The sequence below is a fragment of the Pseudorca crassidens genome, chromosome 18, assembly GCF_039906515.1.
Source record: "Pseudorca crassidens isolate mPseCra1 chromosome 18, mPseCra1.hap1, whole genome shotgun sequence".
Taxonomy (NCBI): Eukaryota; Metazoa; Chordata; class Mammalia; order Artiodactyla; family Delphinidae; genus Pseudorca; species Pseudorca crassidens.
In genome coordinates, this window is record NC_090313.1 from 56,436,803 (window position 1) to 56,725,160 (window position 288,358).

General features: G+C 40.4%; 2 protein-coding genes and 2 non-coding genes across 4 annotated transcripts; 3 read left to right on the forward strand and 1 right to left on the reverse strand.

The window, feature by feature from the left end:
- Window positions 1-20,859: 20,859 nt before the first annotated feature.
- On the forward strand, window positions 20,860-55,140 carry TNFSF11 (TNF superfamily member 11). The gene is made up of 5 exons (XM_067713353.1): window positions 20,860-21,093; window positions 28,055-28,222; window positions 49,070-49,115; window positions 49,196-49,294; window positions 54,719-55,140. The coding sequence occupies exons 1-5, from the start codon at window positions 20,860-20,862 to the stop codon at window positions 55,138-55,140; spliced, it is 969 nt and encodes a 322-aa protein (XP_067569454.1).
- Window positions 55,141-64,664: 9,524 nt separating this feature from the next.
- LOC137211501 (U6 spliceosomal RNA) lies at window positions 64,665-64,771 on the reverse strand. Its single transcript, XR_010937108.1, has one exon. It is a non-coding gene; the product is annotated as a U6 spliceosomal RNA (small nuclear RNA).
- A 4,388-nt stretch (window positions 64,772-69,159) lies between these two features.
- Window positions 69,160-217,841, forward strand: FAM216B (family with sequence similarity 216 member B). The gene is given in 3 exon segments (XM_067713187.1): window positions 69,160-69,319; window positions 215,754-215,915; window positions 217,624-217,841. Coding segments are annotated over 3 exon segments (540 nt in total).
- A 67,458-nt stretch (window positions 217,842-285,299) lies between these two features.
- LOC137211499 (U6 spliceosomal RNA) lies at window positions 285,300-285,406 on the forward strand. The gene has a single exon (XR_010937106.1). It is a non-coding gene; the product is annotated as a U6 spliceosomal RNA (small nuclear RNA).
- Window positions 285,407-288,358: the final 2,952 nt, after the last annotated feature.

The window sequence follows — 288,358 nt, forward strand, 5'->3', positions numbered from 1 at the left end:
AGGACTGTGACCACTCGCTTACGCAGACTGAGACCAGCATCCTTAACCCCAAAGGAGGTCAGAAACTCCCAGCTCTTCCCACCGCCGAGGGGGCTAGCTGAGAACCCGACACCGTGTGTTTCAAGGCTGTGGCTACAACTGTGACCATAGGAACTGAGAACACCCACCAACACCCTGTTTCCCCCAGCCCCACTTCCTTCGCTTCAATGCCATTAAGCATGGTTGCAGTGCATTTGTGAATGTTTTGAGTGGAGTTAGGTTTCTGGTGTTTATTATTGAATTGCTAAAGATTTGGAGAGAAGACAAACAGACAAGCAAAGCAAGAGACAGAAACACCCTTGACAGACTAGCACTCTGAGCCGGCCTGGGGTCCACGAAGGTCTGGGCTCTCACCAGAGCCCCAGGATTTGGTCAGTTGCTCTACAAACAAAACCCACCCTAGACACACAGCGAAGATGCTGTATTTGCATAGGAAACCTGCCAGTCTGGCTCTGCAGATAAAAGATCATAGTCAGTGTGGTGGTGAGTTTTCCTGTTTACCATCTACCTTCATGGAAGCACTGAATGCAGGGCCCACAAGGGGTCTGGGAGGGCCACCTCTTCTCCTCTGTGCAGATTGAAAATTAAATCCGGGGTGTTGCCTCTTTGCTCTCTGTATCACCTCTCCTCGATAGCATGTTGACATAGAGAAGATAAACTCACAGAGACTCCTCTTCTGAGCGTGTGGGAAGGCTTGGGAGTGGGGCTGGCAACTGAAAGGTCAGACTGCACTGTGTTGTCCGCAGGCTTTCCGAGCTGGGCAGGAAGGCTTCCCCATCTGACTTCTTGTCACCTCTTACACATATACTCACTCACCCACATAAACTAAATCCATGTAGGTGGAGGCTGTGTCTATGCTGTTTGCCATCTGTAAGTCCAACAACTACCACATGTGTGCCTGGGTCACATCAGACTCTTAGTGCATATTTGCTGAATAATAAATAAATGTCTATTAATAGACAAATACATAGCCATCGATATGGTCTGGATTTAAAATATTCAGTCCCACTGTCTTTGTATGTAGGTTTATGTACAGTCATGCTAGTTTTTGGTTCACTGTGTCTGTTTTCTCTTTTTTATTGTTGAAATAGGGATGGCAACCTTCCAAGGACTGGGGAGAGAATACATTTGAGAGCAGCCTGTGATTTCCTGGGAGAATGGACTCCAAAGCCTCTTCCATCATAGCCGAAGAGTCTTGAAGTTTGCAAGCTTCTCCATCTGAGATACATTATATATTCCTTGGGAGTCTAGAATCTTATCACTCCTTTGAGAGGAGCTTAATGTTTAGAGAAACTGAAGTCCCTGGATCCAGTGAGGGGGAAGCTGAATGGCACATTTTAAGATTATGAAAGATTATGCTCTTTAAAGATGATGTTGGCTGCAAGGGTATAATTTATAGCTTAAAAGGCCTTAAAATTTTACCTTTTTGTCTAATAATTCCTCTAGGAATATAGCCTAAAGATACGATGTGGAAATCAGCAAAGGATCCATACCCGGAAGTTCATCACATCATCATTTATGACAGCCAAAAGGTGGAAACAATTTTAAAGTCCAGCAATGGGCAATGGCTAAGTAAATTATGGAATGTAGTCATTAAAGTGGAAAATAGGACACTTAGTTATGGCTGTTTTGATACCATGGATATTTTCTGTCCCCAAAGAACAAACTACTCAATTCGTAAGTTGGAAAAAAAGTGATGTATTTAACATGTGCTCCAACTCCGGAACCCTATTTCTTCCTACTTTGACCCTAACCCCAGGACTTTAGTGATTGGGTGGACTTTAGAAATAGGATGAGTCTATCTGATATACAAATAATTTAAAATCAAAAGCTTAACGAGGGCTTCCCTGGTGGCACAGTGGTTGAGAGTCTGCCTCCCGATTCAAGGGACGCGGGTTCGTAAGCCCGGTCCGGGAAGACCCCACGTGCCGCGGAGCAGCTGGGCCCGAGAGCCATGGCCGCTGAGCCTGCGCGTCCGGAGCCTGTGCTCCACAACGGGAGAGGCCACAACAATGAGAGGCTCGCGTATCGCAAAAACAAACAAACAAAAAAAAGCTTAACGATTTGTTTTTAGTGTCACCAGATAACTGTAGATGTTAAACATGACAACCAAAAAAAAAGGGTCATACCTTTACTTATTGAGGGTGATATTTATAAAGTGTATTTATTCATGAAGAGGAATACTTATAACAATATCAAGAAAAAAATCAGGACACACATGTGCATGTACAATGCAATTTAAATAATATAAACATATTTATATGAATATATAGGATAGTCACATGCTAAATTATTTACATGGATTTCACCAGTGAGAGATGATGAGTGATTACTTTCTTCTCAATATTTTAATGTATTTTTTCATATAGGTGCATATTGCTTTTTCAATTAAAATTTTATAATAAAAATATTAAAGTGACGGTGTATTGGATTGGGTTAACGACAAAGGAGAACATATTGATGGAAAATGTTTTTAAATACTTGAAATGAGATCCTCCAGGAAAATGTGTGGCTACTTTCTCCTTGAGAGTTATGGAGAAAGGATGACCACTCTTCTTCCGGAAGGGTTAGTGAACCTGAGGGGTGGGCAATCTAGACCACTGATACCTCTTGCGTTCTAAATATCTGTTAAATTATGGAGGCAAAGCAAGGATAGTTTAGTGCTGCAGCATGAAATGAGCATGTTTTTTCTCTTGACCATGGTCTTCTGGCAAGTGCTTTACCAGTGAGATGGCCCGAATATTTGTTCCAAGGGCCCAGTGCTGTTAATAAGTTCCTTATTGTTCACATTCAAGTCCCCTTTCAGTATAAGCCCCTATTATAGATGGTGGAACCCTTGAGGGCTGGAGTTCTTCTACTTCTCCCAAGGCCTCCTATACATTGTGCAGTATTAGGTGCTGGATTAGGTGATGGATTAGATGACAGCTTTAGATGACAAAGCCGGAGCACCCTAAGCTGAAATTTTCTCACCCCGAATTGCCATAACTTATTCGCTACATTTTGGATAAAGGTATCCAGGGGAGGAAAAATAGCTCCCATCTGGGGAGAAGAGTGCCTTGGTGTTTCTTCTGGCTGTGTGTTCAAGATAGTAAAGGAAGATAGAAGGTAACGAGATCATATCCGTACTAAGAAGTTTATGGCCCTATATAGAGCTGGAAGAGGTCCGTATTTATTTTCTGGGGCTGCCATAACAAGGTACCATAGACTAGGTGGCTTAAACAACAGAAATCCATTTTCTCACAGTTCCGGAGGCTAGAAGTCTGAGAGCAAGGTGTCAGTAGGGTTGCTTCCTTCTGAGGGCTGTGAGGGAAGGATCTGTTCCAGGCCTCTCTCCTTGGCTTATAGATGGCCATCTTCTCCCTGTGTCTTCACACCATCTTCCCTTTGTATGTATTTGTATCCAAACTTCCTCTTCCTATAAGGACCCCAGTCATATCAGATTAGGGCCCACCCTAACGATTTCATTTTAACTTAATTACCTCTTTAAAGACCTTATCTCCAAATGTGATCATATTTTGAGATACTGGGGGTTAGGACTTCAAAAAAATATGACTTTTGTGGGGTATACAATTCAACCATAACAAAGCCTGTTCGTTTCTGGCTATGGTAGCCTCTGGCATAGGAGTATTTCTCAATCTTTAGTGTCTATAGGTCTGGGGTCCTCCACTCTTTATACCAGTGGGAGAGGGGTGGAGAAAACCAACGAGGAAACACACTGCATGCAAGGCTCCCGTCTTACAGCAGGTACTGCATGAACCTCCCACTCAATCCTGGCCTAGATTGGACCTGCTCTCCTTCTAAATGGAGCAGATGCGGAAAAAGCAAAGTTGTATGGTGAATTCAAAATAGTCTGAAACTCTGAAGCTGGGCAGTTTGGCTGTGTGGTGGAGCCATTAATTATAGTGTGTCCTGATCCTGTTTATTTGTCTAAACTCTTCTCGGTGCTGCAGAACTGCCCGCTTGGACATTAAACAGCAAGAAATTGAGAGCCCATGTAGCGAGCGATAATCACCCGCTCTGTGGCTGCAGGTCTGTGGTGGGGAGGTGCAGGAAGGCACACTGCATCTCACTGGGCTGGGGCTCTGCACGACGTGAGTTCACCTGGGTCCCATGGAGAGAGAGGTTCCTGAGCACAGCTGTGGGATACCTGGCATGGCCTCCAGGACCAGCTGCCATCTTGTTTAACATCAGCCAAAGGCTTTGCAAGTTAGAGTGGTGGGTTGTGAGCAAGGGGGTTGGGTGACGAGGTGAAAGAAATACAAATCCTTTCCTAAATGCCTTTTGTCCCTGTCCCAGACTGTGGTAAAAGAGAGCAAGGACCAGCTGGCCAGCCTTGTTTGTTTAAGCTGTTGACTAATCTCTGAGTTCATGTGCTGAGCTGGCTCATGAAGTTCTTGAACTTTTATTATCTTTGGACTTTTGGCACAGTAAAAATGAAATAAGAAACTGGTGCTTTCTTTTTGAAGCCTATGGGATGGGGTGAATTTAATGTTTGAATTAAGAGATTCAAGGAATTAAAAGAAAATGTGCATAATATTTTTGACAGATACTCTGTGCCAGGCACTGTGCTGGGATGTGGAATTGGAGTCAAGTTGAATTTTCTTCTCAGTCCCATCAAGAAGTCTACTCACTTGGGCTGGCTCTAGAATCATGGGGTTCTAGTGAACCTGAGTTTCTGTGAAATGATGTTTTAAATGCTAAATACTAATAAGCATTTGTAAATCAGAGATAAAGAAAAGTGAATATAGATCTGTGCTTTCCAATATGGTAGCCACCTGTCTCAGTGGCTGGTGAGGGGCTGAAGAAACTCATTTCCTCAGTTGCACTAGCTGCGTTTCAAATGCTCCATAGCTACACACGCCTAATGGCTACGGTACTGGACAGCACAAACCTAGAACATTCTCACTGTGGCAGAAGACTCTATTGGGCAGCACTGATGTAGATAATGAACAATGAAATATGGGTTCATATGGAATATTTTTCATTTCAACACATTCTACAAACTGCAGCCTATGACATCTGGAAGGGCCAGTTAAGATTTTGAATTTATATCTCAGGATTGGAAATAACCTTAAAGATTACCTAGATTAACTACCCATCTGATGACTAATCCACTCTATAACATCTCTACCAATTCTCTGTCTATTTTGGGCTCGAAAATTCTGAGAAATAGACATTCACTTTTTAAGGCAGTGGATTTTGCCAGTGAATTCCCCCTAGTCCAAAATGATTGGTGTAATTCAGTACAAGGCTCTTAGAATGCTAATTTTTTCTTTGAAAACCTTATGGAAGTCCATATTGTTATCAATCCCTTTACAGATGAGTCACAATTTCATTACAAATGTGTATAGGAAGAATAAATGTCAAATATGCAAATGTCAAAAATAAAATGAGGTTATGCAGTTGTCTGCCCTGTGTCTTGTGGTATGCTAATAATAATTTAAAAATTAGGTTTGGATGTATTAACACAGCCAAACAGATGACTTACTACTAATAGTGATCTTACACATTTCTAATGACCTTCTTTCTCAAATACATTTCACCATTGAAAAATGAGTGAATTTTCCAGATAAAAAATTAAGTTTGGGCTTCCCTGGTGGTGCAGTGGTTGAGAGTCTGCCTGCCGATGCAGGGGACATGGGTTCGTTCCCTGGTCCGGGAAGATCCCACATGCCACGGAGCGGCTGGGCCCGTGAGCCATGGCCGCTGAGCCTGTGCGTCCGGAGCCTGTGCCCCGCAACGGGAGAGGCCACAACAGTGAGAGGCCCGCGTACCGCAAAAAAAAAAACAAAACAAAGTTTACCTTTTACAACACCCACATCATGAGAATGAAAAAAATCAAGCATGATGGAAATATTTCCATAGAATGTCTCTGATTGAGTTAACAGGGCATACTGACACACCCAAATTTTTCTGAAGGTCTTGTACTCAGCCCTGGAGCACTGAGGCTGGTCACCGCACCACCAAGGCTCACTGGCTGTTGAACTCTGCAGTCACTCTGCTGTGCGTTCCTTACTCGTGAGTAATTCTTCCAAATCTTCCACTGCTCTCACCAATCATTTCTAACTGTGGTTGGCTATCCTTTACTATAGGGGAGGTCTTATTGCTTCAATTCTTCTGTTTCTTTTCATGCACACTGGATTTATGTTTAAAGATAAGAACTTGAAACAACTATTCTTCTAAGATTGCTAATTACTGCCACTAAATAAAGTGCATAGTACTTGGGACAGCTCTTTTTCTCAGTGCCCTTCCTCTCACTTCCAGTCCTGACTGATGATGACAGAAAATCTCACTGGCTGATAAATGATGCTGTGTAGCAGTCATAGTAATAATAACAAAAAGAAGAAGAAGAGGAGGAGGAGGGGGAGGGGGAAGAGGGGGGAGGGGAAAGAGGAGGAGAAGAAGAAGAATGTATACATAGAGCTGATTCACTTCACTGTACAGCAGAAACTAACACAACATTGTAAAGCAGCTATACTCCAATTAAAAAATGAAAAAACAAAGAAAAACAGTAACCTGCATGTATTAAGCTCTCTTCTGAGGACTTTGGATAAGTTGACTCATATTGTATTCATAACAACTCCATAATGTAAATTTCGCATTCTATATTTTTCAAATAAGTTGACCAAGGCATAGGAACATAGGCTACCCTCCAGTAAGAGTCAGAGCCTGGATTTCATCACTGGACATATGGCCCCGGTGTTCCTGTTTTCAACCATTTAGTTTTAAGATAGATTTTTAAAGTTTTCACTCTGTAATAAAGTATGAATATATGTATATTAAGCAATCAGTTACTTTCATCCTCTTTTTTGAATTTTATTTTATTTTATTTTTATACAGCAGGTTCTTATTAGTTATCTATTTTATACATTAGTGTATATATGTCAATCCCAATCTCCCAATTCATCACACCACCACCCCGCCACTTTCCCCACTTAGTGTCCATACGTTTGTTCTCTACATCTGTGTCTCTGTTTCTGCTCTGCAAATCGGTTCATCTGTACCATTTTTCTAGTTTCCACATATATGCGTTAATATATGATATATGTTTTTCTCTTTCTGACTTACTTCACTCTGTATGACAGTCTCTAGATCCAACCATGTCTCTACAAATGACCCAGTTTCATTCCTTTTTATGGCTGAGTAATATTCCATCTTCTTTATCCATTCATCTGTCAATGGGCATTTAGGTTGCTTTTATGACCTGGCTATTGTAAATAGTGCTGCAGTGAACATTGGGGTGCATGTGTCTTTTTGAATTATGGTTTTCTCAGGGTATATGCCCAGTAGTGGGATTGCTGGGTCATATGGTAGTTCTATTTTTAGTTCTTTAAGGAACCTCCATACTGTTCTCCATAGTGGCTGTATCAATTTACATTCCCACCAACAGTGCAAGAGGGTCCCCTATTCTCCACACCCTCTCCAGGATTTGTTGTTTGTAGATTTTCGGATGATGCCCATTCTAACTGGTGTGAGGTGATACCTCATTGTAGTTTTGATTTGCATTTCTCTAATAATTAGTGATGTTGAGCAGCTTTTCAGGTGCTTCTTGGCCACCTGTATGTCTTCTTTGGAGAAATGTCTATTTAGGTCTTCTGCCCATTTTTGGATTGGGCTGTTTGTTTTTTAATATTGAGCTGTGTGAACTGTTTATATATTATGGAGATAAATCCTTTGTCCATTGATTCATTTGCAAATATTTTCTCCCATTCTGAGGGTTGTCTTTTCGTCTTGTTTGAGTTTCCTTTGCTTTGCAAAAGCTTTTAAGTTCATTAGGCCCCATTTGTTTACTTTTGCTTTTATTTCCATGACTCCAGGAGGTGGATCAAAAAAGATCTTGCTGTGATTTATGTCAAAGAGTGTTCTTCCTATGTTTTCCTCTAAGAGTTTTATAGTGTCCGGTCTTACATTTAGGTCTCTAATCCATTTTGAGTTTATTTTTGTATATGGTGTTAGGGAGTGTTCTAAAATCATTCTTTTACATGTAGCTGTCCAGTTTTCCCAGCACCACTTATTGAAGAGACTGTCTTTTCTCCATATTATATCCTTGCCTCCTTTGTCGTAACTAATTCATCCTCTATTTTGCATGAGGACCTTTGGTAAAACCCGTGTACTGTTTTACGAGAGGCAGCTTGGTATAAAAGAAAGAACATAAGATGTATAGTCCAACAGAAATGAGAGGACATTTGTTCAGGCATTCAGTACACAGTAGTTTGAACAAAGTCTCTTCAGTTTTTAGTCTTTTCTTCTACCTTTCCTAGAAGACTAACAGTGCCTTCTTTGTATATGAGTGTGTAATACATGTTTGTTGTGGTGGTTATGATATCTGCCATACTGGTCATTTCTGAAGCGTATTTGCTCAGAAACATCTTATCATACATAGTTTTGCATATGCATTTCTGTTTCAATATTTTAAGATTCAGGAGGACTCACTTTATTCAACAACCTGCTGTGTGCCGTGCATTTTGCTGGATGATGAGGCTAAATAATGAATAATACAGATTCCGTGTCCTCAAGGTTCCTATAGTCTATGGGGGAAGTCACTCATATGGAGAAAGTCACTGTAATGAAGAAAGTGATAGGATAAGTGTGAGTAAGGGACAAGAGAGGAAGGGCTCTTAGAAAAATCTAGTGTTTAAATTAGGTGGAAAAGCCTAGGAGGAGTTATCACCTGCTCTGAGACTTAAAGGTTGAAGAGTCAACCAAATAAACAGAATTGGCAGGAAACGTCACAGGTGCACCTCAGTCCTTTAAGTGTAAGGTGGAGTGCATCCAACCCGGCCTTCTGCCAGGGTTCCTTCAGTGGATGGCAACACTCACTTGCAGAAGACAGAAACCTGTGGGTATCTTTGACTTAATCGTCTTCCTCTGCATCCACAGACAGTCAGTCACCAAACCCAAGGCATTCCACTTCCTAAACGGCTCTGGAACCCATCACTTCTCTCTACCACTTTTGCCACCACCGTGGTCATTTCTTGCCTGTAGTTGGCAATGGTCTGGTAACAAGCTCCCAGCCGCCAGGCTTGCCCTATCTATCTTTTTCTACTACCCTCCCTCAAACTCATTCTCCACACTGTAGTCAAAGCACATTCTAAATATTATTCTAAATATTTCCTTGAGGGGAAAATAAAAATCGTTCGATTATTCTCCACTGTTCTTGGAATGAAATTCAAATTTTTATCATGACTGACAAAGGCTTGATGATTCAATGTTGCTTATTTTTCTAGTCTCTTTGTTTTATGGTATTATATCATATACATATGCAACTTACTTTTTTCTTTAACATTACCTTTTTAAAAATATTTTAAATTTATTTTTGGCTGTGTTGGGTCTTCATTGCTGCGCGCGGGCTTTCTCTAGTTGCGGTGAGCGGTGGCTGCTCTTCATTGAGGTGCGTGGGCTTCTCATTGTGGTGGCTTCTCTTGTTGCAGAGCAGGGGCTCTAGGGCGCGCAGGCTTTAGTAGTTGTGGCACGCGGGCTCAGTAGTTGTGGTGCGCGGGCTCAGTAGCTGCGGCACGCGGGCTCAGTCGTTGTATCACCTTTGCCTAACTCTTTCTCACACTCTGATCAAGCTATACTGAACTTCTTAAGTTCTTTGAACACATCTTATTTTGCTTCTAGGCCTCTACATGTGTGTTTTCCCAATAGTTTGGGATAACAATTACTCATCCCAAAAGTCTCATTTTAAATATGGCTTCCTCCAAAAAGTGTTTTCTGAACTCCCAGATCTAGGTGAGGAACTACTCATGTTCTCCCAGAACACATTTTACTAATTACACTATATGATAGGTGGTTATTTCCTTGTGTAACAGAATGATAAGGTGGGAATAAGATACTAGGTGGCAAAAATTCCCATATTTTAAAAAAAGCTACTTGCAGAAAAGGAATCTGGAAACCAGGTTAAGGATGTAAATGACTGAAGTTGAAGTAATCAAGAGGTACAATCTTCCAGTTACAAAATTAATAAGTCATGGGGGGACTTCCCTGGTGGCAAAGTGGTTAAGAATCCACCTGCCAATGCAGGGGACATGGGTTCGATCCCTGATCCAGGAAGATCCCACATGCAATGGAGCAACTAAGCCCATGCGCCACAACTACTGAGCCTGAGCTCTAGAGCCCATGAGCCACAACTACTGAGCCCGCAGGCCACAACTACTGAAGCCCGTGCGCCTAGAGCCCGTGCTCCACAACAAGAGAAGCCACCACAATGAGAAGCCCGTGCACCACAATGAAGAGTAGCCCCTGCTCGCCACAACTAGGGAAAGCCCGTGGGCAGCAACAAAGACCCAACGCAGCCAAAAATAAATAAATAAATAAATAAATTTATAAAAGAAAATAAGTCATGGAAGTGAAATATACAGTATGGTGACTATCGTTGACAATACTGTATTACACATTTAAAACGTGCTAAGACAGTAGATCTTAACAGTTCTCATCACAAGAAAAACTTTTTTGTAACTACATTTGGTGATAGATTTCAACTAGACTTATCGTGGTGATCATTTTGCAATATCTACAAATATTGAATCATTGTGTTGTACACCTGAAACTAATATCAGGTTATATGTCAAATATACTTCAATTAAAAATTAAAATAAATAAATTAAGGAGATAGTTTGTTTAGAGAAACTACAAGAAGGGCTTTGAAAGAACCAGTTAGGATGCTTGCTATTTGTTCTGAAGCTTGAGATGACAAAGAGACCAGGATTTGGCCTATGTCTAAGAAGACCAAAGGGAAGTGGTATGTCTAAAGCTGCCTGTCTGGTGGCAGGGCTAAGATGAAGCTGCACTGGGAGCAAAATATGCTTTCACGGACAAAAGGGCAGAACTGTGTACCCAGGGACATGATGTGGGCAACCAAGGGGGAGACAATCTGAGGATAATATTTAACGGGACTCCAACCAAAAGGGCTTCTAGCCAGAGACAGGTTACAGAAACCGAGGCGGGAATTATAAATAATTAGCCAGAGGACAGGGCACTTCAGTCAGAAGTTTTTGGTGGGAAAGTCTTCATGGGAACGTGAAAATGCCCCAGGAAAAGATTAGCTCTGACCATTGACCCACCAAGCGCAAAGAGCACCAATCCAGGCTATAACTGTGCCCCTTCCTTGGCCACTCTTTACTCCACCCAACCCACAGCTGCACCCTTGCTGTAAATTTTCCAGACTCATTTTTCTAAACTGTGGGCGGAAAGAGAATTTAACTTTAAATGAACCAACGTTGTTATTATTAAACTGAATTCCTCCTTTTAATGACTAAACCAAGGGTATTCTCATGACTAAAAGCGTCCAGAAGACATTTTATTATTTAAGTGTGAATAAAAAAATTATGAGACTTGCCTGAGATTTCCAACTAAAAGGAAAAGAAAAAATATGAGTTATTGTTTCTACGAATATAGATGTTAGCAGTGTGATTATGGTGTGTCTAGGTGTGAATTTCTTTGTATCTGCCTGTTTGGGGGTTCCTGGCTTTCTGAATCCATGGGTTGATGTTTTTAATCAGTTTGGAAAATTCTCACAATAATCTCATTGTATGTTGCTCCTTCCCTATCCTTTCCTTTCTTTCTGGAACTCTAATTACACATGTTAGATCATTTGATAATGTTCCACATATTTCTAATGATATATTCTGTTATTTTCTAATTAGTTTCCTCTGTGTGCCTCAGTTTGGAACTTTTCTGTTGAACTGCCTTTGAATTCACTGATCCCATTTTGTATTCAGTCTGCTATTACAAAAATCTAATGAATTCTTAATTCCAGGTGTCTTATTTTTATTTTATCTTCTAGAATATCCATTTGATTATTTTTAAACCATTCCATTTCTCTGCTGAAATAGTCTATCTTTTCATTTATTTTCCTTATCTTTTCCTCTATGTTCCTTATTATACTTATAATAGTTTTTTGTGTTTTTTTTTTTCCGTAGGCGGGCCTCTCACTGCTGCGGCCCCTCCCGCTGCGGAGCACAGGCTCCGGACGCGCAGGCTCAGCGGCCATGGCTCACGGGCCCAGCCGCTCCGCGGCATGTGGGATCCTCCCGGACCGGGGCACGAACCCGTGTCTCCTGCATCGGCAGGCGGACTCTCAACCACTGCGCCACCAGGGAAGCCCTATAATAGTTATTTTTTAATCCTTGCCTACTATTTCCAATATTTGGGTCATCTGCTGATCTGCCTCTATTGGCTGTATTTTTTCCTCATGATTATGAACCAGACGTTTAACTTCCTATCATGTCATGTAATTTTAAAATCTGCACACCAGACACTGTGTACTAAAGAACTGACGTAGATATCATTTTGCAGCTAAGGTGAGGAAGACTTCAATCCAATCAGAAATTGAGCTAGGCTGTAGCTTTAATTAGTTTCAGCACAACTCTTGTTTCAAATATCTTGGAGGCTATATTTGCTTAGTGCTTATTGTAAACCTTTCTCTCCAGTAATATTCTCTCACATACACTGTGAGACTTTTGGGAGGTCCCTCTCTACCGTCTCAATCTAGTCCCCCAGGCTTGTAAGCTGCCCAGTACTCAGAAAAAGTCCTGTGAAGGAGAAAACAAGTAGCTGGAGAAAACTACCTAGGCATTCGGAGTTCCTCCAGATTTTAATGTGTCATGTCTTTTCCGGTAGAATCTCTCTGCCTGTAGCAAACTTGACCCTACACTTGCATGTGTTTGCTTGGAAAATGTTCTCGGGGAGGAAAGTGGCTAGTGATATTTTCTCCCCTAGGAAAGATTTTTCATATAGAATTCAGTCCCTTTAAGTTTCCCTGCATCATTTTCATCTCTGCAGCTTGTTGATATCTTTTTTAAAGATAATTTTTATAAAGTTTATCTGGCTTTGTCTAGTTGGTTATGGTTATGATGCCAGCAATGGCCTGAGATCTTCTACCTAATAAATAAATAAAAGCAGAGTTTACTGAATGGTTTTAAAGTCCCATTGCAGGGACAGGAAATAGTGCACATCGTTTTCTTTTTGCATTTATTAGGTTTTTGTTCTTTCAGTGTAAGTGCAACATTCATCTTAGAGTGTAAGCTCTGTGGTGACAACCTATGTACCTTACTCAGCATCATACCTCCTATGCTCATCACGGTGCCAGACTCGTGGTTGGTGTTCAGTAAATGTTTGTTGCATGAATAATTGTCAACATGAACAAAGACATAGGGGTTTGAAATAAATAGCACAGAGCATAGGGAAATTATAAATTATTCTTTATGTTCTAAAACTAGAACTTTAAGTACAAGGAGCGAGTGATGGAAGATGAGGCTAAAGATACAGATGGGAAAAAATTAAGAAGGGGTTTGCAGCTCGGATTTTATTTTAAGTAATCACAGGCCACTGATCAGTTTCAAATGGGAAAATGATACAGCCAGCTGCACATGATACATAGATTCTTCTAGAAACAGGTTTAAGTAGGAGGAGGTTGGTGGCAAAAAGGACAAGAGGGAAGCTGTTTCAGTACTATAGGCAAGAAATGATGAAAGGCTGATTTAGAGGCAAAGAGGAGGGAACAAGCATTTTGGGAAGCTGGCATCAAATACCTTTGTCACCCTCTCGCTCCCATCTCAAAGAATAAAGTATGTAGTATGTGGGGATGGGAGGTTTACCTGAGGCTTCACGTCCTGAGGATTCAGTAGAGAAATAGAAAAGCACAGGCTAATTTCTGGACAAAATTACTGATAGCAACGAGTAGACCTAAGCATTAACAGACTCTGGAAAATCTGAAAAAACAATCCCATAGCTTCCTGAGAGGCTCTGGACAGGTGATCCGCATGCATCCTGAGAGACACTGGGAATTACTTGAAATTCCCAGGCCTGGGAGAATCCCACTGGCCCTCCTTAAGCCAGCCACCTGGTAAGGTGAGGAAACACCTTCCTTATCGGTCACTTCCTGTGTGTCTACCATTGCCGAAGACACCTCCAGTAACCTGATATACACAGGTCAAAAGGTCAAATGTCACTGAAAGGATCTCAGAAGCTTGAAAGAGGAACCTAGCCCAAGTAAACAAATCAGCTGCCTGTCAGAGGAGGTTGAGTAAAGGAGTAGAGGTGAATTTAAAAATGATGGTAAGGAGAATTCTTAAGGAGACACCAGAAAGTATTGCAAAAGATCAATCAGAGAGGAAAAACACAGATTTCTTAAAATAAAATTTAATTCTGCATTTAAAAATCCAACAGATGGGGCTTCCCTGGTGGCGCAGTGGTTGAGAGTCCGCCTGCCAATGCGGGGGATGCGGGTTCATGCCCCTGTCCGGGAAGATCCCACATGCTGCGGAGCGGCTGGGCCCGTGAACCATGGCCGCTGAGCCTGCGCGTCCGGAGCCTGTGCTCCGTAGCGGGAGAGGCCACAACAGTGAGAGGCCCACGTATCGCAAAAAAAAAAAAAAAATCCAACAGATGACCTGAAGAATGGAATTGAAACTGCTGAGAAAGGAAATAAAGATCTAGAATATCAAATAAAAGAATATATTCGTGATGAAAAGCAAAAATAAAATAGATGGAAATTACAAGTTAAACTAGGGATCATGAGAGACACATCGGAGAGACCCAATATAATGAAAACAGGAATTTCAAAGCAGGGGAAAGAAGAAGAAAGAAGAAATAATACTTATTTCCTGAGCAAAACTGAAGAGGAAAAAGATTCAGAAAACATTTAGGAGATAAAGACAGTAAGGCTCTTTAATATCATGAATCCCATTTGATTGTGTTTTTAGAAACAACTACAATCTCTCTGATTAATTTCTGTATTTCCCAAAAGTTTATTTAAAAGGTCTAATACTTCAGATGATTTCATTTTAAGAATAACTCTGAGATAATGTTAATGAATTAAAAAAAACCTATCAAACACAAACAACAAGGTCCTACTGTATAGCACAGGGAACTATATTCAATATTTTGTGACAAACCATAATGGAAAAGAATATGAAAAAGAATATATATATATATATATAAAAAACTCAGTCACTTTGATGTACAGAAGAAATTAGCACATTATAAAGCAACTATACTTCAATTAAAAAAAGAACCTATCAAACACAGTTGCTTCCTAGAAAGCTGGAGGTTAAAATTACTTTAGATAGTTCCAGCATTGCGCACAGAAGAGACATACAGCTGTGCTTCCTTCAAACATGATCAAGATTTTTTTTCACCTCCACTTCCCATTCAGGATTCCCTGGAGTCTCAGGGAATAGAGACTCCTTTAGGGATAAGGCAGTATATTTCATGATGACTGCAAACGTAAAGCCTTAATTCAACTGTCTATTGACACAGGTCAATGTTAAGTTGATCAGTTAATTTGTTAGCACAAGGGAATGTGATGAGAACAGGTTGCTTATAAAAGGTAATGGAAATGGTGGGTTAGACTTTTAGGGAGCTCAGACCCAGATGGGAGATTTCAATGGGTCCTCAGTGAACATAAACAGCTTGGACCTGAGATCAGAAGAGGCAGGGACACCCAGGGTAGGAAGAGCATGTCCAAAATAAAACTCATTGTTCTTTGCCCCCAATCTACCTACACCTGATTTCTCTCTTGTGTTCTCTCTCTATAAGATCCACAGTGACTTGGGAGTTCCCTGGTTGCCTAGTGGTTAGGATTCTGGGCTTTCACCACCATGGCCCAGGTTTAATCCCTGGTCCATGCGGCACAGCAAACAACAACAACAAAAAGATTCACAATGACTTCATCCTCTGTAGCATCACTAAAACTTTGTGTATTCTTTATCTAGATTCACAACACCATCATCTACCCTGTCATCCAAGCCAGTACTCCCGCGAGCCACCTCTCATGTCCAGTCATCAAGGTCTATCTGTTTTATCTCTTAACCTATTTAAAAATGTCTCCAAGACCTTTTGACCAAGTGTTTGCCACATCTAACAGAACTAGGCTGGACTATGCAGAGTGTGCCAACATATGCCTCTGTCCAACAGATCAGTGGTTCTCAAAGTGTGGTCCTCAGACCTCTGAGGTCCCTGAGACCCATTCAGGGGATCCTCAAGATCTGAGCTACCTTTATAGTAATACTAAGATCATAACTTGCTTTTCTACTTTGTTGGCATTTGCACTAATGTATAAAATGCTGGAGCCATAGCATAGATCAGTACAGTTGACATGAAAACTGTGTTAGTAGTCATGTATTCTTCACTGCTACGCACTTCAGAGTTCTTTTTAAAAAAATATCTTTGATGGAGTAAAAACTATTACTTTTATTAAGTCTTAATACTGGAATATACATTTTTTTATATTACATGGGACAAAATGGGATGTATGCATTGAAGCACTTCTGCTACATAACTAAGAAGGATTGTCATGAGAAAAAGCATTCAAGTCATTGTTCAAGTTGCAAAGATGAATTAATGACAAACATTTATGCTTTTCAGACTTGGGTATTTGTTCATTTGAAAAATGAACAAAGTGAGTCTGTCAGTTCAAGAAAAGCAATTGGCAGTATTTGTTGCCAATACAATTCAAGTTTTCAAGGACAAATTAGAACTTTGAAAAACTCCTATTTGCCTCTGTGAACTTAACAGCTTCCCAATACTAAAGACTTTCCTGATAAAATCAGTGGTGATATTAGTGAATGTAGGTTTTTGATATTGTATAATGAAATATGTCAACACTTAGAAAATCTGTGGAACTCAGTGAATGAATATTTTCCAAATGACCAGTGTTACAAATCATCCGTGGGTAAGAGAACCATTCAAATAAAAATATAGATCAATGGATATTATTGTAACAGAGGAGGAAAACTCCACGGATGGTTTTAGATTCCATCGTGCAAATAATGGCTAAGAAGTGACCACTTGTTGAGTTCTGGTGTAGTAGAAAAGGAAAACACCACAATTATCAGAAAAGGCAATTAAAATATTCTTCCTTTTTCTAACTATATGTTGGTGTGAGGCTGTATTTTCTTCATACACTTTGAGAAAAATAATGTATCACATCAGAGTGAGTACAGAAGCAGACAGAAGAATACAGCTGTCTTTTGTTAAAGAGATTTGCAAAGATAAACAATGCAATCCTATTCACTTATATTTTTATTTTTAAAATGATCTATGTTTCATAAATAATGTTAATGTTGTTACCACAAAGGAGCAAACGTTTCTCTGTTTGAATTTTTAATATGGTAAGTCTTGACAGCTACAACTCACATTAAAAAAAAGCTTTTGGAAGTTTCCATTGTAAGAGAGTAAACAGATTCTGAGGCTAAAAAGTTTCAGAGCTGCTAGTGTTCAGATAATTACATAAAATCTGAAAGTCACTCAGGTTCAAATTAAGTTCTATAAGCTTGATAATAAAATTCTACAATATTAGCCTTAAAAAATACATATATCTATTTCTCCTTATTGTCTGGGCATGTTATGCCCTTAAGTTTGCTGTATGTTTTCCTAGTCAGATTAGGTTATCAGTATAATTAGAGAGTGATGTTATTTGGGGTAATTTTCTATTTAACACTCAGTGTTCTCCCCAGTTCAGCCCTCTGTTATTGGAATGTCAGAGATGTTTATTTTCTTTTTCTTTTTACTTACTCATTCATTTTACAGAGCTTCATGAAGCACTGTGTTAAGGCAGTAGGAATACAAAGGTCATGACTTCCCTCAGGGAGCTTACAGTCTAGTAGGTGAGACACAGAAGCAAAGTAAAGATCATAAAAAGAAGTTTCAGAACTATGGTGAACATATGCACATCATGTAATAAAGAATCAGATAGAAATAGTGGGGCGTGACAGACAGCCTGGGGGTGGTGGGCTATCAGGAAAAGCTTCCTAAGGACAAGGGACCTTAACTGAATGTTTGAAGATAAGGCAATCATCAGGTGAAAAAGGGTGATCAATCCTGGTAGAAGACACTGAATGACCAAAGGTATAAAGGCAAGAAATGGGAGGGTGCAAACAGTCCTGTGTTGCTGGGGCATAAAGTGTAAGGCTGCAGGGGGAAAAAGTGAGGCAATGAAGCAACAGGAACCAGAAGTTGATCTGAAACATGGTAAGGAGCTTGAGAGTCACCTGCTGGGCCAGTGGTGTTTAAGAGGGGCTCCATGAAGCCCTGGCGAGGACAGAAAACTGCAGGTCTGTGGAAATGCTTTGGCTGTCCAGCATGGTGCTTTAAAATGGATCTGTACTGTATAGCACAGGGAACCCTGCTCAGTACTCTGTGATAACCTAAATGGGAAAAGAATTTGAAAAATAATAGATACACGGATATGTATAACAGAATCACTCTGCTGTGCACCTGAAACTAACACAACATGGTTCATCAACGATACTCCAATATAAGATAAAAATTAAAAAAATAAAAATTAAATAAAATGGATCTGAGTGCTTTTTTCCAATCTGACAGTCTTCAGTATCCTCTATGGTCCTGTTCTGGTCTCTGCTCTTCCTGTTCATTCAGTCCTTGTAGGTTCCCCGGGCTACTGGCTGTTTTACTGACATTCAGGCCATTTGTACTGCACTGTCCATTCGTGTTCTACAGATGTTTCTCATCTGGTTTTTACCAAATTTTGTTTCTTAAACCCTTGATATGTGAACCTCCCATCCCCTCAAAAAAAAAAAAAAAGATGAAAACTTTTTGAAAAACAGAGAATACCAAACCCCTTTTCTGGAGATGTACAAAATACATTTGTACATTCATGTCACTGATACGATCCGCATTCAACAAAAAACAACTAATTTTGTTTAACGCAGGATTTTCCAAGCGAAGCCGACCACGGGACCACCCCTTTTATTAAGCGAATGTCGAGTTACTTAGGGAGTGAAATGTTGACAAATTAATTAATTAATTAATAGGCCAGAAAGTTTCATTACCTTTGAAGAAGCAACAAGTGGACTGACAGTGGAGTTTCCAATCCAGCCTGTGGATGCGGGAACACAGAGGGATGACACCTTTAGGATAGGAAAGGAAAATAACTGCCTTGCAGGAGGAAGGTCGCATGAAGAACTCTGTAGGAATGTAATAGACGGTCCTATCCATGAAGAGACTAGGTCAAACACAACTGAACAGATTCATTGATTTGAGGCAACTTCTTCTAAAGGAATAAGTTGCCAAGGAATAAAAGACATGTATAAAACATTGAAAAAGAATGGAAAGGGCTATACAGTAAAGTAACTGTGGGTTTAGTTGTTATAACACATTTTTAAAAATCTTTGATTCTAGTAGAGATTTATAAAAAGGATGAAATATAGAATTGTTTCCCAAAAGAAGAAAAAGGAGAAGGAAGAGAAAGAGAGGGAAAACAACCATTACTTCCCTAAGTTAACCAACAAAAAGGAAGAAGAGGCCCAGACTGCATGGAATAGAAGATCAACATTTGTTGTTTCTCTATTGGAGTTTGAAAATTGTTTTTTTCCCTCTTTCCTCATCAGACTTGAGATACACACACAAATGAATGCTAAAAGCATCTTTGAATTTGAACAAATCATTTCATTTGGGTGTTTAGTTTTTACCCATCCTAGTTGCCCTTCCTCAACACGTGCTGAGTTCTAAGTGGTTAATTGCGAACACGAGTTTTAGTAACTCAGAGATGTACCATTTGTGAAAAAATCTTCCCTAGGAAATGCCCTTTCGAGAACTATGCAGAAAGAGGACACAAAATTCAAACGTAGTAACAAAAAGTGAAAACATCCTAAGTTTTTATAGGTGTTTCAATTGGCCAGTACCTCTGTTCTTTCCTGCTGAAGCTGTATCAGAATCTGTGAGCAATCTTCGTATTCTCATTTTCTTACCAAGGGGCACAATTCTGAAGACAGACTTTTAAAAAAAGTTGTCCTTAGCGAGGAAACCAACATTTAATTACACCTCAGCTTTGTGTAACATCTTTCTTTCCTGACTGACAGCTGGATGAGTGCTCCTGGGTGGCCCGCCTCTGGGTGTGTACCTCTCTTATTTTTAGGACACTGAAGGAGAGGAACTACCAAGCAGTAGGAATGGCATGTGACTCAACTCTCTTCATATATATGGTCCTATACGTAAAGTTACTGGGTCCTACCCCTCTCTCTGTACCAAATTTCTTTTTTTAAGTCACAGTTGGTGCCTATCGGCTCTCTGCTGCCACATTCAAAATCTGCCTCATTTAAAGCCACTTTGAGGGTGCAGAAACAGGGGTTTGGGAAGTGGGTTCTGGTTTCCTAAGCCTGCCAAAATACATATTTCGGAACCTATCTTTGGAAACATGCTAGAGGCTGCACCCTCAGGATCTCTGAGGGTGTTCCTTGCTAAAAAAAAAAAAAAAAAAAAATGTGAGGGGGGTGGTGGGAGGAGGAGAGGCAAATAGGAAGGGCCTTCAGACATCACCAAGTCCAATTTTCTAAATCCTATAGGGGAAACCGAGGCTCGGGGATGCCAACTGCCCCAGGAATGTCTGCGATGTCACCTTTGTCCTTGACCAAGGCATTCATCTGCATCTCCCCCAGCCCACCTCTTGGACCTCCAGAAAGGCCGCTGAGGATGGGCAAGTGGCCTCTGGAACCGCTAGAACAACCCACAGCCTCCTCCTCCGAGGGCCCCGATGGGGAGGGAGGAGGCCTTTCAGGGAGAGAGTAAGGGAGGGAGGGCGAAAGGAAGGAAGGGGAGCCAGGGGTGGGAGTGGAAGAGGCAGGCTCGGCCGGGGCTGATTGGCTCCCGGGGCCAGCCCTCCCGAAGCGGTTTATAAGAGTTGGGGCGGCCGGCACCCTTCTCGCTCGCCCGCGCGCCCCAGGAGCAGCGCCCGGCTCTGAGCGCCCCTACGTCGAGGCCCGCCTGGCCGCGCGCCGGCTCTGCGCTGCCTTTGCACTTGGCCGCCGGCAGAACAGTCCCGGAGGGAGGCGAGCGCCGGAGCGAGGCGGGCCGAGCGCCATGCGCCGCGCCAGCCGAGACTACACCAAGTACCTGCGCGCCTCCGAGGAGATGGGCAGCGGCGGCTCCGGCGCCCCGCACGAGGGCGCCCTGCACGCCCCGCCGCCGCCGCCCGCGCAGCCCGCCCCGCACCATTCCGCCGCCGCCTCCCGCTCCACGTTCGTGGCCCTGCTGGGGCTGGGGCTGGGCCAGGTCGCGTGCAGCGTCGCCCTGTTCCTTTACTTCCGAGCGCAGGTGAGTGCTCGCCTCCCAGGGGCGCGCGGGCGGGCCGCACCCGCCTTCATCCTCCAGCACTTTGCAGGCGATGGAGTCTAGTCCCCCGGCTTGACTCCTCAGAGCTTGCATATCTGGGGAGGGGAAAGTGACCCTAAAAAGGGAGCGTCCGGCTGGGGGACAGCCAGGCGCGGGGCCCGGCGCGCTGGCTTCTGGTCCTCGCGCACGCACCCGGCCCCCTGCGCGCCGAAGCTGAGCTCGCCCGGCCTGGTGCGTTTGAATTTCCCCCGGCGAGACCGCATTGGCCGCTCACCTCTTCGGGAAACGACTGCACACTTTTCTCTGCTTCCACCTCCCACTTGAAGCAAAGAATGAACTTAGGTCCACTCAGGAAAAACAATTGAGCGCCTACCGTTGGGAATCGACCCTTTCCTTCCCACCCACCCCCGGGAGGATTTGGGGTCCTGGGGTTGGTTGGTTTTGCACCGCGCAGTGCGTGCGCTGCCGGCAGCCGCTGGAGCCCCGGGGAGCGATGCCCAAGTCGCCAGATGGACCGAAAGACATAGCGCGGCCAGAGAAGTCTGGTCTTAGGACCCGGGCTCCGCTCGCGCGGAGTGAGAGAAGAAAGAAGGGCCCTCGTGCCTTCCCACTAAGTGGGCGGAGGAAGGAAGCAAAGTGTGTGTGGAGGTGTTCTGTCCCCCGGCACAGCCTAGCGACAATCTAGCAAGTAACCACATTTTCAAAGGTGAGGAAGCCGGTTAGGAACGGCAGAGAGATAGTAGAAAGGAAGGGGTAAATCTGTAACCCTATGCTTACTGGTGGTTTATGCTCTTGTGTTTTCTTGGAAATTGCAGTGCAGTTGGTTGGATTCATTCAAGTATTCTTGTCTGGTGCTGTGAACTCTTTCTCAAAGGAAGTGGGGGGCTGACTGTGCATTTTTTTTTTTTTTTATGGGAAAAGAGACTTGGGTTTGGACGTCATTGGTTTTCAGATTCAAAGGTGATTACTAAACCAAATTGAACGCATCAGAACAAGGCATTGCCTGGGCTGTATGGGATTTGGACGTGTGCCAGGGTCTTGAACTCCATTACTTGTAATCATAGGCTTTTTGTTAAATATTCAGTATCCACTAATTTGCATTTTATAGAACTAGTTTATCTACTAAAAGGTAGACATACTACGTGCAGTGCTTTAGAAAATTTGTATTTGTATGTTAATAAAAATAATCTTTTCCTATTGAGAGGAAGTTTTTCTAAAAATACAACTTTCAAGTGGTTTACTTGCAATATAGATTACACAAATCTATATGAAAGTGATGAAACATTTTTCTTTCATTGGAGTATGCTGTAGCGAAGAATGAGTGATTTATCCATTTTCTCATCCAGCATGTGGTCCTGTCCCCCTCCTCCCCCTGCCCCGCCCCACCATTTAATGTCTGTATATTGAGTGCCTGCACTGCACATGACACTCTTAAATGGTATGGAATATGAATTAAGAATCGTTTATTCAACATACAATGTCCACATACTGTGTGCATTGCATGATGCCAGGTAATGAAGGGGCCTATAAGCAAAAGACTTTAAATTCTTAGTCCAGTAAGAGAGAAGCATTCAGAAAAGGGAGAGAGGATTCAGTCGTTCTCTTTTATCTTTTCTAACAATTTGCGGTTATGGCATTTTCATAGCAGTGGTAGTGAAGTGAGTATTCAGCACTGAAAGAGCAGTAGGGAATGAATGAGTTCTAGGGACCAGAAACAGCTTAGATTGGCAGGAACCATGGAAATCGGCGTGACCATTTAGGAAAGAATGACCTGTTGGGCTGTTGAAGAAAGTGTTCAGCTTCTTTGTAGGGATTCTCAATATTAATGGCCTGGTGGGCTGAGGATTCTAGCTTTCTGATGATCATCTAGCAATCTTGATGTCACATGGATAGAAAATTTTCAGATGGAGAATTTAATGTCATCGAATTTCTGGGTACAGTTTTCCTAAATGCCATGAAGATTGGGCTTCTCCAAGACTTAGGCAAATATATATTAACCATTACTCTGAACCCAACTGTGTATTACATTTTTAAAAGGTCATCTCCTTCAGTTAAGAAGTAATATTAGGAGGAATGTTTTCATAGGAGGATACTCCACTAGATGTGGTTACGTTTTGCTGAGTACGGTATCTACAGTTAATACTGAAAGGGGTCCTAATCATTTAGAGATACATTCGGAAGTAGTTACAAATGAAATAAGATGTTTGGAATTCGTTGCAAAATAATAGGTGGGGAGCCTGGGGAACAGGGAAGTGGTTGCTTATAGATGAAACAAGATTGGCCATGCACTGGTAATTGCTGAAGCTCGGTGATGGGTACCTGGAGGTTCTACAAGTCTACAATTCTTTCCACTTTTACATATGCTGGAAGCCTTCTTTCAAAGTTCTAGTTGAGAGAGTAGATTCAGTTTGACCTGATACTGATTTAACATTTTCACTTATATCAGCTTCCTTGGATTAGAACTTGGTACCAAATAGATAGTTTTTTGATTTCCACTAAATTTGTGGGTCAACTACTTGGGGCTTCTGAATGTGTTTGAACTAGAATGAAATCATCTAATATCAGGTAATATGTTTGCAGTTAACAGTTAAAAAAAAAAAAGAAAAGAAAAGGAGCCAGTTTTATTGTTTTTGTTTAAAGATGGGAGGGGAGAGCCACGCAAATCCTCATGCATTTAGAAAAATGCCCCCAAATAATGTAAAAATTATAGTGACAAAAAATTTTCCCCTGCTCCACTCATGTTTGAATAGCTAAATGTGAATCAGTCTCCTGAATGTTTGTAGATTGCTTGTGCCTAGATTAAGAAAAAAAAAAAAAGTACTAGATCCAGTGTAGATTAGCTTTTCCCCTACCAACCTTGCCAAAGAAAAAATAGCATATGGCTTGTGCTATATATTTACCACATAGTATTCATACTTTGGTTTACAAAGAAAAAGAAAAACCTTACAAAAAGTTGCTTTTAAAATTTATGTGCCCTTTTTTTTTTAAGCGTCCATATAACCATATTCAGAGTTTAGAGCTTCGCTACAAGATAAGCTTTTCAGGAAACTCAATATCTGTCCCCTTTTAACCCCTTCCGCCAAACCCCCAATATGCACACCAACCTCCCTGGGCTGTTTGTTACCCAAACAGGAGAACCGGAAATCTGATGTGGAGGTGTGTAGGCTGCCTGCTTGAAAAAAACAGAAAACAAAGTAGCACAAATGTCTAGCATCCTGCCTCATTTAACCCTACAGATGATTAAGTTTCAAGGAAGTTTGTTTTTTTTAAAGATTGAGTTCCTTTCACATGAACTACATTGTCTGATCACTGTATTTTTGAAGTCCAGTTTAAATCAGATATTCAAGATTCACTTAATATTTTCAGTCATTTCTAGGTACAATGAATTCATTTACTGTTTACTGTGTTTTTTTTTTTGTTTTTTTTTTTTTTACTGTGAATTTTGGATGAGTTTCTTCATTCCTCTGTCAAGTGTAAGTTCCTTGAAGGTCAGGACTGCCCATTTTGCTCACTACCTTCTTTACAGCATCCAGCCTAGGGCTTTGCATGTTGAATTTACTGAAAACGCTTTTCAAATGATTTGCAGCACTAGAAATATACCTTCTTCTAATTTTTAATGTGTAAATGATCTCGTTAGTAGCTAAAATAGACTAAAAAGTGCAATTTTTCCATCATATAAATTTTCTATCCAGACTGCTGTGTCAGGGGATGGGTTGTTAGGGGAGAGGTTACATTTGTCCAGCCGCTCGGTGAGTAATGTGGACGGTCCACTCAGTCCGACGCCCTGCCCCGCAGCTCCTGCAGTGCTGAGACCACAGGAGCAGAGGCCATCATTTGCCTGTGTGTGTTGCTGGCCCTGCACCCCTGCACCTCTACGCCACCCTTTCTCCTGGTCTCCATCTTCAGGAAAGGAGAGCTGCAAGGGCACTGGAATAAGAAAGACATTTGCTTGCAGGTTAAAAATAAATTTCTAAGACACATGCAACCCTATGTTCATAGCAGCACTATTCACATTAGCCAAGACATGGAAACAACCTAAATGTCCATTGACAGATGAATGGATAAAGAAGATGTGGTACATATACACGGTGGAATATTACTCAGCCATAAAAAAGAATGAAATAATGCTATTTGCAGTAACATGGATGGACCTAGAGATTATCATACTAAGTGAAGTGAGTCAGAGAAAAAAATACCATATGATATCACTTATATGTGGAATCTAAAATATGACACAGATGAACTTATTTACGAAACAGAAATAGACTCAGACATAGAGAACAGACTTGTGGTTGCCAAGAGGGTGGACAGAGTTGGAGAGGGATGGAGTGGGAGTTTGGGATTAGCAGATGCAAACTGTTATATATATGTATAACTGAATCACTTTTCTGTACACCAGAAACTAATACAACATTGTAAATCAACTATACTTCAATAAAATAAATTTTTAAAAGTAATAAAAATAAAATTCTAACATATGACCCTTAAATAAACAAAATAAGTGAGTATATCAAAATTAATTATTCCATACTTTCATTTTGGAAAACAATTGGTGACATTTTATATATGTTTTAGCGCTAATGTGACTTCCTGAAACAGTGGTTCTCACCTGCACATTAGAAACACTTGGGGAGAAGGACTCAGTTGACCCCTCCCCTTAGGGATATTGATTAAATTGGCCAAGGGTGGGACCTGGGCATGGACATATTTTTAAGAGAGAAGAGACAAAAATCTTTGCATTATATTTCTTTGCATTAAACCCTTAGCCATTATGGACCATTTCAGTAATTTTGTATTAATACTAATTGGTATTACTTGTGAAAAACTTTTAAAATTGGTGTCCAAAGAAATTTGGAGACATTTTAATAGCAGACAATCGATATTTGTATCTTTGGTATTTGAAAGCATTACTTCTCAAACTTTAACGTGCATCAGAATCACCTGGGATCCAGTTAGAATGCAGATTCACAGGCACTGCCTGGGGTGGCGCCTGAGCGTCTGCCTTTCTAACAAATTCTGGGTGAGCCTGTAACGCTGCAAGTGATTGGACTCTAGTTTCCATAGCAAGGGTCGCCAGTACTGCTGCTCCTGTTGATGACACTTAGCTTGTCAGCGGGACTGGAGCTTAACCGATGTTAGGGTACCCAGGCATTTCCCCACTAATATCACACTGTTCCTTTAGCTCAGTGACTTTCTGGTGGTGAGCCAGCTGAGGCCTTTTGCAGGATTCTTCTTTCTTGAGGTCTGAACCCAACGACTCTTCGTATCAGTTGTCCAGGCTTCTCTGGTTTTTTGTGAAACTTATTGGTATAAGTGAGCTTTTTAAAAAAAAGTATGGAATTGAACACTTGCCTTATATAAAATCTCAGGTATTCTGATTCATACTAATTATTTTAAAGAAATAAAAAGTAAACGTGGATTGCAAATAGTTTTGCTTCCCGAGTCACACCGTGCAAAAGTGGAATGATAAAATTTGTATTAGCGGGTGCACGTTTGTTGAAAGGCTGTTATTTCATTTTGAGAATCTCAGGTATGGATAGGGTACTTTCTTAGCTTCCTCTGACAGCTGGTTAATAAACCTGCACATCTTCTGATGACTTTCAAAAAGATGATTAAACCAGGGAACGAGAGACTTGATACTAATTGACTGGGCTTTGGTTATTGGAAACTTACATAATTGTCCCTTTTTTTCATCTAGCCTGTACCTAGTCATAAGCAAATGCACATGAAGCACCTTGAATTTTTTGAAAGAAGAGGACAATAAATTAAACCACTTAAAAATTAAACCAATTAAAACAGTCAGGTAGCTAATTACCTCTACTATGTACTTGGCAGTTGCAACCACTACAAAGGCTTGTAGGAGCCCCAGGAGGAGCTGGCAGACAATTTTAAGAAAAGAGTAATACTTGAAGAAATGCTTACGTTGGCACCTGTTTTAACCAGGGGACCAGCTAATAACGTAATGGGGATATTTTGGGTGGGACTATCTAGTACACTACAAGAATTTTAGCATCCCCTCAGCATGGGTCCATAGAGCTTGCTCACACCATGAGCCCTCCTCATCCCAGCTCACACCAAATACCACCACACACATTCTCAGGCCCCCTCTGACAGACGTACCACTCCAGGTTAAGAAAACTGATGAGAGGTTCAACGAAAAGGGAAATAATGCTTCTGGCTTCAGATTTTCTTTGGGGCTAGGAAATGGATTTCTCCCTCCCCTCTTCAGCCGATTAAAACACACATTGGGGCTTCCCTGGTGGCGCAGTGGTTGAGAGTCCGCCTGCTGATGCAGGGGACACGGGTTCGTGCCCCGATCCGGGAAGATCCCACATGCCGTGGAGCGGCTAGGCCCATGAGCCATGGCCGCTGAGCCTGCGCGTCCGGAGCCTGTGCTCCGCAACGGGAGAGGCCACAGCAGTGAGAGGCCCGCGTACCACAAAACAAACCCCAAAAAACCCACACATTGATTAAGGGAAAAGGCCAGGCAAACGTGGCAGCTGAACATGATGTTAATTTCACGTGATTTATATAGGTTTCATGCTTTGGACATCCAAGTGGGCTTCATAATCCCACATAGCGTGCTGCATGGGGTGGGGGGGACTTAAAGATAAAAGGCTGTCTCTGCCTGTACTGAACGCATGTAATTTCTTTGATTCCCCTCCCCTCAGTGAGCACTTTTACAATGTCAGACGATTTTGATAATTTCCCCATGAATCACATGTGTACAGGTGTGTTGTGGATGGTAGTAGTCAGCTACTCATAAAAATGAATTAGAAGTCAATTTTGTCACCAACTCGATGGTAATTGTATTAACTATTAGTTGTTGGGGACATAATGACTCTTGCAAGAATGAATTCTTTTGTCCTTAAGTCACACTTTATTAGATAACAGAATGATCAGTGATAACCACGCTGACGTCCTCACATTTTCCCCCCCTCAGATGGATCCTAATAGAATATCAGAAGATGACACTCACTGCATTAATAGAATTTTCAAACTCCACGAAAACACGGATTTGCAAGACACAACTCTGGAGAGCCAAGACTCAAAATTAGTACCTGATTCGTGTAAGAGAATTAAACAGGCCTTTCAAGCAGCTGTGCAAAAGGTGAGTCCACACTGAGATAAGTCAAGGGCCCTCACTGACTCTCCTAATATTGAAAATTAAAACTGGTTAAGTGCTGTTGACTTTGTTCTTTTTTATTTTAATAATTTGTAAAAGAGCTAAAGAGAATTTTTTGCGGGATTAGCAGAATTCTTTTGAAGTTGGTAGTGGTTAGTTTTGGTGACCAGCAACATTCATGCAAATATTCTTTTCTTGCCTTCCTTTCTCTCTCTTTCTTTCTTCCTTCCTTCCTTCCTTTTCTTCCTTTCTTTCTTTCCTTCTTTCTTTTTCTTCCTTCCTTCCTTCCTCCCTCCCTCCCTCTCTCTCCCTTTCTTTCTTTGTTTCTTTCTTTCTTCCGTCCTTCCTTCCTTCCTTTCTTTCTTTCTTTCTTACTTTCTTTTCTTTCTTTCTTTCTTTCTTTCTTTCTTTCTTTCTTTCTTTCTTTCTTTCTTTCTTTCTTTCTTTCTTTCTTTCTTTCTTTTCTTTCTTTCTTTTCTTCTCTTATTTTGGAGGAGGGATTTACATTCACACTTGGAAAGAGGACAAACATGGTTTGTGGTAGTCATTGGGTCAGTTTGCTAGTTTGAATTCCCAGCCTTAGAAGACATTCCTTTAGCTCACAGGATTCTCTGCTGGCTACTTCCTTTATATCTGGTTTTGCAATGGTAGGAACCTCTATTCCACATCTGTGGATCCAGGTCTCTGTTGAGAATAACTATAGCTGGTCCACTGTTGTCATCCGAAGTGAGGGGGTAAAGCGCATAGAGCAAGAATTGGTGTGGTGGGTGAGATGGAAATTCTCTGTCCATTTTTCATTCTCTGGGAGAGCTGGGTGAGAAGGGAGGAGATGGGGACAGAGAAGACGGAGGACTTCTCTACACCGACAGCCTCAACTGAGAAACCCTGTAATAACTGCCTGTTTTACTTTCCTGGATAAAGTCACTTGAGAATTCTGCAGCCTCGCAATTATTTTACTTTTCCCCAAGAACCGGGTAGAATCCCGTGACTCCAGTGCATGCACATCTGTATACATTGCATACTTGCGTGCACATCTGCATGGATTCTTGCATCCACTCATACATCCCAACGTCTAGTTTGCAACTCCCTGGGCTATCTCTGATCATCTTAGAGTAAATACTAAAGTTCGCAAATGCCTTAAAACTAAACTAAAATTGAATTAGTTTCTTTTTTAAAGTTTCACAAATAGTAATAGCATTTTTTAAAAACAGGATATGTATTGGACATAGAAGTAGGGCGATAAAGCTGTTTTGTATAACCCTTAAAACTGATATATGCTATATTTCAACAAATCTAAGATACCACGAATTTTCAGCTTACTTTATCTTGTGCATCACAAAGAAAGAAAAAAATTTTAACTGGAGAATTAAACATGATCATTATAGATTCTTGTTGCATCAGTTTCAGAGATTCTGAAATATAAAAAAAATACATCATAGAATCAAGGAAGTACATATCGTTCTAATATCTATAAGAGCTATTGCTTAAAAATATTACATTTTCGTTATAGTGTGTAAGTGCTTAGCTTTACGAAGTAGATGCATATTTTAAAATGTGCATTTAAATTGGATCTTTTTATCTTACTTTGTAACTTTTGAGCTATAGCAACAGCAATTCCACTAGTCTAATTCATTTTTTAAAGTTCTATAACATTTTCTTTTTCTGATTTTGCAAAAAATTAAACTACTAAAAATAAGAGAAAAATGAGTAACTTCTGATTTTTTACTATGGAAAGAAATTGGAAATTGAATGGCTACTATACTGTATTTACCTCTGCTCACATCATCTTAATTCATATATATTTTGTGGGAAAAATCGTGGCATGTGAAGTCAGATAGACTTATGATTAAATAAATGTGATCTTGGAAAATACTTAACATTTCTTCGCTTTGGCTTCCTTATCTTTAAAAAGTGGAGCTCACAATCCCTCTGTAGCAGGACTGTGGCTCATTTGAAATAAAAGACGTAAAGGACCTAAGCACAGTACTGGAAATATAGTATGCACTCATTAAATGTTTGTATATTACTTTTATCACCATTATTACTAATTCATTGTCATTGTTGATGATTTAATCAAAGACATATTTTAAAAGTTTAGATAGAGCAGGTTTGATCATTTTTCTGAACATGCAATAGGACAAAACAATAGAACACTGAAGCAAGTTGCAGAAAACCACTGTGACATTTTTATCACCATCAGCAATAAACATGTTGATTATATACTATCCTTAGGAAACTTCTAGGTCTATTTAAGATGTATAATTAATTAATTTAATTAATACAGTAAGAAATTAAACAGCCTATTCTTAAGGCATTTTAAGCTATATGTTGAAGGATCGTGTATTAGTGGAGGAGAGAAAGACATAACATTTGCAAGACCCTCAATTTAAAATTATCGTCAAAAATCCTGACCTACATTGGGAAAAAGAGGATCTACTGAGCTATATATTGTGAAATCTAATACTCAATTTGCTATTCTTTTCTTATTGAAGTATAGTTGATTTACAATATTGTGTTAGTTTCAGGTATACAGCAAAGTGATTCAGTTTTTTTTCAGATTATATTCCATTATAGGTTATTACAAAATGTTGGATATAATTCCCTGGGCTGTACAGTAAATCCTTGTTGCTTATTCTATTTTATGTATAGTAGTTTGTATCTGTTAATCCCATACTCCTAATTTGTCCCTCCTTCCCTCCCTCTCTCCCTCTGGTAACCACAAGTTTGTTTTCTGTCTGTGAGTCTGTTTCTGTTTTTGCATATACATTCTTCTGTATTGTTTTTTAGATTTCACATGTAAGTGATATATTAAAAAAACGAATGAAATATTGCCATTTGCAGCAACGCGGATGGACCTAAAGAATATTATACTTAGTGAAGTTAAGTCAGACAGAGAAAGACAAATTCTAATTCATTTTTTATTGTTTTTGTTTTATGTTTCATTTTCAGTAGTCAGTTTTTTATCTCACCTCCTAAATACTGAGTGGTCTATCTATAAACATTGACATGTACCAGAGGTAATCTGTTAGTTCAAAGCTGAACCTCTAATTAAGGTAATTCTGGTTAGGCAAATGATTGTCTCCTAATTTTCTGTTTAAATCAACCCATATTGTATATCCTTACAATGAAAAAGAGATAAACTTTTAATTTCAATGGTGTTCTGGTTCTTAAAAATTATACTTTGGGTTTCCTCTGGAAGAATAAGTATGCAAGATTAGCCAAGATAATTTGGAAAATAAGTAATATTAAGAAGAACAGGGGCTTCCCTGGTGGCGCAGTGGTTGAGAGTCTGCCTGCCAATGCAGGGACACGGGTTCGTGCCCTGGTCCGGGAAGATCCCACATGCCGCGGAGCGGCTGGGCCCGTGAGCCATGGCCACTGAGCCTGCGCGTCCGGAGCCTGTGCTCCGCAACGGGAGAGGCCACAACAGTGAGAGGCCTGCGTACCGCAAAAAAAAAAAAAAGAAGAGATACCATTAACATTTACCTATGAGAATGCAAGGATGGTTCATCTTCACAGGTCAAAGGAGAAAAATGTTATCATCTCATGGACACTGAGAAGTGATTGACAAAATTTTGCAGTTATTTCTGATGTTTAAAATCCATTAGAAAACAGAACGGGATGGATTCTTGATGTTATCCTAAATAGCTCAAACTAAAAGTTAGCTAATGATGAAAAACAGGAGCATTTCTCTTAATATCGGGAATACACCAAAGATGCCCACTGTCCCCATGTCATTTAACATTGTTCAGAATGTGCCAGCAAGTGTAATTACACATGAGAATGAAATAAAATATATAGAAGGTAGAATCTGCACGTGATATGATTGTGTACTTGGGAAAATTCAAAAGAACTGAAAAGCTACAAGCAAAGTAAATCAGTTTGTAAAAGTTAATAGGTAGGGACTTCCCTAGTGGCACAGTGGTTAAGAACCCGCCTGCCAGTGTAGGGGACACGGGTCCGGGAAGGTCCCTCATGCCGCAGAGCAACAAGCCTGTGCTCCACAACTACTGAGCCCGCGAGCCACAACTACTGAAGCCCGCGCACCTAGAGCCCGTGCTCTGCAACAAGAGAAGCCACTGCAATGAGACGCCCATGCACAGCAACGAAGAGTAGCCCCAGCTCGCCGCAACTAGAGGAAGCCCGTGCGCAGCAACAAAGACCCAACGCAGCCAAAAATAAATAAATAAATTTATTTATTTATTTAAAAAAATAGTTAATAGGTAATAATCACTAGCTGCCCCCATTTCAAACAATAATTAGAAAACATGAATGAAAGATTTCATTCATAATTTTTTAAAAGCCTGAAAAATTAGCTTAACAAGGAACGTACAAAGCTAGAAAACTGTATAGAGGCATTTAAAATAGGATTGGGTAATGTAAAGACGGAACTATGCAAAGCCGTACTCCATGAACGAGAACATACACCTTGGAGTAGACCTCATTTTATGTGTGTGAATGTATGTGTGTGTATAATTTAATATAATAGAAAATTATTTTGAATGAGTGAGTGTAATTTGGGTTATTCAAAAATGGGACTAGGACAGTTTGTTTGCTGTTTTTTTTTAAAGTGATAGCCTTATCTCACGTCCTAAGTGAAAACAAATGCCAGATGGAGAGACATGGCCAATAGCTGCTCCCTGGCAGTCCTACACTTCTGTTCCCTCGGTGAACTTTCCGCTGCTAACTCCCCCATCAGAACTTACTTGTTCATTGTCCCATTTCCTTTGAGCTTTCTGACTGTCTAGAGGGTACGATAAGCCAATTTGTACTTAAAGATGTTGATGAACAATAATGAAAGAATTTTCACTATTTTAGGAGCTTGTGGACAGGGTGCCTCATTCCACATGAGTAACACTAAGTATGAGAGATTCAGTGCCTGGGAAGCCAGAAGGAGAAAGATTTGTGGGCAGACAAGAACAGTCAACTGCTCTTATTCAAGACACACAGTTGGTTTTTTTATTTTAGATTTTTTGATGTGGACCATTTTTCAAGTCTTTACTGAGTTTGTTACAATGTTGTTCTGTTTTATGTTTTGGTTTTTTGGCCGTGAGGCATGTGGGATCTTAGCTCCTCGACCAGGGAATGAACCCGCACCATCTGCACTGGAAGGCGAAGTCTTAATCACTGGACCACCAGGGAATTCCCAAGACACACAGCTTTAATTATACTAACAGACTAGTGTGACTCACAGGATGAGTAGAACTTTATTTCATTAATTTAATATTTGCTTTTGTTGTGCTATACGATTGTTACTCATGGGTAACAATATTACACACAGGTAATTCTTTTTAAGGAATAAGAAGTTGTCATAATATACCATTGTGTGTTTGGAGGTAGAAGATGCCATTTCTTCCCCCAGACAAGAGACTCTTTAGGAAGGAGACACACGTTATTCATCTTATCATTAGACTCAAGGAGTTTTATTCAGTGCACACACTGTGCTAGGCACTTTGCTATAACTTGTCCTTTAACCAAGGACTTACCCTTCTCTTACCTTGGCCAAATAATGATTTGCCAAATGTGTATCCTTTGATGAGGATTATTCGTTAAGGTGACAGTCTACACATCTTGTCAAAAGAATCAAATTTCTCATTTCTCTTGCTGATGCTAAAAATAGGATGGATGTATCAGGCATTCATAAGTAGGTTTGTATCTTAGCTTCAGTTCTAATATAGATATTGGGTGAACCCGTAAAACACAATCACTTTTGTGGCTGCAATCATTACTGAGAGATCTCCGCATCCCATGGTAACAAATGCTAGACATAAGCACAGTATCACATTCTATGTGTGCAAAAAGTGCTGTTTACCCAGCCCGTCTTTGGTCAGACAAGTAATGCTGTTCTTTCTGCCTTTTTTGTTTGTGGCTGGGTTTTCTTGGCTTTTTTTCCCTTCAGCACAGAACTCTGAAAGCCTCTTAGTGATCCAACCCTACCAACCACAATTTACAAAGTCTCTCATAACAGTCTATGACAATAAAGAAAACACTAGTACAAATATGGTGTCCGATTTATAAAGCAATTCTTGCTCCAGCTTTGGCCGCCTCTCTGGCCTCTGCCAGCCTGAGGAGCAGTGCGGGGGGCTCAGGCCTGAGTAGCACTTGGTCTTCAGACCTCCCGACCAGTCTCAGTGGAAAGCCATCTGTTTATACATATTTATACATCCTGAGCCCTGGGATGTGACTCTGCTTGATGTTAGGATGCCTGCTTGTTGATTTCACATTGGGTACCTGTTTGTGAAAGACTTCCTGAAACTTACTTTGAAATGTATCTGAAAGGGTGATACGGAGGAGAGAGATCAATATACAAATCACACCAATCCCCTTGCTCTCCAACGTGGGGTGTTCAGTGCCTTCAAGGGGACCTCCCTAGGATGCTGGAAGGAAGCAAGGTGATTTACATGTATCTGTATATTTTAATATTGGCTTCAAAATATTTTTGTGAATATTTTATAAGGTAGCTACTATACAGGAACGTTTTTATTTAATACTTAGATAAATAAATATGTGCGTTTGGGAGCATTAAAAATTTTTCCCTGAAGAAGCTGCACAATCAGAAATGCCTAGAGATCTTGGAACGAACCTGCGGTTAGTTCCATCAGGACGAGAACTGCAGCCACTTTGCTCGCATCTGAATATATCACAGCTAATTTAGACCCAAGATTGAAGGAAAAGAACAAGTAAATGACTGATGACTTCTTGAACTCTGTAAACTCATATTTTTAAATAAACATGAGTCATTGACCAACTCACAAAGCCACTCAGAATGTTATAAGCCCGGTTCACATCTACTGGATGTCTCACCAATGTTATAATTGATAATTATTAATATTACAGCCTGAAGCAATAATGCCTCCATATCATCATACTACAGGTTAATTTTTGTTGAAATTTCTGTTCATCTGGACTTCTTGCCTTAATCATGTTTTCCCCAGGTCTATTTGCCTCTTCATAGCTTATAAACTATATAGAGGCAGGTTTACAATGTGAACCAAAAACACAGCTCTGGCTTCTTATATGTTTTTGTAAAACTCTCTTATTTCATCCCAGACTATGAAAAGCCAATGGTGATGATGACTACCAGGAAGCTATGTTGTTAGCATATTCTTGACTAACCATTTCCTGGAGTCAGTAAGTCTCTGAGCCTCCAAAGATTTACTGGAAAATGGGGAGTAAGACCAGAGCCATAATCACTGAACCGTTAATTCTTACCTGGAATTCTTATTTTATTCCCTGGGAATCAGTGCCTAGTAGGCCTTAATTCCTGCAGGATTCCCAATATACATGAAACTATCTCCTGGTACTAAGAATGATGTACCCAAGATTCACAGCCCTTTGATCCTCAGTCATATATTCACTGTTATTTCATATAGTCTGTGCTGCCCTAACAAAGAGACTCATCACTCATTGGACAAAATAAGATAGAAGGTTTTTCTCTCGTGTGCAATAATCTGGAGGTGGCAGTTCAGGGCTGGCAGGAAGGCACCTCCATCCTCAACAGGTACCTTCCATCTCTGGATCCACAATGGTTTCTCCATACATTGTCATCTCCAGACAGAGGAAAGGGAGAAAGAAAAAGTCAAGGCGGTACCTGGAAGTTGAGGCGTCAGTCATTTCTAGTAGCATCTTATTGGCTGGAACTTATTCATAAAATGACACATGGACGTCATGTCAAAGTAGGCTACACGTTGTAGTCTCTAGCGGGGCAACCATTTGCACCAAAGCTTGAGGAAAGGGGTTGCCTATAACTAACTGGAGAGAGGAGAGGATGGATTCTAGGGGGACAATAAGTGGTCTCCAGTACTCATTAAACCCTATTAAGGCAGGAAAGTGCGTTCACTATATGAACAAGAGGTAATTCTGTATATATACACGTCTATGAAAAATTGGAACAGTCAAGATTTTATTTTCTAAAAGTTAAAGTACTTTAAGATTATTTAGATTCCAGAAGAGAGAGAAATTTGAAGGTAGGTTTAATAGCATGCATCTTTCCGATGAACTTTCAAAGGTTCATTTAGTCATATGCATCTGTGATCTGTGAATAGACCTTGATTCTCACTTGTCCAGTTTTTAGTAGGTTTTGTGGATTCAAGAACATTAATTTAAAACCAGAAAGTTCATCAGATTGAGTGGTTGTTTTTTTCATCTGTAAAGCTGATTCCTTAGAATTCCAATGTCAATTATTACAGGAAGCCTATTCCCATTTTTAAAACTAAAGTACATAAGAAATCAATTAAAAGTTGAGTAGATCTTAACTGTTTATGAAATTGTAATCACTGGAGTTGTAACATAACCATTATTTCTCATTTGCTTTTTAGTTAATACACACACAGCAGAAACAAGGGGAAAAATTAAACCCCGTTCATTATCTCCTTGCTTTTGTATATAAGAGTATGTGTCCCAAGAAAGTTTCTTGTAAACCCACAAGGCAACTTGGGGTTTGGGGGCACTGATGTTCCCAAATCAAGATGTTAGTCATGTAGTGGTTTTCCAATGGGATTTCATCTCTGCCATAACAGTTTTGGGAACTGCAATTCAATCAACCCCAATCATATCTAGCATTTATAAAAGCTGCCTTCATGGGAAAGCCAAAGTATGACCCACAGAATTTTCCTGCAAAACCAAGGCCACCTACTGCCTTTTGCCCAACAACGGGCCATTGGCCATGATGCGCTCAATCTCAGGGGAGACCCAGGGCAAAAGGTAGGAGGGTCTGCACGAGGGAAATAACCAGGGAGTGATGTTGTGAGAGGTGGGCTTATCTTCGTGCTAGAAGTACTCCAGGGTGGAAGGAAAGATATTCTGCCTTGACATTTTTAAAGAAACAGAGAAGAAGAAGGACGTTCCTGAAAGAGGAGCATCTCGTTATGTGGCATGAGGATCTTGAGCTAAGATTTGAGCTAAGATCTGAGCTCAGAAGTCAGTAAGACTGAGGGTCCTCAGTTGGAGGGGACTTGGTAAAGGATGGTTGGATTGCTCCACCAGGAGTGGCTCGTCCTAGGAGAAGTACAGCCTGTGGAACTGGAGAGAATGGCGTGCCCTAGAGCAGCGTTTTCCAAACCTGCTTGACCTTAAGAATCACTTGGGGACCTTATTTACAAAAGAAAGAAAAAGGTTCCCAGATCTGTTACGAAGATTCTGATTTGGTTGTTTAGGAGTAGACTTTGTGACGTGGGAAATCCTTTTTTAGAAGGGCTGAGGGCTGGCCCATCTTTACAAGAAGGCTTCAGGGTGGATACTGACCAAAGAGGTGTTCTAAGCATCCTAAGAAGAGTTGAGGGCCACTGGAGGACAGGGGAGCCATTGATGAATGAATGACTATATTTAAGAGGTAGGATTCAGCCTGTGTTGTGTGGAGAAGACGGGTCTTGGAAGTTGCAGAGAACAGTCTGTATCTGAGATGACCTGACAATAAATGTTTGCTTGAACTTTCTGAGATTCAGGGTCTGGAGAGGTCCATTCTCTCGTAGCTTCCTCATCACGAGGGTGCTACCCCAGTCCTTAGTCATTGCCCTTTGAGAACGCTAGGTGGGAATAGCAGCAGTAGCAGCAGTAAAAATAATCTTGATAATTATAAACTGTAAGGCTTATCTTCATCAGAAAGTTGAGGTGAACTCAGAATCTCTTCTCCTCGGTGCCTGTACCTGCTTCTCATCTGATCTACCCTTTTGTGGTGAATTACTATGATATTATCTCCATCACCCCGAATCAGAAGCCAGAAGATGGTCTTAGACACTTACTCATTGGCTTTTCACCTCACCCCCGTCCTGGGAATTCTACCTCCTTACTAAACCTTCACATACTTTACTCTGTGTCACTGCTGTTGTCACCTGAACACAGGTGTCACCGTCACCATTGTCATTTTGCATCTGGACCACTGCAAGTGGTCCTACTGAGTAGGTCCTACCCATCCTACTCACATTACCTCCAGTCCATCCTCTCCACAGCTGAGTGACTTCTCAAATTCAGATCTTACTTTTCTACTTAAGGAAATCCTTTGGTGGACCCCCTATAGTCATCAGGATAAAGTCTGAGCTGCCGAACACATAACACAAAGCCTTTAGTGTTCTGGAACTCTCCTTCCAACGCCAGCCTCTCCAGGCTCATTACATTGTGGTTCCATCTCCTCACCACCTCAGCTTGTGCTCAGTGGACCCACCTCAGGAAGGTGCTAGAAGTTCCCTAACCTGGCTGTGCCCTTCCCCACCCCACCCCCACCCCCCTGCTACAGCCATAAACACAGTGAAGGCAGAGAGGATATCCGTCCAGGACACGCAGCATCTTAGCATCCTGCAGAGCATCTGGCCCTAGCAGCCATCAGTGAGCTTTGTGGGATGGATGGATGGATGAAACGGATGGATGAATTATGGGTCTTTGCGCATGTTCTTTATGTGCCATTCCAGGCTCTTCTTTGTGTACAGTTTTCTAATTGTCTTTCAAAATTTAGCTCAGGCATTACTTCCCAAAGAGTCCCCCAATGATGCCCACCTGCCCACCTTTGGGGTTAGGGGCCCCTTTTGTGCACACCTAGGGCTTCTTGTATTCACCCCATCATAGCATTGACCCCAGGAGCCGGGTGTGGGTCTGACTCACCCAGATGTGAGCTTTCCAAGGACAGAGACTATGTGATGTTCGGTTTCTCTAGCCAATGACAGGTACAGTGAGTAGGCGCTCAGTTAACGTTTAAAGAACACGTTTAATGAACACATGAGTGATCTGTGCTCATCCCTGCTCTTGGTGTCATCAGTTGGCTGGTTGTTTAATATTGTCGGAAGCTATAGCCACATTACCAGTGCCTGGAAGATTCTCATCAAGGGGTGGAGGTCGCTCCCAAGTGTGGTGTTTTTCCTGCTTCTTCAAGAGGGAGCGTCTTCCCTCTTTGGGGCATGAACACCATATAGGGACTTTGAGTCTGGAGGACCTTCACGGCCATCCTGCCCCTTCCCTCCCTGGCCTCACTGGTCCACGGTGGCTGGCCTGGTACCTCTGTTCCCCTTTATCCATTTGTAGCAGTCAGAAATACTGGGGAAGAGTCGATGTGAGAGTCAGCTTTGTACAGAGGAGATAGGGCTTTGTGAATGTCAGAAGTTCTGCCAACGTGAGGTGGCATAATTATGTTTCAAGTGGCAGAAGAGAGCAGAGACGTGGTAAATAGCACGGTTAGCCCAAGATTCCCCACTGCAGTTACCTTGCCAAGCCCTTAGATGAAACTTCATAAATGAGTACGCTAGCTCAGAACACTGTAAAATCGGGCTCTTTATGAAGACTAATATTGCTGTCATAGGGCTGCTTTATGAAAACCCGAAGGGACCTTTACCTAGAGCAGAAACTTCCTCATTTAAACCATGAAGGTTAAACAATAAAAACTAATTTTCTATTCCCAGCATAGCCATCGCCCTGCCGGGAAAGCATCACTCTGCTTTAGGAAAACAAGGGCACCGTATTCTTTAGCCCTTCGGTGGGTAGAGTACATGACGTGTGTGCAAAGACATGTCTTTTCCAATCAGCAGACTTCTTTCTGGTAGAAATGAGCCCTCGCTGACTGTACTTGGGGTGGAAGGAGGAGGCCAGTCCACATTTTTCTTGGTAAAGCTCTTTCTTGAGAATTTCCAGAGATGGTCGTGGGTTGGTGGCTGATTCAGTGAGGAGACAAAGAGATGAGGGGGCTCAGAGCGGGGTGCATGAGGGTGGGGGAGATAGAATCCTGTGGAGAAGACTTTGGCTTTGAGAGAATTTTTTAAATCAGTAGTTCATAGTAAGAAATAAAGAATTTTAGGGACGAGAGGGTAAAGTTACAAATTCAAGTCTCTCACCTTCAGGATTAGGGGGGCTTATGCCTTATCTACTGTCTCCCCAGCCCCGACACTTGCTGGACCCTGGGCCCCTCCTAGCTCCCCCTCCCCTCCCCTGTGGGGATTGGCCGGGAGCTGCCCTTCCCCCTTCCCAATGCTCCTGCCCTCTCCCTGCTGGTGCCCGGTGCCCTGTAGGGCTCTGCTCCGGGGGATCTGGGCTGAGAAGCACAGGCTCCACTCTAGCTGAATGACATGTATTTAGGCGACAGAACTTTAATGTCTCCTGCTCTTAAAGTTCTTTGCTTTGAGGTGTTTTCGAACTGTCACCATTGACTCTTCATGACAAGCTGGGGGGGCCTCCAGCTCCATCCAGGTGCATACAAAGTGTTCCCGCATGTCCCGTGGACTGGAAGTTCCACGTGAGCTTTCGGAGAGCAGGCAAGCGAAGCTAAGGCATCAGTTCTAATCCTGTCTCTTTAGTTGCTCCACAACACCTGGTGGCTATTGTTTCGGTGCCTTGTGAGCCAAGAATGCCAAGGGAAAAAAAAATCTTTACAATTAAAGATGAGCTATCGATAAGACAGCAAGACATTTCTCCAGGGGAGCAGTTGTACGCCAAGTCTGCATGGATGGGAGGGCAGGAGACCTGCAGACAGAAATAACTCTAAGTAGTTCTGTGTGGCTTGAGTGTCCAGAGTGTCCTCAGGGGTGATGGAGTTTGGGGGTGCAGGGGAGGAATAGCTGGAGAGTCTGGAATGGTAACCAGCCTGGTCGTGCAGGGCCTTATAAGCCCAGGTAAGGAACGTAGACTTGTTCCTGAAATCTGCAGGCAGCCCCTGGTGGGTTTTCAGAAGAGAAGGGACTTCACTGACAGAGGAATGGATAAAGGAGATGTGGTATATATACACAGTGGAATATTACTCAGCCATAAAAAAGAATGAAATAATGCCATTTGCAGAACATGGATGGACCTAGAGATTGTCATACTAAGTAGTATTTGTAGTATTGTCATACTACAAATGAACTTATTTACGAAACAGAAATAGACTCACAGACATGGAAAACAAACGTACGGTTACCAAAGGGGAAGTAGGGGGAGGGATAAATTAGGAGTTTGGGATTAAAATATACATACTACTATATATAAAATAGATAACCAACAAGGCCTTACCGTATAGCAGAGGGAACTATATTCAATATCTTGTAATAACCTATAATGGAAAAGAATCTTAAAAAGAATCTATCATCTATCTATCTATATAATTGAATCACTTTGCTGAGTGCCTGAAACTAACACAACATTGTAAATCAACTATATTTCAATAAGAATTTTTAAAAACCTTTCAAAAAAGAAGAGAAGGGGCTTGCTCGCATGCGGACTTTCTGATGCTCACTCTAGCAGCAATGGACCAGTTGGAGGATATCAGGAGATCAGGAGAGGAGGTAGGAGGTTATTATTGGAATCCTAATGAGAAATGATGAAAGCTTGAAGGAAGGCAGTGGTCCTCTGGCTGGAGAGGAGAGGATGGATTTCTGAGCTATTTACAAGGTGGAAGTCTGCAGGATTTCTCTGCAAGATTAGGAAACTGCCTATTCATTTTCAGAAGCAACCCACATGTGGCATTTATGTGCTAACTCAGCTGATGAAAACACTATTCTTGTAACTAGGTTGGAGAAGAATTACAGGAAGGGTATCATTCAGATGTTAAAATGAATGCATTACATATGTTAACAGTGTATGAACCCTGTATTATATCTGGCAAACGGGGTGTTAAATCCTTGTTCAACCAGCCAGATGTCCCTGCAGCTGCTACTGGGATTGCAGGGGGAGCCAGCCACCTGAGACCCCAGGTAGGAGCTGGTGCCAGTGGTTTCTGGAAGCATCTGGCTAGACAAATTGTTTCTCCTGTGCTGATTGACAGGTCCCACACGGATCACACAATTCACATCACAATGAACAGGTGGGATTTTCAGTCTGATAAGGCCAGACTCCAGGAACTTGACCTTTTTGCAGGGAATCTTTACAGCTGGGAGTGTCCTCAGTGCAAATTTAAATCTATTTATACATATGATTTTGTAAGACCAAAAAAAACCCACTTCAGTCAAACAAACTGAGGCCAATTTAATAACATTCGCTCTTGAATTGCTATGCTGTCAAAGTCTTGTTTGGGGCAGTTATCCAGCTGAGTTTGCAAAGGCTGGCTTAAGCGTTTGCTGTAAATGTTTATTTTTTATTTTTTTGGCGGTACGCGGGCCTCTCACTGTTGTGGCCTCTCCCGTTGCGGAGCACAGGCTCCGGATGCGCAGGCTCAGCGGCCATGGCTTACGGGCCCAGCCGCTCCGCGGCATGTGGGATCTTCCCGGACCGGGGCACGAACCCGCGTCCCCTGCATTGGCAGGCGGACTCTCAACCACTGCGCCACCAGGGAAGCCCTGCTGTAAATGTTTAAATTAACCTGGAGCAAAATTCCCATAATTACTCAAAAGAAGTTGAAAGTACTGATAAGTGTTTATATTTATTCTTACGGAGTACAATCTCTCCTAAGTGGCTTTGATGTATCAAGACTGAGCCAGTTCTGGGATGTCTCCCTCCTCCCTATTTTGAAAAAAGTTCCCAGAATATATATATATATATATTTTTTTTTTAAATGTTGAGCCTTCTTTTAATTAATTTATTTTTATTTTTGGCTGTGTTGGGTCTTCGTTTCTGTGCGAGGGCTTTCTCTAGTTGTGGCAAGCGGGGGCCACTCTTCATCGCGGTACGCGGGCCTCTCACTGTCGTGGCCTCTCCTTGGCAGAGCACAGGCTCCAGACGCGCATGCTCAGTAGTTGTGGCTCACGGGCCTAGTTGCTCCGCGGCATGTGGGATCTTCCCAGACCAGGGCTCGAACCCGTGTCCCCCTGCATTAGCAGGCAGATTCTCAACCACTGCGCCACCAGGGAAGCCCCAAAAATATTTTTTAAAGATGTCCAAGGGAGCCTGTCCCAGCAGTCTCCCTGTCACACTCCTGGGAATCGTACTTCTGGGATGCTGAATTCAGGAGAAGTTAAAGAGAAGCAGTCCTAGATACCACAGTTACACAATCATATTGATCTTTTGTGTACTTTCTTTCTTGGAGGAGAAATTGTGAAATCCCAACATTTTTTCTATGAGGGAAATAAAAAGTCGAAATTTTTTAAAAAAAAGGAAAGAAAAATCATACCGGTTGTTTTCTTGTCTGTTCAGATGTGCTCGGACAGCAAAGACGAAAAGTCAGCGCAGTCTAAATAGGAAGATACCACAAGGAGCAGATTTTCAAATGTTGTGAAACTTCCGCATCTGTCTTGTTTTTAGACTTTGGAGTTGGGGGCAAAACGGCAGTTTCAAATCTGCGAGGTCTGGCTATGGGAGCCCAGGCTTGGCAATGTTAGACAGTGTCCACTAGGTGGCAGTATGTCAGAGGATTTCTTCTATCCTTGAACTGGCAGCGATTGCTTTGGCTGTCTACCAGTAGGTCGGTTTTCCTTTTTGTCCTGTTTTGAAGGGTTAAATGAAGCTCTCATAATTTAGGCGCAAATTATGCTTATTTAAGAAATGCATAAATTCGCTGAAAAGCCTACTTGTTACAGTGTGACCATAAATAAGTTCCTTCATTCATGGGATTTTTCTTAGTAACTTACAGGTGATCCTAATGGTCATGAGTAGGTTTTGGGAATCAGGGGGTGGTTCTCTTTGTCCTTGCATGTGACAGATGCTAAACATGCTTTATTCTGAGAAGGTAGATCGCTGATCTTCCTGGGGAGCAGGGCATTGGGTTCTCTTTAGTAGCTTTCAGCCAAGAGAATATCGCACAGAGGGCTGTCCGCCCAGCTTTCTCACCCTGGAAACTGTTTCTGGCTTCTGTTGGAGGCTCTTTGCTGGGAGGTGTATCAGAACCGCCTATACTTCTTTATGCAAAGCTGTGGGCATTCTGAGAGTGTAGACAACATAAGAGTGCACTGAACGTGCATCCAGAGAGTTAACTTTTTTTTTTCTAATTTACAGCTGGATATAAAATAAGATAAAACACGTATAACATTTTTTAAAAGATCTCTTTCATGTGAATAATTTGTTCAGAGGAAAGGAGTTAGGATGTTCTTTGTAGTGTCTTCCCCAAATTATTAATAGATGAATCAGAACTTTCTGCATTCAAAGAAACCAGAAGCAATGTCTGAATGATTCAATTTGGGACTAAAGAACTCTGCAAATTTTAAAACACTCTAATTAATGGGACAAAAGAAGAGGACTACTGTGGATGAAAATAAACGTAAGTGCAAAGCTTAGGAAGTAAATGGAATTGTCTGTTGGGGTGAAGTTTGGGTACTCCTTTAGAAGACTTTCTTATAATTTTGAAAATTAAAAATATTAGGGGGCCATTCAAGAGAAAACTGTGCTTGGTGTATACATAGGAAAGTTATCTGAGCTTTGAGAAAAATGACCAAACAGAGTGGCCCTGCTCTGTGGAGTGGCCTTGCTGGAGTCACATTTGGAGACGTGAGGCCCCCACGTCCAGGGCCCTCATGGCTTACCAGTCATGGCAGGTTCTGAGCCTGCTGTTTTCTGAAGCCCCCTCCCCAAGAATTCTGAGACCATATTTCCTGATGTTGAGGTTCCTTTTTGTCAGATCCCTGGTCAAGGTGGGTCTCCTTTCAGAGTTTCTACTTCAGGGAGGGGACCACCCTCTAAGAATTTCCTGACAGGTATAGAGAGGGAAAAAAAATTCCTTCCCTCTCCCCACTTAGGTTCACCAGTCGGGACCCTGTAAATTAGACTGACAAGAGATAAATTATAGAAGAAAAGCATACCAATTTATTTAATGTGAGTTTTATGTGACGCAGGAAATGCGTCATTAGGAAATGAAGACCCGCAGGAATAGTTAAGCTGAGTGGTTTCTATACCCAGTTTGGTGAAGGGTGGTAAGGCGTAGAAAAATGAGACAGGACAGGGCAGGACAGGGTCTGAGCTCAGGATGGTAAACTGGGGGAAACGGAGCAAGGCCTGTTGCTTCAGATTCCTCTAGGCGTCCTCCCGTCTTAAGAGATGAAGAGGCTCCTTTCTTCCCAGTGGTAAGGCACTTCTCCCGTGAGGGTCTGTGACCTGCTTCAGGGGAGAAGGACAAAGCCAGGTAGTCCTTCCTGCCTCTGCCATTTCCCAGAATCCTTTAGCTTAAAGTATTCCACTTGCCAAAGCACCATATTTGGGGGTAGCATGTCCTGAACCCCATCCCAGGCCACTGATACTTTCCTGCCAGCTTCCAGGAGTAGACTCGTTGACCACATCTTGTGAAGGGGGGTGGGCTGATAGCTCTAGACGAGGACTGGGAAGGTGTAGGCTCAAGCCCCAGAGCTATTAGGGGCATCCTTATTCTCCCTCGGCCTCCATTTTCCAGTCTGAAAAGTGAGCTTAGTACTAGTTACCCAGCCTCTGATTCTAACGTGAATCCAACGGGGTAACACAAGGGGAGATAGTTGGCTTTTTGCTGGCTGCACATGTAAGGGATGATTTAATTTTCAACACTTGGAATATATATAAATCGTGAGGATATAATAAATCTAGGACTAAATAGAGCTGTCGCCAAGCAACCATTCACGGAAATGCTCAATTAGTAATAATGTTTCTCAACGCCTGCTGCATATTAGAATCACCTGGGGAGGTTCTTGTACAAAGCTACCAAGTCAATATCAGACTAATTGAGTTAGACTGGCTGGAGTTGGGCCAGGGTACCCTAAAACTGTAGTCTTAGAAGAATGTTATGTTCCTGGTTGATATCTGTGCACATAAATAACAATGATCTTGAGTTCAAAAGATTGGGGTGGGGTAGGGATATAAGAACAGATACTGAGACTACATTTTTTGTAGCCTGAGGCTATAGACACATCACGTACTTTGTTTTTCATGTGAAAACTTCCCTATAGGGTTTCATGAGAGGAATTGCAATTCTTGGATACCCAACAATATATAACATGAAAGCAGCATTACCTCATCGGCCTTTAGCTCAAGTTTTAATTCATCTTGGGTCATGACACACTTTTTTTTTTTTTAAGCAGACATTGAAAGTGTTTCTGAATGGCACTGGTTATTGAATTTTCTTGAAAAGTTTCCGTGACAGCTCTGACCTAGCACCTGCTGATTAAATGGGCAGGAGAAGTTCATTCCCAGGTAGGAGAGAACAAACTTTCCCTGCCCACTTAATCAGTGACTTTTGTCTGCTGCTCCTTTGGCCTGGTCTCAAGCTTCAAGAAAATCTCAGATTTGCTCATCTCTGAAATCTTTTGGGATGTGAGAGGGATTGCTCTTCTCAAATGGAGGCCCCAGGTCAGCAACACCAGCTCGTCTGTTAGAAATGCAAATTCTCAGGTCCCGCCCCAGACCAAGCAGATCAGAAACACTGTGTTTCAACAAGCCCTCTGGGAGATTGTGCTGCATGTTCAAGGTTGAGAACCACGGAGCTAGCAAAATGGATCTTACCTTGTCTTTCTCAATAATGTGTGCTTTTCTCAATAGAAAAGCACCAAGCAGGCATTTGTAGGCATATGTCATACTTTGCTTTGCTTCCTTCTTCCCTCTCCCCTCTTCCTTCTGAGGATGAGGCAGATCGGGGCTAGAGGGAAAATGAGGGGTAGCTTTAAATCTCTGAAATACTGTCATCCAGGTACCTATTTTTGTTTTTTTTTTGCGGTACGCGGGCCTCTCACTGTTGTGGCCTCTCCCGCAGCGGAGCACAGGCTCCAGACGCGCAGGCTCAGCGGCCATGGCCCATGGGCCCAGCCGCTCCGCGGCATGTGGGATCTTCCCGGACAGGGGCACGAACCCATGTCCCCTGCATTGGCAGGCAGACTCTCAACCACTGCACCACCAGGGAAGCCCCAGGTTCCTATTTGTTCCAATCTTTAAAGAGATAGTAATCAGATAAAGTTACATTATATATACATATATAAGTATATAAAGAGATATACAATGTCTAAAGATATATTGTATCATAAATGTATAAAGCTATATACAATGTTTAGTAAACATTGTGTGTGTATATATCTCCATTATAAATGTAAAAAGATATATACAATCAATATACACTATATATATATTATATATGTAATGTATTATGTATTTATAAAGGTAAAAGATACACTGTGTATATATAAATGTATAAAGGTATACACAATGTATAATAGGTACATTGTGCATATATAAATCCCTGTTGTGAATGCAGGGAAGACTAAACTAGGAAATTCCAGAAATCAGGGTACCATTGGGAATCCAAAGATCATGAGAAAAGACTTGGGAGATTGGCAGTCAGCAGGGGAGAGAAATAAACCTTGGATGGAGTGGGGAGAGGAACAAAGCCTGGTAAGGGCCACTGCACTGCACAACCTAAAAGAGCCAGCCATCATTTGCCTGGAATTTCCTGCAGAGATGCTCCCAGGGCTGTGCAGGGCAGTGCCCTGGGTCAAAGGCAAGGGCAGGAAGTAGCCTTGGATGAGGCTGTAAAGTTTCCTTCTAAAAGTCAGTCATGCTGTGACTTCTTTAGGATGTTAGAATAGGTAACTGAAGACAGCTGTGCTATCCTCCAAGGGTCTTTAAAAATAGAATTGAGGGGCTTCCCTGGTGGCGCAGTGGTTAATGGGGCTTCCCTGGTGGCGCAGTGGTTCAGAGTCCGCCTGCCGATGCAGGGGACACGGGTTCGTGCCCCGGTCTGGGAGGATCCCACATGCCGCGGAGCGGCTGGGCCCGTGAGCCATGGCCGCTGAGCCTGCGCGTCCGGAGCCTGTGCTCCGCAACAGGAGAGGCCACAACAGTGAGAGGCCCGCGTACCGCAAAAGGAAAAAAAAAAAAAAAAAATAGAATTGATTCTCTTCTCTCTTGGGGGTCTTGAAGGCAGAGAGAAGAATCAATGTAATTTTACCACTAGAACCCTTCCAAGTGTTAACAGTTAAGTTTTGTTATAGCCTCTACCTATCTAACTATCAGCTATCTCAAAGCCCTTCTCTCCAGACATTCCAAGAACTTAAGCTATCTGGCTTATCTCTCAAACATCATGAGGGGGTGGGGTAGTTAGCATGGATGGTCACCCCAATAACAGAGAAATGAGGAATCTCTCCAGAGTGTTTCTAGTAGTATTTAGATGTATGGAGTTACCATACATCTGCTGAGTGCCTACATGCATCGTCTCATTGAGTCTTCACAGCCACCGATGATAAAGGTGCTGTTAACATCCTCAGTATTTGTAGGTGACTGAGAAGGGGTTTGAACTGAAGTCAAAGCCTGAAGTTCCCTCCACATCACTTTACTATTTAATGGTAGCTAAGGTCTTGATTCAGGTGGGCCTGCAGTTACTTATTGGACCCTTCATTGTCAGGGCTCAAATTGAGGTATGCAATTACCTACGTTCTTTATGTACTTGAGTTCTTTCTTTTACTGGCTTGCACTTCTAAACCTCTATTTGTGGCAATATTTTAAGCTAATGATTGGTAATCTAAAAAGCTCTTAGACTTCCATGTGGTACTTTAAATACACTGTGACTTTTTAAAATAAAAGACTAACCACTGGAAACCAAGCATCTTTCTCTTTCTTATGGGCTGAGCTTCAACATTTAACAGGAATTCACTAATGAAACAGACATAAAAAGAGACTCTCTAAAAATTTAAGAGGGTCATATATTCTGTGGTAATTGTTATGTTCCTAGTTAACTTCATCTCCATTTGTGTACCTGCTACAAATGTTTAACTATGTTCAGTGATTCCGTGTTTTATAATTTACATTGTCTTTTATTTCCTCTTATTGTCCAAAGTATTTTATTGGATGGTATGTGTGTAAGTCTACTTTTTAAGCACATCAACATAATTCTTTGGGGTGAACTTCCCTTTATAGCTACTTAGAACATCAAGAAATTTTATTGCCTGTGTACTTCCGGCATATTTTGAAGGAAAGAGGATTAATTTATTGTATGTCCGACAGTCCTGAATTCTTAACTGCTTTATCAAAAGAGTGTATAAATAAGATTCTTTTTTCTTTTTATTGCAGGAAATGCAACATATTGTTAAATCACAACACATCAGAGCAGAAAAAGGTAAGCATGGATCTGTATAAATATTTGAAAACCCCTAGGGGGACTCCTCTTTGAGCTAACATGGCTTCTCTCATCTCCAGCCATGGTGGAAGGTTCATGGTTAGATCTGGCCAGAAGGAACAAGCCTGAGACTCAGCCCTTTGCCCATCTCACGATTAATGCCATTGACATCCCATCAGGTAAGTTCCATTTATATCCAGCCTGAAAAATATTTCAAGAGTAAGGCAGAAAGAGAAAAACAAATACCGTATGCTAACACTATATATATGGAATTAAAAAAAAAAATAGTTCCGATGAACCTAGGGGCAGGACAGGAATAAACACGCAGACATAGAGAATGGACTTGAGGACACAGGGAGGGGGAAGGGTAAGCTGAGACGAAGTGAGAGAGTGGCATGGGCATATATACACTACCAAATGTAAAATAGATAGCTAGCGGGAAGCAGCTGCATCGCATAGGGAGATCAGCTCCGTGCTTTGTGTCCACCTAGAGGGGTGGGATAGGAGGGGTGGGAGGGAGGGAGACACAAGAGGGAGGGGATATGGGGATATATGTATACATATAGCTGATCCACTTTGTTATACAGCAGAAACTAACACAACATTGTAAAGCAATTATACTCTAATAAAGATGTTTTTAAAAAGTCATTTATCAGCCCATCTGAATACTCAGACCTATTCTTAGCCTGTTAGCAAAATTTTGAGAGCCCTTAACTTCTAGACCAGAAGAAAGATCATCTATTTCCACATCATGGCAACAGTGATTCTCGATCGTGCCGGAATGGACATCATCACTATATTCATTTTCAGATCATCAGAATGAGTTTATTTTAAAAGACTGCTAGTTGAGGTTGCATAACTGGGAAGGATAATCCCATGTTATACTCATCTCTATTTTTCCAAGCAAAAGTTGACACATCCCCATTGCTGGCCTGTGAGGTGCATGAATTCCTGCAGGTAATCATATCCTCAGCCATCTCCTGCAGAGTTCCAGGCAGGAGCTCAACAGAGTGATATTTAAGAGGCAATAGCCCTCTAGAAAATGAGACGTACTCGTTCTCCAGGGACTTATCGTTTTTTTCTGGCTAAGAATTTAGCTCAATAGACTGGAGACCTCATTATCTTTTGGAAATGAGGAAACCCAGAGCTCTATGTCTACATCTACCTAATGTACCAGTGATTTCCATCATATAATCCCCACTGGTTACTTCACATCGGGTTAGGTGAGCATCAGAAAGGTCACAAAGAACATTATGATGGAGTGACAATGGAATATTATTGTTATTATTCTTACACCATTTATACACACACTTTGTATCAGGCATTTTGCTCTGTATTCATTATCTCTAAACCTTACTACAACCCTGCAAGGTAGTGATTATCATTCAGATTTTGCAAACAGGGAAACCATGGTGCACCTAGTGTTAAGTTATCTGATCGAGGTTACAACGTGGCAGGATTAGAAGTTGAATTCCACTCTAGCTGATTCGCAAGTCCATGCTTTTTATACTATAGGTTATTACATAAGTATCTTGTGGCCTGTTGCCTTTGTCAGAGGGGAATAAATTCAGAGCGCTTGTGTTCCTCTTTTCATGAAAGAAGTAGATTAATGTGGTTTTAATAGCAGGGCGTCTCAAGTCTGCCGGCCTGGGTTTGAGGTCCCACCGTACTACCTGGCTGGGTGACCTTGTGCAAATTATTGGAATCCTTTGTGTGTCAGCTTCTTCATGGGGATGGTAACAGTTTGTACATCATGGGGCAGCTATAAAGATTTAATGAGGTTATATACTAAAATGCTTATATGGAAGTGGGCCTATAGTAAGAACTTAGTGAATGTAATTTGTCATTATTTAAAGTTTAATTAAATCATTTTATATATTCTATTTCTTGTTTTACAAAAATGATTCAAGGCAAGTTCTTCTTAGAGTTAAAAAAAATCCAAGTTTTAATAAGCAGCTTTGAAGCTACTAATATAGTATGGGCCACAAAGGAATTTTTCCTGACTACAGACATAGAAAGGAGAAACCAACTCTTTGATTTTTAGATTTTCCTAAACTATCTATACTGTCCCAGATATTTGCTTCGTAAACAAATTCTCCTCTCTCTCTCTCTCTCTCTCTGTGTGTGTGTGTGTATGTGTGTGCCTTATGGTGGAACTACACTAATTTTCTGAGTGGAAAACTATTTTGCATGTTAGCAGAGGCAATCAAATTAATACTGATCTGTCAGCTGTGTGTGCGGTAGTCTGCATTTATCTTTTCAGTTCATTTTAAATGGCATATGATAAATACGGCATTAGACCGTGTGCCAAAGTCTATTTGGCAATAGCAAGCATGCTTTAGTTACATAGCTCTCCCTCCAGGCACCTTGCATCAAATCATTGCCAAAAAGAAGGCAAAACTCCTGGTTATTTTATGATGGTTATTGAGCTTGAGACAGAGTGAAATGAGTGAGTGTATGCTTCTGTTTAAGAAAATAGAATTTGCTCCTCTGGCTTGACCAACGACTCCTTGAGTCCATTTATCTCCCAGTCTGGATACTTCAGAGGAAGACGGCTTTAATTTTGCATGTTCATTCGGGGCCTCTGTTCCATATTTATTTGTACTTATTTACACATAAGAAAGAAATCAGAATCTGCCTTATACTGACTGTATTTCAAAGCTTCTCGAATAAAATGCATTGGGGAGTATTTTGTGAGGTCAGGATTCATGGCTTTCTTAAGGGCAGCTCAGGCTAAGTATCTGGAGAGACTTCTCTAATGTCTAATAGCAGTGACCCTAGGGGCTGGGGCAGCTGAAGGTCGTCTAGTGATGGAAGCCCAGGCTTGCTGTGTGAGGTCCTCCAACCTGATAGGGGGGCTGTTCTCATCTTTTCTCCCACTATCGCTATTCATGAGCTCTCCAGTTCACACGGACGGCTCTTCTCCCTTTTCCTCTGCGTGCTGTGTGCATTCCGTTCTTTGCTCGAACAGTTTCCCTCGATCACAATCCTCTACCTTTTCTCAGCCCATCCACATTTGACCCAAGCCCTCCCTGCCCTCTGTCACTGGGCTGAGTTCACGTGGTCGCCACTAATTTCTGCAGCTTCCACTTGGCAGGTGCTTTAACTGAACTTCAGCCATGGGCTGTGTGACCTGCAGAAATGAAAATGTTACAGTTTTCATTTGGTGTGCCCATTTCTTCTTTTCTCCTCTACAAAGTGCCTTGAGGGTATACTGCTTGATGCATTTCTTAACTGTGGATAGAGTGAATGCCCGTAGAAAGCACCATTCAGATATCTACTAAATGACGAAATTGATCAGCAAATGGATAAATATAGGCATGTTTAGAAGGATATAAGGACACTCCTTCCACTTGACTTGAGCTAACAACAGGAGTGGTATGCGGTCAGGGTTTCTGTGTTCTCCTCTCTCTTTCATATCCTTCCCTGCCTTTCCTGGACTGTATCTCTGAGCCCTTGGTCTAACGCTAGCTGATCACCTGTCGAGAGGGTAGACGTCACCTTAGTCTTTCTGCTGCTATCTGTTAAGGGCCGTCATAGGAGATAAACTATAAGACCGATAATTGATTGCATAAAGGATTGAATACAAGAGTAGGGGAAGAAGGAGGTAACCATGGGATGGTTTGAGATAGGAAACACCTTGAGTTTTTTGTAGCTCTGTCAATGGTCTAGGTGGCTGTTTACCAGCCTGGAGAAGTTACTTTGCTAGTGTTCATGAGGATGTGATGCATAGAGTCTTATAGTCTCATTTTGACTCACTTGGGACCATGGAATGATATTTACATTTGGGATGCTTTAATTTAGGACGATCTGAGGTAGGACCTCAGATGAAAAAGGGCAGGGCGCTGTGCTGGGTTCTGGAGGCAGCAGTGCCTGTGATGGCTTCTCAGGCGCGATGGGGCGCCCTCTTGTGGATACGATATGCAGTTCAGGAAATCTGTCCTGTCCCTGAGCACGGGGATTGAAACCATTGGCTTCTTTGCCTTTGCAGGCATGTCTAAGGATGGGGGGTTGCCCCACCATAGCTTGGACCCCGCTGCATTTTTTTTTCTTCCACTTACCCTACCATCTAGTTGGTTCTGGAACAGCCTGGTATTGAGGTCCCCAGACCATAGCCCAGCTGCCCAGTAGCCCTCCAGGGACAATAGAACATTATCCTATTTGTGGCTCTCCAGAGTAAGATGCAGGTGTTCAAGTTTCCCCAGGATTCAGGCCAGTCTTGAAAGTTAGCCAGTGTGGGTTTCTGGTTCTACAAAGATCTCCCAAGGACCCACTCTAGCCAAAGTGTTGTCAGCTCTGATGGATCCGTGGAATCCAGTTTAAGTCTAAATTCCGTGGGGGATTTCTCTTGGGTGACAGGCGGCAAAGAACTTCTCCCTGGCTGCAGAAACTACTCCCCACCCCATTCTGAGACTCCTCAGCTCTGTTTTGCCTTGTTGAAATCCTAGCAGATGACAAACTTAACTTAGCATAAGTGTTTACAAAATCCTCTGGAGGAAAACTCTGGACTTTCCACAGTATAACAGCTTTTTTCCCACTAGCTGACATCTTTTCCAGTTGGCTAATAGGTATCCGTATAAATATAAATATTTGATTACTGAGGTTTATCATGGAGGTAGTCCCAATTTTTAAAGACCTAGTAAAGTACACTAAAGACCTGAAATATTCAAAGCGTTGGACACTTTGCTGACTTAGAAGATTTTCTAGAAACTTCTGCTGCTCCAGAAACAGTGACATGAAGATCGCTTGTCACATTTCAGGTGTGAGAAGGAGCTAAAGGAGAGTTCTGGTCTAATAATAGAAGAGGTTTTACCATCCTTTGGGCACAAAGGATTGCATGAAGTTGTGAAGCTGGGGAGTACAATGCCAAGGATATGTTCTTTGTGAACTTCTCTGGGGGTAGCTTTTCAGTCGTGTGACCTTGGGAGGCATTTGGGCTATTGGAGGAGGGGAAAATCAATGGTGATGAGAATATAGAGTTTAAGAGTTTGACTTTTTGGTCCAAGTTGCTGTGACCCAGATTTTCAGCTCCTTCTATATACCTCTCTCCGTGAATTAAAAGAGAAAGTGGGGTCACGTGGAGTGTGGATATTCTCTTCCTGTACTTGTTTCTTGCTTTCTTGTTTCAACTGCCGCTGGCTGATTCTCTTCCTTCAACCTTGAATGACCTTTATGTTTCTGTTGGCTGAATTCCTCCTTTAAGTTATCAGGCTCAGTAGCACAGCAAAATCGTTCTTGAGCCCTCTGGGAGGAAGTAATCTCTTTCCTTTGAACTCCCATTGCAATATCCACACCTTTCTTATCAGGGCCCGAGCCTTGCTTCCCGTCTGAATGTATATCATACTTATCCCTTGTGTACTATAGGCTCCTTGAGGGCAGGAAAAGTGAGATTTTGTATTTGTCCCCTCTCAGGTGCCTAGCAGAGAGCACAAGTACTTCTTAATGTACTGGTACTCCCCTTTTAGAAAATAAATTCTGAGAAATTATTCTCCCATTGGAACAATGACTGTTACAGTAGGTCTTTCTCCAACCTCATAGAATTGTGAGGATGTCCTTCTCCTTGAAGGGGTGGGTTTTACATCACATGCCTCTCTTTTCCTCAGGTTCCCATAAAGTGAGTCTGTCCTGCTGGTACCATGACCGAGGTTGGGCCAAGATCTCCAACATGACTTTCAGCAATGGAAAACTAATAGTTAACCAAGATGGCTTTTATTACCTGTATGCCAACATCTGCTTTCGACATCATGAAACTTCGGGAAACCTCACTGCGAATTATCTTCAGCTAATGGTGTACGTCACCAAGACCAGCATCAAAATCCCGAGTTCTCATACCCTCATGAAAGGAGGAAGCACCAAATACTGGTCGGGGAACTCTGAATTCCATTTCTACTCCATAAACGTTGGGGGATTTTTTAAGCTACGGTCTGGTGAGGAAATAAGCATTGAGGTATCCAACCCTTCACTACTGGATCCAGATCAAGATGCAACGTACTTTGGGGCTTTTAAAGTTCGAGATATAGATTGAGCCCCATTTGATGAAGCGTTTTCACGTGTTTCCTAGGATGTATAGAAAACTTTACAAACAAGCCAAGAAAGATATATGTAGGTGTGTGAGACTACTAAGAGCTATGACCCACAGGGTACAAGAAGACCCATGCCTTTGACTCTGTAGGGAGCGAATGTATTTACAGCCAATGGGAGATGTTGGACTCAAGGTGTGTTACGATCTAAGGGTTTTCTTACACAGTGGTTTTTAAATTTTGTAATGAATTCCTAGAATTAAAGCAGATTGGAGCAATTATGGTTGCCTTTTTGAAAAACTGCCTTTGGGCTATGGGAGGGGTTAATTCTCTGTCTCTAATCCGTGGTTAGGTGCCACGATGCAGCTGAAGTGGAAAGGGGGTCATCTAATTGCAAACTGATGACCATCTGAAGGGTTAAATTCTTTTGAATTGTTACATCATGCTGGAACCTGCAAATAAATACTTTTTTCTGATGAGGAGAAAAAAATATATGTATTTTTATATAATATCTAAAGTTATATTTCAGATGTAATGTTTTCTGTGCAAAGTATTGTAAATTATATTTGTGCTATAGTATTTGATTCAAAATATTTAAAAATGTCTTGCTGTTGACATATTTAATGTTTTAAATGTACAGACGTATTTAACTGGTGCACTTTGTAAATCCCCTGGGGAAAACTTGCAGCTAAGGGGAAAAATGTTGTTTGCTAATATCAACTGTATGATACTTCTTCATTCTTTTTAACTTAATAGATTTTTCAGACTTCTCAAGTCTATTTCCAAAAAATTAAAATGGATGCCTTGAATAATAAGCAGAATGTTGGCCACCAGGTACCTTTCAAATTTAGAAGCTAATTGACTTTAGAAAGTTGGCATTGCCAAAAAGGATACATAATGGGCTACTGGGATCTGTCAACAGTATTTATATAATTATTGAACAGGTGTTTTTTTCTACAGGTGCTGCAAATTGTAAATTTTTTTCATGGAAAAGTTATCAGTGGCTTATAGCAAAAAAAAAATTCCATTTTTAATTTAGTGGAAGTTATTTTATACTATACAATAAAAACATTGCCTTAGAATGTTATTTTTTTTTTGGTATGAAAATAAATTTATAGGAAAACCTGCCTTGTGATTTTGTGCTTCTCTTTTATGTCTGTCTTGCTCTGTGATCCTTTCTCTCCAGTATGGTAATGTGGCTTCTATCTTTCCAAAGGTTACCGGGAGAAATGCAGATTTAATTAAAAATTAGGAACCGATTCAATTAAATTGCTGAACCTTGGAATTTGAAAAATAATTTACAAGGGATTTGTATGCAAGAATGTAGCTGATAGAACACAGAGGCTTCACCACTCAAAAAAGAAAAGTTTGTTATGCCTATATCGTGAGAAAAAATAGTGCTTTGCACAAGTTCATAAGGCCCTGCAGAACAATCATTTGACCTGGAGGAAACCCTGAACGTTGTATCTCTTACTAGTGAAGAAGCATTAATAGTGGCTGGACGCTTGTCCTCATGGAAATCTATGTGAGGGAGCCATCTAGCCCATGTTGATTACTCCACACGAGACAGAAGGAAATGAACAGCTTGGGAAGACACAGGAAGCTATAATTCAAGACACTTGCCACTTGTGGATAAATGTTTCTTGATGGTTGGAACAGGATTAAAGGAGAAAAATGGCAGAGGTTACAAAGAAAAAAATGGTCAATTCTTTTTGGGGGTGGGACTTGATCATTGACCAAAATACACCTGTTGTTTTCAAACTATCAGTAAATCTGAGGTGGATTCGTACAAAATGTCTGCTACATATCCCAATTGCTGGTCCCAAATATTCTTTGTTTAAGGAAAAATTAACTTTGAGGGGCCACTGGAGAATTTCTCTACTCTCCACTGACACAAAATCTTGTTACATAGAGAGCCTTACTAGCTACCCTGGCTTCTAGAATATGACTCTATCATTTCCAAAGGTGAATAACATTCATTCATTCATTTGCTTGTTTGCTGCACATTATTTATATTGAGCATCAACTATGTGCTAGGCACTGTACCGGGCACTGGGGATACTACGGCACTCCTCTTGCCCTGCAGGAAACTTCATTTCAGTGGGGAGCCAGCCTAGTCAGAGTGTGGTCATCTCCAAGTCTTGGGCATCTACAGAATGCTGTAGGAACAGAAAGGAGGCCATTGAACCCAATAATGGGGATCACAGAAGGTCTAGAAATGAAATCAAAACTGGATGGGAGGTGGGCTGAATATCCCTTTCCACGTTTAACTCAGAGGCAACTAACTTGCAGTCTCTCAAAAATGAGCTAAAACACAAGGCCTAGGGATGGAAAAAACCTGGAATCTAGTAAGAAAATATCTGGTGGTACTTCGTTGCTGAGCACAGGGTTTCTCTAGTTGCAGCGAATGGGGGCTACTCTTCATTGCAGTGCGTGGGCTTCTCATTGCGGTGGCTCCTCTTGTGCCTGAGCACGGGCTCTAGGCACATGGGCTTCAATAGTTGTGGCACATGGGCTCAGTTGCTCTGTGACATGTGAGATCTTCCTGGACCAGGGATCGAACCCATGTCCCCTGCATTGTCAGGTAGATTCTTAACCACTGTGCCACCAGGGAAGTCCCAGAAAACCTTTCTTATCTGTGCTTCACAATAAAATCCTTTGAAATTTGTTGTGCACTGTTAATATCATAGCCTTTAAATTATTTTTAAAAAGGCATAATATGACATAATCTTGTTTCTATAGGGGGCTTAGGGAGATTTCTGTGGTTATTGGTACCCCTGGAAGGAATGAGTCATTTAATATCCTGGGTCTACCAGAATACAGGTCCTGACCCAGAAGTGGTAGACCAATTTAGTCCACTTAAATAAATCTTGAACAGATATTTTAAAATATTATTTTTAAGAGAGAAGAGTGATGAATATGTAAAGGCAGAGAAGGGAGCTGCTGGTGGCAATATTAAGCCTCCTTTTGGCTGTCCTGAACAGTTCAGATCTGGCCCAAACTTGCATATCACTCAGTAAAAGGACTCCTGAAGTTTATTTACCCCCGTAAATAGCACAGCAGCTCTCTTTCATTAGAGGAAGACACCCCTTAGGAGCCAGATCTCTACGGATGCCCCAGGGGACAAACATGAATTCCTTCCTGGCACACAGAGCAGTAAATATACTCTTTTCATCTCTATCTTCTTACATTTCAAGTGCCCCAGCCATGAGCCCCTCCAGCCCACCCAATTTGGCTCTGTAAAATGTACACTGCAGTCACCAGTCTTTCAAAAAAAAAAAAAATTCCCTTCTTATCCCAGAAAAGGGCTTATGAACTATAGTACATCCAGTTGTCAAAAATCAAGTCTATTCATGCATTTTCGTGCACTTTTCTTTGCCTTGATCAATGATTAAGAAATACCTGCATTTGTTTCTTCTCTTTTACCAAATCCATGCCAGCATTAGTCCCATGGTTAAAAATTGCGAATCGGGCAGTAGTAAGACATGCTGCTTTTCAGGTTTTGAGAGCCTCCTATATATTGAACACTATGCTAGGCTATTTTCATACATAATATATTATAATCCTCACTACAATTCAATGTAATGACTGTTATGATCCCATTTTATAGACTCGTAAATAATAAGTGACATCTGGAGTGCGCGTGTGTGTGTGTGTCTGTGTGTCTGGGATTTGAATGTGAAAATGTAGTAGGCTTTTTTTGGCACTCCTGCAGTCACAGACAATGTGACTGCTGTCATTCCTTCTACCTGAAATGTCCTGCCACTTCTCCCCTGACCAGATTCTCACCATCCTTCAAGACCTTGTGTAAGCCCCACATTCCCCATGAATCCATCAGTCATCTTTTCCTTGTGAATTCCTATTGTTCTCTGTGGTTGTGTGTGCATGTGTGTGTGTGTGTGTGGTATGTGTGTCTATTCTAGTGATTCTGCTTCTCTCCTTTAACCTTGACTGATATACATACTCTCCAAGTCAACTAACGTGAGTATCCAGTCTAATAATTCATTCATTTAACCTAGAGTTATTTAGCACTGTTCTTTGTGTTTTAACCAAATCTAAGACTCAGTTGTCTCTTGTCTCCTACCACTTTTGATTGTCCCTTAAGTCGTGGTCATGCCTTCCAAGAGGGGTGTGAGCTGCTTCAGTACCAGGGAGGCTGTTGTCTGTGCTTCTCTTGTACTCCCAAATGTGCCAAGCAGATAAGGGAGGGGGGCAGGTGAAAAGAACTTGATACAGGCTTGTTGAGTACATGACTGATGAATTCACCTGTATCCTCTGTCAATCGTAAGCGTCCACAGCCCAACTTGTGTGTGTAGCTCTTAACAGCCCCTTGAATTTTGGCCCCAATTTCCTGCTGAGGCTACACAGAATGGGGTGAGTGGTGGGAGGGGGAATAGAACCAATGGGGCCACGTTTATGCGTTTTTTTCAGGTGTAGTGCCTTACATCAAATTCCATGGCAAGGAGATACAACAGAGTGGAAAGCAGAGCAAATTTCATGTTTTGAGATCAGAGAGCTGGTCTTGTCCCTGCAATAACTGTCTCAAATTTTGGATCAGACACTTAATCTTTCTGTAGCTTACCTTCTATATTCACAAGATTAAAATATTTGGGTTGGCCAAAAAGTGCCTTAGGTTTTTTAGTAAAAATAAAAGACACATTTTTCATTTTCACCAAGAACTTTATTGAACAACATATTCACCCTTTTGTTCCACTACCTTCTGCCATTTTTCAGACAACTTCATAATCCCATCTTCCCAAAACTTTTTATCTTTTTGAGCAAAGAACTGTTCCAGATGCCTTTTACAGTCTTCCAGGGAATTGACATTTTTTCCACTAAGAGAATTTTTGTAAAGACCGAAACAAATGGAAATCCGAAGGTGCAATGTCTGGTGAATACAGTGGATGAATGAAGACTTCCCAGCCAAGCTCTAACAGTGTTTGCCTGGTCATCAGAGAAACGTGCGGTCTTGCGTTATCCTGGTGGAAGGTTACGTGTTTTCTGTTGACTAATTCTGGATGCTTTTCATCAAGTGCTGCTTTCAGTTGGTCTGACTGGGAGCAGTACTTGTTGGAATTAATCATTTGGTTTTCTGGAAGGAGCTCATATTGAGGACTCCCTTCCAATCCCACCATATACACCACATCACCTTCTTTGGATGAAGACTGGCCTTTGATGTGATTGGTGGTGGTTCATTTCGCTTGCCCCATGATCTCTTCCGTTCCACATTATTGTACAGTATCCAGTTTTCATCGCGTGTCACCATTTGTTTTAAAAACGGAACGTTTTCATTACGTTTAAGTAGAGAATCGCATGAGGAAATATGGTCAAGAAGGTTTTCTTTGCTTAACTTATGTGGAACCCAAACATCAAAGCGAATGACATAACCAAGCTGGTGCAAATGATTTTTCACGCTCGATTTGGATATTTTGAGTATGTCAGCTATCTCCCGCGTGGTATAACATTGACTGCTCTCAATTAATGTCTCAATTTGACCTCTATCAACTTCAACTGGTCTACCCGACCGTAGAGCATCGTCCAGCGAGAAATCTCCAGCACAAAATTTAGCAAACCACTTTGACACATTCAATCAGTCACAGCACTTTCTCCACACACTGCACAAATCTTTTTGTGCGTTTCAGTTGCGTTTTTACCTTTCTTGAAGTAATAAACCATAATATGCTGAAAATGTTGTTTTTTTCTTTCATCTTCAATATTAAAAAGGCTACACAGATTTCACCAATTTTGATGTCTTTTTTAAAATGCATGCTGATATGACAGCTGTCACATACCATCTAACAAAATTGTTTCAAATTAAGTTAAAAATAACTAAGTGCTTCTAGAGCCATCTTACAGAACAAACCGAAACAACCTTTTGGCCAACGAATAATAATAGCCACTTCACCTGCCTTGCATTTTTGAGAGTTCAAGTAAAACAAATGTGCAAACGTGTTAAAGGGAATAAATTATACTATGGGCTGAATCGTGTCATAATCCTTGAAGGCAGTCTGACCAGTTACTCAGTTGGACCTGATTGGCATCTAGGAGCTGTCCTGAAGTCCAGCTCATTCTCACCCCCTTTGGTACCATCTCCCAACCAGAAATCATTTCTGGGGAAGATTTTAGGGGTCCATGGGATCAATTCATGTGCTGGTCTCTATGTTGACCCGGATCTTCAAATGAATTCTATTCTGATTTGACATTTCAAGTGGTTTTTCTCCTGTTGAGCTCTGGTTTCACACTCCAGAGGCTGAGCTCATCTCTTTCCAACTTTCCTTTTTCTAAAGGAAAGAAGAGAAAGGAGGAAAGGCAGAAAGGGAGTGCATTTTCATCACAGTTACAATGGATCACTTTCTCTTTCCTGCAGGCGAAGTAAAAATGTCCTTGAAGTAGCAATGAATCAGAGTCTCAGGACCAAATCCATCTTCTTCTCCCCGTCCACCGAGCCCTTCTATACTTCTCGCTCTCAGCCTGGGAGAGCTGATCAGCCTTGTGGTAAAAATGAGGGGAGTCCATGGAGATGGCATCTGAGATAATTCTTCATTTCTTAAAAAAATGATTCTTTAGGGACCTCCCTGGCAGTCCAGTGGTTAAGACTCTGTGCTTCCACTGCAGGGGGTGCAGGTTCAATCCCTGGTCATGGAACTAAGATCCTGCATGGTGTGCGTGGCATGGACAAATTAAAAAAAAAAATAGAGCATTTAAAGACCACCTCCATCTAAAATCCTCATAGCCTAGAGTGTCTAGCACTTAATAAGGACTCAGTAAAATACAGAACAAAATTTGAGCCAATTTTTAGAAAAATAAAAAGTCTTAGAGAGGATCTCCGAGAGATATGTGTGTTACAGTAGAAGGAAAATTCCCCAATAAAAAGAATGGCTCATAAGGAGAAGCATTTCAGACAGCAAAGTTGGTTAGAAAAGAGATATTTTGGGGGGTGTGCATATGTGTGTTGCGTCCACGTGTATTTGGAAAGTATAACTCAGGATGCTTTTATCTGTAAGTAAGAGAGTCACCCTCAAAGTGACTTAAACAAACAATGGGGGAATTAGGAAATTTTTTTTTTTGCGTAACAAGAAATCCAGCGGACGATCAGGCTACAGGTATAATATGTCAAGGCCCCAGGTCTGCTTCTTACTGTTCCCTTTGATCTGTTCTCCTTCACGTGTTGGCTTCACCCTCTTGGTATTAGCAAAATAGTCGAGCAGTTCCAGGCATCAAATCCGGATACAACAATGTTCAGAGGAAAAAATAATAAGCACGGCTAGCCCAGTCTCAGCCAGTGCCCTTGAGGGGCTCCCAGCAGTGAAGGGAGTAAGTTTTGCAATTCCCACAAACCGGTTTCTAGCTAGAAGCCAGATGAGAGCCGAGGAAGCTGTATGCACAGCTTCTGGAAAGCCATATTGATAAGGATTTTTTATACCACTTCTGTGTACAGAAGGCAAACTGGAGGATTTCTCTGCAGCAAAACCCCATTGAGCACTAATCCACTCACAGCTGTGTGACCTTCACCTGAACCTTTCCCTCCATGCTCACTCGGCTTAAAAGTAATGCTTTGGGGTTGGATTTCCAGCACGCACACATTTTTTCTGAAATCTGAAATACCCCTTAAATGTCCTGCTCTAGCCAATACACGAAGGATGTAATATGGAAGCTTGCTGTTCTTTTAACGTGAGCCCTTCCTGGCTTGCTAGAGGCTGGTTGTTCCAAACTTGTTTGGCTGCTCAGAACATGAGATCAGTAGTCATTCTGAGTTCTGAGATGACTGAACAATTGCTTTGGATCAACTGCACGACTGGCCCAAATGACTGCAAAAATTGGTCGTTCAGATGATGGAGAAACATGTTTCAGCTGAACAACAGTGGAATTTGTGTCAGCCAGCTGATGCGGCCAAAGCCCAGTCTGCTCTTCCTACCCGACCCCCACCTCTGCTGGCTCCCAACCCCCCTTCACAGTCCTCTCTTGACAGGATGATTTTCTAAAACACAGTCACAGTCATGACACTCACTGGAGCCGTACATCATTTCTCAATGCCAACAGACTAAGTGCAAAACGTCTACTGGCATCAACCTCTTTTTGCAAGCTTTTCTCCTGAAATCTCTGTCCCCTGGCCTCTACGGGCTATGCTCCAGTCACACCAAAATACCACCTGTTGGGAATTCCCTGGCGGTCCAGTGGTTAGGACTCTGCGCTCTCACTGCTGAGGGCTCGTGTTCGATTCCTGGTCGGGGAACTAAGATCCCACAAGCTGCGTGGTGTGGCCAAGAAACAAAAAAACCAAAAAGACAAAATACCACCTATTACCTCATTGGCCACACATGCCCTTCACACCTCTGAGACTGCGCCCGCTGCTCTGGGTGGCCTTTCCCCCTCTCTGCCTCATATCTGTCCCTTATCCTTGAATGTACAGCTCCAACATCACCTTCTGCATGAAACTTTCTTTATTCTCATGACCGTCAGCCAGCCAGTTGATCCTTTCTCTGGGCCCCTGTGGTGCTTTGGTTTAGTGCTCAAAGGTTAAATTGTAACTATTTACTTACTGTTTGTTCCCCTCACTAGAGCAGGGACTTTTTTTTTTTTTTTTTCATCTTTGTGGGCATGGTACTCAGCCCGATGACCAGAAACTAGGGGCTGCCCAAGGAATATTTAATGAGGAAAGGAAGGGAGGGAGGAAGGAAGGAAGGAAAGGAGCGAGGGAGGGAGGAAGTAAGGGAGGGAGGAAAGGAGGAAGGAAAGGAGGGAGGGAGGGAGGAAGTAAGGGAGGGAGGGAGGGAGGAAGGAAGGGAGAGAGGGAGGGAGGGAGGGAGGAAGTAAGGGAGGGAGGGAGGGAGGAAGGAAAGGAGGGAGGGAGGGAGGAAGGAAGGGAGGGAGCAGGAATGAAGGAAGCTGGTCAACCTGCTGTCCTAAATCCTAGTACTCCTCATCCCCCTCTCAAGTCTTATCTCTGGCCAAGAATACACATGAAGACTGAAGGTAATGAAAAGATCTGAAGGTAGCATCTGGAGGGTGTCTAGCTGCCCCAGGCAGCTCTTCAATAGCCAGCCTAAACAGCGCGAGCAACAGCCTTCTCTGTGGAACAGATGCTCCTCACTCAGCAAATGTTATAGTGAGAGTCTTTTCTGTGCCAGTCATGTGCCAAGTGCCATTAAGAAAAGAAAAGAATTAGACATGGCCTTCAGTGGCCTACAATTTAGTTATCTCAGTCTTCTCTTCTGGGTACCTCAGATTTCATCATCCTCTTGTCTCACCTCATAAACTTTCCCTGCTCTTTAGTTCCCTGTTGTTTCTAAACCTTGGATGTCATGCACAAGGTCCCGAGAATGCCCCTATTTTCACATCTCACTGAACCTGAATGCAGAAGTCAGATGATGAGCCTCTTTTTTTTTCTCTGGGCTTTCCTTTGCAAATCTGCTTTTCACAGTATTCTCTCTCTCCTCTCTTTCTACGACTCCAATTTCATGTATATTAGACCTTTCACTCTTTCCATGTGCATCCCACACTCTCTTCTTCACTTTCCATCATTTTTTTAAAAAATATGGAACACTTCATGAATTTGCGTGTCATCCTCGCACAGGGGCCATGCTAATCTTCTCTGTACCATTCCAATTTTAGTATATGTGCTGCCGAAGTGAGCACACTTTCCATCATTTTTGATCTCCATGCTTCAGTCTGGGTATTTTCTACTGATCTGTTTTCCAGCTCACTAATCCTAGCCTTTACTGTGTCTTATTGCTGCTAATTCCTTTTAATGTATAGATTTTAATTATTGTATTCTTTAGTTCTAGAATTTCTATTTTTATATAAATTTATTTTATTTTATTTATTTTTGGCTGTGTTGGGTCTTCGTTGCCGCGTGTGGGCTTTCTCTAGTTGCTGTGAGCGGGGGCTACTCTTCATTGTGGTGCGTGGGCTTCTGATTGCGGTGGCTTCTCTTGTTGCAGAGTGCGGGCTCAAGGCGAGTGGGCCTCAGTAATTGCAGCGTGTGGGCTCAGTAGTTGCAGAATGTGGGCTCTAGAGCGCAGGCTCAGTAGTTGTTGTGCACGGGCTTAGTTGCTCCACAGCATGTGGGATCTTCCTGGACCAGGGCTCGAACCCGTGTCCCCTGCATTGGCAGGCAGATTTTTAACCACTGCGCCACCAGGGAAGTCCCAGTTCTAGAATTTCTATTTGATTTTTTTCATAAGCAGTTTTTCGCTGAACTTCTCCCTTTTGTCATCTACTTTTAAACTGATTAATCTGTGTTTGATATGTTTGATAACTTCAATATTTGTGTCATTGTTCTAATTATTATCGCTACATAACAAACCACCCCAAAACTTAATGGCTGCATAAAGCAACCATTTGGCTGGAATCATTTAGAGATGTCTTCCCTCAGGGCTGGCAGCGGATGCTGTTGGCTAGAGGTGCTTCCTCCCACGGCTGCCTCAGGGTGGTTGAATTTCCTACATGGTGTCACTTTAGAAGCTAAATAGAGATTATGGGGACGAGGGGGTGGGAAAGTAAGAGTGTGGGGAGAACTGTCAGAAGGTTATTGCTGCAGGGTCAGATTTCAGCATCCAAAATACTGATGTTCAAAGATGGTAAGGACACATGGGCACACACCTCATTCCACCCCCATGCCAAGCTGCCAAAAAAAAGTGAAAGATTGTATTGTAACAATAATTACATATTATCACATTATGATAGTTAACATTTATTGAGAGATTACCAGGTACCGTCAAGCCTAACATCCCCACAAAATAATTGTCACCAACAGATGAATGGATAAAGAAGATGTGGCACATGTATACAATGGAATATTACTCAGCCATAAAAAGAAACGAAATTGAGTTATTTGTAGTGATGAGGTGGATGGACCTAGGGTCTGTCTTACAGAGTGAAGTAAGTCAGAAAGAGAAAAACAAATACTGTATGCTAACACATATATATAATATATATATTGCACACATATATATGGAATCTAAAAATAAACAAACAAAAATGGTCATGAAGAACCTAGGGGCAAGACGGGAATAAAGACGCAGACCTACTAGAGAATGGACTTGAGGATATGGGGAGGGGGAAGGGTAAGCTGTGACAAAGTGAAAGAGTGGCATGGACATATATACACTACCAAACGTAAAATAGATAGATAGTGGGAAGCAGGCGCATAGCACAGGGAGATCAGCTCGGTGCTTTGTGACCACCTAGAGGGGTGGGATAGGGAGGGTGGGAGGGAGACTCAAGAGGGAGGGGATATGGGGATATATGTATAACTGATTCACTTTGTTATAAAGCAGAAATTAACACACCATTGTAAAGCAATTATACTCCAATAAAGATGTTAAAAAATTGCTATTATTATCCTCACTGTATAGATTTGGAAATGAGGCAAGAAAGGTCACCAACTTGGCCAAGGGCACACAGTAAGTGGCAGAGCCCAACTTCAAATCCAGGCAGTTATATTCCATAGGCCACTAGGCAACATGGTATTATACACAATACAATGGGCCAGGTACACACTGTCTTCCATTTTCTATCCACATCCTTTCTAAACACCAGGCAACAGCAGTTACTGAGAGCTCAGTGCAGCCATTACCTTTAGACCGGAGAGGTCAGGCAGGAGTTGGGCTTCACCATCGTTTATTAGGTCCTCTAATCAAGGCCCCCAGTGACCACAGTGGGGGGAGGCTGGATCTGGAATTTGGATTTAGTCACAAGATCCAGCTCTAGTCTAGGCTCTGCCATTTGCTAGTTCTGTGACCCTGAACAAGCCATGTGACCTCTCAGTGTAAAGTTTCCTCATTACTAAGATGAAGATACTAAGGCTGTAAATGATGACTATTATCTTCATGACTATGGAATTGGAGGAGAGAAAGAAAGAGTGAACAGGCACACCCCCACTGCTGGGAGAGGCGCAGAGAGTGGCAGCAACCAGCCAGAGGAAGGCAGCATTCAGACATAGACCCCTGTGAGCACAATACTGAATTAGTAAGCAATGCGGTGGAGTGTGTGAGAAGAAGGTGCACGAGGGGACAGGACACAATGACAATGGGGAAGTTAATCTCCTCTCTCCCTTCCCTGTGTTTGCTGGGGGCAGAGGCCAAGGGCTGAGAGTGAGCTTCTCCTCCTCCCAATACCCCCCTGACCTGGTCGCCATAGGATGGGAGTACAGTTGTCTCTGGGGAGGATGGAGAGCAGTTGGGAGTGGGGAGGGGATGGGAACAGGGACGGGACAGGCCGTGGCAGGTGGGACTGCCAGCGAGCTGACACTCCAAGATCCCAGCTCATGCTCCATCGTTCTATCAGACTTCAGTTGTAAAGCAAGTAATTAAAAGATAAAATTACTAAGAACTTTAAGCCAGTGCTGGCAGAGTCTTAAACCCCTAGGTTGCAGGGCCGCGAAGACCACACTGGTCTTGGGCTCTGCGCAGCCGCACTTGGGTTCTAGACTCTGTAGCAAAGCCAGGTGGGCTTGGCGGAGGAGGTGGGGTTGGTTCTGCCTGGAGGTCTTCTAAAGGCAACGTCAAATCACAAGTGTGAAAACACAAAGGGTCGTTTTATTAGGTTCCCTGCCTCAGATATACAGGCTCAGCCTCCTCCGTCCTCCTTTTAGGGAGACCAAGGATGGTCTTTGTTTGCCTTAGTTTTTGCTGACTACCATCTATTGGGAGGAGGGTTTGGACACTGATGTTCTAGGGCTGAAGTGGTTATACTAAGTGAAAATAAACACTAATAAATCCTGCCTTCCGCACGGGGGTCACATGCTGGCTTTAGGGAGCCATTTACATCCATCTATTTTTTTCTTACCGAGGCTTACAGTGGAGAAGTAACATTATTCACATGTCACAGTTTGACATGCATTTTATTAGACGTAGGACCGCTGTAAAACATCACCCTTCAGCTAGCTTTAACTCCTCTGCTGCCACACAGTTGCCGCTAACTTCACCTTCAGGGAGTGCCTTGTTTAGACAGGGCCACTTTTTTTTTGGGAACTGATTCATTGTTAAAAATGACTCCTCAAAATAAATTGCTATAGAAATGGGTTGCAATATTTCCAGATATAAGAATCAACTTATATCTGACTATAAGATGCAGCCAATGATATATAATAAGAACACAGATATATTGCATCTTGCATAAAACCCCATGGCTGTCTGTAATAGAAGCATTCCTCATATAGTTTAAATTTTATAAACATTGCCTAAGAGTGGGCTTCCCTGGTGGCGCAGTGGTTGAGAATCTGCCTGCCGACGCAGGGGACGCGGGTTCGTGCCCCGGTCCGGGAAGATCCCACATGCCGTGGAGCGGCTGGGTCCGTGAGCCATGGCTGCTGAGCCTGTGCTCCGCAACGGGAGAGGCCACAACAGTGAGATGCCCGCGTACCATAAAAAAAAAAAAAAAAAAAAAAAATTGCCTAAGAGTGCGTTCCTTATGCATTGTATATTTTATCTAAAATTAATGTTGGCTCTGGGACATGTTAAATTCTTAATAAATTATTAGAATTTGAGGAGGTGTCATTTTATTTTATTATTTCCAGGTTTATTGAGATGTTGACATAACATGTAAGCTTAACGTGTACAAGATAATGATTTCACACATGTATATATTGCAAAATTATTACTAGAATTTTTTAAATTAGTATTATTCTTTGGATGATTCAAATTTCTTAAAAATACCCTAGAGAAACCAGAATGGGAAGGACACATATATGTAAAAAGATGTTAACCAAAGAAATATTCTTTACAACTGCAAAATACAGAAAATTACTTAGTTATCTAACATAAGAATGATTACATAAATGATGGTTTCAGAAAAACAGTATAGTCTCAACATTACGAATGGACTTTGCAGTCAGCCAGGACTGAGTTTGAAACACAGCTCTTTGACTTACTAACTCTGTGAGCCAGAGCAAATTAGTTTTTTCACCTAATGTATTAATTAGTTATTGCTAAATTAAAAACTGCCCCCAAGCTCAGTGGCTTAAGACAACAATCATTAATTATCGTAGCTTCCACATGTGCAGGTTGGCTGGGGTTGGCCTGATGGAGGCTGGGCTGGGCACCTCAGCTCCCCGCAGGTCAGTGTGTCTTGTGGATGCCCTGCTCCATGTGTCCTACATCCTTCTCTCTGATCCTAGTGGGATTGACAAGCATGCTCTTCACGTGGTGCTAGAAGAGCCACAAGAAGAAAACGCGAAGAGGCGTAAGACAATGTCACCTCGTTCTACTGGCAAAAGCAAGTCATGTAGACCAAACCTCAAGTCAAGTAGTAAAAAAAATCACACAGTGAAGGTTATGACTCCATGGCAGGAATTCTCAACCTTGGCACTCTTGGCCTTTGGGATCAGATGATCCTTCCTTGTGGGGGGCTGTCCTATGAATCAGTTAATGTTCAGCAGCATCCCTGGCCTCTACACACTAGAAGCCCCTTCAAAATTACAATCAAAATGTCTCCAGACATCAACAAATGTTCCCTAGAGGGCAATATTGGTCCTGGCTGAGAACCATTAGTCTGTAGGGAGAGGTGAAGAGTTAGGTACAGTAATGAGATCTGCTCCTGTGAGGATTATAATATTATTGAACTTATACTGATTTCAGAGCATTAAATTCAACTGCTGCTCACTATTCACAATGGCCAAGACATGGAAACTACCTAAATGTCCACTGACAGATGAATGGATAAAGAAGATGTGTAGATGGAATACTACTTGGCCGTAAAAAAGAATGAAATAATGCCATTTGCACCAACATGGATGGACCTAGAGATCATCATACTAAGTAAAGTAAGAAAGAGAAAGACAAATACCATGTGATATCACTTATATGTGGAATCTAAAATATGACACAAATGAACTTATCTATGAAACAGAAACAGATTCACAGACATATAGAACAGACTTGTGGTTGCCAAGGGGAAGGGGGAAGCAGGGGAGGGTTGGATTGGGAATTTGGGACTAGCGAATGTAAACTATTATATATAGAATGGGTAAACAACAAGGTCCTACTGTATAGCACAGGGAACTATATTCAGTATCTTGTGATAAACCATAATGGAAAAGAATACAAAAAAGAATGTATATATGTATGTAACTGAATCACTTTGCTGTACAGCAGAAATTAACACAACACTGTAAGTCAATTATACTTCAATAAAATAAATTTTTAAAAAAAGAAATAAAAAACAAAATCAAATGATCCATCCACAAGGCCCAACATCCTAGTAGAAGGAATTCCTTATGAGAAAAAATTCAATTGCTGCTATTTTAGTATGTTGAATAAATGCTGTCTTCTATTATGTAGCCATAGCATAATATAATAGCTATATAATATATAATTAAATATAGCCATATAACATAGTCATTATAAAATGTAGCCACTAAAAATTAGATTTTTGAAGGATTTCTAATATCATGGGAAAATGTGCAAATATGTTTTTAAATGAACAAAAAAAAATGTGAAATTATATATAAATTAAGAGAACAAATTTGTAAATAATATAAAGATAAATGGAAATATAAGTAGTTAGAAAAAGAATAGGTAAATATACAATAAACTGTTAAAAGGTGCTTTTCTATTGTGGTGTAATTAGGGGTGACTCTCATTTTCTTTACATTTTTCTGTTTTTTCCCCCAGTACCTCCCAATGAGATCGTATTAATTTTTTAAATTAGAAAATGAGTTTTATAAAGCAAACACACATAGTTTAAAACTTGTTTAAGGTGCTCCAACCTGACTCTTCTCTCCTCCCTAAATATACTGCTAAAACACAAAGGGACCTTTAAAAAATCATTCTATTTACCTTGTTTCTTCAGCAAATGTATTGTTATATGTGGTCAGTAAATATTTGTGGTTGATGATTTCATTTCTTGCAGTAAAAACCACTTCTAAAGGCAAGAATATATCAAATTGGGGGAGGTTTTTCTCAGCTTCGTTATTTTTTTTCAATTGAATTATAATTGACTTCAATTGAAGTATAATATTATATTAATTTCAAGTATACAAAATAAATGACTCAACATTTATATACATTTTGAGATGATCACCACGATAAGTCTAGTTACCATCTGTCACCATTTAAAGTTATTATAAAATTATTATGTTCCCTATTCTTTATATTACATCATCATGACTTATTTATTTTATAAATGGAAGTTTGTGCCTCTTAATCCTCATCACCTATTTCGCCCATCCCCCACTCCCCTCCTGTCTGGCAACCACGAATTTGTTCTATGTATTTATGAAGCTGTTTCTGTTTTGTGTTTGTTTTGTTTTTTAGATTCCACATATAAATGAAATTATATGGCATTTGTCTTTCTTTCTCTGGTTTATTTCATTTAGCATAATACCCTTTAGGTCCATCCATGTTGTTGCAAATGGCAAGATCTCATTGATTTTTATGGCTGAGTAATATTCCATTGCACATATATATACCACATCTTTTTTTTTTTAAGTTTTTTTTGACGTGGACCATTTTTAAAGTCTTTATTGAATTTATTACAATATTTATTCTGTTTTATGTTTTGGTTTTTTGGCCATGAGGCATATGAGGTCCTAGATCCCCGACCAGGGATCAAACCCACACCAACTGCGTTAGAAGGTGAAGTATTATCCACTGGACTACGAGGGAAGTCCACATACTGCATCTTCTTTATCCATTCATCTATTAATGAACACTTCTGTTACTTTCATGTATTGGCTATTGTAAATAATGCTTCAATGAACAAAGGAGTGCATATATCTTTTTGAATTAGTGTTTTTGGTTTTTTTGGGGGGGGTAGTCAGAAGTGGAATTGCTGGATTGTATGGTAGTTCGATTTTTAATTTTTTGACAATCTCCTGTTTTCCTTAGTGGCTGCACCAATTTACATTCCCACCAACAGTTCATGAGGGTTCCCTTTTCTCCATATCCTCACCAACACTCGCTATTTGTTGTCTTTTTGATAATAGCCATTCTGACAGGTGTAAGATGATATCTCATTGTGGTTTTGATATTAAGTTGTATGAGTTCTTTATATATTTTGGATATTAACCCCTTATTGGTTATATGATTCGTAAATATCTTCTCCCATTCAGTATGTTGTCTTTTTATTTTGTTGCTGGTTTCCTTTGCTGTGCAAAACTTTTACGTTTGATTTAATCCTGTTTGTTTATTTTTGCTTTTCTTGCCCTTGCCTGAAGAGACAGATCTGAAAAAGTATCACTAAGACAGATGTCCAAGAGTGTACTGCCTATGTTTTCTTCTAGGAGTTTTACATTCAAGTCTTTAATCCATTTTGAGTTTATTTTTGCATGTGGTATAAGATAATGGTCCAGATCCATTCTTTTGTATGTAGCTGTCCAGTTTCCCAACAGCATTTATTGAAGAGACTGTCTTTTCCCCATTGTATATTCTTGCCTCCTTTGTATAGATTATTTAACCATATGTGTGTGGATTCATTTCTGGGCTCTCTATTCTTTTCCACTGACCTCTGTGTCTGTTTTTGTGTCAGTACCATACTGTTTTGAATACTATAGCTTTGTAGTATAGTTTGAACTCAGGACGCATGATACCTTCAGTTTTGTTCTTCTTGTCTTTAGCTCTGAAGTGAGCATATACATGGGTCCTGGGTTTTTTTTTTTTTTTTCTTTTAATACATTCAGCCACCCTATGTCTCTTGATTGGAACATTTAGTCCATTTACATTTAAAGTATTATTGATCGGTGTGTACTTATTGCCAATTTGTTCATTGTTTTCTGCTTGTTTTTGTAGTTCTTTTCTGTCCTTTCTTCTTCTCTTGCTCTCTTCCTTTGTGATTTGATGACTTTAGTGTTATGTTTGGAGTCCTTTTTCTTTATTTTTCATGTATCTATTATAGGTTTTGGTTTGTGGTTACCATGAGGTTCAAGTGTAGCAATATGTATATAATCATTTATTTTAAGTTGATGGTCACTTAAGTTTGAGTGCACTTCAAAAGCACTATATTTTTACTCACCTCTCCACATTTTACGTATTTGATGTCATATTTTACATCTTTTTATTTTATACTATTTATAGCTAGTATCCCTTGACTAGTTATTGTAGTTGAAATTGATTTTACTATTTTTGTTATTTAACCTTTATAGTAGCTTTGTAAGTGGTTGATCCATTACCTTTACTATATGGTTTATTTTACGAGGGAGATTTTTTCCTTTCATATGTTTTCTTATTTCTAGTTATGATCTTTTCTTTTCCAGTTTAAGAAGTCCATTTAATATTTCTTGTACAGCCTGTTCAGTGGTGATGAACTCCTTTAGCTTTTGCTTTTCTGGGAAACTCTTTATCTCTCCTTCAATTCTGAATGATAACCTTGCTGGGCAGAATAGTTTTGGTTGTAAGATTTTTCCTTTCAGCATTTTAAATATATAATACCACTCCCTTCTGGCTTGAAAGCTTCTGCAGAAAAATCAGCTGACAGCCTTTGGGGGCTCCTTTGTACATAGCTAGTTATTTTTCTCTTGCTGCCTTTAAGATTTTTCTCTTTCTCTTTAACTTTTGACATTTTAATTATAATGTGTGTTGGTGTGAACCTCTTTGGATTTATCTTGTTTAGGTCTCTGTGCTTCCTGGACTTGGATATCTGTTTCCTTTGCTAAGTTAGGGAACTTTTCAGCCATGATTTCTTCAAGTAGACTTTCTGTCCTTTTCTCTCTCTCTCTTCTCCTTCTGGGACCCTATAATGCAAATAGTACTATACTTGATATTGTCCCAGAGATCCCTTAAACTATCCTCATTCTTTAAAAATTCTTTTTTTCTTTTTGCTCTTCTAATTGGGTGATTTCCACTACCCTGACTTCAAGATTGCTGACCTGTTTTTCTGCATCATCTAATCTGCTACTTACTTTATCTAGCATATTTTTCAGTTACTGCATTTTTCACCTCTGATTTATTCTTTTTTTATATTTTCTTTCCCTTTTTTGAAATTCTCACTGTGTTCATTCATTCTTCTCCTGAGTTTGATGAGCATCTTTATGAGCATGACTTTGAACTCTTTATCAGGTAGATTGCTTATCTCCACTTCATCTAGTTCCCCCCCACCCATGGTTATTTTGTTTGGAACATATTCCTCTGTCTTCTTATTTTGCCTAACTCTGTGTGTTTGTTTCTATGTATTAGATATATCAGCTCAGTCTCCCAATCCTGAAGGAGTGGCCTTACGTAGAAGGTTTCCTGTGGGCTCCAGAAGAGCAATCCCCTCTGGTCATCAGAGCCAAGGACTCCAGGGGTGTTCCCTGCATGGGCTGCATACACCCTCCTGTTGTGGAGATGCCACAGTTGGGCATCAGTGGGTGCACCAATAGGTGGGGCTGGCTCCCAGGCTGGCAGGCTGGCTTGGCCACAGTTGCTGCAGGTGCCCTGTTGGGCTTGGCTAGCCTGGGTGTGGCTGGCTGTGGGGCCCAGCTACAACCAGTGCAGGCCCCCCAGAATAGGAGCCACTTTGAAGGAGGTGCCGTAACTGGTTGAGACCTCCCGCCAGGTGTAGTGAGTGGTAGTCACCATGTAGGGGCATCAGCAGGGGCAGGTCTGCAGGGGAAAGCCAGTGCAGGGTGAGCAGTGCTGGCAAGGTAGATGGCAAACGTCAGAAATTGCACTTGCCAGCAGCAGACCAACTAGGTCGAGGGAGAATTTTAAAAAATGGTGCCTGCTAGTGCTTCAGTTCCTGGAGAAAGTTCCAACAGATTCCTGCTCCTCCACACTCATTCTAAAGTTAGCCAATGGATCTCCATCACTGTAGCCCAGGCATTTTTCAAACTGCTGCCCCTGCGCTGGCACTTGGAGTGAATGATTTTGTGCATGAGTCCCTTCAAGAGTGGAGTCTTGGTTTCCCACAGCCCTTTGGCTCTTCCAGACATTGGCCCTGCTGGTTTTCTAAGTAAGATGTTATGGGAGCTTATCTTCCCTGTGCAGGCCCCCTGGAGTGGGGTTGCTAATGTGGGACTCCAACCCCTTGCTCCTTAGGGAGGACCTCCGAGTTTGTAATATCCTCCACTGCTTGGGGTGAGCATCCAGACTAGACTGGATCTCTGCTCCTCCTACCCATCTTGATGTGGTTTTTCCTCTATATCCTTAGCTGTAGAAGAGCTGTTCTGCTAGTCCTCATGTTCTCAGAGAGTTGTTCTATATGTAATTGTGGTTTTGGTGTGTCTGTGGGAGAGGGTATGCAAGGGTCTTCCTACTCTATCTTTTTTTTTTTTTTTTGTGGTATACGGGCCTCTCACTGTTGTGGCCTCTCCCGTTGCGGAGCACAGGCTCCGGACGCACAGGCTCAGCGGCCATGGCTCACGGGCCCAGCCGCTCTGCGACATGTGGGATCCTCCCGGACCGGGGCATGAACCCGTGTCCCCTGCATCGGCAGGTGGACTCTCAACCACTGTGCCACCAGGGAAGCCCCTACTCTGCTATCTTGATCATGCTCCTCTGGGGGAATTTTTTAAATATAAAAATGTTAAGGGGACTTCCCTCATGGTCCAGTGGTTAGGACTTTGTGCTCCCAATGCAGGGGGCCCAGGTTCGATCCCTGGTTGGGGAACTAGATCCCACATGCCACAACTAAAGATCCTGCGTGCCGCAACAAAGACCTGGCACAGCCAAATAAATAAATACATATTTTTTAATGGAAAATATTCTACAAAATACGTGCTGCTAAAACATGTCAGTAATCTAAAAAAATATATTAAGTATTGGAGATTATATAGGGAGGCAGATTTACATACTTAGGCTGGAATTACAAATGGCCACACTTATTCTAGTAGGAAACTAGTCAATTCTTTACAGTGTTCATATGTAACATTTCCATTATAAGTATACCTCTCTTAAGTAAATCATCCAGAGATGTATTTAAAAACTGTTAAATAAAGATGATCAACACAACAACGTAAAGCAATTATACTCCAATAAAGATGTTAAAAAAATAAAAGATGATCAGCAAAGCATTCTGTATTAGAGCCCAAATTGGGAAGCAATGTTCAATGATTCATCATTCATGGGTGTGGAACAGCTCTGTCTGCAACCTTGTATCCATCTTGCATTTAGCAGCAGACCCCTACCACACTAAGTTTACCCAGCCTAGTGGGTCTCCAACTGATACCAACCATGGTTCTTGGCCTTCCTCAATCAATAGAAATTGACTAAAGGCCAGACAAGAAACTCAGGCAAGGCTTTATTGGGGCCCCTGCTGCAGCAGAGGGGAATGAGAACAAACAACAGGTTCTGAGGCTTGCTGGCTCACCGAGGGGGGCAACCTTGCTCCTTATATGCGGTGAGGGTAGGGGTGTGTCCAGGGATCCAACTGGAGGGTGTTTTGCCCACCCTTTAGGTGGTGTTGAGTGCAGGGGTCATGCTCAGTACCCTGCTTTTGCTCCCAACACCCTGTTTTTGCTCCTGGCTCTTCAGAAGTGGCAGTTGAGTTTTGTTGTTTGCTTTGTCTTTAGTCTTTTGTATCTTTTGGTCCAGAATCTTCCCCAACTGCCTGCACACAGTTAATTTTAGTTCCATATAGTTTCTTTGTGTTTTGTAGCTCAAGAAGAGGTGTGTCCAGGTGCAAGCTTTGCAGGACTGCAGCAAAGGGTCCCAGGTCCCAGGCCTGTCTCACCGCCAGCCTCACAATTGAGATGTGAATAGAAATGATGTGAGCAAATTGAGAGTCACACTCATCAAAAGAAAGGAATCGCTTGCTCTCTACTCACCCTGAGCTGGGGTGCAGGTGTGGTGCTCATGAGCAAATAGAGACCATGTGTCTAGGGCAGGGGTCTAGCAGGTGATGGAACAAAATACAAGAGACCTGGGTCCCTGGATGATGTTATAAACAGAGGCACTTTCATGTCCCATACTCCTTATTTTGTGAGAGAAAATTCAATCTATTTTGCAATACTGAATTTGGGGTCTTTTGTAACAGTAGCTTAGTGGGAATCATAAAAAAAATATAAATTGGGACCAGAAATAGTATCCTGCAGGGGTAAAAAAAAAAGTACACTATATCACTTTCACAATTGTGTGATCTTTTAACAATTGTGTTAAAATGGATCCTTCAACAATTGTGGGATGGGCAGCAAGGAAACAGATATTGCAGGCTGAAAGGCTGATGACCTTTGTCAAACCGTGGCAAAACGTTGGTAAAACTGGTTCCTATGATAACTCTGAAGACAGGTTACGTGCTTACTAGGCCTGCAGCTCTGGGGTAAACAGTGAGACAAAACCAGAATGTTGGTTTCTATTGGCTGCTTCTTGCTGCTTTTAGTAGAGAGCGATGAAGTTTGGCAAGCTTTATCAGTTTGCCAGTCGAGATAGAAGGAAATACAGCCCGGATAGGGATGTCCCCTGTGCTTGGGGCTGCCGTCTGAATTGACCAGCAGTCTTGTAATTTAGGCCTCATGGAGCTGGAAATTTGAACAGTTTCAGCACCGTAAACAGAAAGAGATGAACTGTGTCTCAGAGCCTTTCTCCAGGGCCTGTTGTTAATGCGACCAGAGGAGCCAATCCAATGGCAAATGTAGAATTAAGCGTATTGTTGTCTCACCCACGCCTGTTATTTTAAATGGCCTCAAAGTTGTTACCGAACTGGAGAGAAACTGACCCAAGTTTAGAGATGAGTAAACAGATGTGTTCATGTACTTAAGATTGATGCAGACGAGATTGTTGGCTAACCTTACATGTTCATGGAAATGACCAGTAGTAAACAGTCTAGAAAACTGCTAAGAACTTTGAAAGAATTATGTGATCAAAGAAACCACAAACCTGGCCTGCAAAAGCTGTAATTTTCTGGTCCCTAGAGCAACCCCCAGGAGAGTTGTGTATCCCCAAGTAAGGCATGCTCCTCCACACTCACTTTAGTTGTGGCCGCAGCATTTAACGGACAAGCAGAGTCTCTGAGAGGTCAGTGGACAAAAGGACTGTCTCCCAGAGAAGAGAGCTAGTGTCTGTAGATGAAGAAATTTTCTTCCTTGGAGATGTGTCACAGTTCCTGCCCAGTAAGATTTCATCATTCTTAAGAACCATAACGATTTTTTTCTCCCATTCACCCTTTTCCCCCCAAAATTTTTTTATTGCAGCTATCCTGTTTGACTCCACTGTTGAACACTAAGTATGGGGAAGGTGCCAGAAAACATGCCCATTAGTTAAAAAATTTCCCAGATCTGGGTACCTCCAGCCCTGATGGAGAAGACTTGATGTCACCCAGAAATCTTGAACTCTGAGTTGGATGTAGTAATTGGATGGTTTTTGAGGCAGTCCCCTTGGTGAAGGAGTGAGTATGTTCTATATGTGGTTAGCAGGGCACAGATGAGTGATTGGGGGACCTAAGTTTGAGGCTGGCAATTGTTCCCAGTATCCATTTTCTCCTTACGTTTAGTAACAAGCTCTTCCATGCTGGGGTTTTGCAAGACACATGGCTGGGCAATGGGGCGCTAACCTTTCCCAGCTTCCCTCATATAAGTAAGTATAGCCGTGGGGTTGAACTTTGGCAAATGGCAAGTGGGCAGAAAAGAATTAAGCCACTACCTAGGTACATCCTTAAAAGAGGAAGCTGCTTGTCTTCCATCGCCACTGTATCTCTTTCCCTTTAGCTGCAACATTATGTGGTGCTGTTGGACTTGCTTTAGTTATGTGGACCAGAGCAATGCTCTGAGGATGTGGGCACAGACCTGGGTCCCTGGGCAACCACAGGTGCAGAGCTACCTAAGCCCCCCTGGGAACCCTGCCCACCTCTGTGACGATCCATGTGAAACAAGAAAGCTTGTATCCTGATGGGACCACTGTAGTTTGGGATCTCTTTGTAATAATAGTTTCAATCTACCCTAAAAACTCAGGGTACAAAAGGAACCCCAAACCAAGATATGCATTACGATCTCACATTTTTAAAACAAATTTATGTAGGCATAGAAGAAATCTGAAAAGCTAAGTATCAAAACATTTATTTCTGGATAGTGATAGTATGAATAACTATATTTTCTTCTTCGTGATTTTCCACTTTGCATAAATATTACTTCTATAATTAAACAGGCACCAATATTGGCTATTTTTTTTAAAGATAAAAGACCACAATCACACGTTTCTTTCCCTCCCTCCTAACTACTCATATTTTCTCCAATGGCCACAGCTTTTTCAAAGCTGGAAGCACTAGACCAAAAAAAAAAAAAAAAAAAAAAAGCCCCGATTGGAAGCTCTAAGTGCTTTTTCTTATTTTTTAATGCCATAAGACCTGTTCAACGCTTGGTTGACATCTATCAGAAGACTTCAGATTTCATGGAAAAACTAGAAGAATAATCACCAGCTGATTGCCGCAGCTAAAAAATGGCCCTCAGACAGCTGCTAAAGCACTAACAGAGTGGGCAGTGACAGGGAAGACAAACGGCCTCCTGAAAACTTGCCTACGTTTTCTCTCTCTCCAGAAGCTGATTTGGCAAACATGTTTCTCATGCTTTACACATGGTTGCTATGATTGTTCTTGAAAAGCATTTTCACGATCTGCTCAAAATCCTCTTTCTCTCTTCGTCCATCCAACCATCCAACAGATATAACTATTCCAGGTTAAAAAATCTCTTTACCCCATCCCCTTCCTTGTGTCTTTACTGTCATGATTCTAGTGTAGGTATCTCTCACTGATGACTGCAACAGCAACTAGCCTCCCTGCCTCGTGTCTTTCCTCTTTTTTTTTTATTTTATTTATTTTTAAAATTTTTTTTATTTTATTCATTTATTTATTTATTTTTAATTTTTTTTATCTTTCCTCTTTTTAGTGCAGATGCTACACCGCAATCAGAGCTGTCCTTTTAAAAGACATATCTGATTCCATCACTGCTGAACTTAATGGTTTGTATTGCTTTTAAGGTCAAGTCTAATGACTCACAGGTCCTTCATGATCCAAGCTGTGCTTACATCTCCAGTCTCCACCCCAGATATGATTCCCCACCCCCTCTGCCCCAGCAAACACACCCTAACTAATACTCAATGATTATGATTTATAATTATATGTTATTTATATATCTTCATATATAATTATATGTATTATAGTAATATAGTATGTATATTAATATGTTATAATGTTCATATATGAGCATTATATATATTATATAGAGGAGTAACATATATAATACTATATAACATATATAGGAGTATTAGGTATAAATATAAAATCCGAGTATTTGATTTTGTTTCATAACTGTTCTGAAATCCTCATGCTCTTTATTTCTTTTATTTTTCTTCCATCCTAAATCCAGAGCCTTGGAACACAACAGGGATTCAATGTTTCTGACTAACCAAGGGTTTGGTATCTTTTCATTTCTTTATACAAAAATAACCCTGAATATTTGTTCTTCCTCAGAGTATTTCATCCAGTGAATGTTTTTATTGTCTCTGATTACCACCCGAAACCCAGAGATGTTCTCGCCCAGGAACAGCCCCACTCTATGACTACGATAATAGAACTGCTATCATTTATTGAAGCACTAGGGTCAGGTATTGTGCTAGGTACCGTCCCAGGAACTCAGTACGTCTTATCACTATACAGTAGTCCCCCCGATCCACAGTGTCGGTTACTCACAGTCAACCGAGGTCCAAAAATACTAAATGGGAAATTCCAGAAATGAACTATTCGTAAGTTCTGAATTGCCGCCATTTTAAGTAGCATGATGAAATCTCACTTCATCCCACTCCGGACGTGACTCATCCCTCTTCCAGCGTGTCCTGCCCTTTAGTCACTTAGGAGCGACATTGGTTCCCAGACTGTGTTGGTATCGTAGTGCTTGTTTTTGAGTACCCCTTATTTTACTTAACAATGGTCCCGAAGCAAAAAAAATAGTAATGCTGACAATTTGTATGTGCCAAAGAGAAGCCATAAAGTGCTTCCTTTAAGTGAAAAGGTGAAGGTTCTCGACTTAATAAGGAAAGAAAAAAAATTGTATGCTGAGGTTACTAAGATCTATGGTAAGAGTGTATCTTCTATCTGTGAAATTGTGAAGAAGGAAAAAGAAATTTGTGCTAGCTTTGCTGTTGCATCTCAAACAGCAAAAGATATAGCCACAGTGCATGGTAAGTGCTTAGTTAAGACGGGAAAGACATTAAATTTATACAACAAGGTATTTTGAGAGAGAGACCACATTCACATAACCTTTATTACAGCCTATTGTTACAATTATTCTATTTTGTTATTATTATGGTTAATCCTTACTGTGCCTAATTTATAAATTAAACCTCATCATAGGTATGTATATGTAGTTAAAAAAAACCCCATAGTATATACAGGGTTTAGAACTGTCTGTCGTTTCAAGCATCCACTAGGGGGCTTAGAATGTATCACCCATGGAAAAGGGGGGACTAATGCAATCCACCCTTCCCATATATATTCCTGGAGAGCCAGGGAAACAACATGGTTCTTGTTTCTAAATGAAGAAAAGAAAAATCCTAAAGTTTTCAGTGATTTGCTTGAACTCACTTAGTTGGGAAGAGATGGTAACAGAGAACTACCCAATGCACAAGAGCTTTGCCTGGTAAAACCTACCACACTTCACACCCTCCCTCATCTGCTCAGTAATCAATAGCTTTGGAGAACTACCCCACTGACATTCACCACACTTGACTCCAAGTTCTGTAACGATCCCACCAGACTTTATTTCCTTCTTTTTTTTAAAGATAAAATAATTGCAACATAGGGACATTAAATAACTTTAAAGCCACAAAACCACCAGGTTGCAAGAATTCCAAGGTCCTATAATTTAAAGGGCTGTACAGGCATACCTGGATGATGTTGCAGGTTGAGTTCCAAACCACTGCAATAGCGTGAATATTGCAATAAAGTGAGTCACATGAATTTTTTGGTTCCCAGTACATATATAAAAGTTATATCTACACTATGTTCCAGTCTATTAAGGGTACAATAGCATTATGTTTATACAAATAATGCACAGACTTTAATGTAAAAAATGCTTTATTGGTAAAAAATGCTAACTATCATCGGAGACTTCAGCGAGTCGTCATCGTTTTGCAATAGGAAAGTTAAAGATTGCTCATCACAGATCACCATAACAAGAATAATAATAAAGAAAAAGGTTGAAATACTGTGGGAATTACCAAAATGTGACACAGAGACATGAAGTGAGCAAATACCCTCGGAAAAATGACACCGATAGACTTGCTCCGTGCAGGGTTGCCACAAATCTTCAATTTGTAAAAAACGCAGTATCTGTGAAGCACAATAAAGCAACGTGCAATACAACAAAGCATGCCTGTATTGTCCTTAAACCTTCACCATCCCACTGTGCTGTGCTGCCTTAAAAGACAAAATTCAATCTTCTGCAACACTGTGAAATCCGTAGGGATCACTGAATTCTAAATCATAGCTGGGATGAGAGGTAGAAGGGGAATGATAAAACTATGACCCCTCTTACCTCTCCATGAGTTGACAAGATGATTTTATAGATAGAAGTCACATGTGAAGAACACACTAGAACACATGTCAGCACAGCATATGAATATCATGAACACAGCCACATGTACCCATGGTATAAACCTACCTATACATGGAGAGAGGACATAAATCATACATAAATATGTCTCTGCTCTCCACTAGGCAAACTCAGATACTGACCTTATGTTTGTATTTGTTTGGGTCAGACCATTGCCTTGACGAGGGCCATTTTTATGTGAAAGCAGTTGTGCATTTCATTGATTTGTTTGCACTGTGAACCAAGGAATAGGGCTCAATTCTTCCAGTTCCACCCTAGACCAGTGGTTCTTATTTGGTCTGCAGCTGCATACTCAAACATTCTTAAGTAGGCTAAAACATCCCATCAAGGTATATAAAGCTCAGTTTTGTCATAATTAAAAATATATCCTGTAACAACTACAACTATCAGTGGGAACATTGTCCTGTGTCTGTTGTGTAGCTATGTGTTGTACAGGGCAAAATTTCTCCAAGTCAGAGATACAAGGTACGGCAGAACAACAAAGCAACATCGAAGAAGTTCCAAGGCTTCTGGGAATATGCGTGAACTTGTTCTCTTGGTCAGGGCAACAACAGTTCTGTTTGAATAGGGATCCAAGGCCAAAGGGCTCCCCAGGGAATAGTAGGGTCACTGTGGGTACTCTTATTGAAATCCGTGACACAGTGAGATAATCTAGTATTGATTACACCTAAATGAGTGCTGACTTAATTAGTGCCATTTTGAATCTTAAAATTCCTTTGTCACCCCCCAAAATTTTGTTATTCTAGAAAATATGTCACAAATACAAAAGAAGTTGAAAATTACTGTTTCAGCCTGATAACTGCCAATTGTTATGCTGGTTTGGAGTGAGTATTTTGGAGTCGAGCCACCCATTTTACACTAAGCATTGGTTTTATCTCACCTCATCCCTTTGTGTTGTTGTGAAGATTAAATGACACAACGTATAGAAAGCATTTTTCACCACAAAGTAAATGGTAGATCTCAAAAATATTGATTACTGAGCATGTGGGTGAGGGAATGAAATGGACGGGGTTATGCTAAAACTCAAACGCATTGGGACATTCTCTTTAGGCCTTGAAAACTCTGTGGTTTAGTTTGTTACCATCTCTTCCCAGCTATTAATAGATAAGTTCAAACAAATCACTGAAAACTTTAGCATTTTTCTTTTCTACATTTAGACAAGGACCATGCTGTTTCTGTGGCTCTCCAGGAATCTTTATGAGTGGAGTAGATTACTAGTACCACATACTGAGTTCATGTGAAGGTACCTTACAGGAATGGAAATGTCTACAAGATTTCCTTTTAGGGTCAAGGAAGAAAAACAGACTTCTTCATACTGCACGCCCCATGGCTGCCCAGAGTGATTGTGTTTTAGACTAGAGAAAAACGCAGCGTGTAAATATTCTCCTTGAACCACTTGCACGCACGTCTAGAAATCACACCAAAAGAATAAACTCCTCATATGTGGTCCTCAGTCCTTTAATCAATAATTTTAGCTTCAGCTCTGTCAGACTCAACTGTTTTTGCTGGCAAGCTAGTTCTGGTTTAAGCAGGCAAGCTAGTTCTGGTTTAAGCAACAATAAATCACGGATAAGCACAAGGGAGTTCAGTTTAATTCCCAGAACCTAGCCTCAAATCATCCCTTAGCACATGTCTTGAAACTGGCCTATTTTAGCTGACTGCCAAAAAAGAATAATATATCGGAAAGTCAACTGGCCTCCGACCTGCACCTAGTGATGAAATCTCTGTCTCTAATGACTTCCGTTTGAAGCTTGGAGAAGAAAATAAACATGATCAGAAAATACAATAATGTAACGATTGGCCATACGGGAGAAGTCCTTCTCAACTGTCTTCAATAATTCAGTTATCCCTGGCTGCATGTCCACTGTTCAGAGCAGGAAAACCGTAGACTGCAACTTCTTCAGGTTCAGTGCTTCAGGCTTCTCACCTTGTGTTTACTGGGGCAGAAGAGAACTGAAGAGGCTGAGCAGCTGCCTCTGTTAGACAAATGTTTATGCAGACTACATCAGGATTATGCATGCTGTGGACTATCACTGGTAGATTCCAAACCCCAGAAAGGCTTTCCCCTGCTCTTGACCTACCTCTTTTGTTTCCATTAATAGTAATGTGCTCGGGCTTCCCTGGTGGCGCAGTGGTTGAGAGTCCGCCTGCCGATGCAGGGGACACGGGTTCGTGCCTCGGTCCGGGAAGATCCCACATGCCGCGGAGCGGCTGGGCCCGTGAGCCATGGCCGCTGAGCCTGAGCGTCCGGAGCCTGTGCTCCGCAACGGGAGAGGCCACAACAGTGAGAGGCTCGCGTAGCGGAAAAAAAAAAAAATAGTAATGTGCTTAAAGAAGAGAGATTGCTTCTAATACAACTAAATTGTATTAGAAAAATATGCCCTCAAGACAAATTTGCTAAAATCATAAGGCAGTGCAAAGGGTAGACCAGATCCAGGTGGCAGTTCTCTCTCCTGATACGCTCCTTTTCCCAATCAATTGTCACTGTGATTGAGAGTTGACTGTGAAAAGCCTGTGTAAGTCACAAAGCTGAGGCCAGACATCTGTGAGCTCACCCAGGACAGTAGGAGCTGAAGAACATCCCTTGGATGACAGTCTCTCATGTCCCAAGAACCATCACTTTCAGGACATGATCATCTCCTATTTGTAGAACTGAGGCTGCTAGTCTGACAATCCTGCTGCCCGTTCCTGCTTATCCTATAGCCCCTGCCAACCTGTCTTTAAACACAAGCCCCACAGCTGTCCATTGAATTCTCTGACCAGGCGTTTGGCTGTAGCATAAAAAACTCTTAATGTGGTGTAAAACTTGGACTTGGGTCTAGCTTCTGTTACTCGCTATCTGGGTAACCTAAAGTAATCTAGTTGTTTATTTCTTAAACTGCAAAATAGGGACAAAATGGGGAGAGTCTTTGCTCTGCCCAGCTCAGGAGGTTGTGAGAAGTAAGTGAAGCAATGGCTTTTATGTGTTTTGTGGATGATAAGAGCTGTAGGATAGAAGGGATGATGGGGATGCTGAGTTGCAGAGTGTTTGCTACAACAGTTTTCAGTGCAAGTCGGACTGTGGATGTGGGACAATTTTGTCCCCCTGCTTATTCATTTCGACAGTAGAGAATGACTGGTTTTTCATCAAATTGTTTTCCTTTTCCTCCTGGGCACACAACTGGACTGAATTTCCCATCCTCCCTTACTCTTAGACGTAGCTGTCTAATAAATTCTTGCCAGTGGAATGTGGGTGGAAAGGATGTAATCTACTTCTGGGATTGACTCTTACATATTTCTCAGCACAATCCTCTATTCTCAATCCATGGTACTCTTAGAGTCTTAGTAAATTTCTCATGCTACTTTTTGGCCAAAGAAATATCTAACTGTTCCAGTTATAAAGTGGTTACATCCAAACAACTTAGTAAGTATTTATATCCTAATAACTTCGTGATGTTGGAAAAATTAGTTCACATGAGTTAAAAACCAAATAATATTTTTATTTTCTTCTTAAATAACCACAGTGACTAAAGGGATGTGTACACCTGTTCGGGCACTGCATAACTTCTTAAACCTGGGAATCAGATTAGACACAGCCACCCTCATTTCCTGTTGCATATTAATTTCTATATGGTACCTGCTTTTTATAATAACAATGGCTGAAAACCTAGATTTCAAAAGATACAGCATTATCAGTGATATCAGAGGTATAAGACATTCCTCCTTTTTATCCTCCTTTTTCAACAGCAAAATAGACATCTATTCATGAACAAAAGCACCTTTGTGGGTGTTGTGGGATCTAGCATCATATGCCAGGGACCTGAGATGAATCCCGCCCATCTGTGTACCCACTAATAGGCAGACAGACTTTAGTATGGGCTGTGGAACCAGGGGAGTCAGAAAACCTGCCCAGACCCCTCTCGCTGCAGTCAGGAAAAAATCTGGAGAGTGCTGTCTTGGGCAGATACACAAGCAGGAGACAGAATTTGCAGAGGCCCAGCCATCTGGAAGGGAGATTCCAGAAGACATTGGAGCAAAAAAAAAATATACGACTTTCATCACCGTGAAGGTGGTGATAAAATAACCTTTCCTAGGCCCCCCACCACCACCAAAGAACACTGCATAGGGTTTGATTTATATGGTGATGGTGACCTCTCCCTCAAGGGAAAAGGAGAGCAGTGAGTGAGTGCCTAGCTATCCCAGTTGTGCTGATCATGGCTGGAGAAACCCACTTCTCTCCAGCAGCACCCAGAGTACTGAGGCAGAAACTCCATGACTAGGGGGAAGGGGGAGATTGGGAGAGAGGCAGATAAGGGACAAGGTTCCTGCTGACAGTGGTCAGCAGGAAGTCTACCCATGACCCTCTGGGAGTACCATACCTGGGAATCTCCCCAGGCCTGTGGGCACCCCCAATACCCCAAGTGCTAAACCCACACCTCTTCCAATTCTGTGGCTGATTCCTTGCACATGCACCCATGTGTGGTGGTGAGAGAGAACTCTGGTAGACAGGGAGCGTGTTTAGAAAAGAGGGCACAGGCTGTGGGCAAGAGAGAAACCACATACTTGAGCCATAGTGCCACCTTCTGGAAAACAAAAAGAGGATTCCAGTAGCCAGCTTGGGTGACTTATAAGAAGCACAGAAAACAGGAAAGCTTAAGAATCCTGCCACAAGAGGGAACAAGAAGAGTGGAGCAGCTGTACCCATTCAAAGACAGATAAAATACCAGATAATATCACCAAACAGAATACCCACTCTGAAGACAACTAGCAAAGATTTAAAGAGTTGTCTGTTTCTTCAAATGCAAAAACAGCAACGCAAAACTACAAGGAACATGAAAGATCAAGGAAATATGCCATCACAAAAAGGAAATAATAATTCTCCAATAACTGAGCTCAAAGGCAGAGAATTTTGTGATGTGGAGATAAAGAATTCAAAATATACATTTTATTTTTTGTGGAGATTCAAGATGGTGGAGGAGTAGGTAGACGTGGAGTTCACCTCTCTCCACGGGTGCATCAGGAATACATCTACAGATGCAACAATTCTCACATATTGAGAACACCAGCTGAAAACTAGCAGAAGACCTTGGACACCGGAAAGGACTATAAAGATCCCTGCATAACTGGGTAGGACAGAAAAAAAGAAGGGAGAAGGAGGAGGAGAGGAAGTGGGATGGGACCTGGACCCCGGGGTGGGGGAGCTGAAGCAGAGGAGGGATTCCCGAATTTGGGGAAACCCTCTCTCTAATGGGGAAACCCCCTCTCCATTGGGGAAATCAACTGGGACAGAAGGGGAGCATTTGAGGCTGTTGGAAGAGGATGAAGCGGCTGATCTGTGGCAGATGGGATGGAGCGAGAAATACACAGATGGTCCGTACCACGGCCCTACATGCCCCAGACTGGGTTGTGTGTTCACAGGTGTGCAAGGGGGCTGGGAGCTGGTGCATGGGGATTGGAGAACAGGCCCAGAGCGAGAACTGCTTTTGGCTGTGGGGAGACGGACTGGGGGACAGGAGGGAGGAAATCTGCAGCAGGGAATGCCTACGGAGGAAGACTGGACTGCCATGGAAGCAGGTGCTACAGCTGAGTCACACGCAGGGGGAGGAGCCACTATTGTAGCCTCTCTCTCTCCACACGCTGGTGCCTGCCAACGACAATAAAAGAAGCCCGCTCAGGGCTGGCTCTTGCGTGCCGGCTGCTGAACAATTAAAAAAAGCCCCCTCAGAGCTGGCCCTCCCGTGCCTCACGCCAGGCGCCAGAAAAGGCCCTCACTAGGGCCATATCTCCTGTGCCCATGGCCACCGCTTCCCTGTGCATTTGGCGCCACCAGGGCTCCCGCGATCCAAGCAGTCAGACCACCTCTGCACCCGGTGCTCACGGGGGCAGACCCAAGAGCTCCAAGGCAGCCTCAGGACTCCTGTGGGTGGACCACACACAGAGGTGGGGATAAAACCAAAGCTGAACCCCAGGGACAGGGTGACTAAGGAAGAAGATCAAAAATCTTTCCATCAGCTGTACAAGCTGCAGATTAAATCCCGTCTATGGAATATCTGAGCAGACAACAAGGGTTCCCACAACTGAAAACGGTCTAGCTCTGGCAGCTGTGGACTTTGGGGGCAGCACACGCAGGAACTGGGCCAGATCAGAGTTTGAGGGGTCCCCACAGGGCCCACAGCAGGTCCAGAGACCAGCCCAGAGGCAGAGGAGGGGCTCTTGGGGAGGCAGAGGTGGCCTGTGGCTCACAGCGTGTGCAAGGACAATTACAGCAGAGACCCCAGGGAAACAAAATTATTACTACTAATTTTATTATGTGTTGATTCATTCTGTTGTTGGTTCTGGCTTTTTGGGGGGCAGGGGGTTTCTTTTTCTTTGTTTGTTTGTTGTCCTTGTTTTAGTTTTTTTTTTTTATTTAGTCTTTTGGAATTTCCATGTTTTATAACATTTTTATTTTTTACTTTTATTTTCTTATATATTTCTATTTTTACTTTGCTTTCTGTTGTTCTGTGTTCTTTTCCCTTATTTTTTTCTTTTCTTTAATATATATTAAAGATTATTTCTTATTATTACTTCTTTAATATATATTTTTAATATTTCCATTTCTACTTTGTTTTTCTGTTGTCCTGTGGTTTTTCCCTTTTTATTTTATTTTATTATTATTACTTTTTAAATCATTTTTATCGGTTTGGTCTGTTCCCTTGCTTTATTCTTCAGTTGGCACACTGCTTTGGTTTTGTTTTCGGGTTATGTGTTTTTGTTAGTTTTAATCCTAATTCTTTGATTTCATTTTTGAGCTCTTCTATTTGCCGGGTTGTTCTCTTGCTTTTTGTTTTATTTGGCTCTGTTTTTGTTTTTTTTACATGTGTGTGTTTCCTTGTTTCTGTTCTTGTTTGTTTGATTTTGTTTTTACCATTTCCCTAGGGTTTTGTTTGTCTTTTTTTCCTTTTATATATATACATATTTTATATTTCTGTTTCTACGTTGCTTTTCCGTTGTTCTGTCTTCTTTCCCCTTTCTCTTTTTCTTTTAAATATCATTTTTGTCAGTTTGTTTTGTTTCTTTGCTTCATTCTTCGGTTGGCACTCTGCTTTGGTTTTGGGTTTTTGTCAGCTTTCTTCGAAATTGTTTGATTTTGTTCTCAGGTTCTTTGTTTGTCTGGTCATTCTCTTGCTATTTGATTTATTTGGTTCTGTTTTTGTTTATTTTGTGTGTGTGCGTGTTTCCTTGTTTCTGTTTCTGTTTGTTTGATTTTACTTATTTTACTTTTTACCATTTGTCTGGGGTTTTGTTAGTCATTTTTTTAATCCCCTTTATTGCTGGGACAAGCGACTTGCAGGGTCTTTGTCCCTCAACCAGAATTCAAGCCTGAGGTTCTGGAGTGGGAGCACCAAGTCCAGGATGCTGGACCACTAGAGAATTCCCGGCCCCAGGGAAGATTAATTGCCAAGAGCTCTCATGGTGGCCTCTATCTGAATCCAAGACGCAGCTCCACCCAACTGCCAGGAGCTCCCAGCGCTGCACAAACAACAAACAAGACAGGAACACAAACCCACCCATCAGCACACAGACTACCTAAAGTCATACTAAGCTCAGAGACACCCAAAAACACACCACCTGACACGGCCCTGCTCAGCAGAGGGAAAAGACTCAGCTCCGCCCACCAGAATGCAGGCACTAGTTCCTCCCATCAAGAAGCCTTCACAAGACACTGGACCAACCCCACCACCGGGGGCAGAGAACAGAAACAAGACGAACTACAACCTTGCAGCCTAGGGAACGGAGACCTCAAATACTGTAAATTAGACAACATGAGAACACAGAGGAATATCTTACAGGCAAAGGAGCAAGATAAAAACCCACAAGACCAAATAAATGTAGAGGAAATAGGCAAACTACCTGAAAAAGAATTCAGAGTAATGATAGTAAAGATGATCCAAAATCTTGGAAATAGAATGGAGAAAATACAAGAAACGTTTAACAAGGACCTAGAAGAACTAAAGAGCAAACAAACAGTAACGAACAACACAATAACTGAAATTTAAAATACTCTAGAAGGAATCAATAGCAGAATATCTGAGGCAGAAGAACGGATAAATGAGCTGGAAGATAGAATGGTGGAAATAACTGCTGCAGAGCAGAATAAAGAAAAAAGAATGAAAAGAATGGAGGTCAGTCTCAGAGACTTTTGGGACAACATTAAGCACACCAACATTCGAATTATAGGCACCCCAGAAGAAGAGGAAAAAAAGAAAGGGTCTGAGAAAATATTTAAAGAGATTATAGTTGAAAACGTCCCCAACATTGGAAAGGAAATAGTCAATCAAGTCCAGGAAGTGCAGAGAGTCTCACACAGGATAAATCCAAGGAGAAACATGCCGAGACACATATTAATCAAACTAAGAAAAATTAAACACAAAGAAAAAATATTAAAAGCAGCAAGGGAAAAGCAACAAATAACATACAAGGGAATCTCCATAAGGTTAACAGCTGATCTTTCAGCAGAAACTCTACAGGCCAGAAGGGAGTGGCAAGATATATTTAAAGTAATGCAAGGGAAAAACCTGCAACCAAGATTACTCTACCCAGAAAGGATCTCATTCGGATTCGATGGAGAAATCAAAAGCTTTACAGACAAGCAAAAGTTAAGAGAATTCAGCACCACCAAACCAGCTTTACAACAAATGCTAAAGGAACTTCTCTGGGCAGGAAACACAGGAGAAAAAAAAGGCCTACAATAACAAACGCCAAAACAAACAATTAAGAAAATGGTAATGGGGACATACATATCAATAATTACCTGAAATGTAAATGGATTAAATGCCCCAACCAAAAGACACAGACTGGCTGAATGCATACAAAAACAAGACCCGTATATATGTTGTCTACAGGAGACTCACTTCAGACCTAGGGACACATACAGACTGAAAGTGAGGGGATGGAGAAAGATACTCCATGCAAACGGAGATAAAAAGAAAACTGGAGTAGCAATTCTCATATCAGACAAAGTAGACTTTAAAATAAAGAGTATTACAAGAGACAAAAAAGGACTCTATATAATGATCAAGGGATCAATCCAAGAAGAAGATATAACAATTGTAAATATTTATGCACCCAACATAGGAGCACCTCAATACATAAGGCAAATGCTAACAGCCATAAAAGGGGAAATCAACAGTAACACAATAATAGTAGGTGACTTCAGCACCTCACTTACACCAATGGACAGATCATCCAAACAGAAAATAAATAAAGAAGCACAAGCTTTAAATGACACATTACACCAGATGGATCTAATTGATATTTATAGGACATTCCATCCAGAAATAATAGAATTGGGACTTCCCTGGTGGTGCACTGGTTAAGAATCTGCCTGCCAATTCAGGGGACATGGGTTCGAGCCCTGGTCCAGGAAGATCCCACATGCCGTGGAGCAACTAATCCCATGTGCCACAACTACTGAGCCTGCACTCTAGAGCCCGCAAGCCACAATTACTGAGCCCGCATGCCACAACTACTGAAGCCCATGCACCTAGAGTCCGTGCCCCACAACAAGAGAAGCCACCACTATGAGAAGCCCATGCACTGCAACGAAGAGTAGCCCCCACTTGCTGCAACTAGAGAAAGCCCGCATGCAGCAACGAAGACCCAACACAGCAAAAAATAATTTAAAAAGAAAACAAAACAGAATACACTTTATTCTCAGGTGTACACAGAACATTCTCCAGGACAGATCACACCTTGGGTCACATTTCAAGCCTTGAAATCATATCAAGCATCTTTTCTGACTGCAACGCTATGAGACTAGATATCAATTACAGGAAAAAAACTGTAACAAACACATCAAGGCTAAACGATATGCTACTAAACAACCAAGAGATCGCTGAAGAAATCAAAGAGGAAATCAAAAAATACCTAGAAACAAATGACAATGAAAACAAAATACACATTTTGAAGAAACTCGGTGAGCTACAAAAAAACCTCAGAAAGATAATTCAATGAAATCTCAAGAAAAAAAATACACGAATCAAAATGAGTTTTTTTCCCAAAGGGATAGAAATCGTAAAAAAAAGAACCAAATAGAGGTTCTGGAGCTGAAGAACTCAATGAGTGAAATTTTTTTAAAAATGCAATAGAGAACATCTGCAGTACAGCAGAGCAAACAGAAGACAGAATTAGAGGATTAGAGGACAGGAAATTTGAAGTAGCCCTGTTAGAGGAGAATGAAGGAAAAAGAATAAAAAAGAGCGAAGAAAGCCTACATGACCTATGGGATTCCATCAAAAGAACAAATAGTTGAATAATCAGTATTACAGAAGGAGAAGAGAAGGAGAAGAGAGCAGATCATTTATTTAAAGAAATAATTGCTGAGAACTTCCCAAACCTGGGGAGAGAATCGGACCTCAAAGTTAACAAAGCTAATAGATCACCCTATCATATCAAAAGATCTTCTCCAAGACACTTTATAATAAAACTGTCAAAAATTGAGGGTAAAGAAAGAATTCTAAATGCAGTTAGGGAAAAAGGGATTACAACTTACAAAGGAAACTCCACTAGCCCATCTGCAGATTTCTCAGCAGAAACTCTACAAACCAGGAGAAAGTAAAATGACATATTCAAAGTGTTGAAAGAAAAAAATTGCCAGCTAAGAATATTCTATACAGGAAAGTTATCTTTCAGATATGAAAGAGAAAAAAAGACTTTCCTAGACAAAGAAAAGCTGAGGGATTTCATCATCCTATACCTGCTTTGCAATAAATGCTGAAAGGAGTTCCTCAAGCTGAAATGAAAAGATGCTAATCAATGACATAAAAACATACAAAAGTATACAACACACTGGCAAAGGTAAATATAAGTCAAACTTAGAAAACTTTAAATCTGTAATAGGATAGTGTGAACTACTGAACTATATAGTATAAAGGTCAAAGAAAAAGACTATTAAAAATTATAGCTATTATACTGGGTTAATGAATACACAATATAAAAAAAGTAAATAATGAAATAGAAAATATTAAAGGAGGGGAGTAAAAGGGTAAAGATTTTGTAGATGATTGAACTAAATGTTCCATCAGCTTAAAAGAGACTGTTTTATCTATGAGAGGTCTTATGTAAGCCTCATGGTAGCCACAAAGTAAAAACTAAAGTAGTTTCACAGAAGATACAGAAAGGGGGAAAAGAGCATACCACCTACAAAAGTAGGAATAAACAGAGGGGAAAAGAAACAACAGGAATACCAAACAACTAGAAAACAAGTAATAAGATGGCATTAGTAAGTCCTCCTATATCAATAATCACTCTAAAAGTAAATGAATTGAATTCGCCAATCAAAAGGATGACTGGATGAATAAAAAATAAGACCCAACTATATGCTGACTATAAGAGACTCACTTCAGATTTAGAGACACACATAGGCTCAAATGAAGGGATTTGAAAAAATGCAATCGGAAGCCAAATGAAGGAGGAAATAGCTATACTTACATTAGAAAAACAGATTTTTAAGTCAAAAATTTTGCGACAAAGAAAGTTGTTATATAATGATAAAGGGGTCAAGTAATCAAAAAGATATAACAATTGTAAATATATACATAATCAGCATTGAAGCACCTAAATATATTAAGCAAATACTAACAGATCTGAAGGGAGAAATAGACAATAATCAATCAATAAACAATAAATGAATATATAAAGCGGGGGACTTTAATATCCCATTTTAGCAATGGATAGATCATCCAGACAGAAAATTGATGAGGAAGCAATAGACTTGAACCATACATCAGACCTAATGGACCTAACATTTATAGAACCTTCCATCAACAGAAGCAAATACACATTCTTCTTAAGTGTACATGAAACATTCTCCAGGATAGACTGTATGATTAGACACAAGACAAGTCTTAGAAAATTTAAGAAGATTGAAATAATACCAAGTACCTTTTCTGACCACAATGATATGAAGCTAGAATCAACAAGAGGAGAGCTAGAAAATCTACAAATATGTAGAAATTAAATAACACAATACTGAACAACCAATTGGCCAAAGAAGTAATCCAAAGCAAAATTTTAAAATATCTCAAAACAAATGGAAACACAACATACACACAACCTATGGGATGCTGAAAAAGCAGTTCTGAGAGGGAAGTTTAAAGTGATAAATGCATATATTAAGAAATTAGAAAGATCTCAAATAAACAACCTAACTATACCTCAAGGAACTAAAAAAAGAAGAACAAACCAAGCCCAAAGTTAACAGAAGAAAGGAAATAGCAGATCAGAGCAGAAATAAATGAAATAGAGACCAGAAAAACAATATTAAAAAATCAACAAAACTAAGAGCTGCTTTTTCAAAAAGAAACAAGATTGACAAACCTTTAGCTAGACTAAGAAAAAAAAAAGAGGATTCAAATAAATAAAATCAGAAATGAAAGAGGAGATGTTACAATGGATACTACAGAAACATACAGGACCATAAGAGACTACTATATATACTTATACACCAACACATTGGATAACATAAAAGAAATCAATAAATTCTTAGAAATATACCCCCTACCAAGACTGAATCAAGATTAAACAGAAAATCTGAACACACCAATACTGAGCAATGAGATTGAATCAGTAATCAAAAGCCTTCCAACACAAAAAAGTCTAGGACCGGATGGCTTCACTGGTAAATTCTACCGAACATTTAAAGAAGAATTAATACCAATCCTTTCAAACTCTTCCAAAAAAAACTGAAGATGAGAAAATACTTCCAACCTCATTTTAGGAGGCCGGCACTACCTTGATACCAAAGCCAGATAAGGACACTACAAGAAAAGAAAACTATAGACTAATATTCCTGATGAATATAGATGCAAAAATTCTCCACAAAATATTAGCAAGTCAAATTCAACAACACATTAAAAAAATCATACACTATGACCAAATGGTATTTATCTCTAGGATGGTTCAACATATGCAAATCAACAAATGTGGTACATGATATTAATAGAGTGAAAGATTAAAATTATATGATTATCTCAATACACACAGAAAAAGCATCTGATAAAATACACATTATTTCATAATTAAAACTCCCTAAAAACTGGGTATAGAGAGAAGATACCTCAGCATTTTAGAGACCATATATGACAAACCCATAGCTAACATTCTCAACAGTGAAAAATTGAAGGCTTTTCCATTAAAATCAGGAACAAGACAAGGGTGCCCATTCTCACCACTCTTATTTAACATAGTAGTACTGGAATTCCTAGCCAGACCATTAGGCAAGACAAAGAAATAAAAGGCATCCAAATCAGAAAGGAAGAAGTAAAATTGTTGGTATTTGTAGATGAGGTGATCTTCTATATAGAAAATTCCAAAGACTCAACCAATACCTATTGAAACTAATCATAAATTCAGTAAAGATACAGGAAATAAAAGCAACATAAAAATTAGTTTTGTTTCTATACACTAACAATAAAACATCTGAAAAAGAAATAAAACTATCCCATTCACAGTAGCATCAAAAAAGATAAAATATTTAGGAATAAATTTAACCAAGGAAGTGGAAGTCTTTGCCCATGAAAGGAGCCAGGATGCTCTTCAGTTCAGACCACATCAATATAGAAAAAAAATCCGAAAATTTGTTTGTCACAGAAGACCCCAAATAGCCAAAGCAATCATGAGAAAGAAGAACAAAGCTGGAAGTGTCACACTTTCAGATTTCAAACAATACTACAAAGCTATGGTAAATAAAACTGTATGGTACAAGTAAAAATAGACACACTAATGACACAGAACTGACAGCCCAGAAATAAACCCCTGCATATATGGTCAAATAATATTTGACAAGGAAACCAAGAACATTCAATGAGGAAAGGATAGTCTCTTCAATAAGTTGTACTGGGAAAACTAGATAGCCACATGAAGAAAAATAAAATTGAACCCCTGTATTACACCACTCATATAAATTAACTGGAAATGGATTAAAGACTTAAAAATAAGACCGAATACTCTAAAACTCCTAGAAGAAAATGTAGGGAAGAAACTCCTTGACATTAGACTGGGCAATAATTTCTTGGATACCAAAAGCACAGGCAACCAGTGCAAAAATCAGTAAGTGGGACTACATCAAACTAAAAAGCTTCTGCAGAGCAAAAGAAGCAATAAAAAATGAAAAGGCAAACTACAGAATGGGAAAAAAATATTTGCAAGCCATATATCAGATAAAGTGTTAATATAAAAAATATATAAGAATTCATACAACTCAAAGAGGAAAAACAAAATGATCCAATTAGAAAATGGAACTAAATAGACATTTTTCCAAAGAAGACATTTAAATGACCAACAAGTACATGGAAAGATGTTAAACATCACTAACCATCAGGGAAATGCAAATCAAAACCATAATGAGATGGCACCTCACACATGTCAGAATGGCTATCATCAAGAATACAAGAGGTAACAAGTGTTGGTAAGTATGTGGAGATAAGGGAATCCTTGTACACAGGAATGTAAATTGGTGCAGCAACTATGAAAAACAGCATGAAGTTCCTCTAAAAGATTAAAAATAGAACTACCATATGGTTCAGCAATTCCAATCCTGGGTACATATCCAAAGGAAATGAAAACAGGAGTTCAAAGAGATATAAGTACTCCCATGTTTATTGCAGCGTTATTCACAATAGCCAAGCTATGGAAAGAACCTAAGTGACCACCAATGGATGAATGGATAAAGAAGATGTGATGTGTATTGATACACACACACACACACACACACACACACACACACGAATATTATTCAGCCGCAAGAAAGAAGGAAATCCTGCCACTTGTGCCAACATGAATAAACCTTGAGGACATTATGCTAAGTGAGATAAGTCAGACAAAGAAAAGAGAACTACTATATGATAGCACTTATACATGGACTCTAAAATAGCCAAACTTGTAAAAACAGAAAGTAGAATGATGGTTACCAGGGGCTGGGGTTGGGGCGGAGGGGAACTGGGGAGATGTTGTTTAAGGACATAAACTGAGAACTAGTAGATAAATAATTCCTGGAGAGCTAATGCACAGCATAGTGATTATAGTCAACAACACTGTATTATAAACTTCAAAGTTCCTAAGAGACTAGATCTTAAAAAACCAACAAAAAAATGACGAGATAGAGGTGTTAGCTAATGTTATAGTGGTAATTTATATGGCAATATATATATGTACCAAATCAGTATATGATATATCTTAAGCTTACACAATGTTATATGTGTCAGTTATATTTCAATAGAAATGTGTGTTAAATTTGTGTCAGTTATATTTCAATAAAAATAATAGAGCATTTTAGAAATGAGTGAAGCATGATTTAATGATGAAACAGCAATTACCTTGAGCTAACAGTTTTTGCAGTGTCCAACAAATGCAAAGTATAGCTGGGTTTCCCTAAAATGTTCTAAATAGTTTGTGGAACCCCTGTGAATTCACTTCAGCAGCCCAGGGCATGGTGATGCACAATTTGTAAACCATAACTCTCTTGTTTTTCTCCATCTACCAGATGGAGAGAAATTTGAGGATTTAAGGATGGAACAACGAGATGGAGGGTGGACCCCTGGGTCTTCATTGAAGGAGCGGCATCCCAGAGAAACACTTAACAAGGAATTCCTGCTTTAGCCTGTAGCAAGAATGAGATATAGTTTTTTTTTGACATGTTGCTGATATTTGAGGGTTGTTTGTAACGGCAGTTGGTAAACGCTGACTCGTATGATCTCCAAATTCATGAAACATCACTCGGGCTACTTTTGTAAATCCAAGCTTCGCTTCACATTGGATGGCTCTCTCCCATGGAGAATGAACGTTAGGCTACTTTGTCTCCAGCCTTGGTGACTTGGTTTATCTATAATGTCCTGGGAAGCACAGACAATAAATACTCTGAAGAAGGGGGTCTCTGAGTCAATGTAATATTTGTAAAGTAAGCAAGAGTATTCCTCAGTGACCACAGTATCAACCAAAATGCAAATGTTCTTGGGGGCTTCAGGGATCCTTGTTTTCCAAGAGAAGAAAGTATTGTTAAAAAATAAACAAGCAGGAGAGAGTTGGTCTGGCTTTCATCCATTAGCATGAACGTGCACTCCGGGTAGTGAGATGTAAAATACACCATCACAGGAAGTGGCACTGAAGCAGACTGACAGTCCAAACCCTTTCCCTGAAAGAACAACACAGCTCACTTGTACAGCATCCGCATTGGAAGCCCGTGTTCAGGGCTCAGTACTGGGACCTTAGGGGCTTTTTCCCCTGAAGTAGGTCATATCTTCAATTTAGGTCTTGTTTCCTGACTCTACCTAGAGAAGGTGGTAGTTCAAAATTAGGTAAACATTTCTGGGAAATTTCCATTTGATTTTAACCTTATTAGTAACAGCTTGGAGAATTTCCCCCAATTATCCTGGAGAAGCATAGAGCTAAAAGGGAGACATTCTTCATCTTCTCATGGATAATTAAATGTCACCATGCTTCTGGAAACCTCCTAGCATACATACATCTACATCATCTTGATGGTTTTAGGCAAAGTACTGAGGCTCTTTGATGTCACATGTTTAGCCCAGATCTTTCCCTTTTCACCTGTTTATCAACTTTCTTCATGCCCAGATTTCTTATTGGCCGAACAGAGGTAACATGCTGCTGTTGTGGATGGGAGAATCAGGAAGGGAGCTTCCTTGGCCCCATGACTTTCGGAAAATATTCCAGAGAACGTGTGGTTCTTTGCAGATGTTTTCATGAGAATGGTTTGAGAGCCTGTCTGCCTTAGACCCACTCACACAACTGAAATCTGCCTCCATTGTGTCTCTCAGAAGAGAAAATATGTACTGTACTTTTTGATTGTTTTCAGCACTACTGAGGTATAACTGACAAATAAAATGGTAAGATATTTAAAGTGTATATGGTAGTAGCTTTGATATCTGCTTTTTTAATGTTGCAATATCAAATCTAAGAAAATAACTGAAAATTTTAATCATTTTTTTTAAGGATGAGTATTTTATTGTTAATTGATTCGGGGCTAATTTCATTCTATTAGCTATCTATATCAGCATGATAAGTTACCCCAAAATTTAGCAGCTTAAAATCACACCTCTGCGTTCTGAGCTATCCTCAGGTTTTCAGGAACCTAGTACTACCAGCGGGTGGGGTACAGGGAGGGGGTGGAGAGCAGGGAAGAGGCTACCAAGAGCCTGATAACCAAGGGTGGAGCTAGAGGCAAGGGAACAGGTGGCTTTGGCTTTGGCTTTGGCTGGAGGTACCTGGGGCTGAGCCACCCCAGACCAGCACCACGTGCCTTGGGTCCTGGCTCACTTCTGTCCACAGCTACAGTGATTCTAGCAAGGCTTGGAGAGCCGCCTTCTCCAACAGAAGCCACAGGTCTGGAAGCTTCTGCGGAGGCACAATGGAGAAGTGGATCCGTCTCTCCCCAGCCTTCTGCACGAGCCTCTCCATCTTGTAACCCAGAGTATGTGGTGGTCTCCACAGCAGGCACTGAAATTTTTTTATTTTCTGAATTTGACTTTTCTTGCCATTGAATCATATTAAAAGATGCAGGTAAGAGAGCAGGTGGCTGATGCTGGAAATTCGACTGAGTAGTATCTGGAGTGCCTGGTATGGAGATCACAAGTCTATCAGAAATATACAAAGGAAAGGGGTTATTTTGGTTCTATTCCTGGACATTCGGGTGACCATAGTTCACACTGTTCTGTTTCCCCATTTGTAACAGATAAAGTGCAATAACCCATATTCTTATTCTACAGGACACATCACGTGCTCAGCAGACTTTTTGCCCCCGTGACTTTCACCGTCTGGTGTTCCACCCTTGAATGCTCTCAGCTACATGGCAAAAGGGACTATGCAGATGTAATTAAGTTACTAATCAAGTGACCTTAAGATAGAAAATTAGCCTGAATGACCTAGTTAGGCCCGATAGGAGCCCTTGAAAGCAGAACTTTCTCCCAGCTCAAGGCAAAAGAAGTCCAAGAGATTTGAAGCACAAGGATTTGATGTGCTGTTGTTGGCTTGAAGATGGAGGAGCCCGTGTGGAAAATGTGAGAAGGAAATGAATTCTGCCAACAACCCGTGAGCTTGGAAAAGACCCTGAGCCCTAGATGTGGACCTAGATGTGGACCCAGCCAACACCTCGATTTCAGCCTCGTGAGACCATAAGCAGAGAATCCAGCCATGTTGGCCAGAACTTCTGACCTACAGACACCGAGGTAATACATTCACGTAGTTTTAAAGCACTAAGTTTGCGGTAATTTGTTACATCAGCAAGAGGAAACTAATACACATCATGAATTTCTTTTGCATTAGAGATTACGACCTCATGTTAAAGGGGAGGGTTGCCTCTCAGCTCGATGATGATGCCCATGAATGTGGGCATGGGTGGAGGTGAAACCAAATAGATACCTTCTGCTTTTCTGTCTCTCCACTAAGGTCCGTTTGACATTTATTGATCATTTACTGTGTACCCTACACCAAATGCTTCCCATGCTTTCTTTTGTTTAGTAATCGAAACTACCCTGTCAATAATAATTTACCTTTTACTTAAGAAATGGAGATTCTGAGAATCCAGATAATCTGTCCAAGTTTCTACCACTAGCATTTGTGAAATTCGAGCCCAGATATTCTGACTATGGTCTCAGGGCTGTTTACTGTATTGGGCCAACCCTTGGATCCGTGGGGGTGACCTAAATATTAGTTGACAATCAAGAAGATTAATAGAAATTTGCAAAAAAGGAACTATGGGATCTTTATTTTAAGGGAGTGTGGTAAATGCACTAGATCAAAGATCCTGAGATTCTTCAGCTTGTTTGAAAATCTGGCTCTTTGTCAGCAGCCAGAAGCTAAGGAAAACCCAGAATTCTTACTCCTCAGTTGCTGGCTTCCAACTCTTATTTCCATGGAAACATATAAGAGCTGCAAAAACAAGTGAAGTGCCTTAATATCATCACCACCTAATGGCTGGCCCCATGTTTCAATCTAGCTAATATCTATTTCCAAGGAGAAAAGAGAGGAGAATTGGAATAACAGACTTGAAGGGACGTGAACATATTTCATCTCTGTGGTCTCTTGCTGGCCATGAATGGAATTGTTGCTGTCTAACTGCCATTTAATTTTAGGTAAAGAATAAAAAGAAAAGGTGTCTTTGAACTCTGCTTCAGAGGATAATTAGCAGGAATCTCCTACTTCTTTGTATCGTCAGTCATTGTTATTGGCTGACATTATTTGCTTATTGCTATGTCGACCGAAAAATTAATCACTCGATCTAAGAAAGAAAAGGAAAATTTTACTTGAGACAAATTTGAAGATTATGACCTGGGAAGGGCATTTCAGAAAGCTCTGAGAACTGTTCCGCCCATTTGAAGTGAAGGCACAGTTATATAAGTTTTTGAGACAGAGAGCTGTACGTTAAATGACGTATTGTTGACAGTTTACACAATCCAGATCTAAGCATCATCGTGGCCCCTTATGAGATCAAGAAGGAACGTTACCTTTTGAGGATTTGTCTTGTTGGTGCTAAGAGAATGTTGTTCTTTGTGGTTGAACAGGTATTTCTGCCAATGGGGAAGGTTTGGATGATACATAATGCAGATACACAATGCACAGTAGGAGGGAGAGAGGAACCAAAGGGCAGAGAAAATTTTTTATGTTTAAATTTTTCTTGTCCTGCCATAAAATGTGAATTTTATTTCACAGCTATAAATACCAAAGATCAATTTATGTGCTCCAGACATTAGACACTATAGAAGTTTTTTAAAAATGGAATGATTACCATTGGTCAAAGAGACTGAAGAAGGCTTCAAGGAGTAAGGGAATAAGAGGCTTCTCTAGCAAAGGTCTTACGGATGTCACCAAGGACACATATAAAGTAGGCTGCGTACCCTCTGTGGTTGCTCCTTTTCTATAGAGTTAGATCGCTCTCAAACCACAAGAAGAGGGCTAATCAGACGATAAGTCTAGAAGGCTTTAGATACTACAGATTGATTTTCTCCTAATAAGGCTTGTAAATAAATACTGTGTCATTATAAGACCGTGACCACATCTTGGGTGGGTTTCGGCTTTCTGCCCGGAGTTTGTAGGATGAGACAACCAGCAAGTGTGATTAAACCACTCTGTGGTCTATGGGTTCATGAGGCTGTTGAAGCTTTTCGTTACATCCATCAGCCAGTGACAACTCTGGGGCGCCCACTGTGTGCAGAGTACTGAGCAGTGTGGGAAGCATCAGAGCAAAGAGAAGACAGTGCTCCTGCTTTCAAGAGTTTTGAATTTACCAGAGCAGCCAGGAGCACACACATGAAAATGAGTAAGAAAATAAAAGAGAAACAACCATTCCACCACACCAAAACAAAACTCCAAACCACATTTTCCTGACACAGTTAGCTGTGGTCAGATGGTTCAAATGACTGGGTGACCAGAGTCACCCAGTCTGGTGACTCTGATAGGGACATAGATGGAAAGGGAGATAGAGGGAAATGTGGAGATTTGGAGGGGGAGGGGAGAAGAAAGAGAAGGAGGAGGAAGTGGAGAAGCAGCAGCAGCATTCACAGAAGGAGTAGAGGTTAGTTTGGGGACTCAGAGGTAAGAGTAAGAGGTGAGAGTGGAGGAGGCCAATGAGGGTTGCTTAGATTAGCGCCATGAGCCCAGCTCTGGGAGCAAGGGCAGTTCAATGTCACGGGGAGAGTCAGTTATGGAGTCCAGCATCTTGAAGCTCAAGACTGAGAGTTTTCATCTGCTTTGAGGAAATCAGGTATTTCTAAAGGTTTCTGAGAAAGGGTCAGAATTCATAGAGCAAAGCCAAGAATGGAAGCACAACACAGAAGAGACACCACCTTCTGGGTCACCCAGTGGATCCCATCTGAGTCCCGGCTATTCTGTAAAGCCTGTCATGCCTCATCCTTTCTCTGAACATTTACAGTATTTAGAAGGTATATCACATAATCTATCACTTGATCATTCACTTGTTTAGAAATCAATGTTAGGGCCGTGGCTGACACAAATGTTAAGCAACTCAATAATTGCTACCATCAAGGAAGTGTTTTCTTTAGGAAATAAAGGGCTATGCAATGATTTTTGAGGTTAGGCTCACTTGTGGGTGAGCACCATTTGTTCAGATTAGAATGTAAACTTCACAGGACTGAGGCTATCCATTAACTTGCATACTGGACCCAAGTGACACTACTGGTATTCTGTTATTTATTTTGCTTATCACCGACATTTTAAAAATTAGATATGGCTTCCATTGTCTTCTGCTCTTGTTCTCAATTGCCATGCTACCTCAGAAGAGCTAGGTTCCAGAACCAGGATTCCTTTGTCCTGTCAGCTTGAGTCTTTCTTATGATGTTGATTGTTGATTTAACCAGAAGAAGATCCTGGTTAAAATAAACTATCCTAGGGAAGGGGCTTTTACTCTGTGAGCCTGGATCAGACCCTGGGGAGAAAGAGTAGGATGGAGGAGAGCAGAGAGGTTGTAACGCAGGCAGAAGGGAGATGGTAACACTCCAGAAGATCTGCGGAAAAGCCCAAGACCTTCTCATCCCCCCTCCTTCTACAGGTAGATTTGGGCCCCAAACTCTTTGGTTCGAAACACAAATAACCAATACAGATATGGAACAATGCTCAACCACACCAAGGATACAATAAATAGAAATTAAAAAGACATTGGGGGGCTTCCCTGGTGGCGCAGTCGCTGGGAGTCCACCTGCCGATGCAGGGGACACGGGTTCGTGCCCCAGTCTGGGAAGATCCCACATGCCGCGGAGCGGCTGGGCCCGTGAGCCATGGCCGCTGAGCCTGCGTGTCCGGAGCCTGTGCTCCGCCACAGGAGAGGCCACAACAGTGAGAGGCCTGCGTACCGCCCAAAAAAAAAAAAAAAAAAAAAAAAAGCCATTGGGTTATTTTTGAACGGTTTTTAATGAGAGGCATGTGGTGAGAATGCTTTCTAAATGATAGCACCCTTGTTTGATTTGAAATTTTAACCGTGTTGAACTCTCTAGGTACAGTTTGTAATCCTGATTTCAGATTTTTAACGTGTTACAAACATTATCAATATAGATTTCTGTGTTGAAAAATAGCACAATAGACCAGAATGCCCAAATCTGCTTGCAACGACGGCTTCTGCAGATTCAGCTGAAGTGAGGCACACCTAATTAATGTTCCTCCTGTCCATGATAAAAACAGCCGACACTCATCCGTGCCAAGCACTACACCAAGTCTTGACAGGTTATTATCTCATTTGATTTTCATCATAATTCTGCAGTTATGAGGAGCTTTCTCCCAGAGGAGGAAGCTAATATTTAGAGAAGTTAAGGTTGAACCATATGAAATTGCTAATATTCGACTGTTTTTTTTTTTTTTTTTTTTTTTTTTTTGCGGTACGCGGGCCTCTCACCGCTGTGGCCTCTCCCGTTGCGGAGCACAGGCTCCGGACGCGCAGGCTCAGCGGCCATGGCTCACGGGCCCAGCCGCTCTGCGGCATGTGGGATCTTCGTGGACCGGGGCACGAACCCGTGTCCCCTGCATCGGCAGGTGGACTCTCAACCACTGCGCCACCAGGGAAGCCCCTTCAACTGGTTTTGAGCTTCAGATATGGCAATCTCATACGGTTCAACCTGATTAACGTGTCCAAGGTCACATGGTGAGAAAATGGTGGGAATTATCCAAGGCATCTCATTCCAAAGGGCCTTAACCACTAGGCCATACTGACTGCATTTAGCTAAAAGATGAGGGTGAGAGAGCCTGGGGTCAAGATTATAATGAAATTGATAAGCCATTGAAGGCAAATCATTTCAGGACAGTTCAGGGAAAAATATTTGTATAAAGTCTAGGGAAGCAACACGATTCACTGTATGTTAGCAACAGGGTTGGATTAAGCAGAATTCTGACCACTCAGTTTCATATTTGCCACCGAATTGCTGAAGGCGACTTCCTCTGTAAATCTCATATTGTTCTGTTAAATGGATATGGTAACAATGGTCATCATGAAGGGTGCTTTGGAAGGGGTACGTATGCTGCATGGACCAGGAGACAGGAGCCACTCAACATTTCCAGCAAAGAAAGTCCAAGCCCTGGGGATGCTTCCCAAGAGGTCAGCCTCACTGTGTGGGACACAGCCCTGAGCCAGGCTCCTCTCAGTATTCAGCAGGTTGGATGAGCAGCCATTTTCCCTTTCTAGAGTTTTCGCTCCTTCAGAGCAGCAGACCTACAACGATTCAAGGGTTCTGACTCATTTTGATGAGTCTGCTCGTCGTTAACATAAATCAGATGAAGCTGAAAGCCCACCTCAACGTCATGAGGTCAAACACTGGCTGTTGTCACTGGAAAAATTCCCGAGGCACTTGCTCTCATAAGCATTGTTATGAAGACGAGGTTCAAAGAAGCGTTTAGGCAAAAGAATCTTTGTATTTCCCACGATGCATGCAGCCAGGCTGCAGATGAAAACGATAGCAATTTATTTTGAAATTTGCTCTTTAATTCTGATGGATTTTCTAAGCAAATGATTGTGAATCCAACAGCTGCTGGGTGAGCAGAATGTACTAGAATCAATCAATCTTCTGCTACCTCCAGAGCGGTGAATAATATGTCTTGGTTAGTGCAGTAAAGATTCCTACATTCAAGATACAGAGCACCGGGCACAACTTGCATGTGATTGCAAATATTCAAATGAAATGTACCGATCCTGCAAAGACTGAGTAATAAATCATGCAGCAGGCAAGCCCCTTCCCACCTCATGGATTTCTGTTGCAGTGGAAGAAAAAAAGAGACAAATGAGGGCCAGTATAATCAAGGGCCCACTCAGGATGTCTATTACTGTTTCCGACCTGGCCTGGTCTTGCAAACATGGGACCTGGCCTGGTCTCGGAAAAAGTTAAATACAGGTTAATGTGGTCACTGCCAAGGGAACAGCTTGATGAGAAGAAGGTCCTAGAGTGTGCACCTCACCCCCATGCCCACTCACCCCAGGGTTAATCCTACTGGCTCTGGGTGAGGAAAACATGCACTTAACGCTTCCCCAAGTGGAAAGGGATGAGAAGTCCTGCCCTCCTCCTCCAAAACAGCATCTTGGAGTGAAGGGAGCGATGGGAAAAGAGAATAAATGGGCTCATTAAATGGAGGAGAAAATAGACAATGACTAATGGGAAAAGAGAAAAAAAAAATCAGGGAACCAGAAGGAGGTGGATTTTTAATAGTGAGATACCCAGTTTTCACAATGGAAATGCTCATAAGACTAAAGGAAAAGTTTGCATGACATAATAAAGCATTTATTTACTTATTTATTTACCTTTGAAATCCCTCAAGATTTAATATTTAGGATTTTTAAAAAAACTATATCTAGCTATTCCTAGAAGGCCTGTTGCCCAGGAATAAAAGAGTATGCTTTTTTAGAAAATCAGAATCCTTTACTCCTTCCCTGCCTGCTCCCCTGTTATTTATCAGAGACCAGAAGGATGAGTTCGAGGATCAGGTGACCTGTGTTTCAAATCTAAAGATTTTGATGCAAAAGGAAAAAAGTGTAGGAATATGGAAAATAAATGCCAAAAGGAATCACTGTATGCATTTAGAGTCTTTGGATATCTCTACAAGATTAATCCAGATGGTTGTAAACTTGCAAAATACAGTATGTGCCTGTGTATAGAAGCTAAACATGATTTGCCTTTCTTTTGGTAACCTATTATTCCAAGACCTGGGTGTTTAAAGTACTCCCTGTAACTTTAGTAGCTTTGTTTTCCAGCTTCCTTCTTCTCAGTGACTGGGCAATCATGAATGCATCCTCTTATGGGATGTAATGCAGTTGTGTTATGGCATCAATGGAAAGACTTGAAAAGGCTCCTACATATAACAAGAAATCATAATTCCCCATCTTACATTTCATGTCACTTCAATCAGATTGCTTTAGGCATCCAGGTCCAAAAGTTAGATCTAGCAGCTGGTGTTCTTTCTCCATTCGGCATAAATATAAAATCAAAACAAATCCATCTCATCTATTAATAAAATAATATAAAACACATCCTGAGTAATTGGTAAGTTAGTGCCACCTCTGTACATTCAACTGTTGGACTGTGCTCAGGACCTGGTTTTGCTAAAGGATATTCAAGCATACCTGTGCAGCACATGAAAAGGTTGTGATGCAAAGCTGTAGATACCACATGTTGATCTGGATTTGGTCTACATTTGCATGCTGCTAGCTCACCCAGAGTTTCCAGCCGCAATTCTGCTGGGTGCTTTAGTTTCTAAGTCTTACTACTTATGGCCTTGGGGAAATCACTCCCTGGGTCTTAGTTCCCACATGTATAAAAGAAAGAGCTTGGATTTCTAGACTTTAGACATTATGCTAATGAGTTTATAACAAATCTCTACACAGATTCAAATTTCTTTGGCCAACTGGGATTACTGTTGGGAAACAGTAACCTCACAATGACCCTGTCTCCTGCCTGGCCCAAGTATAGTCCATAGGAAACACTCACAAATCCTTTGCCCCCAAAACTTCTGGTAGCGTAGACCCATGGCAATGCAACCATCACTATCCACCACTGTTATGGGCAACTCGAACTTTCCCAGAAGCGGATGAGGCACTAGTCCTCATGGTTCATATTTTCTAAGCAGTTTCCAGAAAATTCTCTTCACTAGGCTTGAGGTGAGGGAACTAGCACCCTTCCTCTTAGAGGACTTGGAAGGGAGGAGTGTTGGAGAATTAGCATAGGAATAGTTCTCTTCAAATGAAATTGCTTCAAAAAGTTCTCTTGCTCTTATATCCTTTCTATATCAGAGTTGAAGGGGGTTCCAAGAATACTGCAATTCCACATGTGGAGGGGCTCTGCCTCATACTGTGGTATCTGAAGTAGGAAGAGACCTATTTTCACGTTCTGAAAAATAGGTAAATCATTTCAGTCCACGTTGAAATCACTTCTTCAACTATTAGAAGAGATGCACATCTACACTCAAAATACCTCCTTAGCAAAAAGCCTTCTACTATAAGTCTCAAGATGTCTATTATAATCTTTTGTTCAAAGACTTCTAAAAAACATAATCCATTCAACTCAGAGCCATGCTTTCATTCCCATTTAAAATAACACCCAGCAATTCAGAAGTCATGCAGAATATCCGCAGACAAGCATTTCAGAAAGGTCTCATGTACTTAATCCTGTATTTCTGCAAGGATGTATACTTTGTGCATTTGCTTAGTATTTATTAACTGGTCTCACTGTCATTCTTCATGTTCTCTGAAAGTGTAACATTAAGCCATTTAGAGGGGTACAGAAAAAGGCACAAAATAAATGTGAATGATTCTGATGATTACTATAGAGATGTGAACTGAGGACAAAGTCTCCTTATTCCGTATTCAAATTAAATAATCTTCACAAGAGTAGGAGAGCATAATTCCTTCCAGCAGAGGGGTCCAATGAAATAAACTGATGTGACAGATGGCCATACCATAATCCACCCTAATTAGCATTCATTAGCATACCAGGTTATATCTTGATCAGGCACTGAACACAAGGTGTGCACAGAAACAGCGTTTCCATTAATCTCATCCAGAAAAGATGCACCTCTTCACCTTGGTGGGAGAACTTGGTAGGAAAATGATGCCTTGATGATTGATGCTGAATCCTGTTCCATGAGCAGGAAGGGTTTCAAGCTTGGGCTAAGCCAACTGGAGAGAGCTAACTATTCCCAAAGAGAAACTTAGGCTGTGTGGGACACAGGATGGTGAACTCAGGGGACATGAAGACCCTCAGAGATGGGAGAAGATTTAGAAGGGAAATCGGGGGAAAGCATTGTTTTCATCTTTGTCCTTGAAGAAAAGTCATTCCCTGATACTGAGGGGAGAAATCTCCTTGCTTGTGAGTCATTTCAGTGTGTCTATGCTGTCTCTGCTGTTAGTGTGAAAAGCCTTTTACTTGAGCTGAAAAGAAACCAGTGGAGAGAGAAAACAAGAAGGAAAATGAGTGTATGCCACCACCTGCTTTCCTGGGAAGATAGAAAGCATCAAAAGAAAATACATGTGAGGTGCTTGGGGCATAATAAATATATGGGTTTTTTTTTTTTTTTTTTTAGTGCTGTCCTTCAGAGTGCTATTGAAAAAACACTTTCATCTCCTAGGGCTGTGTGATCATCAATTTAAGGGAAATTGCCTCCACCGGCTGATGACGCCCAAATCCATACCTCTAATTTCAGACCCCTCTTTAGAGCTTGGTACCCATATATCTAGGGGTTTATAGGACACTCATCATATAGGCATCCGACAAGCATTTCATAGGGTGTGCCATGTGGCAGGAATTGTGTAGTGAGGAATCCACATGTTTCATTGTTTAGTTTGGGAGACAAAGTAAAAATAAACTCTCATAAAGCTGGGGGAGAGAGAGAACAGGGCGCTAGAGAGCATCTAGCAGGAGCCTCAACTGCCTGGGGTCATGGAGGCTACGGAGGAAATGACATTGAAGCCAAGACCTGAGGTTTTCGGAGGGATTACCCAGGGAAAGCTCAGCGAGTGGAGGCCACAAAGAGGTGGGAAAAGGTAGGGGCCACAGTCTTTGCAAATGCCTGGAAAGGATAGAGATTATGGCATATTGGAAGAAACAGGGGAGTTTGCCCTGGCAGGAACATCAATGATGCTTCAGGTCTGCCCTTCATTTTGAATCTCTTTTCATGTGAATGATACGACCATCTTCCCAGTCACCCGGGGCAGTGACCTGCACATCTTACTGTTTGCCTTCCTTTCCATGCCTCTTTCAAGTCCAAAAAATCACCATCTTTCTTCTAAGCGTCTTGAAAATGGGTTTCCTCATCCTCAAGTTCATCATCTCCCCCCACGATCGCTGTGACAGTCTCTGCTTATCCTCCTGCCGTTATCTTGTTTCCCTCTGGCCTGTGACTTACATCATTGCTACAGGGCTCTCTCCAGAATGTGGACTGTATCACCTCTTTTCCACCGGCGATCCGTCACGGCCCTCAGGATTAGCACCTGCTCCAGCGCAGGCCAGATGAGGTCTGGTGCGATTTGCTCTCTGCTCAACCTTCCAGAGCCACCTGTTTCTGGCTGCTCGTCTGCACATAGCCTAAGATCCCACTATACGGAGCTGCTTTGTGTGATGGATAACTTTATGTGTCAACGTGACTGGATCACAGGTGTGCCCAGATATTTAGCTAAACATTATTTCTAGTATGTCTGTGAGGATGTTGGGATGAACTTAGCATTTAAATCAGTAGACTCAGTAAAGTGGTTTGCCCTCCCCGAGGTGGGTGGAACTTGTCCAATCCACCGAGGGCCTGAATAGAAGAAGAAGGCAAAGGAAGGAAGAATTCAGCTCTTCCTGCCTCATTGGGAGATAAATCTTCTCCTTTCCTCAGCGTTCCTTATTCTCAGGCCTGCAGATTAGGCCTGAATGACACCACAGGCTTTCCTAGGTCCCCAGCTTCCAGATGGCAGATCATAGGGCTTCTCAGCCTTTGTAATTGCATGAGCCAATTCCTTATTTATCTACGTAAATATGCGAATTTATACACGTAAATATACATGTATCTATCTACCTACCTACCTAGATACCTTGGGAAAGAATAAGCACAAATATGAAACTCGAGAGTCTGGCAAGATCTGGTAACTGGTAATTAGTCAAGGTTTTCTAGAGAAGCGGAATGAATATTTTATATACATAGCTTTCAAGTTTCATGTTTTCTGTTTATTCTTTCCCAAGATGTCCCCACATTTCCTGTCTAGCTAACTCTATTCTATAATTCTCAGTGGAAACATTGCCATCTCTGAACAGCCCTCTTTGACACTCCATTCCCAGTCTGGATGGGGGGCCCTGTGTCCTTCTGGGCAGTCTGTGCTTATGTCTCCCATAGCACGAGTCACGACACACCTTTTTTACTGAGTCTGTCTGCCTTCCTCGTCAGGGTCAAAGTGCTTTGGGGGCAGGTATCAATCATTTTATCTCATATCAACTCGAGCGTAGTAGCGTGGTGTCCCCAAGCATTCTCTAATTCTATCCTGCTTTCCTAATTGTCACAAGACATGTTTCTGTGTATTATCTGCTCCACTGTCAGGCAGGTTTTGTGATGCCAGGGAGTTTGTCTGTTTCATTCAATCCTCAGCTCTCACAATGGTACCTGGCACAGAATAGGTGTTCAAATCATTGTGTATTTGTTGAATGAATGAATGAATGAATGAAGTTAATATTCATGCCCACATCCTGGCTTTGGCCCATGATTTTTTCAACATGGCAAAACACGCTTTTTTTCAGTTTTCTTTGACATGAGATTTTCTAGTAAGTTGTAACTGACTATGTGACTTTGGACAAGTTACTAATCCTCTCTCTGTTTCAGTTTCCCCATCTGTGGCATCATGGTTATAAGAGAACCTACTTCATTAACTTTTCATGAGGAGTAAGTGAATTTATACACGTACAACATTCAAACAGTGCCTGGCACATAGCAAGTACTCGATAAATGTTAGCTATCCTCTCCCTCCTCCTCTTCATCACCATCATCATCATCAAAATTACCTCCATTTTCATTTTATATTCCCTAATCCTTTAAAATCGCACCTCTGAAACATTTCTCCTACCACACAGCCTTCAAGTAACAATTATGTCAATAATTTTAGGGGCTGCAGGACTGTCTCATGCATAGTTCTCAGCACAATGCTAGGTGGTTATTAAACGCTTGAGTAGAATGACAGTTTGGAATTCCTCTTTTATTTATTTTTATTTATTTATTTATTTATTTGTGCTACGCGGGCCTCTCACTGTTGTGGCCTCTTCTGTTGCGGAGCACAGGCTCCGGACACGCAGGCTCAGCAGCCATGGTTCACGGGCCCAGCTGCTCCGCGGCATGTGGGATCTTCCCGGACCGGGGCACGAACCCGTGTCCCCTGCATCGGCAGGCGGACTCTCAACCACTGCGCCACCAGGGAAGCCCTGGAATTCCTCTTTTAAAATACTTGCATCGGGCTTCCCTGGTGGCACACTGGTTAAGAATCCGCCTGCCAGTGCAGGGGACACGGGTTCGAACCCTGGTCTGGGAAGATCCCACATGCCACGGAGCAACTAAGCCCCTGCGCCACAACTACTGAGCCTGCGCTCTAAAGCCTGTGAGCCGCAACTACTGAGCCCACGCACCACAACTACTGAAGCCCGTCCGCCTACAGCCCATGCCCCACAACAAAAGAAGCCACCGCAATGAGAATCCCCCGCATCACAACGAAGAGCAGCCCCTGCTCGCTGCAACTAGAAGAAAGCCTGCACACAGCAACGAAGACCCAATGCAGCCAAAAATAAAACATATAAATTAAAAAAAAAATACTTGCATCTTTATGCACAGGTCATCTCTTTAGATTGCCCACTACTGAACCAATCTGTGCTTTTCAACAGAAAGTGAGTTTTGGTGAAACAGTCTTTTCTTGTCTGTTCCTCCCACTTTCGTTATGAATAACAGTTCTGAGCAGAATAACAATAGCATTTCTATTTTTATACATGACATTCATCCACCTGCTTTTCCAAACCTGACACCTGAGCCAGATACATTTCACCCTAGGTTTCGAAAGGAACTGAAACTGGGGGGAAAAAATGTCCTCAGGTGTTCCAAGAAGCAAATAAACACACGGCTGCAGCAGCCATTTCCATAGAGATGTTAAAAAGCCAATCTGAGTGTGCAATTCCAAGTCAGTTGGACAGGTGCAAGTCACACTATGGTGGCTTGCATTCCTACGGTGCCAATAAAAGTTTTCATGCCCTGGAAATGTACTACTAATAAAAATAAGATTTTCCTGGCATCTGTGATGAATGCTGGTGGGTACTGAGTAGGTTGTCTGAGGCTGGCTTGTGTCTGTCTTTAAGCATAAAGTTTAAGCATCGTCCAAAAGGTGGCACTGTTTGTTTTTATCATGCTTAATTACGGAAGTTGTATTATGCAGGCACATTAGTGATCTAAATGAAGACAGAGCAGAGATATCATCCTCCACACAAATCAAACTGTCATTTTATTATAGGCCATTTCAAACTCTTCATCTTGTTCCTCGGCGAATGAATATGTCCGAGCTGTTAAATGTAATAACTGCAATGTCAGCAAACCTCTTACTTATTAAGCACTTTTTTTTTCCTGTCTAAAGGGGATTCTGGAATCCATTTTTGAAATCACTACAGAAAATGGGTAATTGAGACATATTTAACTTTTCAATCTTGAAAAGCTAGATTTTCAAATGTAAGTAATTTTTGGCGATCTTTAAGTGTGACTACACAGGGAACACACAACACACAGCTGGTAGTTGTAGGTCACTGGCTGTTAGAAAGCATTGTTCTTTGAAATTACTTGTGAAGCAAAAGGTGAAAGTTCCAAAATAACTTTTTAGAACAAACAGGAAATTAGGACTGGTGACACTGGTTAAATCTCAAATTGTACTAGGAGATACTTCTGTGTAGGAATGGGACAGGGTGACAGATGGCTTTTTAGGGGTACTTCTGACATTACGGTAAACATACATACATACTTTTGCTGGCCCAGTACATCTTTAGGAAATCACCTTCCCCATTCTTGAGTTACTTCTATTTATTTACAGTTTACTGGTTAAGGCAAGTCCATGGCAACGTTATATTTAATGGGGTAGGGAGGTACAGAGCTGCCATGTCCCTGAAGGGGAGGAAAATCAAGTATTTTGTTAATGAGTAGTATTCCCTACATTTGGAGTGTGATCTGCATAAGGCTTGGGAGCAGAAGTCAGTGAGTGGTTTCACTAAGTTGAGGGAGGGGGGAATTATTATGCATGGGAATGAATAAAATTCCTGACAAAAACCTTTTCTGAATGAACAAAGAATCACCCCTGGGAAATTACACTGAATGTGCATTAATGCACATAACAGGGTGGGTAGGGATGGTTTTTACTCCAATGCCTACAAAGCCACTTAAAACCAGGGCTAGATCAGAGCTTTATAGGGTAGAGGACGTTTCCCCATGTACACAAAAAAACATTCAGGAAACTAGCCTCCTTTCTGATACTAGCAGAAAGCAAACAGTGTACAGATGTTTTTATTATAGTATGTAGTATTTGAAATATTGTCAATTATGCCCAGCACTGTAAGAGAACAGGTAGGGTTATAAGCTGCTAAGAGTTTTGTAGCAATTAAGCATTTCCAAGAAGCAATAAAGATTTATCTTATGTATATTCAGTAACAGCTGAAATTTTATAGGAGAAAGTGCTAGAAATTTTCATTGTGTCTACAAGTCTATTTTTCTTCCTATTGCATCCTTCCATATTTGTAATACTTTGTAATATGTTCTCAGTGGTTTCAGTATAATAACATGTGTTGAAGTTACCTACTCACATTTTATGTTTCCTGAAGAACTTAGTGTAAGGAGATAGAGATAGGACTCACTGACATAGGGAAACTGCTTAGACGCAGATCAAGCAGACTAACTGGGATAGATTTGTCCTCTATTAGTTTCTGGGCATATATGCAGTAATGTTGTTGAGTATTTGGTTTCCCTTGATACTATATATCAAATAAGAACTGTTTGATACCTTTTATAATGTACTTTAGGTGATCATCAAAACGTGAATTTGGTCACACGGTTCACCTGCCTCCAGCTACATAATGAATATGGGTGCATAATAAATCTTACTACATTTAAATACAGTAAAGATGTTAAATTGTAGGTTTCAGAGTCAGACATGGCTCAGTTTGAATCTTAGCTGCTATTTACTTGCTATGGGACCTTGCCCAAGTTACTTCACCTCCCTGAGCTCTCATTGCCTCATCTATAAAATGGTATCAACCTCAGGATTGTCTTGAGAATTAAATAATAAAATTTATGTAAAGAACCCGGCATAACGTCTGAACATAGTAAGTATGCAATCAGCATTATCTATGAAAATACGATTTTTTTCCAAAAACTTTTACATACCTTATCTCCTTAAACCTCATGATAAGTAAGCAGGAAAAGCATTATTAGGCTCCACCTGAGGAAACGGAGGCTCAGAAGTTTGAAGGATATACTTCCAGGCTACCTAGGGGGTAGTGCAAAGCCCAGCTCTACTGATGCCCAGCTTGGTGAAATTTCCCTGGCCATCACTGTGTAGATGACTAAGAAGGACTCCTATTTATCAGCCATCTTCATGCGTGTGACGGGTAGTTTTATGTGTACAGATAGCTAGGCTTTATATAGTACCCAGTATTTGAATCAAACAGGAATCTAGGTGTTGTTGTAAAGGTATTTTGTAGATGTGGTTAGAGGAAAGGAAACTGCCCTTGCTAGTGTGGTGGGCCTAATCAGTTGAAGGTCTTAAGGACAAAAATTGAGGTTTCCTGAAGAAGAAATGCTACCTCCAGATTGTAGCACTAAGACCTGCCTGAGTTCTCAGCCTGCTGGCCTGCCTTAAGAATCTTGACCTTGCCAGTTCCCACAATCACATGAGCTAATTCCTTAAACTAAATCTCTCCCTTTGAACTGTGAAGTTTATCTCAAGTCATGTCTAGCTAGTGTAGTCAGCGTTCTCCAGAGACGGAACCAACAGGATATAAATGTATATACATACAGTTCCTGTGAGGTATATATGTAGTATATATCCTGTGTGTGTGTATATATATGTCCATACACATCCTATGTGTATACAGTATATATACGTATGTGTATGTGTGTGTGTATACAGTTGACCCTTGAACAACACAGATTTGAACTGCGAGGGTCTATTTATACATGGATGTTTTTCAGTAAATACGTACTGCACAGTCAGAGGTTAGTTGAATCCATAGATGCAGAATTGTGGATACAGAGGGCTGGCTGTACAGACATACACAGACTTTAGACTGCATGGAGGTCAGAGCCCCAAACCCCCACATTGTTCAAGGGTCAACTGTGTATAAGTATAAAATCTCCTAACAGTGCCATTTCTCTGAAGAACCCTTACTGGTTCAATGCACAAGTAAAATCCGCTAGGATGCCCTTCCTGGGGGCAGGAGTAACCCTGGTTACAGGCACACTGCGTTATCCCCACCTCTAACTGTATGTGGCTGCTACAGGAGCTGGATCCAATCTGCAGAGTAGCTGCCTCTTCCATTAAGCTGCACCACCTTAGACTGCTCTTGAACTAGGATTCTGCTTTGCCACTTCAGAAGCACGGCACGTGACATTAAAAGACAGTACAGACCCGCAAATGATAATACTTAAATGACAACACACACCCACAGATGTGTACATCCACTGATGTCTCAATATGTGGAAGCAGATTCTTGACTTTGGACACAAAGATTCCATGTTGAGATAATCCTTTCCACCACTCCAAGACACATGGAACTCTTCCGATCCCAGCCCCTGCAGTTAAATGATAAAGGCTCAGGAAATGAAAACTATGCTTAACACCACCTAAGAGAAACATTAGGAAAAACTGACAGAAAATTATCCTATAATTTTTTTCCAAGCCAAGAGGCGCAGACCTGCCTCTCCTTTCTCCCTTGGGTAAATTTCCTATGTTTGTATCTGTCAGTACCTCATGGCATTAATTCCTTCCTGCTGTCTCGGGACAACCCATCCACCTGGATTTTGGCTTTCACTCCATCCTGCCCCTTCAGGAGCCTCTTTCTGTCAACTATCCCTTCCTTGCTTGACAGAGTTTTATTACTAATGGTAAGCAGAGTGATAATAATCTCCACGTATAAGCGATTTCCCTGAATTGCAAGTCTGTGAAACCATCGTTAGTCTTTTCAGTGTATAGATAAGGAAACTGAAGCTTAGAGAAGCTAAAGGAGTGCCCACAGCTACACTAGTTAAAAAAGGCCCAGAATTCAAGTCTGTCTGAATCCAAAGTCTTCTCCATTAGCTCCTTCACATCCTGCTCTACAGGCTCAAATTTCCTCCAACAGTAACCGTAACATAAAAGGCACTAAGCCTCGGTTCCTTCAGGCTGTTTTAGTTGTAAAGCTCAGCCTCCCAAAAGTATGATTTCCAAAGTGTTAAAATGGGGTCAGGCACATCCTTAGGAGTCCCAGAGCCCTTCCATATCAGGTCGTTAGCCCAGGGTTCTCCCTCAGCGTGGGCTGCCAAGGGCCAACTGTAAAGAGGTGTCCTTTCCTTGGATAACTTCCTCCTCTTTGAAAGTCCAGGATGAATGTTCATTGCAGCTCTATTTACAATAGCCAGGACACGGAAGCAGCCTAAGTGTCCATCAACAGATGAATGGATAAAGATGTGGCACATATATACAATGGAATATTACTCAGCCATACAAAGAAACGAAATTGAGCTATTTGTAGTGAGGTGGATGGACCTGGAGTCTGTCATACAGAGTGAAGTAAGTCAGAAAGAGAAAAACAAATACCATATGCTAACACATATATATGGAATCTTAAAAAAAATAAATAAATAAAAGAAATGGTTCTGAAGAACCTAGGGGCAGGACAGGAATAAAGATGCAGACTTAGAGAATGGACTTGAGGACACGGGGAGGGGGAAGGGTAAGCTGGGACAAAGTGAGACAGTGACATGGACATATATTGAGGACACGGGGAGGGGGAAGGGTAAGCTGGGACAAAGTGAGAGAGTGGCATGGACATATGTACACTACCAAATGTAAAATAGCTAGCTACTGGGAAGCAGCCGCATAGCACAGAGAGATCAGCTCGGTGCTTTGTGACCACCTAGAGGGGTGGGATAGGGAGGGTGGGAGGGAGGGAGATGCAAGAGGGAGGAGATATGGGGATATATGCATAGCTGATTCACTTCGTTATACAGCAGAAACTAATACAACACTGTAAAGCAATTATACTCCAATAAAGATGTTAAAAAAATAAATAACTACAAGAAAGAAAGTCGAGGATGGCTGCTCTTTTCCTATAGAGCAGGACACTCATGTTTGTGGGTGGGGCTGCTTGAAACCTGGGTCTTCCTGTGCTTTGTAATTGTGTTACTGTGGAACACCTGGTACGGGGATGCCACTCTCCACATGTCTCCACAGTCACTCCCCATCACAGACTCCTACCGTCCCTGCCATAGTTGCTGTCCTGTCTTATGCTTGGGAAGTTCATGAGTGGTGAACCCCCAAAGCCCTAAATTTGGAGTGAAGAGCACTGGCACAACCTTGAGATGGAATCCCACCTTAACCCTTTGATGTGTGACATGGGACAAGTTGCTTAACCTACCTATGCTCTGTATTCCCACTGGAAATGTAACTCACCCTTGCCTCTGTGGGTTGGTGTAAGGGACGTAGTGGATTATGTATGTGAAGAAGCACGTGTAGCTTGGTGCATGGCACAAGGTAAACCTTCGATTTTCATTCCTGTTGGATCCAGATGTTTGCACTAATTTTATGTAAATTACCACCTTACTGTATATAGTCTTATAGTTTCTTCTTATTGTTGCATGGGCCAAACTGCATGCTCCCTAAAATCGGGAGAATGATGTTCAAACTTCCGGGGTGAACATATAATAATTGCTCAATAAATACTTATCAAGTCGATTTATTGAACTCCTACTGTATGTGGTATGTAAAAATTAAGTGTCAGGCCACAGATGTACCTATCTTTGAAGAATTTATAGTTTAACAAAGAATTTTTAAAGAGATATTTCTATTTTTTTCCTCTTATACAGTTCCAAGTTTACTCATTGCTAGAAATGAACTGTGACTGGAAATCTAAGCACATGGTATGTTTGTACGTTTCCTCAGCTACACAGACAGGCCTAGTAAGTTGTAGAACCATGGTCTGAAATGAAGTCAGGAGAACCTATTTTCAGGGCTGTGAGTGACGGTCTCCCTGGCTGCCTGTCTGACTCTCAGTACGAATGAGACGATGAAGTAGATGCCATTTGTTAAGTACTGGGGTGTGCTACCCCTTTGAGCTTCACAGTTCTCTCACCGGTAAAATGGGACGAAAATACTGCCCATGTAAGGATTAAATTAGGCTATGTTAAAAGTGTCTAGCACTTGACCTCTGTTAGGCACTCAGTGGGTAGCAGTTAACATTCCTCAGCCTCAGCTCTCAGCTCTGTCTCGGCATCCTTTAGCCTGGCTGCTCTCCTCCCTGTGTTGACTTATTACCTCCCTCTACTCCCCTTGGTAGCGATGGCTCCTGTCTTGTTCACTGCTGTGTTCCCCAGCACCTACCAGTGTGGGGCACATGAATGGAGCTTCAGAAAATTTTGACAAATATTATAATGATTATATTACAGATGCAGGATTACTGCGTGAGAAGCAGTGTGATTTCTTCCTATAGTAATTTTCTCCATTCAATATAGGGAAGTTGCTTAACCTGCCACAGAAGGGCTTCTCTTAAACATCTGTGAGGCTTTATACACTTTAAGTATTCTTATTTATATGGTAGTTTTTAAAACTTTAAATATAGAAATATCATATGATCCTACAATTCCACTTCTGGTATGTTCCCCAAAGAATTGAAAGCTGGGAATTGAACAGATATTTGCACACCCATGTTCATAGCAGCGTTATTCACAATAGTCAAAGGGTGGAAACAACCCAAATGTCAGGTTTGGATAAGCAAAATGTGGTATATACACACAACGAAATATTATTCAACCTTGAAAAGGAACACAGCTCCAGTACATGCTACAATATGGATGAACCTTGAAAACATTATGCTACGTGAAAAGTCACATACAAAAAGACAAATATTGTATGATTCCATTCATGGGAGGCATCTAGAATAAACAAATTCATAGAGACAGAAAGGAGAATAGTGGTTCCCAGAAAGGAAGGGCAGAATGGAGAGTTATTCTATAACAGAGAGTTTTTTGTTTGGGATGATGAAAAACTTATGGAGATGGAAGGTGGTAATGGGTTACACAACAGTATGAATATACTTAATGCCGCTGAATTGCACTTACAAATGGTTAAAGTGGTAAATTTCATGTTATGTATATTTCACCACAATAAAAAAAAATCTTACTTAGGATAGTTCAGACCAGTAGGAGAGTCTGCTCTGCTCAACGGGAACAGGGGCAGGAGGGGAGCTACCCCCATGGAAACTCCAGCCCAGCCAGCACTCCCAATGCCGCCGGGCATCTTTAATTACCACTGCCACTTGACTGTTTCTCACAGTCTCAACTGGGGGCTGTGTCGGTTGGCTCCTGTCAGATCCTGATCACCCTGCAGAGCTGCCTTCCCGGGCTGTAACTGTCTTTTCAGATTACCATGGTGGGAGGACGGTAATCATTTGCTTGAACCTGATTGTGTCCTCAGCGCGACACTGGCTGCTGGGCATATCAGAGCGTGAATGGAATTCAGCTGACTTGAAATGTTTCCCCCAGCTGGCTTTCTCCCCACCCCACTACCCAACCCTTTCTCCTCAACTTCTTTGCCTTCACTGTAGCTTCCACTCTTTTGTCAATATGGTCCAACTGTCAGGATAAAAATGGTATCTTGTGCCCACCTGAATTTCCCACTGATGGCATCCATATCAGAATAAGTCTGTCTATACTGCAGATCAAAACGATTTCTTTTCCTCCTTAGCTGCCAGAACCATTCTCATCACTGGGAATCAAATCTGTTCCATGAGCTCATATATCATCATTACCCACAATACAAATTCTGAAATCAAAGCAGACCTGGCAATTTTATTGACGCTCAGAGTGGAACAGAGCCCAGGTCACCCTGAATCAGTTGCGCTGGCTTTGCCTTGCTGACAACAAACATGTCACTGGATATTAGCAGAGAAAAGAAGACTTGGTAAGTTCACTGCAGAAGGTAACTTGTCAGTGACAGAGGTGGGATATTTTTATCCTTATAACTCAATGCTAATGAAATTGGTGGGGATAACACCTGCCTGAAAATGTGTCCCTCAGGGAGCAGGGAGAAACAGAAAGCATGAGAGTCAGCTTGTTTTCAAAGTCATTTTTCTCAATATAGCTATGATTTAATCAAGGGATCTTAACAAGAGCGGAGGAGTTGGGGACCCAGAGCGATAACCAATGAGGCCAGTTTTGGCACTCGTGAGCATGGCCCCTGGATCAGCTCTGGAAGGCTCAGCTAACCCATCTCACCTGGGTCTCAATTTTCTTATTTGTGCAGCAGAAAGAATCACACTGTATGGCCCTTTGCTCTTTTGACGATAAGATGCTGTTTGTTAAGTGACTGGAGATCTAAGATGAGAAAGAATTATAAATATGGGTACACCTCACACTATCATTTTAGCAAGGGTTGACGTGGGGAAAGAAAAATGCTCCATCATGAGAGGTTACTGTCTGGCTCTATGAGGGAATGCAGTGGGGGGGGGGGGGGGCGGGGAGGGAGGGCAATTAGAAAGGGGAAAGATGTCAGTTGATTGGAGGAAGATGAAGGGAAGGAGAAAGAATAAAGACATTTGTCAGGGGTCCCCAAGCCGATCCTCAGGTATGACGAATTCACTAGAAAGACTCACAGGACCCAGAAAAGCTGCTGTACTCATGGTTATGTTTATTACAGCAGAAGGATGCAGATCAAAGTCAGTAAAGGAAAAAGGTGCATAAAGGAGACCAGGCACAGGGCTCCCAGCTGTCTTCTCGCAGTGGAGTTTCATAGACAGCACTCAATTCTCCCAGGAATGCTGTGCGACAACATGTATGTAGTATTGCCAGCGGGAGAAATTCATCCCAGCCTTAGTGTGCAGAGTTTTACTGGAGGTCAATCACATAGTCATAGAGCACCTATATGACTGACCTTGGATACTCAGTCTCCAGTCCCCCTCAGAGGTCAAACAGATACAAAGCTTCAGGAATACAAAAGTAGGCACTCACCGTAAGTCACATTATTAGCATAAACTGTCTCTTGTGGCTTAAGGTCCCAATGACACGGTTATCAGGCAAGATATTCCAAGGGCTCAGAGGTGATCTCTCAGGAGCCAAAAAGACCAGTCCTTTTTTCTGGATGTGCTGTGTTTGGGCACCCCCAGTCTGCCGAGTTAAGCCTTTACTGCACAGAAGGAAGTGGAGTCCAAACCCCTTCTACCTGCGCATCTTAAGGGTAGGTCGCTGCTAAGCGAGCTGAACCCTGCATGCTATGCACTAACACGTTAAAGTTATTGCAAACACACAATTTATCCATTACTACTCCTTTCTTTCAAGAGTCTCTCAATCGTCTTTATTTTCAGGTTTGATTCACCAAATTTCTTTCGGAACTCAAGGCTAGGAAAATGTATTACCTTCTCATGCTACCTTCTCATGTGTTTCTTTGAAAAGCCAAAGAGAGTAATTATAACCCAGCATCTTTCCCTTTTCCTTGCCTACCTGCATGTTCAGGGTTAAGTTTTGTGCTCATTGGAGCAACTTTTCTCAGCCTGTTTTCTGGTATGATTGCTGTCTTCTCTTCCCCTCTTCAGTGTGACAGAGTAGAAAGAGCAGGACTTGGGAACCCAAACGTATGGACTCAAATCCTGGCTATCCAACGTGCTGGCTGTGTGGCTTCAGATGAGCACTTAACGCACTTAAACATGTGCCCTCATGGGTAAAGCTGTTGTAAGGATTAGAGATAAGGATATAAAGTGCCTCCTGTTTGGTGGGTGCTAAATAAAGGATAGCTATTCTTATTACCCTGTGTTTTCCCCCCTATTAGTGGTTTATTTTTATTTCTTTGCTTGAGGGGATTTTTTGGGGGTGAGAGGGCATTAATGTAAAGTTCCTTAAATCTCTCTTGGTAGCTGACAGGATATAAACATATAAACAACTTGTGAGTGTCTGGATTAGTCACTTTATATGATGGGTACAAGATCTGGCCTCCCAGGTCTCTGGTTGCAGGAGGCATGCTCCTCCGATGGCCCCCGCTGCTATGTTCGGAAGTCCTTTGCGGCATCTGCGCTGAGGCCACCCTCCCATGGACTGCTCCCTGATGAGCGCCACAGGAATAGTAAGGCAGCCAATTCCCGGGAAATGTCATATCCCTCTGACAAAGAATTTTACCCCAATGGCCTTCCTGAACTTTCCTTAGAACTGCACTTCACCCAAGATGCTTCCACCGGACCACCCTTCCTTCCATCCTGTCCCTTTCACTGGAGTCAGACCTGCACATGGACTGACGTTTCTCCCAGCTTTTCCTGGATCCCACCTCATTTTCTCTCACAGATGTTTTCCATAATAAGTTTCTTGCACGTTTAATCTCATCCCGGCATCTGCTTCTTGGAGGCTCCAGACCTGTCCATAGACTGTTGGCCTAGAATATGGTGATTGACAGAGTGAGCTGCTCCTTATGGGGAGTGGGTTTTATCCATTACAGACCCAGTGTGGTACCGGCGCCTTCCTTATACTGCGATCCAAGCACTCGTTCTGCAGCAAATCTACACGTGCAGTAACCAGAGACACTCCCTTGGGTTACTTGGCTGCATTCTGAAAGGAAGGGATGGTCCACACAGCTTCCCTCTTGGTCATGAGATTGTCTCAGACAAAAAGAAACATCACAGAGAGCATGCCTGGTCCTCAGGGGGGTGGATTAGGCTGTTTAAAAATTCAGATCTGTGTGTTTTTAGGCAGAATTTCCCTTCGTTAAACTAAACAGCTACCATCAAGGAGCATTCATTCCTCCTTGACTGACTAAACTACACTTTAACACACATTCTCAGCTGTTTACCTTTCCTACCTTAATCAATAAGGAGGTGAGAGCAAAGAGCTTGACATCTATTAGCTGAATCAGTGTGAACACATTGTTGAGGTTGTTACTGTGCCTCCAAGTCTGTTCGGGGAACTGAAACCAATTGAAACTATTTTAAGAGTCTAGGAATGTGGGACAGTTTGGATGCTATCCAGTCTCTGCCAGGACACTTCTTCTTTTGAATATGTCTGTATTACTAGAACATTACTTGCCATGTATTTGCACTCAGCTGGCACTGTTCACTTGTTTCTAGATAAAAGCCCTTGTCACAACCATGGCTCCGATGAGGAAACCTCCAACAGGCCTGAAGCCCAGAGGCCCAGCTGAGGGGAGAGGGGATGCAGTAACGTGTACGAAGGATGGTACAGGCAAGCAGAGGCAGGCAGTCAACAACAGGTGTGCAACAGGCCAAGAGCTCTGCCTGCAGATGGAACCTTTGGATGCGGGGCCTCTGGTAGCTAGAAACAGGCAGAAGTCCAAGCACAGTGGTGGTCAAACCCAGGAAGGCTTGTCAGGAGGTGATGCGGCTCCATTCCCTGAGAAGGAAGGATCCTGGGCAGGAAAGCATAGCAGAGGCACAGGCTGGGGCAGGAAAACCAGGAAGCCAGTTATTAGCAGGAGACTGGTGGGAAAAATGATGTAGGAGCCCAGGGGCTAGAAATGCATGGCCAGAGTGGGGGAGTGTCAAGGCCAACAGTGCTCCAAGGAAAAACTACTTAGGATTCTCACGACCAAGGAGAGGATCTGTGTCTGATTATGGTCTGGGAGGAGGACGAATTTCCTACAGGTCTAGGGGGTGGGGCTGGGGAAACAGGAAAGGATCAGGGAAGAAAGGGGTTAAGTTAAGAATGCTCCAGAGACTGGGACACAAACAAAACAGTACAGCGAAAAGCACAAAAGATCAAGATCTAGGTAAAAGGAATCCCACTGCCTCTGTGGTCCCACTAACACTTCATTGTCCAAAACATCATGGAGGATACGGGTTTGCTTCTTCTCTGAGCCTGTGCAGGCGTGGTTCCCATAGGCTCACGTCGGGGCTAGCACCCTTTTGGCTAATTCAGCTCTAGAAGTCTCGGTAATTTGGCTCTCCTCTTAGTTGAGCTGCACTAGACCCTCTTGTGTCCCAGGCCCAAGACCAGCCCACGGCTGCCACCCCAGCTGCCAGCACAGAGACTGGAGCTTCCCTGGATGGCTCAGGCAACTTTGTTCAAAGGAGCACTGATCTTAGGGGATTTGTGAATGAAGGCATCACGGTCGTTGTGCCACTGGTACACCAAATAGGGCTCTTTTCCTTTCAGAGTGTGTCCAAGATTATGTGTGCATTCTTCTTTCTCCTTTATAAGGAAATCAGAGGCATTTTCCCTTTGCCATCAGCAGGTCCTGAAACTATGAGCCACCATGAAGCCATGAGCCTTCCTGGTTCCCAGGTTCCAGCCCACCACCCATTCTCTCTGCCTTAGCCATAGAGGTGACTCCCGGTGTTCAGCCTCTGCTCCTATGACACCCCACTGTCATATCTTTGCTAACTTTACCTCCTTTCTGGGAACTTCAGTTCTAGCTGCTCATTTGCTTAATTACAAAAAGACTGAAGATGTAACAGATGGTGCCTGGGATGGATGGATGTTATGCATGCAGAACTGGCAACACACCTATCTCAATCCCATTTTAACTTTCACATTATGTCCCTCTATGGACTGCTGACAATGAGCTAAGCTGATGTGTGCTGCTGGCGCCTGGATTAACATCAAGTTTAGTAATTCTTTTTTCCTCCTGTGCTTCCTCCCTCACACTGCCCTCACTATATTTGGCTTCCCAGTGCTTTTGTAATGATCTCTGTAGCACCTTTAAAAACTATTCCCCCTCATTTAAAATGTGGCATAGGGACTTCCCTGGTGGCACAGTGGTTAAGAATCCGCCTGCCAATGCAGGGGACACGGGTTCGAGCCCTGGTCCAGGAAGATCCCATGTGTCTCAGAGCAACTAAGCCCGTGTGCCATAACTACTGAGCCTGCGCTTTAGAGCCTGCGAGCCACAACTACTGAGCCTGTGTGTCACAGTTACTGAAGCCCATGCACCTAGAGCCCGTGCTCCGCAACAAGAGAAGTCAAAGCAATGAGAAGCCCGTGCACTGCAAGAGTAGCCCCTGCTCGCCGCAACTGGAGAAAGCCTGCACGCAGCAACGAAGACCCAACACAAGCCAAATAAATAAATAATTTTTAAAAATAATAAAATGTGGCATAAATGATGGGGCTTTGACAAATTAAATAATAATAGGAAACCATTTTCAATATTCTGTATTTTTCCATTAAGCTCCTCAAAAATAGTGATTAAAGGAGTACCATTCTCTCTCCACAGTTAATGATGCACTAGCCCTGGTTTCATTAAAAACCTCATTATTCAAAGATTTATAACTCAGTCCAAGAAATCTCCCATGAAGCTGGAAATAGATCTAATCTCAGTTTAGAAACTTACTTTTCAAGCATTTGAGTGAGGACTGAGAATCCAGTGACAAGACTGGTTAATAAACAGACATCTCAGGATGTTGAAATGATGGTACAAAATCAACAGAATGAGAAAACACATGTTATTGCTGAGGGCTATATGAAGGTTGAAAAGTTATAGAATAGAAGGAATAGATATTTGGGAGTTAGAAGACCTGACTTTAGCCCTGATTCTGTTTCCCAGTAGCTGTCTAAGCAATTCACTGGAACTCTCTGGGTTAAAGTTACCTCATCCCTCTAAAGGATGAGCTGTCATGTGATCTCTAATATACATTTAGGCTCTTAAAATATCAACTGATTATAAAGTACAGATTGAATTCCCTCACTAAAGGGAACAAGGACTCTTTGGAGAAGTGGTTGATTCTAGGGTTGGGATAGTGTGGGTGAGCCTGAAACATCTTGCTCTGCCAGAAAGTAAGGAAGTGCTCAAAAAAATGATGGAAACATGACAAAAGGAAGCAAGAGCCACCTGAAGTGCTCTCATTGGCCAAATCTGGGACAATTTGAGCACCAACATATTTAAACATGGTAATAAATTATGAGAGACAGAAAGACAGATTAAGAGAAAGAACAAATAATAAAGCAGATGGGCAAAGTGTTAATAATAGGGCATTTTTTTCTAATTCCTTTGGGTGGAAAGTTAGGTTGTTTATGTGGGTTTTTTCTTGTTTCTTGAGGTAGGCCTGTATCACTATAAATTTCCCTCTTAGCACTGTTTTTGCTATGCTCCATAGATTTTGGAAAGTTGTGTTTCTATTTTCATTTGTCTCAAGGTACTTTTTGATATCCTTTTTGATTTCTGCATTGACCCATTGGTTTTTTTTAGTAGCATGTTGTTTAGTCCCCATGTGTTTGTGTTTTTTTCCAGTTTTCTTCATGAAATTGATTACTAGTTTCATGCCATTGTGGTTGGAAAAGATGCTTGATATGATTTCAATCTTCTTAAATTTACTGAGACTTTTTTTTGGCCTAGCATGTGATCTATCCTGGAGAGAGTTCCATGTGCACTTGAAAACTATGTATACTCTGCTGCTTTTGGGTGGAATGTTCTCTCTCTATATATTAAGTCCCTCTGGTCTAATGTGTCTTTTAAGGCCATGGTTTCCTTACTGATTTTTCTGTCTGGGTGATCTATCCATTAATGTAAGTGGGGTATTAAAGTCCCCCACTACTATTGTACTAGTGTCAATTTCTTCCTTTATATCCATTAATGTTTGTTTTACATATTTAGGTACTCCTATGTTAGGTGCACGTATGTTTACAAATGTTATATTCTTGGATTGACCCCTTTATTCGTATATAATGCCCTTCTTTTTCTTTTGTTACAGACTTTGCTTTAAAGTCTATTTTTTCTGATATGAATATTGCTACCATAGCTTTCTTTTTTTTTTCCATTTGCATGGAATACCCCTTAGCATCCCTTCACTGTGTCTGTGTGTGTCTTTAGTAGGCAGCATATAGAGGAATCTTGGTTTTTTGTTGTTTTTTTTTAAATCTATTCAGCCACCCTATGTCTTTTTCTTGGAGCATTCAGTTGATTTATATTTAAAGTGATTAATGATATGTATGTATTTATTGCCATTTTGTTACTTGTTTTCTGGTTGTTTTTGTAGCTCTTCTCTGTATTTTTCTACTTCTTTTAGTCTATTGCCTTGTGGCTTGATTTCTTTTTTTTTTAGTGTCATGTTTAGGTTCTTTTCTCTTTGTTTTTTGGTGTACTCATTGCAGTTTTTTTCTCTTTATTATGGTTACCATGAGGTTCATATATATTGACCTATATGTATCAATAGGTACATATGTATCAATAGGTACTATAGGTATACATATGTACCTATATGTATATATGTTTTAAACTGGCAGTTGTTTAAGTTCAAACACATTCTAAAAACTCTACATTTTTACCCCCCCACCATGTTTTGTATTTAATATCATATTTTACATCTTTATGTGTATCACTTAACTGGTTATTGTAGTTATAGTGGATTTTACTGTCTTTTAACTTTTGTATTAGCTTTTTAAGTGGTTGATCCACTGCCTATACTACATATTTACCTTTGCCAGAAAGATATTTTTTCATATATTTTATTTCTTGTTAAAATTTTTCTTCTCTTTCTTTTCTTTTTCTTTCTTTTTTATTGTTTTCTTTCCTTCTTTCTTTCTTTCTTTCCTTTTTTTTTTTTTTTTTTTGCTTACAGAAGACTCTTAAATATTTCTTATAAGGCCAGGTTAGTGGTCATGAACTCTTAGTTTCTGCTTGTCTGGAGAAGTTTATTTCTCCTTCAAGTCTGAATGATAACATTGTCAAGTAGAGTATCCTTGGTTGCAGGGTTTTTCCTTCCAGCGATTTAAATATATAATGTTACACCTTTCTGACCTACAGCTTCTGCTGAAAAATCAGCTTATAGCCTTATGTGTGACTCCCTTGTATGTGACTGTTTTTCTCTTGCTGCCATGAAATTTGTCTCTATAAAGTTAACTTTTGCCATTTTAATTATGATATGTCTTGGTGTGGGTCTCTTTGGGTTCATCTTATTTGGAACTCTGTGATTCCCAGACCTGGATATCCATTTCCTTCCCAGATTAGGGATGTTTTCAGCCATTATTTCATCAAATATGTTTTCTGCCTCTTTCTCTTCTCATTCTGTGACCCCCTTAATGTAAATATTAATATGTTTGATGTTGTCTTAGAGGTCCCTTAAACTATCCTTATTAAATATTATTTTTCTTTTTGCTGTTCTGATTGGGTGGTTTCACTATTCTGTCTTGCAGGTTGCTTATGCATTCTTCAGTATCACAATATCACCTAATCTGTTGTTAATTCCTTCTAGTGTATTTTTATTTCAGTTATTATATTTTCTTAGCTCTTATTGTTTCTATTTTTATATTTTTTAGGTCCCTGTTGAAGTTCTCACTGTGTTCATCTATTCTTTTTCCAAGTTTAATAAGCATTTTTATGACCATTATTTTGAATTCTTTATCAGGTAAATTACTTCTCTCCATTTCATTCATTTTTTCTGGGGATTTTTCTTGTTCTTTTGTTTGAAATGTATTCCTCTGTTTTCTCATTTAGTTTGACTTTCTCTGGTTGTCTCTATGAAATTAGGTGAAACAGTTACCTATTTTGGACTTGAAGGCATGTCTTTGTGTGGAAGTGTCCCTGTGCTGTGTGTGCCCAGCAGCTTTGGTGGGATAGGTGGATCTGAAGTGAGCTCAGGCGGGGGCTTTTTCTGGGTCACACCAGGGCTGTCACCTTTGCAGGGATGGACTGGAGCCAGAGGGGGTGGCTAGAGCCAGAACTTGGTGCAGGCTAGGGCTTCTCCTGGAGCACGCTGGGGGCTTCCACTTTGGCATGGGAAGGCTGGAGCTTGGTGTGAGCCATTAATTCTCCCACAGTATGTTAGTGGCCCCTGCCTAGGTGGTAGAGGGATGGGTGTGGAGGCAGCTGGAGCCTGGCACAGGCTGAAGCTTTTCCCAGGGCATGTGAGGGCTGCCACATTGGTTGGGGTTGGGGGTGGACCCAGAACCTGGTGCAGCCTGGAGGGCAAGCTAGGGTGGTCTTGGCAGGCCATCTAGAGCACCAGGCACTTTTCACTCTGTTGCTTCTATGCTGGGACTGGGAGCAAGCAAGGCTGTGTGAGTGCCTTTTAAGAGTGGAACATGGTTTTCTACAGCCCTGTGGTTAGCTCCACTGGCTTTCAAAACCAGCCAAGGGAACTCATCTTCCCAGGGCCAGACCCCAGCACTGGGGTGCCCAATGTGGGGCTTAAATCTCTCACTCTTTAGGGAGGATCCTTGAGCTTGTAATATCCCCTTCATCTTCTGGGTCACCTGCTGGGGTGTGGGTCCCAACTACATCACTTCTCTTCCCCTCTTACCAGTCTTGGTGTGTTTTTTCTTTATATCCTTGGTTGTAGAAGTGCTACTCTGCTAGTCTTCAAGTCATTCTCAGAGAGAGTTGTTCTATGTGTAGTTGTACTTTTGGTGTGTTTGTGATACGAGGTGAGCTCAGAATCTTCCTACTCTGCCATCTTGATTCTGCTTTTTTTTTTTTTTTTTTTTTAATGTGCAGACTTTGAGCTACCTGACTTTAGAGTTCAGGTGGGAAAACCCAAAAACCTAAGTGATAAATGTGCAATGTGAGCCAAAAGTGTGATAGGAGTTAAAATATCTTATACTGTGATCCTAATACTTGTTCTGCAGCAAATCTACACGTGCAGTAGATTATGTTAGAACACACCTGGAGTGTTGGGGTTAGCACATGCTGAGTTTTTCTCATTAAATGAGATTCTGAAAAACTTAGGTATATTTGCAGAAGGGTGATTAGAATGGTTTGGGAATAAGCTGTAAAAGGAAATTGAAGGAACTAGCAAGAGACAACTGAAGTGGGCATGGGTGAGATGAAAATTATTATCCAGTATTTGAAAAACTGGAATGCTCCAGAGAATAAAATGTATTCACTTTAGCTCTAGGGGACAGGACCATAGGTAGATGTGGCTTCACCTGAAGAGATCATCTTTTTCTATTAAATTTTTCCATGAATGAAATAGTTACCCACCGAGTAACGAATTCTCCTTACCATTTTAGCCTCTACATTAATTGATCAGCACTGCCCAAAGAATTGTCACTGTGAGGGGATGGTTGGTCTAAATTGGTGCTTCCCAACAACATAACTTTGGAAATCCTTGGAATTATTTCAAGAGATACTCAAATCCATATATACCCCAAGTATGTTTAGGTCCAATAAATGATGTCTTTCACTTGTATACATTACTGTTTTCAAATGTATGTAGATACTATTTGATTAGTAAATAATTTTATTTTGAAAACCTTCAGAATTCATACTCCCTTATGATATTACATTTTGTTTCAGTATCCATCTTAAAAAAAACAATTATAATCATGTGTGGAATTTATGTTTTTTTCTTTCTTTTGTTCTCCTATAGAAGAAGCCTTATAGAAACAGAGGCAAACCATATTCTTCAATATTATAAAGATATTAATCTTCCAAGTAGTTTATAAGTTTAATGGAATTCTAATAAAAATTTCACTATTTTTGTGGTAGGCAGATGTAGGGAGATTTGACTGTTTCTAAAATTTATTTGCAAGGATTAATGTTCAAGAATGCCCTCTCCTCCCTCTAAAGTATAACAAGAGGATTCATGTCCTACCAAATAGAAAACTCAAAACTACTGTAATGAAGCTGAAGGAGACTTTGGATGAATGGAAGAGAAAGGATCTCAAACCAGGCTCACATATATGAGAATTCAGTATGTGATCAAGATGTAACAGTTATGTTTTGTAGAGAAAATAAAAGGCACTTAAGGTATTTTAAATACAAAAATATTTAAATCAGATATGTACTTACAAAGTTGAAATGGCTAAGGGGGCACTTTCAGGACAGGGCATCTAGAATGACCCAGAACTTCAGCCTGCCTGCCAGAAGCCCTACTATCTCAGCCCCTAACAGGAAGGCAGAGGATTAGAAGGCCACCACTGGAACTACAGGGCTTACAAATGCACTACTGAAGCTATGATCCAGGAAGCAGGAAGCTGTCCTCTTCACCACCTTAATTTCTACATTGGACTATTACTGCATAAATGTCCCATGTTTCCAAGACTTCAAAAACCTGTATGAGTGCCACTTCCCAGAAGCACCTAATTTGTACTGAGAATTCTTGTTGCAAAATCAGTGCTTGGTTAGAAGGAAAGCTTGGGTTAGGAAAGAAGGCTGATGGTAGGTAGCAGAGTGTCTGCAATGTGTATTACCAGGAAAAATATATCACCAGGGGAAACAACAATTATTTAGTTATTTCCATTTTGAAAAAAGAGCCAGGGCCACTCATACTTAAATGAGAAATAATAATAATAGTAATAATAATCATAATGATCATGATAATAATTGAGAACAACTGGTCTAGATCAGAGACCAGTTGAACTTTTTCTGTAAAAGGCCAGAGTACATTTTTTTGACTTTGTGAGCCATATTGTCTTTCACAACTACTCAATTCTTCCATGGTAACAGGTAAGCAAATAGACAATACATGAATGAATGAGTGTGGCTGTGTTCCAATAAAACTTTATTTACAAAAACAGGTGGTGGGCCAGATTTAGCTGACAGGCTGTAATTTTCCAGCCCTTGGTCTAGGAGATAATCACTGAAGTCCCTTCTTACATTAACATTCCAAATCACTGAAAAATGTGCTGACATGATTATTGATAAATGCTTACCTATTGAAATTTTTTTCTTGTTATCGCTTAGCTTGGAAATATCATTTGTAGCAGTTTCATTTGAAAATGGAATAATCTGCTCTGTGTGTTGTCTTTTTCAAAAAAGAAAAGAAATTGGTAAAATGCCGAGCGTTTCAACTTTAGAGTCTTTGAGCCTGAGCAGTTCATTAATTCAGACATTTTGGCAGAGATGGTGTGACATATCAATGGGCACCTTGCTTATGTCTCTGCCCTGAAAGAGGAAAGAGCTTAATCTAAAATTGGTATGTGTGGACCAGATCATGACTTTTTATAAAACTGTCACATTCTATCAACATTGCCAAAGAACCTGAAAAGAGTGTTCCTTTGAGGAAAGCTCTACTTGTTCTCATCATGCTGACACCAATATTCTCATTTTCCTCCCAAATCACAAGCACGCTTACCCACAACTGCACACATACCTGCATAAACTCACACACATGTGCACACATGTATACTGCCATTTTTTGAAGACCCCAGGCTTTCAACAAGTGCCCCTTCTCTGAGACTGTCAACTTCGTATAACCAGTTCATTTAGCTCATAATCATATTTCTATCCCATAATGTCAGGATTTATAGTTTAGAACTACAGAGAGTGCTTGGGCTAAAAAAGAGTTGATGCTCCCACTGGTGTTAGCTGATCTTAACTCACCATTTATCTAACTGATTGGGAATTTTACAGCAAAAAAAAAATTCTAAAATCAGATGTTTCTTGAGCTGGCACAGACTACTGAGATTATGAGGACCAACGCCCCTCCTTTTTTGTAGAATAAGACACAGGTCTGGAGAGGTGAACTTACACAACTTGTTAGTAGAGCTCAATTCTGGAATACTTGCCCTTTTGATAATTAAATCTGATAAAGAGAGGTTTTTATGCAACAAACAACTTCAGAAATGTTTTAAAAATATGAAGGACTGAGGGAAAAGCTCACCCACATTTATTTGTTTGAAAGACTTAACTTTCTATGAATCAGTTTTCAATGTAAGCTATTCACCCGTCTCTTCTAAATGTCATATCAGTATTTTAACTTCTGTAGGTTAAGGCAGATTTCTCATCCAATTTTTTTGTAGTATTTTCACTGCTTTGAGGTCTTAGTCATATACAAATTACCAAAGCATCTGTATAATCAATAGAACTTCAAAAATCATACTTCAAACGTAAAGTCAAACTAGAAAACTATAATATCATGAATAACTTTTACAGATTTTATATGTTACAAGGACAAAATACAATTCTATCTAGGTAGGAAAAACACACCAATCTCTTACTTAACCCCTGATCATGCTCCTTAGATGTATGTACACCTTGAATCATATATGCCTATCAGGAAAGGGATTAAAATAATTCATGTTCTGAACATTAGGGAGGCTGACCTTTAGCCTCACTGTCTGCTTCTTCTAAGTGAGTTTTGCCACCTCTTCAGTCTGAATATTTGAAAAAAAGGATCTTGTCAGCAAATCTTGGAATTTGTTATCTTTGTGAATAATGGGAACATCTGGTCTTGGTAGAGGAGATTAATGTTATCTCTATGGAACAGACTCTGATATCTGGAGGAAATTTAATACCAGAGGCCAAAGTTTTAGTAATGCACTTGAAAATTTGTACTGCCCAAACATGTGATATCAGATAGAAAAATCATCCTTTATCAGAGTTTAGAAAAAGGTCTAGCTCCTCAGTTATAATAAAAAATTACTGATTTTTCTAAAAGTGAGAAAACTACACTTGTGTGGTTTAATTTGTCTAGCAAGTTTGAGGGTAATGTAGTAGAAATATTAGAAATAATTTAAATAAAGATTATTGAGAAATGAACACTAAGTAAATATTCTCAGGAAAAGCTGGGGAGTAAAATTCTTAAATTCCTAGATGTACATGAGATTCTGAATTATTTATCACCTTACAATTAAAAAGAATGACATAATAGGCTTTTTTAGGATAATTTTAAGAATTGAGTGTTTTGAAAGCAAGTATAACGCATGACTTTTCAAAGTCCCTTTAAACCCAAGAGCTCATTAATAAGTTCAGGACTATCTACAAGATCAACTAATCCTTCACTTATATTTATCAAACTGATGTCAAATTGTAAGAATGGAATATAAAAGTAGAACGGTAGACAGGCTTAGCTTAAAGCTATACTTTTCAAAAAAATTTAGGAAATTGACCTCATTGAGGAAGGCAGACTAAGCATGGGTGTTTTTTTGCTTTTTTTAAAATCTCTCTCCCCCACCCAAAAGAATAATGATGGTAATTACAAGAAAATAGTTCAGCAAATCAGACATATTGTTGAATTTTTGGAAGATACAATGCAGAGAGGAACTCCATGATACCTGTACGATATGTAGCTGAAGAGCATAGCCAAAAATATCACTTCTGTATGAGGTCAAAGGAAGATATTTTCCTACAGTTAAAGGTTTTTCAAGTATTCTTCCCATAACTTTTATGAATAAATTACTTGAGGATACAGGCCAGCAAAACAAAAAAGAGAACCAAAAAATGACAGGCAATATGGGTTCATAGAAACAGTGGAGCTAACCAGAAATGAATTGAAAAGAAATTCCAGTAAGAAATCTCTACAGCAGCTACAGAAAGAAGTGAGTCAAAGTGAAAATAAGAAGCTCTATGCTGAATGTCGAGAAGAAAATGGAGTCCATTACATAAAACATGGATGTTTTAAATAATCAGGTTAAGACATATGTCTCTTGTTAACAATGAAAAAGACACAATTAAAATTTCCAGGATGAAAAAAAGGCTGCACGAGAAGGTCAAGTTCTATAATATAAAGACACTAAAATATGGCATTATTTGAGGATCTATGAAAAGAGATTTAACATTTGATGGTTTGAATGATTTTTTTGGAAAAGTTTAGGCATAGTAACATAGGATTATATTTCTTTTATATGAAACAAATTATTCTTCAGCAAGTAAGAATTCCTTTAATCCTAGAATGTCTTTTTCAGTGTAATCTCCCTAATGGGTAGGCTAGCATTTGGGATATCACAGATATTCAATAACTGTATAGAGACTGACTGTGGCAGACAGTATTGATTGCTTATAAAAAACCTATTTCATGTCAGACCTACTCCTACCCCAGATTGTTCTTAAAACTTGAATCAGAGACTAATATTTTTAAGCCAGTGATTTAGCCAACTCTGGAAGATTCTGACTTTTTGTTGTGTGAGACAATGAATCCCTTTGGTTAGTCCTCTTTTGATTATTTTTAAAATTTCACTGGATGGTCTCCTAACTAATATGGAATTTGTTACCATAACTAGGATGCTGGAAGTAACAGTTACTAAAAAGATGTCATTTGTTGAGGACAGGAGTCATTAAGATATAGGACAGAAACAATCCCTGTTTTCTAGGCTGGGCAGTTGGTGGTTCTTGTTATGTGAGGGGGAAATATTTTATCAAACTGTGAATTTTTGTACCTTGAACTCAGACCATTTGCTGAATGGAGTTATAATGTTTTTAAAAAGTGGTGGGAAAAATAAGAGTATTTCTTGAGGTTTTTAGATATGTCTTATGATTTTAAAAAAGGCAAACATAGTCTGAAGATAGTCTACCCTAAAAACAGAGCAGAAAGATAATATAGCTTTGCTAAGACAGGCCTTTTCTGTTTGTGGCTTGCCATATAAGTTAATGGAGAATACCATTAGAAAAGCTGGATGATTATCTGCTGAGGCAGAGGGACCCTATCCAAAGTTTGGCTTGAATGTCAAGATTGATGATGCTATACACACACCAATAGAGCATAAAAAAGTTTGTTACTTACATAATGGAAGTCTCTGGGTGGGCCTCTCAAACAGGACCAAAATGGATTGAGAGAGCAAAGAAAGGTGACTGGGTTGGATTTTTATTGTGGTTAGCAGGTGAGGCCATGTGAGAGTTTGTGAATGGAAACGGCCTTGCATTGTTTGAATTTCTTGCTGTTCCCAAAGGAATACCCGGACTTTCTTATCCACTTGTCCAGATGTGTGGCAAAAGGAGAAGATGGAAGGATGAGGCATAAAAGCTACCAGCAATAAAACATTTGAAAATGGAGTTAGATTTCCCATTACAAAAGCCAATGCTTTTTGTCCTACTTCCACATAAACTAAAACAAGCAGAGGTAAGAAAACAATAAACTTAGCAGATGATAAAGTGGTAAGACTGGGTCCCTAAGTCTCTCCTAAGAAACTCTCCTAAGAATTCTCTGTTTCAAGAAAGTGAAAAATCTGGCAGCACTGATCAGATTGAGGGTGGGTTGTTTTTCCCCTTCTAAGTATTTTGCTTCTCTCTGCCTTGAGGGAGGATCATGAAGAAAGGGCAGAAGATAGGAGACAGGAATTCTTAAAGGTCATAGCTAGACAAAAGCTATTGATTTTTTTTTATGGAGTTGCCTAGAAACAGATACATTGTAAGCCTTCTTAGTTATTAAGAGAACTGTATTGCCAAAGAAAATTCAAGCATAGTGACATCAGCCTGTTATTGTTCAGCTTTTAAGGAAACACCAGGACCCTTGAAATTACCTGAGGGTAAGTAGGCTACTAAATCTATAGTGCCTAGAACTCTCTAATGACCATCTGAACTGTAGCTTAGAGTATGATGGGCCAACACGATTTCCTAAGAGGGAATAATTAGGAACACAAAGGACAGTAGTCAGGGGAAATCCTTCCAGTGTGTGTGTGTGTGTGTGTGTGTGTGTGTGTGTGTGTGTGTGTGTGTGTGTGTGTGTGTGTGTGTGTGTGTGTGTGTGTATGTTCAAATCTTCACCTATCACAAAAGCAAAATAGAAATGCTTAAAAAGTTAAAAGCAGAAAACTATAAAGACTGAGTTGGGGAGAGATGTTCAAATAGAATTTATCAGTTGTTTGCTTAGTATCAGACACTTTTGCATGTTATTCCACTTAATCCCTGTGAAGGTCCTGCAAGACAGGGAGTGTTAATCTCATTTTTTGGTAATTTAACTGAATTTCAGAGATAGTAAGTGGCTTATCAATATTGCTTATGTCACAAGTGGTGTGAGTTCCTTTCATTAACTCTTGGGTACTCTGAGTATTCTGTGGAAAACATTCAGGGCACTATGTACCTTTTTCCTTCTCAAAGACTTAGCATTATGTCTTTCAGGCTCTTATCTTAGAGCATAATACTTAAATATCTATCTAAAAGTGGCTTTTGTGAAAGGCAATTTAGCCAGATGCTTTGTTTATGGAAGGAAAATTACTCAATTATGCTATGAAGATGTTCATCCTTGAGAACAAAAGTAGATGAGTAATAGACTGGATGTTAATTGAGGCAGATGGCTGTGAGAATAATTTGAAGTAATGTGTGAGCAATAAAAGGAAATTAGTACTCTTTCCCCTCCTCAAGTATCACCCACATAATACACCCTCTTGTAGTAGCAAGGGGAGCAAAACGTCTTAATGGAGATTCTTCACTTTGTTCAAAAAGAGAGTCCTTCAAATCAACCAAATTCTTCAAAGTTCTTAACTCTTGCACGCTATGATGATGTACAAAATAATTACCTTGCTTCATTGTCATTAATTTTTTATAGCATGCATCAAATATCCACAGTATTCATGCGTAAGGAGCCAGGAGTGAATACACATCTAGTGTGAAGGCAAGATGAAAAAATGTAAATTATATGTATAGATATGTATGTGTGTGGTAATGACTAGAAGCAATAATTTGCATAAGTAGCATACTGATATGAATTCAAAAGAGAGAAATATGTTGGAGTGTTATAGTTTATCTTTTCCATTCTGTTTTAAATCATCCCCCATTATGTTACATTAATTATTAATTAAAATTTCACTCTATTTCCCCTCTTTTGAAATGTTGGGGTAGTCTAACTTTGACTTCAGAGAATTTTCTCAATTTTTGTCTTGTGTTTTAAGTGCAAAATAACTGATTTTCATTTTTTTCCTTGTTAAGAGGAAACGTTGGACTATTGCCTTGCATTGAAAATTCTTGAAGTATAAGTACAAAGATTTGGGAAGGTTACATTGACTTAATTTATTAACTGATGCTAATGAGCTACTTTGAGTTTCAAAAAATTCTGCCCTTACTGACTTAACTGGCTTATTATACTATCTCAAATTAGAATTTCTAACTAGTAAGTTACTTATCTATTTCTAAGTAATAACAATATTTGAAAAAGGATTGTCTCAATAGCAAGTCTTATGCCATATCAGACAATGCATTTCAGCTCTATCCTTTGTTAATTATCATTTCATTTGGTTATAGTTCTCCACACAGACAAATAAGAAATTTTAAGAACAGAATCAGCTTCTAGTAAAGCGGTAGCGGATTGTATTTTCCAAAGATCGTTGCACCTATACACATATGCTCTTTTCCTCCCTCTGAGACCTGGGACTGTGCCTCCCTTCCTTGAATTTGAGCAGAGCTTTGTGACTGTTCCAACCAATAAACTGGTAAGACAGAAGTGATGTCATTTGGCTTCCGAGTCTAGGTCATGGGAGCAATACAGCTTCTGCTTTGCTCTCTCTCAGACACTTCCCTTGAAAGCCAGCCACTTTGCTGTGAGGAAGCCCAAACTAGCCCTTGTGAAGAGGCCACATGTAGAGGAACTGAGGCCCTCAGCCAACAGCCAGCATCAATCGCCAGACGTGTGAGTGAAGAAGCCTCTGGTTGATTCCACTAGCCTTCGAGCTACCCTAGCCCTATACCAAGTGGGTAGAAATGAGTTGTTCTCATTGACCTCTGGTTAGGGGGCAGATTCACAAATAAAATGAATATTATGATTGTTTTAAGCTAAGTTTTGTTGTGGTTTGCTGCACAGCCATAGTAACTATAAAATAGTATTGCCCACTGGATAATGCGAAGCTTCTTAAAATTAATTGGATACGAGCCAATTCACTTTTCTTCTAAACACAAAGATAACCAAAAACCTAACATTTGATGCTTCCCTACCTTCCACTAGAATTCTTAAGCAAACAGGAATTACTGTTTGGAATCAGCATCATAAGATGATCCAGCTCAGGATTGTTTTCCAACAGTGATAAGAAGATAGTTTGTAAGAAAAAGTAATATATTTTTCTTTTCAAACATCTTCAAACATTTGGTTTAAAATATTTTTGTTTTCCTGCCAACTTCTTTTACTTTTAAGGCTATTACTTTTAGTGCAGTTTTAAGTTCACAGCCAATTTGAGAGAAAGTTTCAGAGAATACCCATATACCCTGGCACCCCACACATGCATATTCTCCCCCACTATTATCAATATGTACATTTATCACAAGTGATAAACCTACATTCACATATCATATTCACCCAAAGTCCAGAGCTTACATTAGGGTTCACAGTTGGTATTGCACATTCAGTGGGTTTGGACAAAGGTATAATGACATGTGTTCATCATTATAGTATCATATAGAGTATTTTCACTGCCTTAAAAATCCTCTGTACTCTGCTGATTCATCCCTAACCCCGCCACCCCCCGCCCAGTCCTGGCAACCACTGATTTTTTTACTGTCTCCATAGTTTTGCCTTTTCCAGAATATCATATAGTTGGAGTCATACAGTATGTCATAATTTTAGGTTTGCTTCTTCCACTTAGTAATATGCATTTACGTTTCCTCCATCTCTTCATGGCTTGTTAGGCCATTTCTTTTTAGTGCTGAATAATATTTTGTTGTCTAGATGTGTTACAGTTTATTAATCCATTCACCTACTGAAAGACATCTTGTTTGCTTCCAACTGCAATTACTGGATCACATGGTAAGAGTATGTTTAGTTTCGTAAGAAACCACCAGACTGTCTTCCAAAGTGTCTGTGTTGCATTCCCACCAGCAATGAATGAGAGTTCCTGTTGGCTCTACATCCTGGGCAGCATTTGGTGCTGGCAATGTTCCAGATTTTGGCCACTGGAATACCTGTGTAGTAGTATATCATTGTTTTAATTTGCATTTTCCTGATCACTTTTGATGTGGAGCATATCTTCATAGGCCTATTTGCCGTCTGTATATCTTCTTTCATGAGGTGTCTATTAAGGTCTTTGGCACATTTTTCAACTATTTATTTTCTAACTATTTTAACTACTTCTATTTCCTTATTGTTGAGTTTTAAGAGTTCTTTGTGTAGTTTGTTTTGGATAACAGTTCTTTCGCTAATGTGTCTTTTGAAAATATTTTCTCCCAGCCTGTGATTTATCTCCTCACTCTCTTGACATGGCTTTCATAGAGCAGAAGTCTTAATTGTAATGAAATTCAGCTAATCGATTCCTTCTTGCATGGATCATGCCTTTGATGCTGTATCTAAAAAGTCATCACCGTACACAAGATCATCTAGGTTTTTTTCCTATGTTATCTTAGAAAGGAGTTTTATAGCTTTGAGTTTTACGTTTAGGTCTGTGATCCATTTTGAGTTAATTTTTGTGAAGAGTATAAGGTCTGCATCTAGATTCATTTTTTTTTACATGTGGATGTCCAGTTGTTTCACCACCATTTGTTGAAAAGACTGTCTTTACTCCATTGTGTTACATTTGCTCCTTTATCAAAGATCAGTTGATTATATTTATGTAGGTGTATTTCTGGGCTCTCTACTCTGTTCCACTGATCTGTCTATTACTTTACCAGTACCACAGTCTTGATTACTGTAGCTCTCTAGTAAGTCTTGAGGTTGGATAGTGTCAGTCTTCCACCTTTATTCTTCTCCTCAACATTGTGTTGACTACTTTAGCATATAATTAACTTAGGAATAATTTATATAATGAAACAGAACATGATAGTGTTCTCATACTAATTTTCAATTTTCCATCCCTACAAGTTGGAACCCATGTGTGTTTTATACATTTTTCTCTTCTTTGGTTTTGTTGGATTTCTCTTCTTCTTGAGTCACCCATGTTCTAGTAACTCTTATCTACTTAATGTGTTATAGTTTTTTCAAGGCTGATGTAGTCACATAAGAATTTTTTCAATAGAATTTTTGAATAAGAATTTTTTCCCAATGTGACGTGTAAGGGGGGTTGCATCTTCCAATATGTTCTACAAACGACCCTCACTAGTCACTTATCAATCAGCCCAGAAATGTTGCAGCCCTGCTGTCCACCTTGTGTGGCTCTTCTGGGATCAGTCTTCTGCCCCATTTGTGTACTGTCTAAGCTGTGATGAAGTTATGAAGGTTTTTACCTCCTTTCCAGCATGAAAAATATTTCTATGATTGAGTTTACAAACTAAAATTCGATTCTCCTTTGAGCAGAAGCATGAATGTCATTATGCCTTCTGGTTAATTCTATTAAGGATGCTCAGCTCATTTACACCCACTGTAACATGACTTGCATTTTAAGGTTTAGTGTGTTCCGGAAAATGTCCCTTGAGATGATTACTGAAGAATAACTCCAAGGTGAGGTAGGATGGGCAGCATTGTATAGTATACCTCTCCCTCGTAAATTCTTACTGTATCTTAGCGATTTATGGACTCTGGGAAGTCCTGCAGTAAAGACTTCTATCTTAAGCTAAAGTTTTCCCAATTTAATTTGAGCTGACAACTTGACTTATTTATTTTGTTTTTTGCAAAATTATCTATTAACTTTTGGGGGGACTTATCCCCCCATGAGACACATGGAGAATGCTTGTGTAGGGTTTTAAGGTAAAAAAGCACTCCCATAAAGACTCTCATCTAAACGTCACCACATTTCTGAAATGTTTTCAGAGAAAAGAGTCAAATTTTATGGAAGAGGAAGCTAATTCTTCTAGTAGTTAAGTAAAAAACAGAGACAGCTTTCATGCGGCTGGCATCCAGACGACTACTCCGCAGGCTGAAAGAAGTGCTAACGTGTAAGAAACATGAATTTGGTTTGCTCAAAAAGAAAAACCTCATCTGTGTGTGTATGTGTGTGTATATATGTGTGCATGTGCTTATTTCTGGGTGCAAAGGCTTGAGCTGGTCCCAAGTAACATTCTGAAAAGATGCCGATGGTTGAACTCAAAGCATGGTTCAGTGCTGGTCTGACTGAGTTCACAAATCCAACCCTCTGGACCTGTGGTCCCAGAACCTCCAACATCACAGAAGTCATCACGTTTTATGGCCTGAAAGGTAGGAGGTCTGCTGGTTTGAGCACAAGCCCATAAACACAGACCCTCTTGGTACTAACCCAGTACCCACAGTACTTAAGAAACTTTAAGAATACACCCCCTCTCAGTAATTTGGGTGCCAATCAGAGAACACAAGCCATTGGCTTCTATTTCATTTACCTCTGATGCAGGAGAACTATGGTGCCACATTGAATCCTGCATCCCTTACATAGGCAGCCTAGTTGGAGGATGCAATCTTACCAGACATCCCTGGCAGAATTTCTCTTTTTGAAAAGTAACCACCAAAGGCACATATGGTTTTAAAGGTCTTTCCATGTCAGTCAGCAACCAAAATGCCTGACTTCCTATTGTAGCTTATTAATAGGCCAAGATCTTAAGTTGGAAATTTCCTCCACGTAGTCTTTCTAGAGCTTCTGCTGATGGAACTTTAGCAATTCAATTGTGGTTTTTTTTTATGACTTTAAGTGATATTTTAACACAGCTTCATTGCTTTCATAGCCAAAAGCTGTTCATAATGGAGCTATTTCACCCAAACCCAGGTCAGAAGAATATGCTTACATACCTATTATACAGGAATTTTAACAGGGAGAATCATGCTTTCATTATTTCTAAACTTATTTGAATGGTTCACAGAAATTAAAGGCTGAAGATTTTTGTGGTACTTGTTTTTTTTCACTAGGTGATGTGTACCTTTATAGATCTGGAGGATTTGGTTGAGAATCCAACTGAACTTCATAAAACATCAGGTTAAATCCTGATCTAGTTTGACATTGTGTCCAGTTATCTAATGTGGAGAGATCGAGTGTATCATTAGGTAGCCTAGGGTATCATTACATCAAAGCAACTGGCCAAATGAGAAGATCTGACAGATATTTTTCAAAGAAGAGAGATTGTGTTTTGATTAGGATGCTACCAAAGCCTGTATGTTAATGCTGAAATGGATCTACACCCAGCTGCCAGGCCACTACCTTCCATTCCACTCACTGTTGTTCTTGTTTAATAAATCCCTCCCTTCTTTTCCACTCAAAACTGACCTTTGGGTTCCTATAATTAGATTTAAAATGTGCTACAAGTGTTTGGTATGGTGTGGAAAGACTGTCTTATCGAGGAAATTGACTTGTCTAAGTCAAAGCTATTAGGGAGCAGAGCTAAAACAAAAATCTCTTAACTCTCAGCTTAGTGTTTTTTCAACCCTAACATCCTTCCTTCCTGTGTTGATAAAACCCAGGAAAGTGAGGGATAAGGCTTGGGATGAAGAAAGATGTGTATAACAGAATTGCTGTGTAGTTTGGAAAACATGTTGAGGATGAAGAATTGCAGGAACTATATGTTCTCCAGACTGCATACACAAGCATATTAGTATGATTATAGTACTTTAAGTTGCTTACATTAAGTGGACATTGAAGTTAAACAGAATGGTCCATATCTCCTTATCTATAAAACTGTAATTGAAAGAGCTCTAAAAATGAAAAATTTTTTTATTGGTTTGCAGAAAAATCATTTGATAGCACCTGATCTGAACTCACATTAAAAAGGCTAATTATAATAATAATTTTCCCATTAGTGTGAATATTCATACTTTTGCTATAGCAAAATTAACATGTTTGGTTTTGAAGAGCTGGCGTAGATCCCCTAAGGATGTTCCACATGTACCTTACCACCTTTCTAAAATTTGAAATATTCTAATCTTGAAACGCCTCTGGTCCCAAGGGTTTTAAATAAAGAATTATGGGCCTATCTTTTATAAATAAATTGTTTTCACAAAAAAAATCACATATGCTCATTGTAACCAGTCAAGCAATATAGAAAAATAGAAGGAAGAAAGTTAAAAATTATTCCCCTCCAAAATCACTGTCTACATTTGGTGAATATTATCTATAATATTTCCACATATAGTAAGATGATTAGGCATAATTTTCTACAATAAGATCATAATACATAGTAAAAGAAAATATTTCTTCATCATAAGAGCTATTAGTTTATAAAATATTTCTCTGAGTTTATGGAAAGATAATGAAAAACAACTCATATTAGGATAATGGCTAGAGTATGTTTTTAGTTATATGTTTAATTTTAGGCCTTATCAGTTGATTTTCCACTCTAAATATGAGAAAATTAGTCCTCTTATCTTATCCCACCTCCCTTTATCTCAAATTCTCAATGTTCACATATACATTCTGTTCTCTCCTCATAATTCCCTCAGTTCTATAAAATTTGATAAATGAATTTTTTGTTGAATGCAAGTCCTTCACTATAGTTTCTTCATTTCTAATTTTTTTCTTTTTAATATTGATTTCTTTTTAGTTGAATAGACATTATCAAGTATTTTTTTCAAGTGAGGCTCATGGTGTATGGTTTTTCTCATGCTTGAGAATGTCTGATGCTTTTATACTTGACTCAGAGGATAACTTGGCTTGGTATAAGATTCTTGGGTCTCACTTCAAAGATTTGTAACTAAGTTTTATGCACATCTTTGGGCACTAAATATAATTATGTAGAAGTTTAAAGGCAATATGATTTTTAAAAATAATTTTAGCTTTCCATGGTGATTCCCCTGGGATTTTTTCTTTATCCTTGAAATTCACTAACTTTTCAAAGGTTTAAGACATTCTTTATTTTAAGAATATTTTGGAATAGTATATGAAATCTATGTGTCATTTGTTCTATTATCGTTTTTAGAAACATCAATCAGACAGTGTTTGAACTCCTTTGTCGTCAATATCTATAATTATTTCGAATCACTTTTTCTTAGTTTTTGCATTATTTTGTGTGATTTTCTTTTGCTTTACAACCATATTGCTGTTTTCAGATGTGTTTATTTTACTAGTTTTCAGACCTACTACACTTTTTATTCTTCTTTTCTACTTCCTTCCTGAGTTCTGCCAGCTTATTTTTCATCTTTTCTTGTTTTACCATCATTCCTTCCTTCAGTTCTTAGAACTTTTCCTTCAGCAGTCCTTTATGAAAAAAGCATACTGTATTAAATTCCTTTTAATCAAATAATTTGTCCAAAATTCATGTATTCTTTACCTTGACTAATTCCAGGCTATTCCTAGGGCAGCTAGCTGTCCTTGCTGCCCAATCTACTTTACTTATTTATTAAAATTTTTTTTGTACTTTAAATATGTTTATTTCCATACAGTTAGTTTCAGTTACTTTTTTTTTAAAACATCTTTATTGGAGTATAGTTGCTTTACAATGGTTTGTTAGTTTCTGCTTTATAACATAGTGAATCAGCTACACATATACATATATCCCCATATCTCCTCCCTCTTGTGTCTCCCTCCCACCCTCCCTATCCCACCCCTCTAGGTGGTCACAAAGCACCGAGCTGATCTCCCTGTGCTATGCGGCTGCTTCCTACTAGCTATCTATTTTACTTTTGGTAGTGTATATATGTCCATGCCACTCTCTCACTTCGTCCCAGCTTACCCTTCCCCCACCCCGTGTCCTCAAGTCCATTCTCTACATCTGTGTCTTTATTCCTGTCCTGCCCCTAGGTTCTTCAGAACCATTCTGTTTTAGATTCCATATATATGTGTTAGCATACGGTATTTGTTTTTCTCTTTCTGACTTACTTCACTCTGTATGACAGTCTCTAGGTCCACCCACCTCACTACAAATAACTCAATTTTGTTTCTTTTTATGGCTGAGTAATATTCCATTGTATACATGTACCACATCTTCTTTATCCATTCATCTGTCGATGGACACTTAGGTTGCTTCCATACCCTATCTATTGTAAATAGTGCTGCAATGAACGTTGCGGTACATGATTCTTTGAATTATGCTTTTCTCAGGGTACATGCACAGTAGTGGGATTCTGGGCATATGGTAGTTCTATTTTTAGTTTTTTAAGGAACCTCCTACTGTTCTCCATAGTGGCTGTATCAATTTACATTCCCACCAACAGTGCAAGAGGCTTCCCTTTTTGTCACACCCTCTCCAGCATTTGTTGTTTGTAGATTTTTTGATGATGGCCGTTCTGACTGATGTGACGTGATACCTCATTGTAGTTTCGATTTGCATTTCTCTAATGATTTGTGACGTTGAGCATCTTTTCATATGTTTGCTGGCAATCTGTATATTTATCTTCTTTGAAGAAATGTCTATTTAGGTCTTCTGCCCGTTTTTGGATTGGGTTGTTTGTTTTCTTGATATTGAGCTGCATGAGCTGCTTGTATATTTTGGAGATTAATCCTTTGTCAGTTGCTTCATTTGCAAATATTTTTTCCCATTCTGAGGGTTGTCTTTTCATCTTGTTTATGATTTCCTTTGCTGTGAAAAAGCTTTTAAGTTTCATTAGGTCCTATTTGTTTATTTTTATTTCCATTTCTTTAGGAGGTGGGTCAAAAAGGATCTTGCTGTGATTTATGTCACAGAGTGCTCTGCTTGTGTTTTCCTCTAAGCGTTTTAAAGTGTCTGGCCTCACATTAAGGTCTTTAATCCATTTTGAATTTATTTTTGTGTATGGTGTTAGGAAGTGTTCTAATTTCATTCTTTTACATGTAGCTATCCAGTTTTCCCAGCACCACTTATTGAAGAGGGTGTCTTTTCTCCATTGTATATTCTTGACTCCTTTATCAAAGATAAGGTAACCATACGTGCATGGGTTTATCTCTGGGCTGCCTATCCTGTTCCATTGATCTATATTTCTGTTTTTGTGCCAGTACCATACTGTCTTGATTACTGTAGCTTTGTAGTATAGTCTGAAGTCCAGGAGCCTGATTCTTTCAGTTCCATTTTTCTTTCTCAATATTACTTTGGTTATTCGGGGTCTTTTGTGTTTCCATACAAATTGTGAAATTTTTCGTTCTAGTTCTGTGAAAAATGCCAGTGGCAGTTTGATAGGGATTGCATTGAATCTGTAGATTGCTTTGGGTAGTATAGTCATTTTCACAATGTTGATTCTTCCAATCCAAGAACATGGTATATCTCTCCATCTGTTTGTATCATCTTTAATTTCTTTCAACAGTGTCTTAAAGTTTTCTGCATACAGGTCTTTTGTCTCCTTAGGTAGGTGTATTTTTGCATCTATGTTCATTAGTGATATTGGTCTGTAGGGTTTTTTTGTGACATCTTTGTCCAGTTCTGGTATCAGGGTGATGATGGCCTTGTAGAATGAGTTTGGGAATGTTCCTCCCTCTGTTATATTTTGGAAGAGTTTGAGAATGGTGTATAACTTTGTACTCACGTTATTTCTTGATAATGATTTAAATACTTATTTAAATAATCTATTAAAGTCTGCTCTTTGTTAAACCTATAATCCTTGTTTCCATCTGGGGTGCATGCCACAGTATAACTTACCTTCCACTTATTCTCCTTTAGGATTTAGCAAATAGTCTAAAAACTGTATAACTGGATTAAGTACAGGGATGTTTTAATAAAATCTGTCCAAAACTGAACTCCAAATATCGTCCCTAAAGTTCATTTTTTCAGTTGCTCCAATCTAAAATTTTGGTGTATTTTTTTACTTGTCTTCCTATGACTACACTCATTGATCCATTAGCACTTCCTGTTGGCTGTGTCTTCATGAGTATTTTATCTTCCTAGAGCTGCCATAACAAAGAATCACAAATCAGATCGTGTAAAACAACAGAAGTTTACTCTCTCACAATATTGGAGGCCAGAAGTCTGAGATCAAGGTGCTGGCAGGGCCATGCTCTCTCTGAAGGCTCTAGGAAAGAAACCTTGCTTGCCTCATCCTGGCTTCTGATGGCCGCTGGCAATATTTAGTGTTTCTTGGCTTGTAGATGCGTCACTCTAATCTCTGCCTTTGTCTTCACATGGCTTCTCCCTGTGCATCTCTCTGTCTTCACATGCTTTTATAAAGGCAACAGTCATTGGTTTTATTACCCACCCTAATCCAGGATGGCCTTATTTAACTTAACTGATTACATCTGCAAAGACCCTATTTCCAAATAATGTCTTATTCTGAGGCTGCAGGTAGAAATTTTAAGGGACACTGTTCAACCCAGAACAATGCTGTATTCAGGATTTAAACCCTTTTCACCATCCCAACTGCCACTACACTATAAGAGCTTCGTGATAATTAAAGGATCCTTCAGATCATGTTATGTATTTGCTCACAACTCTCATGGTTTTCCAATTCTTTCATAGCAAAAGCCACAATTTTTAATATGCCTTGCTTGTACGAGGCTGTAACATGATTTGGCATCCAGTTACCTCTCTGACTTCATCCCTTACTATTTGCCCCTTCATTCAGGCCATTCCAGTCACACTAACTTTCTTGCTTCTACTTGAAATGCCAGGTGTGCTCCTGCTTCATGACTTTTGCATTTTCTGTTTGCTCTGCTTCAAATGCTCATCCCAAGATATCTCCAAGCTATTCAGGTCTCTAACTGAAGTGGAATCTTCTCAATGAGACTATTCCAGCCACTATCCAGTATTATGATTCTCTGCCCAGATACTTCTAATCATTCTTTTCTACTTTATTTTTCTTCATAATACTAGTTACTAAGTCATACACTATATACAGATATAAGCAATATACATATATATGTTAGCTATATAAGTTGTATATAGTATATACAACTTATTTCATATACAAATTGCATATATAATGTATAACTTATATGTTACACAGATATAACTTATTTATTTCTTTATATATTTAAATATATAGCACTTACTATCTTCTTTATTTCCTGTCTACAACACTGGAATGTAAACTCCTTTAGGCGAGGAATTATTGTCTATTTGTTCACTGTTGTACCGCTAATGTCTAGAAGAGTGCCTGGTAAATAGTAGGTGCTGAATGGATACATTCTAATCCAGAATGAATTAGTGACTATGTCACATATATAAATGTTATCAAGCATATGTGTGGCAATAGAAGAGTGACTGAAAACTGCTCCTCCATCACATTTCATGAGGAGAGGGATGGATAATGGTTTATTTTCAAGACCCCTTTGAAACTGCCACCCATCTGCCCTGCTTGCTCATGGTTACCCCTCACTCCTCCCTTGAGATGAAGCTTCCCTATGGGGGCTCTGTGGGGAACACGAAAGTGGATTAAGGAGTAAGTCACTTTTTGCCCATAATAGTAAAGGGCCTTTTATTTGAAAAAAAAAAAAAAAAGAGAAATGAATGTAACAGAGGAATTCTTTTTTTCCTCCATGATAGCCAAATAATTTTAAGAAGGGATTCTCATCCACAAGGCAGTTTGGAGCTGTCCTCCCAATATAAATATGGTCACCCTCATGATACAGTTCATCATTTCAGGTATCAAGAGAACCTGTGATAGCAGTAGATACAGTTTGACAATACCTGGTAAGGAAAGAGAAAGAAGTTTCTAGTGGTTACATGTCATTTACTTCTGATATCTTAAGGGCAGGGTGAAGGAGGAGAAAACAAGATCAATTAGATAAGTAGAGGGTGAATTAGCCATTTAATCAAGTACCTAAGCCATGAAGCACACAAGTTCTTCTAAAAGACACCATTATCTTTAATGCTCGAGTTCTTTAGAGCATCTTCAATTTTTCTAATGAAGACAAAAAGCCCCATCTTTAGTAAAGTGCTTCTCCTTGCTTGTTTGACCACAGGATTATCGATTCCATTCAATCCCCTGGGGAGCTGATGCTCTCCCCCTTTGTCCCTCACAGAATTACATCGAGAGGGAATCTGTCCAAATTATTTAATCAAATTATTCTTCTCTGGCCAATATAAGTGCTTAAATATCCATGCTTAATACTTCTCTTAATGATATGCACTCATCTAAAATTACCCCTTAATTGATAAGATATATGAGCAAAAACATTATCAGGCAAAATGTTAAATGAACTCAAACAGTTTAGAATGTTTTCATGTCGACCCCTGAATTTACTTAATCTCCAGTGAGCAGTCTGAAAATATAGGATTTAAATCTTCACTATGACTAGCCTGAAACAGCAAAAGGAAAAAGGCTGAAGAAAAGGTGGCAAACAAAGAAATGAAAACATTTTTGGTCTTTAAAGTCTTCACTACACAAAATCCTGTGAATTTTATTTGGTTCCTGCTTTTGATGAAGAGAAACATCACAGTACATTTGGAAATAGTGGTAGTATGCATTTCATACAAGTTGGCTATAACGGTGCTGAAGACATTGACTAATCAGAATCACAATTTATTTAAAGCCAGGTTTATGAGGAGTAATTTATATACAGTAAATATTACTCTTTATTGTGTACATTTTTACAAATTTTGACATATGTAAACACCATGTAATCACCACCACAGTAAAGATATAGAACATTTTCCATCACTCTCCAAAATTCCCTCTTGTGTCTTTGGAGTCAATCTCCTTCCAATGCTCCCAGGCCCTGGTAACTAACCACTGATCTCTTTCTTCTCCCTATAGCTGCACCTTTTTCAGAATGTCCTATAAATATCACCATATATTAGGTAGGTTTATGAAGTCTGACTTCTTTCACTTACCATAACACATTGAAAATTCATCCATGTTACTGCATGTATCTATTTCATTCTATTTGTATACCAAAGTTTGTTTGATCATGGGCATTTGGTTGTTCATGGCATTTACCAGTTGATGGGCATTTAGTTTGTTTGCATTTTTTGGAGATTATGAGTAAAGCCACTATAAATGACTGTGTACAGGTTTTTTGTATGCATATGTTTTATTTTTCTTACCTAGAAGTGGGGTCGCTAGATTGTACGGTAAGTGTTTAACTTTGTAAGAAACAAACTGTTTTCCAAAATGGCTGTACCATTTTACATTCCCATCAGCAATGTACAAGAGCTCCAGTTGCTTTGCATCCTCACTAGCACTTGGAATTGTCATTTAAAATCTTTTTAGCCATTTAATAGATGTGTAGTGATATCTTATTTGGTTTATTTACTTTTTCCTATTGACTGATGATACTGAGCATCTTCTCATGTGTGTGAAATCTCTGTATCTTATTTTCTGAAGTGATTGTTTAACTCCTTTGTACACTTTTTACTGGCTTTAACAAGCCAATGGGTAAGAGTTCTTTGTTACTACCACCACCATTCTATCTGAACACATACTGCTAACTCTTCCTTGAGAGGAGTTTTGCTAAATACAAAAGCATTTTATTTTGTTACATTTCCAGTGACATTTTAATGCTCCCAGTGCATTGGTATCCTGACCCTTCTGGCCTTTCGGGTTTGATGTGACAAAGTGGTAGCTCTACTGGGTTATTCAGAAATCTCCTGGGGTGGTGGTGGGGAGGATAGGGAGAACAGTTTTCTACTAATACAACTGTTGGTCTGTTTTTCTATCATTTCTCCTCTAAAAATAGTTATAATTGTGAATTCTGTAGTGGAGTTACTGCTGTTGGCTTTAAGGAGAAAACTGGAGACTTGGATCACAGAGGTAATAAGATTAAGGGTTGAAGTTTCTTGCAGATAATAATTTTTCATTTTAGTTTGTGCCAAAACAAAGATACTGTGTTGATAGATTACATAATTTATACATCTGGAAGAAGAAAAAGAAGGAGGAAGAGGAGCAAAGAAGGGAGAAAAAAATGTTATGTATATAATGTTAATTTCAGACAGAGCAGACTTTAAATCAAGGTAAGTTATCAGGGATAAAGAAGAACATTACATAATGCTAAAAGAGGTCAATTCTTCAAAAACACATGACAATCCTTAACATGTATACACCTAGCAGCAGAGCATCAAAGTATGTGAGGTAAAAACTAATAGAACTGAAAAGAGAAATAGAAGAACCTACTACCATACTTGCAGACTTCAACATCCCTCTATCAGAAATGGACAGATCCAGGAGGCAGAAAATCAGTAAGGACATAGTTGAATTCAACAGCACCATCAATCAACTGGATATAATTGACATCTATAGACTGCTTCATCCAATATTCCTCTCAAGTGCACGTGAAACATTCACCAAGACAGACCACATTCTGAGCCATAAAACACACCTTTACAATTTTAAAGAACAGAAAACATATAATGTCTACCCTCAGACAACAATGGAATTAAACTAGAAATCAATAATAAAAGATAACTGGAAAATCCCAAAATATGTGGAGATCAAACAACACACGTCTAATTAACACAGGGGTCAAGGAATTCTGAAGAGAAATTAAGCAATATTTTGAACTAAATGAAAATGAAAGCATAGTATATTAAAATTGTGTCTTCTTCCATTTATTTCACCAGTGTCTTGTAATAGTTTTCAGTGTACAGGTCTCTCACCACCTCAGTTAAATTTATTCTGTGTTTATGGTTTGGAAGAATTAATACTGTTAAAATGCCTATACTATCCAAAGCAATCTTAGAGTCAATGCAATTCCTATCAAAATTCCAATGGCATATTTCACAGAACTAGAACAGATAATTCTAAAAATTGTATGGAATGACCAAGAAAATCCCAAATGGACAAAATAACTTGAGAAAGCAAAACAAAGCTGGAGGTATCATGTTCCCTGATTCCAAACTATGCTACAAATGTATAGTTATCAAAGCAGATTGATATTAGCATAAAAACAGACACACAGATGAACAGAACAGAATTGAGCGCCCAGAAATAAGCCCATACATAAATGGATAATTAATTTATGACCAAGGAGCAAAGAACATACACTGGGGAGGGACAGTCTCTTCAATAAATGGTGTTGGGAAAACTGGACAGCCAAATGCAAAGGAATGAAACTAGACCACTATCTGACATCATACACAAATATTAATTCAAAATGGAATAAATACTTGAATACGTGAGACTTGAAACCATAAAATTCCTAGAAGAAAACGTAAGACATAGAAGGAATCATTATCACTGGAACAGGATAGAAAGCCCAGAGATAAACCCATGCACCTATGGTCAACTAATCTATGACAAAGGAGGCAAGAATATACAATGGAGAAAAGACAGCCTCTTCAATAAGTGGTGCTGGGAAAACTGGACAGCTACATGTAAAAGAATAAAATTAGAACACTCCCTAACACCATACACAAAAATAAACTCAAAATGGATTAGAGACCTAAACGTGAGGCCAGACACTATAAAACTCTTAGAGGAAAACAGGCAGAACACTCTATGACATAAATTGCAGCAAGATATTTTTTGATCCACCTCCTAGAGTAATGAAGACAAAAATAAACGAATGGGACCTAATTAAACTTAAATGCTTTTACACAGCAAAGAAAACCATAAAGAAGACGAAAAGACAGCCCTCAGAATGGGAGAAAATATTTGCAAATGAAGCAACTGACGCAGGATTAATCTCCAAAATATATTGTACAAACAGCTCATGCAGCTGAATATCAAAAAAAATCCCCAACCCAATCGAAAAATGGGCAGAAGACCTACACAGACATTTCTCAAAGAAGACATACACGTGGCCAAGAGGCACATGAAAAGATGCTCAACATCACTAATTATGGCAATGCTGGGTTCATGGAACCTAAGTGAGCAGATATTTATGACACTGATGTCCAGGCATGCATCTGCAATCAAAGAATCCCTGCCTAGTCCCTGTAAATATCTGGAAGTCCTTATTCTACCTATATTGTTACTCGTCATCAGCAAGTTGCTGGGCAAAGTAATAATGTAGAACTACAAATTAGTAATTATTAACATATTAGTCCTAATCTAGTTAACAGATCACTAATTTAAAGCAATTTGGTAGTAAGAAGCCTGAATTATGCAATATTTTAAATTCAATTCTAGTCTATAGTGCAGTGACAAAATCTGTGCTTAATGAAGGTTTCAGTGAGACTCACTGAAGCTGCTTTGGTGTAAAAGAGAACAGGAAATCTCTTTGCTTTTATAGACACTACTAAAAGACATAAGGAATTTTTAGATGTAGATTAACTAGCCTCTTTGCAATCCTGTTTACAATTTTTCTATACTTAGGAAATCCTTTTCCAAGGATAGTTCAAAGACTTTAGCCTCATTTGAAAAACTATATTTTTAATAGTTTATTATTTATCCCAAATTGATGAGATTTTATTACCTGTGAAATTTTCTACTTCATTGTGTCTGTTTATTTTTTCCTCCTCCTTCCTTTTTTGACCCCCCTTCCATCTCCTAATACCTTCTTGCCACCCTCTCGGATTTTGACAGACCATCTCTTCAATTCTGATGGCAACATTTCCCATTAAATAACTACACACTCAAGCACTGCCCCTCACACGTCTGGGTGATTGGCAGATACTTGTTTAGAGAATTGGAAACAGCTGAAAGTGACATTCAAGATTCAAAAGCAACTTGGCAGGGAAATAAATCTTTGGCTGGGGAAAAATGACTCTCTCTTTGCCAGCAATAGCCTTGTAATTTATCATTTATTGGAAAAGAAGAATGCATTTTGAGAACATCATCAGACTAAAACTGATTACAGATAATAGGCAATGTCTCTATGAGCCATAACTCATGCTGTATGTACAAGCTGAGTGCCTCTGGAAGGCAGGAGCTGATAAGCATGCTGTGTTGCCTTGTTGTAATTGTTAGTATCACAAACGATGGTATATGATGGGGTTAGAGCAGATTAGAGAGAATGAAGTGTTTTGTGTAGTCTCCTCTGGAAAGAAGAAACAAGACATTATTTCACTGTGATGTTAACTATTGATCTGGGTTTTTGTTTGCTTATGGTTCCTAATGGTTATGATAGCTCTAGAGAAATATTTATGGCTTATTCATTTCAAAACCCACCATAAGTGATAGCTTAAGCTGTTCTAACTTCATGTTGTTGCATCTGAAATAAAAATAAGGTGGTTTTTTTTCAGTGTTATTAAAAGAGAAGTGATTCAAGAGAGCTGAACCAAGTGCTAGGTAACCAGGACCCCAAAGACCTTAGACACTGGATAAAAAATATCATAAGAACCAAGGGAGACAGGGTAACTCTCAGCAGTGAACTCACAGAGCACTTATCCATATTCCCATTTGACATTTGTCACTTTCTATCTATGTCATATTTACTTCAAATAACATTTTAGTTACTATATGGGGCAATAAATATCTCAAAACAGACTGTAGCTTATAAATCTTTGCTATCTCCTTAGAACCGAGCTCAGTAACTTGTTAGATGCTAAAGAAAAACATTAATTTCTTGATAGATTAATGACATGAATCACTCTGTTTATTACAACTCGTCTCCATTTCCTCAATTCTTTTAAAAAAACATAAAATCTAGATTAGTCACTACTGCGTAACAGAAAACTACAATGGATTTTAGAATGGGTACAGGTCATTGTTTATATTTCTTTCCACCAGTCTTTAATTTTTAGTTAAAACAATACTGGCACTTAGTAATCTGTATACATTATGTGGGAAGAGTTTTACTTTTGATGAAAAAGGTATATCCTCTGGAGAAAACATTTTAATGTCATGTCTTTTAGGTCCCCACAACTTGCTGTTCAGAATATGAGGTAGTAATTAGCACTACACAATCTCCTCTAGGCAGCTTATGAAATGTAGATATTTACTAAGAACAAAAAAGAGTCTGTGAGTATAAACCCTGCAAATGCAAATATATAAAGGATCAGAAAAGTCATACTAGTGCATTCTGTTAGCAAACCTTTCTGCAAGCAGCAGGGCTAGCCCTCAAAAGACACTGTGGAATAAAATAGGGAACATTTTGAGCATCCTCTATCCTCTTGTTTCTGGACACATCCCTTCACCCCCCAGAGCATACTTATATCAGAAAAGAAAAAAAAAACAGAAAATAAATGAGCTAAGTGTTCACATCCAGAAGTTACATTAAAAAAGAATAAAACCAAAGAAAATAGGATGAAATGTATTTTTAAAATAGGAGCAGGGATTGATTAAAAAATATGGAGGGCTTTTCTGGTGGCGCAGTGGTTGAGAGTCCACCTGCCGATGCAAGGGACACGGGTTCGTGCCTCAGTCGGGGAAGATCCCACATGCCGCGGAGCGGCTGGGCCCGTGAGCCATGGCCGCTGAGCCTGCGCATCCGGAGCCTGTGCTCCACAACGGGAGAGGCCACGACAGTGAGAGGCCCGCGTACCGCAAAAAAAAAAAAAAAAAAAAAAAAAAAAAAAATATATATATAGAAAATCAACAAAGCAAAATATTTCTCTGGAAAGATTAAAATTATAGACAATTTACAGTAAGACTGATAAAGAAAAAAATCACAAATAAAAAGTATGACTATTAGGAATGGGAAAGGTAATATATACTATACGGATGAAAGTTAAAGGAATGAATCTACAACAATGGAATTTGAAGAATTAATGATAGACCACTTGGACCCTATGGGTAAGATTTCTTTCTGACTGGAAGTTCTGGTCTTATCTCACTTCAGAGCCAATGAATGGGTACTTACAAACTAAATGTCACTCCATTACAATGACTAAAGCTGAGGAGTAGGTAGGGTTAACTCTCCAAAAAGTTTATAAAGTAAGCTGGATGTTAATAAATAATTAGCAAACATGAAACAACTAAATATGAAACACCAGGCCATAAAAAGATTTTGCTCCGATGGTCTTTCAAAATCCTAGCTATGGTTCAAAGTCCTTTTCAAAGGTCACCTACTTCATCCCGCTTCCTATGATACTCTTCTATTAGATATGACCTTTTCTCCTGTGAACACTCAAGTATTTTGTTTGTTATATGAGTCATAAGCAACATTTTCACCTTCCTGCTTGCGGTAGCGTAAGATTCTTGAAAGGATGGACTGGATCTTATTCACCTAGGTAATTCTAGTGGTAGCAAACACTGTTTAGTCAACAGTGGTCAAAACTTTAAGTTTAGTGGAATTATATCACTAAAACTAAACATCACAAGTTCTTTTCCAGGAATTCTAGGATCTGGGAAGTGACAATATCTTAGGGCAGGAAGAGTCCCTAGAGCATACTTTGCTCCACCATCTAAACAATGCAGAGAATTACATCAATATTATCTCTGGTGTCAGGACCCTCTTAGGGTACTTCCAATGATGGGTACGTACCACCTCATAGAGTTTACTTAAAAGTTGGTCAGCATATCCCATCTGTAGGATGTTCCTACTGTAACTGGAAGTGAAGTCCGCTCGCCGCTCAAAAGCCAATAAAGAGGCAAGGTTGGTGGAAAGGAAAGTTTGCTTTATATTGGATGCTGGCAACTGGGGTGGGGTGGGGTGGGGAGGGTGGACTCCTTTCCAAAGGCCGATCCCCCCCGACCCCGTGACCATCAGTAGGCAAGAGCTTTTATAGATGGAGGGAGGGAGCTACAGGTATAAAAAGCACAGTCAGCTCTCACAGTCATCTTGAAATTGGTCATGCAGTGGTCTGATCAGCAACATCTTGATTGTTTTAAGTACAGTTAGTTAATCTTCAGTTCCAGGGTTGGTTTGTTCCCATTTCCTTGAGGCCAGTTCTTGGAATTGTGGCAGCTTATGTCATGACTACAGTCTGGTCATCATGTAGTTAACTTCTTCCACCTGGTAGGAGTTTCAATATCTACAAGCTAGCTCACAGGATATGGCTCAGAATATTACCTAGAGCCTGTGAGAAGGTCCTTAAATATGCTTAATGACTAAAGGTCCTTAAATATGCTTAATGACTAAACTATTATTATTTAGTCTTGTTGGACTGTTTTCCTTTGTTTCTGCATTTTCTCTCTTCTCTGATTAACCTTATTCTTTGGCTAAAGTTGTTCCACAGACAAAAGTCAGGCTGAGGATGTGGGGGGCAAGGACCATAGGGTCCTGCTCCGTTTCACTACTGGTGTTGGAATATCATTATCTATCCTTCAGTCATAATGCTGCTTTCAGAAAGCACACCACCGCGAAGAACAAAATGCAAAACTTTTCAGCATAGTAGACCTCCAAATTCATTCATTCCATTAATCAAAGAACCTTTACTGAGTGGTCACTTTGTCCCAGGGATAGTACTGAGTGTTGGAAATATAAAGCTAATGATATAGAATGTAGCCCCACCCTCAGGAGGTGTAGTCTAGTGACATAGGCAGACAAGTCAATCATAATGCAATTACAATGTGATATGGTAAGCAATTAGAAATTGTTATATAAGCACATGGCAGGACACTGAAGCCAGGTTTGGGTATGGAAGTCTTTTCAGAAGAAGTGGCACTTGAGTAGTGTTTTGAAGGAAAGGTAGGAGATAGTCAAAGAAGTTAGGGAGGGATAGTCTGAGGACAGGGTGCAACACGTGCGGAGACCCTGGAAAGTTTAGTTTTGAAGTAGTCGTCCTGTTTCCTTTAAGCTTTCCACTTCCAAGCTCTGAATGTCCTGCTTCTTCAACTAGGTGACTTAAAACAACAGAAATGTGTTCCTTTTTTTAAAATTATTTATTAAAAGCCTTTTTTTTGTTTTGTTTTGGTTTCTTTGCGGTACGCGGGCCTCTCACTGCTGTGGCCTCGCTCAGGCTCAGCGGCCATGGCTCACGGGCCCAGCCGCTCCGCGGCATGTGGGATCTTCCCAGACCGGGGCACAAACCCATGTCCCCTGCATCGGCAGGCGGACTCTCAACCACTGCGCCACGAGGGAAGCCCCTAAAAGCCTTTTTCAATGTGTTCTTTCACAGTTCGGAGGCTAGAAGTGAGAAGTCAAGGCAGCCACAGGGCTGCACTTGCTCTGGATGCTCTAGAGGAGAATCCTTTTTTGCCTCTTTCAGCCTCTGGCAACTGCATTTCTGGACTTGTGGCTGCATCACTGCAATCTACACCTGCGTCTTCACTGTTCTCTCTGTATCTCTAATCTGTGCGACTCTTACAAGGACACTTGTGATGATCTGCTCTTCTCTAGAATCTTAACTTAATCACATCTGCAAAGATCTTTTTTTCCAAACAAAAGGGCACATTTACAGGTTCAGGGGATTAGAATCTTTGCAGAGGCCACCATTCAACCTACTACAGGTGGCAACTGTAGGTTTGATTTCCAAGTAGCATCCATTTCTGTCAGCCTGGCAATGCAGAAGTGCTCAGTAGTGCTGAACATCTTTTTATAGGTTCATGATTTAAACAGCACTTGTCTAAATTTCATCTTCCTAGTATCTTCCAGTGCTCTTTAAAATTTTATTTTTGGTCATGAATTTGACAATATAATTTGGTTTTAAATTCCTGGAAAGTAATAACAAATGTTTGGGGATATAAGTAATATTTATGTCTTAAAACAACTTTGTTAGAGTTCTGACGTTCATTATAATATTTCTAAGAGCATTGACACAAGAACCTACAAATACAGAGTGAGGTGACTTCCTTTTGAAAAGTCAGTATATTATGTTCTGAGCACTTTGAGAAATCACACTATTTTGATGAAATAATTCAATTCTGAATGCTGTCACCAGAAATGAAGGATTTTCTTCATCTTTTTTATAAGGAAATCAGTGCCTTAGACATGATGTTTTACTTCCCAGGAGGGAACAATACCTCTTGTTAGGCAGAAATGTGTTTTGTTTTGTTTTGTTTTCAGCAAAGAAACTGCTACTACAAATTTTTAAAAACCAGGTTAATTTTTTATTTCAACTTCAATGTTAAAGGCCTGTGAAGGAAAAACTTTTAGTGTCATGGGTAATCTATGGATCAATGACTATGATAGATTGAATGTGGATTCTGTAAGATGTGACCTTTATTTTAAAAAATAAATACATTTTCCTCGTTTAGAAGCAAAAGATGAGTTTGTGGGAGAAATTTTGAAATGATGAAAAGCTGCACAACTCAATGTAACATATGAGATTAGACTATACCGATTAGTAAATGTCCCATATCATATGTGTGCACTTTGGTAAACCAATTTTTATTAATAAACCCATTTTTATTGAAACTGTCTGGTATCCTTAGTATATGTGAGTGTAGCTACAAACAAATGCTCAGAAGCATGTGTCTGAGATGAATTCACGCCTTGGCGTTAGTGGTGCATGTTTGAGAGTTTATGGACCTACTCTGTGCCTGTATCATGCCATCTTAATGGGTACTGCAGCTTGCTGACAATCTGATTAATTGCCAGTTGAATTGAGTACATGAATACTGAGGTCATCCCACTGCACATGGAAACAAGTAACAAAAACTCCATTTGCATTTTTTCCTGGAGTGCCCACTTCCTTACTGCAGGGAGCCAATGTCCATGAGCTCTTTCCTTCTTCAGTGTCTAGTTCATGTTTTGGTAAAATGTCCAATCCAAGTATCTGAAGTATCATGTCAAATTGGCTTAGCCTCATCTCTGTCTTCGTCAAAATTTTGAAGTCATAGATTTTGGGATTGAAGTTTTTTGTTTTTTTTTTTTTCCGGTACGTGGGCCTCTCACTGTTGTGGCCTCTCCCGTTGCGGAGCACAGGCTCTGGGCACGCAGGCTCAGCGGCCATGGCTCATGGGCCCAGCCGCTCCGCGGCATGTGGGATCTTCCTGGACCAGGGCACGAACCCCTGTCCCCTGCATCGGCAGGCGGACTCTCAACCACTGCGCCACCAGGGAAGCCCCTGGGATTGAAGAATTTTTAAGAAGACATTCTATACCTGCAGATCTCACTGACCTCTTCTGAGATGTCCAAGTGCTGAACCCACTCCATTCTCTCTTCTGAATGTTTCCCTTCATATAGGTCACCATTTTGGTAGTGTATGTCATTGTTACTCTGGCCACAGTAGACTGGACCAAGGATAGGTCTCGGTCATCTGTGAGCTGGCCGGGAGTCCTCAAGGTACCTAGCACAAGAGTGTTCCACAAAAAGGACCTGCTCTATGGACAAGGACTAGCAGCCTTGGATAGATTCTCTTTTGGGGAGTCTGAATGAGAGACCTACCAAGTCAGTAGAATACAGAGTGCTCCAGGCATGCAGAGACAGACCACAAAGGCAGTGAGCAGGAGCTGTGAAGCACCAAAGCCAGCAGCAAGCGGAAGACGTGAATAAGTAGAGCACATGAAGAGCAGGAGAGGGAAGAAATAAGTTGATATCAAATAGCAAAAAGAAGCAGTTGAAGGGGAAAGCAGATGCAGGGACTGAAACAGAAACTTGGCCCAGAAATAAAATTTCCGTTCTTGCCCTCAAGCTACTGTCAGACAATTAGAGCTGGTGTTATACGCTGCAGGCGTTGAATGGCGTCCCATGTTTCTGTGACCGCTGGCTGTGTTTTTGAGACAGCACCCAGTTTTCCATACTTCTCCATGTACCTCATTAAAGAAGATAACCTGAGTCTATTTCTGTTCTTTGCATTTGCAAGAACCTAAACAAACACAATTTCCTCAAGATGAGGCAAAGGACAGAGTTAGATAGGCAAAATTAAAATGTGAATTCATAATTTTGACAGTCAAATGTAATCATTTAACAATATTTTCATTTAAGCACTGTATGCCGGGCAATGCATTTTGATGCTTTATATATGGGCAAAGGACATACTCTGAAAAAGGCAATTGTGAAAGTCAGAAAGCTGTTGATTCTGGGTTTGAGACACAAGTGACTACTCCTGAGACTGGACTCCCCAGAAGGTAATTAGGTTGTTTGTCCAGGGACCTTTCAGATAAATAGAATTTTCATCTTTAGAAGTGAAAGCAACGGGAGAGGGTTGCCCCAGCAACCTTACTCTGTATCCTAATAGAGGTCTTTCCATCCTGCGTTGTAAAATTTCATCACTTCACCCCTGCTGAGCAGTCAAGAGCAATTTGTGCAAGATTGTCAGTCTGATGTCTGATGGTAAGCATTTCTTATTAACTCAAATGTGATGGAGAAGAGGAAATAGTTGTGTTGGTTTCCTAATATGCTAAGGTTTCCTCTCTTCTGAATCCAACATATGACATGTCTATTATCTGAACAATGTAAGTGCACATTTTTTGTTCCACTTTATATCTTTGTTGTCTTTGAATCAGGCTTATTTCTTCACAGACCAAAAAAAAAGCCTTGCTTCATTGTCTTTCTTATATGAGTCCCCTTTAAGAGCTGAAGGACGTCTATTTGCATTTATTAATTAAATTTGGAACAAATCCCATTCTTCTGTGCAGAAGGTGTTCTTTATTAGGATTCATTCCATTTTGGGGAGCCTCATTAAGTTTGGGGGTCCAACAACTATATTGTTTTCAAAGGAGAGCACAGGGTTAGAAAGTATTGATCCCTGGAAGTTATCATAAAAACCAAAGCTAGAGAATGCTGTTAACAATCACAAATACTTATTTGTAATTTAACTATTTCAATGACACTTTCTAGTAATAGAGACTGTAGATAAATAAAAAAAAAAAAAAAAGGAGCATAAGATGTGGACTAAGAATGGGCCAGAACTTCTGGCTCCACTATTTCTCAGGAATGTGGCCTCTACAGTCCCTGAACAGCTCGGTTTCTGCCTTGACAGGGAGTTAGCAGTACCTGCCTTATCTCCCAGGCAGCGCAGTGGTGAAGCTCAAAGGAGAGTCTCTTGTGGAAAGCACTAGGCCAACAAAAATCTCTCTTTGAAAGCAAGGTAATAGGATGGTGAATGCTGTGACACAAAGGCAGGCTTCAAGTCTTTGTGGCTTTTAATGATTATTATGTAGGGGATGGGCTGGAGGTGTGCAGACAAAATGAGAAGTGTTCAGAATAAAACATTCCAAACGCCCAAGAAGCACAATGACAGGTATCAGCTCCTTCAGAACTCTACATTTACATAAATATTTTTCTTTATGAAATTTCCAGGTTGAATTGGAAGGTGACAATGCAGTTTTTTTTTCATTCCATACACATCTCTACAGTACTGACAGAAATGAACTGAACTTAATGAAATGAAATAATAGCTATTTAGCCTAAGAACTGAAGACAAAGACCAGATTCATTTCTTTCCCTGCTTCCTTTCTGGTTTTTCTCTCATTAATGTGAATAATTCATATACTTTACATTTTGAAAGGAATAATTACAGTAATCGGAATCTGACTTTTTATGAGCTATAAATCTGAAGAAGCTGTTTATTCCTACTGGCATCAATGTAATAACTAATAAGTATCTGTAATCTACCAATTAGATAGCATGTAGCTAATGACACAGAACAACACTACCCTGTGTTGTTAATGTTGTCAATGTTATCAATGTTAATGTGTAGGAACTGATAATATAGACTCTACCCTTGGTCTGAATGAGTTAGTTATACATTAAAAGCCCTAGAATAGGATGACTTTTTAAAGTATACACTTTGAAATTAACAAAACAAACAGAAAGGAAAATGGGATATTTTGTTTGGGGGGGATGCTTTGTTCTTTCCAAGCATGTAACAGTTTGGGGGGATTAGTGGCTCTGTTTAGGGTACAGAGGATGCTAGACTGCCGACCCAGCAAAGATATTCCAATGAGTGAGGACCAGAGTGGAGAGTGGGGACCCCATCATCGTCTAGTACTATGAGGTGCAGAGGTTTTCAACTCTCTGGTCAAAGAAGTAGCTTGACATTTGGATCCTATTTCCCACCTATGAAGCTATTGTCCCATATTATCCCATATCATTTATTTGAAATAACATTTACTTTATTATTTTTTTAATTAATGAATTAATTATTATTATTTTTTTTTGGCTGCGTTGGGTCTTTCTTTGTTGCTGCGCGTGGGCTTTCTCTAGTTGAGGCGAGCGGGGGCTACTCTTTGTTGTGGTGCGCGGGCTTCTCATTGCGGTGGCTTCTCTTGTTGTGGAGCACGGGCTCTAGGTACGTGGGCTCAGTTAGTTGTGGCTCACGGGCTCTAGAGCGCAGGCTCAGTAGTTGTGGCACACGGGCTTAGTTGCTCCATGGCATGTGGGATCTTCCCGGACCAGGGCTTGAACCCGTGTCCCCTGCATTGGCAGGCGGATTCTTAATCACTGCACCACCAGGGAAGCCCTGAAATAACATTTACTTTAAATCCCATTTTAAATACCCCATCCCTCCAGTAGAAAACAATTTTAGAACATGTATTAATGATTAAAAAGAAACATTACCCTGATATACAATTTTTTTCTGTGTATTTTAATTCTGATTATTCCCAAATACAAAGGGAAATATCTCAGGGGTAGCACAGGGTGTGATGGAGGGAGAAGGGAATGTAGAAAGGAGATTCCTTACACCACGGAAGAGAGGTATTTCCAGAGACAGACTCCACAGAACATAAGGCACCTGAGCAAAGTGGTTTAACATTTCTTACACTGCCAAGAAGGCAGTCTCAGACTTATTTTCTTTAAAATGAAAGTCTTGGGTCATACCTAAAGTCCCTTCTAGCTCTTAATTTCCAGGATTCTAACGTTCCTGAATTTTGGCCTTGGCTTTATTTAGCCCTTGCTTGTGTGAATCTGAATGATCCATTTGATTTCTCTCCAGCCACCCTACCGTTTCTCTTCCTCTGAAACAGAAGCAGTTGACTTTAGCTGACTGTCAGGAAAAAAATGGTCAAATTCTTAAAAGTGGGCAAAAGAGATGGCCAGGTGTTCACCCTGGGTGTGTGGGACATCGTCTGGCTGACCTCCAGGGATTACTGGATTCTACAGAGGTTTCACCTTTGGATGGTTTCTATTGACTGAGCTATTTTGGAACTCTGTAGTAGTAGAATGTAGATGTAGAAAATTGAGAGTAATGCACACGATTCTTATCCATAGCAATGTAAATAATTTTTATTTGCTAGGTATACAAATGATTTTGGACCTATAGAAAAGGTTACCCCAAAAATTATATTTTATTGCCTCAATCCTCTTTGCCTCTATTAGCAAATTCATTTCCACATTCCTGATTGCCTGATCTTCAAATTCTCCAGTAACATCTTATTGATTCCCCCTTTAAGTACAGAGACAAAGAAAATATTTGATTTCTGTTCAATTTATGTAAGAGTTATGATTTTATCATTTTGAAGATTATACTTGAGCACAATTTAGCTAATGAAATGTGTGTGTGTGTGTGTGTGTGTGTGTGTGTGTGTGAAAGAGAGAGAGAGAATTACTAAAACCCTCCTTGCTCATTTTGTTAACATTTATAACCATAAGTAATCAGCTGCCCCCACTGGGCTTTAGCTGTATCCACATTAAATCAGTATATTGAGTCTAATTTAGAAAGTTCATCATCACCTAGGTGAATTGCTTTGCAGTTTTACAGAGTTCAAGAAGGACCACGGGGCTTCCCTGGTGGCACAGTGGTTGAGAGTCCGCCTGCCGATGCAGGGGACATGGGTTCGTGCCCCGGTCCGGGAAGATCCCACATGCCGCGGAGTGGCTGGGCCCATGAGCCATGGCCGCTGAGCCTGCACGTCCGGAGCCTGTGCTCCGCAGCGGGAGAGGCCACAACAGTGAGAGGCCCGCGTACAGCAAAAATAAAAAAAAAGAAGGATCATGGAAGCTGGCATTTAATGTAATTTTAGAATAATTATTACCATTTGTAAAAAAAAGTCCAAGCATAAAGCAGCTAGAACAAAACACTCTTCAAACTAGAGGGAGGTTGTGAAATGGCTAGTTGGTTCAATTGTCATTTCCTCCCACTCAGGGTGTTCGGTCCTTGAATCTTTCCCTTGCTTAGATGAGGAGCGGGTTTCACAGGAGTCCTCTCAGTGGAAGAAGAAATGCTGAGAGATACTGATGTTAAATAGTTCATGCAACGTGAATTTGAGAACGCTGAAAAAATTGTCATCCCATGTGGAAATCCTGTGTTCATAAGAAAGCGCTGTAGTAAACAATGTAATTCCAATTCAATCCTATTCTTTTGTGAACTGCAAAAGGCATTAACCTCTGTTTTTGCTACAGACTTTCAAATAAATAGGTAGGAGATAATTACTACTCATATTTTGGAATCAAAGACATTGCTGCTTCAGCTAATCTAACAGGAATCTAGTGAGAGAGTTTATACTCAATCTCGACTGAAGACAGGCATACCTGAACCCTTTTTAATTCAATCCAATCTACATTTCTCCTTAAAATTTATTAATATTGCATGTACCCTGTATAATCTTTATTCATACCTTCCTGAATTATCTGGGGATAGGCACAGATTACAAATTAACCTCCCACCACTATTCTCTTTCTGCTAATAGGTTTTTCATTCGCATATTAGATATTAAAAGTCAATTCTTACTGAAATGAAAACCTCACAAAACTATTTTCCCATGTGAAAAGTGTGATAAAGTAAGAAGGTAGGCAAGAGATACAGTCTATTTTTCTTCGCTCTAATTACAATAGGATATATAAATTGTTTGCAAAATCCATAATAAATGGAATTTGTGGAATCAAAATTTTTTATTAAGTAGAGATACTTTTTCTTTTACATCTTATTTTAAAAATCTTAGAATGTGATATTTATTTGTGTTTGTCCATTTTCTACCTGAATAAAATAGAAAATAGAGCTTACTCTTTTTGATTACTGAGATCTTGCAACGTTATCCTGAATATTCTTGATCACTGAACAGTGGTCACTAGGAAGGCAAAAGGATAGGAGACTGAGCAGAATCCAGGGCCATGATAAAACCGTGGGTCCTTTAGAGCTGTGCAGTACATAACCTATGCAACTGTATCTTCCAGTCCTGGATACTGCTGGTCCTAACAGTGAGGACTGGACTTCAGGCAAAATGAACGTGTGAGCCTGCTTGGGATGATCAGATGTCAGAGATTCCTGGATTGATCTGTAATACAATCTTCAATACAATCTTTAATACAATCTGCATCCTTCACCCAGCAATGCGCAAAACTGGCTCATACTAGCTCCTAGCCGGAAGAGAAAGGGATGGAAATATCCCTAGGGCAAAATGCATTCCTACCCTGATACAGTTGAATAATAATTTGCTGTTGATACAACTGAATAATAATTGGCTCTGGACAGCATTGCTACTTTCCTCTCTCACAGCTGTCAAGAAATGCCACAGAGGAATAAAGACACTCCCACCTCCAACCCCGTCAACTTGGGAAGGCCCACCATACAGTCTGGAAGGGCCTGAGCAAATCATCAGCCCCAGGTGGTGATGTCCTTGGTTGTGTGGCCTGGTATAGGAAATACAGGGGATGGGGGGTGTGGTGGGGAAGTGGGTAAGGAAGCTGCATCTACCACGAGCTCACTGCAGGATCTCCTGTTCTGTGCAGCAAATTTCTTACAGCTAAATTCTTGCTTGTATCATTTAAGGAAAGGAATTTATATTGCTTGCCTGTGTCTGTGGACAACATAATGTCAGTCACTATCCCTCCGAGACAACCATCCACCAGCACGTCCTTGGAATACAAATCAACATCAACAACATCATCTACATCCCTGATAGGAAGTTTTGTTGTCATTTGTTCCTTCATTTTAAAATACAGAGTAGAAAATGAGGGCGGGGGGAGCAGAGGAAAGGAGCCTTGTTATTTGACTGCTACAATTAGTTAGATTCCTCTTAATGGAGGTTTTACATATTCTTCTTCCTTCCTTCCTTCCTTCCTTCCTTCCTTCCTTTCTTCCTTCCTTCCTTTCTTTCTTTCTTTCTTGCTTTCTTTCTTTCTTTCTTCCTTCCTCTGCAAGGTTGACTCTGGCTGTCGCAGCTCATAATTATGGGCCTGTCCTCAGTGACATAAGATATTGATTTGCCTCCTTTAAGCAGTAAATTCTTAATGACAGAAATTATCTCTCATCGATTTCTCTTGTATGATGCCCAGCATATGGCTGAGACACAAAAAAGAATTTTGTGTATGTTTTGATTATGCGAGGTGATTTAACTTTTCAGTTTTGCTGTCTACGATAAAGAAATCAAAAATAATTGTGGGGCTTGCCTGGTGGCGCAGTGGCTAAGAATCCGCCTGCCAATGCAGGGGACATGGGTTTGAGCCCTGGTCTGGGAAGATCCCACATGCCGCGGAGCAACTATGTCCATGTGCCACAACTACTGAGCCTGTGCTCTGGAGCCCGCAAGCCACAACTACTGAGCCTGCATGCTACAACTACTGAAGCGTGCCTGGAACCTGTGCTCTGCAACAAGAGAGGCCACGGCAATGAGAAGGCCACGCACCGCAACGAAGAGTAGCCCCTGCTCACCACAACTAGAGAAAGCTCGCGTGCAGCAACAAAAGACCCAATGCATCCAAAAATAAATAAAAATTAAAAAGAAAATTGTGAATAAAATGTTTTAAGACTGTACCCGTAATTATAGGTTATTGGTTGTATTAATTTATGCAGCTGCTAGCAAAAGGCCTGGTAGAAAGCAGGTGACCAAGAAAGGGTCATTGTAATTATTAATATTATTATTAACATAAATTGGAAATGCAAAGATTAGCCTTGAGAGCTTATAACTCGGTGTGATGCCATGTACCAATCTAAGGATGAGGAGACCCTCACAGGGGGAAGGTCTTACTCACCTCCAGATCTGGACCTACCCTAGAGGAGAAAAGAGCAGCTTAGAGTTGGAATAATAATCAAAACTAATGGCTTCAACTTCTTAGGTATCTAATATATGTCCTTTATCTTCATCCCATTTAATAATGCTGCAAAGTAGTTATTTCCCCCATTCTTCAGACAATTATTTTTAGAGCAGTTTTAGACTTACAACAAAACTGAGAGGTAGGTACATAGATTTCCCATATACCCTCTGCCCCTACATGTGCATAGCCTCCCGCAGTAATTCCCATGTTTTAGTAAGTAGGCTGAAGACCAACAACTTGTCCACATTCCAGAGCTAATAGGCAGTGAAGTTGGTCAGAGAAATCTAGAGCTGTTCACTCTAGGCCCTAGATTTTTTCTTTTCAACTTGAATGAAAAGAGGCCATCCAAAACGTCTATATGCAGGACCCCAAAGTAAAATACAAAATGACAACAGGCCTCCCTACTTATTTATATCTATTTGTAATCTCCAACTTGAACTCCTACTCTCAAACAGTATTGTTTGCGCTCACCGATGGAAGACTAGAACCTCAGCCATGCTTAACCCAGAGGAAAAGAGGCATCTAACCATGCAAAGAGGAAAAAAATCTGCAATAGAAGACGGTCCTCTAGGTAAGCCAATTCCCACCCAGTATCCACAACCAGCCTTCCCCACTGGAACAGGATTTCTCCTATGATTCCAGTCTTCACAGTTTCCCTTTTGCCAAAATTCTACTGCACCAAGACCTCATACTCCAGCAGTCTTAAAACTATATGGTCTTTTATTACTTGTAAATTAGAATTAAAAGATAGAGGTGGCCATAGATCACATACATAAATTGAATCATTTACAGATAGAAAAATAGCGCTTCTTGTGTGCCGGACTCATCTTTCTAAACAGATTATAGGTTCATTAAGGGCAGGGACTATGCCTTACTCACCTTTATGGCCCGTCCCCTCTGCACCACCACCCACTGGCTCTAACATAGTACTTAGTACATGGTGGGTACACAAAATACACTACTAGGTGACTAGATCACCTAGCATATTTTACCTGGCTTCCCTTACCAGATTGTAGCTCCAGAGAGCAGGAATCTTGCCTGCCTTAGTCACTGTTGGCACATAGTACACACTAAATAAAGATTCGTAAAATGGTTGTTTTATTGAGCCCTTATTGAGCCCAGTGTCAGACATTGGCCTAAGTGCTTTAATCCTTAAAATAACCATGTGAGATACAGAAAGACTTTTCCTCTAAATCCACTTCTTCTCTCAGCTAGAGATGTGTAACTGCATCATGGAAGCCAAGAAGGCTTAGCTGCCATCAATTCTCCAGTAATCCTTGGACCACTCAATAGGAAAAGTCATGACTGGCTTAACCTGGTGCCCCTTAATGTTCACTAGACGTTACCTGGGATTATTTTCAACAGTCCTTCAGCGTCCAGAGATCTAAAGATGGAAATCAACAACCAAAACAGAGCAATGTAATGTCAATATGCAACATGAAATATTTATATTTTTATACATGTGAATTTTCTCATGTAGAAATGTACATGCAATCTATACAATACTTTACAAATAATAACTATATTTTGAATACGTAAATATATATATAATTTAATTTATAGTTTTAATTTTCAATAAATTATCTTTGGCCAATAAACTGCCCTTGTTTGTGTTTCTCTGTAACCTACAACCAATCAGAGATTTAGAAGATACTAAAGTAGTTACCAAGTTCATTAGGATTTAAGTCCAAGCTTCAGTTCACTGAAATTCACAGATATGACATGGTCGTTAAAGAGGCAGGAACCCAGGGCTTCCCTGGTGGCGCAGTGGTTGAGAGTCCGCCTGCCGATGCAGGGGACACGGGCTCGTGCCTCGGTCTGGGAAGATCCCACATGCCGCGGAGCGGCTGGGCCCGTGAGCCATGGCCGCTGGGCCTGCGCGTCCGGAGCCTGTGCTCCGCAATGGGAGAGGCCACAACAGTGAGAGGCCCACGTACCACCAAAAAAAAAAAAAAAAAAAAAAAGAGGCAGGAACCCAGAATACAAAAATCAGTTCTATCTGGAGGAACAAAGCAGTTCTCAAAGGTAAAAAGAGTGGGAAGGGGTTTATGGTTAGCATTAAGAAATCTGGTCAGTTCTTTCCTATGTGCTTCATGCAGTCAAGACACAAAGGGCAAACCAAAGAAACCATGGTGATTAAGGACTGTTTTTCCTCAGTTACCACTAGAAGGCTGACATGTAAATGATACATAATCCAGTGTAATTGACTTTAATTTACTTAATATTAAAAGGAGACATAATATAGCTATGATTCATCTTAATGTAATCAATTTCTGGTTTCTGAAGATACAACAAACAAAAAATAACTTTTTCTTTGGTCTGTAACACCCAAAGAAGAGCCCATGGAGAGGCAGACACTTCTGTTCCCAGGAGCCTCTTGAATCAATTTTTTGTCTTTGTTGGTTCTCCTTCCTTCATTCTTCCTCAAACAATGAATGCATTTGAACTCCAGGTCTTTCCTGTGCTTGTGTGTGTGTGGTGGTAGGGATGGGTGACAAAAGGAAAAGTCAGTCCTTTCTGGATTTCATCTAAATGAAAAAAAAAAATCTGCTGCTTATTTAGGTACTTGGCTGAAGGGAGAGGCAGGAAGAAAGTACAATTCCATCTCACATTTAACGAATATCTGTGCTGTGCCAAGCACCTTCCTCAATCTGCATATAACGAAATAAAGCTCAGAGAGGGTGTGAACTTGCCCTTGCTCCCACAGTCTGTGTAAGTGTATGTGCAAGAATCTGAATTCCAAGTCCATGCTCTTGTAGCACATGGACTTGCCAACTTTCTTCTCTTCAGAAGGATTGGTATTCTGTTCCCTTTGAGTAAGTGTGTTGACTGTAAAAGAATCATTCCACTTTCTCATTTTTCCAAGTGAAAAAATAATAGACAAATCACCCTCTGCAACCTTCCTGTATTAGTTTCCTGTCGCTGCTGTAACAAATTGCCACAAAACCTTAGTGACTTCATACAACACAAATGTATTCTCTTGAAGTTCCGGAGACCAGAAGTCCGAGGTAAGTCTGATGGAGCTAAATAAAATCAAGGTGATGTCAAGGCTGGTTCCTTCTGAAGGCTCCAGGGGAGAATCCGTTCCTGGGCTCTTCCAGCTTCTAGTGTCTGCCGGCATTCCTTGGCATGTACCACATCACACCAATCTCTACTTCTGTGGTCACACTGCTTTCTCCTCTTCTGTGGTCAAATCATCACTGCCTTGTTCTCATAAGGACATTTGTGACGGCATTTAGGGCCCATCCTAATAATCCAAGATAACCTCCCTGCCTCAATATCTTTAATCACATCTGCAAAGTCCCTTTTTCCATATAAGGTAACATTCACAGTTTTGGGGGATAGGGACATGGATATCTTTGGAGGCCATCATTCACTCCCCCATACCATTCTTTTATTCTGACCACTCCAAGAATATAAATTCAGTGGTATGAAATGGCAACTATCTATCTCTACAGAAAGTATTTTAAGTTTTGAACCTCCATGTCCACTGAGTGTGGAAAACCAAATCTTGCTTTGTTGCTCTCTAGGTAGTTTGGGTCTTTCTCAGCTGCATTTTGCATTTGGTACCCTCACCATGAGTTTATTACTTAATGCATTAAAGAAGAACACCACCTTGACTGAGCCTGGTTGTGAATCAGATAAATAATCATAAGAACAGTTTAAAAAAACACCTTCCTTTAAAATTGCTCATTTTAGGTAAATCCTTGTATAAGTCTGATTGCATGTTTCATCATCTAAATGTGGCAGCACTCAGCCTATTCCCTTTCAAAAAAATCTTCGATCTCTCACCATTACCTGCAGGACAGAGTGTGAATTTTCAGATCAACAATCAGGGCCTTGGATAGTTTGTCCTATCCTCCTGGTAAGGTGGCTCTTCTCTAGCCTTACACCACTGTGGAAGGTTGCAGGAGGATCTCAGCACATCACATGCATGGGGTGAGACCTCAGCCTTTCTGCCCCTGCTGGTCTCCACTCACACTATAAATGGTCGAAGACGCCGGACAAGGGAATGTGACACTTAGAGCTGCTCATCTGCCTCCACTGAGACAGCATCAGCACCAGCCTCATCATGCCGCATGTCCTATCCGTGTTCATCGCAGTCACTCCCCTGAAACCTGAAACCCACACACCATGATTGCCCAGACTCCCATCCATGCGGGGCACTGCTTGTCACCTAATCTGACTCAAGCCTTCAGTATGCCCATGAAAGGCACTGTCTGCAATCAGCAAAGTATTCCATAGCCTCAACCCTCAACCTTGCCTTTGAAAAGAAGGGAGTTGCTGGATCTAGGGTACCTTCATTTTTATCTTTACTAGATATTGTAAACTGTTCTCCAAAAAAAAAAAAAGGTACCAATCTCTTTTGAACCCACTTCCATCAAGCATTTGTCTTCACTGCATTCAAATGACTCTTGACTTGTCACTTCCCTCTTCACATTGATTGACAGATCCAGAATTCAGTTCTAGTGCTCTTTTTGCTCATTACAGTGCCCCCCAAGTTTCAGCCTTTCTCTCCCTTCACTGTATACGCATTCTCCAGATGATGTCATTCAGCCTTATAGCTTGAAATACCATCTACAGACGACTCCAAAATTTTTATCTACAGCACCAACCTGTCTCTGAAATCTATACTTAGATAACCAGTCTGCTCCTGATTAGCACCAATCGGTTGATTCTCTCTGTGTTCCCATCTCAAAATTACCAATCATCCAGTTGGCACAGTCAAAATGTTTGGAATTATCCTTGATCTTTCTCTTACCCCCTATATCTAACCCATCAGCAAATCCTATCAGCTTTACCTTCAAAATATATCCAAAGTTCAACCTTTCCTCACACCTCCACTGACACACCTAGTACAAGCCTAGAAGAAAACTGGAGAGGCAATTTAGGGAAGTGGGTGGAGCATGAACTCAAATCCCAGCTTTGCCATGTATGTTCCACCTCTACACACTTCAATTTCCTCATCCATAAGGTGGGGATTATAACAGTAAATTCCTCATAGAGTTTTGTTGGGGTTAAATAAGTTAATACATGTGAAGCACTTAAAACAGTATGTAGTACTCTGCCTGTTATCATCATCATCGCTATCATCATCATCACAGTGGCCTAATAATTATTATCCCTGCTTCTGCTTAAGACTTCCTTACTCTCTAATAGAATTATCTATCCTTTTCATAGATATTATCAATAAAATCAAAAGTTGGTTCTTAGAAAAGATCAACAAAGTTTACAAACTTTTAGCTAGAATTATTAAGAAAAAAAAAGATAGAAGACTTAACTAAAATCAGAAATGGAAGTAGGAACATTAAGACTGGCCTTAGGTGAATAAGAAAGATTGTAAGAGAATACTGTGAACAACTGCATGCCAAAAAATAGGATAACCTAGACGAAATGGACAAACTCCTAGAAACATATAAATTACCAAAACTGGCTTAATAAGAAATAGAAAATCTCAGCAGACCATCAACAAGTAAAAAGATTGCATCAGTAATTTAAAAAAATTCCCAATAAAGAAAAGTCCAGAACAAGAAGGTTTCAATACTGAATTCTATGAAACTTTAAAGAATTAATACCAATTCTTCTCAAACTCTTCCAACAAATAGAAGAGGAGGAAACACTTCCTCACTCGTTCCATAGAGCCAGTATTACCTTGATGCCAAATCCAGACAGAGACATCACAGGAAAGAAAACTATAGACCAGTATATAAATACATATAAAAATTCTCAACAAAATACTAGCAAACTGAATTCACAGCATATGTAATAAGGACTATACACCACGACCAAGTGGGAGATGGTTTTTTTTCACTCAGAATTCCTTAGAGATTCATCCAAGTTGTCACATCAACAACTCTTCCCCTTTTATTGCTGAGTAACATTCTGTGCCATCCATGTTCCACAGTTTGTTTAACCATTTATCCATTGAATGACAGTTGAGTTGTTTCTAGGTTTTTTTGTCATTATGAACAAAGTTGTTATGAATACTCACGTTCAGTTTCTGTATAAATATGTTTTCAAGTCTCTTGGATAAGTGCCCAAGATTGCAAAAAAAAGAAAAGAAAAGAAAAAAAAGACTTCCTTACTCTCTGTACTTCACATATCACTCAAAGGGATCCTTTTAAAGCATAATCATGTCATGAACACTCCAAGCCCCCAAATGGCCTCCAAGCACAGTTGGAATAAAATCTAAAGTCTTTATCCAGTAGAGCTATGCCCTGCCTACCTCTCTGATACCGTATTTTAGTACTCTCCCTTTGCACATTATGCATTGTTCATTTCCAGTTCAGCAATCATGCTGATACTTCAGAGCTTCAGCACATAATGTTTCCTCCACTTCAATGACTTTCCCCAAATATTTGTGTGGCTCTTTCCATCACTTCATCCAGGTCTGTGCTTAAATGGCACAACATTAATGAAGACTTCCTTGATCTCATTCCCCAAAACAGTAGTTCTTATTAGGGCAGCCCAGAAATTTCTCTTTCCCCTTTTCTTACTTTATTTTTCTTCATGGCACTCACCACTTCCGGGTATTACTATGTATTCATTGTTGCTGTTTTTTATTAACTATCTTGTTCACTAGAAAATAAGTTCCTTTTAATCATGACTCATCTTGTCTATTATTATACTCTCCATGCCCAGAACAGTGCCTGGCACGTAATAAGAATTCAGTAAGTATTTGTTGAATAAATGGATGAATCTTCTCTCTTGCAGTTCCACAGTGCAAGTCCTCTGCTCTAGGTAGATGGGTTACTTGCTGTCTCCTGCGTCTACTTTGTCCATACTGCCTCTGTTCTTGTCCTTCTGGTCTACCACTGCTGGCAAACCCTTCCCAACCACTTCCAAATGTTACCTATCCTTCCAAATGTTACCTATCTTTAAAGGCTCATTCAAGCCTCACCTCTTTCATGAAACTTTTCTCAGTGAAAGACAACAAAATCCACACCTTCTGAAAACCTATTTCATTCATTATATATGTCCTTTATATATATATTCTTAATGTTTTCATTTACTAGTTATGTGTAGGGTTAACTACACATTAGTTAACTATTCTAGTTACCTTCAGGGTTAACTATTTCATGTGTCTTTGACTTTACACTCTTCCAGAGTTCTGAGTCCTTCCTCTGCCCAAAATTTCCCAAACATCCCACATATACGTTTATGATAAATACTTTTGAATCAATGAATGAAAAAAATAAAATTAAAAGGTACCCTAGTAATGTGAGTGATAAACTTTCAACAAACTAGTTCCCAGTTTTAGATATATTTCAAACTTTAAAGAGGAAACTACTAAAATTAAGGTATTTTCTCTACCTGATCATTTCTTTCATTTTTCATGACCCAAGTCATGCATCACATCCTCAACCCACTCATGTATATAGTAAGGTTATTTATTTGAGAACTTCTGTACTCTCCTCACAATGTTCCATTTCATAGATGAAGAAACTGGGTCTCAGAGGGGTTAAGCTCATATTCTAAAGGGGTAATAGAAATATAAACAGATAATTACAAAACAATGTGATGTATTGTATAGAGAAATTTATGGGCTGCCCTAAGGACAGTGAGGATAATGCACTCAACTCTGCCTATCATACAGGAGGGTGGTATGGTCAGAGAGGATTCACAGATAAAGGTGATCTCAACTGCAGTTTGATGAATAAATAGAAATTACCTAGACAGGTGAAGAAGCCAAGGAAATAACCCATGCAGAAGTTCAGTGGCATGGTTAATAGAGAGAAAAATTTCAGTGTAGTGATGGGAGCTAATCCTTCTCACCGCTGCCACTACTCTTTGCAAATGCTTCTATCGCAAACATCATACAGTATTCTAACTGTGAGTTCAGGTGTCAGTTTCCACTACTAGATACTGTTCTTTTCCCTTGTATAACTCCCTTTGTACCCAGCCCTGTGCCTGTCACTGAGTTCACATTCCTTAATTTCAAGCTGCTTACGTGGCTAATGAGACTGCTAGCTGGATAGTTACATGGAGATGCCATTTCCACCTTGGCCCCTTTTACGGAATTTCCCTGTAAACAGACATCTCTCAGTGGCAGCCACAGGGTGATCTGGACAGGAAGGAAGACATTACCAGACATGTGGTAGAACTGAGCAAGTTCTGAGCCCTTGGAAAGAGCACAGCCAGTTACCAGGTCCTGGAGGATGTTCTGCCCTTGAAGTGCTTCATCTATAGTAGACCCTTATCCAAGCCTCTGTGTATTGCAACATAATAATAATCAAAATAATAATAATATTAGATTGAGAAATAACAAGATGTGATTAGAAAATCACTTTGAAATACCTGAATTGGAAGATGTCATGCAGGATAAGATATACCTATTCTATGAAAAAAAGAATCCAAAATGCCCTGCTTCATGAATTAAAGTATATTTCTATTTTCTAATTCCTTCCCTTTTAACTGCAGGGTGACTGCTGGCAAGCTCTGCCCTCCACTGCCAGCTTCAGAACAAAGCCAAGAAATCAACATCATAATCACGCATTGTTTCCATAGCAAGCAATCCTGTAGCTCCGGGCAAAACAACACTTTCTAGATCCTGCCAGAGTGTATGTGGCAGAGAAAGATTAATTAGCCTCTCACTAATTGACAGTATTTCCCTTCACATCTGCTTGGGCCTGATGTGAGTTTAAATGTCTCTGTTTATGTGCCTGAGGCTGACTGAACACGTACAAAATTTAAACCCCTTCCCAAGTATCAGAGATGCCTAGGACCTGGGTCCCCTTTCTTTCAACAGTAGAGATGTCAGAAGAAGGCTTAAGGTGGTGATGAGTGCTTGGGGGCAGGCAGAAGTGGCCTAAGAGACCTGAGGTAGAGTTCTAGTTCTTTAAGAACCAGTCACATGGCTGGCAAACTATGCCTCACTTCTTTGGACTTCTCTTCTTGCTCAGGTGTTAGCTTAGATCGGTGGTTTTCTATCTTGTTTCCCAGAGTCCTAGAAGTTCCAGAGTTCCCTTAGGGATCTCCTAGACTCTCAAGCAGTGCTATTCAATAGAGATTTCTGCTATAATGGAAGTGTTCTATATCCACGTTGTCCAATAAGTTTGCCACTTGCCACTAGAGGCTGTTGGGTGCTTGACATGTGGCTAGTGAGACTGAGAAACTGCATTTTACATTTTATTTCATTTTAATTAATTTAAATTTAAATAGCCCCATGGGGCGCACAGCTTCCATACTGGACCATGTAACTCTGGAGGGTTTGAGTTGGGGTCTAAATGGACAGGGTCCAGGATTTGCCCCACTCCTGCCAATCAGAACACGTCTGCCTTTCTCTGTTTCCAGTAATATACTGCCATGACGGCTTCCCTGAATAAAGCGTTCATAGCTAAAGAGCATTTGAAAACCGCTAGACTAAAGGCCCTTAAATCTTGAAAGTTTCTAATCCCATGGTTCTAATCTCCCTTTGTATGCAACAAGGACCACACTCTCTATAGCATGGAGTGGAGATAAGACAGCCTACTGTACCGTCACACCCCATTTTGCCTGGCTTGGGGGAAGATGCTAATGCAGCTTGATGTGTTCTCTGAACTGAAGAGCATCCTGGCTCCTTTGACGGATGTTCCCAGCTGCTCCATCCAAATTGCTCCCCAGGGGCTGCTCATGCATGGCTCTTTGTGGCTTTTGCTGGTCCTAGAGACTCAGACCACAGAGAAAAAAGGATCCAGAGGCCAAAAACAAAATCCAAATGAAGTTAATTTTCTCAGCCTGTTAAGTCTCTATTCTCACACAGCTGGGAAGGAGGGGTCGAGGGTTTCCCAAGTGAAAGATGCCCAGAGCTCTGTCAAAGCCATCCCAGGATGCCCACCTCCAAAAACAAGGCCTAAGGTGACTGTTGCCCCCAGGGTTGGAGCTGGGTGGTGGAGAGTGCTGTGCGCGCCTGCTGGGGGTGCGTGGTCAAAGCAGAGACCGTGAGTTGCACGTGGTGAGGTTTGGGGTGACCCTGTCAGGCTGTGAGCCCTGAGATGGGAGCCCAAGGAGGTCACACCATGTATGAATCTCACCTCAGTAAAGTATTTTTGTAAGATGACCAAGAAATGAGGTTTACAGCATTTCACATCCCAGAACTGCCTACAACATGTGTAAACCACACAAAATAAAGCTTGTCTCATAAAAGGTGCCAATATCTCTGGCTGTGACTCCTGAAGGGAAGGGAGGGAAGGATTACACAGTTCCTGGAGTGGCCATGTGGTGAGGAGCTGTAGGAAAGGAATGTGGAGGCTTTCCCCACGGAGGCGAAGGCTCACACAGCTCCTGCAATTTCACATCCCCAGACTCCCTTCGAAGCTTCCCCCCAGACAAAGGTAAGCGACTACCAGTAACCTTCCAGAAACCTTTTGTAAGAGGAAATGGCTGTAATTTTCCATCCTTCTCAACCACACTAAAACAAACAGTGGTGCCTGTTAAAGTTCAAGTCAATATTTTAACCGAAGAATACAACTGAGAGAACCACATCATCGAACATTTTTCCAACCCACTTTCTCACTTAGAGCAGAAACGGTTGACAGCAGTCTTGTCTTCTGCCGGGTGTTTGGGTGAGGACTTTGTGGAAATACAGAGTGTGGCATTTTGAGGAGGACTTGCTGCTAGAGTTCCCTTCGTGGCTTTATCACATTTCTAGTTGTCTCTTCTTATCAGTATGTTAAATCGCTCTCACCAATAAAATAGGCATATTTTGTCTATGGTGCCCCATCCCTGCATTCAGCAGCCCCATGCTTATTATTATTATTATTTTTGCGGTACGCGGGCCTCTCACCGTTGTGGCCTTTCCCGTTGCGGAGCACAGGCTCTGGACGCGCAGGCTCAGCGGCCATGGCTCACGGGCCCAGCCGCTCCGCGGCATGTGGGATCTTCCCGGACTGGGACATGAACCCGCGTCCCCTGCATCAGCAGGCGGACTCTCAACCACTCCGCCACCAGGGAAGTCCCCCCATGATTATTCTTGAAGGGCTGGATAATGCTGTTTTCTGTCAGTAAGGAGGTGACTGGAAAGACCAGGGTCTCTCCACAGTGAGAACACACTTAGGCTTCTTTGCTCAGTAGCTGTGCTGGCTGCTTTGGAGGTGTCCCTGCTGGTGGCTCAGTTTCTAGGGGCCTGGTTTCTGAAGGAGATATGAAAAGTTAGGCTGTTGATGTCCATCAGCTACTAGCTATGCTGCCCTGTGGAAGCTGGACTTCTGCACGTCCAGATCAGCCCTGTTTGAAATCCCACATGCCAGATGAAGGGCAGTGTATTCTGCCTTGCTTCTGGTTAACTATTCCTAAAAGATGTAGGACAATTGCACAGTGTACCAAGAAAAGATTCTAGACTTGATTACAAGTCAAAATCTCTAACAGAGCTTTGAAACACCTTGTGGTAATAAGTACATGTCAAGTCTGGGGTTACCTTCTAGAGACTTTCTTTTGTAGTGTGAATATCCCTTTATTATGGGTTGCAGCCAAAGGGTCACAATTAGGGAAAGGCAATTTAGAACTAAAGGGTCCACATGGCTCATTACCTTCCTCTGAGCCATAGACCTCTGGTTTAATAAATCCAACCCACAGGGTAGGAATTATTTCTGAGAAAAGTCTGTGCCAGTGTTGGACTGGGAACATCTCTTTATGTCCCTTACACACTGAAGCACTAACTCTCTTCCAACTGTACAAATAAGCTCCTTGGAATCATTTCCCAGGATTTACTGAAATGATAAAAGTGGAAGCTACTGAGATTTTACAATAAAAGGAGAAATCTCAGGTTTGAAAAATGGAAAACTTTTTTTTCCAGTTCCATTAAATTACCTATATCGTCACAGGACACCACAGAGGATCTTGCTTGATACCTGCCTGGAGTCACATGAAATTTATTCTCCCGATTGTTCCCAAGGACGTGATTAATGATGAGTCAGAAAGTCTCCATGCAGGAAGTCTATTCTTTATGACTTTGACCTACTTTTCTGAAAATGGACTCAGAGAAGAGAGTGTCATTCAAAATGCCTGGAAAAGAGAGCAACTTAACCTGATTATGACAACCCCAAGGACTTGGGAGAGGGAGACTTCATGACCAAAAGCAGAAGTAGGAGTTTGGATTAATGTGAAGAAAAAGTAGGTAAGCAGTGGAATATACAGTTAAGAACACAAAACAAAACAAAACCCAACAAGCAAGTGGAAGGAGAGCCAGTTAGCGAGACACTATGGCGGTGTCTGGGTAATGATGTAAATACAGGCTGAACAGCCTCCTTACTACAAGCCTGTGAGACAATTAGGATAGAGGCTCACTCAAGAAAGCAAAAGAACTAGAGCAACTTGTAATTACGAAAAACCAAGCTGCTTGGGAGGCGACACTGGGCTATGGTTTGTTATCTTAACACTCACCACCATAATAGCATATGTTTCTCTAATTTGTAGAATGCCATCCTGTCAGTAAGATGTACACTTTATTTTCAAAGGGGTCTATGTTTGCCTTTTCCATGGATGCAGTACTTCCTTTCACAATTATTTAGCTGCTTGGGACATGTGCAAATGTGAACAGAACTACCACAGCACTGCCAAAGGCTTGGCTGCCTCACTGGGCACCCCACTTGGTTCAGGATGTTCCTTCAACCATCCTTCTCATGTAGCTTTTTCCCTCAGTGAACTCCTGCTCCTTTTTTCCCACTCTTCCAAGCCATGGTGGGGTTATAAGCAACTATAAAGAGTGCCTGATGCAGACGAACCTCTGCCCAGTGTGGGGAGGCTCAGAGATGGCAGCCATCACTCTCCTGCTGCACAAGGACAACTGGGGAGACAAGGAGAATCTTCATGGAGCCCAAACAAGTTAGCACAGAACATAATAAAATCTGGAGTTGAGTGTCACAAGCCAGAAGGAACTATATAGCAATTTGGAGGAAGAGGGTGTCAGTGAGAGTGAAAATGACCAAGCATGCTTCCTGGGTAAATAGAGGCAGCAGGACACAGAGAGATGAACTGTGTGGCTTTGGAGCCAGCCAGATGGCACTGAAGGAGTCACTCAGAGTCTCCAAGCTTTACTGCCCTTACCTTTTAAAAAAAATAAATAAATAAGGGAAGTGATACCCACCCCACCATGTACTAAGGATGAAATTAAATAATTTATGTAATATGCTCAGCACAATGTTTGGTTCTTGGTAATTACACAATAAAGAAGACAATTACTATGGGACTTTAGCTGGACCTAGAAATTTAAGTAAGATTAAGATAGATGGATAGGGAAAAGGATCATATTCCAAGCACAGAACGTACAGGAAATATAGTACACAGTTCTCACACATATGCATGTTCAGTTCTTACCCCTGTATATGCTCAAGAAAGACCTTTTTAAAATTTGTAATAATTTTATATTTATTAGAAAGTTGCAAAGACAGTACATGCTCTTTAGCTAAAGGTATGATGGCAATCATGTTGCAATATATAAAAGTATCAAATCAATATACTGTACACTGTAAACTTACACAGTGTTATATGTCAAATATATTTCAAGAAGGAAGGAAGGTAGGAAGAAAGGAAGGAAGGAAGGAAGGAAGGAAGAAAGAAAGAAAGAAAGAGAAAGAAAGAAAAAGAAAGAGAAAGAAAGAAAAAGAAAGAAAGAAAGAAAGAAAGAAAAAGAAAGAAAGAAAGAAAAAGAAAGAAAAGAAAGAAAGAGAAAGAAGGAAAGAAAGAAAGGAAGGAAGGAAGGAAGAGAGGAAGGGAGGGAGGGAGGAAGGAAGGAAGGAAGAAAACATCAGGTAAATAGAACTTGAGAGGCATTCTATAGACTGCCTGACCAGTGCTTCTGAAAACAAAGTAATGATAATGAAACTTGTTTTTAATGATAAAATGATTGGAGGCAGAAAGAAGAGTTTGTTCCTGTAATGCTGAAAGGATCCCTGCATAAATTTGTGATGAGGGCTGATGAGTAGGCCAAGGGTAGGAGGTGTTAGGGAAGAATAAGCTAATTAAACACATTTTTTGTATTACCCTACACTATGCCCACCCTATATCAGCAATGATAACCTACGAAGTTGACATAAAAGGATAAAGACTCTGAGAACCTTCTCCCTATTCATGGAACCCCATGGCTTCATTGATCCCATTGCCCAAAGTTCCCCAATGTTATAGAACCAGGAATATTCACACACAGAGGGGATGTGTCTGTTTCTGAGGAAAAATCTCAGGGTTTCTTGAGAAAGCTAGCTGGTCTTATTAAATCATTTTAATAAGTAAGTTACTGATTATCTACTATATAGAATGTGTGCTAGAAATATAATTGTGAGTAAGAAAACCATAGTCTCTTCCTTCACATATTTTAGAGTCTAATGGACTACAGATGTAAATTAAATAAGTATGCAAATACAAATTTATGAATTGTGAAAAAGCCTATGAAGGACAAATTACATGGAGAAGTAAGAACATGTATGGGATCTGATCTGGTCAGGGAAGTGGGGAAGGACATCTATGAGGAAGTAACTCTTGCGGGGAGATCTGAAGGATTCAGGGGAATTCAACGGGGAATGGGAAAAGTGGTCCAGATTGAAGGAAACACAAATGCAGTGGCCCCAAGGCAGAAGGGAAGAGAGATGGTCTGAGAAACTGAAAGACGACATGGCCAGGTGGCAGATGGCCAGGTGGCAGACACCCAGAGAATAAGGGTGAGAGATGCAGCTAAAGATGAACACAGAGGCCGTGTTAAAGATTGCGACTTTCCTAAAAGCAACATGGGAAGCCACTGAAGTATTTGAAGGTCTCCCAGGCTTGGTGGGGAGAACACAATGAAGTGGAACAACACTGAAAATGTGGAGACCAAAAGTCTCAAGAGTCTTGGAGAGCAAGGATGCTAGCTTGACAGAGGGTGACAGTGCTGGTGATGATCAGAGGCGAGCAGACTTGAGAGAGATTTGGGAGGTAGACTCAGAAAGATGAGGGGGTAGATTACCTATTGGAGGTGAACAAGGAAGCAAGACAAATGTGACAAGGAAGGCCAATGACCTGAGAGGCTGGATAGTCAGGGGAAACCTTGGGTAAACAAGGGACCCAAGATCTTCCTGGGGGACAGTGGAGAAAAGCAAGGAAGGGGGAATCTACAATCTAAAGGGAATCCTCTGGCCTCCTCTGCTAAGAAAGTGCTGGAGTGTCCTGGGAGACTGAGAAAGAAGGCTGGCAGTGAGAATATTGGGGCCTGCCCACCAGTGGGGCAGAGAGAACAGGCTTGGAAGAGGTCTTAGAGGTGGTGGGGCACACGGTGGGGCAGTTCTTTGAGGGTCTGACAAGTGGCCACTAGAAGCGCTCAATGTGGCCAACACATGTCAGAGGAAGGTCACAGGCTGGTTTGTGGTTCTCAGAGCAGGAAAGTCTCTTTTCCACCAGGGACTGTATCTGCCCTAGCTTTATACTTGTTGTCCTTCAAGATGGGGTGAGCTACTAGAAGATCCTTGGTACTTGCTAACAATTACATTAAAAAAATTTTTTTTTAATTTTTTTTAGTCTTTATTGGAGTATAATTGCTTTACAATGGTGTGCTGGTTTCTGCTTCACAACAAAGTGAATCAGTTATACATATACATATGTTCCGATATCTCTTCCCTCCTGCGCCTCCCTCCCCCCTCCATCCCACCCCTCTAGGTGGTCACAAAGCACCGAGCTGATCTCCCTGTGCTATGCGGCTGCTTCCCACTAGTTATCCATTCCACACTTGGTAGTGTATATATGTCCATGCCACCCTCCCGGCCTGTCACAGCTTACCGCTCCCCCTCCCCATATCCCCAAGTCCATTCCCCAGCAGGTCTGCGTCTCCATTCCCGTCCTACCCCCAGGTTCTTCATGACATTTTTTTTTCTTAAATTCCATATATATGTGTTAGCATATGGTATTTGTCTTTCTCTTTCTGACTTACTTCACTCTGTATGGCAGACTCTAGGTCCATCCACCTCATTACAAACAGCTCAATTTCATTTCTTTTTATGGCTGAGTAATATTCCATTGTATATATGTGCCACATCTTCTTTATCCATTCATCCGATGATGGACAATTAGGTTGTTGTACTTACAAGATTTCCAAAGCACTGAGCTGGAAACATTCGCAAATGAGTGGGGATTTCGCCAGGTCACAAAGAGCATCTTCAGGACAAGACCATACCTTGTGTATCTCTGCATCCATAGTGTCAAGCACGACTGAGTGAATAAATGAGTCCTGGTTTTAGGTTGGGGTAACAAGTACACTGCAGAAGACCTCAGGTGAGAAATAAATCAGTAGATGAACTTGGCAAAATTGAAAATAACTTCCAGTACTGTTTGTGTGTGGGTGTGTATGATAACCTAGAAGCCTGGTGAAATAGGACCATGAAGGCTGAATTCATCCCCGTTTCTATTTGTTGCTTACTTTTTTCCCTCCAAGCTGGAATAAAGCCACGAAGAAGAGCCAAGGACTAACTCCCAGATGAAGCTAATGCTCCTTAATGCACAGAGGTTGGTTTGCCCTTTCTCACCGGCAGCTTTCAGAGGAACTGCATCATCAACTGATGACAGTCTTGTCCTTCTCCTCCTCCAACCCATGTCTGTGACATCGGGAAGCAGAGGGCACCAGATGCAGAGGCACGATCCTCCCATCACACAAGGAACAGGGTTCAGTGGTGTTTGGAGGTGTGTTGCAAACCAGCCCGTGAAGAGCAGTTTCATCTTTCTTCTCCGTCCTCCACATGAGACTTCGTTTCCAAGCATTGGATTTGGGTTGCCTCAATCCCCAGACAGCCCAATGTAAAGTGCTGCCTACATATCTGAGATCAGGTCTCTGGAGGCACAGTTAATATGCTTATGACGTGTTATTCCTCCAAGTCCTGTCTGTCCCCATTACCTACATATCTTATAACTTTTGCCATCCTTTATTAGGAGTATTTCTGTTCACTCCTCCATTTTCTCTTTCCTCAGACAGTGGTATCACGTGACTCACATAGGTAAACATTTATTTAAAAATCTACATGATCAGAAATGCAAATTAAAGCAACACAAATATTTTCTTGCCAATCAAGTCTGCAAAGTTCTTTTTATGTTAATACCTAATGATGCCAAGTTTCAAAGGAAATGGGTACTGTTGGCAAGGATATAAATAGCTCAACCTTTCTGGAAGGTAATAGAGTAATTTTATCCTATGCCTTGAAAATATGCATATCATTTGACCCGGCAGTTACACATTGAGGGTCTATGCTAAGTCTCTAAATTTAATCTCAGAATCATTTTGTGAGGTAGTTATTATTACTGTTATCCTCATTTACCAAGGAGAAAACTGAAACTCAAAAAAGGGTGAGTTACTTGTTCAAGGTTACACAGTAAATATGTGGCCGGAAAGGGACAAAATGCAGATCTCAAATGTGATCCTTAAATCTCAAATGATGTGAAAGGCCGTGATCTTACAGTTAACACAAGAATTTTCATCTAAGCTTTACTTATATAATAGGGAAAAACTGACAGCAACCTGGATATGCAACAATAGAGAATCGATTTTTAAAATTATAGTGTAACCATACAGTGAAAAACGCATATATTCTTTAAAACATTGTAGAAGAATATTTAATGATGTAGAAATGTTCATAATACACAATTTAGTCTACAACGTAATGCACAATATCTCAACTTTTTAAAAATAACTGTATACACATGCATAGAAAAAAGATCCAAAGAATAGATATCAAAATGTTAATAGTGTTAATCCTTTATTGCTAGAATTTCAAGACTATCTTCTTTCTTACTGCCTTTTTTTGTAATGTCATGCATTTTTTCATGATGCATTTTTTTAGCAAGAAAACAAAATTACTAAAAAGGATGAAAAAGCCCATGTTTCCCTTCCTTTAGCCTGGATGAACTCTAGATCTATAATAGTAAGTAAGAGCCTCCATTTATTAAAGCATCTGCTACCTGTCTGGCAAGTAGACTTTTTAAGGGACAGTTCATTTGTCACTATCAACCCTAATACACCCATGTTACGAATAAGAAAACTGAGGTACAGAGAGTTAACTTGCCAAAGATCACACAGCCAAGAGGCAGGGCTGGGACTCTAACCCTTCATGTCATTGCAGAGTGTATGGTGCCCTGCAGTTGGTGGTGAGAATGAGGATCTAAAAACCAGTGCGTTTGGATTCAGATTCCTGAGCTACTGTAAGTAGCTTCTGGCAGGAAAGAGGTCTCTGCAGAAGGCACCCCTTTGCCTTGACACTAACCTTAAACCAGGCACCCCAATGCTCTACTCATCTCCAGCCCAAGCACACCTTTCAAATCTTCTGATCGCACAATACTTTGCCTAACTTGTTGTTTCTTTCCATAGATCAAAGAAATAGAAATGAAGAATAAGTAATTAACTGATGACCAGATCTCTTCCCTAGCTTCCCCTTCAGTAATCTCCTGAACAAACTTGAACAAGATAGCCTCTGAAGAAAAATCACAAGTCGACAAGCCTGCACACAGAGGGGGACGGCAATGACCCTGACCCCCTATCTCAACGATCAACTGAGGTTACTCCCGTTTCCCTTTAAAAGCCTTCATGGCTGAGCAAAACCTTCAGAGGTGGCTTTTGGGGACACTGAGTCCACCATCTCCCCAGATTGCCGGCGTTAAGCACCCTCCCTTTCTGCCAGCGTTTGTCCCTCTCTCTGAGCGTTGATTTTCAAGTGGCAAGCAGCCGGACCTGATTCGGTAACACTACTTGCTAGCTGTGTATGAGGAGTGATTTGCTCTGTATCTCAATTGCCTCTTATGTAAATTTGTATAATAACGGTGTCTACTACGTAATGATGAGGATTAAATGAGTGAATTATTAAGGCGCTTGGAACAATACGTGACAGGTAGCACCCTAAGTGCCAGCCTTAGGAAAAGGGCCCTACTGGTTGGTGCTGGCAGGTATATCACGGAGCCAAATGCATCTCCAAATGCAATCAATTTTGGCCACTTAACTGGGTGACCTTGAGCGAGTCACTTATCTCTCTGTTCCTCTGTTTCATTATCTCTTGTGTCAAGTGTCCTGAACATGGTACCTGCTAATGATGACAACTGTCCCAACCATGCTACGAGCCCTCCCTGTGTTTCTCCCTGACACTGTGACACAGTCACTGGTTAGGAACCCACCCCTTTGCTCAGGCTGAGTTGCACCCTGAACTGTGCCGAAGGGCAATTTCCAAGCTCCATGTGAAGAAGCTTGAAAACAATGAAACCTGTACTCTGTTCCTGATCTTTTCCAGGAGACAGATTCTGTTCCGATTCTGAAGCAGGAGAGGAAGTTCAGCTATGTAACTCCTTTCTGCTTTACTTCAATAACGACAACAACAACAAAATCCTCAGTTTTGCCAGAAACAAGAAGCCCAGAAATGTTTTGCTTCTTTTGATAGTACTAAAGAAAAGTCCCATCTGCTTGCCATTTACCTCCGGAGGCTGGAAGTGCTGCAATTCTCAGAGCAGGGGCAGAGATGGAGGAAGCTGTTTAATGACTGCAAGGGTTTGCGCCTGTGTATAGCATGGGAAAATAAAAACCAGCCACCACTAAGGTGTCTGTGCCTTCCGCTCCCGGGGAGGGGAAGGGAAGGGAAGAGAGGAACAGTGTGGGCATTCCAGAGAGCAGCAGGGTTCTGTGTTATTTTTTTTTTCTTTTAAAATTAGAAGACTCTAATGCTTGCTATCTTCCCAGCCCACTGTTCCCTGGGCTCTCTCTCTCCCAACTCTGCCAAGACACATATTTCTCCTTCTCTGGACCAACCTGAAGGTGTGATTTGGGAATGGCACTAAACAAACAACCCTGATTCCAGCCCCCTGGGAAGCATCCAGACCCAGAAAAGGCTCCAGAGGGGAGTGGCTGGAAGGATGTGGCCTGGCCCAAGAGCATCCCTGCTTAGGAGGACTCTGGAGAGGCCATCTCTACTCCACACTTCTGGCTTATTTGGGGCTTGTGGTGGTGCGGCGGGGGTGCCCACCGCAGACTAGACAGTCAGTCGTGGAGTAGAGGGCTTGAATCCACTCCCATCAAGGCTGACCTGAGGCTGGGTTCATTCTCCTGATGATGAAGGAAGGCCCTGGCTGAAAGACCACATACAGACCTCTTCTTAGTGAGACCCCATGTCCCAAATCATTTCCTCAAGACATGGCCTCAGGGAAGGTCAATGCCCTGGAGAGTGTGGGAGATCATGCAAGGGCTGCAGAAAGAAAAGACTGCTGAATTGAAGATGGATGCTTTAACAAATGTGTCCTAAGTAAGAGCAAACCAGAGATGGCCTAAGGCAGGAGTTCACAAACTAAAGCTTGTGGACCATACTCAGCCCACTGCCTGCTTGTGTGCAGCCCTCAAACTAAGAATAACTTTTATGTTCTTAAATGGGTGAAAAAAATCAAAGGATAACAGTATTTTGTAATGCATGAAATTATATGAAATTCAAATATTAGTACCCATCAGTAACGTTTTATGAAAACTCAGCTGCACTCATTCATTCACATATTGACTGTGGCTGCTTTCATACTACAATGGTGGAGTTGAGTAGTTACAACAGAGGCCATCTGGCTCCCAAAGCCTAAAATATTTCTTACCTGGCCCTCGATGGAAATAGTTTGCCAACCTGTATTCCATGGCGGTGGTTTTCAAACTTTAGTGTACATTAGAAATCACCTGGAGGGCTTGTTAAGACAGATCGCAAGACCCATCTCCAGAGTTTCTGCTCCAATAGGGCTGAAGTGGAGGCAGAAATCTGCATTACTAATAAGTTCACAGGTGATGCTGTTGCTGCTGGCCCAGGGTCCACAATTTGAGAACCAGTGTACTCCCAGGGACACAGATGGTACAAAGAAAATGAGAGGAGACGCTGAGGAGAGTAGGTTCCGTGGGAGTATTAAAGCTGGAGAGACAGGGAAAGGAATTTTCTAGGGAATGAATGTGGGTTTGAGTATACTTCTCAGCAAGCACACACAGGAAAAGTGCAGACGGAGAGAAAATTTAAAGATCTACAACTATGATGGAAAGGGACACTGCTTTGATTAAGATGTGTGGACTGAAGGAAACAAATTTCCTTCAAGCTCATTGCTTCACTTGGCTTTTAACAGTCTCAGTGTCTCTACCTGTGATAAGAAAGGGTTGATTATAAAAGGGCTAATTGGACATATGAAGACATTAGTTTTTAACCTTTTGAAGTAAGGTTATTTAAATTCCTTTGGGATTTCTTACACCCCTCTCTCTCAGGAGAAAGAACCAGTTACCGCTTTTGGTTCTCTATTGCTGCATAGCAAGCCATCCCCAAACGTTGTGGTTTAAAACACAGTAACTCGGTTTTGCTCAGGATTCGGTAACTGGGCTGGGTTCAGCAGGGTAGCCAGATTTCTCACACGGTGGTTTAGGGCTCCCGAGATCACAAAAGCAGACGCTGCCAGGCCACCTTAAGGACTAGGCACAGAACCGGCACAGCATCACTTCCATGGCAGCCACACTGTACTGGTGATGGAGAAGGACAGGCCAGTCCAGGTTCCAGGGGGAGACACCAACGTCACGGGTTAGGGCAGCATCTGGGAAAGATTTCCATAAAACCAAAGGAAAATAGGTAAATAGGAAAGCTCCCCTGCTAATAGACGGCTCTACAGGGACAAAACTAAGACTTGTGGTAACTTTGGGGGGTGGAATCCTAGGACTGAAAGCACTGGAAGTTCTTCAAGAGCATTCACAGATGTTTTCCTTTTTTATTTTTTAATTGTGCCCACACAAGTTCTAGAACAGCCTACTTCCACTTTGACTAAATTCACATAGTTACTGACAATTATCTTAATTACACATTCATGGAAAACTCACAAAGAGGTGGAATAAGATTACCTTTAAGTTGTGCTATTGGTGAGGCTTTTTTTTTGACTGTTTTTTTTTTTTTTTTAAAATACAAGCACACTGGTATATCCCCTTTTGAATGTTCTAAAGGCATCTACATACTGGAGCTTGTATAGGGGGAGAAGGAAAGACTTGAAACAATTATTTTCTTCCCAGTATTCCTTAATTCTTTGTTTTCATATTTATCAATGTATTTAATTACAAAAAAGTGTTTATTCAATACACATTGTACTGTACCTTGTATTTTCATTTAATGATTCTGTCCATGTGAGTATATATAACTATATCACTCTTTTTGATGGTTATGTAGTATTTTGTTATATTATCTAGCTAATCTCCAATTGTTAGACCCAAGAGAATTAAAAACATATGTTCACACAAAAACTCATACATGAATATTCACAGCATTGTTCATAATAGCCAAAAAGTGGAAACAACACTAATGACCATCAACTGACAAATGGATAAACAAAATGTGTAATATCCATAGAACAGAAAATTATTCTGCCATGAAATTAAAAAAGAACAAAGCACCAATAACACCCTACAACACAGATGAACCTTGAAAGCGTTATGCTAAGTGAAAGAAGCCAGACACAAAAGACCACATATTTTAATGATTCCACTTACACAAAAGGCAAACCCATAGTAACAGCAAAAAGATTAGCACGTCTTCATTCTTGGAATGCTCTCCTTTCTTGGCTTTCACAATACCATTCTCTTCCGGAGTTCCTTGCTACCTCTCTGACTGATTTGGTTTCAAGTATGTCAGCCATCACCCCTCCTTACACACTGTGGTCCTCGGTGACCCTCGTATTCTCTCACCCATATGCTCTTTCTTGCACACAGCTCAAAACTGCTGTGACAAGTTTGCTGACTCTATGACTTCCCAGATTTATTCCTCCAGCCTTTTCCTCCTCATGAACTCTAGACCCTCTTGCCGTTCTTGAGTATTTCTTCTTAGACGTTCCTCGGGTTCAAAACAGAATTCATCATTTCCTAAACCATGACTTTATGCTTTTGGATATGTTGCCTCCTCCACCAGAATGCCCTTCCCACTTCTCTGCCCTGTGAACTCCTACTCATTTTTCAAGATTTAGCTTAAATTTTACTTCCTCCCTAAAGCCTTCATGGGCTACTTGGTTTCGATAATTAGCTGCCTCCTGTGTTGCCAAGCACTTTACATATGTCTTTCGCACATTCGCCACATTGTGTTTAATTATTTTGTCTGACTGATCGCCTCAAAGGCTGCCATTTTGTCTTACTTTTTTTGTATCCAGCAGTTAGCACAGTTGCACGGGAGATAATAACAGTGATTACAGCTAACACTTCTATCGTGCTCACTGGATACCAGGCACCATTTTGAGTAATTTTACTCATATTAATTCACTTAACCTCCCCATTCACCCTTTGTGGCAGGCACATTTCTATGCCAATTTCTCATATAGATAAACTGAGATTAAGAAAGTTTAAGGAATTTTCCCAAGGTCACACAGATACCAAACGGCAGAGCTGGGATTAGACCCCAGACATTCTTGCAACAAAGTCTGTCCTTTTTTTTTTCTGGCTGCGTTGGGTCTTCATTGCTGCACGCGGGCTTTGTCTAATTGTGGCGAGCGGGGGCTACTCTTTGTTGTGATGCGCAGACTTCTCATTGTTTTCCTTAAAGTCTACTGATTGTAAATGTTAATCACTTCTGAAAAATACTCTCATAGCAACATCTAGACTAGTGTTTGGCCAAACAATGGGGCACTGGAGCTCAGCCAAGTTAAAAATTAACCATCACACTGTCCATAGCCGTAGCTAACCATGGTTGAGAAGGGAAAGTCTCAGAGGCAGTGAATATATAAACTACCTCGAACTGAGGAAAACTTTCGTTACCTTAGGGGCTATTTTGTACGCCATGGTCTAAATTTATGAAGAAACATGCTTAAAGCTGCCTTATATTCTTTTTCCTTGTCTTAGACATCCCATACCACCTCTCTCCATTGTCCCCAAGTACTCCTTCCTGCCATCAGACAGTTGTTTCTACCACTGAACCTCCCAGGACACCTTTCCTATTCATTGTCACAAACAACATGTCTTCCTGATGAAAAGCAGTCATTGAGAACACTTGTCCTACACCATGTTTTTGCAACTCTTCCCATTTAAGTTTCAGCCTTCTCAGATGCTCCACAACTCATAGAATTATGAAACTTTAGAACTTGAGGGGCAATTTAGTCAAATTTCCTCATTTTACTGGTGAGGAAACTGGACGCGGTGACGTCTCTGAATTTGAGGTGGAAGCAGGAATAGAATTCAGGTCTGTTCTGCCAGCCTCGGTGCTCTTTACGCTTGATAGACAAGAAAGAACCAATGCATACTGGAAGGGAAACTAGCCTGGGAGGAGATAGGAGAGGATGCTCTTGATATAACAAGCGGATTTTGCTCAAGCTTTTTAATCTCCCTGAGCCTCAATTTCTTTATTTGTTAAGTGGCTCAAATTGGTGCTTCACAAACTTTAATACACATACGAATCTCCCAGGGATCTTTTTAAAACACAGACTCTGATTCAGTAGGTCTGGAGTATGGCCTGAGAGTCTGCATTTCTAACCAGCTTCCAGATGATGCTGATGCTGCTGGTCTTTCAAGTAGAAGGGCATAGATGATCTGTAAGCCCAATCTGAGCCTTAAAATTCTATGATTTGGGGCTTCCCTGGTGGCGTAGCGGTTGAGAGTCCGCCTGCCGATGCAGGGGACACGGGTTCGTGCCCCGGTCCAGGAAGATCCCACATGCCGCGGAGTGGTTGGGCCCGTGAGCCATGGCTGCTGAGCCTGCGCGTCCGGAGCCTGTGCTCCACAAAAAATTATATGATTTGGTGATTCCATGGTTAAGGACAGCAGCATCAAACGTATGTAAAATAGGCAGTCTGGGGGAAATATTAAATTTTACCTGTACTTCTCTGTACACTTTTTTTCACAATACTTTTCTTCCATAGAGGGTCACCATATATTCTGATTTACCTGAGAAAGTATTGGTTTGTGCCTGTTTTCCCAGTGTGATGATTCAGAGAAACCTTTTCACTCTTAAGAGTTTCCCAGTTGGGACAATAAATTATACAGTCACCCGTTTTCTAAAGTTTCTTTTGCTCATTATCTATGTCCACAGAATATAGAATGCATTTGATTTCCACAGTTTGCATATTTCGAACCACGGAAAAGTTGTGTCCCAGAAGGTTTCCTGCATGGTATGTCAGAATTTCATGGTTTGTGAATTCCGGTTTTCTTTCCTTATGAAAAGCACACTCACTGAAGGCACTTGGCAAGGGCCTTTTGCATTCAGCCCTCCTGAGATGTGGGACCCTGGGAAAAACTGCTCACTCTTTGTTTTGTGGTGACTGGCAGCAAAGCTCACTTGGATGATTAAAAGCTAAATGGAAAAATACCTCATGGGTGATTTTCCCACTTCCTACTCTCACAGAATCAGTGTCTGAATGTATAGTTCCCAAGTTCAGGAGCAGCTACTGGAGTGAACTTCTGTGCCTACCTAACCAAAGGTGTTTCTGAAGGCATAGCATAGGGAGGGTGCCAGCCGCAAACTACAGATCCTCCACCTGCTGTTCCTCCAGGCTGCTTGCAATCCCACTCAAGAGACTACATTCCTGGAGGCTTCAAAATCAGTTATTAATTACCACCTTCTATTATGAGTTAGTGGCCTTTGTTACTGATTCCTTTAATAAATATTTGTTAAGTGCCTACTACGTGGCAAGACAGGATTACTTGACAGCTGAAATTAAGAACTGGACACAGTTTTAGTCTGTAGATCTTTAGTCCCTGATTTTCTAAAAGAAAAAGGGGAGGTGTTAATGGAAATTGGAGGGGTAAAATGTGACACTCTTTTTTCTATAACTGATTCAGAACATAAGAACCTATGTCTAAAAAAGGAGAGAAGAGACATGGAATTAATATGAACCACAAAAGGTTAGCACACTGCTCACCTCTTTCAAGTCTTTGCTCAAGGGATATTGGTTCACTGAGTTTTCTTGGCCACTCTATTTAAAACTGCAACTCACACCCTAACCCAGAACACTAAATCTCTGCTCTCCTTTTTTTTTCCACTACACTTATCTTATCATATATGATATAACTCACCTGGTTATGCTATTTATTGTCTTTCTTCCTCAGCAACTTTTGAATATGCAATACAGTATTACTAACTATAGTTAACCATGCTGTACATTACATCACATGGCTTATTTATTTTATAACTAGAAGTTTGTACCTTTTGACCCCCATCTTCTTTTCTAAGATGCTCACGAGCTGATTGTTTGCCATGAAAGTCTAGACTTTTGCTAAGAATATCACACGCATAAGAATGTCAGATGGTGCAAACATTTGGAAGTACCAAATATAAAAGATAATATAATCCATAATCAAAATTATTTTGACAGGGTTGAAAGCAAGTGTAAAATTAGTACGAAAATTTAGCAGGGTTAAAAGTAGCAAAATATTGGGCTTCCCTGATGGGCGCAGTGGTTGAGAGTCCGCCTGCTGATGCAAGGGACACGGGTTTGTGCCCCGGTCCGGGGAGATCCCACATGCCGCGGAGCGGCTGGGCCCGTGAGCCATGGCCGCTGAGCCTGTGCGTCCGGAGCCTGTGCTCCGCAATAGGAGAAGCCACAACAGTGAGAGGCCCGCGTACCACACACACACACACACACAAAAAGTAGCAAAATATCTATTTTACCATTACAGAAAGAAGGTGATCATCCTTGGGAATTATCTTTGGTGGTTTAGTTGACTGTGAATTTAGTATGATTCAACATGGTTAATCCATACGTGGTTTCCAAGGGAACCAACACTCTCTAGGAAGGTATAAAAAGGAGTATAACATCTGAGTCACTGGAAGTAATTGGGCTTGTCAGAATCTGCTCTGGTAATTCACGTGGAATCTAGTACAGGAGGAAATGTTTTGAAGGCTCCTGATAAAGCAATGTAGTCCAGAAGAGCGCAGTGAGAGTTTGGAGGAATTTAGAAACCAAATGGAGCCTTCCTTTAATTAGCCATAACCTAGAAAGGTGTCAGTTTATGCTTTGTCAGGTGCTAAAGCTAAATTAGAGGCATGGAGTGACAAAGGACGCTCCTAGTGAGGAGCAGGGCAGAGGGAAGAGGTTTGAAATTTATCTTCTGCACAGGAAAGGAGAAAGGAGAGCACACATTGGTGGTAAAAGAGAGCAGGAAGAATGACTTCATGCACAAACAGGAACCTCAGTCTTTTTTCAGGTTCTGGTCTCTCAGTGTTATGCAGGTATGGTCAGTAACACCCATAGTCAGAGCTACTCATGAAGAGTCAGCATAGCATAGCAGCCAACGGGGCAAACTCTGGAGTCGGCCAGGCTGGGTTTAAATCCTGGGACTACTACTTAATAACTACATAACTCTGAGCTGTTAAATCTCTTTGTGCCTCAGATTTCTAATCTGTTCAATGGGACTAACAGCACTTAGCTCATGGGGTTGATGTGAGGATTAAACAGGATGATATATGTAAAGTTCTTAGACTCATGCTTGACAGATAAGCACTATGCAAGTCGATCATGGATTGGATACTTGCTGTATCTCAAGCTTCTTTACCTCATTTAATGCTCAGAACAACCCTAGTATATAGAATCTATTGAAATAAACTTTTAACAAATAAGGAGGCTAAAACTTTGAAAGGTTAGGGAACCTTCCCAAAGTTACACAGGTAGAATATTGTGGAACCATTCTGCAAACACACGTTTTTCTGATTCAAGATTCAGAGATTTTAATCTCTGGACTTGACTGTTTTTAACCTGATCTCAAAGTAACTAGAGAGCCCAAATCACAACTGTGGACAAACCACCAAAGTAGAGAAGGTAACATCACCTGTGGGTTTTGGAAGGGCTGAGGATCACGCCCAGTAGGTGTAACCTCCAACATTAGATGGAGTGAGAGGCCACAGTTCTGATGATTGTGCCGATAGTTAAGGATCAGAGTGCTGGGGAAAAGACAGAGGGACAACTATAAAAGGCAACATCATAAACAGTTGCTCAGTCAGCTTCACCAAGCTGAGCTGTTCAGAGGGAACTGGATCATTAGATCCACATGCAGCAATATGAGGGGGATAAACAAGGAGGGAAATCTCTTTATCATTACCTTCAAAAAATAATAATAAATCTGTATTTCATTAAGTTACTCTTCTTTGGGTTACATATTGCATAACTGATAAAGGGTTAAAAGACCAAAACAAAGGATAGAAAAGCAGAAGAACCTGCTAGAGTGAGAAAGAAGGAAAATAAGCAACAGACCTGAGTGGACATTTAACCATAAAATAGTCTATTATATCCGCGATTATTTCAGTCTATTATATCTGCGATTTGGGCTGCAAGGGACTTTCCTTAGGCCTTTGTTAGCAATTCCAGGAAACATATTTTAATGGAAGTTCTCTGAACCAATTTTATTTTTGTGGAATCTCCTGGTTAACTAATGATGCTCTCAGGTCTACTGCATACTTCCCAAACCCGTTGATGGTACTGCATGTGTTAATTGCAATTGTATGCTTTTATTAAATATTACATAGACTGATTACGAGAGTAGTTTCTACAAAAACTAAGTTGAATGATTAGAAAGCAATAAAAAAAGAGTAATGAAAAATATGTGCTGCCCTGTTAGATATGAGTAAGACAGTTGCAAAAGGTAAGAGGAAAAAAATAATTAAAAGCTAGGAGGGGGACTTCCCTGGTGGTGCAATGGTTAAGAATCCGCCTGCCAATGCAAGAGACACGGGTTCGAGCCCTGGTCTGGGAAGATCCCACATGCTGCAGAGCTCGTGTGCCACAACTACTGAGCCTGTGCTCTAGAGCCTGCAAGCCACAACTACTGAGCCTGTGTGCCACAACTACTGAAGCCCGCGTGCCTAGAGCCCACGCTCTGCAGCAAGAGAAGCCACTGCAATGAGAAGCTTACACACTGCAACGAAGAGTCGCCCCCGCTCACCGCAACTAGAGAAAGCCTGCACGCAGCAACGAAGACCCAATGCAACCAAAAATAAATATAAAATAATAAATAAATTAAAAAGAAAAAGCTAGGAGGATTCTGTATCCCATTTGCTTCACAAGTGTCTTCCAAGAGGTCCCTCAATTTTAAAGAAACAAGATTGGAAATCATGGATAATTCATTAGGAGCTTGTTTTACTTGAGTTAACATGAAATTCCATCAGCTAAATGACCCAAATCTTCTCAATAGGAGTCTTACTGACATCTTAGGTGAGCTGTTTTCTTTTGCAGGACTGCACAGCATTGAGACATTCAGCATCTCTGGTCCACACCCACTAAATGCTATGGTGGCCCCCAGTCATTGTGACAATTGAAGGGTCCTCTTTGCACAGTTCCAAGTACTCCTTAAAATAAACATAAGAGTTTTAGTGCCCCCGCCAAGAATTTCTGCTTGTATTAAAATAAAAGGTTTTGCCCTACCTCAAAAAGTTAGAAAATGGACTTACATATTTTAAATTTAAGAATATATATGTTTAAGACATGTAAGTATCGTTTTTAGATGATTTTTTATTTCGATTGCTTTTCTGTGATTAGCCAGCCAGCCATGAGTCATGATTGTTTTGGTTAAGAGTTTTTCTTCTACATCTGACTGCCTAGGGACCTTCTGAAAAATGGGACCATTACAGGGCTTACACATATATAAGAGGAATTATTGAAGGAACTATTTTTTAACCTGGAGAGGCAATGACTTAGAGGACAGAATTATTGATTTCACACATATAAAGAATTATATTGTTTGAGGATAATTCAGTTTCCTCTATGAGAATCCACATTGAATATTCTAGAAATAGCTCTAAACAAATTGAACAAAATGTAGAAAAGACAACACGGTATAACAGAAAGGTTTTATAGCCTTAGTGCCAGACAAACCTGGGCATAAATCCTGGCTCCACCTTGTATGATATATATAAACTGTCAAGTTCTCAGAGCCTCGTTTTTTTCTTCCATAAACTAGTTTAATAATATTTATCTCAAAGCATTATGAAGAATAAATATAATAGTCTATCTTAAATTCCTAGCACTGTTTTTGGCATATATTAGACACATAATAAATGAGTTTCCCTCCTTATCTTCTTTCCTGTCCCTGGAGGTGTGAAGCAGAAAAAGCCAATTATCTGTTTAAACACACTACCTCTGAATACTTTGATAGTTTAAGGTGTGGATAGAACTATAAAAATTCCCTCGGGATCAAACCCTTGCTTTGTGGCAGACACAGCTGACACCGTTCCTAACCTATCTAAAAGCCATTTACATTTTTTCTTTCTGGATAGCAGCCCTCCGTATTTATTTAAGATTGGATAAATATCCTTTGGCTTCCAGGAAGGTCAACCCAGCCCCTGGTCTAGGAGCTGGCCTAAATCCAGACTTTTTGTGGCAGATTACATTACCTTTCAGCATATTCATTCCTTCCCCATGACCTCCTTGAGAAAAGTATCCTTTCCTGCCGCATTGATTTTGGACTTAGAATACGGCAGAAGGAAGAACGTGCCAATTCCAAGCCAAGGCTTGCCTCTCAGGAGCTTCTACCATAAGGAGATATGCCCTGGGTAGCCCAGGTCTCATAAGAAGGAGAGACCCATAGAACAGCTGCCCTGGCTGACGAGAGAGAAGTAAATGTGTGTTACTGTGTGTCCCTGAGATGATGCTGTGGTTGTTTGTTCAGCAATAATCAAAACAACTGACTGATAACACCTGCCTTAGTGATATTAGGCAAGATTAGCAGAGAAGCTTCTGAGAAATAGCTTTTGTCTCTGATAAGAGAAAGTTGTGGGAAGATAAACTTTCTCCTCAGTGCCACATTTGTACTTTGACTGATTGCCACATATTGACATAGCCAGGTTATGACAACGAAGAGAAGACCAAGAGAATTGGAGACGCCAGCCCAGAATTCCTGAACCAATACCACCAACCATCTTGCTTCACTTCTTGCAAAGTGACAAGAATAAATCCCTGTTTGTTTATACCAGGATTTGCTGGGCATCTCTGTTATCTACAGCTGAAATGTATCCTAAGTGACACTTAACGCTAAGATTTCTAGTTTTTATAACATACGCTAACATATTTAACAATTCACAGAATTATTTCTGGTTTGTGAATAGATGTCATGTATTACGTTGCTGTTTGTGAGTTCAGTGGCTGATACAGTCAGCATTACCAGCTAATTCATCGGATACACGAGCATTTAGGATGTCCCCTAGGGAACTATATTCCCTGTAACCACACGGATGGGTACAAAGCTTAATTTCTCTCAGAGAATCTTCCTTCACTTTCAGTGTGCACCTACTGTCCACAGTGAAATATTCCATGTGTAGTAGAAGTTAATTTTTGATTTGGCCATCTTCCAAGGTCTCTCATGTTCCTCTGTCTCCTTACCAGCCACTATGGAAAACAGTATGGGGGATCCTCAAAAATTAAAAATAGAGCTACCATATAATCCAGCAATTCCACTCCTAGGTATTTATCCAAAGAAAATGAAAACACTAACTTGAAAAGCTATCTGCACCCCATGTTCACTGCAGCATTATGTACAACAGTCAAGACACGAAAACAACCTAAGTGTCCACTGACAGATGAATGGATAAAGAAGTTGTGGTATATATATGTATGCACAGGAATATTATTCAGCCATAAAAAAAAACAAACAAGGAAATCTTGCCATTCGAGACAACATGAATGGACCTCGAGGATATTATGTTTAATGAAATAAGTCAGACAGAGAAAGACAAATGCTGTACAACCTCACTTATCTGTGGACTCTGAAAACCAACCAAAAAATAAACACAGTAACCAAAAAATCCCAACCAAACGCATAGAAAAAGAGATCAGATTTGTGGTTACCAGAGGCTGGGGGCAGGGATAGGGGGATTGGAGAAAGGTGGTTCAAAGGTACAAACTTCCCGTTACAAGATAAAGAAGTATTAGGGATGTAATGTACAGCATGATGACTACTGTTAACACTGCTATTTGTCATATATGAAAGTTGCTAAGAGAGTAAATCCTAAAAGATCTCATCACAAGAAAAAAAATTTTCTTGCTTTCTTTTTTTATTGTATTTATGTGAGATGATGGATGCTAACTAAACTTACTGCAGAACCATTTCACAAAACATGTAAGTCAAACCATTATGCTGTAAAACTTACTCTTTTTGTTTTTTTTTTTTGCAGTACAAGGGCCTCTCACCGCTGTGGCCTCTCCCATTGCGGAGCACAGGCTCCGGACGCACAGGCTCAGTGGCCATGGCTCACGGGCCTAGCCGCTCCGCGGCATGTGGGATCCTCCCAGACTGGGGCACGAACCTGTGTCCCCTGCATCGGCAGGCAGACTCAACCACTGCACCACCAGGGAAGCCCTAAACCTTACATTTTTACAGTAATGTATGTCAATTGTATCTCAATAAAACCAGAAAAAATTTTAACATCTTTATTGGAGTATAATTGCTTTACAATGTTGTGTTAGTTGCTGCTGTATAACAAAATGAATCAGCTATATATATACATATATCCCCATATCTCCTCCCTCTTACCTCTCCCTCCCACCCTCCCTATCCTACCCCTCTAGGCAGACACAAAGCACCAAGCTGATCTCCCTGTGCTATATGGCTGCTTCCTATTAGCTATTTATTTTCCATTTGGTAGTGTATGTATGTCCACGCCACTCTCTCACTTCGTCCCAGCTTACCCTTCCCCCTCCCTGTGTCCTCAAGTCCATTCTGTATGTCTGCAACTTTATTCCTGCCCTGCCCCTATGTTCTTCAGGACCATTTCTTTTTTTAGATTTCATATATATATGTTGGCATACGGTATTTGTTCTTCTCCTTCTGACTTACTTCACTCTGTATGACAGTCTCTAGGTCCATCCACCTCACTACAAATAAATCAATTTCATTTCTTTTTATGGCTGAGTAATATTCCATTGTATATATGGGCCACATCTTCTTTACCCATTCATCTGTTGATGGACACTTAGGTTGCTTCCATATCCTGGCTATTGTAAATAGTGCCGCAACGAACCTTGTAGTACATGACTCTTTTTTTTTTTTTTTTTGCGGTACGCGGGCCTCTCACTGCTGTGGCCTCTCCCATTGCGGAGCACAGGCCCCGGACGCGCAGGCTCAGCGGCCATGGCTCACAGGCCCAGCCGCTCCGCGGCATGTGGGATCCTCCCGGACCGGGACACGAACCCACGTCCCCCGCATCGGCAGGCGGACTCCCAACCACTGCGCCACCAGGGAAGCCCCATGACTCTTTTTGAATTATGGTTTTCTCAGGGTACATGCCCAGTAGTGGGACTGCTGGGTCATATGGTAGTGATATTTTTAGTTTTTTAAGGAACCTCGCATTCTTTTTGATAGTATTTTGTTGAGTATTTTTACATCTATACATCTATGTTCATCAGTGATATTGGCCTATAGTTTTCTTTCTTTGTGACATGTTTGTCTGGCTTTGGTATCAGGGTGACGGTGGCCTCATAGAATGAGCTTGGGAGTGTTCCTCCCTCTGCTATATTTTGGAAGAATTTAAGATAGATGTTAGCTCTTCTCTAAATGTTTGACAGAATTCACCTCTGAAGCCATTGGGTCCTGGGCTTTTGTTTCTTGGAAGATTTTTAATCACAGTTTCAATTTCAGTGCTTGTGATTGGTCTGTTTATATTTTCTATTTCTTCCTGGTTCAGTCTCAGAAGGTTGTGCTTTTCTTAGAATGTGTCCATTTCTTCCAGGTTGTCCATTTTATTGGCATAGAGTTGCTTGTAGTAATCTCTCATGATCCTTTGTATTTCTGCAGTGTCAGTTGTTACTTCTCCTTTTTCATTTCTAATTCTATTGATTTGTGTCTTCTCCCTTTTTTCTTGGTGAGTCTGGCTAATGGTTTATCAATTTTGTTTATCTTCTCGAAGAGCCAGCTTTTAGTTTTATTGATCTTTGCTATTGTTTCCTTCATTTCTGATCTGATCTTTATGATTTCTTTCCTTCTAATAACTTTGGGGTTTTCTTTTGTTTTCCTTTCTCTAACTGCTTTAGGTGTAAGGTTAGGTTGTTTATTTGAGATGTTTCTTGTTTCTTGAGGTAGGACTGTATTGCTACAAACTTCCCTCTTAGAACTGCTTTTGCTGCATCCCATAGGTTTTGGGTCATCATGTTTTCATTGTCATTTATTTCTACTTATTTTTTGACTTCCTCTTTGATTTATTCAGTGAGCTCTTGGTTATTTAGTAATGTATTGTTTAGCCTCCATGTGTTTGTATTTTTTACAGATTTTTTCCTTTAATTGATATCTAGTTTCACAGTGTTGTGGTCCAAAAAGATACCTGATACGATTTCAATCTTCTTAAATTTACCAAGGCTTGATCTGTGACCCAAGATATGATCTATCCTGGAGAATGATCCATGAGCACTTGAGAAGAAAGTGTATTCTGTTGTTTTTGGATGGAACATCCTATAAATATCAATTAAGTCCATCTTGTTTAATGTATCATTTGAAGCTTGTGTTTTCTTATTTATTTTCATTTTGGATGATCTGTCCATTGGTGAAAGCGGGGTGATAAAGTCCCCTACTATGATTGCGTTACTGTTGATTTCCCCTTCTATGGCTGATAGCATTTGCCTTATGTATTGAGGTGCTCCTATGTTGGATGCATAAATATTTACAATTGTTATATCTTCTTCCTGGATTGATCCCTTGATCATTATGTAGTGTCTTTCTTTGGCTCTTGTAATAGTCTTTATTTTAAAGTCTATTTTGTCTGATATGAGAATTGCTACTCCAGCTTTCTTTTGATTTCCATTTGCATGGAATATCTTTTTCCATCCCCTCACTTTCAGTCCTATGTGTCCCTAGGTCTGAAGTGGGTCTCTTGTAGACAGCATATATACAGGTCTTTTTTTTGTATCCATTCAGCCAGTCTATGTCTTTTGGTTGGAGCATTTAATCCATTTACATTTAAGGCAGTTATCGATATGTATATTCCTATTACCATTTTCTTAATTGTTTTTGGTTTGTTATTGTAGGTCTTTCCCTTCTCTTGTGTTTCCTGCCTAGAGAAGTTCCTTTAGCATTTGTTGTAAAGCTGGTTTGGTGGTACTTAATTCCCTTAGCTTTTGCTTGTCTGTAAAGGTTTTAATTTCTCCGTCGAATCTGAATGAGATCCTTGCTGGGTAGGGTAATCTTGGTTGTAGGTTTTTCCCTTTCATCACTTTAAATACATCCTGCCACTCCCTTCTGGCTTGCAGAGTTTCTGCTGAAAGATCAGCTATTAACCCTATGGGCATTCCCTTGTATGTTATTTGTTGTTTTTCCCTTGCTGCTTTTAATATTCTTTCTTTGTATTTAATTTTTGATAGTTTGATTTATATGTGTCTTGGCATGATTCTCCCTTGATTTACCCTGTATGGGACTCTCTGTGCTTCCTGGAGTTGACTATTTCCTTTCCCATATTAGGGAAATTTTCAACTATAATCTCTGCAAATATTTTCTCAGTCCCTTTCTTTTTCTCTTCTTCTTCTGGGACCCCTATTATTCGAATGTTGGTGCGTTTAATGTTGTCCCAGAGGTCTCTGAGACTGTCCTTAATTCTTTTCATTCTTCTTTCTTTATTCTGCTCTGTGGTAGTTCTTTCCACTATTTTATCTTCCAGGTCACTTATACGTTCTTCTGCCTCAGTTATTCTGCTATTGATTCCTTCTAGAGAATTTTTAATTTCATTTATTGTGTTGTTCATCATTGTTTGTTTGCTCTTTCATTCTTCTAGGTCCTTGTTAAATGTTTCTTGTATTTTCTCCATTCTATTTCCAAGACTTTGGATCATCTTTACTATCATAAGTCTGAATTCTTTTTCAGGTAGACTGCCTATTTCCTCTTCATTTGTTTGGTCTGGTGGGTTTTTTCCTTGCTCCTTCATCTGCTGTGTGTTTCTCTGCCTTCTCATTTTGCTTAACTTACTGTGTTTGGGGTCTCCTTTTCACAGGCTGAAGGTTCATAGTTTCCTTTGTTTTTGGTGTCTTCCCCCAGTGGCTATGGTTGGTTCAGTGGGTTGTGTAGGCTTCCTGTTGGAGAGGACTGGTGCCTGTGTTTTGGTGGATGAGGCTGGATCTCATCTTTCTTGTGGGCAGGACCATGTCCGGTGGTGTGTTTTGGGGTGTCTGTGACCTTATTATTTTAGGCAGCCTCTCTGCTAATGGATGGGGTTGTGTTCCTGTCTTGCTAGTTGTTTGGCTTAGGATGTCCAGCACTGTAGCTTGCTGGTCATTGAGTGGAGCTGGGTTTTAGCATTGAGATGGAGATCTCTAGGAGAGCTTTCACCGTTTTATATTACGTGGGGCTGGAAAGTCTCTGGTGGACCAATGTCCTGAACTCAGCTCTCCCACCTCAGAGGCACAGGTCTGACACTCGGCCAGAATACCAAGACCCTGTCAGCCACACGGCTCAGAAGAAAAGGGAGGAAAAAAATGAAAGAAAATAAAATAGTTATTAAAATTAAAAATTTTAAAAATTATTAAAAATAAAAGTAATTAAAAAAAGAAAGAAAGAAGAGAGCAACCAAACCAAAAAACAAATCCACCAATGAGAACAAGCGCTAAAAAGTATACTAAAAATAGACAGACAGAACCGTAGGACAAATAGTAAAAGCAAAGCTATACAGACAAAATCACACAAAGAAGCATATGCATACACACTCACAGAAAGGAAAAAAATATTTTTTTTAAAAGGAAAAGAGCAACCAAATCAATAAACAAATCTACTAATGATGATAAGCTCTAAATACTAAACTAAGACAAACATAAAACCAAAAACAAATTAGATGCAGAAAGCAAACCCCAAGTTGCTCCCAAAGTCCACCACCTCAATTTTGGGATGACTCATTTTCTGTTCAGTTATTCCAGAGATGCAGGGTACATCAAGTGGATTGTAGAGATTTAATCCACTGCTCCTGAGGCTGCTGGGAGAGATTTCCCTTTCTCTTCTTTGTTCGCACAGGTCCTGGGGTTCAGCTTTGGGTTTTGCCCCGCCTCTGCATGTAGGTCGCCTGAGGTCATCTATTCCCCACCTGGGCAGAACAGGGTTAAAGTAGCAGCTGATTCGGGGGCTCTGGCTCACTCAGGCCGGGGGGAGGGAGGGGTACGGAATGCAGGGCGAGCCTGCGGCGGCAGAGGACAGAGTGATGTTGCAACAGTCTCAGGCACGCTGTGCGTTCTCCCGGGGAAGTTGTCCCTGGATAACGGGACCCTGGCAGTGGCGGGCTGCACAGGCTCCTGGGAGGAGAGGTGTGGAGAGTGACCTGTGCCTGCACACAGGCTTCTTGGTGGCTGCAGCAGCAGCCTTAGCGTCTCATGCCCATCTCTGGTGTCTGCGCTGATAGCCACAGCTCGTGCCCGTCTCTGGAGCTCGTTTAGGCAGTGCTCTGAATCCCCTCTCCTCGCACACCCCGAAACAATGGTCTCTTGCCGCCTAGGCAATTCCATTCTTTTTCTCGGACTCCCTCCCGGCTAGCTGTGGTGCACTAGCCCCCTTCAGGCTGTGTTGACGCCGCCAACCCCAGTCCTCTCCCTGGGATCCGACCTCCGAAGCCCGAGCCTTAGCTCCCAGCCCCCACCCGTCCTGGCAGGTGAGCAGACAAGCCGCTCGGGCCGGTGAGTGCTGGTTGGCACTGATCCTCTGTGCGGGAATCTCTCTGCTTTGCCCCCCGCACCCCTGTTGCTGTGCTCTCCTCCATGGCTCTGAAGCTTCCCTCCTGCCCACCCCCTATCTCAGCCAGTGAAGGGCCTTCCTAGTGTGTGGAAACCTTTCCTCCTTCACAGCTCCCTCCCAGAGGTGGAGGTCCTGTCCCTATTCTTTTGTCTCTGTTTTTTTGTTTTTTCTTTTGCCCTACCCAGGTACGTGGGGAGTTTCTTGACTTTTGGGAAGTCTGAGGTCTTCTGCCAGAGTTCAATAGGTGTTCTGCAGGAATTGTTCCTCATGTAGATGTATTTTTGATGTGTTTGTGGGGAGGATGGTGATCTCCATGTCTTACTCTTCGGCCATCTTGAAGGTCCCTCCCTTCTCTTTAACTTTTAATCTGCTAGCGTTGGAGGGTCTCCTGCAGAGGTGGGGATGGCTGTCCAGAAGTTTTTTTTAACACATGAGCCCTTCAAATATTTTGTGAGGCTTTATTGCCCACCCCACCCCCTTCTGCCATAGATCTTTTCCAGATTCAATAGCTCTTATGCATGTGCCAGCTCATCCTATGACACAGCACCTCTGTTTTAGCCACACACTCCACCTTGCCTATGTCCCTTGTGTGGACACAACACTGCAGCACAAAGCGCACCAGGGCAATCCCAATTTCTCCCTTATTTTAGAAACTATACTTCTGTTGATGTAGCCTACACACTCATGAATCCCTCTAGCAGCCTCATTCTGCATTTACTTCCCTATGCCTAAACTGCTACTAAACTCCAAATTCTATTTCTGTGTTTTTCCAACTAGAAATCAAATTCTGATGCAGAATATAATTTTTGTTGTTATTGTTATTACATTTTATCCTATTAGATTCAATCCATCACTTTAACTTGTCAAGATCTTTCTGTGTCCTGATTCTGCCATCCACTATGTTTTCTATCCCACCTGTTGAATAGATTTCTGTCATTTGGAAACTAGATCTTTGTCATCTGAAAACTTAGTAAGATTGCCGACTATGTCTTCATTCAAGACCTTGATAAAACTGTGGAAGAGATCAGGGCATGTCACCAAAACCCTATCTAGGTTGTCACTGACCCTTTAATTGGCCCCTCTAGTATTACTTTTTAACAAGTTTCAAATTGTACTTATCTGTCCATGAGGATTTCATAAGGCACCTTGTTAACTGCAGAAATACCAGGTCTACAACATCTAAAAGTCTCAGAATCCTATCCCTACTAACAACAAAAAAGGAAATGACTGTTCAAAACATAGCTGTCAGTATTGATCTTCTAAATGTTTATAGAGATGGATATTAACTAGACTTATTGTAGTGATTATTTTGCAATACATACAAATATAGACTCATTATGTTGTACACCTGAAACTAATATTATATGTTAATTATATCTCAATGAAAGTTGCTCTACTAACTCACTGTCAAGTGATAGATAGTATTTTTATTCAGTCCACTTTTTAAAAAATCAGAATAAATGCAAAGAGTGTTTTCCTGGGTAAGGACCTAAGCTTTACACCCACATCTTCTGTGAACTGGGAAATGACTGGGCCGGTTTTAGGGCTGATGGGACTGGCCAGCTAGACGCCTATTTCCATGAAGCCTTTCCAGGAGCCTTATTAGAAGGTCAATGATGCAGTATAATAAGACTAATATCCTGCTCCAGAATTATGACCATAAGTCTTTGTGAAACTAAAGCCTCCCTTTGTTCAACCAAGTAGTATTCAAGATGGAAATGAAATATACTCCAAGGACAGAAAGAATCAAGATGCATGAATTTTGTCTGTGGGTAATGGCTGGATAAGAGGAATAATTTTCTATTACAGCAACATATACGTTGCTTGAATTCCCTTTTAGTTCCGGAGTCCAAGGGGAGAAATCATAGACTTCAGGTAACCATGGGTTTGAGTCCTGGCTCTACTATTTAATAGCTATGCCATAGGATCTGTCTTCAGAGGACCAGCGCTAATCCCCAGTGAAAAAGACATTTTTGTAAATTCTTAGAATTTTTTAAAATAACATGCCCTTGAGTCTAGAATTGTCTACAAGTACCCAGGGCACCTACTCTAGTTCCTTTTGACCTCTTACCTTTTTATTCCATAGAGTTATTTGGGATTATAGAGTCAAAGTTAAATCTCTGGGTAGTTCCTTGAGTTCTATTCCATTTTAGATTATTTTCTGAACTTTATGAATCTGTTTTCCCAAAGTCCTTGGCACATATATGACCATACCCAGCTTTTCCTTTGCTGCTAATCACTGCTTCTAAGTGTCCAAAGTAGTTTTCACTCACTGAAAGTGGCTCTTACAGCTCAAACCGGGATTCTTAGTTTTCTTGCTCTTGAGACCAGTGACCCCAAAGTGGTCGGTATGTGTAAGAGCTTTGGTTTGGGGATCCTGGAGAAATAGGAGTTTTCTGCGAAGAGATGGCATGAAAAAAACAAAAGATAACAGAGGAATAATCAGCCTCCATGAAAAACCCCACCAAACAGGATTGCGCCCAATGGACTACACAGCTCTTTGTGAAAGAAAGTCCAACAAAGACTGTGAAAGCTCTGAATGGAAACACTCAGGAGTCCAAGTGATAAACAGCAGCACCGAGTGCGGGGAAGGATACTTCTTTCACTTTATTATGGTTCACTGATGCCCTCTGAGGGCTTGGGGTAGCCAAGGGAGGACATCTGTGCCTGGCAGAATTATCCCCTGGCAGAATTAGCCCTGCAGCTAAAAGGATCTTGGAGAAGAAGCAGGAGCAGAAGGATATGAGCAGATAATTTCCTCTTGGGTTCATGGTTTTCCTGGGAAGTACTTATCTCTGTAATATACAGTGATACTCTGCCTCTTGTTCTAGCAGACTGGATTCTTTGAATTAGGGTTTAATCTCATCTTGGATTCCAATCATGGGTCCCTTTTTCTCACTTGGTAATGCCCATGAGGTCATATCTACCCTACTATTCTATAAAAACACTTTATGACCCATGTTCTAAGCACTGGAATGTAGACATACCAATGTCTTAAGCATTGTGTCCCATTGTTGTACCAATGTTTCATCTATGAAATAGTATGCACCTTCATCATTAGTCAAAATTATATTTTCTATAGTAATTATATGATGGGTGTTTCTACTTTTTTTTTTTTGTAGTCAGTTTTAATTCTCTTTGAAAAGTCTAGCTAGTCATTGGGAAGACAATTTCTTTGTCCAAAATTGATGATATACATTTTTTTCATCATTCCTAAGTCTTAAGTTATTGTCCCAAAATTTATACCTCATTCTTTGATACCATCTATAGAGCTAGTTAATTATCTTTTATTTTGTCTTTTCTAACAAAATTCCAAACTTTAGTGGTATTAGGCAAACATTGGCTGTATGTGGTGTCCATTATCACTCAGCTTCACGCTTACCCTTCTATATCCTTCTCTTTACCACAGTAGTGGGAAGACTGCAAAATACATTTTGCAGAATTCCTCACGAGCTGGCATCCAATGGGACGCAGAATATGGAAGGCTGGGGGAAAGGAGAAGGAGAATGGTTTCTGCTTGCATCTGTAACAGTGGCAGCATCAGCAATAGTAGCAGCCAGGCAATAACAGTGGTGATAGCAACAGTAATATTTAAAGTTTTGGAAAGAACACAGAAGCAAGAATAGCAGGTGTGTACCAGGTCCTGGGGTGCTACTCAGGCAGCAATGTCCCAACAGAAGCAGCCTCAATGGCACAGTGTTCATGGACTCTGGGTGAAATCATTTTTGCTTTTGTCCCCCAGCTCTCGGTGTGGTAGTAGTTTAGTGCAATTGCCAATCTTTGGATAAGCTAACCTTTCTTGTTTTGCTCCTGTACAGCCCATTCCAAAACTTTTATATTCCTTATGTTCAATTCCCTCTCTGTCAAACACCTAGATCTGTTTCTATTTTCCTGACTGAGCAGGGAGTAATGCATGCTGTTATGAATCAGCATGTGTGTGTAACAGTCAGCAGATGTGGTTTGCTCTAGAAGGCATTTCATCATATCCTGGAAAAACATGCAAGGGAGACTCAACTGACAATGCCAACTCTGCAGACAACTGTTCTTTATCTCTCAGTAGAGAATCACCAAACTCTGAGATCCAGATCTGAGAGGTTTTGTGGTATTCACTGGCATTTACAGACACTTACTTGTGCCATTTTTATTCCCCAGAAGGTCTGCATTTAAATTATTGGGAAAAAATGCAAACTTTTTTGTGTGTTGAGTCCTTTCTTTTTTAAGCTATACAGTTCATCACTTTTATCTCCTTATATTTTTCTTCCCCTTAGTCTCCTAAGAATTTTCAATTTGTGGTTTTCTTTTGGTACTTCTTCCATTTTCCCTAGGAACTCTTCATTTTTACAGATAACGTAGCATTCAGAGAGCAGATTCTCAAGAAAGAAAGAAGTCTGTAATAATAATGCTAGCCCAGAGGAAGGGATAAGATTGCTCTCATGAGTCAGGTTAAAATGAGGCTTATGCTGATGACATCAGTGTGAGCAAGAATCTTGTGCCATAAGTTCATTATCATGCGGCCTCTATTCAAGATCAAATATGGAGAATATCATACTCCTCCAAAAATTAAGAAAGGAACAATATCTTAATATATGGGACAACTCCATAGATTACCACAGTCAAATGTATGCCTGTACCTCTATATTTAGGAATTATTCCTTCATCATTCTGAGCAACGGGGATGGCGGTTACTGACTCCAAATCTGAGAAGAACACATGTAATGGCCTGTTGCCCTGATGGATTTCTTGACCTTTAATATTCAGCCTCTCTGTCTCCATGAACGGCGAGCCTGCGGCGGCAGAGGCCAGAGTGTCTGTCTCCATGCACTTTTCTCCCCCATGTCTGCATATAACGCAGATATGGTAGATTTAAAAGTCGACACTTGATTAGATACAAAGTTTGGAAGAAAAACGATTAAACTGTGCAGTTCCATGCTGTCCAGAAACAGGGAAAGGCATGCAGCCAAACTCCCCCAGCTCTTTGCTTCATCACATGACATTGTTTGGATATCAGCTTATCAACAAACTGAATTTTACCGCCACCACTGCATGAAGAAAGGGACCTTGCAAGAAAACTACATTGAATATGAATACCAGCCTTTAAAAAAGGGGAGATTACAATACAGGCTAAGTTTCTTTTAAACAAATCTGTCTTTTTGTTTCAGATATAAGTTTTTTTGGTAGATATTTCCTCCCTGAATTCTGCAAGCATTTTAATCAAATTTTATCAAGTACAGACCACTAGAATAGGTAAGATGGATTTCCTCAGCAACAGTCCAAGAAAATCACACATGAACTGCCACCCCAAGAAAGATCATCAGTCATTTCTTTACGCTGTCTGAGGAGAGAAGAAATCTTCCCAGCTTTGAAGAATATTTATGTTCTGCTCTACAGATCTGGAAAATGGGAAGAGGGATACTGAGATGATTTGATTACAGGATAGAGTGTAGGCTTCTATCATGGACAATATTAAAAGAGTATATCTTGGTTGGTATGGTTTCTGGAGTGCACAGTGAAGGAAAGCAGTATTTATAGTTTAATTTAAAGTTTATATTGTGGAAACAAGACACACAAAGATGTTGACTGATGTTTTCCTATAAATTTCTCTTCTGGAAGATCTGAGCAATTAGCTCTGTGAACTCAGAACCAGAGTTTTCTCATGCATTAAAATCCTTCTTAAGCGCATTCAATAGGGTAGAGGAGAGAAGAGGAACTGGCCTAATGAGAGCATTCTGTATTCAAATCTCAGTTAATAATATTATATATAGAATGGATAAACAACAAGGTCCTACTGTATAGCATAGGGAACTATATTTAATACCCTGGGATAAACCATAATGGAAAAGAATAGGAAAAAGAATGTATATATATGTACAACTGAATCACTTTGCTGCACTTCAAAAATTAACACAACACTGTAACTCAACTGTACTTCAATAAAATAAATTTTTAAAAACCTCTCAGGTAATCAAACAACCCGATGAGGTAGGCGTTGTTGACAAGGGCAAAGGAGTGAGCAGAGGAGAAAATGTTAGGGGTTTCCACTCTGCCTTAGCAACCCTATTCCAATATGTCCATTCTTTCTTGATTGTTAATTTTTAAATTATGCTATACACCTCAGATTCTAAACCCTAAATTACATGGAAAGGAAACGAGACTTATAGCAGATGTGGCTCCTTCATTCTGTATCTTTGTCAGGTTAGAAGCATGGCTAGATTTAATAGCTTCTTTTATAGTACAAGGCTGGAAAATTGCAAATCTGAATGTGCAAGAAATGGAGAGTGATGTAAAGATATACGATACTGTCAAGATAAATCATATTTTCAAAGGATATTTAATGTTCTGGGAAGGTGCATAACACATAGAGAATGATCTCCCTGTTCTAAAATCACACACAAGGGCTTCCCTGGTGGTGCAGTGGTTGAGAGTCCGCCTGCCGATGCAGGGGACACGGGTTCGTGGCCCAGTCCGGGAAGATCCCACATGCCGCGGAGCGGCTGGGCCCGTGAGCCATGGCCGCTGAGCCTGCACGTCTGCAGCCTGTGCTCCACAGCGGGAGAGGCCACAACAGTGAGAGGCCCGCGTACTGGGGAAAAAAAAAAAAAAAAAAAAAAGGCACAGCATTCTTTGGGCTTCCCTGGTGGCGCAGTGATTAAGAATCTGCCTGCTAATGCAGGGGACATGGGTTCAAGCCCTGGTCTGGGAGGATCCCACATTCCGCAGATCAACTAGGCCTGTGAGCCACAACTACTGAGCCTGTGCGTCTGGAGCCTGTGCTCTGCAACAAGAGAGGCCACGATAGTGAGAGGCCCGCGCACCGCGATGAAGAGTGGCCCCTGCTTGCCACAACTAGAGAAAACCCTCGCACAGAAATGAAGACCCAACACAGCAAAAATAAATTAATTAATTAATAAACTCCTACCCCCAACATCTTCTTAAAAAAAAAATAAAAATAAAAAAAAATTTTTAATCACACACAATGTACATGGGGAAAAATTATAAAATGGAATCAATCAAATGCCAACAATAGCTATGCATTGTTAAATTATGGATGATCTTTTTTTTTATTTTTTGCGGTAAATGGAAACTCCCATTGCACTTTGGAGCTTTGCTCTTGAAATGGCTTGCAATTTTCCTGTTATATTGTTCTCAATCATTTGAAAAGTCTTACTTAGGGATCTATTCTCTTCTTCAAATATCTTTTTTCTTTTTGCGGTACACGGGCCTTTCACTGCTGTGGCCTCTCCCGTTGCGGAGCACAGGCTCCGGACACACAGGCTCAGCGGCCATGGCTTACGGGCCCAGCCGCTCCGTGGCATGTGGGATCTTCCCAGACCGGGGCACGAACCTGTGTCCCCTGCATTGGCAGGCAGACTCTCAACCACTGCGCCATCAGGGAAGCCCAAATATATTATCTTTTAAAACATCTAATTCAGAAACTGTAAAGCGGAAATGATGTCTCAAAGTGTGAAGTACTTGGCTCAGCTACTTTCCCTCTGAACATATTTTTAATATCAAGTTTCAGGTCTCTAGACACCAAAAAAATCTGACTCACAGATGTCAACGTCACACAAAATTTCTAGCAGATAAAACTCACTTAGCTTATATATATTTATCTTAAGTTTAGTTTGTATTACATGGTTATCAACTAGTTTTGAAATTCTGTCATTGTTTTGAATTTTTTAGCCTAAGGGGAACTTATTTTATCTTGATTTTTCTAAAATGTTGATGCCACTACCTCTGTTTCCCCATCTCAATACAGTGAGCACTTATGGTATATCAGGTATATAAAAGTAATTGTAGTCCAGCCCTTCTTGTTCCTCCCTAGCACTAGATGGTAGCTTCCTAAATGGTCTCCCTACCAGTGGTTTGTCTTCCCTTGAGGCCATTGTCCACAGCAGGGCCAGAGCGATCTTTGTAAAATGCAGATCTGGTCAGCTTAAAGAATGGCACTTGGGGCTGAGTAATTCTTGGTTGCAGGACCCTGGGAGGCTGTCTCATGCTCCGTAGTCTATTCAGCAGCCTCCCTGGCCTCTCCCCAGCTGAATGCCAGTGGCATCCATCGTCCCTCCCACCATTTGTGACAACCAAAAATGTCTCCAGACATTGCCAAACGTCCCTTCAGGGTCAAAATCACTCGTGTTGATAACCACTGCTTTAAATAAAGACCAATGTTCTTCATATAAAAGGAAATCTTTAAACCCTTAGTATAGCAGAAAAGGCTTCCATGATCTTCCCCTGCCTTACTAACTCTAGAGGCTTTTCCAGCTCAGACTCTATATGCTGATTAAAGTTAAAAAAAATGCCGAAAGTCTAGTTCCCAATATATTCAGATATTTTGTGTCCCATAAGAAAATCTGTACCACTTTCTCCCTCTAATCAGCCTTTCTTTTCCTTCTGGTCCAGTGGTCCTCAAATTTTACTGTGCGTGTATCAAAAGCACCTGGAGGGCACCAGAGGGCTGGGCCCCACCCCCAAGAGTTTCTGATTCTGTAGGTCTGGGGTGAAACCTGAGAATCTGCATTTCTAAAAGATTTCTAGGTGATGCTGATGCCCTTTGAGAACCAGTATTCTAGTCCCTTTAGGGAATCCCTCCTTACCTGGAAGACTCAGATGTGTTGGTCATCTCTTTCAGGAAGCTTCCTTGACTGCTAACACAGAGCTTGTTTTCCTTCTGTTTTCATAGCACCTTTTCACTAATGACCTTGCACCCTTATCATATTACCCATCTATTATCTACCTAGCTCTCTCCCCCGCTCACTGAGAACTCTCAGTGGAAAGTTCTCTTTTACCCTCCAGAGCCTGGCACACTTCAGGCCCTGTGTAGATTCTCATAGCCTACCTTCCTCAACAAGGATTATAAGAGATCAGTACAGTTATCAGATATTGAAAATCCTTGGATCTCCCTCAGCCCAATACTTTGACCTACTTACCTAGAATCCTTTTTTAATTCATTTTCACTACTACACATGTCAGTGGAAGACTGTTTAAGTAAACTAAGGGGTGTGAGAGAGACAGAGAGAGAGAAGCATCTTATTTCTGTGGAAGTCAGCTTTGAATACATCCCACTCTAATCCTATCAAATTCCACCGACTCATCAAAATCAACCGCTCTCCTCTGACAGGACCTAACCCAAGGGCAGCAGCGCTACTTTTACAGCAGCATGAGGATTTACAATCCCAGGGCCCAGTGGGTGGCCCTGCAGACCTGCTATGTTCACGGCCTCCAGCAACAGCAGCTGCTTGGTGAGTTTAACTACCTGACCTGAACCAGGCATCTCAGGAAGGGACTCGTATGTTGCAGCTGGCAGTCAAGTTTCCAGGTAAATAGTTCAAGTAGAATGAACTCTGTCAGCCTGATATTTCATCAGCATGGTTGGCAGGTCAATTTAAAAATGATTATCTCTGACAATAAAAAGCAAGGTTTTATGGGGAAATTAAGAGGACTTAAAGAAACTGGAGTATGGTTTGTTATAAAATGTCAACAACTCTCTGAGATTTGCAAGAACTTGATCTAGTAGAACTGGCAATGGGCTTAGGCAGATGGTCCGGGCTCAAACCACAGCTCAGCCCATTGCTGGTTATGCAGGTTCAAAGGCTTGTTTGACTCACAGCAATAATATTTATACTTATTGAGTATTTACCATGTTTCCAACATTGTGCTACGAGCCCTACATAGAATATTTCATTTTCTCCCCCACTTTACTGTTGTGGGAAACTGCAGCTCAGACAGGTTATGTGACTTGAAGAAGATCATACAGATAGTAAATGTCAGTTAGGACCATCACCCCCAAAGTCCATGCACCTTCACCCCATACTCTACCATCTCTCTTCTTCCACCAACCTCATGGGATTTTATGAACCACAAATGAAAGAATGGTTGTGAAAAACTTTCACAGACCATAAGCAACAACCTACAGAAAGGTGTAGTTATTATTAAATCTCTTTTCTTCCAGGAGATGTTTTCAGTCTCCGGTTCCCCCTTATTACACTCTTCTAACTCCAACAGGTCCTTTCTTCTGTAAACACTCACTTGGCATTAGCACATCAACCTTATTAGTATTGCTCCTGTATTTGCACAAAAGGAAAACATGGTTTTTGCAAATGATTTAATATCAAGAACAATAACAACAATAGCTACCTTTTATTAGGGCTTCCTACGTGCCAGGCATAGTTCAAAGTGCTCTACATGTATTGTCTTATTTAAAACTCAAACACCTCTACATGGTGCCTTTATAACTCACATTTTACAGAAATGGAAATTGAGACATGAGTAAGTTAAATAACTTGACCAGGGTCATGCAACTAGTAAGTGGCAGAGCCAGGGTTAAGCCTGGTCCCCATGCTTGAACTGAAGGGTTACACAGGCATCATCTGGTAGCTTTGTTTGTAGAGTAAAATTGCATAGAGGCCAATGAAACCGTAAACAGAGATATGCAACATTTAGAGCACGTAAAACCCACCTGTCTATGTTATTAAAATACAGACTTCCAGGCCTAACTCTCTGTTTCTGACTCAGAAGTTCTTTGGAATAGAGTCAGAAATCTGCATTTTTAAAAAGCATTATTAATGTGGCCTCAGCCAAACGATTCTGTAGTGTGTGGTCTGCAGACTACACTTTAGAAACAGAGAGAGACTGAATATATCTGTTTCTATTTGAAGAAAGTTTTGATATTGAAGATAAGCAATTCATGTGAAGATTCCACATGGCTCAAGTCTCTCTCCAAATAATTTGTTGTGTTAATCAATGACTATTTATTAACTTATTAAATGAGAAATGCAATAGAAGAAAAATATACTTCATATCCTGAAAAAGTATACAATCTGAGTGTGCTAAACATAATTGCTTCTGCCCTACAAGGTAGAAGGAATTTTGTGCAGATGTGGATATTTGCAGAATTGTTTGTTTTGTAAAACGGTTGACTTTGAGGTTTATCTCATTTCTTCCCTCCAGGCTATATTACTCAACAGGAGGCCTTGGCTTGTGCTGCCTTACTTAGAGATTCAACCAAAAGAGCCTCAGCCAGGGCAGGTTGTCAGAGAACCATCTCCCAGAGAGCCTCAGGCAGGACAAGAACACGGCCCACAGCACTACCTGTGTTTGTGGTTCCACTCAGGACCCAAAGCACAGGGCTCCGATCCCTCAGGACCAAGGTTTTGCACAAGCTCTGAACAGGGGGTTCACCCATATACCCCTGGCATCTAGTGAGTATTTAGTGCATATTTTTTGAATAGGAATGAATAAAAGAATAACATCTAATACAAACACCATACCTAGAAATAATCTCTCCAATTCACATACATTTTACTAGCAAGAACAAGTTGAGTGGCTTAAGAGCAATGGGAGCTGAGAGTCAGCAAGCCTCTCATTCTATACAGAATCTGTAGAGTAAAATGACTTTTGAAGCTTTCAAAGTAAAAGCTTCCTTTGAATTAGAACATCCCAGAGAAATCCCAAGAACAGTGGAAGGGGACAAGTGACTAGAGGATTCAGGTCCTCTGTCACTGGGTGAACATATTTTGCAAGCCCCCTACTGTGCATATTGAAAATACACAAACCAACACAGATGGAACACTGGGCACACAGGGCTTCTGGACCATAACATCTCAGCAGCTACTGGACTGTACCTTCCCATGGCCTCCTTGCTCTCAACTTGCCCATCAAACAACAGCATTAAACTTGGTCCCAAATCTTCTGGTTCTTGCCTAACTCAGTCACTTTGTGTCCTTTTGAAACTTGGACTTATCAACCTGCTACAGCTCGGTTCATTCTACACAGCTGTAACTGACCTTGACACAGGTAAGAGGATTCATGCACACATCTTCCCCCTGGCAGCTGAAGATACATTCTCAGCAGAAGAAGAAATAGCCCCAAAGAACGCATCTCAAGTCCAACCTTTCTTTGGCCTTAATGGTTTTAAGACTACACAAATATGCAAAAACCGCAATTAACAGTGAGTCAGATCATCATACAAATTACGTTAGTTACATCACTAGTGATTTTTTTGTGTTAAAAATAAGTAACCAGAGCTCACAGAAAGTCAAAATTTAAAAATGCCTTTCTTCATCTAATTTCTAAACATTCAACCTCTTCTCTCATTCAAATCATACAATGACTTTGTCGAGACTTTAAAAAGGAGTTGGTTGAGATGGAATATTAACTTGCTTGACAAGGAATATGCTAACACTGATCTGAAAGGAAGATGCTGCAATATTACGAGAAGAAAAAAAAACCTCATTGATGATTATTATCATCTTCTCTCTGCAACTATTAACATAGAAGATGTAAAAGTTCTTATGAGATTCTGAAAACTCCCAGTACTGGCTGTGATATCTGATCTACTTTTCTTTGGGAGGGACAAGGGTGCATGGTTGGCAGGAAGACTTGGGTAAGCCAATGCTGATGTTGCTGGGTTCATTCACTTAATCATAAAGAAGCTTCTTGACCTCTGTAAATCCGGGCCCCAATTCATGTACTCTAAGCAGCCCTATAGTTCTAAGTTAAGAATTGTTAGGTAGGCTTAAAAGAAGAAAAAATCAAATGAAACTGGGGTGGGCGATAGCATAGCCCTCTTAAGGAATAGAGGTTTGTGGTCGACCTAACTTGGCCTGTATTAACCTTCCCATTGTTCCCACAATGGAGCTTTTATCCTTTTGAACTTCTTGCATCGCTTTTATCTTAGACGTTTTTCTTGATGGGCACAGATATTTGCTGTGTAAACCTTAGCTACTGATGCAGAATATCAAGGAGGCCACTTATAATTCTGAGCTGCATCCCTACAACAAAAATTTCAGAAGTACCTTGTTTCCGATAGAGGATTTTGAAAGCTAATTGTCAGGTGAATATTACAAGGCACAAAAGAACAAATAAGTCTAAGTTGGTGCAGAAGGTCCCACTTGTTGGATCTCCCTTCTGAGAAGATAATGGCCTACCTCTTGAGCCCCACACCCAAAGCTTATGAGGAATATGATTGGTTGTGGTGTGGAAGAAAGGTGCTCACCTGGAAGGATGCTAAGAAAGATGATCAAAGGGAAACAAAGGACAAACTGTGACTCTTAGGAAACTCTACTACTTTGACCTGTTGGAGACTCTATTGCTTGCCTTCACAATGTCAGTGGACACCATCAGTCTTTAAAGTCCTTGAGATCACTGACTATTTTCAGTGTAATTACTAGTACCTAGAACAGCACCTGGTCTGTGGTAGGTAATCAATAATACTTGTTGAATAATTATAAAATGTTGAAAGATTTTGCAAATCAGACTGGCCTGTGAATTTGTGCTATTATTCTAGGGTCCCAGGATGCTGCAACTACTAGTGAGGAGTACAAGCAGTTTATTAAGTGCACAGGAGCAGCTCATCCAGGTGCCAGCAACAGGGGTGAATTGTCTGGAAAGGATTTTAAAACAATAATAAAGCTCATTAAAAATTGGTCTGCTTTTGGGCTTCCCTGGTGGTGCAGTGGTTGAGAGTCCGCCTGCCGATGCAGGGGATATGGGTTCGTGCCCCGGTCCGGGAAGATCCCACATGCCGCGGAGCGGCTGGGCCCGTGAGCCATGGCCGTTGAGCCTGCGCGTCCGGAGCCTGTGCTCTGCAACGGGAGAGGCCACAACAGTGAGAGGCCCGCGTACCGCAAAAAATAAAAAATAAAAAAAAAAATTGGTCTGCTTTCTATTATCACCATAAGCCAGCAATTCTAAACAATATGAGTGATGAAATATTCCTCTACCAAAAATCTTTTGTTGGCCTAGGGTCTAAATAATTGCTGAAGTTACCGTTGAGTTTTAATAATATATATGTAAGCTTCAAAGTAACACATTCTTATTGCTTTTCCTTTAATAATCATTTTATTCCTCATGGAAAGTAATTCAGAGAACTTCAAAACCATATCAGCTCACATATCTCCAACCACTGTGGTACTACGTATTCTTGAATGAACAATGGTTACACCATCACCGTAAAGACAAGAAAAAGAACTTGAATTACTTCATTCTTTACTCTATGTGGCCACTTAGCATTTTTATTCTTTTAAACAATTTTATTGAGGTACAAATTAGATGCAGTAAATGCAGTCAATTAAAGTTCAGTGAGTCTTGACAAATGCATACAGTCATGAAACCACCCCCACAATCATGATATAGTACATTTCCATTACCCTAAAAGTTTCCTTGTGTCCTTTTGTAGACAATCTCCTCCCTCAAACTCTGGCCCATGATAATCACTGATATGCTTTCTATCACTGGAGTTGCCTTTTCTAGAACTTTCATAATTGGAATCAGAGTAGACAGTCTTTTGTATACAACTTCTCTCACTTAGCATGATGCTCTTGAGGTTCATTGTGTTGCATAGGTAGCATTCCGTTGTATAGACACATCACACTTTGCTTATCCATTCACTAGTTTATGAACATTTGGATTGTTCCTAGCTTTGGACTATTACAAATAAGGCTGCTATAAACAGTTTAAGGTAAGCTTTTATGTGAACATAAGTTTTTATTTCTCTTGAGTAGATACTTAAAAATATGATTACTGGGTCTTATGGTAGATTTAGGTTTCACTTTATAAGATGCTGCCATAGTGTTTTCCAAAGTGGTGGCACCGTTTTGCATTCCCACTAGTAACGTATGAGTTCTCATTGCTCTATACCCTTGCGATGTCAGACATTTTAATTTTTGTATTTTAGTGACTGTAGCTGCTGGGCAGAAGAGAACTTGGATAAGTGGGACATACCGTCACTATCAGTTATGGTCACAATCCTACTGGGAATCATGGCAAATTTCAGGGAAAGAAGTCATGATAGACATGAGGGTGGTGATGGCAATAATCATGAAGATTTAATAGCAGAAATTTCAAAGTTTAAGAACCAATCTTTCCAGCTTATTTTAAAGGAGGAAGGGTTTGGAGGAGATGAGGAAGAAGAAAAAGAAGCAACCCCTGCAGAAAGGACCACCCCTGGTCAAAGCCATGATGTGGTTCAGTGTGTCCTTAGTACCTTTTCATTTTCCTTGTTTACATTTTTCTTCAGGTTCAGCAACCAGCACCCCACCACCACCACCAAAATCTTTTAAGCACTGTATTAGTTACCTACTCCTGCAGAAAACATTACTCCAAAACTTAGTGAGTTAAAACAATAATATTTACTATCTCACAGTTTCTGTAGTCAGGAATCTGGGAATGGCTTAGCTGGGGCTTCTGACTCAGGGTCTCTAATAGATTGCAATCAAGGTGTCAGTTGAGGCTCTGGTCTCATCTGAAGGTTCAACCAGGGAAGGATCTACTTCCAAGCTCACACTTGTGGGTGTTGGCAGAACTTAGTTTCTTGGGTGCTGTTGGACTCAGTGATTCAATTACTTACTGGGGGTTGTCTGAAGGCCACCCTCAGTTTCCTGCCATAAAGGTCCCTCAATAGGGTAGAAATATCAATACACCTCAATAAGTCACAAACAGCAACTTGTTTCATCTGAGTTAAAAAACAAAAGAGAGCAAGAGTGAGTGGTGTGTAAGGTGGAAGTCACAGTCATCTATAACTGATCTTGGAAGTGTCATGCCAACACCTTTGCTATGTTCTACTACTTAGAAACAAGTCAGTAGGTCCAGCCCACACACAAGGGTAGGGGATTACACAATGGCAGGCATACCACAATTGGGGTTGAGGGGGCGGGAAATCACTGGGAACCATTTAAGAAGCTATCTACCGAAGCCAAGACTAGGGTAAGTTGAGTGAGGTGCCTGGGGTGCAAAACTGAAAGAAACACTTGTTCTTGCATGATCCTGCGTGTGAATCCCATGTAGTCCCTACCTAGACACCTCATTGCTGTACTTTAGTCTTGGCTCTGCTGTCTGCCACACGCACCCAATACCTTTATGTTGACTTCTGAACACCCAGTCAGGGCTCCTTGCCTAGACATCTGGTCTGAGCCTGTCTTCTCAGACAACTGTCCCATGCTGTAGAAAATCTCTAGCCTCCTGTATGCTGCCCACAAGCACGTAGACTCCAGACTAGTTGGAACCATAAGATTGATGATGCTGACTCCCAGTTACTGTATCACCAACCAATCAGAAGAATGTCTACTCCACAACCGCCTTCCCTCACCCTGTCTTTAAAAACCTTTCCCTGAAAGCCATCAGGGAGTTCAGGTCTTTTGAGCACTCCTTGCTTGGCACCCTGCAATAAATGCTGCACTTTCCTTCACCACAACCCGGTGGCAGTAGATGGAATTTAGTGCACATGGGTGAGCGGACCCAAGTTTGGTTTCGTGACAAAACTTGGCTGTTTTTTGTCCAAATCCTCCAACATGCTGTTGAGGAAAAAGTAATTTCAGATAAGCCTAAGAGATTTAATAATTAATATGTAATTCATATATAATCTATACATTTGGAGCAGTATTAATCAAAATACAATCCATATACCAAACTCACTGAGGGTGTTTAAGGAAAATGCAAATTCTTGGGTCCCATCCTAGACCCAGTGAATCAGAATCTGAACAATAGCATCCCAGGTGATACTTACGATTACTAAAGTGTAACAACCCTTTGCACTTATGGAGTGACCTCAGTAGACATAATGCTTTAACCTTAATAAACTGAATTTTTGTTTGGCAAATTCAGCAAAAATTTAGGGGCAAGACTCCATGATGAGAGAGACTTTTGGAGTTAGGGAAGTATCCCCTTAGTAACCTTCAGTAACTCATGTAAATAAACTGCTTATTATTTTTACTCAAAGCTAGGTCAAACCAATGGTATAACAGTACTTGAATCAACAAAAATGATTTAGTTTTCCTAGACCTGGTATTACTGTATATGCCTTACAATTCCACCAAAATGAATCCTGACTTGATTTTCTCTCCCATTTCCTATTTTGTGACGAAGGCTATAGGAACCTGTCCAAGAGTTTTTGCACCTTCTCAATTAAAATGAGTTGTTAATTGCATCAGTGCTTGTAGAAGAAACCATTATATCAGCATTCAGACCCTTATAGTCCATTGTCTGAAATGTAATCAATCCCTATGTTAGAAATCAATCCCTTGTCTGCCTCCAGAGAACTGTCCTTCATTTTTCTCGTATTAGGGCTTTCATACTGTGCCAGTTACACAATGGATTCCATCAGGTCAGAAGGAGAGGAAATCCCTGTTGCTTTGAAAATCAAAGCTTAGGTGCAGTGTCAGAGGCAATTACCCAACTGTAACCAAGCCAAACAATGAGATGCTACATGGTATGAATTCCCAAGCACCCCTCTGGCTCATGGAACAGCACAGACCTGAGGGGAAATGAGGACCTGTTTATAAACAGAAGATTCTAGAGAAAGAAATTTCCTACTTTAAAAAAAATCTAATGACTCCAGAAGAATGATCAAAATGACTTGATAAGGTATCATAGAAAGTCAGTGATGTTTCAGAAGCCCAGCTCTGTATAAGGAACAATATCACACCATTGTAAATATCTTCCTTATTTAAACTCAGTCAGCTATTACAGTATGTGTCGCATTGTGTATTTATGTAAATAAGGAAAGATCAGAGGGTAAAGTCCCATAAGTCAGGGGGTCTGTTTGAAGCACATCTAAGATTGGGTTAGGGGGAGGTAGGGAGGAGGGGGAGGCTGCTGATGGGCCAGATTGTGTGTAAAAGTCAGGGACTAGGTGTAAAATGTGGCTCCATTTCCTAACTGAAGGGTCTGAGAGCTGAAAAAGCTGAGAAGTGTATAATCTATGTAAGTTAAACGGCCTTTCATTTTGGGAGAGAAAGTCAGGTGTTAATGTTCAAGCTGTCAGGCACTTTTCCAAAAGAAGGAGAAGGGTATTCTCATTCAGCTCCCAGTTCCAATGTGTGGGACTTTCCCCCAAACCAAGCACTTCTCAGACACCAGCTGGAATTTGTCCCACAAATTCAACTCAATTCTGACACTATCTACCTGGAGTTAGCATCAGATTCCACAGGTAGAGGACTCAGTCCTACAAGACTGTCCCCACTTCAGATGCCAATCCCAAGGCATCCAGGTTGTTACCTGCCCTTTTGACTGACTGGTTATAAATCAGAGGTTCCCATGAACCCCTCCCTAGGTTCAATTAATTTGCTACAGCAGCTCACAGAACTCAGGAAAATATTTACTTACTAGATTACTGGTTTATTATAAAAGGATATAATCCAGGAACAGCCAGATGGAAGAGATGCATAGAGCCAGGTATACAGAAAGGGGCTCAGAGCTCCCATGTCCTCTCCAGGTACTTCTGTCCCTGCATCTCCACATGTTCACCAAACTGGAAGCTCTCTGAACCCTGTCCTTTGGGGTTTTTATAGAGGTTTCATTAAGTAGGCATGATTGATTAAATCATTGGCCATTGGTGATTGAACTCAATCCCCAGCCACTCTCTCCATTCCTGGAGGACGGGCAGGTGGAACTGAAAGCTCCAACCCTCTAATCACAAGATTGACTCCAAAGGCTCCTTGGGTACTTTCCAAAAATCACCTCATTAATATAACCAAAGATACCTTTATTGCTCTCATCACAGGAAATTCCAAGGGCTTTAGGAGCTCTGTGCCAGAAACAGGATGAAGACCAAATGTACATTTCTTATTATAAATCACAATATCACAGGCATACACAGAAAGAGAAAGTCATTTTAGAATTGACCACAATTCTTAAGATAACCTACATAACTGGAACAAGTAAAGAATTTTTTTAAAAAAAAACTTTGCATATTATTTCAAAATTATAATTTTATGATTAATATCTCATGGTGAGATGGGCTATATCAGGCAGTTCTTATGCTATTTAGTCATTTATATGTTCACATATTTGCAGTACCTGAGAGCTAGTGGGAATAGTATTTATTAATGATTATGTTTACCAGCAATTAATGATTACGTTTACAAGCACAACGCTCTGGCTGAAGTGCAGAGCATATATAAACACAAGTAGTGGGAAATAAGTCTAGGAAGAAATTATAGCCCAGTTGTAGATAAATTTTAATAAACTTTAATTAGCATACAATAGGGAATCACTGGAGTTGTTTTTAGTAGGAGCTTGGCCTGAGTACACGTTAGGAGGACCGATTTCCAATACTGAGCAGGTTGGAACAGAGAAGAAGAGGAAGGAATTAGAGAAACAATTCAGGAATCTGTCCCAATATTCCAGGAGCAGAAATGAGGAGGACTAAACTCAGGAATGAAATACAGGGAACAAAAGCAAAAGATGTGGTGACTGAAGAATCAGTGACTTTGTCTGGTGTAACAGAAGAGAATGAGGGTATCACAGGGGAAACCCAAATTTTTTCTGAGGGCAAATGGCCCTCAGAAGAAGAGCTGATTTGAGGGATAGTGAAATATTGTCTGGCTTTGGGCCAGTTGAGTTTGAGGTCTCTGCATTTCAAGGGTATTGCCATGGAGTGAGAAGTCAATCCTGGGGGCAGTGAAGACGTGAAAAGAGGGGAGATTCCCAGGGATGGAGGGCAGATGTGCAAGAACAGAGCCAGGGACAGACCCTGGCAATGGGGCAGGAGTGTGCAGTGTGTTACCCTAGAGGACAAAAGTATGCTTGAAAGGGATCCTTCAGAAAGTAGCCAAAAAAAGGGGGAAACTGGAAAAAGAAGAGCTAATGCCTGCATGAGGAAGATAAAGATTGAGATATGACCACTGGGGTGTCCAGTTAAGAGCCTGCTGGTGACCTTAGCAAGGCAGTGTCATTCAGGCACGAGGCAGGCAGCTGGACTGGTGTTAGGAGAGTACAGGGAGCCAGAATGAATTCAGATTTTTAAGCAATGTCAAAAAATGCTTGGTCAGCATCCATTCAAGTTTCTGTATTTTTTCATTCTACTCAGCCTTCCTAGAAATTCCTATTTGAATCCCATTTTCTCCATTCATTTACACAGAGTATCTCTCTTCCACCAAAATGGAAGGCATTTTCAAAAGCTGATACCAGCTGAATGTGTTAATGGAGTCTCATGATGAAATTCTATCAGGCAGAGCACATTGTTATTGCAACATATTTTATTACTCTGTTAGTACATGTTATGAAATATGTACTTATGAACAATTACTACCACAATGTGAGATACCCAATCCATTGAGGTAGGAATTTGGAGCAACAGTGTCATTTTTAGTAAAGAAATTGACAAGAGTAAAGGTGAAATTCAAGATTCTATAGCATGTGTGAAATGCAATGATCCGTTTTAAAGACTGGATATAACTATGCTACCATAGATATACTTCCATTTAGGACAAACCATTCCATTTATAACTGTTAAGAATACATTAAAGCTAGAGAATTGAAGTCAGACAAAAATCTCTTAACAAAATGTCAACTGTTTCATCCACAAAGAACAGCAGGAAGCTTTAGAAAAGAAGCCCCTTCTTTTTTGACTAATGGTTTAAAACCCATGCTAATTTCAGTAAATGTAAGGGATGAGAAAATGAATGATTTAGGATGCAGACTGTATAAAAAATCTAGTCCCTAGAGCCAACACAGATATGGGCAGGGGAGGGGGTGAAAAGGACGATAAAAGTTGGTGCAGAAGAGAGATACAGGGGAAATTTTATATGGAGAAAAAAATAAATCAATTAAAGCAGGAACCGTGCTGTTCATTGTGATAAATCATATTAACAGAATTCTTCTGAACAAGATATTCAATGGAAGGAAATTATATTTATTTATATAAATAAATCAGGGTTTTAACTGACTGCCTTCATTCCTGGATGCAAAAAGACAATGCCACACCTTCATGGCTGTGCCTGTACCACCACAAACAAATGCATTGGCAGAGAACCCCGTGTGCAGCCCTGTTTATGAGCATGCCCACAGCAGGTTCCAAAGAATAAAATGTTTCCAAAGAGGAGGGAAGCATGGAAATCAGAGCTTTGCTCAGAATGACATTCTGATTATGCTCATTAACGGCAAAAGAATCCAGTTTCATAAACACCAGTGAAAGCAGCTTCATATTTTTTATTCTAGCTTATCCACCACCAAACATTTCTTGAGTGTCGGTGAGGAAGCAGGTCCTAGGGAAGGCACTGAAAATTGTGTATGGAATGAAATACTTCTGCTTAGCTTGTCTTTGCTGTTTACCTTGCAGCTTTGTGGCCCCCACTCTCAGACCATGGGCTGTGACCAAGCCCAAGGTGACCTTCTCCACAGGTGCTGGGGAGTGGCAGCTGTAGACTGCAAATCCCACTCACGTGAGGGCTCAGTGAGGTCATCTTCTGTAGCCACTCTACCTGTGCAGGACTAAGTCCAGCAGGAGAACAAAGGGAAGAATCCAAACAAGCTGCAGAGGTGTCTACCTACAAATCCTTCTGCCCTGACACAGGTTATTGTGGCTGTATAGACAGGGTTGTTTTTGATCAGAACTAAGTATCATATGATCTTGCAAACATAAACTGGTCAGAAGTATGTTTTACCTTTTCTCCCCATGTTTGTTTTTAGTTAAGGTACTTAATACAATAATGAAGAGCATAACTATGGAGTCTGATCATCTGGGTTGAATTCTAGTTACATCACTTACCAGCTATGTGACTGCAGGTGAAGGATTCCACCTCCGTGCCTCAGTCTTCTCCTCTGTAAAATAGTGAAAGTAACAGTCCCTACTTTGTAGAGTTTTGGGCCGATTAACACAAAATCCTCGACATTATATGTGTTCATTCATGTTAGCTAACTAATTACCTTGGTTTAAAAAGTATACTAATTGTGGCAACAGAACAACTAATACTCAATATTTTTAATGTTTTACCATTTACTTGTCACATTTATATGTGTCACACTTAATTAAAAGGTAAGTTTGGGTAAATGAGTTTATTGAATATATTGTAATTTTCCAGAAAAAGTTTGTAATGTCTCTCTGTAGGTAAATTCTCATCATCTCCTCTTTCAAATACTATTATATTTTGGAAAATACATTACAAAGGAAAAGCAATAGAAGTGACTTGAGAAATTGGGTGCGGGGAAGATCCAAACTGGAAACAACCCAGCTGTCCATCAATTACAGAAGAGATAAGTAATGGGGGTTTATTCAGACAGTAGAATATTACATAGCAATGAAAATGAATGAATTACAGCACACAAAACCATGATGAATTATAAAAACATAACATTGGGTCAAAGAAATCAGACACAAAAAATGGTATGACATATATATGATATGATATGACATATATATGATATGATATGACATATTAGGTTGGCCAAAAAGTTCGTTTGGGTTTTTCCATAATGTCCCACAAGGGACCAGCCCTTATGGTTCTTATTATAATTGTAAAACACACCTCACCCAAAAAACGATCAGGGAACTTTGAAGAACAAGATTTATTACGCATAGCTCCTAAAGGGTATACAGCATGCCCAAGGGCCACAGTGAGACTGTGGGTTGAGAGAGAAGGAGGGAGTGAGGACCCGGAGCTCTGCTGTACCCAAGTGATCCAAGGATCCAAGTGTGGGATACTTACGGTTTCACTGGTTCACTCTTTATTGGCAAATTTAAAGCATAGGAGGGGCAGTTAGGTCACAGGATGGGAAAGGTGAAGTCACTCAAGTGGTCAGTTATCTACGTTACCCCGGGCTTTCTAAAAGGAGACTCCATGAGTAAGGCAGCCGCGCTCTACATCTAGTTGTGTAGCCGGCAGTATGTTTATTTGAGATGGATGTCTTTGAAAGGGATGCCTTGGCAATCAAAAGCTTAATGCCAGGCACTTATACTCCATGACTACCACAGGATGAAGGAGTTGGTGATGGGAAGGGGCAAGTGTGTGTGTAGAGCTTGTTTCTGGAATTCTGTCAATACCTTATTTCTTGGTCTGTGGGCTGGTTACTACTTAACTATTTGCTCATAACAATTTGTAATACTATGTATTTATGTTTTGATCATTTTTCTTTCTATGCACCATAGTTTACAAAAAAATACTTTAAAATCCCAGATGTAAGTTTGGAATTTTTTAATAAATGGAAATAAAAATGTTATGAGGAAAGACATTAGGAACCTAAGCTGGATGTGAGCAAAGCAAGTCTCTTTGTTATATGCATATACTCCACCCTGAGCATCATTTTCTGCACTTACTTCTCCAAATCTTTTGTTCCCTTCACCAATTCAATTCCCAGCACCTCCAACCATAAAAGATTGAAGGATAATTATAAATAAATCCAGCTTACTGCAATGCCTAAGGATATTCTCACAGCATGCATAAGGGATCTGATTCTTAGATGTAAGGAAAGAAAATACATATTTTATGGCAAGATGAGAAAAACTAAAACATAAAATTGTTGTCTGCCTGTTTGGGCCTCCTCCCTCGCCCTTTGTATGTATTGTACATCTCCTTCTTAATCTCATCAAGGGTCACAACTCCTTAAGAGGTAACCTTCCTTCTTAATCTTGTAAGGGGCGGTGATAACCCATGACCCACTACTCCCTTTGTTCATGTAGATCTGGATTGTGTAAACTGCCAATAATATAGCATTTAATACACAGCCCTCTGTCTCAAAACCTTATAAACCTATAAGGGAAAAGAGTCTGAAAAAGAACAGATAGGTAGATAGATAGATTTGTAACTGAATCACTTTGCTGTACACCTGAAACTAATGCAATATTGTAAATCAACTATACTTCAATAAGAACAAACAACATATAACTGTGCTTTGACCTCTAACGGGCAGAACAATTCTTGGAGCTGTCTGATAAGCTATTCCCAGGTTATAATCCTCAATTTGGCTCTAATAGAATTTTCCATTTCCTTCTTAGATCAACTAATTAATTTTTTCATTGACAGATATAAAGAATAAAACCTGGATCATCAAGATGATGAAACATACTCTTGCGAGATGCTCTCTTTGAGAAGAAAACTGACAAATGTATGTTCTAATTTGGATAATCTGCTCCGCTTCTATTTCAGACTCTTAAGTGTACTTAGCTCACCTTTTTACAGAGACAGGAAAAAGTCCTGGATAATAAAGGTTCAGGACAAGTTCATTCCCATATTCCAGATAATGGCTAAAAGCAACAGTATTCTGCTGATCTATTTGTAACATTTTGAACAAGAAAAGCTTTTTCTGGCCTAAACCTAGTTGGACATTGAAAATACCTGCACTATAATGTTGACCTAACTCAGAAATCTCTTCAATGTATACATCTAGAAGAATGAAGTTAACAAAGTCCATAAAATAAGAGAGGAAAATTGTGTTTTTAAGACGTCACTAAGGCCATTGTTTACTTGATGTTGCCCACTCTAGGAACCAGAAGGACATATAGGTTCTACTGGTTCAGAATTTCTCTGTCACAGCCAGAGAAGGGTTACTGACCTAGGGACTTTATGAAGATGACAGATGAGTTGAGAATGACTGACCCGTATAAAACTGCTCTGGTACAGCTTTGCTTTAGTACGACCCTTTCGAGCGCCAAAGAAGAAACAGCTCAATGAAAGTCATTTTATTTGTTATGGGGATATCGTTGGAGAAACTGCTCACCACATAACATGGGAAACTCAAATTTCAGTACCAAGACCAACTGGCTTCCCCTACATAACTGATTGTTTATTCTATAGACTCAAGCTACTGCCTCATTCTTTGTACTGGTCGTAAGGAATTTCAGTGCAACGTTTGAAGTCTACTGTCAGTATAGGCAGTTTTTGGTTTGATTTTATATCTCAGATCCATATTTTGAATTTCCCCTGATTTCTGTATTTGCCTGCTTTGGTCTTGTAACTTGGTTTTTCAGGATGTATCAGAGTGTAATTATCTCCCCAAAATTGAAGCATCTTATCGAATAGGTCTGTAGTACTACTCCAGATTCTCTCCCAAGCAACAGACATAAACATCCATCTGCATTGTGGACTTCACCTAGATTTTCTGTAGGCATATCAAACTCCCCAAACCTAGTCCTTCTGTATTCCATACTCTGCCTTGATAAGTGCCCCTATATGCTTGGAAACCCAAGTCAGAATCCTGGGTCCCATACTGGATTCTTCTTTCTCCCCACACAATTTGCTTCCAGTTAACCTCTAATTCTTGTCATATTGACTCCCCAAAAGCTCCTGAGCCTATTCCTTTCTTTCCCTTCCCAACGCTGGTAACTAACTTCAGGCCCTCCTTCTCCCTTGCCTAAACATATAATAATCCTTACCAGCTTCCTTGCTCTTGTCTCACTCCCCTCCAGTCAAAGGCACACGCTCCTGCAAGAGGGATCTCTCTAACACTCAAATCTGGTCATGTCACTGCCTGGTTCCTTTTTTTTTTTTTTTTTTTTAAGATTTTTTGATGTGGACCATTTTTAAAGTCTTTATTGAATTTGTTACACTATTGCTTCTATTTTACGTTTTGGTTTTTTGGCCGTGAGGCATGTGGGATCTTTGCTCCCTGACCAGGGATCGAACCCGCACCCCCTGCATTGGAAGGTGAAGTCTTAACCACTGGACCACCAGGGAAGTCCCCCTGGCTCCATTTTTTCTCAATGGTTCCCCCGTCGAGATAAAACAAAATTCTTTAGAATGACTTGTAAATGGCGTTTTACAGTTTGAACTTCTAAGCCTTGACCTCTCTGCTCCTTAAACGCTTGTGTGCTCCAAACATGCCAAATTCTCTTATTTCCCATTTTTATGCACACACTGTGTCCTTAAATTCCCTTGGATTGCCTTCTCTTAAATACCCTTCCCTCTTTGGTGAGCCAGGGATTCTTCTATTAATCCTCAGGCTCCAGCATAAGCCTTGCCTTTGAGAAACCTTCTCTTTCGTACTCTTTCCCTTGTGCTCCTATGGAATCTGACCAATATACCTATTATAGAAATTATCATGGTATTTTGAAACTACTTCCTTATATATCTCCTTGGACGATAACTTCCCTATATGTTCAGTCACTATGGTTCACTTTCCTTTGTATCCCAGAACCTAGCATAGAACACACTCAGTTAAATAAATTTATTAGTGAAGGGTAGATAGAATTGTTATGATTAATGGGGTCAGATGCTAACTTCAGAAGACTGTACTTTTAAAACAACAGACTAGAGCAGGGATCAGCAAACTACAGCCAAGGTCAAATCTGGCCCACAGCCTGTTTTTATAAATAATGTTTCATTGGGAAACACCTGTTTGCTTACATATTGTTTAGGCTGCTTTCATGCTCCAACATCAGAGTTGAGTAGATCTGGCAGAGATCATGTGGCCCACAAAGGCTAAAATATTTACTATCTGTCCCTTTCCAGAAAATGTTTGAAGATCCCTGAGCTACAGACGTACTATGGGCCAGATTCAGAGACCTTAGAATGTGTCCTGCTGTCCTACAATGTCAATCATACTCAATATACAGATTAACCCTCCAAGCTTTCCTCTTCTATTCCAACATACCCCACTTCTATAATCTGAATTCAGATTAGCCCTCAAATTCTGCATAACCTATTCAAGCTCACTTATTTAAGATCTTCTGCCTGTCTAACTATGGTATCTAACTAAGAGTGCAGAGACCGACTGTTCCTCAGTTTACAGGCTTCTCTTCTTCCTTTTAGTAACATACTCCCCTGAGTTTGGGCTGGGCACAGGACTGCCTGCTTAGAGACAATATTGCCCAGCCTCTCTTGCAGCTAGTATGGCCAACTGATGATGTTCTGGCAAATGGAATGTAAGCAGAGTGATATGTGCAATTCAGAGTTTCTGCTCTTGGAATAAAACTCAGTGCTCTCACTTCGTCTATCCTCCCTCCATTGGGCTGGAATATGGATGTAGAAGGGAGGGGCCAACTTTGATCTCACAGACAAGGACAATGTATGTGGGAGCAAAAATACAGAAGGAACCTGGCCCGCCTTTCAACCTCATAGAGCACCCTTCTCCTCCTGGACTGCTTTCAACTCAGACTTTTTGTGAGAGAAATAAAACCTTGCATCTTTTTTACACTACTATTATTTGGGTCACTGTTAAAGCAGTCAATCCAACATCAGAACAATTTCACTCAGCTTCTCTCCATGTCTTGTTTTTCCTGAATACTCAGCTTAGATTTCCTCTCCCAGAATCTGCCCTCAGCCCATCTCTATTCACTTTCAACTACCTTCCCTAAACTCTAAGTCTTACTCTGAAACCTCACCCTTTCTTAAGACGCTCATCTTTCCATTCCCTTCCCCCTTCTTTCCATCTCTGTTTTTTCTTCTTTTCCCACAATAGAAAAACACTTTTCCAGCCTTTCTGATACATTCCTTGTTCTCCATTTTCTACTTTTCTTTCCTTGTTGCCCCAACAAGGAACTAAGCTGTTGAGGACACAGTATTTCTTAGGGGACAGAAGAAGGGGGAAGCAGAGTTTAAAAAGACTTATTTCTCTTTAGTGGTAAACTGGATAAGGTCATAAACACAGCTATTAATTTCTAGCAGTTTCACAATGGCAGAAGTTAAGAATTTGGAATATGATGAATCTAATAATATAAAAGTGCTATTAGTTTACTCCAAGGGCCACTGAGCATCGAGTAAGTGGTGAGTTAGGATGCAGGGAATTGACTGAATTGCATGGTTTTGACTTAAGGGCAAGAGACTACTTAGGAGGTGAGAAATCCCAAGTCTAGGGTGATGCAGTGAAAATAGAAAGTAGGGGAGCATATCCACCAGATGTTTTTTTAATACATATTTTTAAACTTTTAAATTAAAAAAAATTTTAAAGTTACTTTCCACTTACAGTTATTACAAAATATTGGCTACACTCCCCATGTTGTATAATACATCCTTAAGCCTCCACCAGATGTTTAAAGGAAGAAAAGTTTTGATGACAGATTGGATATAGAAGCTCTATAATCGTCTTCCTAACAAGAATGTTTTCCTCAATATTGGGTCTGCTACATTACCAAAGGACTGTAGAGGGTATATGGAATTTAAAGGAGGGAATAGAAATAAGTAAATGTATTTCCAGAGTGCAGCACAGTAAAATACATGCAAATGAAATCACAAGTATGCAAATAAGTGAACCCGGATGAAATGTCACGTCTTACATCAAATGGTTAACACACGTTCCAAAGGGCACATCAGGTACACGCTGATGAATCACATTCTGTTCTAGCGTGAATAGCTTCAGATTTGGGGCACTTCAGTGAATAGGTTAAGTTTAGCCTGCTTTTAGTTTCTCTCTACAATCCCCTCTAAGTTATTCTCCATGATATCAGGCCCTCAATGATTATTAAACCAATCTAATGAAATAAAAGCCTTTCCTCATCTAACTAATATTGTATGAATCATCCTTAACCTTTTGTCTCTCTGGAAGCTTTGTTCGTGATTCAGTGTGGTTGAAATTAGAATCCTCACAATTTAAAAAGAAAATAAATTTTTTTTACTCTGCTTCTACAAACTGAGAGTCTTACTTACAAACAAAAGCAATGGGGATTGGTGGATAGGGTGCTGGCTCCACATCAGAAGACCTGGGCTTAAGTCTGGTGCTGCCATCTGCCAGCCATATATAATCCAAATATTACCATGTCCCATGTGCTCAGGGCTGCAGAAAAGCCAAAACACTGCAAACAATTCCAATTTTCACTTAATGTCTTAAGAAAATGTTAAAAGTCTTAGTGTATTCTTAATGTAAATTTAAACATTACCATCCTTTTCAGACATCTCTCTTGTGGCTGTGTGGGAAGTAGCAAAAAGCCCCTGCTCCGTCTCATTCACTTCCTCCCTCCCATGCATTCTCCCCTACATGGAGCTCACCCCTTCCACAACTAGCCCATCATCACTATTCTAGAGAATCAGCCCACGACCTCCACTCTGTACACCAGCTGGGGTGAAGAGGGAGTCTCTTAATCTTTCCACACTGACAATCGTTGAATTTATTTCTAATCTCTCCTGAGTCCTCATTTCAATATCTATAAATTGGGGATTCTACCTGTCTGATCTACTCCACAGGACTGTTCTGAAGTCTCCATGTCACACTGGATGCAAAACACTGTTTTTGAATGTGTTCCACTACTGTGCAAGTTTAAGTGGAAAGTCATCATTATTTTTAGGCCTAGTGTTTTCTTTCACTTTCCACGGACTACCTTTGTCAAGGGAAAAATGCTCCCACATTGCAGGATGTTTGTGGGGTGAGAAGAATACTCTTCCTGACCTCTGTGTCTCCCTTAAGCAAAATCCCTCCCTTTCCTTCCCTACAGAGCAAAGCTTTGGGGAAGCATTGTCCACATTCATTACCTCTCCTTCTTCACCATCATTTAATGCTCCCCCTTCCCCACCTACTCCACTAAACCTACTGCTTCTGATAAGGACATCAATGGCGGACAAATCAACCAAACACTGGTGGGCCCAACCCCTTCCTCCCTTTGATTCCATTTCTCCTGACTCTGCTTTTACCTCTCCATCATACTCGCCTCCCAGCCTCCTCTACACTAAGGTCCTTTCAATGTCTGCATGACCCTGGGGTATTCCTAATGATTGCAACACTTACCAGTTCATACTGAGCACCTACCATGCATCACACACCTGACATTTCCCATCTCATCTTCCCATCAGTCCTAAGAGGCAGCCTTTGCTATCCCCATTTTACAGATGAGGAAACAGAGACTCCAGAAGAATAAGTGTGGCCAAGATCCCATAGCCCTCGAAGCTGGAATTCAAACTCTGGTCCTTGCTCTCCAAAGCCAGGTTGCCTCCCTCTTCTCTTCAGACTTTCTGATTTTAAATCTTGGCTTTGCCATTTACTTGCTGATCTCAAATCACCCCTATTTTAAGCTCTCTAACATCCATTTCCTCATCAGTGAAATGAGGGTAACAGCATAGAACTTTCAGAGCTGTTGTGAGGATTTGATTATATAATGCTTGTAAACAACTCAGCAGAGTGGCTAGCACTTAGTAAGCTTCAATAAATGTTACTATTGCTTTTTATTATTATGTTCAGTACCATTGTCTGTCTCGTCTGTCTATACACCTGCTCCCTGGGCAGGCTCATCTATACATTCTGCTTCCAGTAGCATCTACATGTGAAAAAGCCCCTCTCTCCACAGCCAGTCTAGACTTGTCTGCCAAATGCTAGACCATACCTTCCAGTCATTGGTTGGATTTCCTCCATTTGATAACCCATGAACACCTCACATGTGACAAACTCACAGCACAACTCATCATCATCCTCCCTGATACCTACTTCTTCTCTGAATCCCCTAGGTTGGAGACTGACAATGCTACATGAGTCATAAACTTGGGCTTTGTCCTTGACTTCCCTACTGCCTCTGTCGTCTCATTACACCGACACCTAATCCTTCCTCCTATCATCTCTCTGTTTCATCCAGCCTCTCCTGGATGTTTTTAATGTTACTGCTAATTCTGTCTTTATTCAAAAGTTTGATATCTTGTTCATCATGGATTTTTGGCACAAATTTTGATTTTTTTAAATACTCCACTAAAATATTATTTATCTTGATTATTGAAGGTTTTGGTGCCCCTTGAATTTTGGGTCCAAGGTAAGTGCCTAACTTGCCTTACTCTGCTACCAAGTCTTCTCCCAACACAACTTCCTAAATGGTCCTGCCAGAATGATATTGCTAAAACACAGGTCTACTCATGGCACACACTTGCTTAAATGCCTTCAGTGGCTCCCCAAGCCTTCCAGTTCCACACTACCTCCATCCTTCCCCCATGAATCTTATGATTTAGCAACAGGAATCCATTTCCTTTCCCTACTTTCACATTTCTGTGCCTTTGGAAGTGTGGCAAGTGACCTTTTTGGCAATGCTTTAGTTAACCTAGGATAGTTAAGAACTTGTTATACTTGCAAATAGCTGGATGTTTATGTGTTCACTGATAAAACTTAAATTTCAACTATATTTTATTAAAATCCTTCTAAAATTATATGTCCCTGCAGTCTTCCGTATAATATATTCATAATTTAAAATATTCTCAATGGCTCAGCCTCATCATTCTAAGCACCAGTTATGGTACTGTGCTATAATCCAGTGATGCCAGCCTCAGGAGTCATTGAAATTTATGTCATCTTGCCCCTAAACTCAATGCTCATATATAATCCATTCTTTTCCTTATTTTGCTGCAAGTTTCAACTTTGAGTGTCTTCTTGCTCCTCCTGTACTCTGCTCTCTGCTAGTACTGGTTCTGCTTCTTATGATTCATTCCTAATTACTTGGCCTCATTCCATTTCCCTTGTCCACATCACTCCCACCTTAACCTTGCTTTCTGCCATTGTCTTCCACTAATTCTGCTTTCCCAGTACTTCTTGGAATTGGCACTCATGGAGCTTGGTAATTATAACCTTCGCCAGCCTATGACTGTACTCTTCTCTTCTGCTCTGCTAACTGACTCATCCATTTTATTATTCAATCTTTTTATCTTTATCTCTTCTTATGTCTTTTTACTCCTGAGTTTGCCATTGTTCTGGTTGGTTGAGAGGTGCTGAATATTTATATAATTGGGCTATGTAATCCATGGGTTAACTCTCAAGCTATTTCTACTGTGGCATTTCTCCACAGAGGGGAGCGTGGGCAGAGGTTAAAGAATTCTGACCTCAAGCTTCTGAAGGGCTTGACAACCTCTGTCCCTCTATTCTGTGCTCTTCAGAGAACTCCAATTCTACATTTTTTAGGTGGGGCAGGATAAAGAGACATGGCAAACTAACATGTGCAACCAAAGTGTGTGATTACTGAAGGGAATATTGAGTCAATGGATCTTACCCACGTTTGAATAAATTCACTCTAAGTTCTTTTGTTTCCTTGTTAAAATAGGAGAAGGCAGGGGATTACTCAGCATGCCAATTGCCCCCTATTTTGGGGTGCATTAAAGGGCTCCAGCAGATGACAAGGTAATTTTTATTACTAAGAGTTTACTTGTAATAATGAAATTATAAAATACAGAAAACAGCCATACTAATGAACAAAGTGTAGAAACACTGAGAATCCGGAAAGCTCCTGAACAATCTGTACTGAGACAGAAACTAGTCAGAACAAGATTTTTAAATAGATCCTTTCCTAATGACTGAGATTCTGAAGAAAAATAGGCATGGAGTAGAACCTGAAAGTTTTTTTTATATAAATTTATTTATTTTATTTATTTATTTTTGGCTGCATTGGGTCTTCGTTGCTGTGCACAGGCTTTCTCTAGTTGAGGCGAGCTGGGGCTACGCTTCGTTGCAGTGCGCAGGCTTCTCATCCCGGTGGCTTCTCTTGTTGCGGAGCATGGGCTCTAGGGCCGCAGGCTTCAGTAGTTGTAGCACGCAGAGTCAGTAGTTGTGGCTCACAGGCTATAGAGCACAGGCTCAGTAGTTGTGACACATGGGCTTAGCTGTTCCGTGGCATGTGGGATCTTCCCAGACCAGGGCTCGAACCGTGTCCCCTGCACTGGCAGGCGGATTCTTAACCACTGCACCACCAGGGAAGCCCCAAACCTGAAAGGTTTTGATTGCTCATTTTTCTGGTCATTATCCTCTTAAAAAAATACATAAATAAAGCCAGGGCCAGCGAAGAAGGTATAGTACTTCTTGGACACTGAACACAAATAAGTCTTTTTGTTTGTTTCCACAGTATTCCCCACCCCTACTCTCTATGTCCTTGAAAAGAAATGTGACATAATGGAAATAACAAGGGCTTAGGAGCCAGAAAGATCCAATGTGACCTTAGCCCCATCATTTATTTTCTGGGTGGCCTTAGGCATGTCACCTTAACACAGTAAGCCCAACAAAGGGTTCCTAAAGTGCACATCAAAGGAAGCCTTTGAGGATTGAAGAAGAGAAAGTGCACAGGACCTTTAGTTCAATGCCTGGTACGTGGTGGGAACTCAGAAAACATAGGTTCCCCTCGCATATTCCTCCTCTTCACTTTCACATCATCTACGCCGGGGCCAGAACCTGGCGTCAAGGTCTTTACCTCCATCCTGTACCAACACTTGTTCTCAAGAACGGAACTAAGGAAACACTTCTTCACAACGTGAAAATAATGGCCCAGTGAAAGAAGCAAATTCTAAGAGCTCAACTTTATGGGATGACTATTAGGCCCAGCTTCTCAGGGTGGCTTCTTTTGAAAACTTCATTGTTAACAGGTTCTTTCCCTTGCTGTTAGTTTCAGAAGAAAGTAGGACTGTGCTGATCTGAGGGAGCAGAGAGGCATTTAATTAGGATAGACTGCAGGGTACCCATGGGGACATAAAGAGACATCAGATTGAGATGCAGATGGAGGTCATTCTGAGGAGGATTTGAAACACTAAGCAGAGAAATTTGTTATAATTCGGTAGGTGAGGATAAGGCACCCACATGTGAAAGAGAGAGAGAGGGTGAGTTTGGAGCTGTACTGCAGGGCAGTTTCTTTCACTGTGATGTGTGTACAATGGGGAGCTTTGGCGAACCCTGGCCTAAATGCTTCTGAAAGCTAGGCGCAGGAACAAACCAACAGGACTTGGTGGCTGCCTGATGCAGAGGAACAAATACATCAAGGGCAGTTTACACATAAAAACAAAAAACACCTGGGGCTTTGCAACCTTCTAGTGCTCCTGGTCACCCTCTTCAACCAAGCAATGGACTCAGCATTGTGAAGAGCTCAGCTCTCTCCTTCTTGGCGCCAAGTCTGACATCCAGTGTGTCTGGGAGGGTGCACGCTGCCCAGGGGCAGTTGTGGCATTCATTAATCTACTCTTGGGTTGGGATCTAGATCCAGAGACTTCCCTCCTATTATAATTGTTTGAGGGAAAAACTGGAAGGAAGGAGCAGGAGTCCATGGCAAACATGCAGTTAAACCCTCTTTGAAGAAACCACACAGCAAGGATCTGTGCTCTGAACATGCCCTGCACTGCTCTTCTTCAAAGGCAGGCCAGCCCGGATGAATACTGGTCTAAGCCCTTTCCCATGGCTGGGATGGAGGAGGTCTCAGCGCCCCGTGTGGTGGCTTCCTCAGCAAGGGCCCATTCGACAGTGCTGTTGTCTTACGTGACTGGCCCACTTCTCTAAGGCAGTCCCATAAGCGTTTTATTATCATTCTTTGAACCTCTTCCAATACTTTGATGTCCTTGAAGTTAAAAAGCTAAAAACTGCACTACAGTACAGCATGCCACACAAAATACCTTTAAAAATTTTCTAGTTTGGAGGAATGTGGGCAAAGCCAAATCTCTCCATTTGATTCTGATTGTATTCCTCTCTTAGGATTTGTCTTGGGCATGTTACTATACAAATAACTATCATCATCATCATCATCATCTCCTCAGTTTTAAGAATTATAATAGCTGTAAATTAACGTATCATTTTTAGAGACAAGAAGTTTTGTTATCTAAAGTAAATTCTTAAAAGAAATCAGATTATCAAAAAGTACAAGCATAGCTAATAATACTAAACCAACTGCTCAACAGGTTTTTTTTTTTTTGAGCCACAGTCCTTTTTTGAGCATCCACTGATTCTACAGGGCATATCTGACAAGCAGACCATGTGGTCCCTCACCTGGACTGCTACGACTGCTGTCTACATGCTGTGCTACTCAGTGGTTGTGGGCAGCTGAAAAATTGGACAGGGTGGCTGAGTCTTTGCAAGGTGCATGGGCCAACCTTTTTAATTTAGTAAGTCAATGCAATTTAGGTCCCCTCTGAGTACAGCTAGTTCTATAATGGGGAAAAAGCCCTGGAATTTCTTGCCTCAGCTCTGCCACTAATTTGGGGGTAGCTACAACTATTAGTGAGATAAACCAAAGTCAGTTCTTACAATTTGGGACATAAAGAATGTGCTGGAGAGTGTCACAGACAGTCCCTTGGGGGCAGGGTTCATATCTACAGTAGTCCTGAATTTAATTTTTAAAATGACTTCCTTAAAAATATGTCAAAAGGATACCCAAACAACAAGGATGCATTACTGATTGAAATACGCAATGCATTTAGAGGTAAATTTATATATATACACTCACACACAGGTATGTTTTCATAATCGCACTCACATCAGCCCTGCTCTCACTGATGGTCAAACATTTCAGGGGAGAACATCTGGCAGCCTCCCCCTAGTCATCTTTTTCTCCACAAAACTCTTCCCAAACCTTTGTTCCAGCTATGACTAATTTTTCATTTACCAGAGAGGTCATGCTCTCTTTCCATCCCAAACTTGGCTCAAATTGCTTCCACTACCTGGAATGCCTGTCCTGTCCTGACTCCTTCTTAACCTAGCTAACTCTCCCCATGTGTTGAGGGCTCTAGTGACCTCTTCCAGGAAGGCTTCTCCCTCCCCCAACCTCTCTCTCTCTCTCTCTCTCTCTCTCTCTCTCTCTCTCTCACACACACACACACACACACACACACACAAACACACACACACACAATCTACATACTTGACTAGTACCTCATGCTTACTTCTCCCACAGCATTTAATACCCATTATTGAATGATCTGGTTACTTATCTGTCCCCCACCACCACTGTAAACAACCAGGACCCTATAGGCCTTCTCAGGACGGACCTCACCCCCCTCCCCCTCACCATCCTGTCCTCCGCCTGCCTCTTGTCTATAGAAAAACTTTAGCCTCCTTGGCCTTCCCAGAGTTCCAAAGAATAAATTTAGTCAGAGAAGTGAGAAAATGCAGAAACAAAGGAAAACAGTCAAGCAAGACAAAATAATAATAGTTTAGCTATTAAACAAAGTCAAGGACTTTTAGTTCCTCCTCAAGGGCTACAGACAATATTCTGAGCCATGTCCTTTGAACTGTTTTGCAGATAGTGAAACCCCAACCAGGTGGAAGAAGTTAACTATATCCTGACCACAGGCACATAGACCCCAGACTGGTTGGGACCAGAAGGTTGATGATGTTGCCTCCCGGTTACCTCATCACCAACCAATCAGAAGAATGTCCACGAGCTGATCAAGCACCCCACAACCCTCTCCTTCACCCTGTCTTTAAAAACCTTTCTCTGAAAGCCATCAGGGAGTTCGGATCTTTTGAACACCAGCTGCCTAGACTCCTTGCTTGGCACCAGCAATAAATGCTGCACTTTCCTTCACCACAGCGCGGTGTCACTACATTGGCTTTACTGCACACGGTCAAGCAGACACAAGTTTGGTTTGGTAACACCACTCCCACCTTAGAGTATCAGCTCAACCAGGACAGAGCTGGTGCCTTTTTCACTGTGTGTTTCCATTCTTCACACAGTGCCTAGAAAATAGGTAAATAAATACTGAGTGAACGAGTGAATGAATGGAATGAATGAGTGAATGAATTCTTACTCTGACCATTTGGTGAATAGTTACTTCATACGCTACCTCCAATCCCACTCCCACCCTGAAGTCTGGAATTGAATTGAAGGCTGGTGGGTGGAGAATTTGGTCTCCATGTTCCCTAGACAACATGAAGCTGTTTGACTTAACCATCCATCCACAGTCCACCTGGATGAGAAAAAAACACCTTGCTGGGTAGTTTTTCTTTTCCTGGAGGTTTTCAGCACCGTTTGTGGCACATTTTATCAAGTCTAGACACATTTGTTTCTCCTTGTTCTGTGGAGTCTCAGTCCCTGTAACATAAACCTCTTTAATCTTTCTGGTGTAATTTGATAGCGGTCATATAAAATCCCTCTCCTCATCTGCTAATAGTAATTTATGGGCACTTACTATGAGCAATATACATTGCAAAAGACTAGAAAACTCACCCTCTGGTTATGATTCAGCACTGTAACGTGATAGCTGGGAAACTAGACTGATAGTTTAATCAGTGGTACGTGATCCTTATTTGTGGTTGGCTGCCTCATCAATTTTCATTTGGGAATTGAAATGGACTCTGAGGCAGATATGGCATTAATTACGGGGGAAATTGGTTGCAGTATGCCTTGAAGTAAAACCCTTCTGATGGGAATCTGAGATTGAAAGAAAGCCAAATTATAAAAGGATGATTTACTGGAAAAGGCAAATGTATGCATTACCATCACTGCTTAGCAAAGAAAAAGGAACTGATAAACCAGAAAGACTGTGGATTGGCTGAAAAGTGAAAAAAATCCCTGGGTCTAACTCACTTAAAAAAGATTTATTCTTATGCTGAATGCATTATATTTCCCCAGATACATATGACATTTTCCAAGAGTGCACTTCAATTAAAAGACAAGCAAGCATTAATAACAGTTGGCAGGGTCCCTATTTTCTTCTAGATTGAAATATATTTTACTTAGAACTGAATAGGGACCATCTAGGGACACCAAAGTTAAAATTCATTTTACCACTTATGGTATCTGCTGTGTATCAATTTTCTTCTTATAATATCACATGTTTTTTTTTTTCTGAAGATTTCAAACACCTTCTTAGATAATATCTTCTTTCTCCTATCACCAAATATTGATGAAGTAACATATAGAGGCAAAATCATAGTTGAATGACTATCCCCAATTTAATATGAGAAAACTAAGATATGGGGACCTTAAGTTAGTACAGTTTTCAAAGCAATATATTCTTTTTTACTAGGTATATAACAGAGTGAGTTATTAAAAATCTTTTTGAGAATTAATACCTCTTCCTTCATTGTACCCAGGAAAAGGAGAGCAGCACTGTATTTTTTTTTTTTTTTTTTTTTTTTTGCGGTACACGGGCCTCTCACTATTGGGGCCTCTCCCGTCACGGAGCACAGGCTCCAGACGCGCAGGCTCAGCGGCCATGGCTTACGGGCCCAGCCGCTCCGCGGCATGTGGGACCCTCCCGGACCGGGGCACGAACCCATGTCCCCTGCATCGGCAGGCGGACTCTCAACCACTGCGCCACCAGGGAAGCCCAGCACTGTATTTTTAAAGGCTGGGACATGTTCACTCATACCCAGGGTTGAGCGGAAGTGAGAAGCCTCTGTGTTGCAGGCAAAGAGCAACACAATACAGTGGTTAGGGACAGGGACTGAAATCAGGCCATCCATACCCAAATTCTGCCTCTGCTACTTACCAGCTGGGTGACTTGAGCCCTGGCCTCTATGCCTCTGTTTCCTCATCTGTATGACTTCTATAGCACAAAAGAGTTCCTTATTATCCTAAGAATTAAGTTGGGTCTCTTCTTTAAAGGGAGGAGCTGCAGGAACAATTTGAATTGGACAACGTAGAAGTTTCTGGACCCCAGAGAAGGGTAAGAGTTCTGAGACCAAGTGCAGGTTTCCATTGGAGAGGGGAGACCAGGTAGTGCCCAGATGGGAGACTGAAGTACACCGAACCTGGGACTCTGCCCCTTGGTCAGGAGACCAGGGACCAAGAATTCCGTGGGCAAGTCTGTGGACATGGCAGGTATCTCTAAGTCAGCCTGGAGCTGAGGGCTCACCAACACATTTGTAGTTAAAGGTATTTTTACCGTGTGTTCCCTTTCTTCATACAGTGCCTGGAAAATAGGTAAAAAAGTATTGAGTTAAATGGGCTGCTCCTCTAACTAGGGTGCTTGAAGACAGAACTGAAGATTTTTTTTTTTAAGAATGTAGCATAGCAAGAATAGGAGACAGAAATAGGGAGAAGAGTGTGGATCAGAGGCATGGAGGGCAGACTGAAAAAACGTCTACGTTCAAAAGAAGCAAAAAAGAATTTGAAATAGGCAATAGGTGAAGAAATAATGGATGAGAACTTTCTAGAATTAATGAAAGATATAAATTCTTAAATTCAGGAAATATTACAATCCTATACAGGACAGAAGAAAAGAAATCTACACCTTGACTTATCAGAGTTAACTGCAGATTATCAAAGACAAAGGGAAAAATTTTTTAAGTAGCCAAAGAGAAGACAAATCATCTATATAAGAGCAACAATTAATCTGACAGCTGACTTCTCAACAGCAAGAATGGAAACCAGAAGACAAAACAATAATACCATCAAAGTACCAAGAAAAAAAATCTGTCAGACAAATATGGTACCTAGCTAAGCAAACTTTTTTTTTAAACCAAAATAAATAATTTCCAGGCCCCCCAAAAAATTGAGAGAGAGAGAGAACTTACTGTTACCAAGCCCTCAGTAAAGGAGGGTTATACTGAAGATTATACTTAGGAAGAAGGAACATGTTCCTAGATGAAAGGTCTGCTATGCAAAAGAAATGTTGGCAAAATATCAGTAAGCGTATGAATGAATCTAAACAATCATTAATTATGTAAAATGATAAGGAAACAGCTAACAAAGGATTAAAAATTTAAATTAAATACTGGACAGCGACAACTTTTAAGTAGAGAAACACCAGCTTGACTATCTCTGATGATTCCCTATTTTATTTCACTGGGCTTGCACTATACAGATAGTGTAACCTGGCAACTACTAACTTCTTTATGATACATCATTTTCCTAAGAATACTGTATACCTTTTCAGTTGTTCAAGTCACCATTTTTATGTCCCTCAAGTGTCTTATAAAGTTTTCTTTGTATAGAAATTGTACATTTCTTAAGTTCATTCTTGGAAATTTATCTTGTTATTGCTTTATAAATGAGATCTTCCATTATTATCTAATTGGTTTTTGTCTGTATATATCAAAGTTAATTATTTATGTATAATAATTTTGTAGTAGTCATCTTCCTGAATTATCTTACTGTTTATAGTAACTTTTCCACTGATCATTGGTTTCACAAGTTTAAAAATCACATTGTATGCAAAGATTTCTTTTTTAATTAATTAATTAATTTATTTTTTGGCTGTGTTGGGTCTTCGTTTCTGTGTGAGGGCTTTCTCTAGTTGCGGCAAGCGGGGGCCACTCTTCATCGTGGTGCGCATGCCTCTCACTGTCACGACCTCTCTTGTTGCGGAGCACAGGCTACAGACACGCAGGCTCAGTAGTTGTGGCTCACGGGCTTAGCTGCTCCATGGCATGTGGGATCTTCCCAGACCAGGGCCCGAACTCGTGTCCCCTGCATTGGCAGGCAGATTCTCAACCACTGTGCCACCAGGGAAGCCCCCGTATGCAAAGATTTTACTTCCTCTTTTTCCATGTGTATTTCCCTTGCCTACTTGCATTACCTAAGTACATCAGTCTAAACAATGTTAAATAATAGCGGTGTTTGTGGTCATTCTCTTGTTTCTAACTTTAATGGAAATGTTATTTCTGGTGTTTGTCCACTAAGTATGATGCTGTTTTGTGGACTGAGAAAGGAATTTTTTTACCATGTTAAAGAAGAATCTATATATGCCTATTTAATTAATTTTAATAGATGTCAAACTTTATCAAATGCTTTTTTAGTACCCATAAAAATTATCATAGCATTTTTCCAATGTACAACTATTAATATGATGAAATACATTATGATGTATTTCTATAACAAATCAACTATATATCACCCAAATACAGTCACATGGTCATGGCGTTTTATCTTCTAAGGTGCTACTGGATTCTGTTTAATTTTCCTTTTATTTAGGATAATTGTCTCACTATTAAAATGAAAATTTGTGACTTTGTTTTTATGCAATCTTTTTCAGTATTTGGTGACAATGTTATATTCGCTTCATAAAAAAAATCCTTTGGAGAATTTATTTTTCTATGTCCTACAAAGTTGAAATTGCATAGGAATTATCTTCAACACCATATAACATCTTTTTCTATGAAGGAAGAACTTTCCTATCCCTTGCTTCTTTTTTCTGCCCCCAACTTCAATTCTGGAGGAGACTAAATGGGATAGAACGAAGGGGATGTGTGAAGATTAAGCACAAAGTGGAAAATATAGAAGTTGATATGCTCTCTTCTCCTCTCCTTAGCTTCCTATTCCAAAGCAGCAGTATTAAGTTGGGGGAGAGGAAAATCTCAAACTTCAAATGAAGTTCAGAGTTTTTATTATTAAACTGGGCTGCACCTTTAAATTGCTGAAATGAGATTATTCTTATGACTTGAAGTGACTGAGGACTTTTGATAATCTAAGAGTTACTAGAAAAACCTATGAGACTTAAGCAAGCACAATGAGTTGTTCTGAAGGGCCACAGGAGGAAACAAAGTTATTTTATGACTGCACCCTCTTAAGTCCAACTTTTGCTATGTGGCAGTTACACCTGCCTAGGACACTATAAAGAAGGATGAATAAAAGCGGCCCAGGGCTTCCCTGGTGGTGCAGTGGTTGAGAGTCCGCCTGCCGATGCAGGGGACACGGGTTCGTGCCCCGGTACGGGAAGATCCCACATGCCGCGGAGCGGCTGGGCCCGTGAGCCGTGGCCACTGAGCCTGCGCGTCCGGAGCCTGTGCTCTGCAACGGGAGAGGCCACAACAGTGAGAGGCCCGCGTACCGCAAAAAAAAAAAAAAAAAAAGCAGCCCAGGCTGTTTAAAGACTACAAAAATGAAAAAAAATTTTTTGACTTCCTCCCAGTGGCTATCCAACACAGAGCTCTTTCCTCCACCTCCATTTAAAATTTTTAAATCCTACCTAGAAGAGACTCTTCTATTTCAGAAAGATTTTTGGCCAACATCATCTCTGTCAAAACAGATAACCATCCAGGCTCCCAAGAGTCAGAAAGAAATGGTTGGTGGAGAGAATATATTTGTCAAAGTGGTGTCACCATAGGACCTAGGAGTGAAGACATCCCTCCCAGAGCGGCTTGATGTAAAAGCAAAACAACTTGGCTCCTTCTTCTATTGCTCTCTGATATTTATAATTCAGCTACATCTCCTGAGGAGTAACCAGAACCACAAAGCAATAATTCTCTGATCTCTGCAATTACTACGGAGGAGACATTTGAAAATTCAATATCTACAAGTACCTAGGAGAGTTAGCTGTGCAATAGCCTTCTCCCAGATATTGACAAGCTGGTGCTTCTGCCTCCTTCAGGGGTTTGCTCCAATGTTACTTTCTCAAAAAGGCCTCATCTGAACACTGTATCTAAAATTCTCAACTCCCAACAGGTCCTATCTCTTTTCACTGCTATCTTTTTTATTTATCTATAATATTACATACTTTACTTATTTATCTTGTCTATCTTCACCAGTAAACTCCATAAGGGCAGGAATTTTTGCCTAGTTTGTTCACTGTTGAATCCCCAGTACCTAGAACAGTGTGTGGTAGATGGTAGGCATACTTGCTCAATAAATAAATGAATGAATTGAAGAACTGAAAACATAGTAAGAGTCCATTAATGGTGATTTTTTAAAAAAAATAAATTATAGTAGATCCATAGGAGGGCAGTATAGAATAAGGACTCTAAAGTCAGATTACCTGGAATAAAATTTTGTCTCTGACACTTGCTATCTTTGTGTTATTGGGAAACTTACCTAATCTCTTAGTGCCTCAGTTTTCTCATCACCAAAATGGGGATTATAAAATTACCCATCCCTTAGGATTGGCATAACTATTAATGAGATAATCGTATTAAACGCTTAGCACAGCTCTTGACATACAGCAAATAGTTAAATAATGTTGACTCTTATTACTACAATGGAATACCATGCAACCATTAAAAGCATGAGGCTGATTTACATATACGGACATGGCAAGATCATAGATGTTAAAGAAAAAAAGGTACCCCAAAACAAATATGTATAGTATGATCTCACTTATGTGTTTTTAAAAAATCCCTGTATGTGTTATATGTGCATAGATTAAAATATACAAAAGAAATCAAACCAGACTTCTATCAATGGTTGCCTATAATGAAAATGATATGGATGTCTGTGAAGGGGACTTTAACTTCCTGCTCTCCGGGGCAAACATTTCTGCACTGTTTGAATTATGTGATTGAATTATTTACAATGGGCACAAATTTATTCCGATTTTCTGGTATATAAGACTTTAAAAATGGGATGAAGGATTCCTTCTTTGCCTGCCCACTGAGCCTGCCTTCTGAGACAATTGTCCAGATCTGTAAGGTATGGTTTTAAGGGTGTTAGAAAAGATCTCTGGTTAGACTTTTTATCAAAGTATATTAATCTTTTAAAATTCATTCCCCTGTTGATAAGAAAATATTTAAGTCCCTTTCTACGATTTGTATTTTCCCCAAGTATAAAATCAGATTTGTGTGAGAGTAAAGAATAGGTTTTTCAAACTATACTCACTGTCTCCCTCCTCTCCAAGATTCTGAATCACTCTCTTAGATGCCATGCCCCTTTGTTTCTCTTCCTAAATTGTAACCTAGAAACGTAAATCAGTCTTAATGTCTCATTTTCACCTCAACATCACAAATGCCTGATCAATGAGAGCAGAACATCTTCTCGAAGTAGCAGCTCTGCTGTGACCATCTTCTTTCCTGTTGATAATGAATAACCCTCCCTTGTTCAAAGAACTTGAGTCTTTTCTGACTCTTCTTTTCTCTCATTTCTCACATTCAATCCATTTTTAGTCACCAGAAAGTCAACAAATGTTTTTTGAGAACTTACTGTGTGCCAGGCACATTCCTTGGGGTTGTAGAGACACAAGAGTAAATGGCCTTTGTCTTTGAGGTGCTCACAGTCTAGTGGGGAGATAGACATGTAAGCAAACAACACATTCTACAAAGTGTTATGGAAACACTTTCCCTCGATAACATCTCTTGTATTCATTCCTTCTGCTGCCTTGCTTATCAAAGTCTTTCACCTGCGATGGTTCCCTAACTCATCTCTCTATTTTCAGTATCTCCCATTCTAATCCATTCTATACAAGGCAGCTCAATGAATCTTCTCAGATCATCATTTTTAGTTTACTCCATGATTTTACATGATTTTACTTTTCTCCAATGCTCAAAAATCTTCTTAGTTTCTCATTACCAATACTGCAACATACAAAAATACATTACTTCGGGGTCAAGGCTAGTACACAGTATACTCTCAATAAGTAGCTGATGAATGAATAAATGAACGTTGGATGAGTGAATCTGGACTGAACCTCCCTATTAAGACTTTTATTTTACAATCATATGGCTCTAATCATACTACTTTATCCACATGGATACAAATCTTGTCCTAAAGGCACATTAGCACATTCCTGCCTCTGTCTCTCACTAGTTCCACTCTTTCTGTGTCCCTGGGAAGCCCTTTCCAAGTTCCTCCTAACTGCCAACATGCGCAAGCTCAGCTCTGGACCCACCTCTTCAGTGGAGTCTTCCCCAAACACCACCCTCTTCCAAAACTCCTTGTTTGAGCCACTCATTTGCTGCTTTGGAATATGCTACTGGGAATTGGTATCTTTTGATAAATATGCCCTGTCTTTCCAAATAGGATCCCCATAATTTATCAGTTTCTCTAAAACTGGAACTATAATTGTTAGGTCTCACAAAATTGTTTAGAAGGCTGAAACAATTTGGGAGAAAACAACATTTATTCACAATAGATGAGAATGACACATTCCCAGGTCTACCTCCATTGCAGACTGAACAAGGGATCTGACAGGAAATCATGAGGCAGCAGCCCTCATGAACATGATAATGAACTGGGAACATACTGATCAACGTCTTCTTTCCCATCGACACGACAGAATTACAAATCTATTTCCAGGGACAGCTCCATCAAACCCACAAGCTGTCACTGGGCATTTCATCATTTATTTGGTTTGATTATTAAAGATTCAGTCATGCTTAAATTGGGAAGTGGGAGAAAAGGACTAAGAGCCCTCCTGGGCTCTGCGCTAAATTGAAAAGCATCTCCCTGATACAACTCTCTGTGACCTGCAAGCTTTGGAGAAGAATCAAGCAGTGAAATCCATGTTTTTATTCACATTTTTATTCTCATTCCACAGCATCATCATCTACTCCACTCCAAAATTCAGGAGCCACAGGGCATAGAAATGACCTGTTTAACTTGTAACTACGAAGAAATTGAGAGGGGCCGGATTCACAGACAAATTGAGTTTTTGCAACGTCACCACCCATGCAGATGTGAAGCCCTCCCTGGCCAACTCCACGGCCACTCTGTATCACAGTGCTCTCGGCTCATCCTAGCAGGACACCTAATGCAGTGGATTCACACTGCATATGCCTGTGCACCCCAAAGAGAACAGATCAGGAATGGAATTCCTCAAGATCCGGGCTTTATCCTTGTAATTTCAGTCCTCAGAAGAGTGTCCAGCAGAGAGTAGACCTGCAATGTTTGACCTGAACAAAAACTAATGACTTCTTATGATTTTCCACTTCCGACTATCCTAACCCCATTTCAGAAAACAGAGGCTGCATGTGGCATCTTGCCACAGGACAGCAGGGTGCACACTGCAGCTATACTGGTCTAAATGGAATTTTGAAGATCTTTCTTACTACCTATTGTATAAGACATTGAATTAATCCTCACAGTAACCTGTGAATTTGGTACTATTATTCCCATTTTACAAGTGAAATAACGGACTAAGGGAAGTCTGGAGTAGTAGGCAGAATAATAACCTTCCAAAGATATTAATTCCTAATCCCTGGAATCTATAAACATTACCTTATAAGGAAAAAGGATCTTTGCAGATACCACTAAATTAAGGATTTTGAGATGAAGAGATTATCCAGTGGCCCCTAAATGTAATCACAAGGGTCCTCATAAGAAGGAAGCAGAGGGAGATTTCACACACACACACACACGAGGAAGCAATGTGACTACAGAGGCAGAAATTGGAGTGATGTAGCCACAAACCAAGAAATACCAGCAGCCGCTGGAAACAGAAGAGGCAAGGAACCGAATTCCCTAGAGCTCCCAGGGAAGTGCAGCCCTGGTGACACCTTGATTTGGAGACAGTAGAACTGATTTTGGACTTCTAGCCCACAGAACTGTAGAAGAATAAACCTCTGTTGTTTTCAGCCACAGAGCTTATGGTAATTTGTTATAGCACAGGAAACTAATACATTGCATACTTGGCTCAGAGTCAAATAAAAGGTTCAGCCAGGATTCAAATCGAGGTTCTCTGACTTTAAAGCCCAAACCTGTTTCCCTGTATCTCATGCCAGGGATGCTCGTAACGTGACCCAATCCCAGACTATGACTAGGAGCTTTGGGACGTGATAGTAGCTTTCCAGCCTTCCAAAGTAGAAAGGGTGGCTGACTCCTTCACATGGAGCATATCTTTATGTGACATGCCCAGTACTATATTGAAGTATATATGTATATACTGACAACCTTAGGAATTAGATGCAATTGTTATACCCATTATAAATGAAAACATGAAGGTACAGAGAGGAGGGTAAATTATTTACCCAAGGTCACACACACTTTAGGAGGTTATCTGCATATCTAATAATAAATATGGCAGGATATTTTTAAAGTTTTAACTGTGTTCAATCCCGTTCCCACATCAACTCTCCCCCTCCCCAGAATTTCTTCAAAGGTTCCACAGGGTGTCTCTCCTGACTCAAGCAAGGCATTATGAATCACCTTAGGAGTATTAAAGCAGAGGAGAGAGGAGAATGAAGTCAAATATTTTTCTCCTGTTTGACAAGTTGAAATGCAGGTACCAGATGGTACAAATTAGGAAGAATAGAGGATCTTTGGTCCGCTATGTCATTCAGTCCAGAAAACAATTTCATGGCTGGGAAGGAGTGAGGCGAGATCTCATGGGTGGGAATGGAGGACCATTGAGAGGCTGCCCAGGTTTGCCCCCGGGAGCTTCATGACGGCAGCAACAGCACTCAGGCCACAACAGTCTGGGTGCTCCCCACTGGCTGACTGACAAGCAGGAGTTCAACTCGCTTCTCCATTCCCTTAAACCCATTTCATGTGGACAGTCACCTCCCCTCCCCTTCGATGGCTTGGGTCACTCACACAAGTAACCATAAACACCTGGAAAGGAAGATAGGGCCCTGACACCTGGAGGGAGAGGGCAATGGGGTAAGGAGAGCCCCGAGGACTGAACCGAAGTATTTTTGTGGTCTCCCCTGAAACTCCCTGCCTCCTCTCACCCCCACTCCCTCCATTATGGCAATCAGCAACCAATCCATTAAACTAAGAATACGTCCAATGGACTCACTGCACACCATAAACTGTGGAAGAACCTGACTCAGTGGGAGTTCTCTGTGGGGAATCTGTCACAGAATGTGATACTGACTTGTGGTCAATGCCTTCTATTTCTCTAAAGTACTCAGAGATTGTGATACTCGGTCCGTTATTTAATCATACAACATATTGTGGGGCTTCTCGGGTCATTTTGCAGCTATTTCTCTTCTCCCTCATTCCCCTTTGACAAATGATTCATTAGCAAACCAATCGCAGGCATGGAGCAATGCACACCTTTAGCCTCCCTTCCATTCACTCCACCAACGACAAGGGTCCCTTCCATTTAACCCAGTGCCAGGCCTAGCAGCAATCTAAGAGCTGGAAAGGGCAAAGCACCAACTACAGTACGTAAGGCTTGGTCTGCTGGGGGAGGACGAAACAGCAAGTTTGACTTTTAGGCTTATGCTAACATGGAGGTCACCAGCGTTCACTTAGTCAAAGACCTTTTCTGAACCATCTCAAAGAATTAACATCTCCTGCCATAAGCAAACTCGGATACTTTTTTCAATCTACAAAACCAGACTCAAAGCATTTATATATTTACTTCTAAAATGTTTTTAAAAAATTGTATTTAATGAAGATATTTGAGGGACTCAAAAAAAAAGGTAAATGGCATAATATTCCATGGGAGGAAAACATTGAGCAACCAAGATATCTATTGATCGATTGATAGAAAGATATTTATATTTTTACATATATATATATATATATATATAAAAAAAACTGAAACCTCAATTTGGTTAGTGTGGAATGGTGTTTACAATATATTCTTCTATTTACCACCATCCCACAAATATCTTGACCAATTTTCTATTGTATATTATATGTTCAGCCCCAGACCAGGTACCAGGGAGAATAAAATTTGAGTCACTGACTTTCTAGAGGCAACTAGTTCTCATTCTAATGCCCACCCAAGGGGAATTTGCCCTGCCATAGTCACTCACATCTTCTCCTTAGATATCCCTGGCACATTTGATCATTCCAGCTCACAGGCAAGGCCCCTAAAACGACCATCTCTGTCCTTTGGGACAACACAGCTTACAGCGCATGGGAATCACTAAAGTCTGAGTTACTCTGTAGGAATGTCCTTGAGAAGAAACTACAAGCAGCAACTAGCAGTGTCAGTCTTAAGGTTTGTACTCTCCCACTCTCACCATGGGAACATTCTTGCTCCTCTTTAAAACTCTCCCAGCTAGCTTTTAAAAAGTCTCTTCTACAGTGCTTTGGATGAATCACTCTTGTAATTCTTATTACCATTGTTTAATATTTACTAAGTGTCCCTACCATATGAGATCATGAAGTTGCTTGACATGTATATATTTGGCAGAAATATTCCTAGTGTATTTAGTCATTGCCAATGATCTCCCAGTGTTGGCAACACCACAGAGGAAATGTGTACTTGACCTGAACTCTTGAGTGTCAATTCTTTTACGTGTAAACGGAACAGAAACCCTCCATCAGAGAAGCATTTGCAAACAGGATACCAAGTAAGAACACAAGCAGCAGATGGGGCTTGAGAGCCATGAATGAAAAACCCAGGATGCGTCCAAACTCTGTAAATCATTATTGACTGAGCTCCATGCCGTCTTAATGACTTTTACTACCTCTTGGTTCTAATTCGAAGTGCATATTAAAGCAAGCAACTTTGCAAAGACCAGAGGGGCTAGAATAGTAAACTACTACCCGTAGCTTAGTAATCATTATGCATTAATTATTCAGGAGCTGGAGCTACTCTTTGCAAACATTAAAACCAGTGACAGCAAAGAAATATGCTTCCATGTGGAAAATGGAAAAGAGTACTAGTGCTATTTGGGGTTGATGCTGGCATGATATTTAGCAGAGCAAAGCATCACAAGTTTAGTAGATAAATAACGTGATGTAGTATCATGCAAACTGTTAGCAATGTACTGGAAGGCTCAAGTATTCCCTATACGGCATTTACATTGGATTTGTTATGATTGCAATATCTGCATAGCGATGCATTACGTGTTTTATTCTCTTTATTATATGTTTTCATTACTTTGTGTGTTAGAGTGCAATAAAGAAAGCTGAAGCAATAAAGAATGACTGATAATAATAATTCTGCAAAGATTCAACTTCCTTTCTAAAGCAGTTCCAGAGTCAGAAGAACGAACAGCACCCAATCATCTGTTCCTTTGTTAAGATTTTATCCTCCTTTCTGGTAAAGAAATTGTAATTGGTTTGGAAACAGCTTTCGGTGACAGCTGGCTCTGTGTGGTAAAGGAAGAGGAAAGTAGGGGAGACTGTGTTTCATTTAGATGCTGAATCCCGCATGCAGCTCCATTCTCTGCTTCTCTCTTTTCTTTCATATTCTACAACTTAAATTTATCAGACGTCCTCTTTGAAACAAAAAATAATTTTCCAGTATCTGTACTGTTGCATTCTCTCACTCTGACAGCTTATCCTATGTTCTAAAGTTTGTTTCAACCTCTTCTCAAGGGTCTCTCTGTAGTAGCTCTAAAACTGAGATCATTGGAGTCAGGAACTTAACAGATGTTAAGATGTGTGTTGGGTAGGGGAAGAGTCCCCACCTAAGTTTAAAATGAGGTTCAGAGAATTAGATATGGCTGAGCATTTGCGATGAACTGGTGAACAGGTCTATAAGGAGTAGATTTTTCACAGTGGTTTTCTTTGGGGAATACGGCTTATTTGTGGGCATCCAAGGAAGTGATCGGACTGGAAATACAGACTAGTGTTTGGGGTGCTGGAGAGAGGAGCTGCACACGGAAATTGAATGAGAAGGACTTTGGAGAACCAGGAGAGTAATAGCGTTGCTTGGGTGGAAAAAATACAACACAGAGTCAGAGCAAACAGCATCCTCTCACTTCTATACCAAGCACAGACTGGCTCCAACCCAGTCAGGATGCCTGGGAACACAGCATCACCGCTGGCTCCTCAAGGGTTTGCAGCTCTGAAAGTACAGAGAGAGAGCATCTAGTCCTGGTCATGGAGATCAACACCTGCAGGAGGCCACCAGCCTTGGATTCATGGAGAGGCATAGCCTAATGACTCCAAAAGTGACACACATCAACCAGTAGCACGGCGCAAAGAAACAGTGTTGAGGACACCTGGGAGGCCCATCCCACAACCTCCCAGAAACACTGAGGGAAAATTCTGCAGGAAATTAAGGTCTTGTATTATGTCTGTATGGGCATGAGTCAGTGAAATTTGGGTTATAAACATGAAGTGGCTTTATTTGTACCCATAAACAGATGAGTCTTTGGGGAAACTTAGGTTATGTAATGAAGTAAAGGGAAAATTACATTTGTGATTGCAAAGGGCAGGCAGTCACTCTAAGGATAGGATTTTCTAAAAGGCCCAAGCAATATAAACAACCCACAGTTAACCACACTCATGGCACAGAGTCAGGTCAGGCCAGGGAGCCCTCACATATAGGGGAGTCATTGCAGAGGATGACGGAAAGGATAGGGATGCCAAGGGATCGCATCAAACCTAGAACAGTACCTATAAAACATTGGTCACAAAAGAAATCACAGAGAAAGCTTGTTAAAGTTCAGATTGCAGGGCACCACTCCCCAGAGGTCCTGATTCAGTCAACTCAGATATTTCACAAGCTTCCCTCCCAATAGAACCTTGACAGAAGTGGTCTTCAAACTACTCTTGGATAAACATCATGACAGGAGTATCTGTTAAGGCCATAGTCTGTATTGTGAACCTAGAGGTAGGCCAATGTCAACGGAATCACCAAGACTGTACCCAGAAGGGATAGAACGCTGTGTAAGGCAGAGAGTAAAGTAAAGAAGACAGCATGGAATGCTGTGACCAGACACAGGGTCAGAAAACAGGAAGCTAAGAGAAGCATAGAGAAGACTGAAGTGTGGAACAGGGCCATGGACAGACAGGGTTGTAGGTCACAACTTTTACGTGGTGCCCCTGGGCCAATGTCAGAGGGCCTCATGTTGGGCTAGACAGTGGTGGAAAACCTTCAAGAGATAACTAGATCTGATCAGTTATTTTGAGTGTTTTTGTAGTCATTGTGTGGCATGTTGTAGGCATGTTTTTAGGGACACCAAATTGATTTCTTAAATACATTTCTCTTAACTAGTAGACTCATTTGCTGTTGAGTTGTAGGTATTAGTTTGCAGATCTGATTTTTGAGAAGCTCTTTACTTCTTCATAGATGTTCGTCCTCAGAAGTTAGTTTGTGAGGCAACCTGGTATGACAGAAAGAGCATGTGCTTTGGAGGCAGAAAGTCTAGAATTCTAATTCAGACTCTCTCCACATACTGGGTGACACTGAGCAAGTTATCTGACCTCTTGGGGCAACAGTTGTCTGTTCTACAAAATGGGGATGCTTGTACCTAGCTTTGCATGCATTAAATAAAATAAAATATACAAAATAAAATAAGTTATGAGGCATTCCTCACAGTGCTTAATAGGCACTGAATAAATGGCAACCGTTACTATTATTACCAGACTAGTCTATAGCCTTGAATAGCTCATCTTTCTAAAACTGTGGCTAGCAGATTATTACGCTTTTCCAAATTTTAAGTAAAAACTGAACTATTTTTTACATTACTTCAGCATAAACATTTACTCGTGTTTCTGTTACATTAAAATAGGATATATGATTAACGTGAGTTTTACAGAAATGTTAACACTTGTAGAAGGTTATTCTTTTTTTCACGTGTTTAATCTAATCCCGGTTTTTCTTAGGCTTTTTATACAGGTAATCTTGGATTCGCATACGCCTGTTTTCTGTGCATCCCCTAGATACAGATGGCTACTCGAGAACAGCAGGCCCATATAGACCACCTTAGGGTCACAGAATCTCCCTGTCTCCTTGCTGTCACTTCTTACTACTAGTCCTCTTTATCTTCTCCATTACTTACATAAGTCTAAGTCCCACCAGCAGCAATTTTATTCTTTTTCCACCCCAGAACTAATTAGGAGCAAGGTGGGAAATGACAAAAGCATGGTAGTAAACTAGAAGAGGAAAGTTAATCTTTATGCAGCTACTCTTTGCGGCTTTCACTGTATTGCAACATCTTATAGTTTATGGCTTACTAGAATATGATTGGTAAATTCCATAAAATGATGAATTTATAATGTGCTTTGAAAGTACAGAGAAAGAAACAACTATAGGAAGTAGGTTCTGTATGGCTTCAAAGAGGAAGTGATATTTAATCAGGGTCTTGAGATTATAGAGGTAGAGGAGAGAGTCAAGAGCATTTTAAGCAGTGTGAATAGCATGTGCAAAGAAAGTAAGAACAAATACCAAGTGGTTAGAACTCCGTGTGTATGTGTGTGTGTGTGTCTGTGTGTGTGTGTGTGTGGCGGTGGTGACGGAGGATTGGAGTTGAGAACAGAACGCAGGTTGGGATTGGACTGGACTCGGAATAGCTTTTAGTCCAAGCTATAGAGTTAGCACTTTATCCGTAAGATTCAACCAGCTTAAAAAAATTATGCCAATGGCAATATGTGTATAAAATTGTACAGAACAAGAATAAAAGAGAGGAGACAGTTAAAAGCCTACTGCAATATCTTTTAACTATTGATACATCTCACAAACTCTTCCCATACTAATACAAAGTAGAGGTGATCCTACAATTGAAGAAAAGGAACATCAACAATCAGCATCCTGTTTTGGTAACGCAGATTATCAGTGAATCAAAGTGACACTCAGCCTTTGTTTATGCCCAAATTTCATTTAAGATCTAGAACTGCAATATACACACTACTATATATAAAATAAATAACCAATGAGGACCTATTGTATGGCACAGGGAACTATACTCAATATTTTATAATAACCTATAAGGGAAAAGAATCTGAAAAAATAGATATATATGTACGTATAACTGAATCATTTTGTTGTATACCTGAAACTAACACAACATTGTAAATCAACTAGACTTCAATTAAATAAATAATAAAATTTTTTAAAAAGATCTAGAACTGCAGATTCTGCTCACTTAAGAGGTATTTTACTTTTAAAATAAGTATATTTCATTTGAAAATGGATTTTTCAGCTTACTTTATCAAAGATGTTAGTCACCTAGACCTACAAAACTAGGGTTCTGAAGCCAGCTTCAATGTGATTCTCACTGTATGTTCAAGCTACTTAGAGCTCTTATCAGAAGCTCTACATCACCACAAAGGGGTTACAATTTAGACAAGGGGACATAGCACTAGATCTACAAAGCTGCTGCTGTGACCTAAGGCAGAAGAAATGATTACCTTGAAATTTCATAGAATCCATAAACAAAATCAGACTGTTTACATTTATCCCCCAAAATAGTTGCAGTTGCCTCCCTACCCCTTAATCACACAATCTCCATACTTTTAGACAATTAATGATCAAATTTTCATTCAACCAAATCACTGTTTGCCTTCAAATCCTAAACTTATTAACAAAACTAGCTTCAGTGACCCTGAGAAAAATTCTCAAGAAATTCTTGCCAAGTGAATTTTTAAACAATAAAACAGAATACTTTAAACAGAGAGAAATTTTACTTTGATCTCTTTTGTGAATCACTGAAATGAACATGGGCTTAGGTCTTCTCATTGTCAGGCTTGTTCAATAATATTCTTCATATCTCTCTACTTATCAAGAAAACTGACAAAATCACCATCCATTTCTGTTCCAAATTATGGTTTTATGAAACTTTCATTTCATCATGGGTGAAATACCATGACTAATAAAAAAATGACTGTGTTTAAATGCTGCTTATATTGTAGCAAACATCATCACTTTCTGATGAGTAAATTCCATCAAAGAAACAAGAACAAAGCAAAAAGTTGTTTACTTTCAAAACTCTAATCAATCCTTTTTTAAAGACAATAAAAGTTCTGACCTCAGCACTCTTTACTGGCTTTTCCTGAAGTCCTCTTCTTCCTTTGATCTTCTTTCTTATCTTCAGTTCCACCGGAGATGACTCTATCCTGAAGACAAGATGGAAGCATGAAGAGATAAGAGACTTGGACTCCAATTCCAGAAGATCTTAGTTCAAATCTAATCTTTGCCACACAAATGCTTTGTGACCTAGAGACAGGTAATTAACCATTCTGCCTCAGTTTCCTTGGATGTAAAATGAAGGTAAAAATAACCTGCTTCTTAGAGGGGTATGTATCTGTGTATGTGTATTAAACTGTGTAATAAACACCTTGATAATTTCGTTACCTTAGCGGGGAAAGCTCAACCTACTTACTGCACAAAAGGAGTCTGGTCAAACAAAATTTAAAAAGAAGGTGGAAGAATAAGATCCAAATATATGTAAATAGACTCAACTGTCCAACTAAGACAAAGAATGTCAAACCATATTTTTTTTAAATAGTCACATCAAAAAACAAAATTTACAAAAGGAACATCTAAAGCAAAAAAAACACAAAGAATTAAAAGTATAGAAAAATTACATATTAAGTATGTACTAACCAAAAGAAATATGGTATAATTAAAATAATATCAGACAAAAAATAAGCTTAAATGGTAAAAATCATTGTTAATAAAGAGGGCTTTTACGTATTAATAAAAGTTAATTTTCCAGAAAGATATAAAAATTCTAAACCTGTATGCACACAATAAAATACCTTCAAATATGCACAACGAAAAGTTACAGAGTGAAAAGGAGAAACTGACATATCAACCAACATAGTAAAAGATTTTAACACAACTCTCAGCAATTTAGAGATCAAGAAAGCAAAGAAAGAGTAATAGAATATTTGAAGAACAAATAATCCCTATATTAATACATATTTACGGAACATAGAGAATAAACATTCTATTGAAGTATGCATGGACTATCTATAAAAACTGACCATATAAGGAAAATCTCAATAAATTCTGAAGAATCCTATCATAATCTGCATTCTCTGCATTAAATTCTAATTTAATCTAATAATATTAAATTAGAAATCAATGATAGAAAGATTTTTTTAAAGCCCATGTATTTAGAAAGTTAAAAATATGCTTCTAAATAATTCATGGATGAACGGAGAAATCATTCTAAAAATTTAGAACAATAATAAAAACACTACATAGCAAAATTTGAGGAATGCAGTTAGGTTTTTATGGCAGCTTTATTCATAGTTGCCAAAACTTGGAAGCAACCAAGATATTCTTCAGTAGGTAAACTGGTAAATAAACTGTGGTACATCCAGACAGTAGAATATTTTTTGGTGCTAAACAGAAATGAGCTATCAAGCCATTAAAAGGCATGGAGGAGTCTTAAATGCATATTACTAAGTGGATGTAGCCAATCTGAAAAGGCTATATACCATTTGATTCCAACTATATGGCATTCTGACAAAGGCAAAACTATGGAGACAGTAAAAAGATCAGTCATTGCCAGGGGTTGCAGGAAGGGCAGTGTGGAGAGATGAATAGGCAGATTACAGAGGATTTTTAGGGCAGTGAAAATGCTATATATGATACCATAATAATGGACACATATTATTATACATTTGCCCAAACCCATAGAATGTACAACACCAAGAGTGAACCCTACTGTCAACTATGGACTTTGAGTGATAATGATGTGTCAATGTAGGTTTATTGACTTTAACAAATATACCAATCTGGAGAGGGATGTTGACAATGGGTGGGGGTCAGGGAGGCAGGTAATATATGGGCAACCTTTGTAACCTTTTCTCAATTTTTCTGTGAATTTAAAAGCAATCTAGAAAAATAAAGTCTTTAAAAAAAAAATCATAGACTCATTAATGAGAGCAGGAGACTGTATTTTTGTCACAGAAAAGAAAATTGTCTCTCTTATCACAATGAAGACATGTGGTGAGAAGAACCAGTTGTATGAACTTGGATAAGCCACTTATCCTCTCTAATCCTGTTTCCTACAATTTAAAGTGAGGGTAGGGCTTCTCTGGTGGCGCAGTGGTTGAGAATCCGCCTGCCAATGCAGGGGACACAGGTTCGAGCCCTGGTCTGGGAAGATTCCACATGCCACGGAGCAACTAAGCCCATGTGCCACAACTACTGAGCCTGTGCTCTAGAACCTGTGTGCTACAACTACTGAAGTCTGCACACCTAGAGCCTGTGCTCCGCAACAAGAGAAGCCACCGCAATGAGAAGCCCACGCACTGCAACGAAGAGTAGCCCCCAATCGCTGTAACTAGAGTAAGCCCGCACGCAGCAACGAAGACCCAACACAGCCATAAATAAATAAATAAATAAATAGATTTTTTAAATAAATAAATAAAGTGAGGGTAGTAAGTCCCAAGAATTAGTTACATTCAAATCTCATGCATTTTTCTTAGTAGGAACCTAATAAAGTGAGCTGTATTCAATTAAATGAAGGTGAAGTTGTCTCCAGCATATAGAAGACCAGAGTCATCCTAGCTGTCATGTTAGGTTAGCCCTATAGGTACAGGGTCAGGAGGCAAGCTTCCTTGTACTTTGGGACATGCTGTACACAGACACCTCTGGCTAGATTCCCTCTATGTCAAGATCAACAACTGTCACATGCCTCTGCATGCTCGGAAAAGCTAGTTCTAAGTACAGAATATTCCAGAGCCTTGTAACCCAATCAGTGAAATCTGCCCACTCCCAGAGCACAGTGCAAGGGCTCCATCTCCACCACCACCTCCTCTGGGCCAGCTCACATCTGGAGCACCCAGACCAAATAAAAATCTAGCCTATTGTTAGACATTTCCAAGACAGAGAGTTTTAGTTACTATATATAAACAAACAACAACAAAAAGGGGAAAAGCAGAATCGAAAAGAAGATACATGAGAAACTGGTTTGCACACATACAGAAAAACTCTTCAAGCCTCTGAGATTTGATCACCTTCTTGGCTACAAAGCCTATTTCTGAACTGAACACTTTCTCCAACGTTGACTAGAGGTAGATAGCATGTCTCTTATTCTGCATACGCCAAGGGCAATTTCAGTACTCAAAAATAAGAAAGAAAAATGATGATGAAAACGTGAGGCTAAAATCCCATGCAACCCTTTGCCAGCTCCTGCTTTTGAACCACATGGCTCCACATACCTGGCTGACTAGTGGCTTCTCTCTTGGGAAATGACTCAATCATGCATTTGTCTTTCTGGGGACGGCTGAGTTTTCTAAAAGCTGTCTGTCCTCACAAGCCTACACACTTTTTGTTGAGAGAAAATCTCGTGAAAAGCAGAACATACAAATCATTAACAGTCATACTCATAAGCTTTCACACTTACCCACAACCCTGCAAGCAGGCCTCCCTGTGGTTACTAAATTTTTCCTCTTGCTGAGATTTCCCAGCATGCTCTGGGATTATCAAGTAAAGCCAAATATTAGGAGGAAAATCTTCAAAATCCTTCAGTTCCTGGGGTGGAATCAAATCAGACGTGCCCTCCACTCTGGCACCAGCCAGCTGAGCTACAAACACTGACCCAGCCCACGCTGAGAAGACTCATCATGAGTAGAAACCCATAATGTTGCTGAAATAAACTGTAGACTCAAAAGTGGGGGAAATGAAGTATATAAAACAGAGGAAAGTTTTCAGAAATAACAGTTAATATTTATTTCAGGCACTCATCTAGACAGGGCAACATTGAAATGTTTTTCCCTCAGCATTTCTTTCTGCCCTCAAGGCCTTATATTGGATAAGATTCTGAATTCCTTAATCATAGCAGCTATGCACCGTGTCTCAATTTGCAACTAAATGTAGTTTTTGCCAAAGTGAGCACTGGACTCAGAGAACAGTTGACATTAAAAATGAAAAAAAAAAAAAAAAACCTGAGCTGGAGACAAAAACATGGAAGCTCGTATTTCTGGTCAAATGAATTTTATTAGGCCACATTTTAGTGTCTTCTTTATGTATTCTACTTGGTTGCTCAGACTGTGAAAATTACAAAATAAAAATTAAGTGCCTGTGTAATACCTGACTTGTCAGTTTTTCCACCTGGAGTTTCTTTCTCTTGCAGCATTAATTCTGTCTCAAGGAGAGGATGAATGAAATATGAAAAACCACCTGCCTCATTTAGTGAAATGGGAAGAGTAGCAGGCTGGAAGTAAGGGGGCCTGATTTCTAAGCCCATGTCTGCTACTTTATGGTACGTGTCCTTCAGCAAATCCCTGTAACTCCCTGAGCTTTACCTGTGTTTAAGATTTTACAGGAAATATCATTCTCAGCCAAGGAAACACAATCTCTTAAGATTGCTGTCTCCAAAGGAAAATCTCTGGGCATAGAGGGGAATGTCTGCTAAGTACCAAAGTCTGAATAATTTGAATAACCAGAGTCTGTCTATCAAATAAAAATGGTGTTCATGAAAAAAAGCTGCTAGTTCAGTTCAAAACTCAACCACACAAGTGCTTTTTTTTTTTTTTTGGACTTTTCTATGTAACAGAAAGACATTATTTGTACTCCCCATATCATCACACAGACTGTTAAAAAGACATGTACACCCAAGGATAAAGATGTAATAAAATTAATAATACTGCTGCTTCATCAAGGTGATTCCTAAGTGAAACTCTTTTTGTTTTGTTTTCTGCCAGTACATGCAGATGAAGAATAAAATGTCTACTAGTGCAGTTGGTGGTACTATCTTGATTTGTGCTAAGATGTCAGCCGTTTTATCTACCATTGCTTTTGTACTATCACTGCAAATGTCAACACAGTGAAAAAATCAAAACTGAGAACAGTTTTGACCTCACAGACTCCCTGGAAGTGTCTCAAGGATCACCAAGCATCCACAGACAATTTTTTGATAATCACTGTGTTCATATTAATATAAAGACATGATGGTAACACATGTGGCTGCTGGAGAGAGGAGAGAAACAAGGACAGAACAAAGGGGGATTCACTTTAAAAAATACAAAGTTTCATCAGACATGAAATAATCAGACATCTGGTTCTATAATACAGATATCATGTATATTTCCTATGGTATTATAATCAACTCTGTTTAAAATTAGAGTAGACTAGCTAATAAAAGCATGTTGCTATATGTATTAGTTTCCAAGGGCTGATGTAACAAATTATAACTTCTGATAATTTCAAAACAACAAAAATGTATTCTCCCACAGTTCTACAGGCTAGAAGTCTGAAATCAAGGTGTCAGCAGGGCCATGTACCCTCTGAAAGTTCTAGAGAAGAATCCTTCCTTGCCTCTTCCCAGCTTCTAGTAGCTGTCAACAATCCTTGGTGTTACTGGGATCAGAACAGCTACATCACTCCAGTCTCTGCCTCTATCTACACATGGCATTATTCTCTCTGTGTGTCTGTCCATGCATCCTCTCCTCTTAGGGGATACCAAGCATTAGATTCGAGGCCCACCCTGATCCAGTATGACCTCATCTTAACTTGACTGTGCTTGCAAAGTCCCTCTTTCCAAATGAGATCATATTCCTAGGTAGTGGGGGTTAGGACTTGAATATATTTTAGGGGGAAGTACAATATTGTGTCCCTTAAACCCATTATTACTACCTAATAATAATGAGTTAACAACAACTCATGTTCCTCATTTGCATGTGATCTTCAAAGAGCTGGAAATATTGAGCAATAAATTTTATTTTTTGAGACAGCTTGATTGAGGTAAAATTAATATGGAGTAAAGTGCATGTATTTACACTGTACAACTTGATACGTTTGGACATATGCATTCAGTTGTCCCTCTGTATCTGCAGGAGATTGGTTCCAGGACCTCTGTGGATACCAAACTCCGAAGATGCTCAATTCCCTTATATAAAATGGTGTAGTATTTGTATATAACCTAAGCACATTCTCTAGAATACTTCATTTATTTTTCTTTGTTTTGGAAAGTTTACTTAGTTTTCATTAACAAAAATTTATGTTAAAACGTAATTAACTTATTTTTAAATGAATTAATGTTTTAAATTTTTCTGTTTTAACTTCTTATTTTTAAACATCTTTATTGGAGTATAATCGCTTTACAATGGTGTGTTAGTTTCTGCTTTATAACAAAGTAAATCAGCTAAACATATACATATATCCCCATATCTCCTCCCTCTTGAATCTCCCTCCCATCCTTCCTATCCCACCCCTCTAGGTGGTCGCAAAACACGGAGCTGATCTCCCTGTGCTATGCGCTGCTTCCCACCATCTATCTATTGTGCATCTGGTAGTGTATATGTCCATGCCACTCTCACTTTGTCCCAGCTTAAGCTTCCCACTACCCATGTCCTCAAGTCCATTCTCTATGTCTGCATCTTTATTCCTGCCCTGCCCCTAGGTTCTTCAGAACCCTTTTTTTTTTTTGATTCCATACATATGTGTTAGCATACAGTATTCCTTTTTCTCTTTCTGACTTACTTCACTCTGTATGACAGACTCTAGGCCCATCCACATCACTAGAAATAACTCAATTTCGTTTCTTTTTATGGCTGAGTAATGTTCCATTGTATATATGTGCCACACCTTCTTTATCCATTCGTCTGTTGATGGACACTTAGGTTGCTTCCACGTGCTGGCTATTGTAAATAGACCTGAAATGAACACTGTGCTACATGACCCTTTTTGAATTATGGTTTTCTCAGGATATATGCCCAGTAGTGGGATTGCTGGGTCATACGGTAGTTCTATTTTTAGTTTTTTAAGGAACCTCCATACGGTTCTCCATAGTGGCTGTATCAATTTACATTCCCACCAACAGTGCAAGAGGGCTCCCTTTTCTCCACACCCTCTCCAGCATTTGCTTGTAAATGTTTTTGATGATGGCCATTCTGACTGGTGTGAGGTGATATCTCATTGTAATCTTGATTTGCATTTCTCTTATGATTAGTGATGTTGAGCATCCTTTCATGTGTTTGTTGGCAATCTGTATATCTTCTTTGGAGAAATGTCTATTGAGGTCTTCTGCCCATTTTTGGATTCGGTTGTTTTTTTGATATTGAGCTGCATGAGATTCTTGTAAATTTTGGAGATTAGTCATTGGTCAGTTGCTTCAGTTGCAAACATTTTCTCCCATTCTGAGAGTTGTCTTTTTGTCTTGTTTATGGTTTCCTTTGCTGTGCAAAAAGAAAGATTTTAAGTTTCATTAGGTCCCATTTGTTTATTTTTGTTTTTATTTCCATTTCTCTAGGAGGTGGGTCAAGAAGGATCTTGCTGTGATTTAGGTCATAGAGTGTTTTGCCTACATTTTCCTCTAAGAGTTTTATAGTGTCTGGCCTCACATTTAGGTCTTTAATCCATTTGGAGTTTATTTTTGTGTATGGTGCTAGGAAGTATTCTAATTTCATTCTTTTACATGTAGCTGTCCAGTTTTCCCAGCACCACTTATTGAAGAGGCTGTCTTTTCTCCATTGTATATTCTTGCTTTCTTTATCAAAAATAAGGTGACCATAAGTGCATGGGTTTATCTCTGGGCATCCTATCCTGTTCCGTTGATCTATATACCTGTTTTTGTGCCAGTACCATACCGACTTGATTACCGTAGCTTTGTAGCATAGTCTGAAGTCAGGGAGCCTGATTCCTCCAGCTCCAACTTCCTTTCTCAACATTGCTTTGGCTATTCGGGGTCTTTTGTGTTTCCATACAAATTGGAAATTTTTTGTTCTACTTCTGTGAAAAATGCCAGTGGTAGTTTGATAGGGATTGCATTGAATCTGTAGATTGCTTTGGGTAGTAGAGTCATTTTCACAATGTTGATTCTTCCAATCCAAGAACATGGTATATCTCTCCATCTGTTTGAATCATCTTTAATTTCTTTCATCAGTGTTTTATAGTTTTCTGCATACAGGTCTTTTGTCTCCTTAGGTTGGTTGATCCCTAGGTATTTCATTCTTTTTTGTTGCAGTGGTAAATGGGAGTGTTTCCTTCATTTCTCTTTCAGATATTTCGTCATTAGTGTATAGGAATGCAAGAGATTTCTGTGCATTAATTTTGTATCCTGCTACTTTACCAAATTCACTGATTAGCTCTAATATTCTGGTAGCATATTTAGGATTCTCTATGTATAGTATCATGTCATCTGCAAACAGTGACAGATTTACTTCTTCTTTTCCGATTTGGATTGCTTTTATTTATTTTTCTTCTCTGATTATGGTGCCTAAAACTTCCAAAACTATGTTGAATAATAGTGGTGAGAGTGGAAAATCTTGCCTTGTTCCTGATGTTAGAGGAAATGGTTTCAGTTTTTCACCATTGAGAACAATGTTGGCTGTGGCTTTGTCAAATATGACCTTTATTATGTTGAAGTAAGTTCCCTCTATGCCTACTTTCTGGAGGGTTTTTATCATAAATCAGTGTTGAATTTTGTCGAAAGCTTTTTCTGCATCTATTGAGATGATCATATGGTTTTCACCTTCAATTTATTAATATGGTTTATCATATTGATTGATTTGCGTATATTGAAAAATCCTTGCATTCCTAGGATGAACCCCACTTGATCATGGTGAATGATCCTTTTAATGTGCTGTTGGATTCTGTTTGCTAGTATTTGGTTGAGGATTTTTGAATCTATGTTCATCAGTGATATTGGCCTGTAGTTTTCTTTCTTTGTGACATCTTTGTCTGGTTTTGGTATCAGGATGACGGTGGCCTTGTAGAATGAGTTTGGGAGAGTTCCACCCTCTGCTACATTTTGGAAGAGTTTGAGAAGGATAGGTTTTAGCTCTTCTGTAAATGTTTGATAGAATTCGCCTGTGAAGCCATCTAGTCCTGCGCTTTTGTTTGATGGAAGATTTTTAATCACAGTCTCAATTTCAGTGCTTGTGATTGGTCTCTTTATATTTTCTATTTCTTCCTGGTTCAGTCTGAGATGGCTGTGCTTTTCTAAGAATTTGTCCATTTCTTCCAAGTTGTCCATTTTATTGGCATACAGTTGTTTGTTGTAATCTCTCATAAGCCTTTGTATTTCTGGAGTGTCAGTTGTTACTTCTCCTTTTTCATTACTAATTTTGTTGATTTGAGCCTTCTCCCTTTTATTCTTGATGAGTTTGGCTAATGGTTTATCAATTTTTTTTATCTTCTCAAAGAACCAGCTTTCAGTTTTATTGATCTTTGCTATTGTTTCCTTCATTTCTTTTTCATTTATTTCTGATATGATCTTTAGTTCTTTCCTTCTGCTAACTTTGGGGTTTTTTTGTTCTTCTCTAATTGCTTTAGGTGTAAGTTTAGGTTGTTTATTTGAGATGTTTCTTGTTTCTTGAGGTAGGACTGTATTGCTATAAACTTCCCTCTTAGAGCTGCTTTTGCTACATCCCATGGGTTTTGGGTCATCGAGTTTTCATTGTCATTTGTTTCTAGTTATTTCTTGATTTCCTCTTTGATTTATTCAGTGATCTCTTGGTTACTTACTAATGTATTGTTTAGCCTCCATGTGTTTGTATTTTTTACAGATTTTTTCCGGTAATTGATATCTAGTCTCATGGCATTGTGGTCAGAAAAGATACTTGATACGATTTCAATTTTTTTAAATTTACCAAGGCTTGATCTGTGACCCAAGATATGATATATCCTGGAGAATGTTCCATGAGCACTTGAGAAGAATGCGTATTCTGTTGTTTTCGGATGGAATGTCCTATAAATATCAATTAAGTCCATCTTGTTTAATGTATCATTTAAAGCTTGTGTTTCCTTATTTATTTTCATTTTGGATGATCTGTCCATTGGTGAAAGTGGGGTGTTAAAAGTCCCCTACTATGATTGTGTTACTGTCAATTTCCCTTTCTATGGCTGCTATCATTTGCATTATGTAGTGAGGTGCTCCTATGTTGGCTGCCTAAATATTTACAATTGTTATATCTTCTTCTTGGATTGATTCCTTGATCATTATGTAGTGTCTTTCTTTGGCTCTTGTAATAGTCTTTATTTTAAAGTCTATTTTGTCTGGTATGAGAATTGCTACTCCAGCTTTCTTCTGATTTCCATTTGCATAGAATATCTTTTTCCATCCCCTCACTTTCAGTCTGTATGGGTCCCTAGGTCTGAAGTGGGTCTCTTGTAGACAGCATATATATGGGTCCTGTTTTTGTATCCATTCAGCCAGTCTATGTCTTTTGGCTGGAGCGGTTAATCCATTTACATTTAAGGTAGTTATCGATATGTATGTTCCTAGTACCATTTTTTTAAATTGTTTTGGGTGTGTTATTGTAGGTCTTTCCCTTCTCTTGTGTTTCCTGCCTAGAGAAGTTCCTTTAGCATGTATTGTAAAGCTGGTTTGGTGGTGCTGAATTCTCTTAGCTTTTGCTTGTCTGTAAAGGTTTTAATTTCTCCATCAAATCTGAATGAGATCCTTGCTGGGTAATATTGGTTGTTGGTTCTTCCCTTTCATCACTTTACATATGTCCTGCCAGTCCCTTCTGGGTTGCAGAGTTCCTGCTGGAAGATCAGCTGTTAACCTTATAGGGATTCCATTGTATATTATTTGTTGTTTTTCCCTTGCTGCTTTTAATATTCTTTCTTTGTATTTAATTTTTGATAGTTTTTTTTTAGTATGTGTCTTGGTGTGTTTCTCCTTGGATTTATTCTGTATGGGACTCTCTGTGCTTCCTGGACTTGATTGACTATTTCCTTTCCCATATTAGGGATGTTTTCAACTATACTCTCTTCAAGTATTTTCTCAGTCCCTTTCTTTTCTCTTCTTCTGGGACCCCTATAATTCGAAGGTTGGTGCATTTAATGTTGTCCCAGAGGTCTCTGCGACTGTCCTCAATTCTTTTCTGCTCTGCGGTAGTTATTTCCACTATTTTATCTTCCCGGTCACTTACCTGTTCTTCTGCTTCAGTTATTCTATTGAATCCTTCTAGAGAATTTTTAATTTCATTTATTGTGTTGTTCATCATTGTCTGTTTGCTCTTTAGTTCTTCTAGGTCACTGTTAAAAGTTTCTTATATTTTCTCCATTCTATTTCCAAGATTTTGGATATCTTTACTATCATTACTCTGAATTCTTTTTCAGGTAGACTGCCTATTCCCTCTTCATTTGTTTTGTCTGGTGGGTTTTTACCTTGCTCCTTCATTTGCTGTGTGTTTCTCTGTCTTCTCATTTTGCTTAACTTACTGTGTTTGGGGTCTCCTTTTCACAGGCTGCAGGTTCATAGTTTCCTTTGTTTTGGGTGTGTGCCCCCAGTGGCTATGGTTGGTTCAGTGGATTGTGTAGGCTTCCTGGTGGAGGGGACTGGTGCCTGTGTTCTAGTGGATGAGGCTCAATCTTTTCTTTCTGGTGGGCAGGACCACATCCAGTGGTGTGGTTTGGGGTGTCTGTGACCTTATTTTGATATTAGGCAGCCTCTCTGCTAATGGGTGGGGTTGTGTTCCTGTCTTGCTAGTTGTTTGGCATAGGGTGTTCAGTACTGTAGCTTGCTGGTCATTGAGTGGACCTGGGTCTTAGCGTTGAGTTGGAGATCTCTGCCGTTTGATATTACATAGAGCCGGGAGGTCTCTGGTGTACCAATGTCCTGAATTCAGCTCTCCCACCTCAGAGGCACAGGCCTGACACCTAGCCAGAGCACAGAGACCCTGTCAGCCAGCCAGCTCAGAAGAATAGGGAGAAAGAAAGAAAAGAAAAGAAGGAAGGGAGGGAGAGAGGGAGGGAGGGGAGAAGGAAAGAAGGAAGGAAGGAAGGAAGGATGGAAGGAAGGAAGGAAGGAAAGTTATTAAAATAAATTTTTTTTAATTTTTAAAAATTTAAAAAATTTAAAGTAACTAAAAAAAGAAGAGAGCAATCAAACCAAAAAACAAATCCACCAATTATAACAAGCTCTTAAAACTATACTAAAAACAAACGAACAAAAAAAATGGACAGACAGAACCCTAGGACAAATGTAAAAGCAAAGCTATACAGACAAAATCACACAAAGAAGCATACACATACACACTCACAAAAAGAGAAAAAGGAAAAACATATATATATGTATATATTAAAGAAAAAGGAAGACAGCAACCAAATCAATAAATAGATCTACCAATGATAATAAACTCTAAATACTAAACTAAGATAAACATAAAACCAGAAACAAATGAGATGCAGAAAGCAAACCCCCAAGTCTACAGTTCCTCCCAAAGTCCATCACCTCAATTTTGGGATGATTCATTTTCTATTCAGGTATTCCAGAGATGCAGGGTACATCAAGCTGATTGTGGAGACTTAATCCACTGGTCCTGAGGCTGCTGGGAGAAATTTCCCTTTCTCTTCTTTGTTCAGACAGCTCCTGGGGTTCAGCTTTGGATTTGGCCCTGCCTCTGTGTGTAGGTCGCCTGAGGGCACCTGTTCCCCATCCAGACAGGACGGGGTTAAAGTAGCAGCTGATTAGGGGGCTCTGGCTCACTCAGACCGGGGGACGGGAGGGGTACGGAATGCAGGGTGAGCCTGCGGCGGCAGAGGCCAGCATGACGTTGCAACAGCCTGAGGCACACCTCGTGTTCTCCCAGGGAAGTTGTCCCTGGAACACGGGACCCTGGCAGTGGTGGGCTGCACAGGGTCCCAGGAGGGGAGGTGTGGAGAGCGACCTGTGCTTGCACACAGGCTTCTTGGTGGCTACAGCAGCAGCCTTAGTGTTTCATGCCCGTCTCTGGGGTCCACGCTGATAGCCACAGCTCATGCCTGTCTCTGGAGCTCCCTTAGGCAGTGCTCTGAATCCCTCTCTTCGCGCACCCCGAAACAATGGCCTCTTGCCTCTTTGGCAGGTCCAGACTTTTCCCCCAACTCCCTCCCGGCTAGCTGTGGTGCACTAGCCCCCTTTAGGCTGTGTTCACACATCCAACCCCAGTCCTCTCCCTGGGATCTGACCTCCAAAGCCTGAGCCTTGGCTCCCAGCCCCTACCCACTCCGGTGGGTGAGCAGACAAGCCTCTCAGGCTGGTTAGTACTGGTCGGCACTTATCCTCTGTGTGGGAATCTCTCCACTTTGCCCTCTGCACCCCTGTTGCTGCACTCTCCTCCGTGGCTCCAAAGTTTCCCACCACCCAACCCCGTCTCCACCAGCGAATGGGCTTCCGAGTGTGTGGAAACTTTTCCTGCTTCACAGCTCCCTCCCAGAGGTGCAGGTCCCGTCCCTATTCTTTTGTCTCTGTTTTTCCTTTTCTCTTTTTCCTTACCCAGGTATGTGGGGAATGTCTTGCCTTTTGGGAAGTCTGAGGTCTTCTGCCAGCATTCAGTTGGTGTTCTGTAGGAGTTGTTCCACACGTAGATGTATTTCTGATGTATGTGTGGGGAGGAAGGTGATCTCTACATCTTACTCCTCCACCATCTTGAGGTCTCCCCTCTCGTATACTTTAAATCATCTCTAGATTACTTATAATACCTAATACAATGTAAATGCTATATAAATAATTGTAAATACAATGTAAATGCTATGTAAATAGGTGCTAAAGCATCACAAATTCTAGTTTTGGTGTTTGGTAGTTTCTGGAATTTTTTCCCAACATTTTTGATCCTCTGTTGGTTGAATCTGCTGATACAGAACCTGCAGATATGGAGGACCGACTGTATGTTCAGGAAACTATCATCACAATCATGTACAGTAAGTGCCCTACATACAAACCTTCAAGTTGCAAACTTTCAAAGATGCGAACGTGGGTTAGCATGTCCAATCACATAAAAATTAGTTCACAAATCTGGAGGACACTGTCATATGTGTGCTTCCTCTACAAGTGGCTGTGCTTTTGTGTACTTTACTGTACAGTACTGTATAGAGTACAGTAGTGCAGTATCTTTATTTCAAGCCCAGGATGTCCAGAAGCAAGCATAAAAGCAGCAGTATATAGCCGCTTGTGTTAGCTGGGTACCTAGGCTAACTTTGTTGGACTTATGAACAAATTGGACTTATGAACATGCTCTTGGAACAAACTCGTTCATATGTAGGGGACTTACTGTAAACATATCCATCAACCCCCAAATTTTCCATGCTCCTTTGTAATCTGTCCTTCTTGCCCCTCTCCACCCCCACCTCAGTGTCCCCAGGCAATCACTGATCTGCTTTCTGTCACTATGATTAGTTTCCATTTTTTAAAGATAGTACAATGGAATCAGACAATATGCACTCTTTTTTGGTCTGGCTTCTTTCACTGAGCATAATTATTTTGTAATTCATCCATGTTGCCACATGTAACAATGATTCCTTCCTTTTAATTGCTAAACAGTATTCCATTGTATGGATGTACCACAATTTAGATATCTATTGATCTACTAGTGGAAATTTGGATTGTTCCCAGATTTGGATATTACAAATAAAGAAAGAACTTTTAATCTTCCATATGCAAGGAATTTACTTTTACAATATGTTGTACATTTTATTTGTTCATGAACCTAACAAAGTGTGTGTTGCTATAAGTAAAACTAAGCTATTTTGGTTTCCAAGAAGGTTGGATTCCACTTGCATAAATTATGGAGAGCCATTTGGAAACAAGATGTATGATAAATCCAGAGCCAAAAAGAAGATAATTTTCTATTCAGTAATCCCACTCTTAAGAATTTAGCCTCAAGAATTTTTTTTAAAAAAAGGAAAGGTAAGCTGATGAAGATATTTTCTACAGACCTCCCTAGAATAGTAAAACTTTGGAAGCAATCTAAATTTATAATAAAGAAATACTGAAACAACATGAGAGAGTCTTTAGATACAACGTTCAGTTCAAAAACACATCATATGAAATTATGTCTAGATTATGATTACAACCATATATAATTCAGGTATGTTTGTGGATGAGTGAACTCAAGTATTATTATTGTGTTACAGTTATGGAATTGTGATTTTTTTTTTACCATCTTTATTTTTGTCATAAAATTTATATAATAATAAACATCAGAAGGCAACAGTTGACTGCTCTCTAAAGTCAGTAAATTCATAGGCTTCTTCTCCTTGATGGTATTCAAAAGCTGTTTGTATCCATCTGGCCCATCCTTCATCATCAATGAGATAAATTATGGTGTTGTCAGAGACCCAGCCTAGACTACTCCATAACTATTGCTACACTTCAGACAGAACCGGGAGGTTGGTATTAGAAAGTCTTCTCTACTCTGGGAATCTTCTTTCCACTCAAAAGTATATACATACATATATATATATATATATATATATATATAAATATAAATTAAGGTTTCTCAAAAAACTAAAAATAGAGCTACCATATGACCCAACAATTCCACTCCTGGGTATATACCTGAAAAAAATAAAAACACTAATTTGAAAACATACATGCACCCCAATGTTCATAGCAGCATTATTTGCAATTGCCATGGTATGGAAGCAACCTAAGTGTCCATCAACAGATCAATGGATAAAGAAGATGTGGCATATATATATACATATATATATATATATGTATATATATATATGTATATATACATATATACAATGGAATATTATTCAGCCATAAAAAGAATGAAATTTTGCCATTTGCAGCAACATGAATAGACATGGAGGGCACTATGCTAAGTGAAATAAGTCAGAGAGGGAAAGACAAATACTGTGTGATACCACTTATGGGTGGAATCTAAAAAATACAAAAAACTAGTGAACGAAACAAAAAAGAAGCAGACTCACAGATATAGAGAATAAACCAGTGGTTACAGTAGGAGTAGGGGAAAAAAAGGGGGTTATTATGGGATCATATGAAATCATGTGTGAGAAACCTTTGAAAATTCTAAAGCACTGTAGAATTTAAAGAATCTTCCATTCAATAAAAAATAAAATTTAAAAAAGGAAAAAAACATATACGTATAAATGAAAATGATGGAAAATACCAAGTCTCAGTGAGGTCTCACACACTGCTGATGGGTGTTTGATTTGGTTCAACCACTTTGGAAAACTATTTGGCATTATCTAATAAAGCAGAACATACTGCATACACTGTGACCATAACTTTCCCTTCTAGGTGTAGATCCAACAGAAATGCACATGTATGTTCAGCAAAGGCACATACTAGAATGCTGACAGCAACACTATTTTAATAGCCCCAAGTTGGAAACTACCCAAATGCTCATAAACAGAAGATGGATACATGAATTGTAGTAGAGACACACAACAGAATCCCATATGACAGTTAAAATGAACGATCTACAATTACACATATTCATATGGTTGAATCTTACAAATGTTTAGAGAAATAAGCCAGATGCAAAAGAGTATATACTATACTATTCTATTTACATAAGTACAATGCCAGCAAAAAGTAATCTATGCTTTTAGGGATCAGGATGATAGCTGTCCTTGGAAGTAGAAGGGGAGATACTGAAAGGAACATAACAAGGCTTTGGGGGTGCTTATAATGAACTATTTATTGATCCAAATGCTGATTATATGAGTGTGTTCAGTTTGAAGAAGCTGTACTTTATGTGTAATTTTCTGTAATGTATATTATAGTACCATAAAAGTTTTTTTGTAGTCAATCAGTATTATCAAAAGCTTTATTATCAGAAGAGTGTTACCAATACCTTTCTTTTTTATGTAGATACTGAAAAGAAGGCCAGTTGGCAGAGTTAGTATAGTGTTGTGATTTTACGATGAACTAGAAAGTCAGGGTTATATACCATGGTGCATCTGGGGAACTCTGTAACCAGCTGAATGGTTATTCCTAGTCACAGAGCCTAAAGCTCTCAATAAATTTTGTTTCCTCCACTGCACACCATCTGATGATTGGCAAAGAAATAAAACATAGAATCAAAAAAGCTATAATGCCCTCTGCAAGAATAAAATGTACTGCCAATATGGCACACAGCTGCACCTCCATCCAAAGTTGTATGGGGCTGATGAGGGGTCCAAGCTGCTTCGTGGCTTGGAGAGCTAGTGTGCATCCCTTTGCCAGAAGCACAGTTAGAAAAAGCAAACAGAAAATATGTTTCCACTAAGATCCCTGAGGGAAGGAAGGAAAATTCTTCTCCAAGAGAGGAAAGGAGAAAAGAGTATCAGCTTCTCATCTTGTTAAAGATCAGCTCCAGGAAGTAGAGAAGAAATTCTTTATCTACCTGAAGAAGTGTTATTTTCCTTTAGTCCTCACATAATGCCCAAGAACTGCTTGGTTACCAGATTTCTATTAAGAATTTCAACTCTCCTAGCATTGGTTTTCAATTTTTCAACTTCTGTTAATGATACAAGGACCATAGCAAGTTTCTTAAACAGTTTTCTTGTATCTTCTATATGGCTTTGCAGTTGAATGGCAGAATCTAACAAAACTGGGGTAAAGGTGAATGCCAGCAATAGAGAATGGTTAAATATATCACGGTATGTCACAGAGTATCACAGGCCCATTAAAAAGATAATAAATTTACTTCTAGAACCAAGATTGTGGTCTCTAAATATTATTTTCCACTAAAAGGGAACATTCCTCCTTGGAGAAATGACTCAGTCTAGATCTGGTGAAAGCAGATGGAAAGAAAGCAGAAAGCATGGAAAATCTGAGGGCTTTCCATTGGCCAAGGATGGAACCATTTGGACATCAAATAAAATAATAGCTTCAAATAAAACATATAGATATGAAAATCTGCAAGTCCAAAAATGTAACTGGCTGTCACTGGGGGTTGTTAAAGCACCAACTCATTTTTCATAAAATTGACAAATAAAAGGAAAGGATCAAGCCTTTATTCTGCCCTTCCTATACAATTGCTCTTTGGGATTACCAACGATTGACAAGGGAGAGGTCTTCATAGAATAATTCCAGAGAATAAATGCAGAAAAATATTAATAGATTTAGAAAATCATTTTTCAACTCTGAGTGAAATAATGGATGTAACTAATGTTCAATTCTGAACGCTAAAACCATTAGGAAAGGTTAATGAGGAAGTTTATACGGGAGAGGAAGCTAACCACACTTGAACCCACTGATGTATTTCAATGTCACTTAAAGCAGGCCAGCCAATGTTCTATTCTTCCCAACGCTGATGCAAGAGGAAGCACACAGCACCAGCTATTAAGTGTTTTTGCTGAAAGAACTGAACTTGGACTTCCCTGGTGGTGCAGTGGTTAAGAATCCGCCTGCCGATGCACGAAACACGGGTTCGAGCCCTGGTCCAGGAAGACCCCACATGCTGCAGAGCAACTAAGCCCGTGCGCCACAACTACTGAGTCTGCGCTCTAGAGCCCACGAGCCACAACTACTGAACCCATGTGCCACAACTACTGAAGCCTGCACGCCTAGAGCCTGTGCTCTGCAACAAGAGAAGCAACCACAATGAGAAGCCCCTGCACCGCAACAAAGAGTAGCCCCTGCTCACTGCAACTAGAGAAAGCCTGCGCACAGCAACAGACCCAAAAGAGCCAAAAATAAAAATAAATTAATAAAAAAATAAAGAACTGAACCTGAATCTAGTCAATCCTCTATATTCAAGTAAGTATGTAAAGGAAAAACGTGGTAGAAGAATGTGTTATTGACACCATAAGGATACAATAAGCCAAATCTAGAAGGTGGGAAGTTCTACAAAGAAAATAACCTGGTTTCTTCAATAATTGGGGCATTAAAGGGGGAGGGGAAGGGAAAACTGTCATAAATTTAAAAGCAATTCATAAGACTTATCAGGAAAATGCAATGTTTGGCATTCAAATCCTCAAGCAAACCAACTATTGAAAGAGGACATTTTTGAGGCAATTGGGGGGATTTGAACATGAACTGGATAATAGATGATTTTAAAGAACGATTATAAATTTTAACTGATAATGGTATATGGTTATGTTTTTTTAAACATCTCTGTTAGTGAAAAATACTGAAGTGTTTACTGCATAAAAATAACAAAGTCTAGGTTTGCTTAAAAAAATATTCCAGCAAAAAATAAATGAAAAAAAAAATTAAGTCAGGCAGAATAGATGAAATAAGATTAACAAAATGCCAATAGTTGTTGAAGCCAGCTGATGGGCAATGGGGATTCAACATATTATTTTCTCTATCTTTGTATATGTCTTAAATTTTCCAGTTTGAATTTTAAAATACTGAAAGAATAACTAGAGTTCTGACAGTTGACCTGGAGCATTTTCCATGATCTCATGTTGAAAGAAAAAAGCAAGAAGATGTAAAGTGCATGTAAGAATAATAATATGAACCCATTTTTGTAGAACAATGATCTGTTTTTGTAAAACACACACATATATAAACATGTGACTTTACAAGCTGAGCACTGAGAATTATTTAGAAGGGCACATGCTAGATTATACACATGGACTAGCTGGGGGTGGAGGCTGACATGGGTCAGGAAAGTAGGTAAGGGCAAATAAAGAAGAAATATTTCACTTAAAAAAAGGTATTATATTACCCAATATATAGATTTTATGAAACGATTCAAATGCATATATTTCTACATGTATAAAGAGGATTATTTTAACCTTAAAAATCAGCAAAACCTGCTCCCATTTCTGAAACTCGGCTATTTTTCTAGTACTGGAGCTGTGGTAAAACTCTGCAAGTCTGCATGTAAACTGAGCAAGAGTAAACCAGGAACTCTTAGTAACAATATATGGTGAGCTCAAGTGAGGCAAATAGAAATGGGTGTGTGGTAGGGCCTTTGAGATGGGGGCCAGCTGAAAATCAATACTTCAAAAATGTACTGAAACGCTGAACACTGTGGTGTAGTCATGGATGGCAAGGAAGCAAAATGAAATGTCAGCTGAGCATACGAGAGAATAAATATCTTTTTCAGAGCCCAGGTGTCAGGCAAAATGTACTCCAGCACCAGGCAGCCGTGGAGCAGACGAAAAGTGCTCACCCAGAATCAGAAGTCTGCAGCTTGTACCTTACCTTGGCTTGGCCACGTACCAACTGCATGCAAGACCTTGAAAAAGAAAGAAACTTGATCTCTTAGCTTAGATTTCTACACATGTAAAAATGACAATAAAAATAACACCTCACTTGTGATGATCAGGTGAGATAAAACATATTTACTTTACCAAGTGCTTTAAAAAGCACTTTAAAAAGTGCTGCACATATGAGGACTTCCCTGGTGGCGCAGGGGTTAGGAATCCACCTGCCAATGCTGGGGACATGGGTTCAAGCCCTGGTCCGGGAAGATCCCACATGCAGTGGAGCAACTAAGCCGGTGCACCACAACTACTGAGCCTGCTCTCTAGAGCCCGCAAGCCACAACTACTGAGCCCACGTGCCACAACTACTGAAGCCTGTACACCTAGAGCCCATGCTCTGCAACAAGAGAAGCCACCGCAATGAGAAGCCCGCACACCGCAACAAAGCATAGCCCCTACTCACCACAACTAGAAAAAGCTTGGGTGTAGCAACAAAGACCCAACACAGCCAAAAGTAAATAAATGAATAAATAAATTTATTTTAAAAAAAAGTGCTTCACATATGAAAATACCAAAAAAGATCACTGACTACCCCACACACATACATGCACACCTTACCATTCACATATATATTCATATATGGAAATATATACTGTTAACATATAGAAATGCTGTAGATATGTAAGTATACAACTCTCCTCCCAAATTATAGATGAAAAAACCAAAGCTTAAAGGCCTTAAAAAGCTAATCCACACAGTAACCCATTATAATTCTTTTGGGATCTAGCAAAGATAGATATTTTTTAAATAGTCTTATTCATAGCTGTTAAACATTATTTCTCATCTGGAGAGGGGTCTGTAATCCTTGACCTGGAAAACTTCTAAAACCTGGTGCTATGGCTGAATTACGTCCCCCAAAAATTCATGTGTTGAAGCCCTAACCTCCAATGTGATAGTATCTGGAGCTGGAGCCTTTGGGAGGTAATTAGGTTTAGATGAGGTTATGAGGAGGGGGCCCTCAGGATGGGATTAGTGCCCTTAAAAGAAGAGTATTGGAAAGCTTGCTCTCTTTCTCCTATGTGAGGACACAAGAAGAAGGTAGCCATCTACAAGCCAGAGAAGAAAGCCCTTATCAGAAACTGAGCCCTGCCAAAGCTTGATCTTGGACTTTCCAGCTTCCAGAACTGTGAGAAAATAAATCTCTGTTGTTTCACACCCACACCCAGCCTATGGTATTTTGTTATGGCAGCCTGAGCAGACTAAGACACCAGGTCAGGAGCCTCTATATCAGATCTTCACAATATCCGTAACATCCTATATCTCATTACCTTGTATCGTTAGTGCCACTTCTAGCCATGTGACATTGGGTAAGTTACTTAAAACTTCCCTGCAGCTGTGTTTCCTTTTCCATAAAATGGGGATAAAAATGGAACCTATCTCATAGGACTTTCCCACATCTTAAAGTAATGATTATGTGATTTAATACATGACCTCACCTAGAATAATATCTGGCAAATAGTAAACATTTAATAAGTATAACAAGCTGTTTCTGTCGCTGTTGTTTTGTTGTCATGTGACTACTTGGCTAAATTATAAGCTCCATAAGGGCCTAGGAACTTTGATTATCCCTAAGAATGAACACAGCACATAAATAAATATTTGCTAAATGAACAACTAGATGATGAGAAAGGAGAGAATGATTAGGAGGGAAAACATTTTCAGGAAGTATATATCGCACCTATAAATAGAAACAAAAGCTATTTTCTCAGAGATTTTAAGCAGAAATTTATAAGTGGCAATTTAGTTGATTCAATACACAGCCAAAAACATGAGGAAAGAATAGTATAATATTCTCTGAATAACTGTCTTGTGCATAATAAAATATCCACTGTAGAACTGCAGGGGGTGTGCTCCATCCTAAAACCCATTAAAGCTGCTGGAACAATCATTGTGCAGCTTTTGGTTTTTCATTTAATTTTAATAAAATGTTTTACTGGAGGAAATTTGGGGTATAATAGTAATGAAGTGTGTCTACTGCTTTAGGTGACATTTCATTTCATTTCTGGACACCTGTGGAGATGAATATACTAACCCCAATCAATGCCTGAGAATTTTGGTTGCTGGTTATCCAAAAATTAAATGTCATGTACAAAAACTTATTTTTTATTGTTTAATATTCAACTGTCTTCCCAACAAATCAGAATGACAAAAACAATAGCTATTTCAGGACAGGCCACCACATGCATTATAGAAAATGCATCTCATTTGGAACTTCAGTCCTATTCTTGACAAAAGATCTATGAAAACATGAACTTTAAAATATTCCTCATTACTTCCTGAACATGGGTGATTATGATTCTTTAATTTTGTTTTGACTGAAATCATAAAGCAAAGGCATGGATATACTGCAAGTTGCAGCCACACCATAAGCATAAACAATCCATATCTGTAAGCAAACCTTTTATAGCCTAAATAAGTCTAGAAGACAATGAGAGCAGTAAGTAAGCTAGATTTAAAAGCAAGATTTGATCTGTAGCTCAAGGAATTCAGAGCAGAAAGAGAGCCTGTTCATTCTATTACCAGGATCACAGTTGACAATTTTTCAGCCTTATCACATATCTCAAAACAACAGAGCATAATTCCCACCTTGAACTAAATTGTCTGAAGAAATTTAGTACTACTCTGCTCCTCTGAAGTCCAAATAACTTGCTTAACTGTATAATTTAGTCTCCCCAAAACAAGGAGAGAAGAAAATTCTCTTCTGGTCCATTCTCTAGCCTTCAGGGATACTGCCAAGATAAAGCTTCCCAGAGATTTCTAACATAACTGTTTGTGTTGGACAAAAACAATGTGTCATCTCTGTCAGAATATCCCACACCAATTCCTATGGAAAAGAAGGAACGAATCAATGTTCATGAAATCCTTGTTACATTTGGTCAAGTTCTGTTGGAGACAGAGTCAGAAAGTTTATTTCTCCTCCTTTGGAAATCTACAGTGACCATCACTGGAGTTTCCATGCACCAAACTTCCCACTGACAAGAGTAAGAGGTAAGCTAATTAAATAAAGTTTGGAACATGCTGCTTAATTTCTTCATCAAAAGGCCCTCCCTTGTTTTGTGCATATTTGTTCAATGGAATTACCTTGCAGCTCTAGCTATGCCACACTGGTGATTGCTTTAAAAGATGTATTACCTTCTCTTTTCTAATGACTCTTCACTCTTTCCCTGGGTACTACTGTCATATGATTTTAAATATTATCTGTATGCTGATGATGCCCAAATCTCAAATCTCAAATCTCCATCCCTGATTTTCGCTTGACTTCCAGACTTTTATATGCAACTTCCCACTTGATGTATCCATTAGGATGAGGAACAGAAATCTCAAACATGAGCCTTTTAAAAACAACTCTTGATTTCCATCCTATACCTATTTCTCTCAGAAGCACTTGCTCAAGCCCCAGATCTAGGATTCATCCTTGATTATTTCTTTGCTTCTCCATCAGCAACTGCTGTCCAACTGGCCTCCAAAATGAATAATGAACAAGTAAAAACTTAAATTAATATTAATTAACATAGTGATAAGTGTCATGAAGACTATGAATCGGGGTGATATTAGAGGAAGGAGTGGGGTTGTACTTTTGGTAGGGTAGTCAGGGAAAGCCTTTTTAAAAAATATTTATTTATTTTTGGCTGCATCGGGTCTTAGTTGTGGCACACGGGATCTTCATCGCAGCGTGCGGGCTCTTTGTTGCGGTGCACAGGCTTCTGTCTAGTTGTAGCGTGTGGGCTGCAGAGCGCATGGGCTCTGTAGTTGTGGTGTGTGGGCTATCTAGTTGTGGCTCACAGGCTCTCTAGTTGTGGCGCACAGGCTTAGTTGCCCCATGGCATGTGGGATCTTAGTTCCCCAACCAGGGATTGAACCCGTGTCCCTTGCACTGGAGGGTGGATTCTTAACCACTGGACCACCAGGGAAGTCCCAGGGAAAGCCTCTTTAGGAAGGTGAAAATTCTGTCATCTGGACATCTGGATGGAGATGTCCATTCCAGGCAGAAGCAACAACCCTAAGGAAAGAAAGAAGGCTGCTTTGAATGAGGGGGGAAGTACCATAACCTCTGGTTGCAAAGGGAGATAGGAGTCAACTCATATGGGACACTTTAAGCCAAAATAAGGACTTTGGAGTTTACCTACCCAAGTGCAATAGCAAGTCATCAGCAGGCTTTAACCTGGGGATGACAAGATATATTTTATTTTTAGAAGATCACTCAAGATCCTCAGACAACATGAGCTGAATTCAGTTGCTTCCTTCCATTACCATCACTTCCACACACAGATACTATTGATCCAACTGAAAACACACAGAAATGCTGTGTAAAAGCACAGAGCAATAATAGAGAACACATAATCAACTCAGAAGAAGGAAGGAAAGAAAAGGAGAGCAAGGAAGAGAAAAGCCTTAAGAAACCAAGATGAAAAAAGAACTCAAACACTGAGTGGTAATTCTAATAACTGTTGAGAGAGAAGCCCAAGGCGGCATGGGTATGGATATCAGCCCTGGATGCTAGGGCTGGGAACAGAGTCAGATGGCGGTGGGAGTGGGGTCGTAGGAGGGGTGTGTTCTACCCTGAAGGTAGGAAAAGGAGATATGGCCCAGGGGCAGTGTGAGGTAGGAAAAAATTCCTGCACAGAGCAAAGTTCCTGAAAGAATTTCCCTGTCTGGATAAAGAGGACTAGAAGAGCTCTACCCATCAGCTCAGGGAAGAGAAAAGGAAACTTACAAATTGCTGGGAATTTAAATGGAAAACAAATAAAATCTTTCGTGAAATTGAAACCCCACACAAGAAATGGCATCAGAAGTTACAATGCATAGGGAGTGTAATAAACTCAAGCCAAGAGGATATTATAAAAATTTCTCCACTACTGCTGAACCCCTGAAGCCCAAGCAAAAGTGAATGCAAAATTGAGCCACAAGGGAGTGCCTGACTTACATGGGGAAAACAACCCCAGTTTAACAAGCGTTCACAATAAAAAATTACAAACCACACAAGAAATAAAACCATTTGAAGGAGAAGAGCAGACACAACCATTAATAAACTTAATACCACACATTGTAGAGTAGTTGACAAAATCTAAAAGAGATTATAAAATAAGAATGGAAACTAAAATCAAAGAGCTGGCACTAGGAAAAAGAAGAGACACGTTGAAAACAAAAACCAAACACATACTGCTTTAAACATTAAAAAAATTACTTATTCCATAACAATCTTAAGAAAGAAGCACAAAGACAGAGGTCTCACACTTCCTGACTTCAAAACATATTACAGTGCTCGCTATGGCAGCACATATACTAAAATTGGAATGATACAGAGAAGATTAGCATGGCCCCTGTGCAAGGATGACACACAAATTTGTGAAGCGTTCCATGTTTTTCCAGGCCTTAGCGAGAAGACAGCAACATCCTAGAGGGCCCACAACAATGATCAGTTGCCAGAGCCGCCACCGCCAGTGTCTCAGACCTCACAGTGAGCCACAGCGACCCCCCTGCCTTCACAGGTGACCCTCCGACACTAACAGGTCCACCCACCCACAGCCCATCACCTTCTGCATTTCCTCCGTGACCTCCTGCTTCAACTCTTACTCTTACTCTTACTCTTACTCAACTCTTACTCTTCAACTCAACTCTTCAACTCTTACTCTTCTCTCATCTTCCTCACAGCAACCAGCCAGACTGATCTTCCTCAAATCAGAGACTAATCTCAACATTCACAGAAAGACAGACAAGATGAAAAGGCTGAGAGCTATGTACCAGATGAAGGCTATGTACCAGAAAAACAACTAAATGAAGTGGAGATAGGCAACCTTCCAGAAAAAGAAATCAGAATAATGATAGTGAGGAAGATCCAGGACCTCGGGAAAAGAATGGAGGCAAAGATCAAGAAGATGCAAGAAATGTTTAACAAAGACATAGAAGAATTAAAGAACAAACACCTAGAAGAATTAAAGAACAAACAAACAGAAATGAACAATACAATAACTGAAATGAAAAATACACTTGAAGCAGGGCTTCCCTGGTGGCGCAGTGCTTGGGAGTCCGCCTGCCGATGCAGGGGACACGGGTTCATGCCCCAGTGCAGGAAGATCCCACATGCCGCGGAGTGACTGGGCCCGTGAGCCATGGCCACTGAACCTGCGCATCCGGAGCCTGTGCTCCACAACGGGAGAGGCCACAGCAGTGAGAGGCCCGTGTACCGCAAAAAAAAAAAAAAAAAAAAAAAATACACTTGAAGGAATCAATAGCAGAATAATTGAGGCAGAAGAATGGATAAGTGAACTGGAAGACAGAATGGTGGAATTCACCGCCACAGAACTGAGTAAAGAAAAAAGAATGAAAAGAAATGAAGACAGCCTAAGAGACCTTTGGGACAACATTAAACGTGACAACATTCACATTATAGGGGTGCCAGAAGGAAAAGAGAGAGAGAAAGGACCCGAGAAAATATTTAAAGAGATTATAGTTGAAAACTTCCCTAACATGGGAAAGGAAACAGGCACCCAACTCCAGGAAGTGCAGAGAGTCCCAGGCAGGATAAACCCAAAGAGAAACATGCGGAGACACACAGTAATCAAATTGACAAAAATTAAAGACAAAGAAAAATTATTGAAAGCAACAAGGGAAAAACGACAAATAACATACAAGGGAACTCCCATAAGGTTAAAAGCTGATTTCTCAGCAGAAACTCTACAAGCCAGAAGGGAGTGGCATGATACATTTAAAGTGATGGAAGGGAAGAACCTACAACCAAGATTAATCTACCCAGCAAGGATCTCATTCAGATTCGACAGAGAAATCAAAAGCTTTACAGACAAGCAAAAGCTAAGAGAATTCAGGACCACCAAACCAGATGTACAACAAATGCTAAAGGAACTTCTCTAAGTGGGAAACACAACAGAAGAAAAGGACCTACAAAAACAAACCTAAAACAATTAGGAAAATGGTAACAGGAACATACATATCGATAATTACCTTAAATGTGAATGGATTAAATGCTCCAACCAAAAGACACAGGCTCCCTGAATGGATACAAAAACAAGACCCATATATATGCTATCTACAACAGACCCACTTGAGACCTAGGGACACATACAGACTGCAAGTGAGGTGGGGAGACGGAAAAAGATATTCCATGCAAATGGAAATCGAAAGAAAGCTGGAATAGCAATACTCATATGAGATAAAGTAGACTTTAATATAAAGAATGTTACAAGAGACAAGGACAGACACTACATAATGATCAAGGGATCAATCCAAGAAGAAGATACAACATTTATGAATATATATGTACCCAACATAGAGCACCTCAGTACATAAGGCAACTGCTAACAGCTATAAAAGAAGAAATTGACAGTAACACAATAATAGTGGGGGATTTTAACACCTCACACCAGTGGACAGATCATCCAAACAATTTACAAGGAAACACAAGCTTTAAATGACACAATAGACCAGAGAGATTTAATTGATGTTTATAAGACATTCCATCCACAAACAGCACACTACACTTTCTTCTCAAGTGCTCATGGAACATGTTCCAGGACAGATCATATCTTCGGTCACAAAACAAGCCTTAGGAAATTTAAGAAAACTGAAATCGTATCAAGTATCTTTTCCGACCACAACACTATGAGACTAGGTATCAATTACAGGAAAAAATCTGTAAAAAATACAAACACATGGAGGCTAAACAATACATTACTAAATAACCAAGAGATCACTGAGGAAATCAAAGAGGAAATCAAAAATTACCTAGAGACAAATGACAATGAAAACACGACGATCCAAAACCTATGGGATGCAGCAAAAGCAGTTCTAAGAGGGAAGTTTATAGCAATACAAGCCTACCTCAAGAAACAAGAAAAATTTCAAATAAACAATCTAACCTTACAGCTAAAGGAACTAGAGAAAGAAGAACAAACAAAACCCAAAGTTAGCAGAAGGAAAGAAATCATAAAGATCAGAGCACAAATAAATGAAACAGAAGCAAAGAAAACAATAGCAAAGATCAATAAAACTAAAAGTTGGTTCTTTGAGAAGATAAACAAAATTGATAAACGATTACCCAGACTCATCAAGGAAAACAGGGAGAGGACTCAAATCAATAAAATTAGAAATGAAAAAGGAGAAGTTACAACAGACACCACAGAAATACAAAGCATCCTAAAAGACTACTAGAAACAACTTTATGCCAATAAAATGGACAACCTGGAAGAAATGGACAAATTCTTAGAAAGGTATAACCTTCCAAGACTGAACCAGGAAGAAATAGAAAATATGAACAGAACAATCACAAGTAATGAAATTGAAATTATGATTAAAAATCTTCT

Coding starts and splice junctions, on each gene's coding strand:
- TNFSF11 (XM_067713353.1), top strand. CDS start 20,860: ATGCGCCGCGCCAGCCGAGACTACACCAAGTACCTGCGCGCCTCCGAG. Junction 49,116..49,195: donor ACACATCAGAGCAGAAAAAG/GTAAGCATGGAT, acceptor TCTCATCTCCAG/CCATGGTGGAAGGTTCATGG. Junction 49,295..54,718: donor TGCCATTGACATCCCATCAG/GTAAGTTCCATT, acceptor TCTTTTCCTCAG/GTTCCCATAAAGTGAGTCTG.